The sequence below is a fragment of the Elephas maximus genome, chromosome 27, assembly GCF_024166365.1.
Source record: "Elephas maximus indicus isolate mEleMax1 chromosome 27, mEleMax1 primary haplotype, whole genome shotgun sequence".
Classification (NCBI taxonomy): domain Eukaryota; kingdom Metazoa; phylum Chordata; class Mammalia; order Proboscidea; family Elephantidae; genus Elephas; species Elephas maximus.
This window is the reverse complement of record NC_064845.1, coordinates 8,357,928-8,646,285: the sequence shown is the minus strand read 5'-3', so window position 1 is coordinate 8,646,285 and position 288,358 is coordinate 8,357,928.

Here is a 288,358-nt window from a genome sequence, read left to right as displayed (position 1 = left end):
TTTTCTAAGGGCAGTCTTTTTACAATTTCCCAGGGGGATGGGCAAAGTAGGTGCAATTACCTCCAAGTTGCAAGTGTACCTCAATTAAATCTCCTGCTCAGGGTCACACAGCCAGGAATAGACTCAGGAAGGGCCTACGCCTCCAGATACCTAATCTAGGCAATTTTCATTACAACACACATTGTACCAACAGCAATGCAGAGTCTAAATCAGTTTTGATCATCTTTTTAGGAAATACTCAAGCTCTGGGATGACTAAAAAAAAAAAGTAGTGGCTAAGTGAAGCGCTGCTTAGGAAGGACCATTAAGCCATCAGTGCCAGGCTGAGCTGGTAATGCCTGCCATGGGTGAAGAGAGGAGAGTGTTAATATACGTGCTATGCATTACCCAATCCTGCAAACCCTCAGTTTTTCTTGTTCTCCTTTTTGACCCTTATCTTCACTTGCACCCAACTACGGCAACCCAATCTCATGGTCACTTCCCGGTCTCTATTTCTCAGAATTGAACCATGTCTTAATTCCCAGGTTTTCCATTCTCTGTCTACAATCTCCTCTCCCTTCCACCTTCTTCAGTTCTTGCTCCACCAACCCATGGTCTTTAACTTCAGGAATACCTCCAATTCCTTTGTGTGACTGTCTACCATTTTGTCATCTGATATGACTTTCCTATGTATTATAAATCCTCTCTCTATGATGTTAATGAGGCAGGATTAGAAGCAATTATGCTAATGAGGCAGGACTCAATCTACAAGATTAAATTGTATCTTCAGTCAATCTTGTTTGAGATATAAAACAGAAGCATGCAGAGAGACAGGGGGACCTCATACCACCAAGAACACAGTGCCAGGAGCAGAGTGCATCCTTTGGAACTGGGATCCCTGTACCAAGAACCACCTCACTCCGGGGAAGATTAATGACAAGGACCTTCTCCCAGAGACAACAGAGAGAGAAAGACTTCCCCTGAAGCCGGCACCCTAAATTTGGACTTCTAGCCTCCTAAGCTGAGTTGGAATCTACTCAACAGCAACAGGTTTTTGTTTTGTTTTGTTTTTTTAACTGTAAGAGAATAAATTTCTCTTTGTTAAAGCCATCCACTTGCGATACTTCTGTTACAGCTGCTCTAGATGACTAAGACAGACCAACTGATACAGTGACTATAGGTTTTAAGCAATACGAAAGACCTAAATCTTCAAAACTGCCAATTTGCCAAATGTGCAAGTTCCTTGAAGGAAGGTGTTCGTTTTGTTTTAAGATATTTAAATTGGCCATGTCCTCTTAATCTTCTTTTTTTTCCTCAAGTTGTTATTGCACTTTTAAAATGGTTTTCAATTTAAAGCAAAAGAAGTCATCAGATGAAAGGTTGCCATACAAAAAATCAGAGCTTTCACTACCTACCTCGTGCTGGGCACAAAGATTCCATTTAGTTCTCCGACAGCTCTGCATGGTCATCATGGCCACTCCTGTTGAGGAGATAAGGGAACGGAGGCTCAGAAATGGCATGTCATTTGCCTGGTGTCACACTGCTGGTCTGTGGCCTCGTTGAGATTCCAACCCGTATGTCCTGATCCAAAGCCTCTTCCCCATCTTCCATGGTATCTCAGGTAGGCACAAAATAAGACTTTTCAGATTTTCATTAATTAGATCCTTCATTCACTCCCAAACTTTAGGTGAGTATCTGCTGTGCTCAGGTTCATGCTTCATACTAGGTTAAAAAAAAAAAAAAAGACCCAGAGTTCATGCCCTCAAAGAGTTTTCACTGAAAAAGCACCTTTGTTAACCACTTGGCCTCAACTATCCATTGTACTTTGCCCCTTTTATATGAGCCCTGAATTCCCAAGCAAATCTGAGAAGGAAGCAGAACTTTCCCGCTCACCTCATGCTTTGCAATCCTCTACACGGAGTCGGAATCAACTCGACAGCAGTGGGTTTTTGGATATGGGGTTTGCCTCGCTTTTCTGCCCCTTTTCAGGTTCCCGTGCTCAGAACTTAGTCTCAGCCTATTCCCTTAGACGCTGACCCAGTTTGGGACGACCTGTCCCTGCTGTGATCCTCAGCCTTCCTCCTCCCCATCTTTGCCTAGAAGACCAAACTCTGTATCCACTTCTGGTGTTCCATGTTCCATGACCCCTCCCACTGCCACTCCTGAGCCTGCCTTCTGGTCAAGCAAGAGACATGGGACACGGGCATGTTTGTCTCACCAGGACTCTGATTTGGAGACAGCCCTGACCCACAAAAGAGCACGAGCCAACCAGAGTTACTGAGTCAGCTCTACTCGCCATCTCTTATTCCCCCAAACAGGTCACGGTGTCCCATAAGGCGCCGTGCTCTCTTCCCAGAATCCTCTTCTCCTCTTCCCCGAAGGCCCACCCTTCCCCCCAGCTATCTGAGTAACTTCTCCTCCCTTCAGTGGTCAGCTTTAGCATCAAGTCCTCTTGACACCAGCTCTCTGCTAAGCTCAAGGATACAGCGTCCTCTGTGTTCCCCTGCAGCCCTGATCAGCAGCAGCCGATGCTCTGCGTCTCCTGCAGGAAGTGGGAGCATCTAGAAGCAGGGACTGCGTCATATTAGCCTGTGTACTCCAGGGTCGCTATAAGTCAGAATCAACTCCATGGCACTGGGTTTACTCCAGGATCAAGCACTGTCCTGTGTGGTAGGTGCTTAGTCAACATTTGGGAAAAGAGAATGGGAGGGAAGAAGAAAGAAAAAAAAGGAAGGAAGAAAGGAGGGAGGGAGGGAAGGAAAGGAGTAAGGGGGAGGGAGGAAGGAAGGGCGGGAGAAGGGAAATGGATGAAGGGAAGGAAGGAGAAAAAAAGGAAAAGGCGACAGGAAGCAAATGAACTCTCAGGCTCTCTTTTGGCCATTTGTATGGCATTTTATCATCCGAATTAAAATAAATTTATCATCTGATATTTAGGATATTTTCTGTTTCAGAGAGCTCCCGGATGAGCCTCTGTTCCAGTCAGTGACCATAACCACCGCCACAACAGTAAGAACAACAAGCAAAAACTAACATTTATTGAGCTCTTGTTGTGTGCCAGGCCCCATGCTGAGCCTACCCTGTGCAAACCAAAAAACCAAACCAAACCAGTGCCATCTAGTCAATTCCGGCTCATAGTGACCCTACAGGACAGAGTAGAATTGCCCCATAGAGTTTCACAAGGAACACCTGGTGGATTCAAACTGCCAACCCTTTGGTTAGCAGCCTTAGCACTTAACCACTACACCATCTGGAGAGTCGCTTGTCAATCACCACAATTTCCCTATGAGTGGATGCTATCCCTATTTCCAGGTAAGGAAAATGAAGCTTAGAGATGCGAACGGAGTTGCCAAGGTCACATAGCTAGTAAATCACAACACTGGGACTCAACATCAGGCCATTAGCCACCCAAGGCAAACTTATAACCACATTAGGCTGCCTCTCCAAGGAAGTTATGTACCTTGTCATGGCCAGAAGGGCAGGCAAGATAACAGAATGAATCCTAAAAAAAAAAAGCCATATCAACTTTCATCAACAAAAAGTATTTAAAAATCCACAAAACCATAACAAATGGGTCAATATCGACGACGCTTCCTCAAAAAAGCAAAGCAAGAGTCACTCCCAGAATGACATCGGCCTGCTCCATTGGTGGGGGCAGGGCAGGGAAGGAGAAAGTGTCAGGGGGCTCTGGAGGCTGAAGACACCTAAGTAATTAGTACCCCACCGGGTATCAGGCCACTCCCGGTCACCCCCCCCACCACGTCACTCTCGTCCTCTAAGCTGTCTTGCAGACCCTCCAGGGAGCCCCGGAAGAGTCCGGATCTAACCGGCTCAGTGTAGCCTGACCCGCGCAGAGCAGACCACCAGGACCGACAAACGACCCTGGGCAGCCACGCATGCTGAGTAGCGCAAGAGAACTTCTGTCGAGGAACCGGAAGATCCGGGCCAAGGAACCGGAAGATCCGGGCCAAGGAACCGGAAGATCCTGGCCAAGGAACCAAATCACCGGAAATGCATTATCAACAGCAGTCGAGACCGTTTCGAAAGGGTTTGGTCCGTCGGCCACTTCCGGGCAGAGTCTTAGCCCCGCCTCATAATAAATAATCAGTAGAAACTATGAACAGGTGAAACCTCTGAGCCCACCTATGGTTTCCCTCCACCCTGAATGAATATGTGTAAATATGCATTGTGCGTGGCTCGCGCAGATCGGGGAACCAAATCTGAGGCCGATACCTCTGACTTCCCACTTGCCAGCCTGTGGAATAGACTCCCTCAAAACCAGCGTCTGAGAGGTTGGCTTCTTGCACACTGGGCACGGACCCATTGGTCCAGTTTCAAAAGGAGGAAGCAGTGAACGGCGTTAAGTTGCACAGTTTCCCACTAAATTGAAATAACAAAGAATAACCGTTGCACTCAATTGGAAGGCATCAAATAGACCATTATAAGGAAACTATTACAATAGGGAGGCTCTTGGGCAGAAACGGATTCCAACAACGTGGGAAGGTTTTGTCCGAGGTCATAATGCATGTCCTCCACAAAACAAGTCCCCCATACTCTAAGTGGAGAAAAAATATTAGGTGCAGAAGGCACTTTCAAAGGGAGGGCAATTGAATTTTGAAGCGTTCAGCTGCTAACCAAAAGGTCAGCAGTTCGAATCACCAGCCTCTCCTTGAAAACTCTATGCGGCAATTCTACCCTGTCTTGTAGGGTGCCTATGAGTTGGAATGGACTCAACGGTAACGAGTTTTTATGAAACAAGTTCCACAAGAGTTGGTTTGAAAATTAAATGGTTTGTATGATATTTACTTCGACTCCCAGTACATCAAAATCTCAGAGTCTACTTTGCATATGTTGCCACAGTCCATTTCTCTGCAATACCTCACTGCTTTGACAAGCAGGTTATATTAGAAGGAAATAAAGCACAAAGGGAGGTGGGCTGCCTGGGGAGCCATTCTAAGGAAGTTCCTGTGACTTAAGATTATTTAGAGATCAACGCAAAGAGATGTATTTTGAATCTTTCACCTAAACCTTTCCGGAATTTCCTGGAGAGGCAAGGATGAGAACTGGCAGCTTTGAGTTCTTAGCCTGGGAAGCTCCCTACCTGGATTCCACACCTATTCAATTTCAGAATTGTCTGCTCTCAAGTGGTTCACCCTGAAAGTGGTCATTTGCTGGGAGACAGGCCATTTGCTTAGATGCAAGCAGAAGCCAGGAGGACACCAGCAGAAGTATCTACTTCCAGCCCCTTCAGATAAGACTACATATAAGCCATTCGTGTAGATTGGTTGCAAAAAAAAGGCCACAATCTATTACTCCTCCCTTTACTTCTCCCAGTACCCTGGCGGGAAACCCTGGTGGTACAGTGGTTAAGAGCTTTGTCTGCTAACCAAAAGGTTGGCAGTTTGAATCCACAAGGTGCTCCTTGGGAACTCCATGGGGCAGTTCTACCCTGTCCTGTAGGGTCACTATGAGACAGAACTGACTCAACTGCAAAGGGTTTGGTTTTTTGGTTTTTATACTCATGTGTGCACAGTGGTTAAGAGCTACAAATGTTACCAGGTGGAAACCCCAGGTTCTTAGTCAGCATGACTTGTATTGCCAATAAATGAGAGAACAAGCTGTGGAAACAAGAAAAAGACCTTTATTTTGTTGTACAAGGAAAACGGAGTTAGAGCTGCTGCTGTTAAGACTGCTCGCCAAGGGTGGGCAGACAGGTTACTTTTAAAGGGGTTTCCAAGTAGGGAGTTCATACAAGTTATGTCAGCAACATGCTTAACCATACTACGCAGGTGCAATGGGGTTTACATATAACCTCCAAGCAAAAGCAGGGTTCAGATGCAAAGCTGAGGTGGGGGAGCCCAGTGAGGGAAAGGATTTTGCAATACGACAGTGTAGGAGAGGAAGGCACGTAAAGAATACAGCACACTGTGGGGGTTCTGTCTCACTACTGCTAACCAAAAGGTCAACAGTTCGAATTCAACAGCTGCTCCTTAGAAACCCTTTGGGGCAGTTCTACTGTGTCTTATAGGGTAGCTATTTTTTTTTTTTATGAGTCAGAATTGATTCGATGGCAACGAGTTTGGTTTGGATACCCATGTCAGAGCCCTGGTGGTGTGGTGTTTAAGAGCTTAGCTGCTAACCAAAGAAAAAAAAAAGGTCAGCAGTTTGAATCTACCAGCTGCTCCTTGAAAACTCTATGGGCAGTTCTACTGTATTCTATAGGGTTGCTATGAGTTGCAATTGACTCGACAGCAACAGGGTTGGTTTCTTGGTTTCATACCCATGTCCTTTGCACTGTGGCTTTGCGGCTCCTCCCATCAAGAGGTTAAGTTTATATTGTCTTTCTTTTAATATGGGCTGGTTTTGCGTCTCTCTTTGACCAATAGAATGTGGCAGAAGTGACACTGTGCTGGTTCTGAGCAAAGGCCTCAAGAAGCCTTGCACTGTTTGACTTACTCCCTTGGGTCCCTGCCTCCACCACGCGACTAAACTCAAGCTAACCTGCTGGAAGGATGAAAGGTCATGTGGACCAGAGCCAAGTCAGCCCATGTGTCCCAGTCAAAGCTTTAGACATGAGAAAGCCTAGTCAAGATCAGCACAGCTGCCTACCTGGCTTGCAGATAATCACAGGTGCATGAAGGAACTGGTGGAGACCAGAACTGCCCATGGAATAATGAGCTAAATAGATGGTTATTGTCTTAAGCCTCTAAGTTTGGGTGCACAATACCTGATATACCATCTCAGAACCAATTCTGTTATCGATGGGAAAGTCTGACGACCATCCTTCCCCCAACACTGCGAGCTCGGAGAGGCCAGGCTACGTGCCAATTGAGTGACTAGGATCCAAGTTTCCTGGATTTGGAGCTAAATTTGAGCCTCTACAATAGAGAGCTCAAGATGTGCTAAAAACAAGATTAGTGTTAGATGCAAAACATGAGGCATAAACGTCGTATGGAAACACTAGATAGCAATGAATAATCCAGAGGACATGTTGGGGATCGTAGGTAGGAAACATGCAAACGGTGAAAGACAAGAAAGGCAGGCTTCTATTAGCTGCCTCCTCCGCTGGTTGAATGCTCCGTGAGAGTAGACACTGAACTTGGCTTGCTTACTTCTTTATCTCCAGTGTTACCCAAAGCAGGTCCTGCTTGGTGCGGCTTCTCGTCAATGAAGACATGTCAAGTTGTGGAAGGAGGAAGGGCTTTTATTGCAGCAAGCAGGCAAGGAGCAAGGAGGCATATACCTCAAATCAAACTCCCTGAACAAAGGGAGAAAGAACCTTTCATACAGTCTCTCACAAGATTGTGCATACAAACATTATGGACTACGTAGGTTATCATGGCGTGCAGGCACATTAAGACAAATAGCGTTTTTTTTTCCTTTGGCATGTTGGCTAGTAAACTGGGTTTGACTGGCTTGAGCCACATGCAGTGTTTTGAGGACAATGGATAGGAGGGGGTAGGTTCTGCTAAGTCTGAGCAGCTGCTAATCAAGCCACACACAACGCTATCGCTTAAGGCTTTGATAATGGCTAAGCAGCTCCTGGAAACCTTAGTGGCATAGTGGTTATGTGCTACGGCTGCTAACCAAAGGGCCATCAGTTTGAATCCACCAGGTGCTCCTCAGAAACCTATGGGGCAGTTCCACTCTGTCCTATAAGGTTGAATAGGAATCAACTCAACAGCACTGGGTATTTTTGATAAGCAGCTCCTGCCTGCCGTTGGCTGTCACCAGGATCTGGCACAGTGCTTGGTCCATGAGAGGAACAACATGGCCTGACAACTCCTAAGTAGTTGTGACTTGTTTATCTGCACCTGCTGCTGGGTGGACAGGAAGCACAGGCCTTTCTGACTTTCTTCCTAGAGGGAATATCTCCAAATAGTCATAGGAACCACTGCTTTTTAAACTTTTAACAAATACGCAGTACTTCCTAGGGGTTGGTATGGAGTTCCTGGGTGGCTCAAACGGTTAAGCGCTGGGCTATTAACAGAAAGGTTGGCAGTTCAAATCCACTCAGAGGTGCCTCAGGTGGAAGGCCTGATGACCTAAAAAAACCTAGGTGCATGAAATACATAAATATACGTTTAAATATACACTCACAGAAAATACAGTTCAGGTCTTCAAAGAGGAGACCGTAACCCTCCTGGTTGCTAATGGGACTAAAGGAAGACAACCAGGCATCATGTGCTTTGTGATGTGATGAAATAGGAAGTGCACAGGGGTCTCTCTAGGGAAAATAGTGCCTATAGCAATTAAATTCCTGAATGAACTCTCATAGCTGGCGATGGCCAAAAGAAATTGCCCATTAGCGTCCTTCCTCAAGCAGCGCCCAGGGCACACACTCTACCTGCCATGCCTTAGTTACACTTCTGGGAAATACACAAGATGGAATATTCTTGCCCCAAATCATACTTCAATCAGATCAGACCTCTAAGTCTAACCACTGGTATGGAGGAAATATGAGGGAGTGAAGAGACATGTTAAACAACATCCATGGAGGTTTCAAAAATTCAGAATGTGGAAATTTTTACAGGACAAATGACCTGATTTCTTTAACAAAATTTATGCAAAGGAAATTTTTAAAAAGGGGAAACTTAGAAGACTCTTAAGAGATGCAGCCACCAAATGCAAAGTAAGGATCTTGCTAGAATCCTGATTCCAACAAACTGTAAGAATAATAAAAAATAATGATTATGAGGCAATCAAAATTTTTTTCTAACAGATATTTGATATTAAAGAATTATTTTAATTGTCTTAATAGTATCATTGTTATGTTCTGTAAATGAGATACATACTAAAATGTTTACAATAAAATTATCTTGTTACCCCAATTTCGTGAATTAGAGCCACCTGCCCCAAACAGCCAATTCTTGAGACAGGTGAGGTGAGTAGCAAGAGCTTTATTTTATATACCAGTATATGGAAACAGAGGGGAACGATCTCCTCCTAAAGCTGTCTGTCTCCTGGAGCTGCAGGCCAGTGGGTGTTTTATACGGAAAAGGGGACATGGGTTTTAGGAACTTCACATCTCAAACATGCTGATCTTTCCCTGCCATTATCCCATCAGTCCAGGGGGTTACTGGCGCCATCCTGATGACCATCATCATGTTTGACAGGCTCAGATTGATATCACTTGTTTTTTCACAGTCCTAGGGGAAATATTGGTTAACATTTAACTTTTAGAGGAGCTAGCAGCAAAATCATACTTGGAGACAGAGACAGGCTAGGGAAGGGAAAAATGGTGCAGTTTCTGTTCAAGATACGGCTGAGCAGCCTATTCCAATCTGACATAATTTAAACAATCCAGTGGTGGTTAGGGGAGTAGTTAAGAGATAGGGCTAGAATGTTGACTAGAACTGGTTAAGTGTTGAAGCTGAATGGTAGGAATATGGGGGCTTATTTTACTAGTCTCCCTGCTTTTCCATAGTTTGAAATTTTCTAAACTCAAAATTAAAAATAACCAAATAAGGGAACAAGAAGACAGAGAGTAGAAAGAAGAAAGGAAGGGAGGACAGAAAGGAAGGAGGGAGGGAGGGAGGGAGATAAAGGGGGAAGGAGAAAGAAATGTTCAGGGAGGGGAAAAAAAAGATTCAGCAAACTAACAGGTGATTCCAATTTCAATACCAGGTAAGCTTCTAGGACATTGCCGTTGTGCAACGTCAAGTTGATTCCGACTCATAGCTATCCTAAAGGACCCATAGGGTTTGCCAAGCTATAATCTTTACAGCAGCAGATTGCCAAGTCTTTCCTGAGGAGAAGCTGGTAGGTTTGAACAGCTGATCTTTCCATTAGCAGACGAGCACTTAACCATTTTGCAAAGAAGGCTTCTAGATTCTAGGACGAATGACTGAAATGGTGGAAGCTGTTGTTGCTAGTTACCATGGAATTCATTCAGACCCGTGGTGACCCCATGTGTGGCAAAGTAGAACTGCCCCATACAGTTTTCAAGGCTGTGACCTTTCAGGATCAGATTTCCAGGTCGGTCTTCGAAGGTGGCTCTGGGTGGGTTTGAACCACCAACATTTCAGCTAGTAGTTGAGCACTTAACCGTTTGTACCACCCAGAGACTCCCATGGTGGAAGTTAAGGCCTTAAATTTTAGGAAAAGAGACAGAAAACCAAGATCACCAGACTCTGCTAAGGGCAGGTTGCTCCAAACTCTTCCTTTTTACTGCAGCTTCTTGACAGTTCCTGTAGATATAAGTCCTCTGGGTTCAGCGGAACATTTGTCAAAGTCTCCTGTGACCTTTGTAAAGAAGGCGGAAATTGTGACTCAGATGATAGCACAGCAAGGTGGATTTATGGCTAGTAGAATGTCCACCCCCAAGAGAGACAGATTAGGGGCCCACACCAGGCTGGAGGCAGCTCTTTAGTGGAAGGCTGAAGAACTCCTGTTCAACACGTTGTTGCTGTATTTTATCAATGACAGATGAAGATCTAGAAGACATGTTGGCCAAAGTGGCAGGTATGAAAACCCGTGAGGGGATGTCCAACCTCCTCTAACTTCACAAGGGGGCAGGAGAATCAAGATCAACAGCCCAAGGCTGATTCCTATGAGGCAGAGGTCAGACATGCCTCCTCTCTCTGCCATCTCTACCAATTCTGACACCAACCATCCCTCCCATGGCACTCTCTATTTCTGTGCTGGGTTCAATAATTCATTGCAGTGGCTACACAGAACTCACAGACAATACTCATGATTATGGAGTTCATCAGGTAAGTAACAGTTACAGTTCAGGCTCAGGAACACTCAGGATACGGTTCTTCCATCAGGACAGCCTCTTCCCGGCTATGCTTACAGGCACACCTCTCCCTGGGCCTCAGACCTCCCAAAGGGTACTCAGCTTTCTTGCTCTGTGGGCCAGGAAGCCCACCACGCTGTCTCCTTCTGCTGGGTCTCAGCTGCCACCACTTCTCTCTGTCTTCAGGGTTACAGCTCGCTTGATCTCTCAGTCTCCTGGTTCCAGGAGCTTCTCAGTGCAGAGATCCTGGGTCCAAAGGAATGAGCTCTCTGCTCTTGGCTGTTCTTCCTTCTTGGTGGTAGGATCCTCTCTTTCCCACCTCTGGTGTGACTCATTTCAAGCCTAGCAGGATGGCAAAACTGACCAATCCCTTTGGTGGGCTACAATTACCCTATCTTCACAGTCCCTCCCAATCACCTGGGTGGGAGTTACAAGACCATAGCAAGAAAGACCACACAAAAGCAATCCAGGGGACATAAAACCCAAAGGAATATCTTTGAATACCTTTGATGACAGAATTATCACCAAAATTTATCTCAACATGCTACAACTAACAGTTATTGGTAGCTGGCTCAAATTTAATACTGTTTTTTATCAAATAGGAGTCCCTGGGTGGTACAAATGACTAACACCTTTAGCTGCTAACTGAATGTTTGGAGGTTCGAGTTCACCCAGAGTCATGACATCTCAGAAGAAAGGCTTGGTGATCTACTTCCAAAAAATCAACCACCAAAAACTATACATAGCACAGTTCTACTACGTGGGTCACCGGAAGTTGGAGCCATCTTGACAGCAGCTCTTTTTGTTCATTATTATTAAATAATCAACCAGGAAAACCGAGATAAGAAAAAGGGAAAAAGATGTGGCTAAAATAAAAAAAGGGAGCCATGGTGGCATAACTGGAAGGTTGTGGCTGGAACCTGGCAATCTGCTCCCATAAAGATTACAGCCTAGGAAACCGTTTGGGGCAGTTCTCCTCTGTCCTACAGAGCTGCTATGAGTCAGAAAGAACTCCACAATGTATACACACAACAAAACAAAAGCATGTGAGGAGAAGACTTGTCCACAGACCAGGTGCATTTAGGGGCATTTTTTTTTGTGATGTAGTGGTTAAGAGTTACAGCTGCTAACCAAAAGGTCGTCAGTTTGAATCCACCAGGCGCTTCTTGGAAACTCTATGAGGCAGTTCTACTCTGTCCTGTGGGGACGCTATGAGTTGGAATCGACTCAACGGCAACGGGTTTGGGTTTTTTGTTTTAGTTAAATATAGATGGTTCAGGTCCTTCTGTCTGAATTTATTCATCTTCTCCTGCTTTGGAAACCACTGACTTAAAGATGTTCTCTAACTGTAAAGTCCATATGAGGCAGTGACATGAGTGGCTGCCAAAGCTAATTTGGTGTTAAAAAAAAAAAAAATCCTCTGCCTTCAATTCAATTCTGACTCATAGTGGCTGACCCTATAGGACAGAGAAGAATTGCCCCAGAGGGTTTCCAAGGAGCTGCTGGTGGATTTCAAATGCTGACTTTTTGGTTAACAGCCGAGCTCTTAACCACTGCCCTATCAGGGCTCCAATTCGGTCTTAAGGTACTTTAAAACAACTACCTTTCCAGAAAGGAAAAGATGAAATGGAAACAATAACTGCATCTATCATTTACTAAGCATCTCCAACGGTGAGGCATTGGGCCAGGTATTTTATACACATCATCTCATTTAATAGCCATTCCCTCCTTTCCATGTGGGTATTAATAACCTCATTTCCTAGATGGAAAACTAGATGGGGTCCAGAGTGGTTAGATGATTCAGCTGAAGCCACACAGCAGGTGAGCATCAGAGCTGGACTGGGAATGGAACCCCATTGGGCTGGTATAGCTCAGAAAGTCAATGCTTGCTCTCACGCTGTCTGGGCTGGTCCTACAGCATCCGAAGTGTAGTGTTTAGTTCTGGTTGTCAGGCTTTAAGAGAGCATAAGGAAAATGTCACCCATGTCCACAAGACAGTGTCACTGCTCAGCAGTGAAAGCACAAACACACCGTTTAGTAGAACAGGCAAGTTAACCTGTCACCCCAGGTGCTTAGTAAATGTTTGGAGAAGAAACAACTTTGGCTTGAAAAAATAGTTTCATGATTATCTGTTGTTCCAGTTATCTAACGTTGAGTGACAAACTACCCCCCAAACACTAGCTTAAAACATTATGTTTATTATTATTATTCTCTTCTAGTTCTAGGAGTTGACTGGGCTTAGGTGATTCTTATTCAGAGTATCTCACATGGTTGCAGTCAGGAGATGGCAGGGCTGGAATCATCTCAGTTCTACACTCGCATGTCTGGTACCTGGGCTGGGAAGACAAACAGCTGGGGCTGCTCAGGCAGCCCCTTCTACCTCTAGGCGGTCTCTCCATGTGGTCTCTCCAGCATAGCAGCTTCCAGATAGTTGAATTTCTTATATGGTAGCTCAGGGCTTCAAGAGAACATGCCCCAGATGAAAGAAAGAGAAGCCAGCCCTAATTGTATTGTCTTTTCTAACCCAGCCTAGCAAGTCACATAGCATGACTTCTGCACATTTTCTTATCAAGTCAATCACAAAGACCTACCCAAGGAGAATAGGCAGATATTCTACTTCTTGATAAAGGAGGGACAAGACTCTAGAAGAGCTTACAACACCAGAAATATTGTTGCTGCCACATTTGGAAAATGCAGTCTGCCACATTTGCCTAGGAATGTTATTAGGGGGTTAGAATTGTTTTACGTGGACAGAAAGGGCAGAGCCAGTCCAGGTTATGGAAAGAAGTAAACTGGATACATATTTTGGCTCAATAAAGGAAGATGTTCCAAAGGTACTAGAGTTTCTTCAGGTAGAATAAGTTTTCTGCCTCTGAGGTATTAAACATGGGCTGCCAGGACTTTTCTAGGGGCTAATAGAACTTTTCCAGGACTGATTTGCTGGGAGTACCAACTTAGGAGCCAGTGGCTGGAGCACATAGTTTTCATGAGAACCAGCATGCCAAGACAACTGGGCAAAGCTAAAAGTTATTATTATTACTTTTAAATTTTTAAAGAGCATGAATGCTAAGGCCCAGTCTGCCAGGATCAGGGCTAGTAGGCTTATTGAATCTAGCAGAGGCTGGAAATGGAGACTCAAATTGGGGTTTGGAAACAAGAGTTTTAAGCCAGAGAGGAGCAAGAAAGTGTAAATGAAGTAGATCAGGATCTCCTGATTTGGAAGAGTGGCAGAGGTGGCCTGAGCAGTGGAAGGACACCATCAAGTGTTTAGTACATATCTCAGATGCCAGGTGGTATATTGGGTATGTTGGATGGGGTAAGGAGGTAGGAAGAGGTCAGCCTACCTGGAACACAAAACAAGGAGAAGACAGGGAGAGGTAAACATGACATGGAGGACTTGGGTTAGGATGAAGAGTGAGAAGCTTTCTGAAATGGAGGCTCTGTTTGAATCTCATGGAAGAGAAGGTCGTATTGTAAAATCATCACCAATCTCAAGGCATTTAGAAATCAGAAGTGCTACTAGTGCTCCTCTGGGTGTTATCTGAGTTTTGGCAAAGTAGATGTTTCCTGTTCTCTGATAACTTCTAATTGACAACAGTGTCTGCATGTCATCTTCAAAGTATAAGGAAGTGGATACCACAAGTGGATGGCTTTAACAAACAGAAGTTATTCTTTCACAGTTTAGGAGGCTAGAAGTCCAAATTTAGGGTGCCAGCTCCAGAAAAAGGCTTGCTCTCTCTGTCGGCTCTGGGGGAAGGTCCTTGTCATCAATCTTCCCCTGGTCTAGGAGCTTCTCAGCACAGGGATCCCCAGTCCAAAGAACATGCTCCACTCCCAGAGCTTCTTTCTTGGTGGTAGGAGGTCCCCCTCATCTCTGCTTGATTCTGTCTTTTATATCTCAAAAAAGATTGACTCAAGATACAACCTAATTCTGTAGATTGAGTCCTGCCTCATTAACATAACTGCCTCTAATCCTGCCTTATTAACATCATAGAGGTTAGGATTTAAACACAGGATAATCACATCAGATCACTAAATGGTGTATAACCACACAAAGCTGGGAACCATGGCCTAGGCAAGTTGATATACATTTGGGGAGACAAAATTCTATCCATGACAGGAAGCCTGTGCCAGGATTTACAGGTGTCATGGCCTTGTGTATCAGCTCACTCCATGGATCTGAGAAGGCTCCTCTCATAGTTATCATCCAAGTCTGGTGAACACACCAGCCACAGCACATCTCCTGCTAGTCTAGGAAAGATCTTTGTTCAAACTGGGTTGTTACACAGAAGAGGAATTACAATTGTATTAACATTCAGCTGTCTACATTCCTACCTACCTGTCTATCCATCTATCTATTCGGGTTTCTGAGAAAGTTAGACACCTCTAGCCAAAGTAATATAGAAACGAGAAGTTCGATACAGATTGTGATGAGGAAACGCAGATCTTTATCAATAAAGAGAACTTCATCCTGGACCCCTGGAAGGACAAATGTACTGGCTGGCTTTTAAGAACAGGCCAAAATGAACCAAGTGAACAACTGACATTGTGCAGGGGTTAAAAAAAAAACAAAAACCCAGTGCAACTATGGTGATCTTTCAGGCACCCATAATGACACACTTTGGCTAATCAGTCGGCAGCTCCATATTATACTTGAAGAAGAGTGTCACACTAAGAGCTATGGCTACTAGAGGTCAGCAGTTCAAATGCACCAACCACTCCTTGGAAACCCTATGGGGCAGTTCTACTCTGTCCTCCAGGTTTGCCATGCGTCTGAATCAAGTGGACAGCAATGGATTTTTTTTTTGGGGGGGGGGGGGGTGGGGATATCCACCATAAGCTATTCAGCTATGCTATTCATAGCTCCCCATTTTGCTGGATCTCTCAGCTATAGAATACGTAAATCAAGGTGCAGAACCATAATTTAAATCCATATTTAGATACAGTTCAGTAGGTGGGAGTATGATTCATGACTTCAGCTTAAAAGCCTCTCTAGAGCAACACACCCAGCAGCTAGACTGTGGAATGGGTTATTCTTTAACCCTCGATGTCCATTTTCCCAGAGAGAGGGTGATACAATTGTGGGGGTGGTCAAAACCAAAAACTAAACTCGTTTCCATTGAGTCGATTCAGACTCATAGCGACCCTATACCAAAAGCCAAACCAAACCCACTGCCATCGAGTTGATACTGACTCAGAGTGACCCTATAGGACAGAGTAAAACTGCCCCATACAGTTTCCAAGGAGCTCCTAGCTGATTCGAACTGCCAATCCTTTGGTTGGCACTTAACCATAGCACTTAACCACTACGCCACTAGGGGGGTGGTCAAGGCAAGGTGAATTCAGTCCCAAGTTGAAACAGTGACCCAAAGGTTAAAAGCGAAGATGCAGGTTAAAACCAAAACTCCCATCCCTGCCTTGAGTTGTTGAATTTTACAGTTGGAAGTGGCTTTAAAAATCATCTAAGCCAATCTCTCATTTTATGGATGGGAAAACTGATACCCTAAAGAAGAAATTAAATATCTTCTGGCCTTTTTTTTTTTTTTTTTTAAATGATAGAGCATTTCTCCAATGCATACAGTAAAAGAGTAGAGAAAATGGAATTTGGACTTGCAGAGTTTTATTTTCCAAACACTGCCATGGAGGATGATTTCTGTGTCACCTTGCCATCCTTGCAGGGTGACCCAGTAAGAGGAAGGAAACACTGTGGGTCAGGAATCGGGTCCCAGCTCTATCCTGACTAATTTGGGACCATTTCTCAGGTCCCTTTCTGTTTTCTCTTCTTATCCCAGAACACAGCAGAGCACAGAGTGCATGGGTTGTGCTAGAGAGATGTTTGGTGAATGAATACATACACTTAAATGCTGAAACTCCATATTCTCAACATAGAAATAAGAAAACATAAGAAGCTCTTTTGAATAGGGAAGTTGCTTCATCTATCAGCACATAAATAGATACATCCAGCTTCCTGGATTAGTGGTAAGATAAATGTATGGTAATTTTGCTAAAAATACTTTCAAAATCAATTAATTTAAGGGCACCATGATGCCCCAGAGATGTTCATTCATGTCATTTGTTTTAGAAAGATGAGCACTTGGTTTTTATTCACGAGAGAGTCAGGACCACTGGGAACAGCTTTATGAACTGATCATCCTTTTAGATCCTTGCTTCTCCAAAGTGCAGTCCATGGGTGAGCAGCGTTATGGATTGAATTGTGTCCCCCCAAAATATGTGTTGGAATCCTAAACTCTATACCTGTGGATGTAATCCTATTTGGGAATAGGGATTTCTTTGTAATACTAATGAGACCATGTCACTGTAGCATGTGTCCTAAACCTAACTACTTCCGAATTATAAAGAGAAGATTAGACAGAGGCAAGAGCATACAAGGGAAAACAATGCAACATGAAGATAGTCTACAAGCCAAAGAACCAAGCAAAGCCCAGGGCTACTGACAAGGAAGGAATCTACACATGCAAGACCTCCAGAACTTAGACAATAAATTTGTCATCTTAAAGCCACACCCACTGTTGGTATTTGTGCTGTGGCAGCACTAGGTAACCAAGACAAGCAGTACCAACATGGGCATCACCTGGGAGCTTCTTAGACTTGCAGAAGTTCAGACTCCACCACAGACCCACTGAGCTTGAATCTGCATTTGAACAAGGGCCCCAGGTGATTTGTGTGCATGTTAGGTTTGTGGAATGTGGCCATAGATCAGTCCAGTAGCTGGGGACCATTAAGGAGAGGCATCATTCCTCATTGCAGTTTATAGTTCCCCACCTCTATCAAAGAATTTGCCATGCACATCACCTATTTGAACACTCAAGGATAAAGACCCCATAAAACAAACTTCAAGGAGCCTTCAGAATATTTCCTTAATTTATAGGTTGAATAGTATAAAATTGCCGAAACTATGTTTCTGAACTACAAAAAATGGCAGTTGCACATATTTCATTGTAAGACAAAAGCCATCAGTGGGTACCTATGATTTGCCAGGCTTTGTGCTAAATACTTTAGCCATATTTGTGCTACTCCACAAGACACTCTATGAGGTAAACATTATTAAGTCCATTTTACATTGAGGAAGCTAAGGACTAGAAAAGTTCTGTTGCCAAAGTTACACAAGTAAGAAAGGGCTCAGATCCACACCCTAACCCCAAGGCCTGGAGTTTCTCGAAATATGAAGCTCAGACCCTGGAAACCCTGGTGGCATAGTGGTTAAGAGCCACAGCTGCTAACAAAAGGTCAGCAGTTCGAATCCACCAGGCACTCCTTGGAAACCCTAAGGGTCACTTTGAGTTGGAATCAACTTGACAGCAATGGGCTTAGGCCCCATTCCAGACAAATGTGAGATGAAGTCTCCCCATCCTTCCTTCTGATGAGCATTCTGGCTGTAATTCTTCCAAGACAGATTTGTCCTTCCGGCAACACCAAAAACATCAACTCTTCTTAAGTCTTCCTTATTCATTGTCCAGCTTTCACATGCATATGAGGCAATTGAAAACACTATGGCTTGGATCAGGGTCACCTTAGTCCTTGAAGTGACATCTTTGCTTTTTTAACACTTCAAAGAGATTTCTTGCAGCAGATTTGCCCGATGCAATGCCTTTGATTTCTTGACTGCTGCTTCCATGGGCTTTGATTGTGGATCCAAGCAAAATGAAGTCCTTGGCAACTTCAATCTTTTCTCCATTTACCATGATGTCACTTATTGGTCTAGTTGTGAGAATTTTTGTTTTATGTTGAGGTGTAATCCACACTGAAGGCTGTGGCCTTTGATCTTCATCAGTAAGTGCTTCAAGTCCTTCTCATTTACAGCAAGCAAGGTAGTGTCATCTGTATAACACAGGTTGTTAATGAGTCTTCCTCCAATTCTGATGCCCCATCCTTCTTCATATAGCCCAGCTTCTTGGATTATTTGCTCAGCATACAGATTGAATAGGTATGGTGAAAGGATACAACCCTGAAACACAACTTCCTGTTTAAACCACTCAGTATCCCCTTGTTCTGTAGGAATTACTGCTTCTTGGTCTAAGTAAAGGTTCCTCAAGAGCACAATTAAGTGTACTGGAATTCCCATTCTTCGCAATGTTATCCATATAACTTGTTATGATACCCATAGTCAAATGCCTTTGCACAGTCAATAAAACACAGGTAAACATCCTTCTGATATTCTCTGTTTCAGCCAGGATCCATCTGACATGGTATCACTGGTTCTGAATCCGGCTTGAATTTCTGGAAATTCCCTGTCGATATACTGTTGTAACCACTTTTGAATGATCTTCAGCAAAATTTTACTTGTGTTATATCAATGATATCGTTGGGTAATTTCCTCATTCAGTTGGATCTCTTTTCTTTGGAATGGGTACAAATGTGGATCTCTTCCAGTCGGTTGGCCAGGTAGCTGTCTTCCAAATTTCTTGGCATAGATGAGTGAGTGCTTCCAGCACTGCTTTCATTTGTTGAAACATTTCAATTGATATTCCATCAATTCTTGGAGCCTTCTTTTACACCAATGCCTCCAGGGTAGCTTGGACCTCTTCCTTTGCTACCATTGGTTACTGATCATATGCTACCTCCTGAAATGGTTGAACGTTGACCAATTCTTTTTGGTGCAGTGACTCTGTGTATTTCTTCCATCTTCTTTTGATTCTTCCTGAGTTGTTTAATATTTTCCCTGTAGAATTCTTCAATATTGCAACTCAAGACTTAAAATTTTTCTTTAGTTTTTTCAGGTTGAGAAATGCCAAGTGTGTTCTTCCCTTTTGGTTTTCTATCTTCAGGTCTTTGCACATTTCTTTATAACACTTTACTCTGTCTTTTCAAGCCACCCTTTGAAATCTTCTGTTCAGCTCTTTTTCTTCATCATTTCTTCCTTTCGCTTTAGCTACTCCATGCTCAAGAGCAACATTCAGAATCTCTTCTGACATCCGTTTTGGTCTTTTCTTTCTTTCTTGTCTTTTTAATGGCTTTTTGTTTTCTTCATGTATGATGCCCTTGATGTCATTCTACAACTCATCTGGTCTTTGGTCATTAATGTTCAATGGATCAAATCTATTCTTGAGATGGTCTCTAAATTCTGATAGGATATACTCAAGATTATACTTTGGCTCTTGTGGACTTCTAATTTTCTTCAACTTCAACTTGAACTTACATATGAGCAATTGATGGTCTATTCCACAGTCAGCCCCTAGCCTTGTTCTGACTGATGACATTGAGCTTTTCTATCATCTCTTTCCGCAGATGTAGTCTATTTCATTTCCATATATTCCATCTAGTGATGTCCATGTGTATAGTCGCCATTTATGTTGTTGAAAAATGGTATTTGCGAAGAAGAAGTTATAGATCTTGCAAAATTTTATCATGTGATCTCCAGTGTCATTTCTATCACCAAGGCCACATTTTCCAACTACCTCTCCTCCTTCTTTGTTTCCAAGTTTTGCATTCCAATCACCAATAATTATCAATGCATGTTTGATCAATTTCAGACTACAGAATTTGGTAAAAATCTTCACTTTCTTCATCTTTGGCCTTAGTGGTTGGTGCATAAATTTGAATAATAGTCCCACTAACTGGTCTTCCTTGTAGAAGTATGGATAGTGTTCTATCACTGCCAGTGTTGTACTTCAGGGTAGATCTTGAAATGTTCTTTTTGATGATGCATGCAATGCCATTCCTCTTCAATTTATCATTCCCAGCATAGTAGATCATATGATTCAAAATGGCCAATACCAGTCCTTTTCAGCTCACTATTGCCTAGGAGATCAATGCTTATGTTTTCCATTTCATTTTTGATGACTTCTAACATTCCTAGATTCACACTTCGTACATTCCACATTCCGATTATTAATGGATGCTTGTAGCTGTTTCTTCCCATTTGGAGTCATGCCACATCAGCAAATAAAGGTCCCAATGTCTTGACTCCATCTGTCATTAAGGTCAACTCTACTTTTAGGAGGCTGCTCTTCCCTAGTCGTAGTTCGATTGCCTCCAACCTGAGGGGCTTGTCTTCCAGCGCTATATCAAACAATGTTCCATGGCTGTTCATAAGGTTTTCACTAGCCAGTTTTTAAAAATTAGACTGCTACGTCCTTCTTCCTAGTCTGTCTTAGTCTGAAAGCTCAGCTAAAACCTGCCATCAAGGGTGACCTTTCTGGTATTTGAAATACCAGTAGCAAAGTTTCCAGTATCACAGCAGCATGGAAGCCACCACAGTATGACAAACTGACAGACACGTGGTGGTTTGGAAGCCACCACAGTATGACAAACTGACAGACACTTGGTGGTTATGTATCTTAAACAGAGCAATATAACATGTGGGGTTCATGTAGGGTTTCTCCAATGTTTTGACCACTTATTCCTGATTCCTACACCATCCTCCTTTTTTACTTTATTTTTTTTTTATTTGCAAGACTGGTATTCTAAGAAACACACTGGGAAAAAACTCTGCCCAATCCATCCAAAGTGGTTAGTTCTGATTATAGAGAAGCCAGTGGCAGCAGGGGTTTCTGAGCTGCTTTCCATGGTAGGAAACCTAAGAACCCCATGGCTTTTTTCCGTTCAAATTCTAAGGATCTTGTGCACATCTGCTAAATTCACTTCCATCATCACCGACAAAATTTTGTCTCTCCCAGTAGAATCTGCTCCGCTTGGAACTATGGATGAGTATATAGTATAATGGCTATGGTTGTCTAGGTTTGATTCCTAATTCTGACATTTAGCATCTGTGACTTTAGGCAAGTTGCAAGTTCTCTGTGTCTCACTTCCCCATCTGCACAATGGAGATGATAATACTTGTCGTGAAGATTAAAGGAGTTAATACACACAAAGTCTTACAGAGCTGTGCTGTCCAATAGGGTAGTCACTAGCCACATGTGGCTATTTCCTTTAAAATTAAATAAAATTAAACATTCAGTTCCTTGGTTTCACTAGCCACATTTCAAGTGCTTGATACTCATGTGTGACTGGCAGCTACCATGCTGGACAGCACAGAAAGAGACATTCCTATTGCCACAGAAAGTTCTAGAACCCGAGCACTTAACAAGTGCTGAGTAAAGGCTAGTTTTAATCCTCCAGGTCCCAAGTGAGTTGAGTGCATTGATCAGATCCTTAGCTCTAGCCAGATTTATCTGTAGAAGACAAACACAAATTGTACCTTCTCAGTCACTCTTTGCCCTTTCTTCTTTTCTCGCCTTGCCTTCCCTTCCCTCCCCCTTCCTTCTCTCTTAGTTTGTTAGTGCTGCTGTGACACAAGTGGGTGGCTTTAATGAACAGAAAATTATGTTCTCACAATTTAGGAAGCTAGAAGTCCCAATATAGGGCACCAGCTCTAGGAGACTGCTGGGGTAAGATACTTGACTCAGCTTCTGTAAACTCTGCTTTCCTCGGTTCCTTGGAGATCTTTATATGACATCCATGTTTCCCCCATTCCAGCCTGCTTGCTTTTGTGCCTAATCTACCCCCATTATATCTCAAAAGTGATTGGATTAAGACACACCCTACACTGATGACTATCCATTAATGTAACAAAGAAAACCCTATTCCCAAATGGGATTGCATTCACAGGAATGGGGTTTAGAATTTACAACACATAGTTGGGGTTGGGGGCACAGTTCAATTCACATTTTTCCATTCCTTCTCTTTTCCTCATTTCCCCTCTTCCCTCTGTCCTCCCAAAAAGAAGGATCACCAAAGAGTTTCCTGGCTCCTTAACACAATTTGACACCTGAACCTTTGCTATTGGGTTTTCCTAGGAAAATCCTCTGGCTTTCCAAGTTGAGTATTCCAGTGTCACTATTTGAGCCTGAGGGCTCATATTACTTTCACACCACCCTCTGGAGAGGCCCCAATTTTTTCCATGAGAGGGCTGAGCCCGTCTTTCCACCGGCTTCATCCTTTCTATCAAAGTGAAAGATTTTGACATAGATAAATGCGCACCTACTAAATTATTTGTAGTAGCAAATGTCACTGTAATGAGATCAACCAGGCAATGTTGCCACGGGCCTCTGCCCAAGCCTTGGAGAAACAAGATAGAGGAAACTTTCTGTTGGTAATACTCATTTTAAGAAGATATGACCACTATTCCTTTCTGAAAGGATCATAATGGATATTGATTCTTAGTTTGAGAGTTTGGCTCATTAAAATACCAAACAGAATGCTATGGGGAATGAGCTACATTGATTGGCTCATTTTGTTTTATGGCTTTGTTGCCTATGTAACATGTAATTGTATTTTATAGTTGCTATAATGTGCATGAATTAAAGAGCTAATTTGGCTAAAGAAAAATTGGCTTATAAATTATGAAACATTCTCTCCCATCAAAATCCTGGATAATTAAACAAAATTTTAGCAAACGTTATCTCTGTAGATTGTTTCATATTGGGGTGGGAGGTGGAGGAGTAAGAAAGAACCTTTTTTTTTTTTTTCCTGTCGCTTTTTAACTTTCTTAGCACTTAAGCCAACAGTAATGAGGTTAGAGATTTCAGACAAGGCTGTTAAATTTTTGCTGAGGTCCGTTAAGCTATCTTTTCTTCCACATTATTTCACTTCTAAAATCTCAAAATGAGTTGCCATCAGTGGTGTAGTGGAAAAAGTACAGGTTCTGGAAGTATCCAGACTTATATTTTTACCTGCTGTTTGAACTAGGGCAGGTTAGTGAGTGGGATCGCTTATAGTTTAAGACTTTTGGGAGTTATTTTTCTCCACACAGGTAAATATGCGAAATATTCAAAAATATTCCCTCCTTCCTCCCTCCCCACTTCAGTAGGTCGACTGTACATTCACGTGCAGGTTGAAGAATCGGCATATGGTTGGGCTTGCTGCCTTGTCCTTCTGCAATAGCTAGGAGAGGAACATGCTTGTAGTAGCCACCTGGTCCTAGGAGAAGGAAGAGAGAATCTGGAGCAAAGCTGCTCTAGTCAACTTCAACCTAGATCAGCTGACTCATAGTTAACCTGTAGATCTGTGAACTGAACAGGTGATTATTGTTGTATGATGTTGGGATTTGAACAAGTTAACGAGTACAGGAATTCCTGGGTGGTAGAAACAGTTAACAGGATTGGCTGTGTGTGAGGAATTTTAAATTTTGAGGTGCCAGTAGGTCTAAATCAGGGGTGGGGTGGGGGGGATTTCAGAACTGAAATTGGGCACTTCATTTTGAAATTAGCTGAAATCTCACTTCTTCTGATAAAAAAATTTTTTTTTTTTTATTTCTGTTAAGTTTGTCATTTGAAAAACAAAGCTCAGTGCTTGTTCTGTGAAGAGTTTCATCCATAACTAGCCTTAGAAAAGCCTCACTGAGGTGTTTGGTAAATTAGAGTCTATAGATAAACATGTTGTTTTATCTACCTTAAAAGAATTTCAACAGGCCACATAGACTTTCTTTTTCTCTCAGTTCAATAAGCAGAGTTTATGCTCCTAAAGACTTAGATTTGAAACTGATCTAATCTTTACACTTCCCTAACGAATGGTTAGCTCTGTATCCAAAGGTTCCAAATAGGTTGGCCCAGCTGCAAAATTCATGTGGAAAATCGTTCATACTTCTCATTTGAGAAGTATGGCCTTAGTTAAACTGTATCAAGAATGAGAGATTTGTGTTAGGCTAAAAACTGATGTGAAGAAAATTTTGCAGTTAATTGCCTCCTTGTAAATCCTCCCCCCACCCCTTGCAATTGCTTTGCTGGTGAAACAGTTGTCTGTACACACTTTATTGGTTAAATCTCTTTTTGTTCTGCCTGCGAGGCAGAGCATACTGTCATAGTGGATCTGAACACATGCTTTCCCTTAGATTTCATTCCTTCAATAAAATTTGTTTTAATATCAATGGAAGTGTTGGTCCAGTGACTACACTTGGACAGCTACTAACTGAAAGTTGGAGTCTACCAAGAGGCAGATAATAATTAATATTCTTGGAACGTTAGAAGACGTTTCATCTATGAATAAAGAAGAGATTTCTATTTTAAAAAAAGAAAGAACTATTAAATGTGTAGTTAAGAAATAGCACGGAAAAAGAAAAAAAAAATTAAGTGATAAAACAGTATAAAAGACCAGAAAACTAGTCCAGAAAGGCTAATATTCTAATAATATGTGTTTAAGAAAGAGATATTAAAGAAAATGGAGTGAGGGGTGGTGAAAGAAATAATTAAAAGTTTCCTTTCTGCTAAAGGATATGTGTTTCCTTTTGAAAGTGTTCCCTGAATGCCCAGTAAAGGAGAAGGTACGTTATCATGAACCAGAAAGACAAGTTCAAAATTCCAGAAAGGAAAAAACAATTTCAAAGCAACACTGAAAGACAGGCTTCAAAGGAAAAAATGCCTTATAAAATTTGAGGAAAAATGATGGTCAATCTAGAATTCTATACCTACCTGAAAGGAAGCAAGCAGACACCAAGTGACTCAAAATGTTTACCTCCCATGCAGTCTTTCACAGAAAACTATTGGAGGATGTCCTCCAATAGAAATATGGAGAAACCCAAGAAAGAGAAATATGGGAGACCTGGGTAACAGAAGATCCAACACAAGACAATAAGGAAATTATCAAGATAATGACAAAATGAAGTCCTTGGACGTCAGCTTTGCAGAAGACCTAGGGAGCAACCAATCGACATGGTAAGAGGAAGGAGTGTTCCAGGAAAGATGGGATTAGGCAACATTAAAAGTACAACCAGAATGCTCCTTAGAAGCAAGGATGGCGAGACCACTTCTTACACATTTTAGACATGTTATCAGGAGGGATCAGTCCCTGCAGAAGGACATCATGCTTGGTAAAGTAGAGGGTCAGCAAAAAAGAGGAAGACCCTCAACAAGATGGATTGACACAGTGGCTACAACAATGGGCTCAAGTATAACAACAATTGTGAGGCTGGCTCAGGAGCGGGCAGTATTTTGTTCAGTTGTGCATAGAGTCGCTATGAGTTGTAACTGACTCAACGGCACCTAACAACAACAAGTGACGTATATGACCATCCTGAGATGGCTCTTAAGTTCCTAGCAGAAAAAGAAGATTATTTTAGTTGCACAGAATACTTTTAAGTAACAAAATCATAGTAACTATAATCTCCTTTTTAAAAAACTGACATTTGCCTTAAAAAGGATATGTAACAGTATAATTCATGGCTAGTCTATAAACAATATTTAGAAGGCTATAATAACATAAAATGTTAATATAACCAGAAATTATAATATGTTTAAGTATATGATTTAGAAAATTGGAGGTAAATATGAAGAGAAAGAACTAAGACCAGTTGCCTCTGGGGAGTGGACCCATGGGTAGAAAAGAGTGATGTAGATCACTGCTATTTTTCATGATAAGCATCATGGTAGTACTATTTGACTTTAGAGTTATGACACCTATTATTACGATAAAAGAATATAATTAATCATCTAAAAATTTTTTTTTTTTTTTTTTACAGAAGCAACCAAAACCAAGTTGTTCTGTGATGACAAATTCTGGGCAGCACTTGAAAAGATTTGGAGAAAAAAAAGAAAATGTCAACTCGCTGTTGAAGCACAGCTTCTGTGTTCTTGTATTCATATCCCACATGCATTTCTGGACATTCTACTTAGAAAAGCTTTAACAAAGCAGGAAAATACCCATGAAAAGGCTCATATTATTCCAGAGGTGAAGTTGCTTCACCATAATGTGGCCACCTTCTGCCAATAAGCTGCTCTTCCTGTTACCCAAAGCTGGCTTAGTAATAAAATAAGAGCCTCTGTGTGGGAAGTTGAAGACTGAGAAGGATATTATCAAAGCTTATCGTCACAAAGGCTTCCTGAAAGACTTGTACCAAGATGAATAAACACCGTGTAGGAAGAGCAGAGAAAGGGACAGGGGACAAGAGCGTCCCCTAAGACTTTCCCTCATCTTCACAAACAGGAAAGGTATTTTGCAACTGGGAGACATAGGATAAATCAGTAAGAAATAATTTAACCAACTACATGAATTATGCAGCTAGTTCAGTGTAAATACCCGAAATATTTCATCAAGAAACACTCAACTGGTGAACCACTGATACATACAACAACGTCTATCACTCTCAAAAACATAATGTTGAGTGAAAAATCCATTGCCATCAAGCTGATTCTGACTCACAGCAACCCTATAGGAGCGGCTGGTGCAAAGAAGCCAGGCACAAAGGAGCATACACTGTATTCATTCATTTTGGCACTATTTTTTTTAACTGTACCTATGTGATTCAAATCATCGTATGAATGATATATTTCCCAATTTAAATAATTCTGGAGATTCATCCTGCAATCTTTCTGGGGCATAATACTTCTACCTCAAAAATACTAATATTTATGGGGAAGGGCATTACCATTTGTTGAAAATCTGCTATGCCGTAGCTACATCATTACATTTAATACTGAGAGTGACACCGAATCAGGTTATCATTGTTCCAAATGACAGGTTAGTAAATTGAGGCTGAGAGTGGTGAAATCTCCTTGCCCAAGAGGCAAACATGCATGCAGGTCTGTTTGACTCCAAGGTTCCTGATCTGCTGATGCCACCAGATTGTGGAAAATTCTGCTCTCTTGTCGTAAGAGACACCTCTAAGAGGGAAACACAGATTATGGGGAGAAGTATGCAGAACATCTACAGGAAAGACAATTACAGCCATTATCTCCTGGAGGTCTAGAGACAGTGGCCAAGACTTTTTGCTACAAAGCCGTTGTAGCCTCCCCATAGGGCACCTCAGAAACTACCTTAGCCTTGCTCGTTCCGCCTCCATCTTTCACCCTTCTGCATAATTATGCACCCTGATGTTTTGAGTAGTTCCATCTTGGAAATTAACTTCATCCATGATTTGGAAACGCTTGTCTTTCTGGTGGGAAACTAAATGAGGAAACAACTGATGGATGACCAAGAGAAGCCAAAAATGAACACAAACTCGAAAGTGATAGTTCAAACTGCTGGGCACATTAGATGAATTATGGAGGGTATTCCTAATGAGATGCACTAGGATATGACTCTTGCCAAAGAAAGTAACTAAAAACTTGGTGATTTATTCAAGAGATGGTTTAAATTCACTTGATCAATGACCGAGCCTCCGGAGGTGACAAAACCTTGCCAGAATTGCTTTTCTTTTTGGAGTAAAAAGAAAGAAAGGAAAGGAAAGAAAGAGAGATAACTAAAGTTCCATTCCGATCACCAAAGGATGGTGCCTCACAGTGATTCTCTAAAGAATCTCTTTAGGTTGAATAAATGGCAGAATACAGAAACTGCCCTCTTCCCAGCCAGACTAATTTTTAAAAGCATCGGGACAAAGCTTCCAAAAGGAAGATAAGTGCTGCAGCAGACAGCTGCAAACAATTACTTCTTAACAACCAAACTGAAAAACAGGCTAATTAATTTACAAAGCACAGGGCGTGCCAAGAGCGCAATAAAAATCCATCCCACTTAGTGTCCACCCGTGTTTCAGTAAAGCAGGGAGTTCGCGAAGTGCTGCAAATTAAATTGTAAGGCAAAGCTATGGAGCATAACTCTCAGACACTCAAATGCATCTCTGTAACAGGGACAACTTAACTAAAACCATTCATGATGTAACATATTCCTTAGTATCGCATTGGTAAACTTCTACATGTTGTTGTTGTTGTTGTTAGCTACCATTGAGTTGGTTCTGACTCACAGTGACCCCATGTAAAACAGAACAAAACACTGCCCAGTCCTGCACCATCCTCACAATTGTTGTTATGCCTGAGCCCATTGTTGCAGCCACTGTGCCAATCCACCTCGTTGAGGGTCTTCCTCTTTTCCGCTGACCCTCTATCTTACCAAGCATGATATCCTTCTCAAGGAACTGGTCCCTCCTGATAATATGGCCAAAGTATGTGAGACCAAGTCTTGCCATGCTTGCTTACAAGGAGCAGGCTGGCTGTGCTTCTTCCAAGACAGACTTGTTCTTTCTCCTGGCATTCCATGGAATATTTAATATTCTTCTCCAACACCATAATTCAAAGGCATCAATTCTTTAGTCTTCCTTATTCATTGTCCATCTTTCACACGCATATGAGGTGATTGGAAATATTATGGCTTGGGTCAGGGGCACCTTAGCTCTCAAAGTGACATCTTTGCTTTTAACACTTTAAAGATGTCTTTTTGCAGCAGATTTGCCCAATGCAATGCGTCTTTTGAATTCTTGACTGCTGCTTCCATGGGTGTTGATTGTGGATGCAAGTAAAATGAAATCCATGACCACTTCAATCTTTTCTCTGTTTATCACGATGTTACTTTTTGGTCCAGTTCTGAGGACTTTTGTTTATGTTGAGGTGTAATCCATACTGAAGGCTGTGGTCTTTGATCTTCGTCAGTAAATGGTTCATATTCTCTTCCGTTTCAGCAAGCAAGGTCATTTTATCTGCATACCACAGGCTGTTAATGAGTCTTCCTCCAATCCTGATGCTGTGTTCTTCTTCATGTAGCCTAGCTTCTTGGATTATTTGCTTAGCATACAGATTGCGTAAGCATGGTTAAATGATACAACCTTGACAGACACCTTTTCTGATTTTAAACCACACAGTATCCCCTTGTTCTGCTTGAACGATTACCTCTTGGTCTATGTACAGGTTTCACATGAGCATAATTAAGTATTCTGGAATTCCCATTCTTTGAAATGTTATCCATAAATTGTCATGATACACACAGTCAAATGCCTTTGCATAGTCAGTAAAACACAGGTAAACGTATTTCTGGTATTCTCTGCTTTCAGGCAAGATCCATCTGACTTCAGCAGGGATAGCCCTTGTTTGATGTACTCTTTTGAGTCTGGCTGGAATTTCCAGCAGTTCCCTGCCAATACACTGCTGCAACCTTTTTTGAATGATCTTCAGCAAAATTTTACTTGCATGGGATATTAATGATATTGCTTGATAATTTCTGCATTCTGTTGGATCGCCTTTCTTTGGAATAGGCACGTATATGAATCTCTTCTATTCAGTTGGCAAGGCAGCTGTCTTCCAAATTTTTTGGCATAGATGAGTGAGCTCTTCCAGGGTTCCACCCATTTGTTGACACATCTCAATTGGTATTCTGTCAATTCTTGAACCTTGTTTTTCCCCAGTGCCTTCAGTGCAGCTTGGACTTCTTCCTTTAGTGCCACTGGTTCTTGATAATATTCTATCTCCTGAAATGGTTGAACGCTGACCAATTGTTTTTGGCACAATGACTTTGTATTCCTTGCATCTTCTTTTGATGATTCCTCCATCTTTCAATATTTTGCCCATAGAATCCTTCAATATTGCAACTGGGGGCTTAGCTTTTTTCTTCAGTTCTTTCAGCTTGGGAAATGCCGAGGGTCTTCTTGCCTTTTGGTTTTCTAACTTCAGGTCTTTACACATTTCATTAAAATACCTTACTTTGTCTTCTCGAGCCATCCTTTGAAATCTTCTGTTCAGGTCTTTTACTTCATCATTTCTTCCATTCACTCTAGCTGTTCTACTTTCAAAAGCAAGTTTCAGGGTCTCTTCTGACATCCATTTTGGTCTTTGCTTTCTTTCCTGTCTTTTAATTACCTCTTGCTTTCTTCATGTATGATGTCCTTGATGTCATTCCATAACTCACCTGGTCTCCTGTCATTAATGTTCAATGTGTCAAATGTATTCTGGAGATGGTCTCCAAATTCAGGTGGGACATACTCAAGGTTGGATTTTTGCTCTCGTGGACTTGTGTTAATTTTATTCAGCATATGAACTTACATATGAGCGATTGATGGCCTGTTCCACAGTCAGCCCCTGGACTTGTTCTGATGGATGATATTGAGCTTTTTCATCGTCTCTTTCCACAGATGCAGTCGATGCAATTCCTGTGTATTCCACCAGGCAAGGTCCATGTATTTGTCGCCATTTATTTTGTTGAAAAAAGATATTTGCAATGAATAAGTAGTTGGTCTTGCAAAATTCTATCATGTGATCTCCAGCGTCGTTCCTATTACCAAGGTAATATTTTCCAACTACCCATCCTTCTTTGTTTCCAGCTTTTGCATTCCAATCACCAATAAGTATCAATAAAAGTACCACTCCAAATATGATAGTATTCAAGTAATTCTGTCCTCTACACCAGAACTACACTCAGTCTGCTCACAGACCAGTCCTGGTCTGCAAACATTTGTTACTGGTCAGTGAAGAGATCGTCACAGGTAAACGTTTAGAAACTTTTATACCAATTTGACATGGTAATTGTATACCTTTTAAATCCAATTAAAAAAAAAAAATCCGAGTATACTTTGTATGTTTTTTGTTTTTCTGGTAATTCATTTTTAATGTGTTTAAAAAAATATGGTTTCATGAAAGTTTGGAAGTTTAAAAAATAAAAACTGGTTCCTCACAAATATAGTTTGGGAAGCTCTGTTCTAAAGTATGAATGTAAGATGTGCATTTACCAACTATCAAAAGCCTATATTACTTCCTCAAGCCCCCTAATTGTTGCTGCTGAAACAGAACGTGTCTTATGTAGCCTGGGCTTTGTGGAAGCCACAACAGTGTCATTTTGCGGAGTACATTGGTATATTTAATCTGGAACATACATGTGTCTTAATAGTGGCCTCCAAGTCTTTTTCTGTAAAAATCCAGATAATAAATATTTTTGGCTTTCAATCTCTGTTGCAACTGCTCAATTCTGCCTTTGTAGTGCAAAAGCAGGTATAGGCAATATGTAAATGAGTGGACCTGGTTGTGTTTCAATAAAACTTTATTTACAAAAACAGGTGGGGAGCCAGATTTGGTCCACCCCTGCTCTAGGCTCTAGAGAAAATGGCAAATCCAGCATTTTCCCTCCCAGGAGTTACTAGTTGCTCTATAAGGAGCAATCAGAGTCCCAATTTCCTTTTGCTTTATTTTATTTCTTTTTTTGAAGTGCAAACAAACTCATCTTATGTATGAAGACACTAAGGCTCAGAGAGATGGCCTCCCCTACCAATGAAAGTTGACCTTGTTTAGCTGCATGTTATGTTTACTAATCAGATCAGCTTGTACTTGTCATAGACCTATCGCATTTAATAACAACCCTATTAAATGGTTTTACTGATAAAGAACATTCTGCCTCAGCAAATTGTGACTTCCTATTGTTGAGGTTTTTCCCTCAAATTTTGCATTGTATCATTTGAAAATATTGTATTTAGGGCTCAGAAAGCTTAGCAGAAGCACTTCTAAATAGTTCAATGGTTGAAAGAACTTTAAAAAAAAAGACCGATAAAAAGAAAAGCAACCATTCGCTTTCAAGAAAGGCTTAAAAATTGGCAAGAATTCAGATTACAAAGGGAAGACACTCTCAGGGGTTTCATTTCAGTAACTGTACTTGGTATTAATGATCCACCTAGGTGTTATTGAAACTTGCACAGTCAATACATTATGCAAACAACACCCTGGCCAGAAGCATGCAGAGGGCTTTCATATACACTGCACTTAAGAAACAAAGTCATGGTTAATTCATGGCCAAGGACACAACTAATGTGAGCAGTAAATAAAGTCTTGCCCTGTGGGTCAGCAGATCAAGAAAGATGTTGCTATGCTGGAAAAGCTCAAGGACAGAGCGTCACACTTCTTTATTTGTTCTGCTTCTGCACTGAGGACAAGGCCTACCTAGCACAGAGCGGGCAGTCAGTGTTTGTAGAATGAATGGGTGGATAAATAAATGAAGGATAGGGTTGCTAAAGAGGACTGAGTCTTCTGCAAAGACTGCTTAAATTTGTTCTCTTTGCCTTCATTTCTTCTTTTACTTGCTTCATTAAGGCTAGTGAAGATGAGAGAAAGAATCTTATGAATAATGATCTGGGAAAAATCTTTGGTTAGGCATCTTCCATGGAAGATGAAATTGAAGTCCAGAGATAGAAAATTATTGGGCCGAGATTGTCCATCTTCTGGTAAAGACTTCAGAAGTAAATAAATAAAATTTACACGTTCCTCCACATTCTTACAGGATCCTTTTAAAAAAACAAACTCATCATTCTAAGTCTGTGTCCACACAACAGAAGATCTCCAAATTTACTCTATCTTCAAAGCCAAACTTCAAGGTTTGCTTTATACCTTTATATAGCAAATTCCAAGGGGGTGTAGGAAATAGAATTCATTCCTGCTAGGGTGTTCTATTCCCATCCTTTTGCACCCTGAAGACCCTCCTAGGAATTGATTTTGAATCAGTTAGAAAGAGGAAGACTCCTCTTTCCCTAACCCCCAATTCCTTTACCTACAAGTAGTTTCTTGAAATTCCTCTTAACAAAGGACCACAATTTTTATGTCATGAAAATACTTAGGGTGCAAGTATCGATGAAAGAGAAAAAACAAAACTGTTGACTTAGATTCACACTAAGGGGTAAATAGCTTAACAGATCTTTTCCAGGGAGCAGGTTCTGATGGCTACAGAATCCGTGAAGAGAAGAAGGCACTGGGGAAAAGTAAAACAAATGCTGCCTTATTTACATTTTTGGCTGGGCTGCCCTGCCTCTGAATTTAGTGCAAGTCTCTACCCAATCAATTTCCAGCTCCCAATTCCACTCCTCCCCTACCTGTGTCTTACCTCCTCTGCGACCTGTCTGATTTCCCACCAGGGGCCTATGTATGGAAAATAGTGCCTATTTATGGCAATTAGATGTTGTTGTTTGTTGTATTTTATTTACTTTAGGTGAAAGTTTACTGGGCAAATTAGGTTCTCATTCAAAAATCTGTACACAAATTGTTTTGTGACATCGGTTGCAATCCCCACAATGTGTCAGCACTCTCCCCCTTTCCATCCCAGTTTCCCCATGTCCATTCATCCGGTTTTCCTGTCCCTGCCTTCTTGTCTTTGCTTTTGAGCAGGTGTTGCCATTTGGTCTCGTATACTCGATTGGTCTAAGAAGAACATAGCTCATGTATGTTATTGTTTTATAGGCCTGTCTGATCTTTGTCTGAAAGTGGGCCTCCGGAATGGCTTCAGTTTAGAGTTAGCAGGGTGTCCAGGGGCCATAGTCTCAGGGGTTCCTCCAGCCTCCGTCAGACCAGTAAGTCTAGTCTTTTGTTTTTGTGAGTTTGAATTTTGTTCTACATTTTTCTCCCACTCTGTCCAGAACCCTCCATTGTGATCCCCATCAGAGCGGTAGGTGGTAGTAGCTGGGCACCATCTAATCGCTCTGTGCTCAGGCTCCTGGAGGCTGTGATTTCTGGGGGCCATTAATCCTTTGGTCTAATGTTTTCCTAGTTTGTTTGGGTTTTTTTTTTTTTCCATTCTCCTTTGCTCTGGGTGGGATGGGACCAATAGATGTATCTTAGATAGCTACTCTCAAGCTTTTAAGACCCCAGACTGTATTCACCAAAGTAAGATGTAGAATATTTTCTTTATGAACTATGTTATGCCAGCTGGCCCAGATGACCCCCGAGACATGGTTGCCAGCCCTCAGGCCCAGTAATGTGGTCCCTCAACATGTTTGGGTGTGTCTAGGAAGCTTCTATGACTGTGCCCCCTTTGTGTTCTATTATACATTTGAATATACTTGCTCTACATACAAATGTGTATGTAAAAACATCTACGTATAGTATGTATCTTATAGTATACTCCTATAAGCCCTCCTTCCCTTATTCAGCATATGTATCTGCCTATGTATCTTGTTAAAGTTTTCTGTGTATTTTAGAGATTAAGTATGTCAGTTCCAAAGATTTTTTCCCAGTCCATAGGTTCTCTTTTCATTCTCTTGGAAAAGTCTTTTGATGAGCGTATTTAATTTTTAGGAGGTCCTAGTTATCTTGGAAACCCTGGTGGCATACTGGTTAAGAGCTACGAGTGCTAACAAAAAGTCGGCAGTTCAAATCCACCAGGCACTCCTTGGAAGCCCTATGGGACAGTTTTACTCTGTCCTATAGGGTCGTTATGAGTCAGAATCAACTCGACAGCAGTGGGTTAGTAATCTAGTTTATCTTCTGCAGTTTGTGCATTTTTAGTTATGCTCCATATTTTATTTATGCCATGAATTAGGGCACCTGGGGTTGTCCTCATGTTTTCTTTCATGAACTTTATAGTTTTAGGTTTTAAGTTTAGGTCTTTTATCCATTTTTGACTTAGTTTTTGTATATGGGGTGAGTTATAGCACCTGTTTCATTTTCCTGCAAATGGACATAGAATTTTGCCATCACCATTTGTTGAAGAGATTATCTCTTCCCCAATTTATGGACTTCAGCCCTTTGTTGAAAATCAGGTGTCCATAGGTAGATGGATTTAATTCTGGGTTCTCAGTTCTATTCCATTGGTCTGTGTGTCTCTCATTCTACCAGTACCAGGCTGTTTTGTTTTACCTACTGTGGCTGTATGGTAGGTCCTGAGATCAGGTACTGTGTGCCCTTCTACTTTGTTCTTTTTTTTTTTTTTTTGGTAATGTCTTAATTATCCAGGGGCTCGTTCCTTTCCATATAAAGTTGGTGATTAGTTTTTTCATCTTGTTAAAGAATGTTTTTGGAATTTGAATCAGGATTGCATTGTATCTATAGATTGCTTTGGGTAGTATTGACACTCTCACAATGTTAAGTCTTCCTATCCATGAGTGTGATATGTTTTCCATTTATGAAGGTCTCTTTTGGTTTCTTGCAGTAGTGTTTTGTAGTTTTCTTTGTATAAGTCTTTTGAATCCCTAGTTAGGTTTATTTCTAAGTATTTTATCTTGGGCAGGGGGCAGGTATTGGAAATGGTATTGTTTTCCTGATTCCATTTTCAGAGTTCTCTTTGTTAGTGTAGAGGAATCTGACTGATTTTTGTATATTGATCTTGTACCCTGCCACTTTGCTGAATCCTTCTATAAATTCTAGTAGCTTTCTTGTGGATTTTCTGGGATTTTCTATGTATAGAATTGTATCATCTGTGAATAGGGATAGTTTTACTTCCTCCTTACGAATTTGTATGCCTTCATTTCCCTTTGCTGTCTTACTGCTCTAGCCAGGACTTCCAATACAGTGTTTAATAAAGAGTAGTGATAAAGGGCATCCTGTCTGATTGCTCTTCTCAGGGGTGATGTTTTTAGTCTCTCTCCATTGAGAATAACATTGGCCGTTGGTTTTATGTATACGCCCTTAATTATATTGGGGAATTTCCCTTCTATTCCTATTTTGGTGAGAGTTTTTATCAGGAATGGGTGTTGGATTTTATCAAATGCCTTCTCCACATCGATTGACATAATCATGTGATTCTTTTCCTTTGTTTTATTTATGTGGCAAATTATGCTGATTGACTTTCTAATGTTGAACCATTCTTGCATAACTGGTATGAATCCCACTTGGTCATGATATATTATTTTTATGATATGCCGTGGCTAGAATTTTGTTGAGAATTTTTGTGTCAATGTTCATGAGTGATATTGGTCTATATTTTATTTTTTAATGTTGTCTTTGCCTGGCTTTAGTATCAGGGTTATACTGGCTTCATAGAAAGAATTTGGGAGTATTCCTTCCTTTTCTATGTTCTGGAATAGTTTGAGTAGTATTGGTGCCAACTCTTAATGTATGGTGGAATTCTCCAGTGAAACAGTTCAGGCCAGAGAATTTTCTTTTTCATAGTTTTTTTTATGACCTCTTCAATTTTTTCTTTTATTGTGGGTCTGTTCAGATTTTCTACCTCAGTTTATGTTAGTTTAGGTAGGTGGTGTGTTCTGTGTTTCTAGGATTTTGTTCATTTCTTCTAGGTTTTCAAATTTGTTGAATTATAATTTTTCTTGTTGTTGTTAGGTGCCGTTGAGTTGGTTCTGACTCATAGCGACCCTATGCACAACAGAATGAAACACTGCCCAGTCCTGAGCCATCCTTACAATTGTTACAATAATTTTTCTTAGTATTCTGTAAACCCATAAAAAAAATTCTGTTATGATCCTTTCTATTTCAGTTGGTTCTGTTGTGATGTCACTCATCTTATTTCTTATTTGGGTTATTGGCATCTTTTTTTTTTTTTTTTTTGTCAATTTTTTTTTTTTTCTTTTGTCAATTTTGTCAGTGTTTGTCGATTTTATTGATCTTTCAAAGAACCAGCTTCTGGTCTTATTGACAGTTTCAATTATTTTTCTGTTTCATTTATTTCTGCTCTAATCTTTATTATTTCCATTTTTCTGGTGGCTGCGGGCTTCTTTTGCTGCTCTTTGTCTATTTGTTCAAGTTGTAGGGTGTCTTATCTAGTGCTGCTATAACAGAAATGCCACAAGTGGTTGGCCTTAACAAACAAGTTTATTCTCTCACAGTCTAGTAGGCTAGAAGTCCATATTCAGGGTGTCAGCTCCAGGGGAAAGCTTCTTCTGTTAGCTCTGGAGAAAGGTCCTTGTCATCAATCTTCCCCTGGACTAGGAGCTTCTCAGCACGGGGACCCTGGGTCCAAAGGAAGTGCTATTCTTCTGGCTTATGCTTCTTGGTGGTATGAGGTCCCCATGTCTCTCTGCTTGCTTTTCTCTTTTATATCTCAAAAGAGATTGGCTTAAGACACAATCTAATCTTGTAGATCTCATCAAGATAGCAGCTGCTAATCCATCTCATTACATCACAGTCATAGGATTTACAACACATAGGAAAATCACATCAGGTGACAAAATGGTAGACAATCACACAATACTGTGAATCATGGCCTAGCCAAATTGATACACACAATTTTGGGGGACACAATTTAATCCCTGACACAAGATTAAGGTATAAATTTTGGCCCCTTTTTTCTCTTTTGATGTGCGCATTTATTGCTATAAATTGACCTCTGAGCACTGCTTTTGGTATGTCCCAAAGGTATTGTTATGTTTTATTTTCATTTTCATTTGATCCAAGGAATTTTTATTTCATTTTTAGTTTCTTCTGTTATTCAGTGGTTTGTAAGCATGGCATTGTTCAGTAAATTGCGTCCTGCCTCATTAACATCATAGAGGTTAGGACTTACAACACATAGGATAATTACATCAGATCACAAAATGGAGGATAGTTATATAATACCAAGGATCACGGCTTAGCCAAGTTGACGAATATTTTGGGGAGCACGATTCAATCCACGACAACATCCTTTGATTTGTAATCTCTTTATGTCTTTGTGTCTAAGGTGTGTCTCTCATAGGCAACATATTGATGAGTCATTTTTAAAATTTTTTTTAATCCATTGTGCCAATTTCTGTCTCTTGACTGGTGCCTTTAACCCATTTACATTCAGTGTGATTATCAGTAGATGTGAATTTACTACTGTCATTTTGTTATGCTTTTGTGTGTGTGTGGTGTTGACAGTTTCTTTGTCCCACTTAATTTTCTGTGCTGAGTTCTTTTTGTTCATGGATTGTCTTTTCCTTTGTTTTTGTTGATTTTGTATTTACTGAGTCTTTTTGATCTTCCTCTTTATTTTGGTGAGTAAGTTTTTTAACATTCTTTGTGGTTACTCTGAGGTTTACCTTTATCATTCCTGTGTTTAAAACAGTCATATTTTTAGATATCACCTGGACTTTCTCTCCATGTGGAACTTCTGTAACTACACCATTTTTTCCCCTTTTTTGTTTTAAAGTTGCCATCAATTTCAGATTGGCATCTCTGGTTCTCTGTTCTTTTTTTACGTTTGAGATTTGCCTATCTGGGTTGACATCCTCAGGTTGTGTCTGCCGTCATTTATTCTCTATCTGAGGGATTCCCTTTAATATTTCTTGTAAGGATTGTCTGGTTTTTACAAATTCCCTTAATTTCTGTTTATCTGAGAATATTCTAATTTTGTCATCATATTTGAGTGACAGTTTTGCTGGGTGTGTGAATATTCGTTGGCAATTCTTTTCTTTCAGGTTTTTGTATATGTCATCCTATTTCCTTCCTGTCTGCATGGTCTCGGTCAAGAAATCAGAGCTTAGACTTATTGGATTCCTTTTGTAGGTGATATTTAATTTTTCCTGAGCTGCTCTTAGAATTCCTTCTTTATCTTTGGACTTGAAAAGTTGGATTATGATGTGTCTTGGTGCCTTTCTTTGGGTTCTATCCTGTATGGGGCTCATTGAGCTTCTTGGAAGGAAATCTTGTCTTTCATGATGTTGGGGAAGTTTTCCTCCAGCAAAGCATAAAAAATTCTGTGTGATTTTTTTTTTCTTGGTTTCCTCCTGTTATAAGATTCCTATCATGTATGAATTTTTCCTCTTCATAGTGTCTTACATAGCTTTTAGGCTTTCTTCATTTTTTTAATCCTTTTTTCTGATTGTTCCTTAAACAAATTGGTATCGAGGGATTTGTCCTCTATTTTGCTAATGCTTTCCTTGTTGTTTCAATTTTACTTCTATATCCTTCCATTGAGATAGCTATTTCTGATATTTTATTGTTAATCTTCTGGATTTCTAGTTGCTGCTGTTGTATGATTTCTAGTTGTCTATCTGACTTGTCATTTTGTTCTTGTATTGTTTTCCTGAATTCTTCTAGACTTTTGTATGTGTTTTCCTTGATTTCTTTGAGGATCCCATATATAAGCCTTTTGAATTCCTTATCAGGCAGTTCCATTACTGTCTTTTCCTCAGAAGATTTTCTGCTCCTTTACTTTGGTCGTTTGGTTGAGGCACCTTGTCTTGTTTCTTTATATGATTTGATATTGTCTGCTGTCTCCAAGGCATTAAGGTGTTGTTTTATTTATTTATGGTATTTGTTTTGTTTTGTTTTGATTTATCAGTGTGGGTGGGTCAGGCATGCTTCAGTGATCACCTGTCTGGTGGCACAGGGGCACTCACTTTCTGCCACCAGTTGGGCAGGGCAATGGCAGACAGGTTGACCCCTCATTGCTGTTCACTGTACATGTGAAATAGCTGAGGGATTACTGGATGGGCACTACCTGGTGGTACAGAAATGCTCAAAGTCATTCACCAGGTGAGTGAGAGACAGGCAAGGAGCAAAGCAGGTACCCACAGGGCACTGAGGCACCCCCTCCATTGGGGGGGCAGGGCAGTTAGCTAGAGTGCGCACAGATGCTCTCTCTGATGGGAGAGGGGTGGGGCGAGTGGCCAAGGGTCACACAGGTGCTCTCTCCAGTGGGCGAGGGGTGGGAGACAGCTAGAGGGTGCACAGGAGCTCTTCTGGGCAGGGGAGAGGTGGAGCAGGCAGCCAGGGTTTGCTCAGGCATTCTCTCCAGCAGATGAGGGGCAAGGTAGGTGGCCAGAAAAAGGGTAGAGAATTTAAAAAACCAGAAGGATGTTCATCTATTGCACTGCGCTCGCCATCTGCCCTACCAATCAGGTACTGCCACTGGAGAGTCACCCTGTCTCTGGGTTCTGGCTCCCTCCCTGCTCTGTATACACCAAGATCCCTGAAGCTTTCATCCTCCTTCCTGTACTTTCTCTCCTTAGATCCAGTTCATGTACTGCTCACCTTGCTTCACTCTGGGTATGTCAGCGCAGTTTCTCTGTCTCCTATTTGGAGTTCTGTGATGTTGCCTTCCTGTGCTCCTCACTCAGGGTTCCTCTGGCTTTGCCCCAAAATGGCCACACTGTACTGGGCTGTCTGGCATGGTACCTCTACTCAGTATCTCTCCCTATTCACTGCTGTCATTCAGTTTCTTTTTCCAGTTGGTGTTTGATCTAATTCTATATCCTTTCCTTTGATGCTCAGGGTTCCAAGATTGTCATCTGTATGTGTTTCACTTTGTTTCTCAGGTCTTTGCTGTAGAAGGATGATGTGATGTGTCTGACTAGGCTGTCATATTGAATCCAGCAATTAGTTTTAAATTGCTGAATGATCTCTCACAGCTGGTGATGGAAACTGCAATGGCCAATAGAAACTGCTCATTAGTGTCCCTCCTCAAGTGGCACCCCAGCACACGATCTACCTGCCATACCTTAGTTACGCCTCTGTTTAAATTTCACACCCCTAGCAGTCACTCCACCAAATGAAATCTGGTTTTGTCATTGTCACCGTCACTGCCTATCTTGAGGAAATCACTCTAGATGGGATAAAAATTCAGATCTAAAATATTAGATAAAAATCTTTTCAGATAACTGACTCTACTGACTAGTAAAGGACTTAGGTTTTCCCAAAGACAGTGTTGCTGCTGGGGTTCTCTGGGGAGTAGGCTCTGAGATGAGTGTCTGCAGGCAGGAGGTTTGTTAGAGAGTGTTCTCAGAATCAACACCACAAAGGACTGAGGGAAACAGGGCTGGGCAGGGAGAGAAGATGGGTCGCAATGCAGATGCAAGAAAGGTCTCGGCCAATCTACTTGGGAGTTCTAGACATGAGTTGGTTGTTTAGAGTTGCAATGAATTGAAGCAGGGGACTGGATTTTTATACCACTGCATAGGATCACTAGGGGTTGGAATCAACTCACGGCAATGGGTTGGGTACAGGTTGCATTAACTGGCCATTGGATGTGGTCTGTGCCTGAAAAGGTGACATAACCATGGGCAAGACATCACTCTTCAGCTGATGGCAAGTCCCAAAGAGGGCTATTAGCTGAGGTCGTGAATAAGTGCTTCAGCCCTGGTGGGGGAATCTTAACAAGGCATAGTAGCATCCACTACAATAAGTCACTGCTCCCTTTAAGTACAGACTTTGAACCAGGGCTCAGAGAATGGGAAAACTGTTCATTATTTTGTTAGGAACTTTACCTAGACTGTTTCTTCCCTTCTCCCTGGTTTTTGAGTCTCCATTCAACACATTTGGATTGATCTGCATTTGCAACCATTCCATTCATAGCAATTATGCAAGCATCCTTCTGCTTCGCTATAAGTGTGGTTAGGCACATAATAATGGCAATACAAATTTCATTTTAGAATAGTGAAGAAATCACTGCAAAATACTTAATATGAAAAGAGAGCATTAGATCCGAAAAAGTAATCCAAGAGAGGAGCTTGCCCTAGAGTAATTCCCAACCCTGGGTGCCTACTATAATCACCTAGGAAGTTTTATGATGTCTTGATGGCTAGACTGTATCCAGACCAATTAAATCAAGACCTTTGAAGGTAAAACCCAGGCATTGTTATTTTTGAAATTCCCCAAGGAATTACATTGTACAGATACAGATGAAAATCTTTGCCCTAGTGCAGTGGCTCTCAAATTTAAGTGTGTTTCACAATCACCTGGGGAGATTGTCCAATCACAGATTGCTGATTCCCACCCTCAGAGTTTCTAATTCGATAGGTCTGGGGTGGGTCCAGGAATTTGCATTTCTAATAAGTTCGTGGGTGATGATGCTGCTGGTGTTGCTGCTCTGGGGGCCACACTTTGAGAAGAAAGGTTCTAGAGGCTTTGCCTGCCTGATCAGAGTCCCTCACCACATTTAGTAAATCCCCTTTACCCCTGCTATCAAACAAAACCAAGCCTCTTAGGAAAAAAAAAAAACTTCCCTTTATCAAGCTTTCAAAATACCTTTTCCCCTCTAACTCCAAATTCTAGATTTTTCCATCTTCCCTAAGCAGCAACCACTAACCATCAGGTAAGACCAATTCTAACTTCTACCATGACTATTTCATTTTTGTCTTGGATTTCTTTGTCATTCTAGGCTTGATTCTACAGGTTGAACTAAAAACACTCCTTTGAAACAACAAACTAATTGCTTCTATTGTTCAATAAAATGTTCAATCAAGTATTTTATGGGCCAGACACTCTGCTGAGAACCAAGCACACTTATCTGTGTCTTACCAAACTTACTGTTTTTTATCCTGAGATGAGTCAGATACAGTTGTTCATCTCTACTACACACTAGTTTGCTGTCAAGTTCTAGAAACACGTATCATTAGTTTTGACTCAAAGCAAGCAAAGTCAACAAGTAACGGGACAGTAGACTACAGTTATTTGGGCACAGCCTTCTTTTTGTTCTTTTTAAAAACAGGATATCTTACAGAAGGTTCTAAAATAGAATTTGATTAACCCTTGCTTCCCTGCAGTTCTTTCTATGGGAGAGAGTTTTCTGAAACTAGCATTAAACTCGTAACATCACCTCCAAGGTCTAAATCTGCAAATGCAGGTTGGAAATTCAGATAAAAATTAACTTTCCCTTTTAAAAGAGACTGAAGAGAAAAAAAAAGAGGCAAAAGAAAAAAAATCCTCATTTTCTCTGGTAAAAGAAAAATATTCACACAATTTTTCAGCTTGGCTAAGATTAATAACTCATAATCTGGAGATACTGGCTTCTGTTGAAGTGAATATCAAGATTTATTGACCTGAGGAGTAAATATTAACAGAGGTGAAACTGAGGTTAATAACAAACCTCAAGGGATAATACATCTTCATATCTGCCGAAATAAAAAGTAAGCCCATATATTGCTCATACATACATTCAAAAACCTCTTTAACCAAAAAGCTCTGGAAATCTCTTTGCTGTGACAGGCTGCTTAAATATACGGCCAAATTTCCATTTGTATTAACATTCTCTGGATACTGAGGCAGCCAGGAAAGCAAAACATCAATCACTTCCTCTGAGGGTCATCAGCAGCTGATCAAAGGGTAGCCACGTATTCACGTATGCGGTCTGATTTGAGAGACTGATTCCAAACAGTCCCTCATTCTCTTCCATCTCACTAAGGTACGCAGCATATTGATCTGACCCATACTAATATCCTGTCACTTAATAAGCCCATCTCTACCCCACATACCAAAACCCACTGCACTCATAGCGACCCTATAGGATTTCCAAGGCTGTAAATCTTTAAGGTGAGCTGGCGGTTTCTAAGGAAATCCTGGTGGCATAGTGGTTAAGTGCTACAGATGCTAACGCAAAGGTCGGCAGTTCGAATCCACTAGGCACTCCTTGGAAACTCTATGGGACCGTTCTACTCTGTCCTCTAGGGTCGCTACGAGTTGGAATTGACTAGACAGCAATGGATGAATGATGAATAAATGGTGGTTTTGAACTGCTGGCCTTTTGGTTAGCAGTCTAGAGCTTTAGCCACTGCTCCACCCAGGGGTCCTTTACCCCACATATAAAATTAAGATATTCTGAACTATTAACTTCACACAAATCCAAATAAATATGCTCATTGTCATCAGCAACAAATTTCATAGTGCCTAAGGAGATTTTTTTTTCTTTTTTTTTCTATAAGAAATCTGAGTTTACCTGAATAAAGGTAAAGAATTTATGGGCAATGTTGCCAGAGGGTCAGTGTTAGAATTCTGGCTCTCCCTCTTATTTGCTCTGTGATTAAGAGAGTCACTTCATTGTTCTGTGTCACAGTTTTCTCATCTGTAAAATGAGCACCTACTTCATAGTTTTGTTGTGAAGACTAAATGAGCTAGGACATGTCAAGTGCTTTAAACTGTGCCCAGAGTTCATAAAGAATATATAAGTATTTGCCTAAAGAAAAAATTAGAGGAGGAAGGAGACCGTCAAGACGATATGATCTAAAGGTCTCAAATCTTTGTAGGACCATAGATATCTCATACTTGTTCTGAACCATAGACCACTAGGTTTTGCTACCATTGATGTTTGCTTACATTTGAAATTACTTGCCAGTATTAAGAAAATTCAGAATTGCATGTAAAAAAGTCAGGATCTACAGCTCGGCTTGAAAAAAACTTCAGAAGAAATGGCCATACTAGGTTTATATTCTCAGAGGCCAACAAGCAAGTGGTGCTAAGAGGCAGCTGCCTGCTGCAGAAGGGGCAGGTACTCAGCCCCTGTTCACAAGCTAGGTGCTCTCCATTTGCCACAGTCCCCACCACTGTCTATCACTCCCCACACTGAGACTGAGTGTAAATTGCTAGATACTATTCCATTAACGGAAACCTTGGTGGTGTAGTGGCTATGGCTGCTAGCCAAAAGGTCGGAGGTTCAAATCCACCAGGTGTTCCTTGGAAACTCTATGGGGCAGTTCTACTCTGTCCTATAGGGTTACTATGAGTTGGGATCGATTCAACTCGATGCAACGAGTTTGTTTGATTACCCCATTAAAGCTGTTGCTTTTCTTGTTGTAGCACAAAAAAGAAAGGAGCGTTTATCCTCATACCCATGTTCTCTTTCAAAAATGGAAAAAAGAAACAAAGACAGAGAGCCACATGTTTCAAGAAAAAATGCAACCCGGACATACTTTTTTAGAGTGTAAAGAGATTTCTGGGTTTGATGAGCCAACAAAGTGTGTCTGTAGCAAAAGAATACAACTTAAACTGCCATTAGGAAAACAAACCATGAGAAAAACCATGACTGGTAGGTTGAAAAGACAAATGATGAAAAGCCCAATGATCTGTAAAAGAGACTGAAATTTCAACACAGTTGTTTCCATGAGTGTGAAGAAAATAAGCGGTAGTGTTTGATATGCAGTGACGTATACTTTTAAAATTTATGTCATGTACTTGCCCATATAGGCATTTGCATTCATGACCCCTATTTAAGCCAACCTTCTCATTTTATAGATGAAGTACCTGAAGCCCCCCAAATTAAGGTATTTGACAAATTGTAGCATAGTAATTAAAGGTAGAGATAGGACTTCAACCTGGGACTAATGACTCCTCTCCAAGACCCTCTACCATTCATATAGAAATGCAAATGGCTTCCAGTATGACTTCACCACAGCTTTCAAAGTGAGTAACAGCCTTTGAGTTGAATCCCAATCTCCTCATCTTCCTGTGAGACCACAGAGAGAGACATCTAAATTCTCTGAGCCTTAACTCTCCAGTAGAAAACACTAAGCCCAGTCCTGGAATTATAGTTGTCCAAAGGATCTCTGGTGGTGCTGCTAACCGAAAGATTGGCAGTTTGAACCCATCTAGAAGCTCTGTGGGAGAAAGACCTGGTGGTCTGCTTCCATAAAGACTGCAGCCAAGAAAACCTTATGGGGCAGTTTTACTCTATCATATGGGGTTGCTATGAGTCAGAATCAACTCAATGGCACCCACCAACAACAAAGTGTTTACAAGATAGAATAAAATGTTTGATCTACTGGTCCTGGGTCAACAGATGACATAAATGAAGCTAACAATAACCTGGGGCTTTTATTTTCAAAAATGTAAATATTAAGAATGAAAATATAAAATAAACCCTCAGAAAATAAATAGACATCTGCTGAGCCGACATCTCATCAGTTGCTAGAAACGTCTCCATTTTCTTATCTCAATACAATGGAAACTATCATCATTTCTTTGGAATAAAATGCAGCATCGTTTAACATCTCTTACTTAACCGTAGCTAAGTCATTGATTCACCCTGACTTTATTTTATTATCTCATTTTCTACCACTTCTATGAGCCCCATGGGTCCGGCAGCTTTAGAAAGACTGCAAGCTATATGCCTGAAACTATAAAAATAAAAATAAAGGCTGGGACAAACTCAAAAAAAAAAAAAAAAAAAAAAAACTACCCTCTCCCACAGCCGACACGCAATTTTTTAAGGTCCAAAGCTATGTTAATATCTACAGTCATTTACCCCAAATACTGTTTATTTCCAGTGTCTTCAGTCAATGGCTTTCTTACAGTAAAAACCCATTGCTGTTGAGTTCAATGTGACTCATAACAACCCTATAAGACAGAGTAGAACTGCTCCATAGGGTTTCCAAGGAGCAGCTGGTGAACTAGAACTGCCAACCTTTTGGTTAGCAGCCGGAGTTCTTAACCATTGCATCAATGGGGCTCCACTAAACTAGGAAATTAAAAACTCTTATTCTATTGCTTATTTTATTGTTGCTGGGTGTTTCTTTCTTTCTTTTTTTTAAAAGATATTAACAAACCTTTTTCCCCCCTTCAGTATTTACCACTTTTCTTCTCTCCTCCTTTTCATTCAAGGTGAAGGGAGCTTTGTTCTTTGCCCTAGCTTAAAGGGCAAAAATCGGCTCACAAAGTTTGGTTTCCAAAACCCTACACCAATTAAGAATTTTGATGATCAGACATCAAGACAAAGAGTCTGAGGAAAAATGCTGAGAGAGTATAGATTGTCTTGAGACAGTAAAGAAGAGGAGAGATATGAGCCAGGGATTTTAAGGTCCCAAGGAAAAGAGGTCCTGTACCCTGTTTCCCAGGCAGAGTCCTGTGGGAGAGCAAGATCCCACAGATGGGAGTGCTGTGAGGAGTGTTGAGGCAGGCAGAATTTCAGGCTCCCCCTCAGAAATCCATGCTACTTATTTGAGGCTGCCATGCTGCAGAGAAGGAGCTTTGGTAGCGAAATAGTTAAGGGCTCAGCTATTAACTGCAAAAGTTGGCAGTTCAAACCCACACAGAGGCTCTGTGGGAGAAAGACCTAGTAAGTTACTCCCATAAAGATTACAGCCAAGAGAACCTTATGGGGCAGTTCTAATGCGTCATATGGAGTCACTATGAGTCAAAAACTGACCCAGCGATATCCAACAACACGCTGCAGAGTCTTCTAGACCTGAGGGGACTACAGTATCATACCATTATAATTTAAGCTCCTATTTCCTGCAGGTAAAATGTGATAAATCAGATTTTGTTTCCAGAAAATCATTGGATCCGATAAAAATAGCAACATAGTCATAAGAATTCATGAAAGGAACACAAATGTGAGCTTTTGTAACCATTTCATATAGTTTTTAAAAACACGCAACATACGTTTGGTTTCTGCATGTATTAGCCTTGTTGAAATTTCTTAAAATATTAATCAGTGAAGTTTGCATTGAAGATAAATTATTTTTCCTAGCAAATTACCCTGTAGCAAGGCATATGTCACTGCTCTAGGCACCTTAGAATTGAATTCAAAATTAGAGTGATTTGTCTAGAAAATTTTTATTCTAATTCAGTGGGAATAAATGGAAAATCTTTGCATTATAAGAGCTGGGAGAAAGACATTTTCCATGGTGTCATTTTTTTCAATGATCCCTTGCTCTTCTCCTTCAGTGTATCAGTTGACCATGACCTCTACCCGATTGTCAGTGTTGCTGATCATTACAGTCATTACTGACTATCCTCTTGGTTTGGGTATTCTGGTGTTCTGATATATGCTACTAAATATAGAGGCATGTTTATTGACATAAAACCATTATCTTAGAATTTGACTAAATCTGAAAATTACTTGCACATTGATTGCATACTTAGAGAGTTTTAGGCTGCCTTCAAATTTTGTGTTAAGCAAAGAAGTGCTGGTTTAGAAAGCATTCTTGTAAAACCCCAGAATCCTCCAGAAGGAGAAAGAAATGAGAAGTGGTAGAGCTTCATCCACAGAATAATGCTTATCTAGTTCAAAGGCTTTCTAAACAAGTGGTATATAAATCTGACAGTTTGGAAATTGGAACAGGTAACTCTGCTTTGGAGTAGCTAGTGGTACAAGAAATAAAACCAAAGAAGACAAAGATGAACCCGAAATGCTTTCTTTGAGGCAAAGAATACAGCTCTCCCACTCTCTCTTCTTGATAGATGGATAATTTTAGTTCCTCAAATTTGTTCACCAAGTTCTCCTCAAACAACAGATACAATTATTTGAAGATGAAGAGACTTCTTTCTCATTCCCTGATAAGTGCCATTTCAGCAGCTATAAAACCTGTGCAAAAATACCCTCACAACTCCCCAATTGTGGTGTTACTGCACTTTGCCTTTATTTTACTTTCAGATTGAGTGTCTTAATTTTTTGTAAAAGAGAAAATAATATTTTTAATTTTCAAGATCAGGTATCATTTCTTTAGTCTTATGTACTGTGTTTTTAGATAATATTTTGTTTATTAATTTTATGTTAGCATTTACATTTATGTTTAGCATTTACATTTCCAAAATATTTATAATTTCTAAACATTTCATAATATGTGTATATGTTTTTGTGTTGGAAATGTTTTAATATTCAGTTGCTGGTTTTAAAAATTATTTTATGAATCCTGATTTTATAAACTACGTTATGCCAATTGAGCTAGATGTTTCCCCAGACCATGGTCCCCACAGCCCTCAGCCCAGCAATTTGGTCCTTCAGAGAGTTTGGGTGTATCTATGGAGCTATCACGGCCTGGCCTTGTACAGGCTGTGCTGGCTTCCCCAGTATTATATACTGTCTTACCCTTCACCAAAGCTTCTTTTGTGAACATCTTGTTGAAATTCAGGTTCTGATTCAGTGGGTCTGAGTTGGAGCCTGGGACCACACTAGTTCAGGGACCACACTTTGAGTAGCAAGTCACTTCTGGAGTACTGTACACTTCACATCCCACAATGTGGAGTCAGTCATTCTCAAATGAATGTTAGAGATCACTCCCAGGTAAGATGATCTTTCTGTCTGTGATTCGAATGGATGGAGTGAAAGGGGCATGCTGGGGGCAAAGAGCTGCGATAGGTGGGGCAAGCTTGATCTTAAAAATGGGCAGAAGGACTTGGATTTATATGGAAGAAACTGAGTTATAGACTTCTGTGAAGGGAGCTCTGGGAAAGTCATTCTGGTCATGGTGTGCATAGTGAATTGAAGAAGAAGAAGAAACCAGCTGGGAACGTTGTTAGTAGATCGCTTCTTTCAATCCATATCACTGAAGGAACGTGGAGGTTGAGGCAGAACTTTCTCTCGAGTTACTTGCTGCCTTCCACTCACAAGGTGCTGTGATTCCTTGCCCCAGAAATCCCTCCATGAGCCCTGGACAGTGTGACAAGCATTCATGACCTGCTTTGTCATCTCCTCCTCTAGGAAGCTCCCCCTGACTGCACAAGGCTAGCTTAGGTGACCCTCCTGCATGCCTCTCCTTTGTTGGCACTGACCGGACCCTAATATAACCAGGTCAGTGGTTAAGAGCTCGGCTGCTAACCAAAACGTCAGCAGTTCAAATCCACCAGCCACTCCTGGAAAACCCTATGGGGAAGTTCTACTTTGTCCTGTAGGGTTGCTGTGAGTCAAATCAACTCAACGGTAATGGGTTTGTTGGTTTGTTTTTGGTGTTTGCTTACCAAGGAATCCCTGGGTGGCGCACATGATTAAGCGTTTGACTACTAGCTCAAAGTTTGGCAGTTCAAAGATACCTAGAGGAGCCCCGGAAGACAGGCCTGATGATCTGCTTCCAAAAGGTCGCAGACTTGAAAACTCCACGGAGTAGTTCTACTCTGGGCACGTGGGGTCGCCATGAGTTGGAATCGACTTGATGGCAATTAACAATAGCAACAACATTTGCTTACCTGGGTCCTCCCTTGAAACCCCAAGCTGCTCACGACTTGCTCGTGGCTGCTGTGGTTCTCTGGTAGGTAGAATAATGCCCAGCATTTAGTGGGCACTGATCTTTTTTTTTTTTTTTTTGATCACTATTTGTTTGGTCAATAAAAGAGACCCTGAGCAAGTCACTTAACCCTCTGAGCAGTTTTCTCCAATGTTAAATTAAGAGGATGGGCTAAACCAGAGAGAGCCATCTGTGTTCCTATAGAAGCCTACTTGGTTTTCCCTTTTGCCTTGACCTCTGTGTTAAAACAAGAGGTTTTAATGCCTGCTATCCACCCAAGACTCTAACCCACTGTGGCTGTCACAGGGCTCTCTGATTCAACTCAGGTCTTGTACTCTGATTAGGGAGCAGACTTCAGGCAAGCAATGACTGACAGGAAATTTCCGTCTTCATTAAGCTGTTTCAGGTGGTGAGGTAGAGATGTGCTCAGGTTACCTCAGGGAATGGGGTTTGTTGTAAGGAAGTGGGGGAGACAGGAGGTCAGGAAGTCATGAACCTTCCTCAGCTGTGGCACAATCCCTCTGGTCTCTGATCTTCCAGGTGGAACAGCCTGCAGCCAAGATGATGATGCTCATTGTCACTCAGGACACACCAGTAACTCCAGTGTCCCAACTTGCTCATGGTTCTCCCCAAACCAGGAGCCCATGGCTCTGTGCAGCTTCCTCCATGTGTTCAGTGGGTGGCAAGGGCAGGAAGTTAACACGGTACAAGGGGCAGCACCTGTATGAAGACTCATTAGGTGGTCAGTGACACTGTCATTAAATTTAATCATAAACATTGTACTGAGGTACAGGGCTTAGAGTCCCACTCAACAGCCTTCCATTTGCCAGTAGTTCACCTCCTCTAATATACTGACATTCCTCATTTCCACCTCCTCATCTGAAATGCCAGGAGTCAGAACTATGCTTCCTTGAATATTCCAGTGTCTGGACTTGGATGGATTCACGCTGCACACGTTCCTGCTTCATGGAAGAAAGCTACGATGGCATACTGAAGAATTTACAGACATAGTCTCTGGGTACCCTAAGTGCTCTCAAAGGATTCTTTAAATGCATTCTAAAATATCATGCTTTCACTTTGATAAAAGTGTGTAAGTATATTATGGATGGTTTGCTTCCTGAGATGGCCACAGCATTTAAGTGCCTGTGTTTGATTTTGGTCTGTGATCACAATGATGCCGAAATGTATGACTTTGATTATTGCGGGCTAAGAACAAAAGAGTAGAGACCAACAATACGTAAATGCCAAGGAAAGGCCAGAGAACCTCATGATTTGTACAAATGAAGGTTCTGTGTTTCTTCTGTGGAGAAGAGTGATGGGCGGTTGGTCCTTCACACAGCCTCCTGCAACGAAGACCACTGGGTGGGAGGCAATCTGTGTGATGGCAGACACATATTTATTTTGAGCTCAGCTATTTAGTTTCAGCAAAACGGCATCATATATCCCATTTAATTTATGCCATCAATTTGATTTTTTAGTGGCCTTGTACTTTTTAATTTTTAATTTGTTCTGATCTCATGCATTTTTTAAGAGATATGAGCATGGGAAGCTTATCAATACTTTTATATATATGTATTTAATTAAAAACAAACAAGTCCCTTGCCTTCAAGATGGTTCCAACTCATAGCGACCCTGTAGGACAGAGAAGAACCGCCGCATAGTGTTTCCAAGGCTCTTAATCTTTATGGAACCAGATGGCGCCACATCTTTCTCTTGGGGAGCAGCCAGTGGGTTCAAACTTCTGGCCTTTCGGTTAGCAGCTGCACACTTAACCACTGTGCCACTAGGGTTCCTATATTTAAGTAACGTTATAATAAAAATACTTAAGCCAATATTGGAGGCTAAGTAAACACCCCAGTCTTTATGACAGGGTTCATTTATTAGTCAAGTTTGAGAAATAATGGACATCCCCTTTAGAGATGTTAAATTCTCTGTTCTAGATAAATTCTCAGTCAAAGCAGCCTAAAGAGGCATGTAGCTGTCTTCCACTAAAGCGTCCTCTGTAGGGGACTTTGTGTTCCTTCCCCATCCCTTTTATTAGACCAATGCACCCATCCCCCAGCTGCAGTGGATGTTGACTGCTAATGGTCCATAGCTGCCCCCTTCTCTAGAGAACTGACCTCAGACAAAAGGGAGCTCACATGGGAGACTGTACTTTCCCCTCCCATCTCCATAGTCATTGATCAATTGACATGTGGGTACAAAATGCCAGTCCTCTTGCTCCAAGCTGAATACAACTCTCGGGTACAATTCATGCTCCAGAGCTCCCCATAGGATCAGGCTGAAGCTCACCTCCAGTTGAGACCATACCCTTGCTTAGGCCAAATCCCTGCCTTATTCTCTTCCCTCCCTCTTTCTCTCCTGAGAGCACACCCCCAGCACAAACCCAAATTTCTGCTTCAGTCTGTTTCTAGTGAACCACATCTAAGATGTGCTCCTAATCCACAGAAAACCTCCTGGGCACTAAGATAGTGGTGGCTGTTTGGGCACAAATGATTTTCTGCAGCCTCTGCTGTTCTTATAGTTCATCTGACTCACGGTGGCCTGATGTACCTTATGTAAAACAAAATGAATCATTGTCCTGTCCTGTGTCATCCTCATAGTAGCCAGCATATTCAAGTCCGTTGTGGAAATGGTCTTTTATTCCTCTCCATTACTCTGAGTATAAGACACATAAATTTTATCCTCCAGAATATGTTGGAAAATATCCCCAAATGAGATTTAATTATCCAAAAGTCCTGGCAGATTGAATTTGAGAATTTCTGACTTGTGGTTTGCGTCAAAAATTTCAAAACCAAATTGACTTCTTCTCAGGGTCCAATTAGGAGAAATCTCCATCTGATATGAGAGATTACCATCTCCCCAGCGACTCATTGCTATAGCCAAGTGAACAATCTCCGGACCCTGGAACAAATGTGTCTGTAAGCAGTTGTCCATTTTTGTTCACAGTCATCAACTCTCTCCATTTGGTAGAAGCAACTTAGTCTCCAAGTATGGAAAATGGAGTTCTGGCTTGTCAGCCCCATTATATAATGTATCATTTCATAAAGCTTACATCAATGGACATTTTACATTTCTTTTAGTGATTCTATGGCCTTCCACACTCAACTCCTGTCCTGGAAGAAAGTAAGAAGGAACTCATACCAGTTAAACTGAGTTAATAGTAACACCAACAGCCATAAAATAAACCAATTGCCATCAAGTCAACTTTGACTCGTGGCAACCCCATGTGTATCGCAGTAGAACTGTGCTCCATAGGGTTTTCAGTGGCTGAGTTGTCTGAAGTGATCACCAGGCCTTTCTTCTGAGGTACATCTGGGTGAACTTGGACTTCCAACCTTTCAGTTAGCAGCCGAATGTATTAACCATTTTAGCAAATTCTTTAAACTGTACACATCTCAGTGGATAAGAGAGCAGATTACCCCATTCACCATGTGCATCCTTCACTAGAATGTTGATTTACTTAAAAACACACTCACGATAATACTGAAAGAGTCGTTGTGGAAATTCAGTGATGGAAACATTAGGGTTATACTGTTCTATTTTTTAGTGTATTTGAAAATTTCCGTAATTAAAAATAAAAAACACCAAAGAAAGATTTAAATTAACTTCTCAAGTTTTCTGTTATAATTCCTTTACAATGGAAAAAGTATTAATGTATTTGCCATATACACCTACTCACCTTACAGCTCCACCTTGGTAAAACTCAACATCCAGAAACAATGCCAGTCCTTGTAGCAGCAGAATTACACGTAGCTACAGTTGCAGAAATCCTACGAGACAGGCTTAAACAAGTTACAATGAGGCAATGTTGGAACCCTGAACACTCTGGTTGCAAAAGAGACTGGGTGTTTGAATATCTCACTTTCCAGCAATTATAGCAGCATTTCTAACCAAAATTTTGTATCATACATTAAAATAAATCATGCCTTGGTTTGCCTGGGAGAGTTCATGTTTACGCCAGTAGTACCAGTATAATCATTAAGAGAGCCCTCTTTCAGCCCCCAGAGTGTCCCTGTTTGGATAATAAATTGTATCGCTACCCTTTTTATAACAGAGAATGGCAAGAGGAGAAGTGTTGAGCAAACCAACCTTCAGTATCTGTCATACTTCAGCAACTAGACTAATTGAAAATCAATATAAATCTTAATTTATAGTCTTCCACGAAAACACCAGAGGAGTACATATTTATAACACAAACCTAAACTCACTTCAAATTTTCTTTGCCATTTCTATTGCTGTCGATATCTCACACATGCATGATGATGCTCTAAAGTGCCTCTCCTCTTCTAGTCCAAGATCCAAAAACTTCTCTTTCTAACTCAGTCTGTGTGGTTTCTCTTCTCTCCTCTCCAATCCCCTCTCTAACCAAAAACACTAAACCCATTGCCATCGACTCGATTCCTATAGAACAGGGTAGAACTGCCCCACAGGGTTTCCAAGGATGTAATCTTTACGGAAAAAGAAAAGAGAAATAACCCTGGTGGCATAGTGGTTAAGTGCTACAGCTGGTAACCAAGAGGTCAGCAGTTCAAATCCTCCAGGTGCTCCTTGGAAACTCTATGAGGCAGTTCTACTCTGTCCTATAGGGTCGGTACGAGTTGCAATCGACTCAATGGCAGTGGGTTTGGATTTTGGTGATCTTTATGGAATCAAATTGCCACATCTTTCTCCCATGGAGCAGCTGGTGGGTTCCAACCACTGACCTTTTGATTAGTAGCTGAGCGCTTAACCACTGCACCACCTTATTATTCCACTTAGCCTCTCCACTTGTTTCTCTTTTCCTCTTTACCCACTCCATGGTGAGGTTGACACTATTGCTGGTCTTTCTCTCTTTCTCATTCTTCCTGTCGTTTTCTTTCTGTCAATGAAGAAGCATTTTGCCACAGTTGGTGTGGACAACCATCTTGCTACAGATGAGAGTCACCCTGAAACAAAGCAGGGAAGAGCAGAGAGAAGCCCAGAGGAGCAGGATGGAGTCCAGGCTGCCCTCTACCTGGAGCCAGTCCTACCAATGATGTTATGGTTGAATTGTGTCCACCAAAAAGATATGTTGAACTACTAACCTCTAGTATCTGTGAACATGACGTTTTTTGAAATATGATCTCTGAAGATGTCAATTAATTAAGTCAACATGAGGTGTTCTTATAAAAAAAGGGAAGAGGTCTCGGACAGAGCAGGAAAAAAAGGTAGAACAAATGATCAAATTCACACACAAAAAAGACCAGATTTACTGCTCTGACAGAGACTAGAGGAACAAACCCCTGAGACTACAGCCCCCAGACAGCCTTCTAATTCAGACTTGAAGCCATCCCCAAAGTTCACCTTTCAGCCAAAGATTATACAGGCCTATACAACAGACAACACAAGGGAGGAAAGCGCCTTTTAGATCAATCAAGTATATGAGATTAAATGGGCAACACCTCCCCACGAACAAAGACAAGAAGGTGGGAAGGGACAGGCAAACTGGATGAATGGACACGGTGAGCCCAGGGTGGAAAGGGAAAGGGGGATAGTGCTGACACAATGTGGGATTACAGTCAATGCCATGAAACAATTTGTATATAAATATTTGAATGAGAAACTAAATTGCTCTGTAAATGTTCACCTAAATCCCAATTAAAAAGGAAAAGGGGCGGGGGGAGGCATAGACAAAGATACAGAGGAGGACAGTCCTGTGAAAACAGAGGCAGACATTATTGCCACAAGTCAAGGAATGCCAAGGATTGCAGGCTGTCACTAGAAGCGAGGAGAGAGGCACGGAACTGATTCTCCTTCAGAGCACTCGGAAGGAATCAACACTGCTGACACCTTGATTTTGGACTCCTAGTCTCTATCACTGTGAGAGGATAAATTTCTGTTGTTTTAACCCACTCGGTTTGTGGTATTTTGTTACAGCAGCCATAAGAAACTCAGACACATGGAGTTCCAGAAATGTAAGCTAACAAATCTCCATGCTCAAGCCCATTTAAATCAGGTTTCTCTTACTTATAACAGAGACATCCTAACAAATACATTGGTTTCTGCACATCCAGGTAGGTTCCAGGATAGAATCTTCCATCTTCCATGGTCATGAAGGGGGTTGTGGATTCAAATATTTTTAACTCAGTATTTTTTATTCTCTTTACCTATAACTTATTATATTTTCTTTTCTTCTGGGTAAAACTGCATAATAGGAAACCACAATTTAACCGGTTTTTGTTTTATTTTAATGTTTGGAGTCAGAGCCCCCTTTAAGAAGTTTGAGAAAGAAAGTAAATAGTTTGCTGTCCTATAAAATGGATAGATATCAGCCATTCTACGCTAAACCGCTTCACTAAGCTGGTGTTGATTAGGAAGAACAATTAAGTCTCCTTAATGCAACAAAACAAAGTTCCGAGTGCACATGTGAAGGAGATGCTATGGGAATATATGGATCAACCATAAAGGTAAAAGCAAAAGCAAGTAGAACAGCGAAGCATTACTTTGGGGCCAGAGGTATGAGCTTAAGTGAGCAGCTCCTTTGGATGCCAGACACCTTTGCTGCCACTGGATAGCAATTAACTGAACTGAACTGAAGGCCATGCCTCTGATAAGGTGAAGTCACGGAGGGAAGGGCATTTACACCACTGATTGCCCAAAGTAGCTGGAGGATACTGGCAGGGATAAGGCTCAAATGGCAAGTCCTCATGCCAAACAGGTCTTTCCACTGTGGACAATCATTCAGAAGCCAGAATGGCACACAGACAGGAGGGTGACCTTACAAAAAGCATTAGGGAAAGAGTATTGCAAACTCAGAAAATACAACAAAAGGCAGATCGTGAAGAATAAATCAAAGTTAATTTTTGGAGAGACCGTGCCCATCTGCACCTAGGTTCTGTGTTTCTTTAAAACTTGCTCTCTACTGTAACGACCTTTAATGCTAAATACAAATGTACTAATGTGTGTTTAGAGTTTTATGCTAAATCTTTTTTTAATGAAACAATCAATATTGATGAATCCTTCTTCCTATCTGACCTCTAGGTCATTTACACATGTCAATGGAGAGCTTAGCTCTCAAAGCTGTGCACCATAAACCAAGCCCGACTCTTTCCATGGTGCTTCTCAGCTGACTTGCTGGCATAGGACCTGCCCAGTAAATCAAGCCCTCTTAAAGAAGGCAGTCTTTCCAAAAAAGAAAGAAAAAGGACAAAAGAAGGAAGAAAGTGAATAGGAGGAAATTTCAAAGTTAGTTGTAAGGAGTCAGAAATGAGGAAAAGGAAGGTCAAAGGAGAAACGAGGAGGAAACCACCCCAGAAAATAGGAGAATTTGTTGAATTAACCATAGGCTAAGCATACTGAGAAGATGAATGAAGTAGAATATTGAGAAGATGAACAAAATATGCATAACCTGCTTTGAGCTCCTTGCTCAGGAAACCAAATACCATGTCAACACATTTCATTTACTGTTTCTCACAGGGCATACAAAAAGGGTACTTAGTCATTTCAATAGTTGAACAATGCTCTATTATCAAAATGGAACTAGATTTAAACTATTAAAGAAGTATATTCACCCAAAGCATTTATTTATACGTACATATAGCAAAGTTATTTGAACCAATGGATATAAATTTGAAAGGGATTATTATAATAATGTCACATTTGTTATAAGTGGCAGTGAATGAACAGAAAAAAAAAAAAACAGTAACAACTTGAATTCTAGGGCATAGACCAAGGACACAGAATTATTTTTCATTGATTGAACACCAACAGTTGAACACTGACAATTTGGCCATGGATTTAGATCCCATTCATGGCCACCTGATTTGTAATCTAAATAGACAGAAACAAGCCCTTCCTAGGATAGAAAAAAGCAGGGGCCAATTTTTTTAACCAGCAGAAGATGGAAAGATATTTTATTCCATGGTGTTACTTTCACAAAGCACATCCTGGTTTATGTCTACTAAAAGGACTCATGAAACCAGCCGTCTTCAATCTACCAATCCTCATCTATCAGTCTGGATTATGCCTCCGAACTAAACTGGAAAAGAATAAACCACCTTATTTTAATAACCTCAGAGAACCTTTGGTAAATTTGTAGGAGGTTATTAGAAATATTGGCCCAATGGTGTATAAGTATCATCTGGGACAATCAAGACTCCTGCTCAGTGTCAAAACTGAGAGACATGCAACTTTCATAACACTTGCTTCCTGTGCAATTCTCCTTCCTACTTCCAGCAATCTTGGAGGAAAAGACTCTACTCTGGAGGCATTCCTGGTGCAGTCAGAGTCACTTCCAAATGAAGGGTGCTTTTATTTGGCAGTATCTGTGTCTGATACCAGTTTCCACCCCAAGTCTGATATCTGTCTGTCTCTATATATTTTGCTCAGGGGAGATTAGGCACACTACACCAATATGGCAAATCAGAATTCACAAATCGACAAATAAGTGTCCAAAGACTAAAGAAGTAATGGAGTTTTGGACTGAGAATTTTAGTTCAATAAATACTGAGGGCCGACTGCATGCCTTGCACTGTGCGAAGCTCTGGGCCTTGGTTTCTGCCCCCAAGGATCTCAGTCTTTAGGGGAGGCCAACACATCAAACTTTGCTGTGAGTGAGGGAAAAAAAGGAAATGAAGGTATACTGTTGTTGTCGTTAGTTGCCACCAAGTTGATTCCAACTCATAGTGACCAAATTGGGCAGGGTAGAAGCACCCTATAGGGTTTCCTAGGCTGTAAACTTTACAGGAGCAGACCACCAGGTCTTTTCTCCTACAGAGCCACTGGTGGGTTCAAACCACTAACCTTCCTGTTAACAGCCCAGCGTTTAACCATTGTACCACCAGGGCTCTTTAACTAATTAATATGTGTGAGATCCTGTTCCTCTCAGTTCATCTGCACAATAATAACTTGAAACGTGTTAATTTCTATGTAATACAAGTGATAAAACCTGATGCTCAGGAAGTAAAGTCCCTTGTCCAAGGTCACCCTGCTGATCACTAGTGGGACCCTGATTATATGCCCTGGATTTGAAAATATTCCTCTAGAAATGAGGAAGAGGAAAGGAGATAGAGCAAAGGTAAATCAGAAGAAGGGAGGAACCCTGTGTCTTAATTCATCTCCCACCACCTTGATCTATTCCTCTGCTATCCTCCTACCCTGCTTAATCCTGGTAAAGGAGGGAGGGCATAATAGACAACCTGGATAGGGCTGGTGACTCAATAGGCCTGAAGACAGCCCAGGAAGATGCCAAGATTCCAGCATGAACAGGAGCAAAAGAAATGTCTGAGTGTATGTTAAGGTGAAACGGTGTCTTCTAAACTTTTTGACCATGACCCAGAGTAACAAACACTTATTATATAAAAACTCAGTACGTGCATACGTATATATAATTGAGACCAAAGAACCATGAAATATTTGCCTTAATTGTATGTGATATGGTCTAATATTTTCTATTCAATTCTATTCTTAAAAAAAAAATTTTTTTAATACCAGTTGCAAACTACTGGATTCGTTTCATGACCCACCTGAAACTCTGAAAAATACTGATGTAATCACCGTCTGAGAGAGCCACACAGACACTGTTGAGCAGGAGCAGCAAAAATGTGCCCTAGCACTCAAGAGAATGAGGAAAGTGGCATTTCCAGAAGCCCAAAGCAAAGTGGTAGAATGTGTTCCTTGAGCTTGAGGATGTAGTTATGAAAGCTAATACATTTGAAGAAGTTTGAAGTTCAGGAACAAGGAAAGACAAAACTGGCCACCATGGACCAATACCTACAGGCTAGATGAGAACAAGGACACCTCAGTGGACTCAATATAGATAAATGATGGCATCAAAGACACCATAACCAGATGCTTCCCCTGACAGCATCACATTATATTACTCCCTCCAACTCAGATGCAATTCCATAGAACAAAGAACGGTGGTGCTGAAATGACTGAGATTCATTCCCACCACCCAGTGAAATGGGAACTTGAAATAGAAGGTGTTCAATTGTCTATTGCTACATAACAAAATCCTGAACTAGGGCTTAAAACGACATCAATCACTTCATTTTTACCCCCACACATTTCTGGATGTTGACTGGGCTCCATGAGGCAGTTTTCATTCAGATCTCTCATGCTGTTGCAGTCAGATGGTGGCTGGGGTTGGAGTCATCTGAGGCTGGCTCTTTCACATGCTTGGTGCCTGGCCTAGAAGATTTTGACAGCCAGGGACAGGGACAGCCAGGGCTTCTTGAACATCTCTCTCTATCTCTGTGTGGACTCTCCATGGGGTTGCTCAAACATGGCAGGCTGGAGTGAGTCAGGTGGAAACTGTTCTCCTTATACGACTTGGACTTAGAAGTTACATATCATCACTTCTGCCTTCTCTATTATTTGAGGCAGTCACAAAAACCCACACAGTCTCAAGGGAACAGAAGAGACTCCACCTCTTCCTGAAGGAAGGGCAAGTCCTGGTACAGAATATAGAAAAAGAAACACCGTTGCAGCCATTTTGTCAAAAAGGTAAGTTCAGTTAAAAGGGGAAAAATTCATTTCTTGAAAATTCAGGTTGATGCCCTGAAATTCATATTTACCATGCTAGTCACCTTGCTTGCTGAAAGTGAAGAGAACTTGAAGCAGTAATGAAGATCAAAGGCCACAGCCTTCAGTATGGACTGCACCTCAACATAAAGAAAACAAAAATCCTCACAACTGGACTAATGAGCAACTTCATGATAAATGGAGAAAAGATTGAAGTTGCCAAGGATTTCATTTTACTTGGATCCACAATCAATAGCCATGGAAGCAGCAGTCAAGAAATCAGAAGACATTGCATTGGGTAAATCTGCTGCAAAGGACCTCTTTAAAGTGTTGAAGAACAACGATGTCACCTCGAAGACTAAGGTGTGCCTGACCCAAGCCATGGTATTTTCAATCGCATCATATGTACATGAAAGCTGGACAATGAATAAGGAAGACTGAAGAAGAATTGACGCCTTTGAATTGTGGCATTGGTGAAGAATATTGAATATAGCATGGACTGCCAAAAGAATGAACAAATCTGTCTTAGAAGAAGTACAGCCAGAATGCTCCTTTGAGGCAAGGATGGCAAAACTGTGTCTTACATACTTTGGACGTGTTGTCAGGAGGGATCAGTCCCTGGAGAAGGACATCATGCTTGGCAGAGTACAGGCCCAGTGGAAAAGAGGAAGACCCTCAATAAGGTGGATTGACACAGTGGCTGCAACAATGAGCTCAAGCATAACAACGATTGTAAGGATGGCTCAGAACTGTGCAGTGTTTCGTTCTGTTGTGCATAGGGTCACTATGAGTCAGAACCGACTTGACGGCACCTAACAACAACAACAGTCACCATTTGAGGCTCATTTACATACAAGGGCTCAGAACCACTAATGCAGTCCACAGTCCTCATTTTACAGACAAGGAAACAAATGCATAAAAGGGGCCAGTGACTTGCATACGGTCCCAACAGCCAGGTCATGTCAGAGAAAGGCCAGATTCCTGATCTCCGGATCCAGTGTAATTCTCTTCCTAGTCACCTCCCCTCCAGTCTTTCCACCAACTACCACATGCTCGTTTCATTGCTTTTCTTTTTTTTTTATTGTCATAAAACATTTATCTAACACAGCATTGGCCACTTCAACATTTTTTACGTGACGCTGATGACATCGATCATGTTGTTCAACCAACACCAGTGTCGGTTGCCAGGTTTTCCACCACCATCCACAGACACTCAGTAAGTACTCATTTCTGGACTGGAGCTGAAGAGGCAAGCCCTTGTTCTTATGTACCCACTGGCAGTAGAAGTTTCTGTCATCAAGGGTCACACTGCAACCACCACATGAGATCCCAGATCTGGAGAGGGCAAGGACATCCCCTAACAATGACATTCTAAACATGGTGGGGCTACCTACCAACCAACCAAACACCAGCCATAAGTAACTGGTACAACCATACCAGTGCATCCGACTGAATACCAGTTTTGTTTCTTCTTGAACTGAGGTAAGAAGGCATTTTCCTCGATTTCAGCCCATGACTTGAAGCCCAGACTTTCATAACTTTGGGTTTGAAACTTCTGCCTGCGAATCCATTTGTTCTAAGGGAAAACAAAATGTGATTTTCTATTTGCTGCCCAAATGAATGTTGAAGGTACTCCTTAAATACTTTTTAGAAGTTAAATCACTTCAGCTGAGGAAAAATGATGAGTCAATAGAAACTAAAGCGCGATCAGATGGATTAAATTTTTCTCAGCAAAACAGTTTTTGAAAGGGAGGGCCAAGTGTTTGGAAGAAAGGGTTTCCAGTAGATTTTGTATTACCAACCAACACTTTCCTGTACTTAAGGCTTATCCAGCCTGTTGTTATGGAAATAGGGGATGTGCTCCCAAATGCAATAGTTTAATTTCACTGCAAGATTAACCAAGAGGGCAGTAAAAACCCGAGTTAAAATATAGCATTTTGGTATTCCATTAAGTACAACAAAGAAAACAGGCCACAGGAAGGAATTTACTTTGACATCTTACATTTCTAAAGCTTTGGTCCCAGGGAGGAATTCCATTTCACTCTTTCTCCTTTCTGGATAGACATTTAACTGAACAATTAGAACTTCACAAAATCCCAGCATATTATGTCTGGAAAGGGTCTTGTCCATATGCTTCACTTTACAGACAATAATGCTGACAATCTGAGAGAAATAACTCCTCAGTGACACAGTTGGCAGGGTGAGGACTAGAACCCAGGACTTCTGACTCCCAGGCTTCTCCACACTGTCATTGTTGTTAGCTGCCACTGAGTCACATCCAACTCACAGTGACCCTATATACGACAGAACGAAACACTGCCCAGTCCTGCACCATCCTTACAGTCATTGTTATGTTTGAGCCCATTTGTTGCAGCCACTGTGTCAATCCATCTCATTGAGGGTCTTCCTCTTTTTCACACACCTTCTACGTTACCAAGCACGATGTGCTTCTCCAGGGACTGGTCCCTCCTGATAACCTGTCCAAAGTATGTGAGACAAAATCTTGCCATCCTTGTTTCTAAGAAACATTCTGGCTGCACTTCTTCCCAGATGGATTTGTTCATCCTGACAGTCCATGGTATATTCAACATTCTTTGCCAACACCATAATTCAAGGGCATCAATTCTTCTTTGGTGTTCCTTATTCACTGTCCAGGTTGACTGTGTGGATCAAATTATAGATGACATTGAGAAGAATGGGAATTCTAGAACATGTAATTGTGCTCATGTAGAACCTGTACATAGACCAAAAGGCAGTCATTTGAAAAGAACAAGAAGATACTGCATGGTTTAAAATCAGGAAACATCAGTGTCAGGGTTGTATGTCTTCATCATAATTTTTCAAACTGTATGCTGAGCAAGTAATTTGACAAGCTGGGCTACATGAAGAAGAACTTAGCATCAGGTTGGAGGAAGACTCATTAACAACCTACTTTATGCAGATGACACAACCTTGCTTGCTGAAAGTGAAGAGGACTTGAAGTACTTACTGATGAAGATCAAAGACTACAGTCTTCAGTATGGATTGCACCTCAACATGAAAAAAAAAAAATCTTCACAACTGGACCAATAAGCAACATCATGATAAATGGAGAAAAGATTGAAATTGTCAGGAATTTCATTTTTCTTGAATACACAATCAATGCCCATGGAAGTAGCAGTCAAGAAATCGAAGGATGCATTGCATTGGGCAAATCTGCTGCAAAAGATCTCTTTAAAGTGTTGAAAAGCAAAGATATAACCTTGAGGACTAAGGTGTGCCTGACCCAATCCACGGTATTTTCAGTTGCCTCACATGCATGTGAAAGCTGAACAGTTCTCCTTATTACGACCCATTTAAACCTCTTAGAAACATTTTAGCAAAAGCATGAGCCATAGCTTAGAAACCTGAGAGTCCCAGAGAAAAAGGTACTTTCAGAGACATCTGCTCTTTGCTTCCCTAGCATCTACCCCCTTCTTCTGGCAACATCCCCAACTTTTATTTGAAGATCTGCTCCCCCGCTTCAGTCCACACAGTTGGGTGTGGTTATACTTCTAGCCTGGGGACAGCACATGACCCAGGTTAAGCCAATTACCATAGTGCAACCAATTCCACTGTGGTTGGCTCAAGGATCAGCACATTACCCATCTGTCATGGATTGAATTGTGTCCCCCCAAAATATATGTCAACTTGGCTGAAATTTTGTATAAATAATAAGGCATGCCCCTGGCCCAGCCTCATTCTTTGTATGTGAAAAGGGCTGAGTCAAATGCACGTGCACCACAAAGTGCTGGTCAATGCCCTTCAGTTTCACTGGGACTGCAAAAGTATGTTTAGAGGAAGCTTGGATTTGTTCTCCAACGAAGCAGCTCCAGCAACTCTTCAGTGTATGATGGTTGCTAAGGCACCATTCAGAGATAAGAATAAGTATCTCATGAGCATGGCTTCAAAGGGTAAACAGGTATATGATCCTGGGGGAAATAAGTCTGGGGCACCAAGACAACAGGGCATCAGACTGGCCTTGCTCTGGGGAAGCAAGCCTAACTTATACTGAAATCTTAACCCACAGAAGGGCCTTGCCATTTTTGATCTGGCAGCCAAATTTCTGGAAATTGAGGTGTTTCAGCATGAAGACCCAGAGTACTCAGAAGGAGTATGTAGGAAGAATAAATTTTGTGCCCACAATGAGTTCACTGTATAAATTTTAGGTGCAGGGGTGGGGATGGAAAAACACTTAATAGACAAAAGATAAGTGGTAAGTTTGGTGAAGGGTAGGACAGTACATAATACTGGGGAAGCCAGCACAACCTGTACAAGGCAAGGCCATGGTAGCTCCACAGACACATCCAAACTCCCTGAGGGACCGAACTGCTGGGCTGAAGGCTGTGCGGACCATGGTCTCAGGGAACACCTGGCTCAATTGGCATAATAGAGCTTATAAAGAAAATTTTCTACATTCTACTTTGGTGAGTAGCATCTGGGGTCTTAAAAGCCTCTGAGCAGCCTTCTAGGATACTCCACTGGTCTCACCCCTTCGGGAGCAAGGAAGAATGAAGAAAATTAAAGATACAAGGGAAAGATTGTTCCAAAGGACTAATGGCCCACATCTACCACAGATTCCACCAGACTGAGTCCAGTACAACTAGATGCTGCCCTGCTGCCACCACTCACTGCTCTGATAGGGATCACAATAGAGGGTCCCTGACAGAGCAGGAAAAAAATGTAGAACAAAATTCTAACTCAAAAAGAAAGACCAGACAGTCTGGCCTAACAGAGACTGGAGAAACCCTGAGAGTATGGCCCCTAGACACCCTTTCAGTTCAGTAATGAGGCCGCTCTTGAGGTTCACCCTTCAGCCAAAACTTGAACAGGCCCATGGAACGAAACAAGACTAAAGGGCTGCACCAGCCCTGGGGTAGGGACTGGAAGGCAGGAGGGAACAGGACAGCTGGTAATAGTGAACCCAGGGGTGATAAGGGAGAGTGTTGACATGTCGTGGGGTTCTTAACCAATGTCAAACAACAATGTGTGTACTAACTGTCTGATGAGAGACTAGTTTGTTCTGTAAACCTTCATCTAAATTTCAATAAAAGAAGAGGAAAAAAAGAAAATATTTAACAAGTATTTTAAACAGATGGATTTTCTAGTTTATTACATCTGAGGAGTCCCAGCATCACTCTTCTGATTCCCAGGAACATCATCTGAGGAAAGAACTGGAATCCCTTAAGAAAGTGAGAAAAATGGCTTTTGCAGTTTATATTGCTCTCATTTTTTTCTCTTCATGTACTTTTTTTTCCATCAAAATTAAAAACAAATAAAAGTAATGGTAGGCTTTGCCCTGGGATTTTGTTAGAATGAAGACGAATGTCTCTAATTCTGTACTAATTAGTTCTACTAGGGCCTGTAATCTGCATCTGTTAAGTTTCTGGTCAGGAGAGAGTAATAGAAAGAGAATATGATTTGGAGTCAGACAGACCTTTGGATAAGCCATTGGCCTCAGTTTCCTTTCCTGTAGTATTGAGATGATTTATACCTCAAGAGGTTATTTGAATACTAATAGGACAATTTGAGAAAGATAATATCACATGTAAAAATGCTAAGCTTGAGTTAGCATGAAATTTTACTTTCCTCCTCATGCCTAATCTGCAGGGAGGACCCTGAGTTGGACAGAGAACATACCTCACCCGTTTCCTCCTGTGTCCTCGACAGGACGGTGGCCTTTGCCAATCCCCAGAGCAGCCATCCTCCACACAGGGACTCAACAACGCAGGAGATACACCCATGTTTAGACTACATCATCTCCACACGTGTTTTCCATAGTCACAGCAAAAGGAGAAGAGGTCTGGGGTAAGAGGACGGGGGTCTCACACAGGTTCTTAAGTGCTTCACTGAAGAAGTAACATACATCATTTCTACTCACAGCCCATTGGCTAGAGCTAATCATATGACCCAGACTTCCCACAATGGGACTGGGAAATGTGAAAGGATAAATAGATATTCACCTAGCAGTACGTATCTCTGCCACGGAGGGATTCCGGAGAAGCAAACGTGAGTCTTTAATCACCCTGGTCACCTGTGATGCTGCGCAGGACGCCCTCTTCTCTGGGTGAGATGAACAGACTAGAACAAAAGCCAATTGCTCTGGAGTGAGTTCTGACCCCCGTGTGGGTCAGAGCAGAACTGTGCTCCATCGGGTTTTCAATGACTGATTTTTTGGAAGTAGATAGCCAGGCCTTTCTTCCATGGAGCCTCTGGATGGGCTTGAACCTCCAACCTTTTAGTTAGCAGCCGAGCACATTAACAGTTTGCCCCACCCAGGGACTCCAGTTGAGCAGAGATGCTCTAAATCCCCTCCCATCTCTATAATTTGACAGTTATCTTAAGAGCTCGATAACAATGAGACTCATATTAGAATTCAGGGGAAAATTTTAATTATTAACAATACATACAAAGTATAAAACACAGTGCACTGAGCCTGAGATTAAGGGACATACCTTGGAAGTCTAACAAAACCAAACCCGTTGCCATCAAGTTGATTCCAACTCATAGCGACCCTACAGGACACGGTAGAACCTCCCCTTAGAGTTTCTAAGGAGTGCCTGGTGGATTCGAACTGCTGACCTTTTGGTTAGCAGCTGCAGCTCTTAACCACTATGCCACCAGGGTCCCCACTCTGGAAGTCTAGTGCCTAAAAAACAAGAGAGAAGAGGATACCAAGAAGAAAAAGAAATTTCAAATAATGTGGAAGTTTTAAGAAAAGTCTAGAGCACAGTTGTCAACTGGTGGCTTGCAGGACACATCCATCCCACAGATGTGTTTTGTTTTACCTACACACACACACACACACAATTGTCATTGAGTCGATTTCGACTCACAGCAGCAGAGTAGAACTGCCCCACTGTGTTTCCAAGCCTGTCATCTTTACGGTGGCAGACTGCCACACCTTTCTCCGGCAGAGCAGCTTGTAGTTTTGAACTTCTGATCCTCCGGCTGGCAGCCAAGCACTTTAACCACTGCACCACCAGGGCTCTTTTTGCCTACACAAGGTTTTAAAAAACACATTAATTAGCTGCCAATATTTAAAAATGGGGGATTGTACATAAATATCTAGATTTCCTGCCCCTGTTGAAAAATTGGGAGATTGGACAACATTGAGTCAATAAGAGTTTTCCCGTGATGCCTGGCAACAATTAGGCAGAGGTGAGGGGTAGCTGCCCTGTTCACATGTTCTCTCATTCACTCCAATCCCTATGGAACCCTGTTCAGTAATTGATAGTACTTAATGATCCAAGTAGGTGTTCGGTTTTGTGACCTCTGATCTGATAGAGCTGGTCTAAGTTCTTTCCAGCTTTTTGAAGTCACTGTGAAATATATAAACAGAACTTGTTTCAAACAAGAATCCCAAGCACACATCTCCAAGCACCACTCTAAGCCAGCACAGCCCTTCTGGAAAGCAATTAGCAAAGGTATCAAGGGCTTTCAGAATGTCCATAAACCTCGATCCCACGATTTCACTCTTGAGAGACCCTGTCCTAAAGAAACACTCTCCGAGCTGCTTAAAGTTCATCACGACTTTATTTATGATGGAAAACAATGGGAAGCTACAGAAACATTTATGCCAAAATCTTTAGGTAAACTATGTCACGTACACCTGTTGTTACTTGTCATCCAGTAAACATTGACTCATAGGGACCTTATATATAACAGAACAAAATGTTTCTGAGTCCTTCGCCATCGTTGTTATGACTGTTGTGTCAATCCATTTCAGTGAGGTTTCCCTTGTTTTCTTATGTACTCATGGTGAACTCTAACATATAGATGGAGCCCTGGTGGTGCACTGGTGAAGAACCTTGCTGCTAACCAAAATGTCAGCAGTTCAAATCCACCAGCCACTCCTTGGAAACCCTATGAGGCGGTTCTACTCTGTCTATACGGTCGCTATACTGTATAGATAAAATTTAATCTATTCATGAGGAAATAATCAAATACTAATTGAGGGTCATTCTACTAAACAGCAGGCTTGTGCTCCTCAAAAGTATTGACTCATAAAAGTCAAAGGAAAACTGAGGAGTCCTTTATTGAAGGAGACCAAGGAGACATGACAACTAAATTCAATGCTTTATCCTTAATCAAATCCCAATTTGGAAAAATATTGCTATAAAAGACATGAGTGGGGTAGTTGGCAAAATTTGAATGTATGAGATAACTGCTAATATTATTAGAAAATTTTATTAGTTAATTCTAATTAGGTTGGTATTATGCACTCTAAATTTGATCGTTGTGTTGTGATTATATAACAGTGTCATTCCTTTTAGGAGACACACACTGAAGTATTTAGGAATAAAGGATCATAAAGTCTTCAACTCAATCTCAAAGGGCTGACAAAAAAAAAAACCAGTAATATTAATATTGTATGTATATATAACAGAGATAGAGATAAAGCAGATGGGGCAAACCATTAACAAGGTAAATATGGGTGAAGGATAAATGGGTGTCTATTATTCTATTTTTGCCATTTTCTGTGGTTTAAAAGATTTTCAAAATATGAAGCCAAAAACAGATGCTCATCTGGACAATGGTTATGACAAAATCTTAAATAAAAACAAAAATTCGGGCCATACAATCATGTATCCAGTGTGATCTTAATTTAAAAAAAAAAAAAAAAAAAACCTCTCCACATAGTAGAGCAAAACCTGTGAAAGCCAGGACCTGTGGAAGGTGGAAACCTGTCAGAGAAGGAAAACTCAAATATTTTCCACTAATAGTGATAGAAAATTGCTAAGGCTGCACCATGTCAAAGGCAGAAAACTTGCAAGACCCAGAAAAACAAGGCAGTCTGGTCAAGTTCCGGTTCTCACAGGTTTCACTATAAATAAGACTGAAAGAAAATACCAAAACTTTAATAATCTCTAAGTTTGGTAGCTGGACTGAACTGGGAATGCATTTATCCTTCCATTTTTTTTCTGTATTTTCCTCACATTTTTAATAACCATTTATCACTTTTATAATGAAAACCACTTTAAAAAAAAGTACTACCAAGCACCCATAGGAACAGTCATTTTTTCTCCATCTCCACAAATTTAAGCCTGAAGCCAAAATCCAGAGCAATGACAGAAGGAAATGCGTTCAAGCTCTTAGCTATTGAAGTGTGAAAGTCTGTGTTTCAGGGGTTGCCAAGTGATGTTTAATGAACACCTGTCTGAGACAGAAAAATCATGGTATTCCAGGCTAGGAACTCAACGTATAATTTAGTTTTAGTATCACAGTGGGGTCGTTGGGTGTATCCCCAGCATTTAGATTTATGGCCAGGCTGAGGAGTATTTTTGAATGTGACCAATTCTTCTTGGTCTTAGGCTTCAGGCTCATATGCTGTGAAGTAGCTAAACTCTACTTTGGATCTTTGGCCAAACAGGTCAGGTCTATTTGACCCATAAGCCTGCATACCTCGTCCATCACAGGCGAGGTCAGTATCCTCTCAGTTTCCAGGAGACATCCCAGGGGTTCCTCCCTGCCTTCTTCCAACTATCTTCCTCTAGCTGGACTCACTATTCTGTTTCTATTTTCTAGGTCCTGTTCTCAAAACCCACTTCCTGCCCTGCATGTCTCCTAGAGCAGAGTTCAGCCTTCCTCTTGTCTATGTGGAACAACTTAACACCTTTACAAGCCCTGTTCCTTCCTATGGCCTTGGCTGCAAGCATTCTATAAAAGTCTCCCTTCCCTCCATTCCACTGGCTCAGAGAAGTCTCTCTGAGCACCATCACCCCTGCCTCTCTCCCAAATCCATTGCTCTATCCTACTGGGACCAGATCTGTCTTAGGCTGGGTTCTTTAGAGAGGCAAAATCAGTAAAGTGTATAAATATATAGCTAAATATATAAACACATAGAGAGATTTATATCAAGGAAATGGCTGACACAGTTGTAGAGGATGGACCATCACAAGCCCATGGGTCAGGATAGAGGCTTCTCCTGATTCACGTAGCCGCATGGGCTAGTGAATCCAAGATCGACAGGTCAAACAGTAGGGCTATTCTTCATAGGCTGCAAAGACAGACGAATCCCAAGGTTGGCAGGAAAGGTGGCAGGTAAGCTACTAGCTCAAGTCCCAAAAACCAGAGGTCAGAGGACAGGAGCCAGCTGCAGGATCTATTGCAAGCAAAGCCCCTCGAGCCTTGCCAAAACATCCACTTATGTTTGATGCAGGCCGCACACCCAAGGAAACTTCCTTTCAACAGATTGGCTACTCACAGCAGATCCCATCATGGAGGGAATCACATTATACCAAATCTCATCATGGAAGTGATCACAACATCATACCACTGCCAAATCACTGAGAATCATGGCCCAGCCAAGTTGACACACGACTTTAGCCATAACAGAATCTCAGCCAGCTCTTTCCACCCACATGCACTGATATTTCTGACTATCCTTAAGAAAGCCCTGGCTGGAACAAGAGCTTTCATCCAGGCCCTAAGACTTTGCTTTGGCAGAGCCTCAGCTCAAACCCGCCTGGATCAGTGAAGCAATAGTCAACACCACCAAGCTCCCTCCAGGGCAGCAGAGCCCTTCCCCATCCAGCTTGAGGCTTCCCTGGTGGTTGCAACGATTCTTAGCTCTCTTCTGACAGATCAGACCGTCCTCCAAACCTACCTTCTACTGAGCTTGCAGGAATATCACCCTCAGTTATCCTGTGGCTCCCTCTTCCCTAGGATTATGCAAAGGTACTGAGATCTTACGTGATGCCAAGGGATGGAGTAAAAAGCCTGGTCTTTGGAGTAAATCTCGCTCATGCAGCTCACACTCATCCATGCGCCACGCCCCATCCACATCCTGCTGTGAATTACTGGTTGTGTCAACTCTTAAAGCGAAATGCCCATGTCCATGGCTGCACAGCTTCCACATAAAAAGGCAACCAGGACTCATCAGCCACAATTCCCACTCTCTCGGTTTATGTCCTTACATGTAGATCACTAAGAAAAGGGAAGAAACTAGACATGAACGTTCTCATCTTTATATAACCACTATCTGCTTTCTCTCTACTTTCTCTCCTAATTCAGTGGATGAACTACCTTCTCTGCTGTCTAAATGAAAAACTCCATTTGTCATACAATTATCCATCGTTGTCTTCTGCATTATCAGTTACTCCCTCTAATGGACCTTTTCCATCAGCAAATGTCATGCTCCAGTATCTCCCATCTTTAAGGGAAAAAAAAAAAAAAAAACCTTAATTCATCACATATTCTTCCATAGCTACTGTTCTATTTTATTATTTTCCATCACAACAAAGCTTCCAAAGAATTGTCTACAGTGGCTCTCTCTGCTTCTTCACCCTTTTTTTTTTTTTTTTTTTCCTCCTGAAACTAACTTTAGGAACTTCTGTCCAAACCATTCTACTGGCAATGGACTTGTTAAGGTTACCAGTAACATCCTTCTTGCCAAATGCAATAGTCACTCTTCTGTTCATATCTTACTCACCCTCTCTTAACTCAGCACATTGACCACTCTCTATTTTTTGGACTACTCCCTTCTTTTGGCTTTCAGTGACATTACACTCTCCTAGTTTTCCTCCTGTCCCAGTGGCTTCTTCTCAGCCTTCTTTGCTAGTGTCCCCTCCTTTGCTTGACTTCCAAACCTGCGACAGCACCTCTGGACACCAGCTCAAGGCCATCTGCTTGTCTCTGTCTATGCTCTCTTTAATACCACCCAGGCCAATGATGATGTCAATGACTCCCAAATTCATATTTCTACTCCTGAGCTCTCCTCTGAGGACCAAACTCACATGTACAGCTGCTTCTTTGACATTTCTACTTATATGTCTACAAGGCATAAGAAACTCAAGATGGCCAAACAGGACACTTGATCCGCCCCTCCCCAACATGCAAAAAACCCTCAACTCACATTTTTTCCAACTCAGTTGGTGTCACGTCTTTGTGCTGAAAACCAAAAATCCTCTTTGATTCCTACATTTTCTTATTCCTTCACCTCTGAACCTGTAAACCAACAACAAATTCCTTAGCTTTACTTTACAAATATTTCACAAATTCATTGAATTCTCACTCTATCGCTACCACCCTAGTTGCAACTACAGGAGTTTCTTGCCAATATTGCTGTAATAGCCCCTAATAGACCTCTCTTTGTCCACTCCCTCTCCCGTGCAATCCATTCTCCACACACAGCCAGACCAAACTTCTTAAAATCTAAGTCATACCATGTCAACCTCCCTTCTGCAGATCCTTCTGTGGCTTCCCAGTACGTTCAAAATGATATCCAAACACCTTGCCATCTAGGCAAGAACCTAGATGACCTGAAACTTCTCCAATTCCATCTCCCACCTCTCTCCACATTGCTTACTGTCGTCTAGCCACCCTGGCTGTGTCTCTGCTCCTAAAACGTTTCAAGTCTTTTCCTGCCTTTTACTTTGGGCATCTTCTGCCTGGACTCTACCCCCAGATGTTCACATAGCTGGCTTCTTATAACTTACCTTCAGTTTAAAAGTCATCTCCTTATGAAGAAGTTTTTCTGATTTGCCGATTTAAATGAAAACTCCTCACTCCAAGTTACTCCCAGCATACCAACCAATTTTGCTTTCTTCTAAGACCCTCAACAGGACGGACTCACACAGCGTCCACAACAATGGGCTCAAAAATATCTATTACTGTGAAGATGGTGCAGGGCCAGGCTATGATTGGGAGCCAGCTTGACAGCACCCAACAACAAGTATGTATCATCACAGGAATCGATCTTGTTCATTTTCCTGTTTATCTGTGTATATTCAGGGTCTTCATCAGAATGGAAGCTCCTTATTGATTTCGTCCACTGCTGTATCCTCAACACCTGGAGCAGACCTTTGCATATAGCAGGGCCTGAATGCTATGACAAATAAATGAACAAATAAATCTGTAATGACTGCAAACCCAAGTTAGATAGGGAGGGAAAGAGGGTTGGGAGAGATAAAGTACCAGAAGGAATTTTTGGTTCAACAGAATGGCAGTCATGAGCTAGTCCTTCTCAGTTTCCTGAATCTCATGAGACATGTTCAGCCACATATTAACTTAGTGACTTCTGCAAAGTTGCTCTGTCTTTTTGTGATTCTGTTTCTTTGCCTGTGAAACAGGACTAAAGTATCCCCCAGCAAAAAGATTTCTACCCCTAGTTAAACTGTGGAAAGTTGCAAGAGGCCATGGTCACTTTCTGGAATCCATCAAAAGCTAAGGATGCCCAGAAACCTCAAAGAACTAAATTCCAGAAAGGAATAAGCCCTCCCTGGTGGTGCAGTGCTTAAGAGTTTGGCTGAGAAGATGCCCACAGATGCTTTTATCCCTGACAAAGCAGGAGGAGCAATCCTCCATAGTTGGGGGTAAGGAGAAACGAGCTGACTGTTTAAGAAACATTTACCTGCATGTGACACCACGCACAGCAGATCAGATTCCTAAGCAGCCCCTGTCATAGAGCATGTCCATCCTCATTCACTTTCTCCTGTCCACAAGCACTCCCCTAGTGCACAGTGGTAACATGCCAAAAGCTGGAGCAGGGCAGAAAAGATGATACATTCCTCTAAGTACTAAGCCACAGAAGGCTGGAGTAAGGGCAGAAATACCAATAAAAAAAAGGCTTGAGTAAGGGCAGAAATACCAATAGAGCCCTCTAAATATAGGGAGGCTTCTCCAAAGTCAAAGCAGAAGCTTGCAGAAGACAGGGGCAGGGCAAGAGAGCTGAGGCTCCCTCAGGCACATGGCGTCTTCGTCAAATACCCTTTAATAGCTTGCCAAAGTCTGAGGGTGGGGCTGTAGGATGAAGAGAGCTATCCAGAGACAAGGAGAGCCAAGTTTGGGGCTAAAGAGCAAAGACCTAATAAACAAGAGACTAGGCTATAAATCAGTGAGAGATCCCCTATGACTGAGGAAGCTGGTAGATGGTCTATAAAGTGTAACGAGATCTCTCACGTCCCATGAGCTTTCAAACTGTAAGTCCTGGTGAAGGGAAAGTCCTGATCCTGCCCTCCAAATATTTGAAGGTAATGGTCACCTGAACCTGAGTAAAACTTCAATAAAGCCCAGATCTAGCTCAGCTGCAAATCAGATTGATTTAGTCCCTCATGCTAGTTTTCTATCAGAGGCAATACAGAGTGCTTTGCTAGGGATCAATATGATTTACTTCAGTCTCTCCTCTTTCACAAAATACCTGATATTCACTTAAAAAGTATGAGAACTGTGGAAAAGAAAAAATAAGTGACATCTCATCAAAAGAAAAAAGAAAGAAACTAATAGGAACAGACAGACCAACAATGACATAGATGTTAGAATTATTAGATAAGAACTTTAAAATTACTACAGTAAATATTTTACAGTAGAAAAGTGGACAAACGCGCCAACGGATAGAAAATTCCAGCAAACATAGCAACTATACAGAAGAATTTAATTTAAGTTGTGGAAGTTAAAAGTACAATGTTAGAAATGAAGAATTCATTCAACGGGGTTCACAACAGACTGGATCTTCTCCAACAGAAGAGGTTTAATAAAGCTGAGATCAGGTCACAAGAAATTATCAAACTGAAACACCAGAGAAAACAATAATTTTTTTTAAAAATGGAAGAGCATCTCAGATCAAATGACATAGCATACACATAACTGCAGCTTCAGGAGAGGAGAGAGTGAATGGAATCAAAGAAATATTTGAAGAAATAAAGGCTGAGAATTTTCCAAAACTGATGGGAGACATCAAACCACATGTCGAAAGTTCAGAGAATCCTGAGACGGTAAATACAAAAAAAAATTCCACCTTGGCACTTTGTAGTCAAACTGCTGGAAACCAAAGCTAGAGAAAAACTTGACAGCAACCAGACAAAAGACAAGTTACATAAAGGGGGAAAATTATAAGATATTATTGACTTCTTGTCAGAAAGCCCGAAAGCCAGAAAACAATGAATTGGCATCTTTAAAGTGATTCCAAAAGAAAAAAAAAAAATACCTATCATAGAATTTTACATCTAGTTTTGCTCCAAGACCTCACCCTCAGAATAGGTAACGGTACATTTATTCTATCTTCAAGTCCAGGGCTGTACGGTCCTGGCTAAGCTTTTGCTTTGCATCTCCAAAGCCCACTAAAACGTTCACCTGGACCAAAGGACCACTCCTCTAGCAGTTAGCACCAAGGATCAATAGAACCCTGAAGAAGAGCATCTTCCATTCAACACAGTGGTTCTCAACCCTGAGCAGCATAGGATCATCCAGGTGTTTTTTGTTTTTGTTTTTTAATTATGTATATTCAAGCCCCACACCTTGCAGTTCTAATTTAATTGTTCTGGAGTAGGGTCTGGACATTGTTTTGTTTTTGTATTTGTTTGTTTTCATTTACGCCAAGGTGATTCTAAAGAGCAACTAGGATTGCAGAAAAACAAACAAACAAAACCTGTTGCCCTCGAGTCGGTTCCAACTCATGGCAATCCCATGTGTTGTAGAGTAGAACTGCTCCATAGGGTTTTCTTGGCTGTAATCTTTATGGAAGCAGAGTGCCAGGGCTTTTCTTCCACAGAGCCACTAAGTGGATTTGAACCGCCAACCTTCAGGTTAGTAGTTGAGATCAGATCGTTTGCACCACCCAGGGACTTGGGTTGCAGCAAACTGCTGGTTAAATAGAATTCTTTCTCTCTTTTTAAACAGATATGGTTTTAAATAGAAACATTATTTCTTATATTAAACATTATATAAGAGTTTTCTAATTATTTTGAAAGATGTAGCAGGAACTGTCTTTGGCGAGATGGTCATACCAGTTGACTTGCTCTCAAATTTGCATGCACATTGGTATCGCTTGGAGAGTTTTCTAATATACTGATTCCTAGGTCCCCAGAGGTTGGTGTGGGATGCAGCCTGGGCATCTGGATTTTTATAAGCACCACTGCTCTTGAGATATTGGGAAACGACTTCCTAGGAAGAGGTCAAGGAAGTCGGGCCAAATGGCATTTGTCGTGGAGAGCAAATGAGAGCAGATGGAATCAGATGAACCCCTAGACCTCTGGCCTGCAGACATTTCCCCATATTTGCCCAGCTGCCACCTTCTTCCCTCAAAAGAGCATCCATGGGTGCCCTCTGGCCCACTGTAAGCCCACGACCAGCTGGCTGCCTGCTTAATGCCAAGAGCTACTCCTTCCAGAGATTCATATGTATTCCCCTGTTCTTTAGTGTCCACCCACAAAACCAAAACCCTAGTACGTGAAAGTAGGAGGGGCTGTCAGAAAACAAATGGCTGCTGCCTTTGGCTGTATTGGAGGTGGCCGGCACAGGCCCACCAGGGAGCTGTGGACTCCTGAGTGTTGTTAGAAGGCTGTCAGGCCGCTCAGCAATCATCACCGCAGGGGGAAAAACAGCAGCCTGATGGCTGAGCAGTGCTGTTCCCCTCCCCTGACCTCTGTGGTTGGGGGTGTCTCAGAACCATAAATACCTGCATCTTCAGGCAGCCTCATTACAAGGATCATACCACTCAGTCACGGGGAGGATTTAATTGCAGTATAATTCAAATGCCAAGTCCCCTATATTTCTGGAAATCTAACCCTATTTTCTGATATTACTGCTTTTGGGGCTGATGGTACACCCACAATTCTCTTCACCTTTGTTTTTCTTTTGTTGCCTCCCTCCCCCCTTTTATAACGCTCGGAGTTTCTCAAAGAGTGCTCCCAAATCATACATCTGTGTTATGTGGGATGTCTGTCAAAATGAACTTGAAGTCCCTAGGTGGTGCAAATAGTTAAGCACTCAACTAATAACTCAAAGGTTGAGGGTTCAAACTCACCCAGTAGTGCCTCAGAAGACAGGTCTGGTGATCTGCTTCTGAAAAGTCACAGCCTTGAAAACCCCACGAAGTAGTTCCATTCTGCACTCGTGGAGTCACTATGAGGCGGAATGAACTGGACAGCAACTGCCGATAACAACCATGAAGCCATTGAGTCATTCCTAAGCTGGAACAGATATTGATATTCTTGACAAATATCCCAGTTTTTTGTAAAGGTTGAGAACCACTGATCTGAGGCAGTATTGTCTGGCCTGGAAAAATAAGCTTTCTAGGTTCTAATCTCAGCTTTGTTGCTTACTGGTTCAGTGATGTGGAGCAATCTCTGGATCTCAGCCTCCTCCTCTGTAAATGGAGCTGGTATACTATCTACCTCACAGGTTGCTTTGAGGTTGAAATGAACTAACATATATAACACGCTGGAAGAGTGCCTCGCACATAGTAAGAGGTCATCATTACCAGTCTATTCAGTGAAAGAGTGAGAACCTCAGGGAATATCAAAGACTAAAAATAAGGCAGAATATAAACAAGTACTTGTAACAGAAATATGAGCACTAAAATGCTGCAGCAATTAAGATGCTGCAGGGGCATTTCAAAGAAGATGAGCTTGACAGTCAGGCTGGGATGGAAACAGGCTTCACCATTTACTAAGTGAGAAAAAGTCAATCTTCTTATCCATAAATTAAAGTGAAGAGTGCTACCTTGCTGATTTGTTAAATTATCATTTTTAATTTAATTTGATTTCTCTCTGTATATATAAACACACATACACATAACTGTATGGGAAAAAATGAACATAATTACATACATGGCATTTTTTTTTTTCTTTTATCAGGTTTACAAAAAAAAATGAGCAGATAGGACAGAGTTCCTTTATACTCTCTCCCCCCCATGCAGTTTCCCCCATTAGAAGTTGGTAGTAGTACTAGTGGAGTCCTGGTGGTGAAGTGGTTAAGAGCTCAGCTGCTAACAAAAAGGTCAGCAGTTCGAATCTACTGGCCATTCCTTGGAAATCCCACTGTATCCTGCAAGGTCGCTATGAGTCCAAATGACTAGACAGCAATGGGTTAGTAGTACCAGTAGCAGTAAAGTATCTTGCGTTTGTTACAGTTGGTGAGCCAGTATTGATACATTATTTTTAACTCAAGTCCATAGTTTACATTAGGGTTTACTCTTTGTGCTGTACTGTTTTATGGATTTTGACATCATAGATGCATAATGTCACATATCCACCATTACGGTATCATACAGAATAGTTTACTACCCTAAAAATGTCCTGTGTTCCCCTCCCTCCCCCAAGCCCCTGTCAAACGCTGATCTTTATATATATATATATATAAAATTCCATTTTAACCATTTTTAAGTGTAAAATTCAGTGGCAATAATTCCATTCACCGTGTTTCGCAGCTATCATCATTATCTATTTCATCCCCCAAACAGAAACTCAGTGCCCTTAAGCACTTCCTCCTTCTCTTCCCCTTCCCTTAGCCCCTGATAACCACTAACAAACTTTGGCCTCTGCATTTACCTGATCTAGATCTTTCAAATAAGTGGGATCACACAATATTTGTCCTTTTGTGTTTGACTGATTTCACTCAGCAGAATGTTTTCAAGGTTCATCCATGTTGTATTATTTATCAAAACATCATTTCTCTTTGTGGCTGAATAATACTCCATTGTATGAACATGCCGCATTTTGTTTATCCATTCACGTGCTGATGGATACTTGGGTTGTTTCCACCTTTTGTCTGTCGTGAGTAATGCCGCAGAGAACGTTATTTTGAGCTCCTGCTTTCAGGTCTTTTGGGTATATACCTAGGAGGCGAATTGCTGGGTCATAGGGCAATTGCATGTTTAACTTTCTGACAAAGCACCGTTTTCCTCAGCGGCTGCACATTTTGCAATTCCGCAAGTAATGGATGAGGGCTCCAATTTCGCCGCACCCTCTCCAACACTTGTTTTTTGTTTTTCTGGTAACAGCCATGCTAGTGAGTATGAAGTGGTATTTCATTGTGGTTTTGTAATAACAATCACCACGACGCTCTCGAGCCTTATCTACTTCTGTCCTTGGAGAGTATGAAAAACACTGCCTTTTTCACCACATGCAATTATTCATCCTATCACTCATAAATTCTCTGCAAATTGTACTTAAACGGATGCCACTGCACTGAAGCTGACCATCTTTGTGGCTTCAATTCCATCAACATGTACCGAGGAGCTCCTTCTATGGGCTGTTGGAATATTTTTAAAGTGGAGACCCAGCTTACCACGGGTATGGTGGGTACAAACGGGTGCTGCAGTGCTGCTTCTCCACAGGCTTAGATTCAGAATTGTGGCCTCTGGATATCGGGGAAGTCAGGAATAATGGCCTTTTCACTTGGGTTAATACATCGTGCCGGGTGGGTGGGTCTCACACCTCTACCCTATTTATGCACCAAGTTTCAGAACCAATTCTACAAGCTCTCATAATGAAGGTTAAGGTGTAGATTTTATTGAGGAAAAGGAAAATTCAAAAGGGCAGAGTCAGCAATATAGAAATGCATACCCTAATCCAGCCTGTGGTCAACCCGTGGAAGGCAGAGGCCAGTGAGGTGAGCAAGGAGGCACACCTCTCAGACGTCACCTCAACAGAGACCTGCCACAAGGAGTACAGCCTCCTCTTTCACAGCCTTGGGATCTACCAGAGCGAGGCCAAGATCTCCTTGAGCAGCTCCCAGCCAGTGACTGACCGTTAGATTTGTCCTGGTAGGTGGCCATTTCTGACCAATGTGGAACTTCACTAGGGGCAATCTTTGTGCTGAACTTCCCCATTGGACTGGCCAAGATGACCTTGGCACCAGAGTCTGAGGTTCTTCTTCCTCAATCTGCCTTCCTTTCTCCTCTCTTTACACAGATGTCGGATCCACATTGTGGTCTGAAGGCTTTCCCTGCGTCTCCTGATTCTTCTCTGCTCATCTTTCATGGACATTGTCCCCAATAAATCTCTTGCACTTGTAACTGGGTCTTGATGTCTGCTTTCTAGAGGATCTAAATGGATACAGAGCACCTATGAAACACAATGTGGGCTTGTTCCAGAAGCACCTTCCCTCTCTTTGGCTCTTTATTTTTACATTGCTGGAGTTGGGGGACAGAGAATGCTTATTGTCGAGTGGTCTGGATTTGAGATGCCAGCTGTTTATCAGTTATCTGAGAAAGCCATCTGCTCTATACCTGGGAAAATCTGGCTCTTGAGATGATGGAAGGCCTTGGTCCTATAGGAAGCTGATCTTAGATGTAGCCTCTTCTACTGGGAGAAAGGGGGTCCTGGTCCTATGTGGCTCATTGTCCAGGTAACCCAAGTAACTATGCTAGTGGCATAGTGGTTAAGAGCTATGGCTGCTAACCAAAAGGTTGGCAGATCAAATCCACCAGGTGCTCCTTGGAAACCCAATGAGGTGGTTCTATCCTGTCCTATAGAGTCACTATGGATCAGAATCGACTCAGCGGCAATGGGTATGGTCACTGTATAATGTACAATGCACAAACAACCCTGCTCATTTACTCATACAACATGGTGGCACTTTGAAGCAGGAGTTAATTAGGCAATCCTGCATTCTGTAGCTCTCATCCCTCTCCAGAACGAGGCTGTATAACTAGTCTTTAAATGCTTCTGGGTGACTAAATTGTCCACTTCATCCTTCCAGGCTAGAGCCAATATGGCAGTGCCCCAAATAGTGATTCCAAAATTAGTATTAGGAAATTAGTCTTTTAGTGGCTGTCTTCCTATACCAGAGGGAGAGGAATGGGAGTCTATAGGAAGAGAGATCTGAGGGAAGTTGGGTGTAATGTGAGTATACGCACATCCAATTTTAAGGTTTGTGGGCTTCAGACAAGTGGGGTATTATCTAACTGGTTGTGATGCGGATTAAATGAGGTAGAGTGCTTCACACAGCAATTACACATGGTGTGCACTCAGTAAAGGAGCCCTGGTGTCGCAGTGGTTAAGAACTCAAATCCGAACTGAAATTTTGATGGTTTGAGCCCACCAGCTGCTCTGCAAGAGAAAGATGTGGCAGTCTGGTTTCTTAAAGGTTACAGCCTTGAAAACCCTATGGGGTAGTTCTACTCTGTCCTATAGGGTCGCTATGAGTAGGAATCAACTCAAAGGCTACGGGTTTATGGGTGTGCTCAATAATCATTAGCTAGCAGTGTGTGTGTGTGTGTGTGTGTGTGTGTGTGTGTGTGTTCTGCTAAGCATACTGCCCCAAGTGTTCACTTAATACTTTGGTCGTCGTTCATTGACCATCTACTGAGTACTGAATGTCATACGATAGTACATGTAATGTGCACCTGAACTGGGTACAGGAGACACACAGATGAACAAGATCCAGGCTGTGCCCTTAAGGATAACTGTCACCTTTGCTATATTTTAGCTGCTCCCCAGGCAACTAAATCACACCTGAAAGGCAATATTTCTACTCAGTGATGGGAACCAAGGTTGGAGTAGCCACTAAGAGACACATTTTGTGATTCCATACACCATTTCAGGACGTGACCAGAAAGATAAAAAAAAATTCATCAATGGCAGGGGGGTGGGGGGAGGACTTTATGTTCTATCCAGCTAAATTATCATTATCATCATCTTGATTTTATTTTTCAACTATTATGTGGAATAACTATAGTATTTACATTCTGACTATGGCTTCTCTTTTTGTCCCCTACTGTACTATTTTCTTCTGAAAGTGGTGTTTTTTTTTTAAAGCTGAATTTTCAAGTTTAACTTTTCTATATACTGTGGCCATTTTATTCTGCAAGGAATCATCTCTAATCTTACATTTTGCAAAATGTTGTGCATAAATTTATGTTACTACCTCATTTTAGGCTAAAAGTAACAGCAAATATTTATAACAGACTTACTATATTCTAGGCATTGTCTGAAGTAGGGAGCCCTGGTGGCAGAGTGGTTAAGGGCTACAGCTGCTTACCAAATGGTCGGCAGTTCCAATCCATTAGCTGCTCTTTGGAAACCCTAAAAGGCAGTTCTACTCTGTCCTAGAAGGTCACTAGGAGTCAGAATCAACTCAACAGCAACAGGTTTTGGTTTTTTGGTCTTAAGCACATGATATAATTTAATCTTTTTTAATATGACAATAACTCCACAAGGTAGGATTTTATAAATAGTCCCATGTTGTGGATGAGGAAATGGAGATAGAGAGATTAAGTAACGTTCTTAAGGTCACACAGTTTGTCCACACCATAGACAGGATCCTCTCTGACTCCAGATTCTGGGCTCTTGAACCCCAACCTCTACCACCTCTCCCGTCTGCTGCATCAGGCAAGGAGTCTCTGCATAAGCACCTACTGATGCTTAATACAAGCTCTGCCAAACAAACCAGTCCTCACAACAATGTTATTATTCTTCTCAACCCTTAGCCTTGAGTGATGCTCTCTGTCATCTTTAAGCATAATTTCCATTTAATAAATTTCCTCCTTTTATTGACAGGAATTTCATTAACTTGAATGTCTCTTGGGCCTGGCAAAAATGATTATCACGTTCAGGAAATTGGAGAGAAGTAGGTTATTACTTTGGAAACAAATGGAGCAGGGGTGGGTGGTGGGTGGGGAGAAAACAGAAAGGCAGGAAGAGATAAGCGTAGAAAGAGACGGGAGACTTTCCCTCTCCCGTCTCTTTCTGCACTTAAGCTCGGGGTCCATGCAGGAATCTCTGTCCCTGCTCACCCTCCCTATTGTCAGACAATTACCAGGGCTTCAGGGGGGTGATGGCTAAGCTGACACTGCAGCGTCTTACAGGGAGCTGCAGATTTCTCCCATGACCACCCCATCAACGAATGATGAGAGAGCAGGAGTGGCAGCTGCTGGGGATGAAGGTAAGATGAAGGAATGCCTCCTGAATTTTTGAACCTAAGTCTCCGGAAACTTCCCTCTGCTCCTGTGGAGCCAAACAGACACAGCAAATGAAAAGCATCCTTCAGACAAGCCAGGAAGGAAGCTGAGTGGCAGGAGTTCAAAGGCCCTGAGCCATCATTTCCAGCCTCTGTAGACAGGCGCGTTCCTCTGAAACAGTGTCCCTCCTTAATCACTTTCTGTGAAACTGTTTGCTGACACAGGTGTCTCCCACTGGAGAAGACTGTTTCCCTCATTCGGGCCACAGGTCCTGACTCAATTCAGCTCTGTCATTGGAAACAATTATTATTTCTATGCTGCCTTTTACATAACTGCCCTTTCCCTGGCACTCCTAATGCCATAATGTTATAATATTACAATGTTGCAATATTGAAGGATTTTATAGACAAAATGGAACCCTGGTGGCTTAGTGGTTAAATGCTACAACTGCTAACCAAAAGGTTGGCAGTTCGAATCCACCAGATGCTCCTTGGAAACTCAATGGGGCAGTTCTACTCTGTCCTATAGGGTTGAAATGAATTGGAATCAACTCGACGGCAAAGGGTTTAGTTTGTTTTGGATACATAAAATAATGAATGATGCAGGAAGCATCAAAAGAAGATGGAAGGAATACACAGAGTCACTGAACCAAAAAGAATTGGTGGATACTCAACCATTTCAATAGGTAGCATATGATCAAGAACTGATGGTACTGAAGGAAGAGGCCAAGCTGCAATGAAGACATTGGCAAAAACAAGGCTCTAGGAATTGATGGAATACCAGTTGAGATGTTTCAACCTACGGACGCAGCACTGGAGGTGCTCATGTCTCTTGTCTATTCCAAGAAATTTGGAAGACAGCTACCTGGCCGACCCACTAGAAGAGATTCATATTTGTGCCCATTCCAAAGAAAGGTGACCCAACAGAATGCAGAAATGATTCGACTATATCATTAAATATCACATGTAAGTAAAACTTTGCTGACGATAAGTCAAAAGTGGTTGCAGCAGTACATAGAGAAATGCCAGAAATTCAAACTGGATTCAGAAGAGGATGTGGAACAAGAGATAGCATTGCTGATGTCAGATGGATCTTGACTGAAAGCAGAAAATACCAGAAAGATGTTTACCTGCGTTTTATTGACTATGCAAAGGCATTCAACTGTGTGGAATTGTTACAAATTACGAATCACATTGTGGAGAATGGGAATTCCAGAACACTTAATTGTGCTCATAAGGAACCTATCCAAACAGAACAAGGGGATACTGCATGGTTTAAAGTGAAGAAAGGTGTGTGTCAGGGTTGTATCCTTTCCCCATGCCTATTCAGTCTGTATGCTGAGCAAATAATCTGAGAAGTTGGACTATGTGAAGAAGAATGCAGTATCAGGATTAGAGGAAGACTCATTAACAACCTGCAATAAGCAGATGACACAAACTTGCTTGCTGAAAGCTAAGAGGACTTGAAGTACATACCAATGAAGATGAAAGACTGCACCTTCAGTATGGATTACACCCCAACGTAAAGAAAACAAGAATCCTCATAAATGGACCAATAAGCAACATCACAATAAATGGAGAAAATATTGACATTGTTAAGGATTTCATTTTATTTGGATCCACAATTAACGCTCATGGAAGCAACAGTCGAGAAATCAAACGACATATTGCATTGGGCAAATCTGCTGCAAAAGACCTCTATAAAGTGTTGAAAAGCAAAAATGTCACCTTGAGGACTAAGGTGCGCCTTACCCAAGCCATAGTGTTTTCAGTTACCTCATATGCATGTGAAAGCTGGACAATGAATAAGGAAGACTGAAGAAGAAGAATTGATGCATTTGAATTATGGTGTTGGTGAAGAATATTGAATATACCACGGACTTCCCAAAAAATGAACAAGTCTGTCTTGGTAGAAGTACAGCCAGAATGCTCCTTAGAAGCAAGGTTGGAGAAACTTTCTCTCACATACTTTGGACGTATTGTCAGGAGGAACCTGTCCCTGGAGAAGGACATCATGCTTACTAAAGTAGAAAAGAAAAAACCTGTTGCCATCACGTTGATTCTGACTCATAGTGACCCTATAGGACAGAGTTGTACTGCCCCATAGAGTTTCCAAGGAGCGCCCAGTAGATTTGAACTGCAGACCTTTTGGCTAGCTACCGTAGCACTTAACCACTACGCCACCAGGGTTTCCAGGTAAAGTAGAGGGTCAGTGAAATAGAGAAAGACCCTCAATTAGATGGAGTGACACAGTGGCTGCAACAATGGGCTCAAACATAGCAACAATTGTGAAGATTGGTGCAGGACCAGACAGTGTTTTGTTCTGTTGTACACAGGGTCACTATAAGTCTCATTCGACTTGACAGCAGCTAACAACATTTACCTTTAAGTTTACAGACTCTCTAATCTGCCATTTCCACTCTGCTACTAAGCTCATTCAGTGAATTTTTTGTTTCAAATATTATATTTTTCATTTTTAAAATTTATATTTAAAGGGTGATGAAAAACTTGAGGATGGTTAATGATGGTTGAACAATGTGATGAACATAATGTCACCAAAGTGTACACGTGAAGAGTGTAGAAATGGCAAATGCTTTGTTAACTATATATTTACCGTGATTAAAAGATATTCTAATTGGTTTTTTTTTTTTTTTTCGGTTTCTACTTTCATGCTGAGATCTTTTGTTCTCCTTTACATCACTTTAAAGTCTGATAATTGTAACTCCTGCGTAATTTCAGGTTTGGCATCTGGGTGTCTTCTTCAAAATTTAGGGCAAATTTTTCTGGTTCTTTTTTGTTGTGTAATATTAGGTTGTTTCCTATCTTAGACATTTTGAATATTATCTTGTGAGACTGTAGATCCTATTTGAATCCCCAGGAGATTGTTGAGTTGTTGTTACTGTCGTTTGTGGTAGGCAATCAACTCGGTTAGGTTCAGACATCAAGTTTTTCCTTGCCTGCTGTTAATGGTGATTCCAATGTCAGTTCAGTTTTCAAAGCTTTCACTATGATATTAGGGTCTGACGCATTCGTGTGCCACTCAGGGATTGACCTGGGACTCAGACAGTGATTTATATTGTTTTTCGGTTCTCAAAAGCCTTTGTTGTGCTTCTTTGGTTCTCTTCTACCCATGTGCAGCTTGGGGGCGAGTCCAGGATTTGTATCAGTTTATACAGAGTTAGGATAATACCTTCTCCAGTAGCCTCCTGGCAGGAATGACTCATACTCTTTGTCTCCTAGAGATCTCTTTTTGGCATAGGAAACATGTTTAATCTCTGATCCCTTAATGTCTAAATAATGATATACGAAAAGAGTAAATATTTCTCCTAAGCTTCTTTTTTTTTTTTCTGGCTACTGTTCCTATATTTTCCTCATCTCTATACTACTGACCATCTCAGCAAAGGATCTGACAAGAAAATAAATACACGTATAATTTACAATACTCAGATTACCCATTGCCATCAAGTTGATTCCAACTCAGCGACCCTATAGGACAGAGTAGAACTATCCCATATGGTTTCTAATGAGCACCTGGTGGATTCAAACTGCCAACTTTTTGGTAAGCAGCTGTAGCCCTTAACCACTATGCCACCAGGGTTTCCATACCCAGATTAGGGGGGCGGGGAAAAAAGCTTTTTGCCTTGACCATTGCCAGAGAACTTGTTTCCTGGATCATAAAAACTATATGCAAATTCAGTTGTGACCCACTGATTTTCTCCACCTGCCTGAGATCTTAGAAAAAAATCCTGTTTGAGGCAACAGGACGAAGTTTTAGAATGAAATTATCATTGGGAGATCTGCCTACAACCAGCTAAAACCTGGAGCGGAAATATCCTATGCATTATTTTAAATTTCCTGTTTGTTTCATACTGTAGAACAATAGCTGATTGTTATAAATTGTAAATAATACGGGAAAAATAAATTCACTCACTGCAAACATAATGGCCAGCTCTATGACAGTTTACAGAATGAAAAACATTTATCATTGGATATCACTGGAGATTTTTCTAGAATGGTGAGCTTTCTTATTACCCAATTCCATATTCCATTGTACTGTGACCTGACCTACAGTTGCTTTGTGCAGCATCAAGATTTGTGATGTGGAATATTACCTTTAACATTGATGATCTCCGGCTTGGTGGCAGAAGGCTTACTAAAAAGCTTGAAAAGTAATGGTCTTTGTAACATAAGTCCAAGAATACTGAAGGGTCAATGGATTTTCTCCGGAGCTGCTAGACATCAGAAAACTTCCTAGAAATGAATATCAATGTAAGTGGCCTAGCAGAGACATCTATTCGCTGTACAGAAAAAGGAAGAAAATTCAAGGTCATGATGTGGAAGCTTTTTTTTAAAAAATTTAAACAGTAGTTAAAAAGACAAAATCCAGAAACATGTAGGTGCTCATATATGGTCTTTGGAGTTTTTTTTAATATTATATTAAAGTGGCAACAACCTAAAAGTTCAATTATACGGGAATAATTAAGTTAATTATGGTACATTCACTCAGAAGATTAATATGCGGCCAGTAAAAATAATGTTCAACAGGAGGTTTTATTGACATAGTTAAGTGTATACTTTCTAATATAAATTGGAAACAATAGATAAAGATCATATATATGCTATGTGTGTATGTGTATGTATACACATGTATTGACAGCCTGCTTTATAAAACTAACTGTAAGGAAAAATTGGTAGCTTTAAAATATTTTAAGGGCTTTATGAATCAGCTACATAGCTAAACTTGTCCATTCCTTTGTTGTGATATCATTAAACACAAAAGCTAAGTGCAGGACACCAAAGAAAGATTATGAAATGAGTCACTTAAGCTCTTGGCAAATAACTAAGCTTGACTATAATGGAATAAACAGCAACCCAGAATCAATGAAATAGCCTGGGGCAAGCAGTGCCTGTGAGGTCACTTAAGCCAACGGCTCTGAGAGCTCAGAAAAACAGATGATGTTTTTCTGGGTGGCTCCACTTTATATCACAGCCAGCAATTTGCCCAATTACCTCTAAGCATGTTGCTTGAACTCGACCCAGGAATTTATAGAAAAATACAGCCTCTCGTGAAATATTACCTTCCCTGTTTTCACTGTAAAATACCTATGAGTGGAAAAATGGGGAGAGAATTACAATAAAAAGGTGGTACTAAAATTAGGTTGGTAAAAGCCCATCAACAGGAGAATGGATAAACAAATTGTGATATATTCATACAAAGGATTGCTACTGAGCAATAAAAAGAGTGAACTATTCATAAATACAACATGGATGAATCTCAAAAGCACTACGCTGAGCAAACAAAGACAGACTCAAAAGAGTACGTGCATTGTGATCCCGCTTATATAAAAACTTTCTGTAAGGTAAACTAAGCTAGGGGGACAGAAAGCAGACCATTGGTTTCCTAGACAGAGTGTTTGCGTAGGGGATTGACTGCAAAGAAGCAGCAGGGAACTTGCGAGTGTGATGGAAATGTTCTGTATCTTGTGATGGTGGTTACATGGGTATAAATATTTGTCAAAACTCACTGAACTATACACTTAAAACAGGTGCATTTTACCTCATGCAAATTAATGCTTCAACAAAATTGAATTATTTAAAAAATAGTGCAGAAAGTGAAACAGTTATCACATGTTAAAGGGATGTAATTACAAAGCACCATCAAAAGGCAGTTTATTTATAAAAGCATTTCCCTGGTGTGTGAAGGTTCCAGTGGAGTTGCTTAAGATGGTTGTTCTCAGTTTTAACTGCACAACAAAAGCACCTGGCCAAATTTTCAAAGTTCTAATTTAATTATACTTGGGTGTGGTCTGGTCATCAGAATTTCTCAGAGCGCCCAAGGTGATTCCAATACGCAACCAGCTTGAGAGACCACTGAGGCTGTCCGATTCCCCTTCACCTACTCAGGGCTCCTCTAGCAAAAGATGGGACACCGTGGCCGAGCTTCCTACTCCTGGAATGTCCCAAGCGTTTCCTAAGGTCAGGGACCTCTGTGAGGGTTGGCTGAGGCATTAACTCAGAATACCCGACTCCAGGGAGTTCTTGTGTGGCACAAATGGTTAAGTGATCAACTACTAGCAGAAAGGTTGGCAGTTCGAGCCCAAAGGTGCCTGAGAAGACAAGCCTGGTCATCTGCTTCTAAAAGGTCACAGCCTTGAAGAGCCTATGGAGCAGTTCTACTCTGCATGTGTTGGGTCACCATGAGTCGGAATCGACTCAGCAGCAACAAACAATAACAACAACCCCATTCCAGTAGAAGATTCCGAGAGGAAAAACAGAATCACTCTGTTCATCTGGGCACATAATGTCCACTAAATTAATTAACTGGATTCACTTATTCCTAGAAAACAAAGATCAATCACTACAACTTGATTATTCATGGTGCTATCGATACATCTAAGGAGCCCTGCTAGTGCAGTGGTTAAAGCAATCAACTACTAACTGAAAGGTTGTCAGTTCGAAGCCACCAATGGTTCCATGGGAGAAAAATGTGGCAGTCTGCTTCCGTAAAGATTTACAGCCTTGGAAACCCTATGGGGTCACTATGAGTCGGAATTGACTCAATGGCAGTAGTTTTTCTTGTTGTTGTTGCTGTTTATTAATACATCAATCCTTCTGCTGAAGGATTAGGTGGGATCGGGTCCAAGGAAACTGTGTATTTTATCTCCTCAAAATGAGGAAAGAGAAGAGTGAAACATGTCAGGGACAGAAAAAGATGAAAAAAATGGAATAACTCACTGTATTTTACTCACCCCCTAAAAACAGAGTCAAGAACTAATATATGACGAGATTGCAGGGTACCGGAAAATTGTGAATGAGCCCTAAAAATCTAGGTGCCTAGCATAACGAAAGGCTTCTGCCAAAGATGTAGGCTAGACTCCATTTTTGCTGTTTACTGCTCATTCTGAGCTGACTCTCAAAAGCCAGCTAACCAGAATACCTCAGTAGCTTTTGAGCTCTCTTCTCTTCTCCTCCCCTCCTCTCACAGCATGCACCCAGGAAGGGTACTCACTCAGGCTGTTCCCCCAAAATATCCTTAGGTTAACAAGCAGTTAACTGACTCAAACTCTAAGATTATCAAAACAGTGCTTAAGGGAGCTTGCAATTGTCTGGTGCCTGCTAAATCGCTAAATCAAAATTTTGTATATGTCAACCAACCAGATTTTTTTTCCTATAAATTCTTAGATTTTCTGTACTTAAACTCTGTGAAAAATTCCTTTTGCTGGAGTGCTTTTGTCATTCCTCACAAAGTGCTGCCTGATCCAGATCGCTCTGTTCCTTCAATAAATCTCTTTGCTTTAATTTTAACAGAAGCTCGAGTTTGCTCTTTGACATTTCTTGGTGATCAGAAGTGGGAATTCAAAGGTGCACTGTCTGCAGCGATCCCCCAAGGACTCAAGGACAGCCTTCAGTACCAAAGCAGGGCTGTTTGGGCTCACCTGTCCATGAATTTCTCAGGAGCCACTGCCAGGTAAATAACCTCTAGAATTTTCAGCCCTGCTTTCTTGTGTTGAGCTCTTCGAGATCTGTTGAAGGATTCTAGTTTCATTTTGTTCTTCCTTTTGTCTTCTCCGTTTTCATTCTGGTCTTGCAAGAATTTTTGCCAAATTTTGCCTCTGCTAGTGACAGTCATGTGACATTCTGGGCAATTTACTGTCCTAGAAGTTTTTGAATTTGTGAAATCTCAGGTTCCATAAGCCACAAAGAAAACCAAGGGCACAAGATGGCCAGTAAAAGCAGATAGGATGGTCACTTGCCACAGAAGCAGTTAAAATCTCCTGTGACAGGTGCCCTGATGATGCAGCAGTTAAGAGCTTAGCTGCTAACCAAAAGGTCAGCAGTTTGAATCCACCAGCTGCTCCTTGGAAGCCCTATGGGGCAGTTGTACTCTGACCCATCGTGTCACTATGAGCCAAAATCAACTCGAAGGCAACGGACTATGTGACAGGATAGGCTGGCTCGTGGAACAGGCCAGAGCATTAGGCTGCCTGCTGGTTGCAAGCAAAATCCCACGCAATGAAAGGAACATATTGGTTCAGGCAATACACTTCCAAACTCTGCAGCAACCCCCATCAGGATCTTGTTGAGTCTGAGAGTCCTAAACTTTGAACAGACTTGAACCTTCTTTGAAAATGGGAAATGCCATATCTAGGGGCAATGTGGAATTCTCTTCTGGGATTCCTACTCAATACATGGCAAGCGCTATGGCTCTGCACCTGCTTCTACCTAGCTGCTTGTCATCATCGCACTAAGGACAGTCTGGAAAATACTTGGCCACTTTTTGGTTCTCTTGAATTTTCTAAATTGGATTTTCTGTACAGTACATTCAAATAGAAACAATGAGACACATTTTTTTTAATTGGTATTTTTGAAGCTTCTAGATGTGTTAAGAGTAAAATCACTTTATTACAAGATAATGTTTCTAAATTGACTAAGCAAAACAAGGAATTGCAATTCCAGATTTCTCTTCCAACTACCCAAGCTGTTCTGGATTGTCGGCTTCTAGGCTGGCTGGCTCTCCTTTGTATCCTCCTCTGCCTTCTAGACGGAGCCCTGGTGGTACAGTTGTTAAAGTGCTCATCTGCTAACTGAAATGTTGGTGGTTCAAACCTACCAGTTGCTCCGTGGGAGAAAGATGTGGCAATCTGCCCTGTAGGGTCATTATGAGTCAGAATCAACTCAACAGCAGTGGGTTTTCTGACTTCTTACCCATTTGATGCTGCTAAAGATTCCTCTACTAAAACTTTGTCTGAACTTCCCTTTTTTCCTGAAGAATCTACTGGGGACAAAAAGCCTATCCCTGAAACGTCCTTTAAAATCCTTCCCAGTACAGATGTTGAGGACCCTCCTCATATTACTTTAAATGTTCAGATGCATTCAGAATTACATAAAATTGCTAAAAACAAACAAACAAAACCAAACCCAAACCTGTTGCTAATGAGTCGATTCTGACTCATAGTCGCCCTATAGGACAGGGTAGAGCTGCCCCACAGGGTTTCCAAGGAGTGCCTAGTGGATTCAAACTGCCAACCTTTTGATTAGCACCCAAACTCTAACCACTATGCCACCAGGGTTTCCAACTGCTAAAGTTTCCCCAAAACTGTGGGGGGATCCTTACAAGTTTGCTGAGAAATTCAGCATCCTTGTTGAGGCTTACCAGCCTGGACTTATTGATTTATACCAGCTATTTAACATGATAACTGGGCCAGGGGAGAATCAATCATAGCTAGAACAGGCTGAATAGAGAAATCCCAAAAACTGTTTAGCTCTAGACTAGATAAAACAGCCATGCAACTATTAGAAGAGTCTTAGTCTATCAGGAAAAGATTGCTAGGCTTTCCCCCCAATAATAGATTGGACAAAGATTCACACTTGTATTAAAACAAAGACAAAAATGTTTCTGATTACCAGATCTGATTATTTCAGAGGTTTGCTGAACATTCCAGGATTGACCCATCATCCCCTGGGGCTGCAGGAGCTTTTAATGCAGTATTCATATCAGGCCTCACACCCAACGCATCAACTAGATTGGAAATCAGCTCCCATTGCTGAGCTGGCCAACTTAGCTCACAAACTCTCTCAGATCTTGGAAACTAAGCAAACCTCCAAGGCACATATGTTAATGGCCTTACAATTACAAAAATTGCAGTCTCCTAAACAGCAAAGTAAATCTAGGCCCTGTGGAGATACTAAAACCAGTACTTGAAATTATTCCAAGAAGCCCAGGCATTGGAAAAAGGATAGCTATAAGTTAAAGATTAATCAAAAGAAACAGCTTAGGCCAGAGACCCTTCAACCAGGTGTGGAATAAAGGAGCTCTGGTGACAAAACAAGGGCTTTTCCTACATTGGCATTTAACTCTCAGGAAGAAACTACTGTGTACATTAATGGAGAACTTCGCAAATTTCTAATTGACACTGGTATTACACTCTCTGCCATTAACTCCACATGCTTACAAAAGCCCCTGCTCTGGTATACAAAAACTTCAGTAGTTGTGGGGGGTTACAAATCAGGAACAAGCTTTAATTCATTCAAAACCTGTTCCTACTTCTCTTTCCCTATTGAAGATTTACTTCCCTTTCTACTTAGCCCTGATACTCCTGTTAATTTGTTCAATTGAGGTCTTTTGTCAAAATGTGTCTGCCATTCACAATTTTCAGAAAAAGGAGAAATATTATTAAGCCTCCCAGTCACTAAAAACTTCTAATGAGGGATTTGAATCAGAACTAGTTCAAGGGGAAGAAGCTCCTCGCTGTTTACAGGCATTAGTCATGCACAAAGACAATTTAACACTCTATCACATTTTCCTCTGACCTTTTTTCATTAATTCCTGAAACCTCCTGGGCCACAACATCTACCCACATGGGACAGGTTTTTTTCAGCAAAACCTGTTAAGGTTCAGGTAGAGTCCTCTAAGCCTTTACCAAGACTCCCTCAACACCCCCTTAAATGAGAAGCTAAAGCAGAATTAGCCTCTATTATTCAGGATTTTCTTTCTTAAGGATTAATTTTCCCTGCACCAGCCCTTACAACACCCCTGTACTCCCCGTTAAGAAATCAGGAAATTGAGGCTGAAGGTTTGTTCAGGATTTAAGGGCTATTAACTACATCGTTATTCCTAGATTTCCAGTAGTCATTCCTAGCTTTCTAGTAGTCTCAAATCCTCACTTACTGCTTTCTAATGTCCCCCTAGATGCTACACTTTTTAGTGTTATTGATCTCTGCAGTGCCTTTTTCAGTATATTTGTCCACCCTGCAAGCCAATATTTGTTTTCACCTGGGACAACCAACAATTTACCTGTTCTTTAATGCCCTGGGGTTTCCCTGAATCTCCCACTCAGATACTTCCAGCTGATTTGCAGCCCTTACAATTCAAAAATGAATCTAAATTATTGCAATATGTTGATTCCTTCTTAATATGCTCAAATTCCCAGCAAGCCTGCACTGATGACAGCATAATCTTATTAGAACATCTGGCTGCTGGAGGGCATAAAGTTTCTAGAGAAAAACTACAATTAGCTCAGCCTTTTTTTTTTTTTTTTCTGTTAAGTATTTTGGTCATTTGATTCCTGCAGAAGGCATTTCTATTGATCCTCAGTGAAAAGAAGCTATGTTTGCTTTTGCTGTTCCTAAAACTACGAAAGAGTTACATGGGTTTCTGGGGCTTTGCAGCTACTATAGAACTTAGATTCCTAATTTTTCCTTGTTAGGCCAGCCCCTATTTAAATACATGAAAACCTCTGAGCCAGATTCTTTCCAAATTACACTGGAGGATGAGGAATGTGTAACTAAACTGAAAGAAGCTTTAGCAAACTCACCTGCACTAGGCTTTCTATCACCTAGATTGTTCCCTGTTTCTAAATGAAGCATCTGGAAACACTGTAGGCATTTTAACCCAAAAAGATGGAGAATGTCAGAGGCCAATAGGCTACTACATTCTGTAGCTTGACCCTCTAGCTAATGGGTACCTCCCTTGCCTCAGGGCTGTTGCTGCCACAGGCAAACTCGTAGAAAGTTCTGCAGATATAGTGGTGAGAAATTTTCTAAATGTTTATGTTCTCCATGCCATATCTGCAATACTTAACTCTGCTTTGACCAACATCTTCCTGCCACTCAACTCACTTGCTATGAAGTGCTCCTCCTGGCTGCACTTAATATTAGACTACATTCTATGGCTTGTTAAATTCCGTCACCATCCTCCCGGGAATTGACAATAAGGGTTATTCAACACATGATCGCTTATATTTAACTGAACAGCTTTTTTTTTTTTTAATAATTTTTATTGTGCTTTAAGTGCAAGTTTACAAATCAAGTCAGTCACATGTAAGCTTATATACACCTTACTCCATACTCCCACTTACTCTCCCCCTGAGCCAGCCCGCTCCCTCCTTCCAGTCTCTCCTTTCATGATGGTTTTATCAATTTCTAACCTTCTCTACCCTCCTATCTCCCCTCCAGACAGGAGACGTCATCACAGTCTCAAGTGTCCACCTGATACAAGTAGCTCACTCTTCATCAGCATCTCTCTCCAACCCATTGCCCAGTCCCTTCCATGTATGATGAGTTGTCTTCGGGAATGGTTCCTGTCCTGTGCCAACAGAAGGTTTGGGGACCATGACTGCCGGGATTCTTCCAGTCTCAGTCAGACCATTAAGTGTGGTCTTTTTATGGGAATTTGGAGTCTGCATCCCACTGTTCTCCTGCTCCCTCAGAGGTTCTCTGTTGTGCTCCCTGTCAGGGCAGTCATCGGTTGTGGCTAGGTACCATCTAGTTCTTCTGGTCTCGGGATGATGTAAGTCTCTGGATCATGTGGCCCTTTCTGTCTCTTGGGCTCATAGTTATCGTGTGACCTTGGTATTCTTCATTCTCCTTTGATCCAGGTGGGTTGAGATCAATTGATGCATCTTAGATGGCTGCTTGTTAGCGTTTAAGACCCCAGATGCCACACTTCAAATTGGGATGCAGAATGTTTTCATAATAGAATTATTTTGCCAATTGACTTAGAAGTCCCTTTAAGCCATAGTTCGCAAACCCCCACCCTTGCTCCACTGACCCTCAAAGCATTCAATTTATCCCGGAAACTTCTTTGCTTTTGGTCCAGTCCAGTTGAGCTGACCTTCCGTGTATTGAGTATTGTTTTTCCCTTCACCTAAAGTAGTTCTTATCTACTAACTAATCAGTAAATAACCCTCTCCCACCCTCCCTCCCTCCCCCCTCCTAACCACAAAAGAATGTGTTCTTCTCAGTTTATACTGTTTCTCAAGATCTTATAATAGTGGTCTTATACAATATTTGTCCTTTTGCCTCTGACTAATTTCACTCAGCATAATGCCTTCCAGGTTCCTCCATGTTATGAAATGTTTCACAGATTTGTCACTGTTCTTTATCGATGTGTAGTGTTCCATTGTGTGAATATACCACAATTTATTTAACCATTCATCCGTTGATGGACACCTTGGTTGCTTCCAGCTTTTTGCTATTGTAAACAGAGCTGCAATAAACATGAGTGTGCATATATCTGTTCGTGTGAAGGCTCTTATTTCTCTAGGGTATATTCCTAGGAGTGGGATTTCTGGGTTGTATGGTAGTTCTATTTCTAACTTTTTAAGAAAATGCCAGATAGATTTCCAAAGTGGTTGTACCATTTTACATTCCCACCAGCAGTGTATAAGAGTTCCAATCTCTCCGCAGCCTCTCCAACATTTATTCTTTTGTGTTTTTTGGATTAATGCCAGCCTTGTTGGAGTGAGATGGAATCTCATCGTAGTTTTAATTTGCATTTCTCTAATGGCTAATGATCGAGAGCATTTTCTCATGTATCTGTTAGCTGCCTGAATATCTTCTTTAGTGAAGTGCGTGTTCATATCCTTTGCCCACTTTTTGATTGGGTTGTTTGTCTTTTTGTGGTTGAGTTTTAACAGAATCATATAGATTTTAGAGATCAGGCACTGGTCGGAGATGTCACAGCTGAAAATTTTTTCCCAATCTGTAGGAGGTCTTTTTACTCTTTTGGTGAAGTCTTTAGATGAGCATAAAAAAAAGAGCAGAGGTGCTTGATTTTTAGGAGCTCCCAGTTATCTGGTTTCTCTTCGTCATTTTTGGTAATGTTTTGTATTCTGTTTATGCCTTGTATTAGGGCTTCTAAAGTTGTCCCTATTTTTTCTTCCATGATCTTTATCGTTTTAGTCTTTATATTTAGGTCTTTGATCCACTTGGAGTTAGTTTTTGTGCATGGTGTGAGGTATGGGTCCTGTTTCATTTTTTTGCAAATGGATATCCAGTTATGCCAGCACCATTTGTTAAAAAGACTATCTTTTCTCCAATTAACTGACACTGGGCCTTTGTCAAATATCAACTGCTCTTATGTGGATGGATTTATATCTGGGTTTTCAATTCTGTTCCATTGGTCTGTGTGCCTGTTGTTGTACCAGTACCAGGCTCTTTTGACTACTGTGGCTGTATAATATGTTCTAAAATCAGGTAAAATGAGGCCTCCCACTTTCTTCTTCTTTTTCAGTAATGCTTTACTTACCTGGGGCTTCTTTCCCTTCCATATGAAGTTGGTGATTTGTTTCTCCATCACATTAAAAAATGTCATTGGAATTTGGATCGGAAGTGCATCGTATGTATAGATGGCTTTTGGTAAAATAGACATTTTTATTATGTTGAGATTTCCTATCCATGAACAAGGTATGTTTTTCCACTTATGTAGGTCCTTTTTAGTTTCTTGCACTAGTACTTTGTAGTTTTCTTTGTATAGGTCTTTTACATCTTTGGTAAGATTTATTCCTAAGTATTTTATCTTCTTGGGGGCTACTGTGAATGGTATTGATTTGGTTATTTCCTCTTCGATGTTCTTTTTGTTGATGTAGAGGAATCCAAGTGATTTTTGTATGTTTATTTTATAACCTGAGACTCTGCCAAACTCTTTCTATTAGTTTCAGTAGTTTTCTGGAGGATTCCTTAGGGTTTTCTGTGTATAAGATCATGTCATCTGCAAATACAGATCATTTTACTTCCTCCTTGCCAATCCAGATGCCCTTTATTTCTTTATCTAGCCTAATTGCTCTGGCTAGGACCTCTAGCACAATGTTGAATAAGAGTGGTCATAAAGGGCATCCTTGTCTGGTTCCCGTTCTCAAGGGAAATGCTTTCAGGCTCTCTCCATTTAGGGTGATGTTGACTGTTGGCTTTGTATAGATGCCCTTTATTATGTTGAGGAATTTTCCTTCAATTCCTATTTTGCTGAGAGTTTTTATCATGAATGGGTGTTGGATTTTGTCAAATGCCTTTTCTGCATCAATTGATAAGATCATGTGGTTTTTGTCTTTTGTTTTATTTATATGGTGGATTACTTTAATGGTTTTCTAATATTAAACCAGGCCTTGCATAAAAAAAAAAAAAATACCTGGCATAAATCCCACTTGGTCGTGGTGGATTATTTTTTTGATATGTTGTTGAATTCTGTTGGCTAGAATTTTGTTGAGGATTTTTGCATCTATGTTCATGAGGGATATAGGTCTGTAATTTTCTTTTTTGTGGTGCCTTTTTCTTTTTTTTTTTTTTTAACCTGGTTTTGGTATCAGGGATATGGTGGCTTCACAGCATGAGTTAGGTAGTATTCCATCATTTCTATGCTTTGAAATACCTTTAGTAGTAGTGGTCTTAACTCTTCTCTGAAAGTTTGGTAGAACTCTGCAGTGAAGCCATTCGCACCAGGGCTTTTTTTTGTTGGGAGTTTTTTGATTACCGTTTCAATCTCTTTTTTCGTTATGGGTCTATTTAGTTGTTCTACTTCTGAATGTGTTAGTTTAGGTAGGTAGTGTTTTTCCGGGAATTCATCCATTTCTTCTAGGTTTTCAAATTTGTTAAAGTACAATTTTTCGTAATAATCTGATATGATTCTTTTAATTTCAGTTGGGTCTGTTGTGATGTGGCCCATCTCGTTTCTTATTCAGGTTATTTGTTTCCTTTCCTGTATTTCTTTAGTCAGTCTAGCCAATGGTTTATCAATTTTGTTAATTTTTTCAAAGAACCAGCTTTTGGCTTTGTTAATTCTTTCAATTGTTTTTCTGTTCTCTAATTCATTTAGTTCAGCTCTAATTTTTATTATTTGTTTTCTTCTGGTGCCTGATGGATTCTTTTGTTGCTCACTTTCTATTTGTTCAAGTTGTAGGGACAGTTCTCTGATTTTGGCTCTTTCTTCTTTTTGTATGTGTGCATTTATCGATATAAATTGAACTCTGAGCACTGCTTTTGCTGTGTCCCAGAGGTTTTGATAGGAAGTGTTTTCATTCTCGTTGCATTCTATGAATTTCTTTATTCCCTCCTTAATGTCTTCTATAAAAAAGAATAACCCAGTCTTTTTTCAGCAGGGTACTGTTCAGTTTCCAAGTATTTGATTTCTTTTCCCTAGTTTTTCTGTTATTGATTTCCACTTTTATGGCCTTGTGGTCTGAGAAGATGCTTTGTAATATTTCGATGTTTTGGACTCTGCAAAGGTTTGTTTTATGACCTAATATGTGGTCTATTCTAGAGAATGTTCCATGTGAGCTAGAAAAAAAAGTATACTTTGCAGCTGTTGGGTGGAGTGTTCTGTATAAGTCTATGAGGTCAGGTTGGTTGATTGTAGCAATTAGGTCTTCCATGTCTCTATTGAGCTTCTTACTGGATGTCCTGTCCTTCTCCGAAAGTGGTGTGTTGAAGTCTCCTACTATAATTATGGAGGTGTCTATCTCACTTTTCAGTTCTGTTAAAGTTTGTTTTATGTATCTTGCAGCTCTGTCATTGGGGGCATAAATATTTAATACAGTTATATCTTCCTGGTCCATTGTCCCTTTAATCATTATGTAGTGTCCTTCTTTATCCTTTGTGGTGGATTTAAGTTTAAAGTCTATTTTGTCAAAAATTAATATTGCTACTCCTGCTCTTTTTTGCTCATTGTTTGCTTGATATATTTTTTCCCATCCTTTGAGTTTTAGTTTGTTTGCATCTCTAAGTCTAAGGTGTGTCTCTTGTAGGCAGCATATAGACGGATTGTGTTTCTTTATCCAGTCTGAGACTCTCTGTCTCTTTATTGGTGCATTTAGTCCATTTACATTCAGCATAATTATACATAAGTGTGTGTTTATTGCTGTCATTTTGATGCCTTTTTATGTGTGTTGTTGACAATTTCATTTTTCTACTTACTTTTTTGTGCTGAGATGTTTTTCTTTGTAAATTGTGTCTTCCTCATTTTCATAGTAGTTGAATTTATGTTTGCTGAGTCGTTATGTTTTTCTTGTTTTTTATTTTGAGTTATGGAGTTGTTATACCTCTTTGTGGTTACCTTAATATTTACCACTATTTTTCTAAGTAAAAACCTAACTTGTATTGTCCTATATCGCCTTGTATCCCACTCCATATGGCAGTTCTATACTTCCTGTATTTAGTCCCTCTTTTTGATTATTGTGATCTTTTACATATTGACTTCAATGATTCCCTGTTTTGAGCGTTTTTTTCTTTTTAAAATTAATCTTAATTTGTTTTTGTGATTTCCCTATTTGAGTTGATATCAGGATATTCTGTTCTGTGATCTTGTGTTGTGCTGGTATCTGATATTATTGACTTTTTGACCAATTTCCTTTAGTATTTCTTATAGCTTTGGTTTGGTTTTTGCAAATTCTCTAAGCTTGTGTTTATCTGTAAATGTTTTAATTTTGCCTTCATATTTTAGAGAGAGTTTTGCTGGATATATGATCTTTGGCTGGCAGTTTTTCTCCTTCAGTGCTCTATATATGTCATCCCATTGCCTTCTTGCCTGCATGGTTTCTGCTGAGTAGTCTGAACTTATTCTTATTGATTCTCCTTTGTAGGAGACCTTTCTTTTATCCCTGGCTCCTTTTAAAATTTTCTCTTTATCTTTGGTTTTGGCGAGTTTGATGATAATATATCTTGGTGATTTTCTTTTTGCATCAATCTTATATGGGGTTTGATGAGCATCTTGGATAGACATCCTTTTGTCTTTCATGATGTCAGGGAAGTTTTCTGCCAACAGATCTTTAACTATTCTCTCTGCGTTTTCTGTTATCCCTCCCTGTTCTGGAACTCCAATCACATGCAAGTGATTCTTCTTGATAGAGTCCCACATGATTCTTAGGGTTTCTTCATTTTTTTAAATCCTTTTATCTGATTTTTTTTTTCCAGCTATATTGGTGCCAATTCTCTTGTCCTCCAGCTCCCCCACTCTGCATTCCAATTGCTCAATTCAGCTCCTCTGACTTCCCATTGAGTTGTATAATTCTGTAATTTTACTGTTAATCTTTTGGATTTCTGAATGCTGTCTCACTATGGATTCTTGCAGCTTATTAATTTTTCCACTATGTTCTTGAATAATCTTTTTGATTTCTTCTACTGCTTTATCAGTGTGTTCCTTGGCTTTTTCTGTAGATTGCCTTATTTCATTTCTGAGGTCATCCCTGATGTCTTGAAGCATTCTGTAAATTAGTTTTTTGTATTCTGCATCTGGCAATTCCAGGATTGTATCTTCATTTGGGAAAGATTTTGATTCTTTAGTTTGGGGAGTTGTAGAAGCAATCATGGTCTGCTTCTTTATGTGGTTTGATATCGACTGCTGTCTCTGAGCCATCTAGAAGATATTGTAGTGATTTATTTTATATTTGCTCACTGAGTCTTATCTTGTTTTGTTTTCTTTCAATATACGTAGATGGGCTACTAGATTGCACTGTCTTGATTGTTGTAGCCCTTGAATCACTTATGTCCTATTACCAGCTGGTTTGGGCTGTTACCAGATATATAAGCCTAAGAGTCCATTCACTATTCTTGAGTAGAATCTGATTTTGGGTCACCAAGTGTGTGGTGCAGACTGTCACCTATGCACCTAGAGGAGTAGTGGTGATAGTTGTGTGCACCAGATTCTAGTAGCAGCAGGGGGTCACACTCCAAGGGGGACAGGATCCTGGCAGGCTTCCCCCAGGTGCCAGTGAGGAAGCTGTGTCTCTATTCCTAAAGCACTTTGGTGGGTAGGCTCTGCAGCTGTACCTTAGGCACCCAATGCAAGTACCTCTACAGATTGGCAGGTGTCACCATTCTCACCCCTAAAGCAGGAGGCTAGGTGGCCTAGGGGGAGCTTCAGCCCTCGGTTCCCCGTTGTGGGTCAGTGAGGGCTCTGTTTAATATGCAGAGATATCAGACCTGGGAAACTTGTCTTTCCAGTAATCTGCTAAAACAATTACAGTCAGATCCCTATCAGAATTGCCTTTGCATTATAATAGCCACCTTGTTCCCTGTAGGGATGAAAGCCCAAGACTGTGGATCTCATATGCTTGGCTGGAGCTGGTTCTGTATTTTTAGTTCAATTTTGCGAAGTCAGGGAAGGATTTTTGGTCCCTGGGTTTTTTGTAGCTGCTTCTCTCAGGCCAGGAGAATGGGTTAGGAAAAGACCACAAAAAAAAAAAAAAAACCGCAGAGCACTTCACTTTCTGGCCCAGGAAATTCCAATGTTAATGAAGCTGCCTAGGAAGGGGAGGGGAGGGATCAGATAGACAGGAGAGAGTGGCACCCCAGAATATAGACAAAGTTACTTATCTTGCTTGGTGATGACTGTTTTATCTGAGATTCCCAAGGGGTGTGTAGCCTGTGTGTGTTGGCTGGGTCAAGATTACCCCCAAGCGTCAGGCCCACGTCCTGTGCTTGTGCTGTCTCAGAAGCTGTGGTCAGTTTCTCCGCTCCCAGTCCAAAGCCCAGTGCCGTTTCCCCGGCTGGTACACCACACTCCAGGCTCCAAAACCAGTCACTGCCTCACGGTGACTTCTCCTCCTGTCAGCCACGTCACTGCACTGCCTGCGTGAACTGGCTGGGCCTCCCCCAAGGTCACTTCTGGGGGCTAGGGCTGCATCCTGTGTTTGCGCCATCGCAGGATGCCGTGCTCAGCTCCCCTGCACCCAGTCCAAAGCCCGGCGCCAAGGTTTTCTGACTGGGATGCTGGCTCCAGGCTCTGAAAGCAGTCATTGCTTCCCCATGGTTTCTCGTTCTCAGTCTCTGTCACTCAGGTCAACTCTTTAGATCAGTGTTTGATGGTCAGGGTTCGTAGATTGTCATGTATGTGATCGATTCACTTGTTTTCCCGAGTCTTTGCTGCAAGAGGGATCCGAGGTAGCTTCTACCTAGTCAGCCATCTTGGCCCCACTGGAGATGACTGAACAGCTTTTAACTCCCCAAAAAGATTTAAGAGAAACTCTTTTGGTGAATCCTGACTTAATTCTATTTTTTGATGGCTCTTATTTGAAACCTGGCCCTACTAAAACTCTCCCTATATACTAGCTCTCCCTATAAGGCTGAGTATCCCATCACAACCTCTACTGAGATTCGTGAAAGTAAAACCCTTCCCAAAGCTACTTTGGCTGAATTAATTGTTCTTATTAGAGCCAGCAAGCTTGCTCAAGGCAGGTCCTTCAATGTTTACACAGGTTATAATTATGCCTCTGGGGTTACACATGATTTTGGCATGTTATGGAAACAGAGAGGATTTCTAACTTCTTCTGGAGCTTTTGTGGCAGACCTCTTAGATGTTGTATTACTGTCCTCTGAAATTGCTGTAATAAAAATACAGGTTCATCAACCTAAAGGAGTCCCTCAGACTGCAGAGAAAAGAGGGAATACCCTCACTGATAAAGAAGCTAAACAAGCCACCTCTCAAGTTATCTTAGCCCTAACGAAAACAGAAAAAAGGTATTACCCTGATTTGTTCATAAATAATCATAACCTTAATGAATTAACTTTAGAAAAAGCAGTAAAAAATCAACAATTAGCTAAAACTGAGGAAACTGAAAACTGGAGAAAGAGGATTCTTCTCAGGATCCTATAACCAAATTATGGTTAGGGTCTCATCAGAAGCTTGTCTTACTTAAATTATTTCATGACCCTATGTTGAAAGCTCTCCACGAAAGATCCCATTTAGGATAAGATAAAATTATTAAAATTTTGAAGAAATATTGGTGGGGACAATTTTTTTGAGGTTGCTGAGCGTGTTGTCTCTCATTGCTCTATTTGTTCTCATTATAACACTCACACACCTTTTAGAATTTCACCTGGAAAATACCCATTACCGTCAGGATCTATGCTTGAATGGCAATTATGTTTTATCCAGGTACCATCTTCAAATGGCTACAAATATGTATTAGTGATAGTTTGCAGATTTTTACATCAGGTAGAAGCTTTTCCTAGCTGTCATGCCACTGTAACTTCTGTAGCTAAAAAACTTCTTGAACTTATAACCCTCACTGGGGAGCACCAATTCTTTTCAATGAAGGGGAACACATTTTACTGGACAAGTACTAAAGAAATACGTAAGATTTTTCCTATTTTTCAAAGTCTTCATTTTCCTTACCATCCGCAATCTTCCAGGCTAGTGGAAAGGACTAATGGTATAATAAAAACCCAATTATCCAAGCTTTCTGAGTCCTTAAGTTTATCCTGGACTAAGGTCCTTCTAAATTTGAGGTCCATTCCATTTAGGGGAATAAATTAACTCCACATGAAATTATTACTGGAGGGCCTATGGCACTTCCTTATTTCTCAGCCTATACTGATTCTAATTTAGTTCAATCTGAATTAGCTAAATATTGTCAGTCTTTGATTCAGCATTCTAAAGAGCACTTTTCATAAGTCAGAGAAACTTTTAACAGCCAAGATATAGAAATACAAAAATTACCTGCTATTGAAAAAGGTGACTGTGTATATTGGAAGAGGAACCAATTAGAATTCCCTGGAACCTCATTGGAAAGAACTATATTTGGTCCTTCTCACTAACCCTTATGCCACTAAATTAGAAGAAAAAAATCCATTGCCATCAAGTCGATTACGACTTATAGCGACCCTATAGGGCAGAGTAGAACTCCACCCACAGAGTTTCCAAGGAGCTCCTGGTGGATTTGAACTGCCAACCTTTTGGTTAGTAGTCATAGCACTTAACCACTACACCATCAGGGTTTCCACCAGTAAATTACTGGGAATTAAAACTTGAACCCATCTGTCTCAGTTAAAGAAGGCTAAATTCCCTGTCTAGACTGTTGAGCCTACTGAAGGACTTAAAATGAAGTTCAAACATCCTTGTGGCCAGAAGCAGATGATGACAGAGTAGAGGACTCCTCCCAAGATCAGGGAACAAGATTTCATACAGCCTGCTAAAGCTTTTGGACTTTGCTTCCTGATCACTGCTATTCTTATAGCAGCTGCTTTATTACACACTTGTGGTATTCTCCCTTGTTTTAATATCCCCTTTTTTCATGCAAGTAACTGAAGGAGAAGTTTGTATCATAATAACTACTATTTTTGTGATATTCACCTTACTGTATTACTTTTTATTTAGTATTTTAAGCATTCTCTTACTGTGTATCATGACTCATGCTGACACCTGGCATATAAAAAAAATCCTTGTTAAATTAGCTCAGTCAGTTGCTAGTGCTGGTAATCTGACTGACTGTTGGATTTGCCATCAAATCCCAAAATCTGGGCATACTAATTCAGATCCTTTAGCTATGCCTATGTTTAACTCTGTAACTGATTCTATTGTAAATTCTAATATTTCCTTTAAATGGGCTATACATGTCAGGTTGTGGCACTCTCTAAAATTATTAAGAAGACCACAGGTGCCATGTTCCAATTTAACTCAACACTATTGAGTCAATGATTCAGAGGAAAGTTTGAAAAACCGTACCAAAAGTACAGAGAAGACCTACCCATGTGCTGATTGGACATTCATAAGCCCAAGGAATCCCAGGTATCTTCAAATTTTTATTTACTGCAACAGTACCAAAGAAAAACCACCCCTTTATCATGAAATTACCACCCTACATATGGGGAGCTATTATCTGTTTATAATAACTCTGACAGAAGAATGGCTTGAAAAAGTTAACCAAACTATCCCTTCTTCACAAAATGACACTGGAAATAATATGATCTGTGCTCCTCATGGATATATATTTTTATGTGGGGGATCAAAATACTCCACTGAGGAAAGCCCAAATCCAAATAACGAACACTATGCTTGGGCATTACCATGCCTATATGCCTTAAACATGACAGGTTATGTACACTTGGCTTTTTGGTGGTTTCCCTAAGTCTCCACTCTTAGTTAAAGTTTAAAAAAGCCCCCAAAAAATCCTTCAAGCTCTCTTTTTAAAGTTGTGTTGGATGATAGAATTGACCTTGATTTTTTCTAGCACAACAAGGAGTTAATGCAATTGCTAATATTACTTGTTGTACTTGGATTAATACATCAGGAGAAGTAGAACAAGATCTTAAATAAGCCTGCTAGAAAGCTACTTGGCTTTAACTACCCTCTATCTCTAACTCCCTGTTTTTTTTGATATTTTTAGTTAGCTACTGTTATGGATTGAATTGTGTCCCCCAAAAATAATGTTTGTCAAATTGGCTAGTCCATGATTTCCAGTATTGTGTGATCACCCACCATTTTGTCATCTAATGTGATTTTCCTATGTGTTGTAAATCCTATCTCTATGAAGTTGATGAGATGGAATTAGCAGCAGTTGTGTTAATGAGGCAGGACTCAATCTACAAGACTAGGTTGTCTCATAAGTCAATCTCTTTTGAGATATGAAAGAGAGAAGCAAGCAGCGAGACATGGGGACCTCATACCACCAGGAAAAAGCAATGCCAGGAGCAGAGTGCGTCCTTTGGATCTGGGGTCCCTGCACTGAGAAGCTCCTCAACTGGGGAAGAATGATGACAAGGACTTTTCCCCAGACCCAACAGAGAGAGAAAGCCTTCCCCTGGAACTGATGACCTGAATTTAGACTTCTAGCCTACTAGGCTATCAGAGAATAAACTTCTGTTTGTTGAAGCCATCTGCTTGTGGTATTTCTGTTATAGCAGCACTAGGTAACTAAGACAGCTAGCTACTGGAATTAGTCCTTGGCTATACTCAACTTTACAAACTAGATTAATTCTCTTAATCATTATAGTAATTGTTACAGTGTTAATCAAATGTTTTATGAAACTTTTTTCAAATGCTTATACTCACAGTGCAACACTATTTGCTATGCAAAAATGTCATGTATTTTGAAGAAACAGAAATTCCTTAGACTACTTTGTCTCTCCACCTTGGCCATTGCCCTTTTCTGCCAACTATTCCTATTAATTTAGCCCTGCTCTCACACCTTCCCTTTTTTTAAATAATTTTTATTGTGCTTTAAGTGAAAGTTTACTCCATACTCCCACCTACTCTCCCCCTAATGAGTCAGCCCGCTCCCTCCTTCCAGTCTCTCCTTTTCTGACCATTTTGCCAGTTTCTAATCCCCTCTACCCTCCCATCTCCCCTCTAGACAGGAGATGCCAGCATAGTCTCAAGTGTCCACCTGATGCAAGTAGCTCACTCCTTATCAGCATCTCTCTCCAACCCATTGTCCAGTCGAATCCAAGTCTGCTGAGTTGGCTTCAGGAATGGTTCCTGTCCTAGGCCAACAGAAGGTTTGGGGACCATGACCACTGGGATTCTTCTAGTCTTAGTCAGACCATTAAGTCTGGTCTTTTCATGAGAATTTGGGCTGTGCATCCCACTGTTCTCCTGGCCCCTCAGGGGTTCTCTGTTGTGCTCCCTGTCAGGGCAGTCATCAGTTGTGGCCAGGCACCATCTAGTTCTTTTGGTCTCAGGATGATGGAGTCTCTGGTTCATGTGGCCCTTTCTGTCTCTTGGGCTCATAATTACCTTGTGACCTTGGTGTTCTTCATTCTCCTTTGATCCAGGTGGGCTGAGACTCATTGATGCATTTTAGATGGCTGCTTGTTAGTGCTTAAGACCCCAGACGCCACACTTGAAAGCACACACCCCTTTTTAAAAGTTTACAGAAGCAGAAGTCCAAGCTATGGCATGGTGAAGACATTGGTGGTGGTGCCCAGCTATCTGCACGATAATGACTGGGGTCTTAGAGGCTTATTAAAGTAAGCAGCCACCCGTAAACGGATGGTGCCCAACTGAATCTCTGGGGTCTTAGAAGCCTGTGCTGAATAGGCAGCCATCTAAATAATGCAAGGAAAATAAATCCATGCAGAAGAAGACACTCTTATAATAGTGGTCAGTGAATCTGTATAGAAATTATTGATCAGAAAGGGGGGGGTGTGAAGGAGCCCTAAAAAATCTAGGTGCCTGGCATAAGAAGAGGCTTCTGCAAAGATGTAGACCAGACTCCATTTTTGCTGTTTACTGCTCATTCTGAGTTGACTCTCAAAAGTCAGCTAACCAGCTGGCCCCCCTTTCCTTCCTTCCTCTCACAGTATGCTCCCAGGAAGGATATTCACTTGGGCTGTCCCCCAAAACATCCATAGATTAATAAGAGGCTAACTGACTCAAACTTTATGATTAACAAACAATGCTTAAGGGAGATTGCAATTGTCTCATGCCTGTTAAATCATAGTTACGCAAATGTCAACCAATCAGAATTTTTTTTTGTAAGTTCCTGGATCTTCTGTACTTAAACTCTGTGAAAAATTTCTTTCGCTGTAGTGCTTTCGTCAATCCTCACAAAGTGCTACCTGATCTGGATGGCTCTGTCCCTTCAGTAAATCTCTTTGCTTTAACTTTAACAGAAGCTCCAGTTTGCTCTTTGACAAACTTTATCAACATTGTCTTACTTGGTCCCCCTTGTCCTTATTGAGTATCCTTGCCAGAGGTATTATTTTGCCCATTTTGTCAGGTGCTAACTGATAAAAGCCATTTATCTTGCTCAATATCACACAGTAAGAGGCAAAGTTATAACTTGAGAACTCTCTCTAAAACCTATGTGTTCTATTTCTACCATGTCACATGACCTCTTACTAGTTTAAAAATTGAAAATAATAATAACAATAGTAGTAGTAGTAATATTTATTGAGAGTATTCTGTGTGCCAGGCATTGATCTAGGATTAATTTATATTTGTACCTATACCTGTACCTAGATATATATAAAATTCCATTTAATCTTTGTGATAATTCTAAAAGGTAGGTACTATTATTATCCTAGTTAAAATACAGCTGAGGTGCAAAGAGGTTAAATAATTTTTCCAAGGCCGTAAATCTACAGAAGATAAAAGTTATCTAATGATAATCTTCTCTTAAAAACATCCTGCTTAACTATACAGGAAAAGGAAAAAGATAAGAGAGTTTTGCTAACTTTGCTTTCAACCTCAGTACTCTATATTAAACTATGATTAAAAAAATACTGCCTCTTCCCTTCAAACTTTGCAAATGATAGTTCATTTTGACCTCAGTGATTATGGTCTATGGGAAAGGGCTGGTTACTGCAAATTCTGATATGCAAGATCAATGTGAATATTATTACCGATCATTTAAAAAATCATGGATTAGCAAGCTGGAAAAATACTTCTGACAGCTTCTGCAACATGGAGAGCAATGCACTGTGTCTGACATGGTGAAAAGGGGATGAAGAAAGCAGCGCTTAGAGCAAGGATTGTCATCTGGATTGACTATGGAAAAATGGGACCTGCTTTCTTTATCAGATCCCCTTCCAAGCAGCAATCTGTGGGTCAGGGCTTCACATTTCACTGACATATGCAAGTTCTTGCCACACTAAGCCCTGCAGGGCACATGCAAGCATGGAAATGTGAACTGGGTCCAACTCAGCCCCATATATCATCAGCACAACTGTCAGCTGAGTTTTCACCCAGGAACGTTTATTCATAATAATGGAACCAGAACTGGAAGACAATCGCAGAATCCATCATACTAACAACATTTTTACTTGAATGTGTTTATATACACACACACTCATAACACTGTTAAATATAAGCAGGAATTATTCCATTACACAAAAGAGATGATTTAAATGGTAACTGATGCAGTGTACCAACTTAAACGCTTACTGTTTACAACTGTTGTACACCCTCATTTAAAAGTTACTTCCATTCATTCAGCTGTAACTTACCAAAAAAAAAAAAAACCAAACCCACTGCCATTGAGTCGATTCCGATAGCGACCCTACAGGACAGAGTAGAACTGCCCCGTAGAGTTTGCAAGGTACGCCTGGTGGATTTGAACTGCTGACCTTTTGGTTAGCAGCCGTAGCATTTAACCACTACGCCACCAGGGTTTCCCAGCTGTTATTTAGACACTTTCAAATTCGCATCCTTAGGTCCATCCCATTCTCAGAGGTCTCCTCCTTTTTTCTGTTTTCCTCAGAACTAGGCCCAGGCTCAACTGCGAATATTCAGGAAGGAGAACTCTTGGGGCACCTCCAGTATGGCAGGGATGTCTCCCTGCCTCACCCTCCCAACACACATTGTTGGAACCAGGGCTTTGAACTGGTTCTTTCAGGTTGAAGCCCCTGCTGAGAATTTGCACGTCTAACAAGTTCCCAGGAGGTTATACATAAGAATCACCTGGGGATTTGTCAAAATGCAGATTATGATTCAGCATATCTGTGGTGGAAATGCAAATTCTGAGCAGGGAATTTGTTAAGACACACAAATTCTCAGCAGGGGTTTGAACTGGAACTGAACCAGTTCGAAGCCCTGTTTGGAATACAAGCGTGTTCAGATCACGTGCCCCCCCCCCCGCCATGGGTAGTGGCTTTGTGCAACACTAGCAGCTCTAAGTATTACATTATCAGGGGAATCCTACCTCATGGATTCTATTTTTCCTAGATGGGATTGGTTTATTAAGGACTTTTTCTCATCCGAGTATAGACATAAAAGAGTTCCTATTTTTTCCCAACCCTGCATCCAGCCATGATTTATCAAATCCACATTTTCTGTCTCTTAACAACATCTTAAGGAGACTTCAAACTATTTAGTCAGTTCGCATTATTAAAATTGGCCTGGTCCAGTTTTAAATTTCAATCATGCAAAAAGCTCCCTCCAAGAGCTGGGTGGGGCTAGGCTGTGGCTGAAGGCATGACGAGTGTGTGTGGGAGAAGGGCAGAGACGTGACTGTTTCACACACCACCTCTCCATGGTCCACCTCTTCTGAGGCTCCAGGGTCGAGGAACAGAAGGAAAAATGAGGATTGAGAGTGGAGGCATCAACACTTCCCTGGCCTTCGTCTTCTGGCCTTCAACACCTCGTGGCCCTGTGTCAGAACCTCAAATGGTCACCAACACAAGGATGGATTCTTCATAGAGCCCTGAGGTTTTTACCTCGTCCATAGTTCCCTGAAGTAGGGATCTAGCTCCATCTCCATCCTTCTACAGCCCCTCAGCACCATTGCCTCTCTTCAGTGCTATATCCCACAGCCTCTGCTTCTGGGCTCCACTCATCTAGCAGGCATCCCTGTCAGGTGGTATATCGGCAGGCCAGCTCAAGCTCAGCTACCTTGTACAACATCCCCTCAATGTACAGGGTCAATCTGTGCTACTGATAGCAAGCTCAGCCAGCAACTGCTCAGCCACTATGAAGCAAGACCTTCTCCTCCTGTCCATTATCAATCATCAAGACCTTGAGCACTGCCTGTAACTCAGCTTCTTAAATCAGCCAAAACCAGTCAAAATCAGTTTACTAGCCTAAAAAGTGTCCTAAAGTAACCTAAGTCTCAATAAGACCTAATTGAATATTAAAATCTCCACCCCGGGCGGGACTTACCGGCCATTTTCTGTACATACTAAGGGGGAAAAAATGCAATTTGTCTTACTGCATGCCAAGATAAACTATGTAAGTCCATGATGTTTGTATGTACTTCCAGGTGAAGGACAGTATAAAAATTTCTGCCTCCCTTTTTTCAGAGAGTTTGATTTGATATAAATGCCTCTTGCTCCTTACCTGCGCCCTTGCAAAATGCTTTTCCTCCCTCAAAAAAAAAAAAAAAATTTTTTTTTTTTTTCACCTAGCAGTGTGTCTTTATTGACAAGAAGCTGCAAGGGGCAGGACCTGCTTCAGGTAACACTAAGCCAAAACGTGGGAGTACAGTCAGCTTTCCTGCCTCTTCCTCTCTGCCTCCTAGAGCTATTTCCCTGTTCATATGGGCAGGGTGGCCAATCAGCAAGGCCACTGCCCAAGCAGTTGTCCAGCCTGAGAATGAAATTCTTCCCGTTCTGCAAACCTCTCCACTCTTTTCAAGTGCTCTCAAGGATTCTGCACCTTATTTGTGTTAGACAAGAAAACACACCACTTCTTCCCTTCTCTGTGGGGAGAGGAGAGGAGAGGAGGGAAGAACCTCTCATTGCCCACAGTGCTTTTCCCAAGACCATTGGCAATGGGCCTTTCCTACCCCAATCTTCTCATTATACAGAAAGGAGGGGCAGTGGGGCTGGGTTGCTGGCAGATGGAAGCAGAGATGCTTCTGCTGCATTTTGACAAGCCCTAGGTTAAAAGAGAAAATACAAGATGCCCGGTCAAACTTAAATTTCAAATGACAAATACATTTTTTATTACAAGTATATCCTAAATATTGCATGAAATATACTAAAAAATTATCTGTTGTTTATCTGAAACTGAAATTTAAATGAGTGCCCTGTATTTTTATTTGCTAAATTTGGCAATCCTAGTTGAGCCCTATGTGTTGGTCACTGCCTAGCAGCTTTTTTCAGGACACGGTTGCAAAGCATTCACAGTTTGCCCCAGATTTCTAAATGGCCAGAAGGCTATTAGATAAAGGGTAGTACCAATCGGTAGTAATGATTCCTGCATGAATATCACCTCCTTCATACTTCTGATTAGAGACAACACACTAGATGCCCCCAGAGCACTAGCACATGGAAGTATTAATGACTTACAAAACAAAGCAGGCAGCATACAACAGGTGAGCGGGTCCCCAGGCTCCAAAGTTGTCCAGGTGGGGATGGAAAACTTCTATATGTGCCCCGCTATGCAGCATAGATGAGAGACTCAAAGGAGACAGTTCCAAGATTCTCTAGTACCAGCTGGCTTCTGGAAACTGTCCTGGTGGAGAAAGAGAACTCTTCCAAGCATGTCTCCACCTGGCATCATAGGTAAGGGACACAAATGGGGGGTTACCTTCTGCTGATCCTCCCCAGGCCGGGTGGACTGAAAGCTTCAGCTACACATGCTGCCCACCAGCACCATAGCTGAAGGTGCCCTGAAGTCCCTCACCCAGCCATTTTTATACCCCAAAGCCTATGCTACACAAACATCTGGCCTCAGAAGGTGAAGGGGAGAGTTAGTCATACCCTTTCCCTTCCTGAGGCCTGTTGCCAAGGTGATAAGTTGGGCACTTCAATCATTTGCATATGTTTAAGTGATGCTTGGTTGTATTATAAAACAAAAGCCCTTTAATTGCTCAGGCTATTTTCAGAAACCGGAGACAAAAGGCTAAATGTAGTTCTTTGTCCCACAGTGGGATGTTTTGTTTTCAGGTTTGGTCTTAAGAGGCAATATTCTGACTCAGCAAAAATCTCTATCAGCAACTTCTTAAACCAAAAATCCAAACCCATTGCTGTCCGCTGTGGCAGTGCTACGGCTGCTAACCAAAGGGTCGGCAGTTCGAATCTGCCAGGCGCTCCTTGGAAACTCTATGGGGCAGTTCTACTCTGTCCTATAGGGTCGCTATGAGTCGGAATCGACTCGAAGGCACTGGGTTTGGTTTGTTTGGTTTAACAACCCTACAGGACAGAGTAGAACTGCCCCATCGGGTTTCCAAAAAGCAGCTGGTAGACTTGAACTGCTGACCTTCTGGTTAGCAACAGAGCCCTTAACCTCTGTGCCACTAGGGCTTAGCAATCTCTTACAGCTGGTTTTATTTCCAGTTTTCCCTCTGATGGTGTCAAGGCCATGCTGCACTTTCAGCCTGGACTCAGACAAAGTTCGCTGTCTTTCCACCTGAGATACTGGGGAGGCCCCATGCTTACCATGCTCTACAGGGACAGTGCACCTGCTCTGCCTGAGGTTACAAAACATTCAGGCCTTCACGCGCTTCCAAGAGAGGCTCAGCTGTTGATTCTCTGCTTGAGTTCAGGGTTTCAGGAAACTTCAACTCACAAAGACACTCATATCCAGATGTGCAAGGGAATTAAAGAAAAATTGAGGTATCTGATATGATCTGAAATGGTCATTTTGAGGATTGGCTGCAATATTCTATGGTTCCGTTTTCATCCTAGCGGAAGCCATATTCCATATTGTTTCCAAGAGAGGAATGTCTGGTAATGATGACGTGACTACACTGAGACCCCTTCCCTTTCCTATACCCACACGTCATGGATTGAATTGTGCACCCCCCTCCACCAAAAAAAAATATGTGTCAACTTGCTTAGGCCATGATTCCCAGTATTGTGTGGTTGTCCTCCATTTTGTGATTGTAATTTTATATTAAGAGGATTAGGGTGGGATTGAAACAGGCTGCTCAGCCATATCTCGAACAGTACCTGAGCCAATTTTTTTTCCCTTCTTCCTTCTTCTTTCTCCCCTTTCCCTCCCCTAGCCCATCCCTGCCTCCAAGTAAGATCCTGATGTTAGCTCCCCAAATGGTTAAGTGTTAACCAATGTTTCCTCTAAGACTGTGGAAAACAAGTGATAGTGATCTAAGCCTGTCAAATAAGATGAAGGATGGCGCCAGCTACCCCCTGAGCTGATGGGATAATGGCAGAAAAAGATCAACATGTTTGAGATACGACCACCAAAACTAAACAGAAGAAAGACAGCGCACATTCCACAAGTCCCCAAAACTTTGGCCCCTTTTCGCTTAAAAAACCCGAACCCATCGGTAGTCTGGTGAGACAGATGACTTTAGGAGGAGATCATTCCCCTCTGTCTCCATATACCGGTATATCTAATAAAGCTCTTGCTACCCACCTCACCCTTGTCTCAAGAATTGGCTATTTGCGGCAGGCGGCTCTAACTAGCGAAATTGTGGTAACAGGATTGTAATGCCACCCTTACTCAGGTCACCTCCATGATCCAAAGTAAAGGAAGTTTCCCTGGGGTGTGGCCTGCACCACCTTTTATCTCTTAAGATAAAAGGAAAGAGAAGCAAGCAGAGAGTTGGGGACTTAATACCACCAAGAAAGAAGCACCAGGAGCAGAGCACATCCTTTGGACCCAGGGTCCCTGTGCCTGAGACGCTCCTCAACTATGGGAAGACTGAGGACAAGGACCTTCCTCCAGAGCTGACAGAGGGAGAAAGCTGTCCCCTGGAGGTGATGCCCTGAATTTGGACTTTTAGCCTACTTTACTGTGAGGAAATAAATTTCTCTTTGTTAAAGCCATCCACTTGCGGTAATTCTGTTATAGTAGCACTAGATGACTGAGACACCATGTACTTGCCACACCGTAACCAACACTGTAACCTTTAAAGCCAATCACATCACAGAGCTGGGCACAGAAAGTCCTCCTTGCAAGTTCCGGAGGAATTCATGCCTCACGGGTTCCTGCCACAGAAACCTTTGTTTTAACAGGTTCCTGCCACCAGAAGCCCTGCCTTAAAATGATTGACTACCAGTTGAGTAATGCCTTTCGGTGATCTAACCCTGTAATTACTGATCAAGTAATGTCTTTCAATGATCCAAGTTCGTAAACACCAATCAAGTACTGTGTTTCATATCCATGGTTCTTCTCCTATAAAGCGTCACTGCTGAGTTGCCGTTTTAATTTTCCGGATTCCACCTCGCAGAGTTCAGTTTATTCCCTGCTTGAGCTGTCTCTTTTCTTTCAATACGTCTTTCGATTTTACACTAATCAGAGTATGGATGGTTACTCTATGACACAGAATTATGGGTATTCATTCCTATAATAGATTTCTTTGACCAACCCTATTGATGATAACCAATCAGTTACTATAGAATAAATACAGAACTGTGCTCCATCAGCTTTTCAGTGGCTGGCTTCTCAGAAGTAAATCATCAGGCCTTTCTTCTGAGGTGCCTCCTTGTAGGTTCGAACCTTCCACCTTTCAGTTAGCAGTGACTGGGTTAGCTGGTTGCATTATCCAAGGGCTCCCGAGTGATGATACAGAGACCTAATGAACTGAGTCTTGTCTACAAACAGGCCCCACAGGAGGCCCAAACAATGAGTTCAGCAACCACCACCATATATATAGTGGCCAGATTAGGCTGGAACATTTGGCCAATATGCAGCAGTGACCACATTCTTTGGCCTGACCACCTCAAGTTCAGACCTGCCTGCCTGGATCAAATTTCCTACCCCTCTGCATCTTTTTCTCCCATTGACCCCCAGTGGTGGACTTGGGTCCACTATACTGTTGGGTACCCTTTACTATTTCTGTGTGTTCCTCTCCCAGCTTCTGTTTGATTTAGCTTTGAACCTCCTGCACTTGTGACTGTCTTTGGATGGCGATCCTCAGGATACTGGAGCTGTTTTGCTTGTACAGAAATAGAGCAGAAAAGCCTGGGAGTTCCCATCTGACAGTGGGGAGCCTGAAAGCCCCAGCTGACCTCCCTCCTACAGGGACACAAGGAGTGACATCTTGGGTGTTGAGACTGAAGTGCCCTGACACTGGCCCTTGGTTTCTCCCCTTTCTCTGTCCTTCCTCCAACTAGTCCCTAGCTAGTTTTGCCTAAAAAAAAAAAAAAAAAAAAAATTGCCATCGAGTTGATTCTGACAGAATGGAACTGCCCCATAGGGTTTCCAAGGAGTGGCTTGTGGCTTCTAACTGCCGACCCTTTCGTTAGCAGCCTAACGCTTAGGACTTCCTTAATAAATCACTTGTATGTGAATTCTTGTCTCAGAGTTTGATTCTGCAGAGCCCAGTCTGATAGGCCCCCTTTTGACTAGGAGACAGAATACAGAAGAAAAAAAAGTACTAGAGAATACCATCGCTCTTTCAATTCTTCCGCATTTCTACCACTGCTCTCCATTCCTATACTCAAGCTCCCTTCCACTGGTGTTAAATTAAACCACTCAGAATGAAAGCCCTAAAAAAGAGAAAGTTTTCATTTGCTAGGCCATTTACATAGAAAGATTTTTTTTGGAAAGGAGGGGGCATTTTAAAACACTTAGAGAAACTACGATAATTAGCTCTAAGAGGAAACTCAAGAGACTCAAAGTCATGATTTTGGCAAAAGAATTGAAACACATGGAATGAAAATCAAAACTGTAATTTTCTAGAGTAGTTAGATAACTGTGTAAGTGTGTTGGGGGGAGGAATGTCACTCCACTTTCAGTAGAAAACTTCCAAGAATCCCACGTTACACTGACTAAGCATTTTTATGAAAACGTCTGACTGAAATCAAGAGCATAAGCAGTTAAGAAGATTTAGAATTATTATTACTTAAGAGGATCATACTCAGGCAACTTAGAGGGTCATACTCTATAAGGAATCTCTATGTGCTCACAATTAAGTCGTAATGTACTCAGAGGGGATGTCGGAGAGAGAAAGAAGGCAACACCTTCACACTGCCTCTGACAACTAAGCCAACCAGCTCTTTGATCATCTGCTTTATAAGCTAGATGTCTTAGGTTGAGGTCCCAGGAAGCAGAGCCTGGGGTGAGGGTTCTTGGGCAAGCGATTAAGGGAGCGCTCTTGGGTGAAATTTATAAGGGAATGAGGAAAACAGGAGAAGGCAGATGAAAAAGCTGGGCAAAGATGTGGTTTTAGGTGAAGCCTAGCCTCAACTGAGGAGTCCCTGGGTGGTGCAAATGGTTAACTGTGCTTGCTACTAAGGGAGAGGTTGGAGGTTCAAGTCCATCTAGAGGCAACTCGAAAGAAAGGACTGGTGATCTACTTCTGAAAGGTCAGCCATTGAAAACCCTGTGGAACACAGTTCTCCTCTGACATACATAGGGTCGCCATGAGTCAGAGTCAATTTCAAGGCAATTGGTTTTAGCCTCGACTGATCCAAGGGCATTCTGGAGAATAAGGTGCACCACAGTTGTCCTGCCCAGAGGCAAGGGCGCTGGGTTCCGATACCCTTGGGTGATGTGGGCTGCCGGTGAAGGTGTAGTGAGGATGGGGAGGTGTAATCACCTAGTCATCTCTGGGTGCGGCAGTATCAGCCAAGGAGATAACTTCTCTGGAGAAACCCTGTAGGACAGAGTAGAACTGCCCCATAGGGTTTCTAAGGAGTGGCTGGGGGATTCAAACTGCAAACCTTTCAGTTATCAGCCTGAGCTCTTAACCACTACACCACCGGGGCTCTTCTCTGTAGATGGAGGAAGCTATGAACCATTTGCAACAAACACTTATGGCACCAGGGTATGCCATCAGCCTAGTAAAGGATGGAGGTGGGAAGTACCAGCATCTGCTACTTAGAGTTTTGTTCTGAAGGAGCCAGAGGTGCAGCATTAATGAAACCTGTCACTCCCCAGCTCAGCTGAGGGCCTAAATCCCTGAGAGAAGAGACCTGCGGTTCCTTCAGGAGTTTGCTATTTTGATACTGAAGAGACTTAGAAAAGTCCTTTCTAGCATACAGGGATTGTAGTTAAATGTCAGGAACCACAACATGGGACCTGTGTGAGACTTCAGTCACAGGAGGTCAATTTGAGAAGCTCCAGCACTGTAGCCATCTCTGATGACCCTGAGGGAAATGGTGGGATTTGTCTGCACATGTTCCATCTCACTAGCAACCCTGCAACGTACACAAGGGCGGCTGTGGAAAATACTGCTACCGTGGGACCTGAGGCAGCCAGGGAGAGGGCCTGAGCAGGTGGTTTACCCCAGGAATCAGTCTCTGGCTTAATCAGAAAGCCTCAGGCACACCCAGAAAGTTCAAGAAAAATGCCACATGGGACACCCTAGTCAATTCAGAGGTCTTCCCGAACTAAATCGCCACGGTCTGTAACGCTGTGTTTGCAATTGGGCTAGCTAAAGGAATCAACCAGCTCTGATTTTAAGACACAATGAGCGGGGCAGGACAATTGTGCCTATTTAGCCCAGGTCTGGGTTTAAGAATGCACACGGCTCTCCTCCCCACTGAGCTGGGCTGGGGTGGGAGCTCTGTGCTTCCACAGCCACGTTCCTGGTAAGCAGCATGAAAGGGAGGAGAGGTGGGTGGTGACTTTCATTTGAAATGAGTTGATTGTGTTTGGGAGCCTTTTGAAGAGCAAACAATAGACCTATTTATTGACCTAAAGCCATCCATGAAGTGGGATATGATCTCCGGTACAATGGATAGAATAGAAACTCCTCAACCTTGTACCTATCTAGAGATGAAAAAATTATCTGGGGCTGAGAAGACTTTATTTCTCCATCCACAATCTTGATGACAAGCTTCCTGCAGAATGCTGAGCAGTATAATCTGCTTTGAGGCTCAAAGTATACATATATACTTTTTTTTAACTTTAATAGCCCTCATTTCTTATCTCACAGGGCCATTGTGAGACATGGTAAGACAGTTCATTCTACTTTATAAGTAAAAACTGACCTAATTTTTTGAGCCTTTACTTAGGTACCACATATTGCGATGGCCACTTACATGTAATATCTCATTTTATCCTCAAAGCTCTACCATGAAGGAAAAGCTATTAACTATTATCCACATGTAGAAGGTAAGGAAATTTAAGCTCAGGACATGAGTCAGCTTCCTCAAGGCCACCCAGATAGGAAACAGTACTAGGGTTTGAACGCTGCTCAGTCAGACCCCAGTGCCTGTGTTCTTACCCACTGTTTCATTTAATTAAAGAAAGGTACATTCTAAATACTAACCATCATTCAATAGACACTCAGCATGGCCTTTGAGAGGGAAGCAAAGACAGCATGACATTTAATGCACTTTAACAATCTGTTTCTCTTAAATGTACCAGCCTGTCATCCGTGTTATTCACAACCTGAGTTTTGGAGTGGTTTGTGGGTGGATGACAGCAGTCCCTACTGACTCATCTCTGTCCTTTGTCCTTCATAACTACTCAGCCACTAGATACAATGGGTTCTCCTTTGAAATGACTCATAACCCCCTACCTACCCACACTTTTCCTCCACTCTGGGCTCAGCTTTTACCTCTCCCTATTTAGATCCCATTAACATTTTTCCCACTGGCTTTTCTGACTCAGCTCTTTCTCTTTCCTCATCCTGTCTGCCTGCCCACTCCCAGACATGGCTTCCTACGATAGTGTGTCCAACAATACACTCCCCTGCTCAAACACCTGTGATAGCTCTCTAGTCCTCACTGACCTCAGTTCCTTGCCCTGTTTTATAGTCTGTCTTCATCTCACAGAGTGACACCCATCCCCGATCTGCACCCATATGCTCCCCCTTTTACTCATCCGTCCCCTTGCACATCTGGCCACCTTCACCTCTATTGTCCACCCCTCCCCACACTTTACCTAACTCACGTTCAAAAGTCAAGATCAAGTTCTAGTTTCACATTACTCATGAAGGTTGTACTTTCAGCCAAATCACCCAGTCCTTAACTTTCCCATAAATAACAGGGTTTTAGTTTGGGTTACTGCCAGAAAGAGACCCTGAGACAAGAATCTGAATGAAAATACATTATTTGGAAGTTATAGGAAAACTCTGTAGAGGAGTGGGGAAAGAGTGACAGAGGAGGAGAGGCAGCCAATAAAAGGTGTATTACAAAGCCAGTTACCACTGTAGGCAACTGGAGCTTGATCCTGTGGGAACACAGCCAGGCAGCATAGTGCACCTGTAAAACCAAAGTCGTTGCCGCTGGGCCAATTCTGACTCATCATGACCCTATACGACAGGGTAGAACTGCCCCATAGGGTTCCCAAGGAGCAGCTGGTAGACTTGAACTGCTGACCTTTTGGTTAGCAGCTGAGCTCTTAACCACTGTGCCACGTGGTCTCCAGTATAGGACACGCACTGCAATTATCCCACCTAAGGGGTGAGGGAGCTAGTTCTCATCAGTCACTGCTAGAGGGTTTCTTCCAGGGGGCATTAAACTCCTCAGCATTCTGGCCTGTTGACAAAGCAGGGTTCAGTGGCAAGAGAAAGGTCTAAATGAAAGAAATGCAGGTGCTGGGAGTTGGAAATCAGATGATGGGCACTGAGATGGTAAGAGCAAGTGCGTATGAGTGGGGCACTGCCAGTATCTGCTGTAATAACCATATCCTGTATCATGCAAACCGGGGCATTTTTGAGAGTAAAACAGAGTACTATTAACAAGTGTTATTATTATTTTTTTTTTCTCACTCCCGATGTTTTCTCCCTCTACACCCAGATGATATGTTCCCTTCAGGGAATGTTCTGCGTAGTCTAGTTATGTATTCTTCACTGAACTCACCACGGTGCTTAAGACATAATCTATACTCAACAAATACCTAAGATGGGGTTAGAAAGAAAGGCCTGGCAATCTACTTCAGAAAATCAGTCAACGAAAACCTTATGGACCTGTGAGTGACACAGAACTGGGTAGCATTTTGTTCTGTTGTGCATGGGGTCACCAGAAGTTGGGGGCCAACTTGATGAGAACTAAAAATGACAGAACGGAGTAGCCACCAAAAACTCAGAATGTGGTGCTATGCAAAGAGCCCTGGCTTTGAAATGAGACACTCCTAGGTTGAAACCCAAACTCCACTGACTCCTTGACAAACACTGGGCATAAATGATTCACCTCCCTGAACGGTGTCTCCTTATCCATACAGTGGGGATGATGATAATATCTGCTTGTAGGTCCTTGAAGATCAGAGATGATCTATAAAAAGCACCTAACCCAGCGCCGTCAAGTTGATTCCAACTCACCTAGTATTCAGTAAATTGAACTACAATTATATTATCATTATAAAAGCTATATTTTTACATAATAATTTATTGACTTCCTTTTGATCTTCATCCATCAGGCACATACTTTGTGACTGGTGCTATTATTTGTCTCATCCTGGTGTTTTATTTTCTTCCCTGTGGCTGTGGATTGCTTTCACGTAGCAGATGAATTCAACCTTCATGAAACCTGCTTTCAGTCATGGAGACAAGAAAGCTAGAATTGATGGGATGGTCTCTCTGTCCAGGTTGCATTTGAATTTGGAAAGGGGGTAGTATTTACCAGCGAAGAAGGTGAGAAGATAAGATCTGGCATGAGCTGTCACCTGGACTGGCCAAAATCAGAACCTCCAGATCAAGCCTGGCTATTTCTTACAGTTTAAAAGGCTGTGAATTAAGAGGAAAGCAACAGTGGAGAGATCCTTGACTTCCCAAAGGGAGGCTTCTGACACCTCGGAAGTAAACACATCTTACTTAAGCTTCTGAGATGTGTGAACGGTTTCTTGCCACAGCTATTGCTTTTGATGTCCACTGGGGAGGTTTTGTGTGTATTCATGGGAAAACTACAAAGAGTCAAAACAGTAAGGGAATAATTTATAAGCCCAATTATTAAATCTCCTTGCAATTTGCCATCATAATTTTTCAGTTTTCATTGAAGCTTAATAATATCGGATTGGCTCTACAGAGATCAGTGGGGATAAACATGAGGCAAAAAATGTAGAGACCCCTCCTCTCACCCTTCCCACTTAAAACTTACATGGCCTGCTACCAAACCCACCATGCCAAGGACCCCTAGATTTCTTTTAATTTATTTAATCAATACATGCACATAGCAAAAAAAAAAGAAAAAATGATACTAAAAATGTGTAACAAAATACAGGTAGTCCCCTATGTACGACGTATTCAAGTTATGATGAACAGCACTTAAAACTGTCCTTTTTGTCAGTAATACGTACTACACACAATGTTCCCGCGTGTAATTTGCTGATGTTGTCATTCTCACATGTTCACATGCCAGCAAATACGGATTGGATTTATAAAGATGTTGATAACAAAAGACAATAATATTGAAAACTAGAAAAAAAAAAGAGGTATCCAACTTACATCAGAACCGACTTGACAGAGTTGTCCCAATGTCACCTTGTCATAAGTCAGGGACTACCTGTATGGCGATAACTTGCCCTGCCTCTCCCTACCCAAAAGCCTCACTCTCCGACAGGCAACCTATTTCAGTGTTGTTACTTATTTAGATATTTCTTCTGGAATTTACTTCTACATTTCTAAATAATATGTGGAAGAAGTGACTAATTCCCTGTATCAATTATCCTATTCTTCCAAAGAAATATATATCCTGTCTTTTAGCTGAGCACATGGATTTCAGTATAAAAAATATTTTTCAAGCCCCCTGTCATGGATTGAATTGTGTCCCCCAAAAATACGTGTCAACTTGGTTAGGCCGTGATTCCCAGTATTGGGTGGTTGTCTTCCATTTTGTGATTTTCCTATGTGTTATAAATCATTATCTCTGCCTGTAGTTAAAGAGGATTAGGGTGGAATGTAACACCCTTGCTCAGGTCTTATTCCTGACCCAAAGTAAAGGGAATTTCCCTGGGGTGTGGCCTGTACCACCTTTTCTCTTACAAGAGACAAAAGGAAAGCGAAGTAAGCAGAGATTTGGGGGACCTCACGCCACCAAGAAAGCAGTGTTGGGAGCAGAGTTCATTCTTTAGGACCCTGGGTTCCTGTGCAGAGAAGCTCCTACTCCAGGGGAAGATTGATGACAAAGACCTTCCTCCAGAGCAGACAGAGAGAGCCTTCCCCTGGAGCTGATGCCCTGAATTTGGGCTTCTAGCTTACCAGACAGTGAGAAGATAAATTCTTCTTTGTTAAAGCCATCCACTTGTGGTATTTCTGTTATAGCAGCATTAGATGACTAAGACACCTTCCTTGTAATTATATAGAATTGTGTGATTAAATCCTGATCGAAGCGCTATAAGTGAAAATGTTACATGCAACGTTCAGGTATTGTCTTTAAAAGACAGCTGAAACATGTCTTTGACCGCTTTCTTCTTCGTTCTTCATTCTTGATGGCTAAAATGCAGGCATGGTGACTCAGACTTGAGCAATCACTTGAACCATTAGGCTGACATGGGAAGAGGAGCCACTCATGTCAGAATGATATCATAGAAGGGGACTGGGTCACGGAAGTATATGAAGCAAAGTTATCATCCCAAACTTGGACTGCCTAGCTCTATGCTGAGTGAGAAAGAAACTTTTGCCTTATATGAGTCATTGTTATTTTGGTTTTTTGTTATTCATAGATAACCAAAACGTATATTTTATTATTATTTTTTGATTTATCACTTTAAGAAAATATCTACTGATAACCTATAATGGTAGATAAATATTTAGCTTTCTTACAATGTCCACCCCCACTTACCTAACTTCATCTCAATATAATTCTTATATAATATTATAGCTATGTAATTATTGTTCACTGCCAAACCAAGTAGCATACTGTGATCATGTTTTCTTTCTTGTACAACTTTTTGTTTTACCTCGAGTTAATAATTGCTTTTTTTTTTTTTTACTTGGTTTCCTTTATACAAAACAAACCCATTGTAGTCGAGTCAATTCCAACTCATAGCGACCCTATAGGACAGAGTAGAACTGCCCCATAGGGTTTCCAAGGCTGTAAATCTTTATGGAAGCAGACTGCCACATCCTTCTCCTATGGAGCAGCTGGCGGGTTCGAACATCCAACCTTTTGGTTGGCAGCCCAGTGCTTAACCACTGCACCATCAAGGCTCCTTGGTTTTCTCTATTAAAAAAAAAAAAAAAATTTTTTTTATAGCAATTGCTAATTCTTTCTATACCTTCCAATAACTTCTCAATTCCTTTTCCACACAGGAAATGCATCAGATGATCTATCAATTCCACTTTTATTTTCCAGACTGTTCCCACTGCAGCCATTGGCCCTCCTACTCCAATGTGAACTGGTATCTCCCTAGGACTACTGCAAAGCTATCATCCTGGGGCGTCCCTTCACCCTCATCTTTGGGTTCCCCTTTGTCTCACTCCTGTGTGATAGTCTCTGTTTCCTTAATGTCAAGTCTCCCACTTTCTTGGTTTATTGTGGAAAACTGCTTCCAATAACTTCCTAAGAAAGGGCGCCTAAAGTAAAGTTACATTTAATGTCTGTTTAGTGAAAGACACATGGATCATCCCAGAATTTTGCAGGAAATTGGACTCATCAGAAGACTTGGATGAAATGCTATTGGAGTATCACCTCCTTTCTCACCTTCATCAAAATATAACCAAGGCAGGGAAACACGCCCTCCACAATGGACCTTTCCAGAATAAGGGAAAAAGATTATTGATGCACCTGGGTGCAAGAAATCCAGGACCTCCAGATACTCCTCTACGAATGTGCTGCTTTTTAAAGATCCAACTTTAACTCTTAACTTACTCCCTATCAGCAGGAAATGTTATGCGGCACTTTTTCCACTCATCGCTCAGGGTGAAGAATCTGAAAGCAAGCTCCCCAGAGCTCATTAGCTGTATAATTAACCACATAGCATTTTCAATTCAAAATCCTCCAGCAATGCACAATGAAAATCAGCAGATAAAACAGCCCAGCAAGAACCAGGCAGCCCTATTAGCCTCTAAGACAAGCTGGCAGGTGTGCCTCTGTTCTTCTCTTCCCTAGGCGTCTCAATAGCCCTTGACTTCAGACTGCCAGGGACACACAGTACTGGAGAAAATCCAGCCCGGGTTTTGCACCATTTCTCATGCAAGCTTGGATGGGCAGCTTAGAAAATCTGTTTTGCTCCAGGTAGGAAACCAGCCATGATGAATTAATCCAATACACTTTCTTGTTTTTTAATTTAAAATTGTATCTTGAGGTGTATTTGCCGAAGGCTCCGCAGCAGGCATACACACAGGGCTCAAGAAAGCAGAGAGAGAGACAGTTTCCCACCACTTAGCTCTCTTCGACCCAGAAAATCAGGCTAATGATATTATTGCAGTTTATTTTGGGTATTCTAAGCAGCATCAGCTAATCGACTGAGAAGTCACTCCTTAAAGGTTCATAATTGCGATAAGGATTCTGTAGGCAGTGGATGACCCACACACTCCATCCCTAAGGATTGCAGAGGACATACAGGAAAGTTTTTATATCCTTTTGGTGGCCTTTGTATCATTTCCCTGTTTCGGAAGGAAGAAACAGCAAATGATTTTCTCTTTGTCTTTCTCTCCTATGTCCCCTATTCTCCTTCTATTTCTCCTGCATGCCCTTCAAAGCAGGGGGCTGCCTATTTGCTAACCCCTTGCTCTCCCAAATAGGGATATTCCTTCAGAAGTTGAAGCAGTGTTTCTTGAAAAAAAAATAACATCACAATTAAATACATGTGGAAAACATGGGCTTACCCCAAGTTATCATCACTGTAGGGGCTTTTACTTCTTGAATAGGTTATTGGACATGATAGCTCTCCAAGAGTTGAGAGGCTGCATTTCCGACCAAAACCAAACCCATTGCGGTTAAGTCGATTCCAACTCATAGCAACCCTATAGGACAGAGTAGAGCTGCCCCACTGGGTTTCCAAGGAGCAACTTGTGGATTTGAACTGTTAACCTTTTGGTTAGTAGCTGAGCTCTTAACCACTGTATCACCAGGGCTCCTATATGACCACCAATCCTATTATTTGGGAGGGGGTTGGGGATAGAAGTAGAGGCTTATTTATATTTCAGAGACTATTGGTCCAAGGAATGTAGTTTAGGAAACCAAAGAAAATGCAGAGGCAGAGATAGCCTTCATGCCTCCAGCCTCCATGCTATGGTTTCAGGGGCAGAGTAACACAGTCTTTAAGGGAACCAAGAGACCAGGATTTGAAAACTGCCTTCACCATGTCCTGGCTGTTCTACCTCAACCAATTCACTTAGCCTCTGAGATCAATTTACTCATCTGTGAAATGTTAATAATAATGTTTATTTTTTAGAGATATGTAGAAAAGATTAAATGAGATACTCTACATAAAGCCCCTGCTGAATGTCTTGCCCTAAGTGGCCACTCACCAACAGTTGTGGTCTTTTTCTATTTTCTTTTCAACATCTCCTATCATACACCCACCTCACTTCATCAAACACCACAAGATTACCCACCTGCTTGCCGATATCTGAAATGCCTTTTCTCAATGACTGAAATAGACATGGAGGTGCATAGATAACGTGAGAAGAAAAAATTAAAATAAAGTTAATTCCTTAAACTCTGCAGAGCAGCAGAATTAGCCAGCAAAAATTTTTTTGTGTGTGTGTGCTTTAGGTGAAGGTTGACAGAGCAAATTAGTTTCTCATTAAACAATTAATACACATATCGCTATGAGCCAGAATCGACTTGAGGGCACTGGGTTGCTGGGTTATTGTTTTGTGACATTCATTGCCAATCCCGTCACGTGTCAACACTCTGCTCTTCTCGACCTTGAATTCCCTATTTTTATTCATCCAGCTTTCCTGTCCCCTCCTGCCTTCTTGTCCTTCCCCAGGGCTGATGTGCCCAGCTCATATATTATGGGCCAGTCTAATCTTTGGCTGAAGGGTAAACCTCAGGAGTGACAGCAATACTGAGTTCAAAGAGCATCCGGGGGCCATACTTTCCGGGTTTCTCCAGTCTCTCTCAGAACAGTAAGTCTGGTCCTTTTTTGTGAGTGAGAATTTTGTTCTACATTTTTCTCCAGCTCTATCTGGGACCCTCTGTTGTGATCCCTGTCAGAGAAGTCAGCAGCAATAGCTCGGCACCATCTAGTTGTGCTAGACTCAGCCTGGTGGAGGCCGTGGTAGTTGTGGTCCATTAGTCCTTTGGTAGCAAGACTTAAAAAAAAAAAAAAAAACACATTCAAAAATACTCATTCCTGAAGATTCTCATGCAAGAAGTTGAAGATAAAGTTCTGATGTCTATAATTTTAGCAGAATCTCCAGGGAATTATGATGCATTCAAAAGTTTGAAGAGCACAAGATTTAAAACACACAAATATATGTCAGATGCTTCCATGAGAGCAAATGTTGGGACAGAGAAAAGGGAGAAATGGAGCAAGGACAACAGAAGGATCTCAGAATGGAAGCTCTAAGTACAACCTTTGCCTATTTCTCCTTTCTTCAGAACGTGTACTGAGGATGGTGGCCAACTAGTGCAGAAATTATGAGTAGGGCAAGAATGAGTGCAGCTTGGTGGCTTTTGAGATTGGTTGTCAGGGCCTATCAGGTAGCCATCCACCTGGGCTTGATCAGTAGCCATCCTATTGGCCCCGAAGTCATTTCTAGCTCTGCAGTTGCCCTCAGCTGTAGCAATTTCAAAATTCTGGTGTCATATCAACAATCCCTTGACAAGGACTTTTATGGATCTGGGGAAACCTAGGTCCTGATGTACCTGTACCTCCAAGGTTCTCAATCCCTCTCAAGGAGTGATTAGGTGAAATAGTTCCCTTGCCTGGCATCCTGGCAAGCCTCATGTTCCCCTGTTGTACTCTCCTATTTTTGCCAACATGAAACTGGGATGACCATCAATGAGAGCAGTCCAGGAAACGAGAAAATTCACAGCGAGAGAAGCAAAGGGACCAAAAAGTAAGTTCATCCCAGCTTTCTCTGACAGGGAAGTTTCACACACATACACACGTACATGCACACATGCAAAAACACACATATACACATACATTCACACACTACACTCTGCAAACCCCAAAGAATGGATCAACAAAGACAACACATCATCCCAGCTTTAGGCATTTACGATCCTGTCTGGCAAGAAAGGCTTACATGCACACACACACACACATGCACATACACTCATAACATACATTCTGAATACTTCAAAAAATATACAAATGGCCACTTGTGACATGAAGACTGTATTAATTTGGATTAAAGAACAATTGACTGTGGGCTGGGGGGGCCTCCTTAGAGATGAGTGCTTTTCACAAGGGAGTGTAAAGAACACCGGCTTTGCAGTCAGGCAGTCACAGACCCAAATCTGAGGCTCCTGAATTTAATTTTAATTACCTCTCCTGTAAAATGAGAATAACAGCATTTAACTCATAGGGCTGTTAGAAGCTAAGGAGTTCGAATGTAGAAGAAGGAAATACCTTATACTTTCTGATAAATTTTTCATTTAGAAATCCTGGTGGCAGAGTGGTTAAGTGCTACGGCTGCTAACCAAAAGGTCAGCAGTTCGAATCCACCAAGCACTCCTTGGAAACTCTCTGGGGCAGTTCTACACTGTCCTGTAGGGTCGCTATGAGTTGGAATTGACTCAATGGCAACAGTTTGGGTTATGGCAGGCTGAATAATGGCCCCCAAGGGTGTCCACATACTAACCCCTGGAACCTGTGAACCTGTTACCTTACATGGCAAATGGGACTTGGAAGATGTGATTAAGGATTTCGATATGGAGAGACGATGGAACCTGGATTATCCAGATGGACCCAATATAATCACAAGGATACTCCTAGAGAGAGGTGGGAGCTTCAGAGCCAGAGAAAGAGATATGACTACAGAAACAGATCAGAGAGAGATCTGGAGACACTATGCCTCTGGCTTTGAACACCTAGGAAGAGACCACCAACCAACCAAGGAATGCAGGCAACATCTAGAAGATGCAAAAGGCAAGGAAACGGATTCTCCCGTAGAGTTTCCCAAAGGAATACATCCTCACCACCACCTTGAGTTTAGCCCATGAAAGCCCTCTCAGTCTTCTGTCCTCCAGAACTGTAATGATAATAAATTTGTGTTGTTGTAAGGCACTCAGTTTGTAGAAATATCTTATAGCAGGAGTAGGTCAGAGACTAATACGGGTAGTTTTTGCAGACCTGCCGATCTCCACCCATTGCAGCTGAACCATCCATCACTTCAGGTGGCCAACAGAACTCAGAGGAGAACACAGCATTTGTCGTTCAGCTTTTGACATTTGCAGTGGGCTCCTGAAGCACTTTAGAAACAAGAGCTGTGAGAGCTATGACTTTCATTTTGCAAGAGCTGGGCTTTGTTGAGAGTGGGGAAAAAAAAAAGTGATTACTGCTTCTAAAAATCTAAAGCTTGTAAACTCAGAGGCTCAGAGGAAGAGGCTGTGTCCTGAAAGACGTCCAGCTGCCACACGAGGAGGAGATGAAAGCAGGGGATGGCCTAGAGGAAGGTTTAAGAGAACTAATGTAGCCCTCTTGTCCCATGGGGAAAGTGGTCAGGTAGCTTTGTGTGAGATAATAGAAAAAACAAAATCACCGCCGTGTTGTCTCTGACTCATGCCAAGCCCACGTGTGTTGGAGCAGAACTGTGCTCCATAGAGTTTTCAATAGCTAATTTCTCAGAAGCAGATTGCCAGGCCTTTGTACTACTGAGGCACCTCTGGGTGGACTCAAACCTCCAAAGTTTTTGGGTAGCAGCCAAGTGCATTAATCGTTTGCACCACGCAGATATTCCAGCAGAAAAATCAGGTGGGTTGAATTCAGGACACAGAAGGCAGAAGGGGGCTTCTGCCCTAACTCACTTCAATAACTCAGGCAGTAGACATGGAGGCTTGTGGAGCTTGGGCAGTGAAAACACCCGAGATAGGTCTTGTGGTTCCCACAGAGATCCATAAGTCCATACGTGAGTTCTCAAGCCCCAGTGGAGGGGCCTAGAAAAAGGCTGAAAGGTTCCATGCATTGGGAGGAGCCTGGGTCAGGAGGAGATGCAGAAATCATTACTAACTGCAGCCTACGACTCGATCCACAAACAGCAGTAGATGCAGTAAGCATGCAGTAGGAATTTAGGCCAGCACTCTACGATCAAGAGCAAGTCAGCTCAGCTGAGCCAGTGAGGACTGCAAATCGAACATACCTTCCCTTGTAACTATAATGCCATGTAAATTTCTTTTTAAACCTCCTGGACAGGAAAAAGGAGACCTAGTGGTACAGTGATTAAAAGTGCTTGGCTGCTAACCAAAAGGTTGATGGTTCGAACCCACCAGTGGCAGTCTGCTTCTACAAAGTTTTACAGCCTTGGAAGCCCTATGGGTCAGTATGAGTTGGAACCGACTCGACAGCAGTGTGGCTTGGAGAGGAAAAGAAGGAAGGAAAAGAAGAAGAACCCCTAAGAGTGGAGTCAGCCTTGTTAGGAAGTTTTAACTTCGAATTAACTGAATTTAATGCCTGAATTGATTATTTATTCAAAAGGAAATTAAGTTTCCAACGAGAAGAATCTGAGTTCCCCCATCAGAATGAATGAAAAAGTTGAGTTCAATTACAAAGAAATAAAGTTACATTTCTGTGCTTCCAAGCTGTGATTCTGAATGGATGCAAAGCACCTGGCACAAAGTAGGTGCTCAGTGATACTAATCTCACCCACCCCCCAGCGAAGGAAGGAAGGGATTTGTCCAGGGAAAATGAAGGGGAAGAATATATTTTGTGGAAGTCATTAGAACCTAGTCTTAAAGGAAGTAGCACATCTCTATTGTTCTTGCCTGCCCAGTGTCTAGACCCTTATGCTGATAACAGCACCTCAAATTGTCTCCGGTATCAGCCCCTTCCCTGTTTTCTTCCATGTAATTTCAATAGGCTGATCTCAGCCTCAGCTCTGGAACTAGTCACATTCACTAGACCTGATCAGTTAGAATATTCTGGCCCCTGTGCTCAAGGTGGTAAATTCAAGGAAATAGAACCAAGTTTCATTTCCAGCTAATGGCTCCATTTTCTTGACATCATTTGGAGTGAGATTCTGTTAAGATCGGTAGACTGAAAGATGGTAAGAAAGCCTTGACTTCTGGTGCTATCGTGCTGGGAGAAGGAAGATCTTGTCTGAAATAGAAGCCAATTCAGAGAAAAGAAGAATCAAACGATTTAGAGAAAGATTCCAGGAAGCATTATCTGTGCACCTGGACCCATTCATGCTTGAATCCTTTTTTGCTTAAGCAAATTATGTTTCTTTCACTGGCAAATAAAGAGCCCTGAGTAAAACAGGGATATGCACTTGTTATGTTCTCAAGACAATAAGGAGATCAGCCTGGCCAGAGAACAGAATCCAAGTTAAAAAACGGTATCAGAAATGTCTGGGCAGGTAGGAGAGCAAATATCATGAAGGCTTTTGCATGCCGAGCTCAGTAATTTGATTTTGGTGCAATATGCAATAGGCAGGCAGTAGGCTGAAGAAAGGAGTGAAATAATGAAAAGATTACTGGGGAGAAGTTGGTCTGGTAGCTACATGTTACACTGATTAAGGCAGGGGCTCTTATCTGGGGCCCATGACCTTGGAGGAAATTCAGGAGCCCTGGTAGTATAGTGGAAACCCTGGTGGTGTAGTGGTTAAGTGCTAGGGCTGCCAACCAAAAGGTCAGCAGTTTGAATCCACCAGGTGCTCCTTGGAAACTCTACGGGGCAGTTCTACTCTGTCCTATAGGGTCGCTATGAATCAGAGTCGACTCAACGGCAGTGGGTTTGGTTTTTGGTTTTGGTAGTGTAGTGGTTAAGAGCTCGGCTGCTAACCAAAAAGTCAGCAGTTCAGATCCACCAGCTGCTCCTTGGAAATCCTTTGGGGCAGTTCTACCCTGTGCTATAAGGTCACTATGAGTTCGACTTGATTCAACAGCAATGGGCTTTTTTTTTTTAATGTACTTAGAAGTAAAAAAAACTTACAGCATTCTTTACACTAACCTGTACTTGAAATGTGGCGTTTTCTTCTGCTTTGAATGTAGGCGACAGACTGCAGGAGTATCAGCAGTTCCTGCATGTTTGTCAACATAAAAGTTATATTTTTATATCACATTACAGCTGTTGCAGGTATATTCAAAATACCATTTACACTCATCACTGCTTTAAAATTACAGTTGTTATTGAACCCACCACTGGATCGTGTTATCTGAAGCGCTAATAAAGAAGCACGTATATTACTATAGCATAAATTGTGGCGGGGGGGGTTCTATTTCGGAAACTGTATTTTAATATAATTGGTTTCCTTTGTAATTCTGTGTATTTTCCTGTGGGCATTTAAAATCAGTATTCGGAGTATTAAGTTGTGGCGGGGTCTGTGGCATGCACGCGCACGCACACACGCGATTACGAATCCTTGCATTACAGCACGTGGAGGGTCTGGAAGCAAGAAGGTGAGAATGGAGTCTGTAACACAATCCAACAATGAAGCCTTCAAAGTTTCAATTAGGAAGAAGCATAGAAAGGAAGACATATTTCCAAGAAGCTTTGAAAAAAAACTCAGCTGGATGGAGAGGAGAAAATCAGCAGGTACAATTCAGGGAATAAAGGAAGATCTAAGAGAGCGAGGACTTCAAGTTTTCCAACCTGAATAAATGGGACAAAAGGGGCACTAAACAAATGACAAGATGACTCAAACAGAAAATTTACAATGCAGAGCTGGTTTAGGTTCAGGTTTGTGGTATTTTTTATTTAAGATGATGGCAGGACTTCCAAAGAACATATTCCATAGGAAATTCAATGTATGTCCTAGGAGTTCAGTCTAGAAGTCAGGCTGCGGTGGGTCTGTTTGCGAGGCTTCTGTGTGGAGGTGAACGCACAGACATAAATGCCCTCCCCCGGAGCGAGGGTGCGGAAGGAGCCCAGGACCTGTGTCATCTGGGCTTAAGCTCCCATCCCCTGTGATCCCCGCACCTCCACCTTCCTCTCTGTATTGGCTTTGCCATCCTTGGGAAAAACATGACTACAGTGAGTAATGTAGTTCCCAACCTGATGCCTTCACATAGCATCAGCCAGAGGAGAGTTTGTCTCTTCCAGTAGTTCCAGGGGAGAAAGACCCACCTCCTTTTCCCAACATTCCCAGATGTTCAATCTGATCAGAGTGATGTGAATCGGGCTGCCCCCTTGGAACTAAAGTGACCTCATGTCTGGGTCATTCTGGACAGTCCCCATCTACATCTGTTGTTCTAGTGTTATTATTAATAAAAAAAATAGTGCCTCATTTCACAATCAAAGTGCTCCAGTTTGTGGAATCTTGATCAAAAGGGGGAAAATATAGAACAGAATTTCAAATTTTAATGGAATCTAGACTTTCTGGTGATGTAGTGGTTAAGTGCTACAGCTGCTAACCAAAGGGTCGGCAGTTTGAATCCGCCAGGTGCTCCTTGGAAACTCCATGGGGCAGTTCTACTCTGTCCTATAGGCTCGCTATGAGTCAGGATCACCTCGATGGCACTGGGTTTGGTTTGGTTTTTGGTTTAGACTTTCTGGAGCCATGGAGGCTGGATAAACCCCTGAAACTATTGCCCTGAGATAATCTTTAAAACTTAAACTAAAAAATCCCCTGAAGTCTCCTTAAAACCTATCGATAGTTTAACTTAACTAGTAAAGAATGTCTGCCTTGAGCGTTGTGCTCTTTTAAGATCTCCCTATATAGGGTCACACTGACAACAGCAAGTCAAAGATTACATAGGAAACTTAGGAGGCAGTGAGTTTATATTAATGGGAGAGGAGCAACTCAGAAAAGTAGGGTGAGAATGATTGAGCAACTTGACAAATGTAATTAATATCACTGAATTGTACATGTAGAAACTGTTGAATTGGTGTATGTTTTGTTGTGTATGTTCTCAACAACAATAAATTTTAAAAAATCATATTAAGCCAATAATAATAATTTAAAAAAAGTATTCCAGTTTGGATGGCAAAGTGAGTGGTCACCCTTGTCTGAAGAGTCAGTAAGGCTAAGGAATGCGGAAAGCTGATTGGTCTAGGATATGTGCACCACTTGTAGGCCTGGAGATTTGAGTAGGGAAGAATTTCCCAGAACAAAATCAAGACAAGTGCTAGAAAAGAGAGTGGAAGCTGAAGAGCAAAATACACAGGTGCTCACTGTCTTAGTTTCCTAGAGCTGGTGTAACAAAAATAGCACAAAGTGAATGACTTTAAGGAGCCAAAACTTATCGTCTCCCAGTTCTGGAGGCTAGAAGTCCAAATCAGGGTATCAGCCATGTCGACTCCTCCTGAGGGCTTTGAGGGAGGAACTGTTCCATGCCTCTCTGGTAGCTACCGACAATCCTTGGCATTCAGCTGACACTTGTAAATGTATCTTCACATGGCATCTTCCCTCAGCATTTGAGTGTCTCCGTGTCTGTCCTCTTATCAGACACCAGACATATAGGATTAGGGCCCACCCTTCTCCTGTATGAACTCATTAACTTAACCAATAATAGCTTCAAAGAAATACTCTATTTCCCCAAACAAGGTCACATTCATAGGCACAGCGATTAGCACTTCAACATATCTTTCTGGAGGACACAATTCAATCCATAACACCCAGCTCAGTGGTTGTGGTGAAGTAGATTCTTTACGTTGGAAAATTTTTTTTCTGGCAAGGTAAAAATTAGAAAGCTAGTAGGGAGATAATACAAGTGAGTAACTTTGCTCAAGAGATTGGAAGGGAAGACTAAACACAGGTGGCAGTCTCTCACTAAATCATCAATCAACCCCACTCCCCCCCCAAAAAAAACCAAACCAAACCTGTTCCCATCGAGTCCATTTCAACTCATAGTGATCCTATAGGTCAGAGTAGAACTGCCCCATAAGATTTCCAAGGAGCAGCTGGTGGATTCAAGCTATCAATCTTTGGTTAACAGCTGAGGTCTTGACCACTGTGCCACCAGGGCTCCAGGGCATGAATAAAGTCCACTGCCATTGAGTAGATTCTGACTCATAGTGACCCTATAGCGACCCAGGGCATGATTTAAAAACAAAACAAAACCCACTGCCGTGGAGTTGATTCCGACTCATAGTGACCTTATAGGACAGAGTAGAACTGCCCCATAGAGTTTCCCAGGAGCACCGGGTGAACTCAAACTGCAGACCTTTTGGTTAGCAGCCGCAGCACTTAACCACTTTGCCACCATGACATGAATAGTTCCTCTAATTTATTTATCCTGTGTCTCCCAAAACTTTTAGTACAGTGCCTGGCAGCTTTTGAAACGTTCTAACTAAAAATGAAACATCAGAGAGCATTGGCCCTCTCTCAATACAGAGCATACTCCCAAAACACTAGGAAGACTGCCCTCCTCAAAATCGATGCCTCTGAGCATAAAGACCCTGCCCATTGCCTGTAGTGTGTGGTGTAAGATGGCAGATGGCACCTTCTTTAAGAAGGCCTTTGAAGATACACAGATGAAGAAGAATCTCGGCCTCAAATAGTTTGCATGCTATCAGGTATAAATTTCGTAGAGACTGGCATGCAAACTCCTAAATTTCCCCTCTATTTCTTTACCCTTTTGTGAACCAGTCATTTTCCGCTTTGAATTTTTTGTTGATACCATGTGTTTTCACTAATGGAAGCATGCTGAATCACTGAGTGTGTCTGAATTTTTGGTAGGTAGTGTGGATTTTTTCTGTTGTTGCCCCCGCCCACGAACCTCCCCTAAGTGTTTAGCGGTACACATAAAGTACCACTAATTATGCTATGGAGTCCCCACCGGGGTCTATTGGTACATATGTGTAACAAATAACACTTTTCAAAATTTCTATTTCTCCTACCAAAAATTCAGACACTTTATACAATACTCTATAAAAACAGTAATTTGAGGCACACGCCTATTTCTTTGGTTTCACACAGTCATAAAGGCCCCAGCCTTGTAGCAGCATGCACTGTCAGTAGTTCAGCAGCTTCCCAATAAACCTTCAGAGGCAGAAAAAGTACTTGGTTCCTAGAGGCACCTGTGAGCACAAAAGAGTTAAACCAAGTTCTAAGCAACCCTTTCTGATCAGAAGAAAATTCTTACTTTTTTCAACTCAAAGTAACTCAGGACCTTCCGGATTTAACCTTGGTTAATTGAGGATTTAAAAATTCAGCCTTTATTGTATGTGTGTGTTTCTATTTTAATGGTAATTAGTAAATACTCATCCCATTTTCAATCAGCACAAATAATTTTAAAATCTGTATATAAATGAATTTTAAAACACTGATTATGATAAAAGCACTTCTTTGCAATTTAGACAGATTTGAAATATTCATCAAGTCTTAAAATTCTGGAATTTGTAATAATGTTTTAAATATTTTGATGAGCATACTTGCATGTCTTTTGTTGAGAATTATCAACGCACAGCAAAGTCAAAATCTGTGTTCAGGACCAGTTATGGGATTTGGGGGGCCTATAAAAATTACTTAAAGAAAATATGGAGCCCCTCGTTCATCAGGGTGAATAATTTCAACACAGCCACAGCAGTGCATCAGAGCAAGAGCAAGGTCCCTCTGGCTACACAGCCCTGCACAGGTTGAAGACCCTGTCTCTATTTTCTCTCTTCTTCCTCCTTAAAAAAAAATTTTTTTTCTTCCTCCTTAAAAAAAAGAAATTTTTTTCTTTTCTTACGCCCCTTAAAATGGGACCTTTCAAATGTGTCTACTTTCCCTCTACCCAGGGTTTGTGAGGATAGTTTGATATGTTTAGTCGTTGATTATTTTCCAGGGAGTAGATCCCTGCTACTTAAGAATCTTCAATTTAGCATTTATGTTACACATTCCCAGTCATTCCATCATGGTCCATTGCTTACCACTCTGGGGTCTCTGATCTGAGTCTTTGCTGTTTGTTTTGGGTCTTTCCTCAGTTATTTATTCATGTGGTTCATGGTAACACTTTCTCTGATTTATTACAAATCTATCAATTTCATTCGTTCACCCTGGCAGGTGAATAATTTCTCGGTTGCATATAAGATTCTTCAGTCAAGGACTTTTTCTCCTTGGTGTACATATAGAGATATTATTCCACTATCTTTTAATTTGCAACATTGCCAAAATAAAGTTCAAATGACAGTCTGATTTTTTTTTTTTAATATAGCTTTTTTCTTTTTCTCCATATTTTGAAATTTATAGGCTGGTCTTTTTACCCCTTAAGTATAGGAATTTTACCTGTACATACCAAGTTACATGGCCTCTCTCTTCAGTACTACTTGGTTCTCAGAGAATATTTTTACCCTGCAGACTAACGATCTTCTTTCGCCTCAGTTCTCTCCTCAGCTCAGATCAATTTCTGTTTATTATTATTTTTTACCTCCATCTGCTCTTTGCTCCTTTTGGAACTGCCATTGTTCATTTCTTAGGTCCCATGGATGTGTATACGAATTGGCTTACGTTCGTTCTTCATGATTTCCTTTTTTTGGCAGTGTTGCTCCAAGTTGTAAAATAGTCCTTTCTCTTGATCTCCCCAACCGCTAGCTCAGATCTCAACAGTCATCGCCATCTTCAACTCATCTACAAAACTTTTAGATAAAAATAAACATTGTTTGTATTCAAGAGCATTCTCTGTCCTTTGTGCTGTGGCCAAATCCCCTTTGGTATTCCTGTCACCTTTTCAGGTGAGCTCTTGAGTGGCTTCGCCATCAACTTCCTTTCTCTGAAGAGCTGCCTAGACTAGTGTTCTGATGGCTTTTCTCCCTTCTGGCTCTGGATTCTAGATCTCTTCAATCTCAGGGCTCGGGTTCAGCCGGTGGTAAACCAAGAACAGCGCGGTTGGAGCAGTGTACCTCCGTGCAGCCTATAAAGGCATACAGTGTCTGTAGGGAAATTTAAAACGACTATAAAACCAACTAAAGTCAGTCTGCTTTTTATTTTCATCATGCACAGCAATTTAAACAGTGTCAGTGATAAAATATACATCTCTCCCCCAAAAGCTTTTGTTGGCATAAGTTTGAAACAATTTCTGTGGTTACCGTTGAGTTTTAATTATACACATGTGAGCTTCAAATTAAGGAAACTGATGGTACAAACATTTACTAGTGCTTGGCTGCTAACAAAAGGTTGGCGGTCCGAACCACCCAGAAGCTCTGCAGGAAAAAGACCTGGCAATCTGTTGCCATAAAGATTACCGTCAAGAAAATCCCATGGGGCAGCTCTACTCTGTCACATGGAGTTGCTATGAGTCAGAATGACCTCCATGGCATCCAACAACAAGAAGCATCAAATTAGCACATTTAAATTAATTCACAAAACTCTCACTTAGCTGGCTCCCAAAACACTCAAAGTCAGTTATAGTTCCAACAGAGAATGGAGCCCTGGTGGTGCAGTGGTTAAGAGCTCAGCTGCTAACCAAAAGGTTGGCAGTTCGAATACACCAGCTACTCCTTAGAAACCCTATGGGGCAGTTCTACTCTGTCCTACAGGGTCTCCACGAGACTCAACGGCAACGGGTTTTGGTTTATGGAGAATAAGTTCGTAGTATTTGGACTGTTCCAGCTCACGTTAGGTGCAGCTCGTATCTTCAGTCTCTGTGGTGTGACGCATCCCTGTGTTAGAACAGTGTGTTCTAAGCAATCAGTGTTTGCACGATGACAATAAAGATGGAGAAACAGAACTGGGTCACTTTAATTCTGCTACTATGTGAACACTTGGAGCTTTTATTTGTGTTTAAAACTAACTAAAAACAGTGAAAATGAGTACTGACTGTAAGCCATAATATTTTTGTTTAGAAAATGAAAAGCTTTGTTCACACATGAAATATTGTACTGAATTTGAATAACGTTTTCAAAATCAAAATTGATTCATCTTTGATAACTATTGCTCGTTTAAAACTAAAGAACAAATAACTAAAATGCTTATTACAGAATATTGTGTGATATTACTGAAAATAATTTTATCATTAAAAAAAGAAAGTTGCTGTTCAGTTGATTCCGACTCGGGGCACCCCCATGTGTATCAGAGTAGAACTGTGCTCCACAACATTTTCAAGGCTGTGACATTTCGGGAGCAGATTGCCAGGACTTTATTCCGAGGTACCTCTGGGTGAGTTCCAACTGCCAACCTTTCTGTTAGTAGTCAAACGCTTAACCATTTGCACCACTCAGGGACTCCTCAAGGGGGTATTTTAAAATACCCTGTCCTCCCCCCGTAAAAATCTGTTGCTGCTGAGTCAATTCCGACTCATAGCAACCCTATAGGACAGAGTAGAACACCCCATAGGGTTTCCAAGGAGCAGCTGGTGTATTTAAACTGCTGGTTAGCAGCTGAACACTTAACCACTGCGCCACCAGGGCTCCAAAAAGTGGGTATCAAATAGCTTAGTACTCCCTTGGGTCCAACCTCTGGGGCACCTTTTTGTTATGTTTTCATTAGGTATAATTGAGTCAGTTCCGACTCATAGTAACCCTGTGTACCACAGAACAAAACACCGCCTGGTCCTGCGCCATGCTCACAATCATTGTTATGCTTGAGCCCATTGTTGCAGCCACTGTGTCAATCCACCTCATTGAGGGTCTTCCTCTTTTCCACTGACCCTGTACTTTGCCAAGCATGATGTCCTTCTCCAGAGACTGATCCCTCCTGACAACATGCCCAAAGTATGTAAGATGCCGTCTCACCATCCTTGCTTCTAAGGAGCATTCTGGTCATATTTCTTCCAAGACAGATATGTTCGTCCTTTTGGCAGTCCATGGTATATTCAATATTCTTCACCAACACCACAATTCAAAGTCATCAATTCTTTTCTGGTCTTCCTTACCTGATGGCAATGATGCCTGAACAGTGGTGGCCAAGCTGGTAAGTTGGTACCCCATGTGTCACGGATTGAATTATATCCCCCCAAACATGCATCAGTTGGGCTGGACCATGATTCCCGGTATCGTGTGGTTTTTCTGTAGGTTGTAAATCCTGCCTCTATGATGTTAATGAGGGAGGATGGGAAGCAGTTGTGTTAGTGAAGCAAGGCTGAATCTACAAGATTGGGTTGTGTCTTGAGACAATCTCTTGAGATAGAAAAGATAGAAGGAAGCAGAGAGACAGGGGGACCTCATAGCACCAAGAAAGCAGTGCCAGGAGCAGACCTGGGGTTCCTGTGCAAAGAAGCTCCTAGTTCAGGGGAGTATTGATGAGAAGGCCGACAAGAGAGAAAGCCTTCCCCTGGAGCTGACACCCTGAATTTGGACTTTTAGCCAACTTTACTGGAAGAAAATAAACCTCCCTTTGTTAAAGCCATCTGCTTGTGGTATTTCTGTTATAACAGCACTAGATGATTAAGACACCATGGAAGTAACAGGACAACGTCTCTTGGCTCCCTGGCTGCATCTCTAAACACTAGTGCTCTCTGGGCCTCAGGAATAGGGAGTGCTTGGCACACTTTTTCAGATCCCTCATAGAATCTCAGGGGCTGGCACCAGCAAGACCTCCAGAACCTCCCATCGGGGTCACTTCCCACCTTTCTCCCCATGGGTTTATGGATCTCTGAAGACCAAGATTTCTCCCAGAAGCTGGCACCTGGGTCTTCACCCCCAGGGCTCCCTGCTGGTGACCGAAGGTTCTTAACCAGCCCCAGGTCTTTTACGCAGAGGTGAAATGTCTTTTGACAACTCCATCCATGAGGCTCCCACCCAAGACCAAGACCTGCTCACATCCTTCACCTCCTTCTGCCTGTGCAAACCTTGGATTCGAGTTGGGAAGAAATCAGTGAGTTTTGTAAAATGAGTTTGCCATCTTCCCACAGTCTTCATTGCTAATTTACACAATCACAGCTCCAGAGGTATAACATGTAACTTTATTTTTTGATAACTAAACTTAGTTCTTGAGCCTCTCTTTTTGTTTGGAAGTGAAAAGCTTAATTTTTCTAGCTCAAAGAAAAACCTGTAACTACCGTATTTCAAAATGATCAATTCATAATTCATGTTTGGTTAATGCAAGATGTTCCCTATCTCCCTGCCTCTCCTCTAGTCTAGTCTGTAGGTTGACAGAGTGTCCAGTTGTTGTTGTTAAGTGCTTTGTATCAGTACTATTCATGGTGACCCTTTGTACAACAGAACAAAATGTTGCCCAGTCCTGTGCCATTCTCACAATCATTGTTGTTTGAGCCCATTGTTGCAGCCACTGTGTCAATCCATCTCCTTGAGAGTTTTCCTCTTTTTCATCAACTCTCTACTTTACCAAGCATGATGTCCTTCCCTAGGGACTGGTCCCTCCTGATATGTCCAAACTAAGCAAGACATCCTCACTTCTAAGGAGCATTCTGGCTGTACTTCTTCCAAAAGAGACTTGTTTGTTCTTCTGGTAATCCATGGTATATTCAATATTCTTTGCCAACACCACAATTTGAATGCATCAACTCTTCTTCAGTCTTCCTTTTTCATTGTCCAGCTTTCACATGGCATATGAAGTTATTGAAAATACCATGGCTTGGGTCAGGCCCATCTTAGTCATCAAAGTGACATCTCTGCTTTTTAAGATTTTAAAGAGATTTTTTGCAGCAGATTTGCCCAAGAAATTATTTGATTTCTTGACTGTCACTTCCATGGATATTGATTGTGGAGCCAAGTCAAATGAAATCCTTGACAACTTCAATCTTTTCCCTGTTTATCGTGATGTTGCTTATTGGTTCAGTTGTGAGGTTTTTGTTTTCTTTTTTTGAGGTGTAATCCGTACAGAGGCTGTAGTCTTTGCCCTTCATCAGTAAGTTGCTTCAAGTTCTCTTCACTTTCAGCAAGCAATGTTGGGTCATCTGCATATTGCAAGTTTTTAGGAAGTCTTGTACCAATCCTGATGCCATGTTCTTCTTCATATAGTTCAGCTTCTCATATTATTTGCTCTGCATAAGGTTGAATAAGTGAGGTGAGAAGAAACAACCCTTTCACACACTTTTTTTTTTTTTAAAAACCATGCAGTACTCCCTTGTTCTGTTTGAATGACTGTTTCTTGATTAAAGGATTTTTCAAGCTGAAAGAGTGCCCAGAGACTTCCGTGTTCTCCTGGAAAGGGGAAGAAGTATCTGGGGCTCCTCTGAAATGTGGTTCCCCAGCAATCTGCCTTAGCAAACTGGGGAGGTTTTAAATCATACCTGCAAATCCACTGATACTCCTTTTATCAAGATGTAGCACGCATGTCACCTCCCTTTGAACCTGGACAGGCCTTTGTAACTGCATGCATGAAAAGAATGCAGAACAAGTGTTGCTGTGTGACTTTCAAAGCTAATTTAGAAAAGGCCATGGAGCGTCTGTGGGTTATTCTCAGGGCATCCATTCTGGAAGCCTTCAGACACCATGTGAGAAGTAAGAAGCCACCCTGTAGAAACACCATGTGGAGATACCACACGGAGGTAGAGAAGTCTGAGCAGGCCCTACTGTTCCTGCCCTCAGCTGTTTGAGTCTTCCCAGCCCAGGGGTCAGACATGTAAATATGGAAGCCTTCATGAAAAGCCCAGCCCCAGCCACCGTCTAACTGCCACTACATGAGAAACTCACAGTAAGAAAGGCCTAGCTGAGCCCAGTCACCCTCTTTTTCAGATTTGTGAGCAAAATCAATTATTGTTATGGGCTTAAGCATAAACTAGTAGTTTAAACCATTGTTTTGGAGTGGTTGATTATGGAGCAGTAGATAACAGAAGCATCCTCTGTTGACAGACCTCACCACCTGTTCTCAGCAGAAGCTGAGCAATCTATCGGGGAGCTCCATCTCTTCTGTCTCACAGCTGATGCTCTGACACTTGGCGGTGCTCTCCATCCAGTCCGTGGTCTAGAATGAGTAATCCCAACTTCTGCAAAGTCCCCTCGTCCAGTGCCACAATGATGGCCCTGTAGTCCCACCAGCTCTCAACTTTCAACCAACTCCTTTGTCCCACTCCAGCACAGGGACAGATTATCCAACAGGCAAGGTGTCATGGATTGAATTGTGTCCCCCAAAATATCTGTCAACTTGGCTAGGCCATGGCTCCCAGTATTGTGTACTTGTCCACCATTTTGTCATCTGATGTGATTTTCCTATGTGTTGTAAATCCTACCTCTGTCATGTTAATGAGGTGGGATTAGCGGCAGTTATTAGTGAGACAAGACTCAATCTACAAGATTATGTTATGTCTTAAATCAATCCCTTTTGAGATATAAAAGATAGAAGCAAGCAGAGAGACATGGGGACCTCAAACCATCAAGAAAGTAGTGCTAGGAGAATAGCATGTCCTTTGGACCAGGGTCCGTGTGCCAAGAAGCTCCTAGTCCAGGGGAAGATTGATGACAAGGGCCTTCTTCCACAGCCGAGAGAGAGAAAGCCTTCCCCTGGAGCTGGCGCCCTGAATTTGGACTTCTAGCGAACTAGACTGTGACAAAATAAACTTCTGTTGAAGCCATGCACTTGTGGTATTTCTGTTATAGCAGTACTAGATAACCAAGACACAAGGTAAGCATAGTGCTTAGCTTGCTTACCAGATCATCTGTAGTGAACAATTTTACATTTTTTCACCACATCAAAGAATCTGCTTCTAGGTATGTCTAGTATCTGTCTCTCTCCCAACCCCACAGCATCTTCCTACAGAATCAAAGCCTCTTTTCAAATTTACAATCCCTGACAGGGACAGATGACCCAGTAAGCAAGGAAAGCACCGGCTTACTTGTGCTTACTTAAAATCCGTAGTGAAAAATTTCACATGGGTTTTGCCACATCCGCTTACTTACTAATCTGTAGTGAAGAGTTTCACATGGGTTGATGTGTTGCTATCTCCCACTCCTTATCTGCCTGCTGCCTTTGCCTAGTCTCCTTCAGTTGGGCCATGTTGGCATGAGGGCAAAGGCTGACTCCTCTCACAGTTCTAGATGAGAAATGGGATACTGGTCCCCTCTGCCTTCAGATTACCAAATATCTAAAGGTCCCTATCATTCTCATCTGGTATCTTTAAGATGTAACAGTATCTAAGCTCAAGTATCCTCCTTTTCTTCCTGCCATTTGGTTGGACTTTCTCATCTTGTGTAGAGTTCAAACTTCTTTTGTCACCCCATATTTTTTTCCCAATCTATCATGGATAATATATAGTCCATTCTTGGAATCCTCCAGCCATTATGGTTTATATTTGCAGCTCTGCCATATGGAATTCCGTGACTAACTATACCTCAACAAAACCTGACTCTTGAAAATCAAAAATATTTTGTCTTTCAGAGTATTGAGAACCCAAACCATCTATGCCCACCCGGTTTACTATTGACATTAATCTGACTATTCCAGGACAATCTCGCCCAGGAAGATAAAATTTCAGATACTTTTTATTGCTTGTTTCAGGGACTTTCTAAAAGTACTCAAAAAGTAATGATAGCTCAGCCTGCTCATCAACAACCCAAGACCTGCTTTGAAGCCCTTGTCATAAAACACTCGCCTGCTGTGCTATTTTATTGTAAATTCTGCCCAATTATAATGGAATCATGTTGTTGCTGTTGTTAGGTGCCAATTCTGACTCATAGAGACCCAATGTGACGGAGTAGAACTGCTCTGTAGAGCTTTCAAGGTTATAATCTTTAGGGAGGAGCCCTGGTAGTGTAGTGGTTAAGAGCTCAGCTGCTAGCCAAAAGGTCGACAGTTCAAGTCCACGAGCTGCTCCTTGGAAACCCTATGGGGCAGTTCTATTTTGTCCTATAGAGTCGCTATGAGTCAGAATCAATTCAGTGGCCAAACCCAAAAAACCAAACCCATTGCCATTGAGTCTCTTCCAACTCATAGCGACCCTAAAGGACAGAGTAGAACTGCCCTGTAGAGTTTACAAGGAGCTTCTCCCAGCAGATTTGCACTGCTGACCATTCGATTAGCAGCTGTAGCTCTTAATCACTACACCACCAGGGTTTCCAATTCAATGGCAACAGGGTTTTATCTTTAGGGAAGCAGATTACCAGGTCTTTTTCCCCCAGAGCCACTGGGTGGTTTCAAATCACCAACCTTTCAGTTACTAGCCGAGTGCCTAACTATTAAAAAAAGAAAAAAAAAAAAAACTATTGCACCCCCATAAATGCTCCAATTTTGCCCTCCCCATTCTGAGATGGCAGTAAGACTCTGTTAAGGTGTGAGCTCCCTTACTGTAAAAAAAAAAAAAAAAAGCCATGAACTCAGACTTGCTTTATCAACAGCCTGTGTTGGTGGCATTTTTAAGGAGCCAGAATCCAACACTGCTACCTCTGCTATAAATTTTAGTTTTTTAAAGAAACTTAAAACTAAAAAGTTAATTATCCTAGACATTACTCACCCTCCCTCAAAGGTAGTTTATATAGAAATTATTGCTGCTGCCTTTATTATGTTGGAAAGGTAATATGTATAAGAAATGAAGTGTCGAAAGAAATAATAATTCATTGAATCCTCTAAGCAAATCTTTGAGGTAGATATTATTATTTCTATTCTTGTTTTACATATAGGGAAACTAACACACAGAGACCAAGGAACTTGCCTAAGATTACACAGCTAGTGATTGGCAAACCTGGAATTTGAACCCCCACCATCTTGCTTCAGCGTCTCTACTCTTAACCACTATTGTATCAATTAAAAAAAAAAAACCTGTTGCAGTCCATTCCAACTCATGGTGACCCTACATGTTACAGAGTAGAACTGAGCTTCATGGGGTTTTCTTGGCTGTAATCTTTACAGAAGCAGACATACCAGGCCTATCTTCCATGGTGCCACTAAGAGTTTGAACTGCCAGCCTTTCAGTTAATAGCTGAGAGCAAACAGTGGTTAAAAGCTCAGCTGCTAACCAAAAGGTTGGTAGTTTGAATCCACCAGCGATTCCTTGGAAACCCTATGGGGCAGTTCTACTCTGTCCCATAGGGTCGCTATGAGTTGGGATCAACTCAGTGACAATGGGTTATAGTATCCTATTATTTATGAAAAGAAAAATGGCAATGTGGTATGACAGACACCACAGCATAGGTATGAACAAAACATAACCAATGGTCAGCTCTACCTAGGAGTTGTGTAGGGTGGGAGAGACAGGACTTTGTTGGATTTGATAGATGGAGTAATGCTTGAGGTGAGCCTTGAAATATCAGCAGCTATTTTTTATTCTCCAGGTGAACTAGCCCAGACAGCAGATGTGCAAAGGCCCAAAGTTACCAAACTTTGGAATATTCAGGGAATAACAAGTAACTTCCATATAGCTGGGCCATGGGGATGATTGGGAAGGTAAGCATGAGCTGTAAGAAACAAGACTGGTCTCAGGGGACATCTAGGTCAATTGGCATAACTTAGTTCATAAAGAAAATGTTCTACATCCTACTTTGGTGAGTAGTGTCTGGGGTCTTAAAAGCTTACGAGCAGCCATCTAAGACACATCTATTGGTCCTATCCTGTCTGGAAAAAGAAAAATGAAGAAAACCAAAGACAGAAGGAAAACATTAGCCCTAAGTATTAAAGGACCACATGAACCATAGCCTCCACCAGGCTGAGCCCAGAAGAAACAGATGGTGCCCGGCTACCACAATTGACCTCTCTGACAGGGATCAACATAGAGGTTCCTGGACAGAGCAGGAGCAAAATATAGAACAAAATTTAAATTAACGAATAAAGACCAGACTCACTGGTCTGACAGAGACTGGAGGAACCCCTCAATCTACAGCCACTGGACACCCTGCTAACTCAGAACCAAATCCACTCCCAAAGTTCACTTTTCAGCCAAAGATTAGGAAGGCCTATAAAAAATATGAACAAAACTGACTTGGGAGAAGTACAGCCAGAATGCTCCTTAGAGGCAAGGATGGTGAGACTGTGTCTCACATGCTTTGGACATGTTATCAGGAGGGACCAGTCCCTGGAGAAGGACATCATGCTTGGTAAAGTAGAGGGTCAGCAAAAAAGAGGAAGACCCTCAACAAGATGGATTGACACAGTGGCTGCAACAATGGGCTCAAGCATAGCAGCGATTGTGAGGATGGCACAGGACCAGGCAGTGTTTGGTTCTGTTGTACAAAGGGTCGCTATGATTAGGAACTGACTTGGCAGCACCTAACAACAACAACATAAAACAGACGGTAACACATGTGAGGAACATGCTTCTAAGTTCAATCAAGCATGCAAGACCAAATGGACAACTCCTGCCCAAAAGCAAGACAAGAAGGCAGGAAGGGACAGGAAAACTGGATGAATGGACATGGGGACCCAGGGGTGGAAAGGGGAAGGGTGTTGTCACATTGTGGGAATTGCAACCGATGTCACAAAACAATATGTGTATAAATTTTTGAATGAGAAACTAACTTGAGCTCTAAACTTTCACCTAAAGCATGACTGCAAAGGCCAGATCACCAGAGGCCTTATAGTTTGGGTCAAGGAGTCTGGACCTGAACACAAATTCCCCACATGTAGCCATGAGCTCCGTGTATCACCAGCCCTCCTGTCTCCCAATGGAGGCTCTCAAACAATCAAGAAAATGGAATGAGAAGGTTCTGCCCCCACAGTAGAAATCAGAACACCATGACCCCCACCCAAGAGAGAGCATTCAGAGGGAGCAGGTGGAATTTTATCCGGCATGAAACTCCTCCATTGAAACAAAGATCTCTTCACCAAATCCTGAAAGAGCCAGCAGGATGAGGTCACTGATGCCAGTAGGTCACTGAAGTTTTCCACTTCATTGTTCTCCATAATAATCCCTCCCCTCGGGCCTGGGGTTAATACAATAACCTGTGATGGATGAAATGGGCAGAAGGAGAGGCTTGAAATGTATACACACAGACAGGCACCCTGTCCTTTCTCTAAGCGTGGTACTGTGTTACCACGCACGTGTGCAAAGCAAAAGGCAAGGAAGGGGAACACCAAATTGGAAGAGAAAGGGAAGACAGATTTCTCATCGATTCTCTGACCCAGGACAAAGAAAGTCACCAGGCAGGAAAGCAAAATGTAGCATTTCCAGCATCTAAGAGAATACTTCCCAAGAGCTAGAGTAAAACTGGGGCAGAAGTCCTCAAAATTTCAGGAACGTTCGTTCTCAGAGTAGGAGGCTACCCATCTTAAATGGGAGAGAAAAAACCAGACACTTTCATTTCTGAATTCCAATACCACTGCAGCAATCTTCCCTTAAAAAATGGCAAGGGCCTGAGCTCAAAATACTAATTCAGAAATGAGTATTATTTTGCATCAATTTCTTCTGTTTCCAACATTATGAATAAAATTAACGTAATTAATAAAATCAACTGCAGAAGTATCAAAGCCACGAATTTGGATCAGGACAGCAAAGAAACTCGTAACCTTCCTTTTCCTGGCACACAGCAGGAGCGTAACAGGGGCATATGGAATGATGGCCTGAATGAATGAATGAGTGAGTGAGTGAATGAAAAATCCACTTATTAGCTGCAGGACAGATTCCCTATCCTCTCTGTGCCTCAGCTTCCTGGGTATAAGAAGTGGGGAGAACAAAGAAATTGATGCAGTTGGTCTAACTCAATTCTTACGTTCGATTCTCACATTGAGTGGATGGCACAGTCCAATCACAATCGCATCAAATGAACCTGCAGAACGGGTTAGGGCTTGTGCCCAATGTGGTAACCATGTGATCAAATTGACACCCATCACCTAAGCCTCCTTCCGGCTCCTCTGGAATCAGGGTCTACGTTTTTCTGACTTAATAATTGGGAACTATGTTATTTTTTTATGGTCAGCGTGGAGTCTCTGGGTCCTCTAAATAGTTAACGTGCTCAGCTGCTAACTGAAAGTTTGGAGGTTCAGTCCACCCAGAGGCTCCGCATAAGAAAAGCCTAGAGATCTGCTTCTGAAAAATCAGCCATGGAAAACCCTAGGGAGTACAGTTCTACTCTGACACACGTGGGGTCGCCATGAGTAAGAGTGGACTAAACTTGGGAACTTTTTTTTTTTTTTTAATCGGTCAGCACACCAGAGAGAGAGCGATTGCCAGATTTTGTCGATCAAAGGCATGTCTGCAGAATTCTCAGCAAGCAGGACCGCCAGTGCTGCTTGATAAAAAGCACTTGCTCCAATATGGTATGATTTGATGGTACGGTAGCAGCTTTTACTCACAGATATCCTCAGCTGAATTAAGAATTGCCGTTTCCCAATCCCTGCTGCAATCTTGGCCTAAGGAAGCAAATAAAGTCGGTTCTTTCAAATCAATCAGCCAGGCTTAGCTGAGCTTTAAGCTTCTGTCTGCAAGGAACTTACCATCTGTTTGTGGAGCCAAGACTTCTACCAAGCAAACAATGCAGAAGCAATACAAATAGGACCTAATCAAGAACTAACGGAACACAAAGGGAGGATTTTTATTCCCAAATCCCCCCCACCCCACCCCACTTTTACCAGTGATACAGGGAAGGAAAGCTCCTGGACCACAAGAAACGTCTCACGGAACTGATGGCGAACAAGACAGCCAACAGAGGGTCACAGGTGCCTCGTGAAAGGGCGATTTCTGGACGGCAAGTGGACACAGCCTTCGCCTCATAATAGGCATGCGGAGGAAACGCAAGACGGATGTCACCTTAGCCTCAGATGAAAGCCACCGAAGGCAAGCGCCTTCCTTCCACAGGCTCAGGTTTTATGTTCAACAAATGGGTGCCACCCGAAAGTTTAGGCCAGTGGTTCGTAAACTTTTGTGCGTTGGGATCACCTGGAGGACTTGTTACTCGCACAGGTTGGCCCCTCCTACCCCCAGTTCCTGATTTCATAGGTTCAGATGGGGCCTGAGTAACTGCACGTCTAAGGCCTTCCCAGGTGAGGCTGGTGCTGCAGGTCCAGGTGAGCATGTTGAGATCAGCTGATCTGGATTGTTGTGCTGAGATGGTGGGAGGAGGAGTCCCTAAGTGGTGCAAACGGCTAACACACTCATGCTAAGCGAAAGGTGGGAAGTTCAAGTCCACCCAAAGGTGCCTCGAAAGAAAGGCTGGATGATCGAATTCCAAAAAATCAGCACCGAAAACCGTAAGGAACACAGTTCTACTCTTCTGCACATGGGGTCTCGCCACGAGGCAGAGTCCACTAGATGGCAGCTGGCTTTTTCTCGTTTGCTGCAATGGGTGTTGTATGTAAATGGTGGGTCTCTGCACATGAGAGGTGGTGCTCATTTCTACCTAAAGCTGTATTACCAGCCTGTGCAGGAGCCTTGGTGGCACAGTGGTTAAGCACTCGGCTGCTAACTGAAAGATTGGAAGTTTGAACCCACCAGCATCTGCGTGGGGGGAAGATGAGGCAGCCTGCTTCTGTAAAGATTACAGCCTTGGAAACTCTATGGGGCAGTTCTTCTCTGTCCCATAGGGTTGCTGCGAGTTGGAATTGACTCCATGGCAATGGGTCCTTTTGGGTTACCAGGCAGTGAGGTGACATGGAAGGAGGGGATAGGTGTAGGAAGAGAAAGAAGGGGAGGGGAAGGGAGGCAGGAGGTGAGGAGAAAGAGGGGAAAAGGAGGAAGAGGGAAGAAGAAACAAAGAAATGTCACTGTGGGAAAGGGTGCACTGATTACAGACTCTCTGTGTCAACAAAATCAAATATCTGTATACACTAGAAGGTAATAAAAATGAGAAATGGCCACTGTCTGTGACAAGATGAGAAAGACAGTACTGAGTGTGCGTGGGGCAGGGTTTAGGGACCTGGAGCTGCATGCTTTCTTTAAAGAAGACAGCTCGATTGTAATTTATTCAAGGAATGAGGGCCCAGTGTTTGTCAGAGGTGCCAATTTTTCAAATGAAGTAAATTTGGAATTTTGTGAGAAATATCTACAAGTGATAAGCAAACTCATAATAAAAAAGAAAACAGTCCATTCAGTACCTAGAGCGACCTGGAAGGGACCAGGATGAAGTACTTCTTCAGAACTTGCCAGCAAAACGACTATTGACATCTCTTATAGGGTCAGAAAATTGTCCCCTCTGGCCAGAAGGCTAGCAATCACCTCAAATTTGGTGTGATGGACTTCTAATGGCCTGTCAGAGACATTGAACCACACTGAAATCTGGCTTCCAAAGAGATGAATGCCCATTTGTGCTGCATGGCAAACGTCACAGACCAAGAAATCTTCTGACATTTCTACTTTGCTTGAACTTGAGTGGCTGAGCAAGTCTCTCCTGACACAGTCACTGTTGAGGAAAGCAGCCTAGTGTGGGTTTCCAGTTGAATCTATCCCAAGCCTTCCTTCAGATGAGTCCAAGAAGGGGGCAGAGCTCACCCCACTGAGAGGTACCATGAAAACACCTTGGGGGTAAGAGTGTGTCTCATCACCTGGGCCTGGCACATCAGGGGACTCAGTATTGCTGACCTGAATAACTGTCCTCTGAAATGAGACCATTATGAAGAATTGGCCTTTTTTTAATTTTATTTTTATTGTGCTTTAAGTGAAAGTTTATAAATCAAGTCAGTCTCTCACACAAAAACCCATATACACCTTGCTACACACTCCCAATTACTCTCCCGCTAATGAGACAGCCCGCTCTCTCCCTCCACTCTCTCTTTTCGTGTCCATTTCGCCAGCTTCTAACCCCCTCCACCCTCTCATCTCCCCTCCAGGCAGGAGATGCCAACGTAGTCTCAAGTGTCCACCTGATCCAAGAAGCTCACTCCTCACCAGCATTCCTCTCCAATCCATTGTCCAGTCCAATCCATGTCTGAAGAGTTGGCTTCGGGAATGGTTCCTGTCCTGGGCCAACAGAAGGTCTGGGGGCCATGACCACCGGGGTCCTTCTAGTCTCAGTCAGACCATTAAGTCTGGTCTTACGAGAATTTGGGGTCTGCATCCCACTGTTCTCCTGCTTCCTCAGGGGTTCTCTGTTGTGTTCCCTGTCAGGGCAGCCATCGGTTGTAGCCGGGCACCATCTAGTTCTTCTGGTCTCAGGATGATGTAGCCACTGGTTCATGTGGCCCTTTCTGTCTCTTGGGCTCATAATCACCTTGTGTCCTTGGTGTTCTTCATTCTCCTTTGATCCAGGTGGGTTAAGCCCAATTGATGCATCTTAGATGGCTGCTTGCTAGCTTTTAAGACCCCAGATGCCACTCTTCAAAGTGGGATGCAGAATGTTTTCTTAACAGATTTTATTATGCCAATTGACTTAGATGTCCCATGAAACCATGGTCCCCAGACCCCTGCCCCTGCTACGCTGGCCTTTGAAGCTTTCAGTTTATTCAGGAAACTTCTTTGCTTTTGGTTTAGTCCAGTTGTGCTGACCTCCCCTGTATTGTGTACTGTCTTTCCCTTCACCCAAAGGAGTTCTTATCTACTAATTAGTGAATGCCTCTCTGCCACCCTCCCTCCCTCCCCACTCTCCTAACCACAAAAGACTGTTTTCTTCTCAGTTTAAACTATTTCTCAAGTTCTTATAATAGTGGTCTTATACAATGTTTGTCTTTTTGCAACTAATTTCACTCAGCATAATGCCTTCCAGGTTCTCCATGTTATGAAATGTTTCACAGATTCCTCACTGTCCTTTATCTATGCGTAGTATTCCATTGTGTGAATATACCATAATTTATTTATCCATTCATCCATTGATGGGCACCTTGGTTGCTTCCATGTTTTTGCTAATGTAAACAGTGCTGCAATAAACATGGGTGTGCATATATCTATTCGTGTAAAGACTCTTATTTCTCCAGGATATATTCCAAGGAGTGGGATTGATGGATCGTATGGTAGTTCTATTTCTAGCTTTTTAAGGAAGCGCCAAATCGATTTCCAAAGTGGTTGTACCATTTGACACTCCCACCAGCAGTGTAGAAGTGTTCCAATCTCTCCACAGCTTCTCTAACATTTAATATTTTGTGTGTTTTGGATTAATGCCAGTCTTCTTGGAGTGAGATGGAATCTCATTGTAGTTTTGATCTGCATTTCTCTAATGGCTAATGATCATGAACATTTCCTCATATATCTGTTAGCTACCTGAATGTCTTCTTTAGTGAAGTGTCTATTCATATCTTTTGCCCATTTTTTAATTGGGTTATTTGTCTTTTTGCAGTTGAGTTTTTGCAGTATCATGTAGATTTTAGAGATCAGGGGCTGATCAGAAATGTCATAGCTAAAAACTACTTCCCAGTCTGTAGGTGGTCTTTTTACTCTTTTGGTGACGTCTTTAGATGAGCATAGGTGTTTCATTTTTAGGAGCTCCCAGTTATCTAGTTTTTCTTCTGCATTCTTTATAATGTTTTGTATACTGTTTATGCCATGTATTAGGGCTCCTAACGTTGTCCCTATTTTTTCTTCCATGATCTTTATCATTTTAGATTTTATATTTAGGTATTTGATCCACATTGAGTTAGTTTTTGTGCATGGAGTGAGGTATGGGTCTTGTTTCATTTTTTTGCAGATGGATATCCAGTTATGCCAGCACCATTTGTTAAAAAGACTGTCTTTTCCCCATTTAACTGTTTTGGGGCCTTTGTCAAATATCAACTGCTCATATGTGGATGGATTTATGTCTGGATTCTCAGTTCTGTTCCATTGGTCCATGTATCTGTTGTTGTAACAGTACCAGGCTGTTTTGACTACTGTGGCGGTATAATAGGTTCTAAAATCAGGTAAAGTAAGGTCTCCCACTTTGTTCTTCTTTTTCAGTAATGCCTTATTTATCCGGGTCCTCTTTCCCTTCCATATGAAGTTGGTGATTTTTTTCTCCATCTCATTAAAGAATGTCATTGGGATTTGGATCGGAATTGCATTAAATGCATAGATTGCTTTTGGTAGAATAGACATTTTTATAATGTTAAGTCTTTCTATCCATGACCAAGGTATGTTCTTCCACTTATGTAAGTCTCTTTTGGTTTCTTGCAGAAGTGTACTGTAGTTTTCTTTGTATAAGTCTTTTACATCTCTGGAAAGATTTATTCTGAAGTATTTTATCTTCTTGAGGCTACTGTAAATGGCATTGATTTGGTGATTTCCTCTTCGATGTTCTTTTTGTTGGTGTAGAGGAATCCAACTGATTTTTGTGTGTTTATCTTGTATCCCGATATTCTGCTGAACTCTTCTATTAGTTTCAGTAGGTTTCTGGAGGATTCCTTAGGATTTTCTGTGTATAAGATCACGTCATCTGCAAATACAGATACTTTGACTTCTTCCTTACCAATCTGGATGCGCTTTATTTCTTTATCTAGCCTAATTGCTCTGGCTAGGACTTTCAGCACAATGTTGAATAAGAGTAGTGATAAAGGGCATCCTTGTCTGGTTCCCAATCTCAGTGGGAATGTTTTCAGGCTCTCTCCATTTAGGGTGATATTGGCTGTTGGCTTTGTATAAATGCCCTTTAGTATGTTGAGGAATTTTCCTTCTATTCCTATTTTGCTGAGAGTTTTTATCATGAATGAGTGTTGAACTTTGTCAAATGCCTTTTCTACATCAATTGATAAAATCATGTGATTCTTGTCTTTTGTTTTATATATGTGGTAGATTACATTAATTGTTTTTCTAATGTTGAACCATCCCTGCATACCTGGTATGAATCCTACTTGGCCATGGTGAATTATTTTTTTGATATGTTGTTGAATTCTATTGGCTAGAATTTTATTGAGGATTTTTGTATCTACATTCATGAGGGATATAGGCCTATAACTTCCTTTTCTTGTGGTGTCTTTACCTGGTTTTGGTATCAGGGATATGGTGAGAATTGGCCTATCTTTTAAGAAAACCTTTATTTTCCTTCTTGTGTTCCCACCAACCGCTTTGCTCTTCCTGCTCTATAGGGTGCTTACTCCAAGGTCCTTTTGGTCCTGTGTTCCTATATCTATATACACATCATCACTTTAGATGTTAAACAGTCACCATTGAGCCAACTCCAACTCATGGTGACCCTACCTGTGTCAGAGTAGAACTGTGCTCCATAGAGTCTTCAGTGCCTGATTTTTCAGAAGTAGATGCCCTGGGCTTTCTTTCAAAGTGTCTCTGGGTGGACTAGAACCATCAGCCTTGTGGTTAGCAGCCAAGCATATTAACCATTTACACCACCCCGTTAAAAAACACATTGCTGTCAATTCTGACTTACAGCGACCCTATAGGGCAGAGTAGAACTGCCACATAGGGTTTCCAAGGCTTTACGGAAGCAGTCTGCCACATCTTTCTCCCACGGAGCAGCTGGTGGATTCAAACCACCGACCTTTCAGTTAGCAACCTAAACATTGAGTTGGACTATGTGGCTTAGTTTGGAGGCTGGAATAGGATCTAAAGTGACCAACTGCCCCTGTTTACCCAGTACTGAGGAGGTTCACAAGATGCTGGACTTTGAGTGCTGGAACCCAGAAAGTCCTGGGCAAACCAGGATGAGTTGGTCACCCCTGCCTCCTGCTTCCCCTCCAAATCCAAGTATTTGGAACAGCACAAGGAAGAGGAAAAGGAGGTCATGGGGGAATGAACACCTTGTCCTTGCTCCTTCTGTTGGGGGTGTAGGAAAAAAAGGAATGAAAGTCCAGAAGCCCTTGCTGGCCTTTAAGGCTGAGTTGCCCATCCACATACAAAATGCAGCCCAATCAGATTAGTAGGTTGTTCTCTCTTAGAAGTGGAGACCAATGAAGGGGCTGGGAAGAGGGCACAAACATGGAGGCCTGGGGTGCTGAAAAGCCCTCCTTCCACAAAGGAACTAACTCCAAGGTCAGCTTCTTCCTTTTCCTTTCTCAGAGCTCTGTCCTGCCCTTCAGACTTGTTTGAGGATCAGCTCCACAGATTCCATTTTGTCTCAGTGCTCTGGACCAATAAATAAATAAATAGGTTTTTGCAAATCATTTCTGGAGCCTGATGGCTTTGACACAGGGAACTTCAGCAATCTACCAAAGCAGGCTGATACTCCATCTAGGTTATTTTGCCACATGATGACTCCATTCAGCAACAGTGAGTTACAGGACACAAAAAGGCAGCGCAAATTCACATTGACTGTGGAAGGAGAGAAGGAAGCAAAAAAGTCTGCTCAAATAGTGCATAAACTTTATTTAAAACAATTTTCTGAAATACGGTGATTGCGGAGCCCTGAACCAGGACAGCTGAGAGCAAGCCATCAGATGCCCCTTTTAAGGCATGGCTCCCTGTTGCTATCAGCAGACCCCATATTTCTCAGCATCTCTGAAGAAATGTTAAATCAATAAGTTACCTAAAGGTTGCTGAGAAATCAGACACTGTTCTATAAAAAGCCAAACCTCACTGATGGGGAGAAACTGAAGACCGGAAGAATTTTTAGAAGGAAAGGGCCATTTTCCATCAACACCTCACTCTGTATTCTGACATTTGAGGCATCTCATCTCATTAGGGATGTGGCCTTATGTCCTGGTTGACTTGGCCAAGACTTCAAGGTTAGGACCCACAGAAAGGTACAAATAGAACATAGACTTGACAAACATGTTGCTCCATATTAATTCTTTTAATAGATTTTATTTTTAGAGCAGAAAGTACAGAGAGTTCCCACACGTCCCCTTGGCCCCCTGCACAGTTTTGTATCGCACATTCATGTGCTACATTTTTTACAATTGAGGAGTCATATTGACACATTATTATTAATGAAGGTCCATTTTTTTTTTTTTTTATAGATTACATGAGGGTTTTCTCTTTGTGTTCTACAGTCCCATGGGCTTTGACAAATGCATGCTGTCACGTGCCCACCATTACAATATCATCCCAAATTGTTTCACTGCCCTAAATCCATATGAATTTTGAAAATGATTTCTGATGGCAAAGTTATCCCTTTTATCTAGATAGTGCCTTAGAGTTTCCAGTTTACACCATCATGTCATTAAGCCAAACCAAACCCATTGCCATCGAGTCAATTCCAACTCATAGTGACCCTACAGGACAGAGTAGAACTGCCCCATAGGGTTTCTAAGCAGTGGCTGGTAGATTTGAACTATCAACCTTTTAGTTAGCAGCCAAGCTCTTAACTGCTGAGCCGCCAGTTTCCTCTGAGGTAGGTCCAGCTGGTATGATGAGAATAATGTAGCAGAGGCTACCACCCGTCTGTCAGCCTGTCACAGTGTGGTGGCTTGCGTGTTGCTGTGATGCTGAGAGCTATGCCACTGGTGGGACTTCAAATACCAGTAAGATCACCAGGGTGAAGAGATTTCAGCAGCACTTCCAGACTAAGACCAGAAAGAAAAGCCTGGTGAGCTACATCGGAAAAGTAGCCAATGAAAACCTTATATGTCACAACAGAGTATTGTCTGGTATAGTGCTGGAAGGTGAACCCCCTAGGCTGGAAGGCACTCAAAATACACAGGGGCCACAACAACGGACTCGAGCATTCCAGCGGTCAAGACGATGATGCAGATCCAGGCAGTGTTTTGTTCTGTTGTGCATGAGGTTACCCTGAGTCAGAGCTGACTCGACAGCAACGAACAACAACAGAGCAGAAGAAAAGGAGGCTGAGAAAGTATGAGCTCCTCCTTTGGAGTCCCACTTGGTAGCCACACACACGGCGTCTCCGAGTTTCCTGTAAGCTTAAACTGGGAGGATGGGTGAATGGATGGTGAGTAGACAAGTATATGGGTGGTGAGTGGGTATGTACTCATAAACAGTACCTAAATGAAGGAATAAGTATGAATCAATGAATCGATTAATGAAAATGAAATACTAATGGCCAGGGTTCAGGCGGGGAGTGAGGCAAGTGGGGAACATAGCTGAGGCAGGATTTCACACAGGTGCCCATAAGTCAGACAAAAAAGCCAAACTGGGACCCTCCTTGGGGGATGCTCCTGAAGGAAAATTAGTTAATGTTCCTAAAGTGCTTTCAAAGAGTCTATTTACTACATAATTGCAACAGTAACAATCATAATAATTTCTTGTACTTAAGAGCACACTGGCATCAGAGACAGTAACAATTATAATCACAATGTAACTGGCCTAATATAATCACAATGTAACCGACAGAAGACTTTTGCTTGGATGATACTGGACACAGACTTCTTTTTTGTTTCCGCTGTTGTTTCTTGATCCTTGACTTCCTAAAGAGGTCTCCATCACAGTTTTCCCAAGGGCCATATTCAAGAGAGAAGGCCAGGAGTGGATCTATACTTACCATCGTGTTTGCACATGGTTGGTGTCTGCTTACGTCTCCTCGTGGCTGGCGTACACGTTCTGGCATGTCTGCTGTTACCTCAGTGGTTGGCATTTCACATTTTCCCTCTTTTCAATGTAAACACCTAGCGTTCCTGTAAGTTTTTACAGTTTGCAAAGCATTGTGCTTTTATACGTCGCCCTGGTGGGTGCAGTAGCTAGGAGCTCAGCTGCTAACCAAAAGGTCGGCAGTTCAAATCCACCAGCTGCTCCTTGGAAACCCCATGGGACAGTTCTACTCTGTTCTCTAGGGTCGCTATGAGTCAGAATCAATTTGACGGCAATGGGTTTGGTTTGGTTGGTCCCTTTATGGATGCTCATGTGATTCTCTCAGCAACTCTGGGAGGTAGTCACGTGTAGGAGAGGTTACAGTAAAAGCCTGTAATATGGACTAAATGGGACTCCAAAAATTCAATTGCATAAAACACAGATTGCATTAGTGGGAAGTTAATGCATGTGTAATTGTTTAGTTGGTCTTGCACTTACCTTGTGGAAGAAAAAAAGGATGTTCTCATTTATTAAATGTATAGGAAATATGCTGTTCATTATAAACAATATGCGCTGAACACTGGATTGAAAAAAACCCTCCACCTGCAGAGGACGGGTCCCAAACTCTGGCTGTGTCACACCTACAGTAACCAGAGAAGTTCTAGCATCATCCCCTTTACTCTCAAAAATGTCCCAGTAAGGATAATGAATTTTATAGTCATTCTAGCTGTAGCTCATTTTGCATTATTACAATTAACTTTGCTGTACCGTTTCCATTTTGCAGATGAGAAAACTGAGGCTCTGAGAAGTTAAATGATGTACCCGAGATGACCGCACTAGTATTTGCTCATGGCTAGAACTAGAAGCCAGCACTAGCTTCTTGCCTGGCCTTATGGATTACCTATCCCCTGGTACGCTGCCTTTCCATCTAGGCTAACTATAATTATTCATCACTCAGTAAACATTTTCTCTCTCCCATAATCAAGTCAGTGTTGCTGTTTGGCTTAATTACCTTCTATTTTTATTTTTACAGGCATTCTAAAATACTTACAGTAATAGCATCAAAAAAAAAAAAAAAAAAAAAAACCTGTTACTGTCGAATTGATTCCAACTCTTAGTGACCCTATAGTACAGAGTAGAACTGTCCCATAGGGTTTCCAAGGAGCGGGTGGTGGATTTGAACTGCTGACCTTTTAGTTAGCAGCTGTAGCTCTTAACCACTGTAACACCAGGGCTCCAGTGATAGCATAGATAGATGTCATAGTCTACATTCTCATACAACATTATACTAAGCTATTTATTTATTTATTATCATTTAGGATTAGGAATGGCCTAAATGTGTTAGAAGCTTCTTCTCTCCCAAATAAGAGAAGTCCAGAGGTAGGCAATTCACACTGTTACAGTGGTTTCACAGTTACCAGGGACCCTTTCTCCTTGGCCATTCTGGAATTTGGCTTCTATCATGAAGGTACCTCGTGATCCAAGGATGGCTGCTGAGCTCAGGTTTCTACACCTGTGATGATGCAAACAGGAAGACGAAAGGAGGGAAAGTCCAAAGAGGAGTTTCTTTCAGTTGAGCAAGTTCCTTTTGATTAGCACTTTATCTCGTTGGCCAGAACTTAGTGACACGGCGTATCTAGCTGCTAAGAAACCTTCAAAATGTATTCTTTGAGTTGAGTTCATTGCTGCCCCAATAAAACTTGGATTTTGCTTTTATGGAATAAGGGGAGAATCAATCAGTTGTTTTCACAACAATGCTGCATAATAAACTACCCCAAAATGTGAGCACGAATTTCTCACTCACGTGTCTTGGGTCAACCACGTTTCACAGGTTGAAGCTGGTTTCAGCTGGGCTTTATTTCAAGCATGGCTTCAATTCAGCTCCACTCCTCTTGACTCTCATTCTTCTGGGACTAGAGGACTACCTGGGGTGGATTCTTCTCAGGTGAGTATGCCTACATGCAGAAGTACAACCAAGCAAGCTGGAGTCGCACTAGAATACTTCAAACGTTTAGTTGCTTCATTTCTACTAATATCTCATTGGCCAAAGTCAAGAAGCAGAAATATGTACTTTGTTCACCATAAGACCACACCAAAGGTGTTGATGTATGTTATTTCCCCTTTAGGGGGTTCAGTCTGCATAGTAAGCAATGCATAATTTTCTATTTTACTGCAGTCTTTCTCCCCTTACCCCACTACTCTTGCCGATCTTTTCCCCTCCTATCTACTGGCATCTTAGCCCCCAGATGGAAACTTGCCGAACTGTAGAGACTTATAGGTCCACCCAAAACTTCACCCATAACACGCATGAGAGTATTCTTGGAAAATCTGTCGTGATCCAGATTTGGGGATGGGGGCAGGAGGTCAGATACAGAGTAGTGCCTAACTCTGCTGGGAGAGGTCAGAAGGAAGAAACCTCACTGAGGAATCCCACCCTGGCAAGGTGAGAAGAGAGCCCGTGGTGGTAGAGTGAACGCACTGCTGAGTTTAGTGGGGAAGGAAGTCTGTACATCTCCCACGGTCCTACTAGTTGCCCTGGAATGAAGTTAGCCTGGAGCTGCCTTGAAAGCCCAACTGAGGGCTAGCTGAGAAAACAGAACCCCAGAGGTGTACCAAAAGAAGAAAGGCGATGAGGAGAACTCATAAGAGGTTAGTAGAGTATGTCAGTGAATGGGGAGTACAGTACACAGGGCCACTGCATTGCCTAACTCCAGCTATGCCAATCATATCACAGCCCATGGAGGTAGCAGTACGTAACCTAAATGGCCTTATGCATAAGTCTGCAGGGTGTATAGCATTTACATTTCTCTGAAATGTGCACTCTCCCAGGGCAACAAAGACATCTTTCCGTATCTATAGGTATATAGACCTAAGTATTTCCTTTCATGAGTTGCATAATATCATATATTATTATTTACCAATATTGAATATACCATGGACTTCCAGAAAAATGAACGAATCAGTCTTAGAAGAAACATAGCTGGAATGTTCCTTAGAAGCAAGGATGACCAGACTTTGGTTTGCTTACTTTGGGCACATCATCAGGAAAGATCAATTGCTAGAAAAGGATGTCATGTTTGGTAAAGTAGAGATTTGGTGAAAATGAGGGGAACCCTCAATGAGATGGATTGACACAAAAGCCACAATAATGTACTCAAGTGTACCAACAGTCATAAAGGTGGCACAGGACTGGGTACGGTTTCGTTGGGTTATACATAAGGTTGCCCTGAGTCGGAGCCAACTCGACAACTAACAACGACATCGTGCAGTGTGGATGTACCACGATGTATTTCATTATTTCCCTAGTGATGGACATTTAGGTTGTTTCCAGTTTTTTGCTGCTACAAACAATATTCCAAGAAGCATTCTTTTACATATACTTTTCCAACCTTATCTCATATCTTACATAAAAGAAAATCCTAAATGGATAAAAACAAACAAATAAACCTAAATGTAAAAGGAAATAGAAAGTATAAGGAAAAAAAAGGAAGAGGATTGCTTTAATGCCTTGGGGTATGGATAGCCTTTATAAATGTGATGCAAAGCTATTCCATGGATAGTTTCATTTCATAGAATTTCTATGTGGATAACCATAATACACACTTAAAAGACAAATAACACTTGAAGCTAATATTTGCAATGGGTCTTACAGACTAATGGTCGAAATGAATTTTATTTAAATATCTCCTACAAATTGACTTTTAAAATGAATAATTCAATAGAAAAATGGGCAAAGAATATGAATTGATAATGTGCAAAAGTAGAAATACAAATGGGAAATAAGATACTTGGTCTTCCCCCTATAGCTGGTGCTTACTGAATAAGAAATGAAAGTTAAAGCAACGTTCAAATATAATTTTAATACATTTTCAAGACTTAAAAGTATTGGTAACATTTACAGTTGGTGAGAATTTTTAAACATAAGCACTCCCATACTGGTGGGAGAAGGGGCCTTCATACGATTTATTTTGCAGGATAATTGAGAACTATTTTCGGGTGTGAAGATATTGTTTAACAACCAACAATTTCAGCCCTAGGATTGCATCCTACAGAAATTCTCCTCCGTTTGCACAGAAATACACACACACACTCACAGGATGTTTATTAGAGCACTATTTGTAGAAGAAAAAAGAGAAATAAACGGAAGGACTTCAATGTCCTTTAAGAAAACAATATTATGGAATCTTCTGCAGCCATTACAATGAATGGTACCGGCTTCTATGATCTAATGCAGACAAATGTCCATATTTTTATTTTTAGAGGAAAAAAAAAAGATGTAAAATTTATGCTTTTTTTTCAATTTTAAACGCTAGGTCCCTGAGTCGCGCAAATGGTTTGAGCTCAACTACTAAGCTAAAACTGGCAGTTCAAAACAACCCAGTAGTACTGCCAAAGATAAGCCTTGAAACCTGCTTCTGTTAAAATTACAACCGAGAAAGCTCTATGGAGCAGTTCCACTCTATAACCCGTGGGGTCACCATGAGTCGGAATCAGCTCCAAAACAACAACAGCAAAAATTGGTGCAGTTTGATTCCATTTCTCTAAAAGTAATAATAACAATAATGGTACATGTGTTTGTGTAACTGTAGAAAAATTCTAGAAGGCTCTATTCCAAAAATTGACTTCTGTAAGAGAGGGGATGTTGGATTGGAAGATAGAAGACAGCTGTTCTTTTATATTTCATAATTCTTTTTTTTTAATTTATTGCAACAGCATATATACTCTTATGCTTTAAAAAGATTTGAAGAAGAGAAATGATTTCTTCTTGTGTCTGACTCCTGCACTCCTGTGTAGAAGGAGACTTTCTTTAGTGATGTGCTGGTGAACCAGTTGGTGGGGGGGAGGGGTGTTATGGATTGAATTGTGTCCCCCGACCATATGTGTGGAAACCCTGGTGGCGTAGTGGCTAAGTGCTACAGCTGCTAACTAAGAGGTCGGCAGTTCTAATCCACCAGGCGCTCCTTGGAAACTCTATGGTGTAGTTCTATTCTGTCCTATAGGGTTGCTATGAGTTGGAATCAACTCCACAGCAGTGGTTTTGGTTTGGTTTGGACCATATGTGTTGGACTCCTAACCCCTATATATGTGGCCGTAATCCCTTTTGGGAATAGGATTTTCTTTGTTTTGTTAACGAGGCCCTATCAGTGTAGGGTGTGTTCTAAACCAATGACTTCTGGGTTATAAAGAGCAGATTAGACACAAAAGTGAACACAGGGCAAAGACAGGCTGCCTGATGATGGAGGCAGATGATTCTACAAGCCAGGAACTCCAAGGATTGCTGGCTAATGGAAAATAAAATAGATAAATGACTTCCCCCTATATCCCATCCATTGCCATTGAGGCCATTCTGATTCATAGAGGCCCTATAGGACAAAGTAGAACTACCCCACAGGGTTTCCAAGGCTGTAATCTTCACGGAAGCAGACTGCCACTTCTTTCTCCCTCAGAGCAGCTAGTGGGTTTGAACAACCAACCTTTCAGTTAGCAGCCCTTAGCCATGGCACCACCAGGGCTCTTCACTTAACATAACAGGTGTTCAAAAAATCACTTTTAAAAATCAGGTGTTGAAGAGAACTGAGCTGCCGTGGTCCCGAATAAATAAGTCAGAGATTCCACTCTGGTAGAATGGAAACACCCCTACTGGCTGGGGCGAGCCTCAGCCCAGTTTATTTGAGGCATATCCATCTGTCCCTGGCTCACTGCCGAGCATTTCACAGTTCAGGGCTTCTCAGGCTGGTGTGGTCGCATCACACTTTGGCAACGTCAATTCACTTCACCAGCTCTCAAAGAGGTGCTTCTCCATTTAGAAGTAGGTCAGATGGTGGAAGGTAAGTCTGCCAGAAAGGGTTCCTTGTTCATTTCAAGCCCAGGCTGCCTCCAGGCAACTGGATTCTGCAGCTGGTGCACAGAGGGAGAGAATCTGGGTGAACTTTCAGCCTCTACAGAAACATTCCTCCAGATGGCAAGGTGTGAGAGCCGTAGTATCATCCTGCTTTCATGGGCCTCTCTGCACTGCTGCAATGAACAAGGAGCCTGGAAATCTGCCCAGCTAACCCCAAAACCCTCGCCATCGAGTCAATTCTGACTCATGGCAACCCCATGTGTGCAGAGTAGAATTGTGCTCCATAGGGTTTTCAAGGTTGTGGCCTTTCAGAAGCAGATCACCAGGCCTGCCTTCCAAGGCATCTCTGGATGAGTCTGAACCTCCAACTTTTAAGTTAGCAGTCGAGTGCTTAACCGTTCGCACCACCCAATTTGGAAAAAATGCTTGCCCTCAAGTTGTTCACAGTTAGGGCGATATTGTAAGGTAAGCTGATGATGGCCAATCCTACCTCGAACATTTGCAGGGCCAAGGAAACCTGCCCCTTTCTCTTTCCACCCCAGTCTCCATCCTACATGTCACAGGTTCTCATGTACCACAGAAATATGTCCAAACTTTACCCACTATCACCTCTTCCCACAAGCACGTGCCCCTTGCCCATCCTTCAAGACCAGGGGTGCACACCAGCTAAGCCATCACCCTCCATAAAAAGATTCAAGGGAAGAAAGCCCTGCAGGCACTTGGAAGCAGGCTAAGCCTGTCTGGGCTGGGAATTTCAAGGTCCTAGCTTCTCAGAGCATGATCTGCAAGCAGGGGCAGGGTTCCTTGCCCACGGGGAGGAGTGCAGCCCATGAAGGACCTGAGAGGAGTCTTCAAAAGCATAGAATCCATGACAAGGTCCCCAGTTGCTTGGGCAGTATTGATGTTGTGAGGTGCTGTCAAGTCTATTTTGACTCACAGTGACCCTATGTGACCAAGTAGAACTGCCCCGTAGGGCTTCAGAGCTATAATCTTTATGGGAGTACATCTCCACGTCTTTCTCCCGTGGAGCCACTTGATGGGTTTGAAACATCAACCTTTTGATTAGCAGCCAAGTGCTTAACCGTTGAGCCACGCAGGCACTCCGTGAAAGAACTTGCAGAGTTGAGAATTGTCACAAAAGCTGAAGCCGTATCATTTATGAGAGTCTGTTTCTGTTTGTCTCTCCAAATCAGAGAGATGCTGCCCCTTCGCATCCACAAACCCTAAGAGCAGCTTCAGCAATTCATTTGAATCTACTCACAGAGGAGTGATTACGAGTTGTCCTAAACGGCTAGACGGAGCCCGAATTCTGCAACAAGTGACGGTGATTCTTCATTTCCATGCTGACCAGTGAGTGGTTTGACAGTAGTCTCATGCCTTGGTCCTAACCCATCCCAAACTCTTTCATCTCCTCCCTCCCCACCCTCCACATTTCACTGCTGTCTCAGGAGACAGGCTGGAGACAGAAGATTCTGGAAAAGGAATTAATGCCAAGGTGTTAATTGGGGTAATGAGTTAGCAGATAATCCATTTGCATTTTTATGGAGCTCCTTCAGGCTTTAATTTAACTCGGAAGTGTGATTAAGGAGGGAATTTTCGGTTTCTAAGCCAGGCCCCTTGGGAAGATCTGGGAGGTCTTTCAGGGTTCCCAAGGAAAAGCCCTGAACCTACTGGCCATATTTCAAAACTTCTAGGTCAGGGGCTGACAAGCTTTGTATAAGGAGTCAGAGAGGAAATATTTCAGGCTTCATGGACCTCGTAGTCTCTGTCACAACTGCCCAGCTCTGCTGTTGTTGCTCAAATCAGCCATGTTGTTGTTGTTAGGTGCTGCTGAGTTGATTTGTACTCATAGCAATGCCAAGTGACAGACTAGAACTGCCCCATAGGGTTTTCTTGGTTATAATCTTTATGGAAGCAGGTCAATAGGTCTTTCTCCTGTGGAGCCACTGGAGCAGGTTCAAATAGTCAACCTTTTGGTTAGTTAACTGCGCCACCATAGACAATACCTACTTAAATGAGAGAACGAGGGAATGAGCGCGGATTTTTCCTGACAAAACTTTATTTACAAAACCAGGCAGCAGTTGAGATTTGGTGGGCAGGCTACAGGTAGTTTACTCATGCCTCTTCCAGATTTTAACCTGCTCTTCTTCTCTCTTCCTACTACTTCTAAGAAACACAGCCTGATTCTCAGGTGAAATTTTACAAACATTCCCTGAAATTCTGCCAAGGGGAATCATCATTGACTGACATAGCTGACCTCAGTGATTTCAGTACTTGTGGTCAGATGGGACCTGTCATGTACCTGGATATCTTAGATCCATGTTACACTTTCCTGAGTTTGAAAGGTAATCACATATTACTTCGTACTTAGGTCCTCACTGCTAGCCCTATCACTTGGGGAAGATAGTATAGGATAGTGGTTAGAAAGATCATGCACTTGGGAGTCAGACTACCAAGAGGTTTTGTTAGTTCATTTAAACCAAACCAAACCCATTGCCTTTGAGTTGATTCTGACTCATAACGACCCTATAAGACAGAGTAGAACTGCCTCATAGGGTTTCCAAGGAGTGGCTGGTGGATTTGAACTGCCGATCTTTCAGTTAGCAGCCAAGCTCTTAATCACTGAAGCACCTTAGGATAGGCTAATTATACTATGGTAACAAATTAACCTCCTAATCTCAAGGTAACGAAGCTTGATTTCTTATGTTATCATCCAACACTGTCAACAGGGTGGGTGGCTCCGCTCCGCATAGTGATTCAGGGATCCAGACTGATGGAGGCTCTACCATACGGAACATCTCCAGACACTGCAGAAGGAGAAGGAAAGATGTGGAAACTTCACATATACTCTATTGCACTTCAGCCCAAAAGTGACGCACATTACAGTCTGTTGACCATAGGTAGCCACATGACCATGACCGTAACACAAAGGACTCTGGGAGACATCAGAGAGAAGATGGAATATTTAATGTGCACCACACTCCCTGCCAGTCCACTGCCTCTTGCCACTTAGTAGCTTTATGACTGTGGACAAGATTCCCAAGGCAATTTTCTCCATCGTAAAGCAGGAATAATAATAGCCTCTGCCTCAAATATTATGGTCGTAAGGATTGATAATATGATGCTTCTAAATCATAGTACCAGGCACATAGTAAAATCAACCATTATGTTTTTTACTACTTACTAACTTATATGGGATGGAGCCCTCGTGGCCCAATGGTTAAGATTCTTGGTCTTCCCCCTATAGTTAGTACCTAGTGAATAAGGAAAGCAAGTTAAAAGAACAATAAAAAATAACTTTAATAAATTTTCAAAACTTAAAAGTATTGGTAACATTTATGGTTGGTGAGACCTCTGCTGATACCCAAAAGGCTGGCAGTTTGAACCCATCCAGCTCTTTGGGAGGAAGACCTGGCAATCTGCTCCTGTAAAGCTTATAGCCTTGGAAATCCTCTTGGGCAGTTCTACTCCGTCGTATCGGGTCACTATGAGTTAGAATTGACTCAACAGCGCACAACAACTATTATGGGGGTCCCTAAGTGATGCAAACTTTCTCAGCGGCTAACCAAAATGTTGGTGGTCTAAATCCACCCAGAGGTTCCTTGGAAGACAGGCGTGGCCATCTATTTCCAAAAAATCAATCATTGAAGACCCTACGGTGCACAGTTCTACTTTGACGTAATGAGGTTGCCGTGAGTTGGAGTCAACTCAATGGCAACTGGTTTGTTATTAGCCTTGTTTTTCAGAGGGTGCTGAGGCTGAGGAAAGCAACCAACTTGCCCAAAATCAACCAGTTAACTGGTGATGCAGCCAAGACTCACCCACTTCTCTAGACTCCCAGTCTCTGGCTCTTTTAACTGATACCCTATTATGTCTCTTTGGCAGAGCTCACTAACACTGCATATTGGGTTTTGGCTGCCCAAAACCTCAGAAATAAGAATCCTCTTGCCTTGTATCTCCTGGCCTAGATGGTGCACCTTCTCCAGCTTCCTACAGCCTTCTCTGGGAATGCCAGGTGCCAGACTAGTTGCAGACATGTGTTGCTAACACACCCCACCCCCCCCAAAAAAACCAAGGCAAACCCATTGCCATCGAGTCTATTCCAACTCATAATTGACCCTATAGGACAGAGTAGAATTACTCATACAGTTTCCAAGGAGTGCCTGGTGGACTCAAACTGCTGACATTTTGGTTAGCAGCTGTAGCTCTTACACACTACGCCACCAGGGTTTCCAACATACCCCCAGCTAACAGCAGTTGAAGGGCCCATAATCCTTTCACCATCATTGCACTCTGATTTCCCTCCCGGCTTACCCATTGTGGTAGGCAGGTGGAAGGAAGGATTGCTCTAAGAACAAATTCATTCTTCTTTTTGGAAACCTGTCATGCTTGAGTGGAGGATATGTCGAAGAAAATAATCAGCTCAGAAAAGTTATAGATTTTGTCATAAGAAGCAGTCACTTTCTGTTCTTGGAACAACTTGTATTCCTTTTGGACCTCTCCATGTGTAAGCACTTGGCCTGGCTTGTACTTATAGGTGTAAGGGCAATTCCATTTTGCTCTTGTGATATGTCAGTGATTTCCTATGAATAAACTTCCTAACCACAAAATGTCTAATTAATAAAGACGTGTTGGTCTCACAGCATGTTACCTCAAGTTCTACAGTATATATTGTTGTTGTTAAGTGCCATCGAGTCGGTTCCAACTCAGTGACCCCATGTACTTGAATGAAACACTGCCCAGTCCTGCACCACCCTCACAATTGTTGCTATGTTTGAGCCCACTGTTGCAGCCACTGTGTCAATCCATCTCGTCAAGGATCTTCCTCTTTTTCGGTGACCCTACACTTTACCAAGCATGATGTCCTTCTCCAGGGACTGGTCCCTCCTAATAACATGTCCAAAGCACATGAGATGAAGTCTCAGCATCCTTGCTTCTAAGGAGCATTCTGGCTGTACTTCTTCCCAGATAGATTTGTTTGTTCTTCTGTGAGTCCATGGTATATTTAATCTTCTTCCTTAACACCATAATTCAAGGGCATCAATTCTTCTTTGGCCTCTCTTATTCATTGCCCAGCTTTTGAATGCATATGGGGTGACTGAAAACACCATGGCTTGGGTCAGGTGCACCTTAGTCCTCAAAGTAACATCTTTGCTTTTGAACATTTTAAAGAGGTCTTTTGCAGATTTGCCCAGTGCAATACGTCATTTGATTTCTTGACTGCTGCTTCCATGGGCATTGATTGTGGATCTGAGTGAAATAGAGTCCTTGACAACTCCACTATTTGGAGACGTTTTAGATTTCTATCTCCTTAATTTGCTAGGGGACCAACAAATCTTTTCTTTTTCCTTTCTAATTATAGGTATAATACAGAGTCGGTTGATACGCAACTACTTCCTAAATTAAAAAAAAAAAAAAAAACCTCACTGCTGACAATTCTGAGTCATAGTGACCCTATGAAACAGGGCGGAACTGCCCCATAGAGTTTCCAAGGCTGTAAAATCTTCACGGAAGTAGACTGCCACATCTGTCACCTGTGGAGTGGCTGGTGAATTTGAATCGCCGACCTTCCAGTTAGCAGCTGAGGGCTTTAACCACTGTGCAGGAGGTGAAGGAGTTTACACCACTCCTTATGTGGTCGAAACTCATTGCTGTGGAGTTGATTCTGACTCCGAGCAACCCTATAGGATGGAGTAGAACTGCCCCATGGGGTTCCCAAGGGGTACCTGGTAGATTCAAACCTCCAACCTTTTGGTTAGCAGCCGTAGCTCTTAACCACTATGCCGGTAGTGACAGATAAAGAAATCATACACTTAAAATGGAAGTTCCCCCAATCTCATGCCCTAGAGATAACCCTGCTAACGGTGATAACACAGCATGTGTGTTCAGTTTTGTTTTTTCCACACATATGCTAAGATATTTTATTTTTGTTTTCATCTTTAAAAATAATGGGCGTCATATTATGCATACTGTTTTCCTGTATGTTTTTTCACTTAGCAATGTTTCTTGGCCATCTTTCTACATTGTTATATACAGATTCTCACTCTTTTGAACACTTATGGATATACCATAATACGTTCAATTATTCCCATATTGAAGGACATTTGGGTTCCTTCTTTTCTGAGTGACAATGCTTCTTTTTGAATGACCATTCTTGTACATATGGCTCACATATTCATAGGAGTATTTCTGGAGAATAAATTCCTCTAAGGGAGAATTTTAAGAAAGGATTTGCTGGTTATACCAGCTTACACTGCCACCAACAGTGTTTGAAGCTGCCTGTTCTTCTCTGCCTGGGCCAACATTGGATATTATCTTTTCTTCTTTCATCTTTGTGCTAGGCCTAACTCTTATGATAATTGAGAATAACAATAGATTCTTTCCTTCCTCTACAGGTGGATTGAAAAGGAAACTCCATAAGAGGTAAATAGGAGATTCTGTTTGCCCAGGAGTAATTGGCATTTATAATGCTCCTAGTTCTCAGAGCTAATTCAGTGTTAACCAGCTCAAAATTACACACAAACAGAAACCTGACATGGGAGAGAATTCTCCAAGCCCTTCTTTCAGTTCCTGGTAGTTTGTGTTCTGTTGTTCTTGGTTTGGAAATCCTGGTGGTGTAGTGGTTAAGTGCTATGGCTGCTAGCCAAAAGGCGGACAGTTTGAATCCACCAGTCACTCCTTGGAAACCCTGTGGCGCAGTTCTACCCTGTCCTATCGGGTTGCTATGAGTCTTTGACGGCAATGGGTTTGGTTCTGGTGGTTCTTAGTTTAGCTTGGAGACTTAGAACCAGGTGGTCCCGCTTAAGACCAATTCCCAAATCTCGGGTGTTAAGAATCAATTGAAGGGGTTTAGTTAAAATGGAGATTTTTCACCCCTTCTGTGATGGTTAAAGGAAACCTGGTGGTACAGTGGTTAATTACTCGGCTGCTAACTGCAGGAGGAAGATGTGGCAGTCTGCTTCTGTAAAAATTTACAGCCTTGGAAACCCTATGGGGCAGTTTTACTCTGTCCTATAGGGTCACTAAGGGTTGCTATGAGTCGGGATCAACTCGAGGGCAGTGGATTTGGTTTTGGGGTGATGGTTAAGGTTATGTGTCAACTTGGCTAGGTCATGATTTTCAGTGGTCTGGCAGATATTATGTAATCATCCTCCATTTTGTGATCTGATATGAGCAGCCGATCACTTGAGAGCCAATTTCCTTGGGGGTATAGGCTACATCCAATATATACGGATACTTGGGGAAAACATCCTCTAGATCCTGCATCTAACTCGTCATCCTCTGACCTCCAGTTCTTGGGACATGAGCCTGCTACCTGACCAGGGATGGCTTACCCAATAAGCAAGGTATGCATGGGCTTACTTCTGAAACTGCACTACAGATTAGAAAGTAAACACAAGTAAGCCTGTACGTGCCTTGCTTAATGTAAGCCTGTGAGTATGTTGCTTACTCGTTAATCTGCCCCTGCACTTGACCTGCAGACTTTGGAATTTGCTGGCTCCTGCAACACTGTGAGCCAGCAACCATCTGCCCGTCCTGCCGATTTTGGGTTCGTCAGCCCCTGCAATCACTTGAGTCAGGAGAAGCCTCCAGCCTGAGGCCTGGCCCACGTATTTGGGACTTGCCAGCCTCCACAACTGTCTGAGCCATTTCCTTGAGATAAATCTCTCTGTGTATTTATATATATATAAAATATATATATATACTTCATTGGTTTTGCTCCTCTGGAGAACCCAGCCTCAGACACATTCTATTTCCCATTTTGATTCAGAAGGTTCTGGGTGGGAATTTTTTTGGGTGTCTTTCGGACTTCAGGTGGGGAAAGTTGAGGTAACCATACTCCCAGATTTAGCAGACTAACATTGTTTGCTCCGTGTGAAGCTTTTAATCAGTGATTCCTTTTCCCATTGCCATCTGCAACTACCCCTCCCCCATAAGCACCAAATTAATGCATTGAATATATTTTCCACAATTTTAAGTATCTTTGGAAAATATGTAATATGTTCTGTGTGTAACAAACACACACACATTGTCAAAAAAAAAAAAATGCACCAGGCAATGTTAAAACAAAGACAACTTTTATTCAAAAAAGGATTAAGACAAGTTTTACTAAAAGGATTGTAGTAAGAAGGGGGAGGAATAAGAATGGAGGTAAGAGTAGGACCTCATTTGGAGAAACATTGCCCTAAGAGAAGGCACAGCCCCAGAGTTGGAGGACAATTACAAACTTGGACTTGGTCAATTGTTGTTGGCTAAACAAGAGTGTTGCTAAAACACTGTCATCTGAGGAATGCTAGAAAAATGAAGATGAAGATCAAAGTCCACAGCCTTCAATATGGATTACACCTCAACATAAAGAAAATAAAAATGTTCACAACTGGACCAGTAAGCAACATTATGATAAATGGAGAAAAGCCTGAAGTTGTCAAGGATTTCATTTTACTGGGATTCACAATCAACACCCGTGGAAGCAGCAGTTGAGAAATCGAACCAGGCATTGCATTGGGCAAATCTGCTGCAAAAGACCTCTTTGAAGTATTAAAAAGCAAGAATGCCACTTTGAGAACTAAGGTGCACCTGACCCAAGCCATGGTATTTTCAATCGCCTCATATGTGTGCAAAACCTGGACTATAATAAGGAAGACTGAAGAAGACACCTTTGAGTTATGGAGTGAGTGGAGAATATTGAATATCCCATGGACTGCCAGAAGAACGAACAAGTCTGTCTTGGAAGAAGTACGGCCAGAGTCTTACTCCTTGGAAGCAAGGATGACGAGACTTGTCTCATATACTTTGGACATATTATCAGGAGGGACCAGTCCCTGGAGAAGGACATCATGCTTGGTAAAGTGGAGGGTCAGCAAAAAAGAGGAAGACCCTCAAGGAGATGGATTGACACAGTGGCTGGAATAATGAGCTCAAGCATAACAACGATTGTGAGGATGGCACAGGACCATGCAGTGTTTCATTTTGTTGTACATACGGTCGTTAAGAGTCGGAACTGACTCAGCGGCACCTAGCAACAACAACAGGAAGGTGCTAAGGAGCCCTGAGGGTGCAATGGTTAAGCACTCAGCTGCTAACCAAAAGATCAGCAGTTTAAACACACCAGCTGCTCTGCAGGAGTAAAGACCCAGTGAACTGCTCTAGGAAAGATTACAGCCTTGAAACCCTATGCGGCAGTTTTACTCTGTCCTATAGGGTCACTATGAGTGGGAAGAGACTCGATGGCAGACAACAACAAGAAAGAAAGCTAGTCAGTCCCAAAACTTATTCTCGATGTTCTTACTAGTTGTCACTTCTTTCCGTTACATCACCCATCACATCTGGTAAAACACAGATGTTTCTTGAAGGAGGTAACCATTTGGACTCAAACTCTAACCTTTCAGTTAGCAGCAGAATGTGTTAACCGTTTGCACTATCCATGGACTCCCAAATAACATCTTATTTAAGCAAGAGGAGAACTGGTGGCACAGGGTTTACTCAACTGCCAACCAACGGGTTGGTGGTTTGAACCCACCAGTTGCTCTGTGGGAGAAAGATATGACAGTTCGCTTCCGTAAAGATTTACAGCCTTGGGAACCATATGGGGCAGTTCTACTCTGTCCTACATGGTCGCTATGAGTTGAAATTAACTCAACAGTGGTGGGTTTGTTTTGGTTTTTGGTTTTTAAGCAAGATTAGTCAGCCCCTGCCAGCCGCTGAGAACAGTGAAATGAAATTCTATAGCTGGGCTTCTCTTAGCCCAAAAAACCCATTGTGGTCAAGTCAATTCCAGCTCACATCAGCCCTATAGAACAGAGTCGAACTGTCCCATAGGGTTTCCAAGGAACGGCTGATGGGTTCGAACTGCTGGTCTTTTGGTTAGCAGCCTGAGCTTTTAACCACTGTGCCCCCGGGACTCAGGCTCCAAAGCAAGGTCTATTTTTTGATACAGACTAGAGGATAGTGAGCATGAACACAGTATATCAGCACCTGCCCTGGCTTGTGGGTATGACATGGAGGTCAGGGTGAGGGAGAAGCTGGTATGTGAATACATATGTGAGCACTAGTCCTAAGGACGTTCTTTGCTGTGGTGGCCCTGTAATGTGATAACTCTATAATGAAAAGACCTTGTCCTCTATGGCCAGATACACAATGTGTCACATGCTATAACAGATAGCATCTCAAAGAGCAGAGCAGAGTTACGGGCAGGCATGGTGCACTTCTGCTTTCTCCTTTGCAAGACGGCAGGACTGAACTTCCGGTGTCTGTCTTAGTTATCTAGGGCTGCTATAATAGAAATACCGCAAGTGGGTGGCTTTAACAAACAGAAGTTTGTTTTCTCACAGTTTGGAAGGCTAGAAGCCAGAATTCAGAGTGCTGGCTCTAAAGGAAGGCTTTCTCTCTCTGTGGGTTCTGGCTGGTGAAGGCCCTTGTTCCTTGGTTCCTTGTTGATCTTCATGTGGCGTGGCATCTCTCTTCCTCCACCTCCGCTTTCTTCCCGCTTGCTTACATCTGCTCTCTCAGATCTCAAAAGAGACTAACTTAAGACACTCTACACTAATCCTGCCTCATTAACATTAACAAAGAAAATCCTATTCCCAAATGGGATTATAACCACAGGTATAAACCAAAAAAACCAAACCCAGTGCCGTCGAGTCGATTCCGACTCATAGCGACCCTATAGGACAGAGTAGAACTGCCCCATAGAGTTTCCAAGGAGCACCTGGCAGATTCGAACTGCTAACCTCTTGGTTAGCAGCTGTAGTGCTTAACCACTACACCACCAGGGTTTCCACCACAGGTATAAAAAAAAAGAAAGTAGGATTTACGACATATATACTGGGGAACGCAATTCAATCCATAACAGAGTCCTCAGACTTATCTTAAGGGTGAGATTTCAGAGGAAAAAAAAAGGGATGGGCTTTTCTGAATCAGCTGAACCAGTTCTGTGGCATTAGATTGGAATATTTAAAGAAATATGACCCATTTATACATTCTCTAAAAATCAAGTTCAAGGATGGTCATAGTAAACACTATTCAAATAACCCCAAACTGAAAAGAGTAGAAAAGACAAATGAATGGTGAAATAGTCACACGATGGAATTCTCTACATCAATGTAATGAGCAATCTACAATTATACGCAGCAATATGGATGAACCTCACAAATACAGTGCTGAGTGAAAGAAATCATACAAAAGAGCACTTGGTATAAGATTTGATTTATATGATATTAAACAACAGGAAAAACTAATCTATGCTGTTAGAAGTCAGTTGTAGTTACTCTTGGCGTGGGGTGCTGAGTGGAGGAGGACTAAGAAGGGCTTTGGGGGCCCTGGTAAATATGTCTTATTTCTTGATTTGGGTGCTGATTAAAAGGATATGCTCAGTTTGTGACACTTCATCAAGATGTACACTTGCCACATGTCCAACTTTCTGGTATGTGAATTATAATTTCAACAAGAGACTTTTAAGAAAAGTGGTTTTATTCTGCACCCCAAACTGGTAAAGTGAAAACACCTGAAAATTGTTCAAGGCTTTATCAGTCACAGTCCCTGGTCTTTGGGTGAAAACTCACGATGCACCTTCATTACTCTGCCTAACGCGGCTCACTCTCCCGACCTGACCATCTTCTCTTGGAGAAAATATTCCGCTTCCTCACCCCCTCTTCTGGCCTCCTCTGCAATTTTCTGAGAAAAACACTAGAAATCTGTTACGCAAGATGAGCAAGTACGTATGTTGCCACGTCTGTCTGCGGGGAAGGAAGATGCCCTCCGTCCCCAGGATATGACTCTGGGGGTCAGTTGATAGCTCTGAGAGCAGGTGGTGCCCACCACCCAAACCTTCCCCAGGGGAGATGCAGCCAAGCCTTTGGCCCTGTGCCATCTATATTTAACAGCCTGAGGTTTCCCTCCACCCCTCCATTTGCTTGCCTCATCCAGGTCTGGATGCACATTTCATGAAGCCACTTGTTGCTGTTTATATAAGAAAAGTATCAAACAGAACCCTCCTTTCAGCACGATGGCCCTGTTTTCCATTGGACACTGTATGCTCCTATTGTGTTTGACCCTAGCTCCTGCCTCATGACCAGTCCCTTCCTATGTAGTATCTTAGGCAGACCATTTAGATCACTTAACGCAGTTCCACGTGCCTCTATCCGGCCAGCAACCCCAAATTTGCCCATTAGTTCCCTGTTGGCTAAACCCCTTTTGCGTCAAATCCCTAACACAAAGATTCCAGGAAAAGTTGAAAGAGTTCCTTTGAGTGTGTAGGGAAATATTTCCTTCCCCAGTGAAACAAGGGCCAAAGGCAATGCCCACTGCCTCTGTCGGTGGTGGTGTGTGGACCCTGGAGCATTCTAAAGTGTACCGAGATACAAAGCTTACTATGTCCTACTGAGAAAATCAAACCGTAGTGATTTTCTTTATTCTTTGTATGGCACCTAAATTGCTGCCTTGCTCCCACAAGCCATGTAATATGTGCCCCATACATGAGGAAGAAGGATCAGGTAAAGGAAGGAAGGAAGGAAGAGGAATATGAGATGAATTATCTAATCGTAGTCCAGGGGTCTCTTTTACATTCTTCAAATCAGCTTGTTGGGCAAGGTGCTCTGTAAAATAATTATCCAGAGATTAAAAAAAAAGGAAATTTCCACATACCGTAGACTCTTTTTGGATATTCATAATACACATGAGTATTCTAAAGGTTCTGAGAAGTCCTGCATCAGAGAAGCGTGATTGGTTTTGGTTTTCTCGGTGCATTCCATTCAATCCTTTCAGACCAGTATCCTCTAGTAACATCCTACAAGACCAGTGTTCTTCAGAGCCTACTTTGGCAAACTCAACCAGATACGATTCAGAGACTGCTAATATGAATTATTCCCACACACGGAGCTTCTGAAACCACTGTTAGCAGCTACATGAACGCCTTTGAGACTAAGATCATCCTGGCTAAAATACTTGCTCGTGTGAACCCAAGAGCATATGCTTCTATTCTACTACACACACTGAGTATTTTAAACTTACTCTGAGCCTGTGTTGGGGAGACTCCTTTGAGCCCCAGTGGCTTACAGCTACAGTAACTCTAGGCAGTATGGCCGTAGTAATTGGGTGTATCATGGTCCATTCTGGGCATCACTACATACAAGCCAAATGACTGACAGACATGTTTATTTGTGTGTCATTTGAACCTGCCACCCAGTTCCATTCTGTCTCGTTAATTTAACACAGTGAAACAAAGTATTGATTACCCTCCGCTAACTGGAGCCCGCCACGTTTAATGAGGGGGAAGCAAATGATTATTGAAACCGGAGACCGCAGATGTCAATCAGCCAATGACAAACGCAACCTGAGCTTGTCGTGTGTGAAAGTAACAGAGAGTGGGCTGGTCGTGGCTCCTTCCACACCAGTGGGGGGAGGCAGGTAGTGACCACCTCTCACTCCGGCAGATTTTTTAACCACCAGATGGATACCCCACCAGTTCCTGCGCTGTGGGCATGCACTGACATCTAGTGGACAACGAAGTGATTGATATCTGGGCCACAAGTGCATTGTAGGTACAGGCAGTCCCTGGGTTAGAACGTTTGCCTCTCGGACAGCTCCTACTGGCTCTTTAACGTTACGTAAATTTACCCTCACTTTGAACAGACCGAACCAACCGCTACTTGCACCAATCTCTTCATCACAATCACCTTCACCTGCTGCAGATGCAGCTTTTAAATCACTGAAAAGGCTTCAAGGCTTTTCTCGCACTGAAAAACCAAAAACTGGTTATCGTCTGGTCGATTCCCACGGATAGCAACCCTGCAGGACGGAGCAGAGCTGCCCCATAGAGTTTCCAAGGAGCAGCTGGTGGATTGGAACTGCCAAGCTTTTGGTTAGCAGCCGTAGCTTTTAACCACTGTGCCACCAGGGCCCCACTCTACCGACTTACAAATTCGACGTAGAGGCACAGTTAGGAATGGGTCTGCTTTGTAACCCAGGGGCTGCCTGTATTAGTAAGGTACATAATAACGGAATTCGGTAAAACTCAGTTCATATAAAATTTAAACTATAAATATACATTTTCTCTTTTCTTATACTTGAAACCAGTTAATTAAATTCATATTTAATATTATATTTTGGAGACATTTCCCCATAAGCGATACCACCACACTGTCTTGCAAAATACTGATCCATAATTAGATGCCTACTAAAATTAACACTTCATATTTAGATAAGGGCAGGTCATCCAAAAGGTGGCACAGAACACTGTCCATTCCATATGTTTATTGGTAAGAAATGTTTTGCTTAAAATCAAGCACACATGAATTAGAGACCCTGGTGACACAGTGGTTAAACATTTGTCTGCTAACCAAAAGGTTGCTGGTTCGAACCCACCAGCTGCTGTGTAGGAGAAAGATGTGGCAGTCTGCTTCCGTAAAGATTTACAGCCTTGGAAACCCCACGGGGCAGTTCTAATCTGTCCTATAATGTCAATATGTATATTGACTCAATGGCAACATGTTTTCGTTAAGCTACTAATCTGAGAATTTTGAGAAATTTGGTCAAAAAATTGCAAAGTTGAGCACAATTGTCCCAGATTCCACTCTAAGAGGGGGAAAAGGGCATTTCAAGTCAAAGGAGGAGGTTTGTGTGTCTAGTGGCCCTTGCTTCATTGATTGGGAGAGTCTGTGGTACAGATCTTATTTATCTGGTTGATTGAATGATATGTTGTAGGAAGTAATTTAGTGTTAAGATGTGAGAAGAACAATAGACAACAGCTGTCTCTTCAAGTCTTAAATTGTGAACCAACAGAGGACTAAATCAGATAAAGACGTAAAGTTTTATGCTTCATAAGCAGATGTGAAAACACTCCTCAATCCATGGCCAAAAGAGCTTTCTAATACTGTCTTCTCCTCCTGAATTAAATTTATGCTGATGTAATTACAGTACTGGCATCCAGTTCTTACAGGGTTTCTACTTTTTCCATAATTGTATGGATTACTCACAATTTCCGGCATCTGTCTTTCCCTGACAGCGTTAAGAAAAATTTATCCAAAACTTGGAAGTGAAGGGGGAGTGGAATGTCTTCAACGTCATACTAAAATTTTGTTTAACAAAGGATTAGTTAATTCTCTAGGACAATAGACTTGTGTCTGACTTGCTATTTAGTATTTGCATAGAGCCCAAACACTGTGGAGTTACATGTTGATGTATAGAGTTCTGTCCAGTAGGAAAGAGAACGCCAAAGGTCAATGTTTTCTTCCCTTGTAGGACATTAACCAATTTTGTATATAGCCTAGAAATACCATGTTCTTCATATGCTCTTAGAATCAGTTTACCATCACACTTGTTTCCTCCTTAGTGAATTTGAAAACCCCAATCAACACCCCTTCCCCCCGGCCTTTGTCTTGCTAACGGCAAGATTGTTTTGAGCAACATTTTTCAGGAAGTCAGGGCAGGTAGTGGCTCCATCCACTGAACTGGCCCAAGCCACACCTTGAAGCATGTGCAGATTGAAGAGATCACGTCCTTCAACCGACCCTGGACCAGACTGTCACTGGAAAGAACGGTATTTCCCAGCCCATGATTTCACCTGATTCCATTTTAGAAGCGAGGGGTCCTACCACATGGACATCTGATGGCAGATGATTTAACATCTGGATGTCCAAATACGGGCATGGGAGGGCTACGGGCGGAGAGTTCCGGGTACCAAACCCAACCCCCAATGCCGTTGAAAACAAAAAGCTCCTCAAACCCCTCAGATGGTGAGTACGTGGTCTTATGATGCTAGACCCTGTGTCGCCCCATGTGTGTGCAGACAATGAACTTGCCACTCTCTGTTTCCCTTAATTAGTGTCTGTCTTATTTCAATTGGCTAATAGGACAGGACAAGAACCCGAGTGGCGTTGGTTACATATTCACTACATTGTTGACATATATTTAGTCTATATTTGAATGGGAATCATATTTTTTGACTTTTAAAAAATAACACGTTGACGAGAGGTAAGAGAGATACAGATATTTCTACAGACCAATCTGTTTTCTAAAAGAAATATGCTTTCTGTAAACATCTAAGAGGGAATTCAAATTCTTATTTCGTTAAAAGCTATATTAATGGAGGAAAGAGCATGCTCATTGGGTCTATAACCAAAAAAACCAAGCTTGTTGCTGTGGAGTCGATTCCGACTCAGTGATTCCATAGGACAGGGTACAACTGCCCCATTGGGTTTCCAAGGAGTGGATGGTGGATTTGAACTGTTGATCTTTGGGTTAGAGGCTGAATGTTTAACCACTGCCCCACCAGGGCTCCCATTGGGTCTATAGGGTGTCTTATATTTATTTTAATATTGTAAGATTGCTATGTCATAAGTTTTTGTTGAAGAGATTTAACAAAATGGTGCTTCCTCTGACCATGGACTATTTGGAATTACATAGCTCTGAATGAACCAATTTGAAATTTATGTCAGTCAGTTTTTGCTGTATAACAACTTGAAAATCCTATTTTTAACAATTTTTTTTTTTCACTCGAAGGTATGCAGCTCAGCCACCCCAGGGTGGCTCTGCTTTAGATTGGGTAGAGATCACCTTTGGACCAGAGGATGCCTGGAGCATAGGTTTCTCATGGTGAGTACGCAAGAGCAAGAGAACAAGCCCAACCATGCAAACGAACCACAGCACACTTGCTAACATCCTCTTGTCCAAAGCTAATCACCAAGACAAGCCCCAAGTCCGTGGGGGCAGGGAAGTATACTCCTCCTATAGTGGGAAGCAGTGCAAAGTCACATGGCGAAGACTGTGAGTGCATATACTTGTAATCGGGAGGGAGTAACCTACACTAATTTACAGCAAAGCTGCACAGCAAGAAAGATTGCCATTGGCCAGTCTTCAGAAGTGCTGGCATTTGGTCACAGACCTGACATGATGACAATGGCAGATGGCAAGTGGAGAGTGTGCTCATTTCCCAGCCTGAAGGGCCTGAGCTGATGTGTATCATAGACCTTTAACATCTTCCGTGCTGTTTGGCAGAGTAAAGGTCACAATTTCAGAAGAGGTGCACAGGTAAGTATGAACCAAGCTTTAAGCCTGCTGCAGCCTCTGTAACGCGAATCTCATGGTGTGTCAGAACCATTAGCTATTTGCCCTGTTTTGCTCCAGTTCCCAGGCACTGATTGAGCTGCAAGTTAAGCAAGCCTAACGATCAGAACCTGAGCTCCTGGGATTAGGAGACAATTATATTATGCATATGCAAAATAATATACCAAATAAAATTTCTGAACATGTTATTATATGACCAAGTTCTGAGTTTGGGATGCTTCTCACTTTTGTAAAACTAATGAAAATGACAGCTGAAGTTCAACATCATTGATACGCCTCTGTATATCCCACAGTTTCAATAATACCCATCTATTAAAATATCAATAGCTCATTTGATTGTGATAGATGACTTATTAGGATTAAATTGTATTTTTTATGTGAATAAACTTGATCATACTTTGAGAATGCTCTTACATAACTGATAAAATCTATATATTTACTATCAAGACGGTTATGATCACCACTTTTTTCCATACAACCTACCAAATATCAGTTTCCAATTACATGGCCAACTGTTAAAAACGTTAGATGGCCTAGTAGAAAAAGAGTGCAGTTCGTTACCCCAGATTGCTTTTTTCATTCAATGTTATGTTTATGGTGCAGTGGTTAAGAGCTCAGCTGCTAACCAAAAGGTTGGCAGTTGGAATTCACCAGCGGCTCCTTGGGAACCCTATGGGGCAGTTCTTCTCTCCTATAGGGTCGATATGAGTCGGAATCGACTGGACGGCAATGAGTATTATGTTTGTGAGATTTTCCATGTTATGTATAGTTTTAGGTCCCTCATTTTCACTGCTATATTGCATTCTGTTGTAAGTATATTACATTTCTAAAATTCATTCTTCTATTGATAGTTCTCTTCAGATATTTCTTCAGTTTGCTATCCCAAAATATTTTTTTCTTATTTTGTCATTTACCCTTACATGCATTCCAATGTCACTAATACTTACAGCCTAATAGGTCTACCACTTGTCTGTCAGTTTGTTGTACTGTGGTGGCTTGCGTGTTGTTATGATGCTGAAAGCTATGCCACCCGTATTTCAAATACCAGCCAGCAGGGTCACCCATGGTGGACAGGTTTCAACAGAGCTTCCAGACTAAGACAGGCTAGGAAGAAAGGCCTGGTGATTTACTTCTGAAAATCAGCCGATAAAAACCCTGTGGGTCACAACAAAACATTTTATGACTCTTGATTTGGGTACATCATTTGGAGGGATCGGTCACTGGAAGACATCGTGTTTGGCGAAGCAGAGGGCCAGGCCGGACAAGGGAGGTCCTTAGTGAGATGGGTTGGCACAACAGCCACAATAATGAACTTGAACAGGCCAATGATCGTGAGGATGACGCAGGACCAGGCATCATTCTGTTGTACATGAGGTCACCACGAGTTGACTCGACAGCAGCTATCTACCTACCTTTATAAGAGGAAGGCATCATGATTGGAGTTCAGCCCTATATACAGAGAGGGACCTACTAGTAGGATCTGCTGCCTCTCCATAACATCCCGTTAATGATAGAGGCCAAGACTATTCATTCTAGTAGGAAAAACCTTGAAGAAGCTCCAGTCTGGGCCAACCTTGGTGAGTCTCAACTGTCTTCCTTACACATCTGTGTTTAGTTGAGGAGAGCCTACATGGTCTAGGATGGCCTTATTTATATCTCTGGAGGTAGGCTGGCTGTTGGTGGGTTACAGCTGGGGCATATATCTCTCACCCTCCAGCAGGCTCCAAAGACACAGTACCCAGAAAGAAGTTCCCAAGGCCTTCCAAGTGTAGGCTCTGAACTGGCACATCACTTCTTCCATATTCTATTGGTCAAAGCAAAACACAAAGCCAGCTCAGATCCAAGGGCAGTACTCCAGTTATCAACCTCTACATAACAAACCACCTCAAAACTTAGTAGCTTAAAACAACAATCCTTTATTTTGTTCACAAATCAGCAATTAGGTCAGGGCTTGATCCACTAGATGCCAGCTGGGGCAACTCCACTAGGGCTAGAAGATCCACTTCCAAGATGGTATACTCACATGGCTGGCAAATTCCTCTGTGAGACTCTACACAAGGCAGATGAGCTTCCATACGGCACAGAGGCTGGCTTCCAAGGGCGAAGATCCCAAAAGAGAGGAAATGGCAGCTGCTGTCTTTGAAGGCCTGGCCCAGAAATTGGTGCGATGCCCACTCCCACTGTATTTACTCTTGTCTGACAGTCACAATGCCAATTCAAGGGGAGGGAACATAGGCCTTCTCTCTCAGTGTGTAAAAGAATTAAATCCGTTGCCCCCAACTCGATTCTGACTCATAGAGACCCTATGGGACAGAGTAGAACTGCTCCATAGGGTTTCCAAGGCTTTTACAGAAGCAAGCTGCCATACCTTCTCCTACAGAGCAGCTGGTGGGTTCTAACCACCAAACTTTCAGTTAGTAGCCAAGCGCTTTTATCACTGTGCCATCAGGGCACCTTGTCAAAGAATTCAAGCCAAAAAACCATACCCATTGCTGTTGAGTCAATTCCAACTCATAGCAACCCTATAGGTCAGGATAGAACTGCCCCATAGGGTTTCCAAGGAGCGGCTGGTGGATTCAAACTACTGACCTTTTGGAGCCATATTTTGGGAAACTTTAACAGGTAGGCTCTAGATTCCACTCTTTGAATTAAAATGTCACCTTGTAAATGGTGTAGGTACTGGGAGGAGTAAAGAGTTACAGCCTGAGGGCTGTGGAGACCATGGTCTTGGGGACCATCTAGCTCAACTGGCAAAACATAGTTTACAAAGAAAATGTTTTACGTTCTGCTTTCATGAGTAGTGGCTGGGGTCTTAAAAGCCTGTGAGCGGAGCGGCCATCTAAGATACTCCACTGGTCTCAACCCATCTGGAGCAAGGGAGAATGAAGAAAACCAAAGACAAAGGGAACGATTAGTCCAAAGGATGAATGGACCACAACTAACACAGCCTCCACCAGACTGAGCCCAGCACAACTAGATGGTGCCCAGCTATCACCAGCAACCGCTCTGATAGGGATCAAAATAGAGGGTCCCAGACAGAGCTGGAAAAACATGTAGAACAAAATTCTAACTTACAAAAAAAAAAAAAAGAAAAGAAATTAAGACCAGACTTACTGGTCTGACAGTGACTGGAAAAACTCCCAGAGTATGACCCTCAGACACCTTTATAGCTCAAGAATAAAGTCGCTCCTGAGGTTCACCCTTCAACCAACGATTAGACAGGCCCATAAAACAAGATGAGACTAAAGGGGCACACCAGCCCTGGGGCAAGAACCAGAAGGCAGGAGGGGACAGGAAAGTTGGTAATAGGGAACCCAAGGTCAAGAAGGGGAGAGTGTTGACATGTAGTGGGGTTAGCAACCAGTGTCACAAAACAATATGTGTATTAACTGTTTAATGAGAAACTAGTTTGCTCTGTAAACCTTCATTTAAGATATAATTAAAAAAAAAAAAAATGAGTTGCAGCCATTTTCACAATCATGAGAGGGAGAGGGAGGGAGTTTTCCGTTCAGGATTGCTTCTGCTGCTTTTAACTAAGCTGGTATTTACTCAGGGAGCCCTGGTGGTGCCGTGGTTAAGTGCTGTGCTTCTAACCGAAAGGTCAGTGGTTCAAACTCTTAGGCCCTCCGTAGGAGAAAGACGTGGCAGTCTGCTTCTGTAAAAGATTTACAGCCTTGGAAGCCCTATGGGGCAGTTCTATTCTGTCCTATAGGGTCTCTGTGAGTCAGAATCAACTCAATGGCAGTGTTTTTTTTTTTTTTTTTTTAATTATTATTGTTATCATTTATATGGGTCAGCCTTATGTTAGCTACAACTTATCAAACAGTAAGTCTAGAAATACACTCTTATTATTTAAATGGCTTAGAGGATTTTATACAGAAAGCCTTTATGAATGCCTCCCTTTTATTTAGAAATACACTTTAGTACTTTAGCTCCCCTTGAAAGACGAGCAATCATGTTTTATTGATGTGACAACTATTATGCAATGACAGTGCAGGCAATCATCTTATTCCACTTGATGGGATGAACATAGCCATTTTTGCCCAGAAAAGACAGTGAAGTACTCAATTACAGCTGTGTGATCAGATAAAATCTGTTATTCACATGAACTGCAGTCATTGATTAGACATGGGCAGGAAGCTGTAAGCTGTGCCCACCTTGAGTTTTCTTTAGGCTGTGTTCTCTGTGCCTATGGACCACAACTGAAATGACCTAGAGGCCAACCAGACAGAATTACCTGTCCATATTCCCCCAATTCCACTCCTTTGGGGAGGGAATTCAGAACCACATCCCAAGTCCTGGTTTTTCTTTCTCAGGCAGCAACCTGATTTCAGGAAAGGGATGTGATCTCCTGTCAGTTCTAAAAATAAAATATCTACTATAGTATCTACCTGGTATGGTTTGGTAAGCCTATTCTATATTCTCCAAGCAAACACAGCCTCCTAGGGAACATTGAAGTGGTAATAGCTGTGATCCACTGAGCATTTAGTCAGGTAGCCTCTGTGTTATGTGCTTTCCAAATGCTCTCAGTTAGAGCTGTATTTGGCAATAAGTAACAGAAAATCTTACATATAGTAGCTTTTAAGAAGTGAGTGTTTACACTTTTGTTATGCACCAAGAAGCACAAGGATATGGTGGCTCCACTATACAATCAGGAACCTGTGTTTCTTCTTTCTATTTGGATATTCTTATTTTTTTGGTTTTATCTCATGTTTGTCACCATGATATTGCAAGTTGTTTATTCTACATCTGGGTTGAAGTTACTCTGATGATCTTTTTTTTTGTGGGGGGATGGAGGTGGGCAGGGATCTGTTTAGACTGCAGACAACATAAAGGAATCAGAGCCAAGAAGTGGTGACTTTGTTTGATAACACTGATGAAGCCAATCCTGAAGACACACTTAAAATATATCTATCCTTGGCCTTTTAAGTTACATGAGCCAGTAAATTCCCTTTTTGTTAAATAGATTTGAATTGAGTTTCCTGTCTTTTGGAACTGAAAGAGCCTTAAGTGATCCAAATCCCATTTCACAAGTCAGGAAACATGAAGGACTGCAGATCTATCTTTAAAAAAAAAAAAAAATGTATCTGGATATACTTGCTTTTTGCAAGAATTCACACAGTGAGAGATTGGAATGTAAGGAACGCCTGTACTGAATTTGTGAAATATTGCAGAATGGAATATAGAAAGAAATATAGCTTTGAATGCTTATAATAGAAACAGAGACTGAAAATTATTTAGTTAATCATCCAGTCAAAAAGAACTTAGAAAGAAAACGACAGAAGGGACCCAAATAAAGGAGGATAATGATGAAGAAAAGAGTAGAAGTTAATGAAACATAAATCAAAATAAAATACAGAGGATTAAAATACCATAACGGAAACGTAAAATACTTAGAACAAATTTATAATGAAAATGCTATCTATCAAAACCTGTGGGATGAAACAAAACAGATACTTGCAAGGAAATGTACAGCCCTAAATGCTTGCATCAGGAGGAAAAGGATGGAAATTAACTGGCTTGCCATCCAGCGTAAGAATTTAGAAAAGAACAGCAAAACAGATACAAAAAAAAAAAAAAAAAAAAAGCAAGAGCAGATTTTAAAAAGAGGATCAAAAAGCCAAAACTTGGTTTTTGAAAGGACTATCAGGATGAACAAAAGTCAGTAATACCAAGCAAGAAAAAAGCGGATGTGGAAGAAAACACAAATAAACAATACTATGAAGAAAAAGAGGGACATATAGACAGATTCAGTAGAAATTAAAAAGAAAATAAAACACTACGAACAATTTTTATGCTAATGAATTGGGCAGCTTATACAAAAAGACAACTTCCTAGAAAAATATAATTGAACAAAACTGATTCAAGAAGAAATAGAGTCTTAAAAGCGCTATAACCATTAAGGAATCTGAGCCGGTAATTAAAAATCCTCCCACAGGCAAGGTCTTCATTCAGGCGAATTTTATGTAAAAAATACATTATTCCAAAATATACAAATTCCTCCAGATAACAGAAGATGCGGTATTATTCTCTCCCCCTTAAGAGCATCGTGTGGTTTCTTTCATTCGCCATTACACTCCTGGAATAACCTGTGTTGTTGCCTGTATCAGTAGCCCATTCCCTTTTGTTGGTGAATAGAGATCCGTTGTATGGATATACCACAGTCTGCTTATCCATTCTCCTATTGATGTGGACACTGGGCTGTTTCTAGTTTGGGGCTATTATGATTAAAAATAAATATTCTTATGTAAGTCTTCGTGTGAGCATATGTTTCATTACTCTAAGGGAAATACCTAGGAGTTAAATTGTTTGACCTAGAGTTAAGAGTATGGGCTTAGTTTTATAAGAAAATGTCAGAGCTTTTTCAATACGGATGTACCATTCTCTCTCATCAATAATTTGTGAGAATTCTGGTTGCCCTTCATCCTTACTAACACTTGTTAAAGTCAGTCATTTTAATTTTAGCCACTCTGGTGGGTGCATAATGGTGTCTCATTGTGTTTTTCATTTGCAACTCCCTGATAGGTAAATATGTTAAGCATTTTCCATGTGCTTATTGAAGATCCAATATCTTTTTTGTGATGAGTCTCTTCAATAACTAATTGTAGGCATTTTTTATATACTCTGTGTACCAGTCCTTCAGTAGATATCTATTTTGTGAATATTTTCTCCCAGTCTATGGCTAACCTATTTATCTACTTATTGGTGTCTTTCATGATCAAAAGTTTTATTGTGATTTTAGTTTTTACATTTTATTCTATGGTCCATTTTGAATTAATTTTTATACCCAGTAGAATTTTTGAGGGACCTCGGCAAACTGAGTATTAAATTTCTATGAAAGCAGATGACTCCACAAAAAGCTGAGACCATTTTAACAATTACATGAAAAGATGGGTGACTTAGCCTACCAGTAAACAAAACATATTACAAAACCATATCATTAGCCATTAAAACAATACCTTACTTGTTCAAGGAGAGAAAATAAATCAAAACATAACAGAAAAGCCAGACACAGAATCACAAACACGTATGTGGATTTTCGTGTGTGAGTGTGTTCCAAGTATACTAGAAACTTTAATGGAAAAGTTAAAAATCATTAAACTAAGCGTAGAAAGTATATGAAAATATCTCTGAAGCCTTGACGTAGGAAAGGATTTCACATATAAGATCCAAAAAGCATAAACTATCAGGGAAAAATTGACTAATTCGACCATATTGAAATAAAAGAATTCTCTTTAACAAAGGACACAAAGTTGTCAGATAGGTGAGAGGCTGGGAGCAAATATTTGATCTATCCAAAACTTTCATGGGAGTAATATCTAGGAGTACTAAGACATTTCTGAAAATCAGAAGAAAAAAAAAAGGAAACAAAAATGGGCTAAGGATATGAATAGGAATTTCAAAAAATGGGAAACATGAACGGCTTAGAGAAATATGAAGAGATGCTCAATCTCACTATTAATTAGATATACTTTTAAAAAATGATAAGATACAAGTTTGTGCCCACCAAATTGGCAATAATAGAAAAGCTGGATTGTATCAAATGCTTAGAAGTTATGGGAAAAGGTAATACTCTGCTGATAGAAATATAAACTAGTTTGAACAATGCGATCAACAATTTTGCATTGTTAACTAGTGCATATATACCACCGAGAAACTCTTACACAGGCCCGTAAGGAGAGTATGTGCAAGGATGTTGATCGCAACATCGTTTGTGAAAGTATAATTCATTATTAAAAGAACAGAGAAGTAAAATGTGATAAGGGCCTGTGATACAATGCTATTGAAACTATGTAATAGTCAGTAGCAACAAACCAGATTGACCATGTATAAACAGTTCTTTGAAACATAACATTGAGTGGAAGAAAAAAAGAAAGAGTATTTGATTTATAGCTCAGTTACTGTCATGTAAATTTAAATAAACACACACACTCTCTCACGCACACAAAACACTGCACATTTTTCCAAGCTATATACCAGTATCTAAATAAACATATTCTAGGTTAGCAGGTTCACTCATTAAATACACCAGAGTGAGTGTCTAAGAAGTGAAACGGCACTAGAAGCAGGGATGAAAGGGAAAATAAAAATGAAATAAGATAAAAATAGAAGAATAACCTTGCGCAGACTGAAGTGGATAGCATCCTACCATCTAAGTGTCTCATCAAACACCTTTCTGGGTGGTGGGGCCTCTCTCTCTCAAACACAGGCGCACGCGTACGCACACACACAGCATCACTCCTTGGGTGCTGTGTTTACCTATAAATCTACTGAACCCTCTAATCTTACAATCTTCATTTTATCATCTTAGCCATAAAGCTATCAGAGGAGGCTGTCAAAGGCTTTGCTGAAATCAAGGAATAACGTGGGACACTTTTGAGCTGTCAAACCACTAACTATAGCCATATGAGGTTACTGTTGTTGCTAGGGGGCACTGAGCTTCTGCTAAGAGGGAGACGGAAAAACGTGGAAATGAAGAGCAGCGATGGCTGAGCAACATGGTGAACGTAATTAGTGTCACTAAATTGTACGTGTAAAAAAGGTTGAAACGGCAAATGTTCTACATACAAACATACATATATGTATAACACACACACATATATACTCTAAATGGTTTGTGATCAACTGGTAACCGAAAAGTTGGTGGTTCGAACACACCCAGTGGTGCCATGAAAGAAAAGTCTTGGTGATCAGCTTCCATAAAGATTACAGCCAAGAAAACCCTATGGAGCAGTTCTACTCTGTCACGTGGGGTCGCTATGAGTTGGGACTGACTCGACTGCACAAGACAACGACAACAAAAGTTATTGTTACTGATATGACTAACTTGTTCTCGGCCATCAAATCAGCTTGACATGAGTTATACAAGGAATTCCTGAATCCACCAAATGACCATATGCTGAACACTTCTCCGTATCATCTAGGTTTTTAAAAAAGTTTTACATTAAACTTTAGGAACTCTCTATCCAGTGTCTCCCTTTTGAAAATCAGTTCATATTTTTTCCCAGCTGTATCTTTCTTGTGCCTCTGTCATTCTCTAGGAATTCTCACAGATAATAATAAAAATATTCTTAAAATAATAAACATAAGACATGCAAGTTCCTTCAGGACCCCAGATTATAATTCATCTGGGCTTGGATGGTCAAATGCTACTTAGATTAAAAAAAAAAAAAGTTCCTTTAAATAAAGTAGTTGTGTGATTTTCTTTTATTAGCTCATTAATATTTATGTATTTTTATACTTAAAGTATTGATTATTCACTATAGGCCAAGCCTTTGTAAAGGACTTTGGTGATTTAAAACAATGCATAAAATTATAAACATAACATGCAGACAGAAGTAGTAGGAGAACATGGAAACTCCTAGTTCAATATTCAGCTGGCTGTGTTTAAAAAGAATTTATGTGGGGATGTGATGGATAAGAATCCAAAATGTGAATTCCAGTTCCAAATTATCCACTAATGACTTTCATCTGTAAAATGGCATGTTATTTGTCAGAATCAAATGAGATAATGAATGTGGAATATCCCTGCAAACTGCAGAGTAAGAAAAAAATTGATATTTTAATTTTTATTTCTAAAATTGAGTCCAAAAAAATGGAAGGCTATATTAGCATAAATGCTTTTGGTTAGATAGAAGAAGCAACCCAGTTCAGACCTGGCCTAAGTTATGAAAGCAATTTATTAGCTCAGTATCAAAAAAATTAAATAAAACCTAGAGGGAGACTGGATACATGGGCTCAGACAGTGTAGGCAGGACTGACTTTCTCTATTTTCAGTTCCAGTTTCTCAACGGATTATCCACCTTCATGGTCATAAAATGGCTGGCAATAGCATCTAGGGCTACGTGCTTCTTGGAACAAATATGGAAGAAATTAGGTCTGAAACCCTGACGGTTCAAATAAAGTCCCTGAAATTAAGTGTCTCTGGCTCTGATTAGCCAGACTTGGAACACGTTCCCGTCCGTTGACTCATCCCTGTGGCCAAGAACATGGGGACTGGCTTACGCGGATCTTGAATCGTGGCCGATGTGGTTGCCCAAGTGTAGGAGACAGTATTTACGGCTCTCCAAGAAATGGAGGCTAGAGAGCTGATCAGCGCACATGGAGTCTCTGGGAAAAAAGTTATAACATTTATACTTGGTAGTCCTTTGAACTGTTAATAGAGCAGCCAGCCTCAAAAGATCCTAAATTTCGCTCATTAATAATTTTCCTTATTCCCAAATCTCCTCCTCCCCGAATTCTTCTATAGTCACTACCACCCCGTCTTGGTTTCTGAACTCAAAAAGTCTTCTACGCTTATGGCTGCTATTTCCTAGGCTCCTTCCCCTCATCAGTCTACTACCCTGAGGCTTTCCTCCAAAATTCTAGCAAAACTTTCCTGGCAAACGTCGCATATTTTTCAGTCCCAATCTCCCATGACCATTTAGTGTGACTTTACTGAATGCTCCCATTTTTCTCTCCCCATTTTGGAGTCTGTGATCCAAATTGTAATTCCCCTCCTCCCCTCTGGCTCATTTCAGACTCCTTTACTGATTCGTCTGCTTTGCCAGATACATGCTGATGTTTCCGGCCTCTCTTCATGCTCCTATTCTGTTACTACTCCAAGCTCTCACTCATTCCTAGGACTTCAAGTGCCACCTCTGTGCCGATGACTCCCACACATAAACCCACCCCAAGCCCCCTTATAAATCCAAGTTCCTATCAGACATGTCTAAGTCAACATCCATAGATTTACTCAAACACAGAAAACTTTTTTTTTTTATTGTTATTATATCCACCTCTGAATAAAAACATCCCCAAACCTGCTGTTATCTGGGTAAATGGTGCCATTAAGCTATGCTACTTCCATAAAGCTACTCTAGATAAAGTAGCTTTGTGATTTTTTTAATTAGCTGATTAATATTTGATGTATTTTAATACTTACGGTATTGATTATTCACGAGAGGCCAAGCCTTTGTAAAGGGCTTCATTGTTTCCAAACAATACGTAAAGTTAACATAACACGGAGACAGAAGTAGCAGGGGAAAATGGAAACGAAGACAGAAAGTTTAGTATTGTCCTTAACTTCTCCCTCTCCTCTACCTCCTGCATCAATTAGTGAACTAGTTTTCTCATTAAAATTCTTGCCCACATCTTCTGGTGTGTCCCAGGTGTGAGCCCTAAGTATCCCCCTGGACTAGCACACTCTTCCCCTAAGTGGCCTCCCTGCTTCCATTTTGTGCACTGTCCGCATAGCTGATGCAGAGGAAACGAAAATATGAAAAATCCAGTCCTATTACTCCCCTACTTAAAACTCTTCTGTGGTTCCCCATTACGTATCTGATGAATTCCAAACTTATTCACCTACAAGGGACGCTACTTGATGTAGTAGACGGCATCTTCGACCACTTCCCTTAAATCCATGAGTGTGATAAAGTATTATAGTGGGCTTGATCACGATTCATTTCCTCCCTAAGCTTTGTAGCTGCCTCTCTATGGCAGGTGCTGTCATGTTGTATTCATTATCTCATTTATTGATCACAATAGGTTTCGGAAGTAGGTTCTCACATCATCCCCATTTTGTAGATAATGAAACTGAAGGACAGAGAGGTTCAGTAGCTTGCTGAAGATCACGCAAGTAACGGAGCAGGCAAATAAATAATCTATGGTAACCTAACTCAGTCATTCACTTCTTAAACCATCTATCCAAGGGGCTATACTTCTTAATCTGGACTCCATTAGCCTGCCCAGGAATAAGCCAAAGACTACATTGAAACTGTTGTATGTATTTTTCTAGGGAGAACCACAGGTTTCATAAGACTGGGAAAGGAATCCATGACACAAATAAGATGGACAAAAAGAAAACAGACAAAACAAAACAAGAGCCTGCTACATGATTAGAATTTCCAGAAGCTGGAAAGTGACTTTGAGAAATTTTTTGTGGGAGGCTTTGAAGGTTGTAGGACTTTGGAGCCTTTTCTGTTACCATCATTAGCTTGTTTAGGAACCCATCACTTCTATGAGTTTTTCCCTGTATTAATTAAACTTCCTCTCAATAGGGCATGGACATGGTACCGCCAAGGCAAGTGTAGCGGTCTGTCCAGAGAGTTGGGAGCATCAAAAGAATGCTTTCGGCACAAAGGTGAGGTGTGCCTTTGGATGTAACGATTGAGGGCCAACTAGCTCACCTTCGACAAAAACAAAAAAACCCATTGCCATAGAGTCGATTCTAATTCATAGCGACTCTATAGGACAGAGTAGAACTGCCCCATAAGGTTTCCAAGGAGTGCCTGGTGGATTCGAACCGCCGACCTTTTGGTCTGCAGCCAAATTCTTAACCACTATGCCACCAGGGTTTCCATTTCCTTTGACAAAGCACCCGAATAAATACAAGTCCCAACCATTCAGAAGTCCTTCAGGTAATGCTGTTGCCCAAGTCCAGTAATGCACATGGAAAGCTGAGTCACATACAGATTCTGCCTGGTACAAGCTTCCTCAGTTGAGGTGGGTGTCTTCTCCAGGCCTGGATATTTGCAAAGTGCCTCGCTTGCCTTGATTAATGACTCTCTCTATAAAGCCAGTTTTGGTGATGACATGACAAAACTCCTCTGTCGCCCTGTGTTAACAGTACAGCGGGACCATTAGCTACTGGCATTTATCCCAAAGTTGCTCTGAAGACTTAAGAGGAATTCTGATGAAATGTAAAACATTCATCAAAAAAGGAACACAACAGATTTGTCAAAGCCCATGCCCAGAACTTCCAGGTAACATATACTGTCCCTCACTAGGAAAGATAACATTTTGCATGCTTAGGAACAAAATCCTTTTGGATTATCTTTTTTTTTTTTTTTTATCTTTCCTGTGTTTTACAATTTTTAAGTTATGAACATGTACTATTGTAAGAAGGGAAAAGAATTCATAAGCATTTTTCTTTTTGATTTTTCTAAAGTCATGGATTAGTGCGAGTCCCAAAGGTGGTTCATTATCATAATCAACAGGGGAATTTATTAAAATACAGACCAGACCTACTGAATCAGAATCCCTCGTGCCACTGGGTCTGAAATCTGGGGAACTGGCATCCAAAAGTTCAGAAGTTTATGTCAAGACCTCTTACTCATAATGGACACAGTTGATAACCCAACCAGTATATTTCCCATCTTTCTATTCTTAATAGCACTCAGATTTTATTTGGTTAGTCCCTCCTCCCCCATGCAGCGCACATTTTTTTTTCAGAAGTTTAACCTCCCTCTTGCCCCAGTTTGGTCCTTGGTTGGTTTAAGCCAAGCATAGGCTCAATGGTAGACACATGGCCTGGGCAATTGGGGTTGATCTCAGGACTCCTGCTCAGAACGCTGAAACAGAAACTCTTTGTGTCTCACCAGGATTGCACAAGGAAGCCCACAGTTACAATGATTACGGCAGCCTTCTTAAAACCATGAGGGGAACCGGCCTTGGGAGAAAACAACACCATGGAAACCAGAGTGGAGAGATGGAAAGAAACTGAGCCCTTGATGATACCACCATGCTGCTGGATCAACCAACCATGGAGGCTTTATTGCCTCTTGATGCTCAGGTACACGAAACAATAAATCCTCTTCATTGAAAAGGTCAATTGTAATTAGATTGTCTTGTTTTTGCAACATATAATCTTAACTGATGCACAATCTCTTAAACAGTTCTTCATTCCAGCTGCAACACAGTGTATCAACTGCTTTAATTTAATCTAGCACTTGATTGGAACACCCAGGATCAACTCTAATTACCTTCACAGACATCAAATAACATTTACTTAAAAAAACAAAAACCTGATGCAGTACATTTAATGTCTTTCTCTTCATCAACAGTCATGACCATTGTCCCTCCATAACAACACCTTGGCTTTAGTGTTGTGCACCTTGAAACTGTCTCTTGACTCTATCTCAGCTCCTCTCTCACGTCTACTAGTCCTACCTGGTTGTTACTAGTTCTGTCCTGTTGTCTCTGACCTGGACTTTGTCTCCTTCACAACCATTTTGGGTCAATCCTCTATTGAGATAGTCTGTAATTTTTTGGTTCACTTTTACCCCAGACGATGGCTTTCAGATATGTTCATTTTCTCTTCCATCTACCATGAGCTAGTTCCACTTCTCAGATTGCTAGGATGCATGAATCCTGGGGTGCACTCACTACTCTGGTAGGAAGATGGACTGGTCTGGTCTGTAGATGCTGGAACTATAATAAATTATAAGTGTCAGTGTCTATTTATAAATAAAAAGAGATCATTGGGTTGGAGATTACTCAGATCTTTTCCAATTTTAAGATTTAAGAGGCTAGAAGACATAGCCCTTACTCTTTAGGTACTTAAAAGCCCAGTACTGAGAAGGATTCTGGAGATTACAGGACTCAGTAATCAACATTTTCACATAGCACTTTTCTGTTCAACGGTTGAACATTATCAAGCCCACTCAGTGTTCCTTAGAAATAGGACACACATTACTTAGCATTCTCAGCTTTATTTTTCAGAATGTAGGGCACATTCTTTTTGCTGATACAAAAACGGTCTAAGATATAATATCCTATAATATCACTCTCCAAGATAGCTCCATCAGTAGTCCCATCATCAACAGGAGAATTTTTTCCGTGTCATAAAAAGCCACCAGGAATTTATTCATTCCCTGACTCTGCAGTCCCACTACTTATGTCTGTCCCATATCCTACATTCTGAACTATTCAAACAACAGCAGCTCCTGGATGTCACTATTTTAATTTGCCTTCTTCTTTTCTGTTTTCTCTAACTAGCATACCCTTACCATTGTTCATCCGATGGACAAAAACTGGAAATAATCCAATTGTCCATCAATGATAGAGTGAATAAATAATAATATCAGTAGCAGAATACTTCTCATCAATAAAAAGAGCAATCTCTTACTACACAGAATAACATATACGAACCTTACAGACATGATAAAGAGCAAAAGAAGCCAAACATCAAAGAGTAGATACTGTATGCTTGCATTTATATGAAGTTCAAGAACCGGTAAAAATGAATCTATGAGGACAGAAATCAGAATTGTAGTTTCTTCACTTTTCCTAGTCTTCTTTCTACCCTTTGCTTCCATTATCTATCCAGCCAAGCACAACTATATCATAAAAAAAACCCAGTGCTGTCGTCATAGTGGATTTCAAAGTAGTCCCCAAATAATAGAAGTCAAAAAAGGAGGGAAATGTAACACATTTCTTTAAAAATAATTAGTATAGCCACATATTTATTTACATTACACCTCATTTTCAAAAAGAATTCTAGTCAGCTTACAAAAATGCAAGATTAAACAAAAGTTGAGGAAATTGTTGAGGAGGGAAATTGAGGACTGGAAGAATAAGACGATACTAGAGAATGGGTCCCACCATGTGTCTGTCAGTGAGTGTGTCGTACTATGGTGGCTTGGGTGCTGCTGTGATACTGGAAGCTTTGCCACTGGTATCTCAAATACCAACAGGGTCACCCTTGGTGGACAGGTTTCAGTGCAACTTCCAAACTAAGACAGACTAGGAAGAAGGATCTGGCAGTCTATATCTGAAAAAAAAAAATGGCCAGTGAAAACATTATGAATACCAGTGGAATCTTGTCTGATACAGTGCCAAAGATGAGCCCCTGAAGTTGGAAGGCACTCAAAAGGCAACTGGGGAAGAGCTACCTCCTCGAAGTAGAGTTGACCTTAATGATGGGAATGGAACCAAACTTTCAGGACCTTCATTTGCTGATGTGGCATGACTCAAAATGAGAAGAAATACCTGCAAACATCCACTAATAATCAGAATGTGGAATGTAGGAAGGTATGAATCTAGGAAAATTGGAATTCATCACAAATGAAATGGAACACATAAACATAGATATCCTAGATGTTAATAAGCTGAAATGGACTGGTATTGGCCATTTTGAATCAGACAATCATATGGTTCACTATTCTGGGAAGACAAAGTGAAGAGGAATGATGTCACGTTCATCGTCAAAAAGAACATTTCGGGGGCCAAGATGGCGGACTAGGTGGAAGCTACCACGGATCTCTCTTGCAACAAAGACTCGGAAAAACAAGTGAATCGATCACATACATAACAATCTACGAACCCTGAACAACAAACACAGATTTAGAGACGGAGAACGAACAAATACGGGGAGGCAGCGATTGCTTTCAGAGCCTGGAGCCAGCGTACCGGTCAGGTGACCTTCGGCGCCTGATTTGGGGCAGAGCCCAGGGGGGCAGACGGCAGAAACAAGGGGCCCAGCCCTGGCCCCCGAACTCATTCCGGGAGGGGGCCCAGCCGGTTCGCGCAGGCGGCGTGGCGGCGCAGCCGGTGGGAGAAGTCCCCGGGAGGCAGTGACTGGTCTTGGAGCGGGGAGAGCAGTGTCCCAGCCGGGGAACCGTCCCGCCGGGATTTTGTCGGGGCGCGGGCACGGCATAAGCGTGGAGAGCTGCTCCACCGCCCCTGAACTAGCCCCGGCGGGGGGCCCAGCTGGTGCGCAGGTGGCGTGGCGACGCGGCTGGCGGGACGGGGAGTCCCCGGGAGGCAGCGACTGATTTTGGAGTTGGGAGTGCACCGTCCCAGTAGGGGAAACGACGTAGGGCGTGGGGCTGGCAGCGGAGGATCTGACCGTGACTCCAGCGGGCCAGACCCCCCGGGGGCAATCTTCACACAGCCAGCACACATAGGTGACACGCCCCGCGGAAATCTCAGATATAATAGTCATTCCAAGCAAGACAAGCAACTCTGGCTATATTCTGAGGTGCTACTCTCCTATCTCTCTGTTCCCTCCCCCACCCTCCCCAGGCGGCTTCATTAACATCCGAATAGCCTGAGCCAGAGGGAGAACTCTGATAGGGATCTGACTGCATTCTTTTTTTAGCGGATTTTCTGGAAAAACTAGTTTCCCAGTGATGGCTCGGAGACAGCAGTCCATATCAAACCACTTAAAGAAGCAGACCATGACAGCTTCTCCAACCCCCCAAACAAAAGAATCAAAATCTTTCCCAAATGAAGATACAATCCTGGAATTATCAGATACAGAATATAAAAAACTAATTTACAGAATGCTTCAAGACATCACAAATGAAATAAGGCAAACTGCAGAAAAAGCCAAGGAACACACCGATAAAACTGTTGAAGAACTCAAAAAGATTATTCAAGAACATAGTGGAAAAATTAATAAGTTGCAAGAATCCATAGAGAGACAGCATGTAGACATCCAAAAGATTAACAACAAAATTACAGAATTAGACAACGCAATAGGAAGTCAGAGGAGCAGACTCGAGCAATTAGAATGCAGACTGGGACATCTGGAGGACCAGGGAATCAACACCAACATAGCTGAAAAAAAATCAGATAAAAGAATTTTAAAAAATGAAGAAACCCTAAGAATCATGTGGGACTCTATCAAGAAGGATAACTTGCAAGTGATTGGAGTCCCAGAACAGGGAGGGGGGACAGAAAACACAGAGGAAATAGTTGAAGACCTCCTGACACAAAACTTTCCTGACATCATGAAAGACGAAAGGATATCTATCCAAGAAGCTCATCGAACCCCATTTAAGATTGATCCAAAAAGAAAAACACCAAGACATATTATCATCAAACTTGCCAAAACCAAAGATAAACAGAAAATTTTAAAAGCAGCCAGGGAGAAAAGAAAGGTTTCCTTCAAGGGAGAATCAATAAGAATAAGTTCAGACTACTCAGCAGAAACCATGCAGGCAAGAAGGGAATGGGACGACATATACAGAGCACTGAAGGAGAAAAACTGCCAGCCAAGGATCATATATCAAGCAAAACTCTCTCTGAAATATGAAGGCGAAATTAAGATATTTACAGATAAACACAAGTTTAGAGAATTTGCAAAAACCAAACCAAAGCTACAAGAAATACTAAAGGATATTGTTTGCTCAGAAAACCAATAATATCAGATACCAGCACAATACAAGGTCACAAAACAGAACGTCCTGATATCAACTCAAATAGGGAAATCACAAAAACAAACAAATTAAGATTAATTAAAAAAAAATAATAATACACATAACAGGGAATCATGGAAGTCAATAGGTAAAAGATCACAATAATCAAAAAGAGGGACTAAATACAGGAGGCATTGAACTGCCAATGGAGAGCGATACAAGGTGATATAGAACAATACAAGTTAGGTTTTTACTTAGAAAAATAGAGGTAAATAATAAGGTAACCACAAAAAGGTATAACAACTCCATAACTCAAGATAAAAGCCAAGAAAAACGTAACGACTCAACTAACATAAAGTCAAACACTATGAAAATGAGGATCTCACAATTTACTAAGAAAAACGTCTCAGCACAAAAAAGTATGTGGGAAAATGAAATTGCCAACAACACACATGAAAAGGCATCAAAATGACAGCACTAAAAACTTATTGATCTATAATTACCCTGAATGTAAATGGACTAAATGCACCAATAAAGAGACAGAGAGTCATGGACTGGATAAAGAAACACGATCCATCTATATGCTGCCTACAAGAGACACACCTTAGACTTAGAGACACAAACAAACTAAAACTCAAAGGATGGAAAAAAATATATCAAGCAAACAATAAGCAAAAAAGAAGAGGAGTAGCAATATTAATTTCTGACAAAATAGACTTTAGACTTAAATCCACCACAAAGGATAAAGAAGGACACTATATAATGAAAAAAGGGACAATTGATCAGGAAGACATAACCATATTAAATATTTACGCACCCAATGACAGGGCTGCAAGATACATAAATCAAATTTTAACAGAATTGAAAAGCAAGATAGATTCCTCCACAATTATAGTAGGAGACTTCAACACACCACTTTCGGAGAAGGACAGGACATCCAGTAAGAAGCTCAACAGAGACACGGAAGATCTAATTACAACAATCAACCAACTTGACCTCATTGACTTATACAGAACTCTCCACCCAACTGCTGCAAAATATACTTTTTTTTCTAGCGCACATGGAACATTCTCTAGAATAGACCACATATTAGGTCATAAAACAAACCTTTGCAGAGTCCAAAACATCAAAATATTACAAAGCATCTTCTCAGACCACAAGACAATAAAACTAGAGATCAATAACAGAAAAACTAGGGAAAAGAAATCAAATACTTGGAAAATGAACAATACCCTCCTGAAAAAAGACTGGGTTATAGAAGACATCAAGGAGGGAATAAGGAAATTCATAGAATGCAACGAGAATGAAAATACTTCCTATCAAAACCTCTGGGACACAGCAAAAGCAGTGCTCAGAGGCCAATTTATATCGATAAATGCACACAAACAAAAAGAAGAAAGAGCCAAAAGCAGAGAACTGTCCCTACAACTTGAACAAATAGAAAGTGAGCAACAAAAGAACCCGTCAGGCACCAGAAGAAAACAAATAATAAAAATTAGAGCTGAACTAAATGAATTAGAGAACAGAAAAACAATTGAAAGAATTAACAAAGCCAAAAGCTGGTTCTTCGAAAAAATTAACAAAATTGATAAACCATTGGCTAGACTGACTAAAGAAATACAGGAAAGGAAACAAATAACCCGAATAAGAAATGAGAAGGAACCACATCCCAACAGAACCAAATGAAATTAAAAGAATCATTTCAGATTACTACGAAAAATTGTACTCTAACAAATTTGAAAACCTAGAAGAAATGGATGAATTCCCGGAAAAACACTACCTACCTAAACTAACACATTCAGAAGTAGAACAACTAAATAGACCCATAACAAAAAAAGAGATTGAAACGGTAATCAAAAAACTTCCAACAAAAAAAAGCCCCGGCCTGGACGGCTTCACTGCAGAGTTCTACCAAACTTTCAGAGAAGAGTTAACACCACTACTTCTGAAGGTATTTCAAAGCATAGAAAAGGATGGAATACTACCCAACTCATTCTATGAAGCCACCATCTCCCTGATACCAAAACCAGGTAAAGACATTACAAAAAAAGAAAATTACAGACCTATATCCCTCATGAACATAGATGCAAAAATCCTCAACAAAATTCTAGCCAATAGAATCCAACAACACATCAAAAAAATAATTCACCCTGATCAAGTGGGATTTATACCAGGTATGCAAGGCTGGTTTAATATCAGAAAAACCATTAATGTAATCCATCACATAAATAAAACAAAAGATAAAAACCACATGATCTTATCAATTGATGCAGAAAAGGCATTTGACAAAGTCCAACACCCATTTATGATAAAAACTCTTACCAAAATAGGAATTGAAGGAAAATTCCTAAACATAATAAAGGGCATCTATGCAAAGCCAACAGCCAATATCACTCTAAATGGAGAGAACCTGAAAGCATTTCCCTTGAGAACGGGAACCAGACAAGGATGCCCTTTATCACCGCTCTTATTCAACATCGTACTTGAAGTCCTAGCCAGGGCAATTAGGCTAGACAAAGAAATAAAGGGTATCCGGATTGGCAAGGAGGAAGTAAAGTTGTCACTACTTGCAGATGACATGATCTTATACACAGAAAACCCTAAGGAATCCTCCAGAAAACTACTGAAACTAATAGAAGAGTTTGGCAGAGTCTCAGGTTATAAACTAAACATACAAAAATCACTTGGATTCCTCTACATCAACAAAAAGAACACCGAAGAGGAAATAACCAAATCAATACCATTCACAGTAGCCCCCAAGAAGATAAAATACTTAGGAATAAATCTTACCAAGGATGTAAAAGACCTATACAAAGAAAACTACAAAGCTCTACTACAATAAATTCAAAAGGACATACTTAAGTGCAAAAACATACCTTGCTCATGGATAGGAAGACTTAACATAGTAAAAATGTCTATTCTACCAAAAGCCATCTATATATTTAACGCACTTCCGATCCAAATTCCAATGTCATATTTTAAGGGGATAGAGAAACAAATCACCAATTTCATATGGAAGGGAAAGAAGCCCCGGATAAGCAAAGCATTACTGAAAAAGAAGAAGAAAGTGGGAGGCCTCACTCTACCTGGTTTCAGAACCTATTATACAGCCACAGTAGTCAAAACAGCCTGGTACTGGTACAACAACAGGCACATAGACCCATGGAACAGAATTGAGAACCCAGATATAAATCCATCCACGTATGAGCAGCTGATATTTGACAAAGGACCAGTGTCAGTTAATTGGGGAAAAGATAGTCTTTTTAACAAATGGTGTTGGCATAATTGGATATCCATTTGCAAAAGAATGAAACAGGACCCATACCTCACACCATGCACAAAAACTAACTCCAAGTGGATCAAAGACCTAAACATAAAGACTAAAACGATAAAGATCATGGAAGAAAAAATAGGGACAACCCTAGGAGCCCTAATACAAGGCATAAACAGAATACAAAACATTACCAAAAATGATGAAGAGAAACCAGATAACTGGGAGCTCCTAAAAATCAAACACCTATGCTCATCTAAAGACTTCACCAAAAGAGTAAAAAGACCACCTACAGACTGGGAAAGAATTTTCAGCTATGACATCTCAGACCAGCGCCTGATCTCTAAAACCTACATGATTCTGTCAAAACTCAACCACAAAAAGACAAACAACCCAATCAAGAAGTGGGCAAAGGATATGAACACACATTTCACTAAAGAAGATATTCAGGCAGCCAACAGACACATGAGAAAATGCTCTCGATCATTAGCCATTAGAGAAATGCAAATTAAAACTACGATGAGATTGTATCTCACACCAACAAGGCTGGCATTAATCCAAAAAACACAAAATAATAAATGTTGGAGAGGCTGCGGAGAGATCGGAACTCTTATACACTGCTGGTGGGAATGTAAAATGGTACAACCACTTTGGAAATCTATCTGGCGTTATCTTAAACAGTTAGAAATAGAACTACCATACAACCCAGAAATCCCACTCCTCGGAATATACCCTAGGGATACAAGAGCCTTCACACAAACAGATATATGCACACCCATGTTTATTGCAGCTATGTTTACAGTAGCAAAAAGCTGGAAGCAACCAAGGTGTCCATCAACAGATGAATGGGTAAATAAATTGTGGTATATTCACACAATGGAATACTACACATCGATAAAGAACAGCGACAAATCTGTGAAACATTTCATAACATGGAGGAACCTGGAAGGCATTATGCTGAGCAAAATTAGTCAGAGGCAAAAGGACAAATACTGTATAAGACCACTATTATAAGATCTTAAGAAATAGTAAAAACTGAGAAGAACACATACTTTTGTGGTTACGAGGAGGGGAGGGAGGGAGGGAGGGAGGGAGAGGGTTTTTTATTGATTAATCAGTAGCTAAGAACTGCTTTAGGTGAAGGGAAGGACAACACTCAATACATGGAAGGTCAGCTCAATTGGACTGGACCAAAAGCAAAGAAGTTTCCGGGATAAAATGAATGCTTCAAAGGTCAGCGGAGCAAGGGCGGGGGTCTGGGGAACATGGTTTGAGGGGACTTCTAAGTCAATTGGCAAAATAATTCTATTATGAAAACATTCTGCATCCCACTTTGAAATGTGGCGTCTGGGGTCTTAAATGCTAACAAGCGGCCATCTAAGATGCATCAATTGGTCTCAACCCACCTGGAGCAAAGGAAAATGAAGAACACCAAGGTCACACGACAACTAAGAGCCCAAGAGACAGAAAGGGCCACATGAACCAGAGACCTACATCATCCTGAGACCAGAAGAACTAGTTGGTGCCCGGTCACAATCGATGACTGCCCTGACAGGTAGCACAACAGAGAACTCCTGAGGGAGCAGGAGATCAGTGGGATACAGACCCCAAATTCTCATAAAAAGATCATACTTAATGGTCTGACTGAGACTAGAGGAATCCCAGCGGCCATGGTCCCCAGACCTTCTGTTGGCACAGGACAGGAACCATCCCCGAAGACAACTCATCAGACATGAAAGGGACTGGTCAGTGGGTGGGAGAGAGATGCTGATGAAGAGTGAGCTAATTATATCAGGTCGACACTCGAGATTGTGTTGGCATCTCTTGTCTGGAGGGGGGATGGGAGGATAGAGAGAGAGGGAAGCTGGCAAAATTGTCACGAAAGGAGAGACTGAAAGGGCTGACTCAATAGGGGGAGAGCAAGTGGGAGTACGGAGTAAGATGTATGTAAACTCATATGTGACAGACTGATTGGATTTGTAAACGTTCACTTGAAGCTTAATAAAAGTTAATAAAAAAAAAAAGAACATTTCAAGATCTACCTGGAAGTACAACACTGCCAGTGATAGAATAATATCCATACACCTATAAGGACAACCAGTTAATATGACTATTATTCAAATTTATGCACCAACCACCAAGGCCACAGATGAAGAAATTGAAGATTTTCCAACATCCACAGTATGAAATTGATTAAACATAAAGTCGAGATGCATTGATAATTACTGGTGATTGGAATGCAAAAGTTGGGAATAAAGAAGGATAGGTAGTTGAAAATTATGACCTTGGTGATAGAGACGACACTGAAGATTGTATGATAGAATTTTGCAAGACCAATGACTTCTTCATTGCAAATAACTTTTTTCATCAACATAAACGGTGACTATATACATGGACCTTGCCAGACAGAATACACAGGAATCTGATTGACTACATCTGTGGAAAGAGACAATGGAAAAACTCAATATAATCAGTCAAAACAAGGCCAGGGTTTGACTGTGGAACAGACCATCAATTGCTCACATGCAAGTTCAAGTTGAAGTTGAAGAAAATTAGAACAAGTCCACAAGAGCCAAAATACAACCTCGGGTATCTCCCAGCTGAATTTAGAGACCATCTCAAAAACAGATTTGATGCATTAAACATTAATAACTGAAGACCAGACAAGTTTTGGAATGACATCAAGGACATCATATATGAAGAAACCAAGAGGTCATTAAAAAGACAAGAAAGAAAAGACCAAAATGGATGTCAGAAGTGATTCTGAAAGTTGCTCTTGAACTCAGAGTAGCTAAAGTAAATAGAAGAAATGACGAAATAAAAGAGCTGAACAGAAGATTTCAAAGGGCAGCTGAAGAAGACAAAGGAAGGTATTATAATGAAATGTGCAAAGACCTGGAGGTAGAAAACCAAAAGGGAAGAACATGCTCAGTGTTTCTCAAGCTGAAAGAACTGAAGAAAAAATTCAAACCTCAAGTTGCAATGCTGAAGGATTCTATAGGGAAAATATTAAACAACATACGAAGCATCAAAAGAAGACGGAAGGAATACACAAAGCCACTGTACCAAAAAGAAATGGTGGACATTCAACCATTTCAGGAGGTAGCATATGGTCAAGAACCAATGGTACTGAAGGAAGAAGTTCAAGCTGCACTGGAGCCATCGATGAAAAACAAGGCTCCAGGAACTGACAGAATACCAACTGAGATGTTTCAACTAACAGATTCAGCGCTGAAACACTCACTTGTATATGCCTAGAAATCTGGAAGACAGCTACCCCACCAGCCAACGACAAGAGATCCATATTTGTACCCATTCCAAAGAAAGATGATCCAACAGAATGTGGAAATTACCGAACAATATCATTAATATCACACACAAATAAAATTTTGCTGGAGATCATCTGAAAGCAGTTGTAGCAGTATGTTGACAGGGAACGATCAGAAATTCAAGCCAGATTCAGAAGGGGATATGGAACCAGGGATATCATTGCTGATGTCAGATGGAATATGACTGAAAGCAGAGAACACGAGAAAGATGTTTACCTGTGTTTTATCGACTATGCAAAGGCATTTGGCTGTGTGGATCATATCAAATTATAGACAACATGGCAAAGAATGGGAATTCTAGAACACTTAATTGTGCTCATGCAAAACCTGTACATAGACCAAGGGGCAGTTGTTCCAACAGAACAAGAGGATATTGCACGGTTTAAAGTTAAGAAAGGTTTGTGTCAGGGTTGTATCCTTTCACCATACTTGTTCAACCTGTATGCTGAGCAAATAATCCAAGAAGCTGGACTCTATGAGGAAGAATGGGTCATCAGGATTGGAGGAAGATTCGTTAACAACCTTCAAAATGCAGATGACACAACCTTGCTTGCTGAAAGTGAAGGGGATTTGAAGCACTTATTGATGAAGATCAAAGACTACAGCCTTCAGTATGGATTACACCTCAACATAAAGAAAACAAAAATCCTCACAACTGGACCAATAAGCAACATCATGATAAACGGAGAAAATACTGCTGTTGTAAAGGATTTCATTTTACTTAAACCCACAACCAACACCCATGGAAGCAGCAGTCAAAAAATCAAAAGACACATTGTATTGGGCAAATCTTCTGCAAAAGAATTCTTTAAAGTGTTAAAAAGCAAAGGTGTCACTTTGAGGACTAAGGTGCACTTAATCCAAGCCATGGTGGTTTCAATCACCTTGTAAGCATGTAAAAGCTGAGCAATGAATAAGGAAGACCAAAGAAGAATCGATGCCTTTGAATTAGAGTGTTGATGAAGAATATTGAATATACCCTGGACTGCCAAAAGAAGGAACAAATCTGTCTTGGAAGAAGTACAAACAGAATGCTCATTAGAAGCCAGGATGGCAAGACTTTGTCTCACTTGCTTTGGATGTGTTATCAGGAAGGACCAGTCCCTGGAAAAGGACATCATGCTTGGGAAAGTGGAGGGTCAGCAAAAAAGAGGAAGACCCTCAAAGAGATGGATTGACATGGTGGCTGCAACCATGGACTCAGGCATGACAACGATTTTGAGGATGGCGCAGGAACAGGCAGTGTTTTGTTCTGTTGTACACAGGGTCACCATGATTTGGAACCAACTGGACAGCACCTAACAACAACAATAGGGAAGAACAGTGCCTTAGAATGGGGAGATATTTTCATCACTGATGAAACTTTCTAAAACTTTAATATTAGTTTCAAGTTGCTGTTATAACTACCTTCCCAGTGGAAACTCCATTATGGAAGGAAACTGCAAAGGAAGGGATGAATTCGAAGACCTATTCGTTTGACATGAGACGAAGGGAAAGTGGGACCTTCTTATATTTTTATTAGTTGGCCCTGAATATAAACTTAAGAAAGAGGGAACCATATCCCCAATCTAAACAACACAGTAGCTTCCAGGGCACAGTTGACCAAGAGACAAAGAGAAAACACGATCTGCTCAGAGACAGAGTGGAAAGCACTCCTCCTCCACACCGACTCAGAGGCCGTGGTAGATTTTACCACGTCAGTCTTGCTGCCACAGGTTGGGCCTCTTCTGTGTTTATGAACTAATGCACAAAATACAAAATATGCCAAAATTAGCTGGTGGGAAAAAAAATCATTCCAAATGTTGACAACATAGGAGCCAGGAAATGCACATTTTAAAAGATCTCATTTTATTGCTTATTCACATACTCACAGCATCCTAGAAACCACCAAGGTACTAAAAGTGTTACTTGCTGCTAGTGCAATATTTAGAGCCATAGAAAACAGAGTGGGATCATTAAGTGGTGTCTGTGGTCTTTTTTTATGGTCTACTACTGTTGTCTGAGTAACCTCACGTTGTTGTTGTGTGCCACTGAGTCAGTTCTGACTCACAGTGATCCCATAGGACAGAGTTGAATTGCCCCATAGGGTGTCCTAGGCTGTAGTCTTCACGGGGCAGGAGAAAGATGTGGCAGTCTGCTTCCCTAAAGATTTACAGCCTTGGAAAACCTATGGGGCAGTTCTTCTCTGTCCTATAGGGTCACTATAAGTCTGAATCAACTCAATGGCAGTGGGTTGGGTTAAAATCTTTATGGGGGCAGATCTCCAGGTCTTTTCTCCTATGGAGTGGCTGGTGGGTTCGAACCTCTGATCTTTTGGTCAGCAACCAAGTGCTTTAACCATTGTGCCACCAGGGATCCACAATCTCACATCCAAAACACCAAACCTGTTACTGTCAAATTGATTTCGTCTCACAGCGACCCTACAGGACAGAGTAGACCTGCCCCTTAGGATTTCCGAGGCCGTAATCTTTAGAGAAGCAGTCTGCCACATCTGTCTTCCACGGAGCAGCTGGTGGGTTCAAGCTGCCGACCTTCTGGTTAGCAGCGGAGCTCTTAAACCACTGAACCGCCAGAGCTCCTTCAACCTTACATACAAAAAACCCACTGCAGTGGAGTCAGTTCCGACTCACAGTGACCCTAGAGGGCAGAGTGGAACTGCCCCACAGGGTTTCCAAGTAGCAGCTGTGGCTTCAAACTGCCAACCTGTTGATAAGGAGCCCCAGCTCTTAACCACTGCACCACCAGGGCTCCAACCTCACATAGAGCACGTTAGTTTAGTTTAATAAACATTAAGACCTGGGTGTTTTGTTCTTTTTTCATTATAGAAAATAGAGTGGAGAACAAAAACTATGCGAAGATTATGAAAGCCTTGGATCTTACAAATAGTCAAGAATTTGAGAAGTCATTAAAGAATGCATGCATGGCCTGGTTGGGGAGTGAGAGGGTGACAGTGTGAACCACAGAAATCCTTAGAGCTCTTTCCAGCCAGTGGCCACTTCCAGGCAATTACAACTTGCCCATTAGACTATGGCCCAACCTTATAGCTTAGCACATCTGATCTCCGAATTTGAGATTATGCTTGTAAAAGTTTAATTTCCATTACCTCAACGGTTAAAATTTGGTCCTCTATAGACAGTCCCAGCTTCAAAACATACTAATGATGTGATCTTGGGCAAGTTGCTTAAATTCTCTTAGCCTCAATCACCTTGCATGGAAAGGAAACACAACAATACTACCCTCTTCACAGGGTTGTTGTGAGGATTAAGTGACGTAAAGTCACGGCCCTGTTAACATCAACATCATAATCTACATTGTCATGTGGACTTCCACCATCACTAATGAATTATTGGGAAAACACAGAAAGAAAAATCTTCACTTTCTTAGAAACAAAGTATCTCACCTCCAAGGAAACAGACTAGGGCCATTTGTATAAACGATTAGTAAAGCAGTTAAGGCCAATGTTTTGCTGGGACCCAGGACCAGGATGTACCCAAGGAGGACCCAAATATCCATAGATACTTGATGGAGAAGACAGTGTTGAAAAGTCCAGGAATTTCCTGTAAATCGTAAAAGACTCAGACAAAAGGAAGTGGCATGCCAGCAGAGGAGGCTCTGGGCTTTCTGAGGACAGCTGGCAGAACGTGGACAGTATAACAGGAAGGATCTCAGTCAAAACAGAATAAAGGCCACTTTCCTGGCTAACTGTCTCAAAGTCATCATCTCCTCATCAGAGTGAAGGGACTTCAAGTTTCTATCAGAACTTACGACACAGCTTTTGTAGTGTGTTGTTACAGTGCTTTAAAACTTACATATAGTCAATGTAATATAGTTCTAATTTTAGAGTGTGGACTAGGTCATTCTTAGCTTATCTTTTTATTCTCGTAAGAATATCCCAGGACAAAGAATCTCGCTGAGTATTGTTTCATACATACACAATCTGGACCTGATGAATGAGTGGTCTTTTATAGACCCAGCATAGGGAAAACCAGGTAAACTACCCATTGTTCGTGCTTTCAGACAATACATTACAACATGAAACGCTTTGTCCACCTCTGAAATAAGGTGAATCCTATTGGTGACAATTACAGCCGTTCCTATAACACATACTATTTAAGGCAGCCTTATGCATCGTTTCCTGGAAGCCCCCCAAATGCGTGGAAATCTTCTAGCAAGCAGAAGTCTTATCTATTTAAGCAGCAATGAGATGTACCAACAAATTTTCCAAAAATAACAAAAAAGCAGAATAGCTTCTTCCTGGAGCTACAGAGAATCCTCTTTATCATCTTCACTGAATAATCAACCAAGAGTGGACTTCCTGGAGAAACATTAGCCCTAACTCACAGCTCATAGAAATCAACATCATGCGGAGTTATTATGGTCCATGGAGCAGACAGTCTCTCTACCCTGCGGAGATTAAGGGAAAGAAAACACTTTTTTCTTAAGCGTCCGTAAGCCGCGCACATCCCAGGACTTCTTATTCAAACTCCTCTTACGGCGCTGCTGCAGATAAAAAAAAAAAAAATTTCCACTGTTTAAATCAATCCCTCACTAATCAGCTCCTTAAAAGCAAGGAGGGAACAATGATGACAATAATACTAGCTGCCACTCATAAATGCTTATTGTGTGCCAAGCACTATTATAAGCACTTTATTCTACACTGAAACATCTAATTTTTCTGAAACCCTATGAAGTAGCTACTGTAATCATATGCATCTTGGAGACGTGGTAGCCGAGGCATGTTGTTTGCTACCATTGAGTTGGCCCCTGACTTATGGGGACCCTATGCACGTTGTTGTTAGCTGCCATCGAGTTGGCCCCTGACTTTTGGGGACCCCATGCATGTTGTTGTTAGCTGCCATCAAGTTGGCCCCTGACTTATGGGGACCCCATGCATGCTATTGTTAGCTACCATCGAGTTGGTCCCTGACTTTTGGGGACCCCATGCATGTTGTTGTTAGCTACCATGCAGTTGGCCCCTGATTTATGGCAATCTCACGCATGACAGAAAGAAATGCTGCCTGTTCCTGTGCTCGACTCGTTTGAGATTGGACCGTTGTGATCCATAGGGTTTTCACTGGCTGATTTTCACAAGTAGATCACCTGTGTTAGCCTGGAAGCTCCACTGAAAACTGTTCAGCATCATAGCAACATGCAAGCCTCCGTTGACAAACAGATGGTGGCTGCATTTCAGGTGCATTGGCCAGGAATTGAACCTGGGTCTCCCATATGGACGGTAAGACTTCTACCACTAAACCACCCTTGCACTCATAGCTGAGGCAAAAAAAAAAAAATTGCTATCAAGTCGATTCGGACTCATAGCAAGCCTACAGGACAGAGGAGAACTGCCCCATAGGGTTTTCAAGGAGCAGTTGGTGAATTCGAACTGCTGACCTTTTGGTTAGCAGCCAAGCTCTTACCCACTGCAAGAGTTAAATAATAAATCCAAGACCACTCAGCTACTAAGGGACAAAGCGAGGATTTAAAACTGAGCTGTTGGGCTCTAGACCCACGTTCTCAACCAACACTTTTTACTGCCTCTTGAAAAAGTGAGGTGTCCTGCTTGATGTCCGTTTTCCCCAGTGCTCATAGCCCTCTTCGGGTTCTAAACTAGCCCAGCATGAAAAAGAGGGGATGGTAGGAAACAGGACAAAAAAAAAAAAAAAGAAGCAAAGTAGAATTAACAACCATTCTTTTAGTTTAGTTTCTATACTTTTTTCTAAGAGAACAGAAAAAAATGTTAATGGAAAAGACAAGAGAGCAAGTAAATTGTTGTCTGTAGATCATTGTAGAATTGTAAGGTATTCTTTACGGCATTTGAAGCTGTAAGAAATTCAATGAATGCAATTCTGTAAAGAGACTAATTCACTTGGCCAAGGTGTTAACTCTTCACAGCTTCTTGTAGTCTTCCCAAAGTGAGAGCATTGAACCTTCATTTGCCCCTATTTTTTTTAATTTTTATTGTGCTTTAAGTGAAAGTTTACAAATCAAGTCAGTCTCTCATACAAAATTTTTTTTATGTACTCCTAGTTGCTCTCCCCCTAATGAGACAGCACATTCTTTCTGTCCACCCTCTATTTCCGTGTCCATTTGGCCAGCTTCTGTCTTCCTCTGCCTTCTCATCTCCTCTCTAGACTCTGCCCATAGAGTCTCATGTGTCTACTAGATCCAAGAAGCTCACTCCTCAACCAGTATCATTTTCTATCTTATTGTCCAGTCGAATCCCTGTCTGAAGAGTTGGCTTTGGGAATGGTCCCTGTCTTGGGGTAACGGAAGGTCTGGGGACTTTCTAGTCTCAGTCAGACCATTAAGTCTGATCTTTTTTCACGAGAATTTGAAGTCTGCAGCCTACTGCTCTCCTGCTCCTTTAGAGGTTCTCTATTATGTTCCCTGTCAGTCGCCCCTGTTATTAAGGGTCTACTTGAAAAATGAAGGGAAGAGCAATGGTCCAGAAGGCAGGTGGGGTGAGTGCACTCAGGGTGAAAGAATAACAGTACTTACTTGTTCATTCAGCAAATATTTATGAAGCATTTCCCGTATATACCAGGACCAAGTGCTGAGAACACAAGGAGAACTGAAATAGATACCTTAACCTTAAGCTCAGTCTATGGCAGTAATCAATCAACTTTTCCTGTAAACGGCTGGATAATCAATATTTTGGACTATGTAGGTCATCCAGTCTCTGTCACAACTTTGCAATTGTAGCACAAATGCAGCCATAGACAATATATAAACAACAGGACATAGCCATGTTCCAACAAAAGTTTATTTAAAAAAAAACAAGCAGGTGGATTTGGCCAGCAAGCCATTGTTTGTAACCCTTGTTCTAGTAGACACCTCGAGCAAGGCTTACAGGAAAAACAATTTCTGCGTTGTTTCGTGTTAAGATCTGTTATTCTGTCATCTGTATCCATGAACAACTTTTGTCAGGGTATCAGATCTTTCCATCCCATTTAGCTCCTTAAGGATTTTGTAGGTGCCGCTTGACTGTCTTCCAGCTGTCTTTGCTGAGGAAAAGTCTGTAGCCAGTTGATTTTTCTCCTAAATGGTGAATAGCCAGAGGATTCTTTATCTTCAAAGTTCAGAAAACTTATTTGGACATGTTTCAGTGATCCCAATTAGAAAGGCTTTTTCTTTCAATAGAGATTTTAATTCATTTATAATTGTTGATAGGTTTATCACACTATTTTATATATTGCTTTTTTTCTAGTGTTAAAGCTTTCTTCACCATCTCATCTTTTTGCTTTATGTTTTTTCTTTTAATCTTTTTTTTATTTTTTTTAATTTTATTATGGTAAAAAATATATCTAACAAAGCTTGCCATTTTAAACATTTTTTAAGTGTACAATTTACTGATGTTAATTACATTCAGTATGTTGAGCTACCATCACCAGTATCTGTTTCCAAAAGTTTTACATCATTCCAAACAAAAATTCAGAACCACTTCAGCAATAACTCCCATTCCCTCCTCCCCCAGCCCCTGGTAATCACAAATATACTTTTGTCTCTATGTATTTGCCTATTCTAGATATTTCATATAAATTAGATTATTGCAATATTTGTGGTGTTTTGTGTCTGACTTATTTCACTCAGGGTAATAATGTTTTCAAGCTTCATCAATGTCATAGCATATGTCAAAATTTCATTTCTATTCATGGCTGAATAATAGTCCATTGTATGCATATACCACAATTTATTTATCTATTCATCTGTTGATGGACACTTGGATTGGTTCTACCTTTGGCCTGTTGGAGCTCTGGTGGCACAGTGGTTAAGAACTCAGATGCTAATTAAAACGTTGGCAGTTAGAATCCATCAGCCATTCCTTGACAGCAGGTTTGGGTTTGTGGTGTAAATTATAGTCATAAAAGGACACACTAGGACAAAAGCTGAGCTCTCAACCACCGTTCCGCACAGTGCTCGTTTCTCCTTTACTATAAACAATGATGAATTTAATATACTTTTCCTTCTCCTCCCCCCTCACCTCCACCATCCAATTTTAGTCAATTATTTTATTTTACTTTACAGATACCTTTGTAATTTCCATTTATGTAGTGGTTTCATATTTCTTTTCTTTCTTTTTTTTTTTGCTGAGATCATATTTGATCTCTTCCTGTATTCTTACTATTTTTTTCTCTGAGCTCCTGCATTTCTGCTTTATGCTCTTGTTCCATAGAGGTGATAGTATACTTAAGCTTATTTAATTTACAGTGAAAGAAATTGGTCGTGACTTTTATAGTTTGATAGTAATATTTTTTCCTGGTCGGTTGTGTTTCTCTGCCATTATTTTCTGTTGTTTTCCAGAATTTTTTTCTTTTTTTTTCTGGAATAGTTTTACATGTTTTGCTACTTACCAGTGAAGTTGTTGAGTGTTTTCTGTAACAAGTATTTATAGGAAGTTGGTGCTCTGTAGATTTCCTACTGCAAGTGTACTTGAATATTGTCTGCTTGGTTTTTGTACGTTTATTTAGCCTTTCCCTCTTCTCACCTAATGAAGATAGGCACACAACTATAGAGTTTTTTGCAATAGAAAGACCTTTTCCTCCTCCACTGCCACAGAAACAGGCCACTTGTTGCAAATGTAGCTTACCTGTGTGATTCTTTAATTAGCCCCATCTCCTTTATTTCTTGAAATGAATCCAGGTTTGGGGGGGTTCCTGCAACCATTGAGGTTTCAATTTTTCACCTCAGGGTATGCTCTCGCCTTCCAGAAGTGTCTTGTTTCTGGAAGTTTCTGAGATCTTTAGCTGAGGTGTTTCTTTCTGCTTCATGTGCCCTGCTTTGTTGGCACCTCACTTGCTGAAAATGGAATTTTCACCCTCAGTTTTGCTTTTTGGAGAGTTTCTAGGAAGCAAAGGTGGGAATGTTGGCTTTACCATGTTCAAAGCAGACATCTGCATGTAAGCATCAATTACTCAGAAATGTGAATATGTATGAAATTGAAAGTGACCTAGGACAGCCAGGGCAGGGACATGAAAACAAGAAAAATAATACCACATCTTCAGGTTAATAGCTGCAGAATGCCTGATTGTCTAAGGGTTAGCAACAAGCCACTGGTAAGAGGAACAAATATATAGTAGGTCAGCCAACCTACTGAGAGAAAAGTGATACCAAGCCTAGTTGTTTGGCAAAGATGAGGAAGAAAAATGGTGTTATCACAAGTCCAGATGCTATGAAAAACTGGTCAAAACAGGAATTTTCTGTGGAAAAAGATACCCCCCATCATCAGTGTTAGGTATAGGTTCTGATCTCTCTTGTTCGTAGGTATAGTGTTAGGATGAGTTTGCGGAACACACTGGGATTAAAATGGGGTTTTTGTCACTATTTTATTACTTAATTTTGTTATTTCTGATTTCATTTACTTATACACATACCCGGACCCGTGGTGGCACAATGGTTAAGCTCTCGGCTGCTAACCAAAAGGTCAGCAGTTCAAAACCACCAGCTGCTCCTTGGAAACCCTACAGGGCAGTTCTACTCTGTCCTATACGATCTCTATGAGTCAGAATCGACTTGATGGCAACGGTAATTTTTTTTTTTATACACATACCTGTTGCTGTCAAGCTGATTCCGACTCATAGCAACCTTATACGACAGCATAGAATTGCCCTGTAATGTTTCCAAGGCTGTAATCTTTACAGAAGCAGGCTGCCACACCTTTCTCCCTGCTGAGTGGCTGGTGAGTTCCAGTCACCAACCCTTTGGTTAGCAGCTGAGCACTTAACCACTGTGCCACCAGAGCTCCTTACTTACATACATACCCACACACATACCTAATGTTGCCTAGATGCAGCCATATAATGGTTTCCTTTACTACAATGCCCATTTTCCCTTTTTCTCAATAGCTTGGGTCCCTCTCTCTCCAAAGCGGCACTTCCCCCCAGCCCTGCCCCCTCCCCCAGGTAACCCATGCTAACATTTTTTAACTGTCATATTTTTCTCCTTACTTACATAATTGTTTACACTCACACACCCCACTTCTTTTTCATTATTTATTTTATGAAAATAAAATATATTAAACATACTTTTCCGCATCTAGCATTTCTCACTCAACAGTACCTTGTGCTAATTCCTCAAACTCACCTTGAATAGCTCTAATTTGTCTTTTTTATTGTCTGCGTAAGATTTTGTGGTGTAATTATATGCCATAATTTATTCAGCCATCCTTCTATTGGTGGACATTCATTTGTTTCCCAGCTTTTCACTGCCACAAACAATGCTGCAATAAACATTTTACATATGTTTTATGTATCGCTGCTTTTGTTTCAGTAGGATGGATTCTGCCAACTTGTAATTGCTAGGTCTGCAGAAATATGTATTTTTTCATTTTAATAAAAACTGCCAAATTGCTTTCGGAAAAGGCAGAAACACCTCATATTTCCACCAGCAAGGAATGAAAATCCCTTTTCCTCTACATGCCCTCAATAAATATTTAAAGCAGTTAGTTCTGATTTATATTATTTTCCTTATCAGTCAGGATAATTTCCTTCTTTTTAGTAAAGCAGTATAATGGAAGACATGGGCGGAAAGAGGCTCCAAAAGTCAGGGCGTCAGATGGTCTCCCATAAGGAACTTTGGGAGCATTTACTCAGCAAATACTTTCAGGCACTTAATATACATGCAAAACTCTACAGGCACTGATCAAATTTAAAAATATATAAATATGCGTTTTAACAGCATGGAGTCCAGATAGGAATAAGTAGTAGCATAGTTTCTCTATTCAGAAAGGCCTGGAATCTGCTTTGTTTTAATGTGTGCCTTCTTGAAACCTATTTCCTCATCTGTAAAATGGTTTCGATGGTTCTGCCCACCCTTTGGAATTACTCTGGAAATTATATGAGATGAGGCATGTAAAACTCTTTTCACAGTGCCTGGCACATGGCAAGTACTCGATAAATGGCAGGTGTTACTATTTTTACTAATATTAAATGTTTATGTGCATGAGAGTAGTGGATGATAAGATTAGACAGGTAGGTTGGGCCCAGAATGGGGAGGACTTTGAATACCAGGCTAAGACATTTCATTTTTAGACTGTGATTAAAGATGAAGAAAGAAAGAAAGTGATCTGATTAAAGTCATGTTCTAGGGAGATTTCCCAATCAGTCATTGGTCTTTGCATGAATTAGGGAAGGGAGAAGCTAGCAACAAGGAGACCAAGTGGGAGAACTATCAGTGAGATGTTTCATCTATAAACAAGGGTGGGTGATATTGGAAATGTTTTTTCATTGACACAGCTAAGGGCACTGGCCAATAAAAACATAATGAATGTTGACTGGAAAGAGCCTACACTGCTATGCCAGTGCGTACAAGCCAAATAGCAGCCCTGTTTCTAAGTGAGGGAGTCCCTGGGTGGTGTATACAGTTAATGCACTCGGCTGCTAATCTAAAGGTTGGAGGTTTGAGTTCACCCAGAGATGCCTTGGAAGAAAGGCCTAGCAATCTACTTCTGAAAAAATCAGCCATGTAAAACCCTATGGAGCACAGTTCTACTCTGACACACACGGGGTCACCAAGAGTTGGGGTCCACTCTACAGCAGTTGGTACTGGTCCTAAGTGAGAGAATACCTTCGTGAAAGTGGCTTAAATCATAGGGGTTTATTTACTCACATAACAAAAAAATCTGAAGGAATATGGTTGCAGAGTTGGTTAATTGTGCAACTTAGTAAATGCTACCGGGGCCCACCCATATCCCTCAGAATTCACCCTTTCCATGCACACTGATCAAAGGCTTCCTACACCCAGCATCTACAACCCTATGCCTTTGTGCTCTCTCTGGCCACGAAACTGTTCTCAGGCTATGTGTAGGGCAGGCTGGAAATGCTGCGGAAGTAACACCTTGGGAGCAGTGCTCAAACAATGCTGATGGGAATTGGTGGATCAAAACCCCACTTCCTCACCCCTTCAGTAGGACAGCTCTGAAGTGTGTGCTGCAAATTCTCCCAGAGGCCCCCAGTTGCCCACAGTAATAACCTGCTCATTATTATACACACTGCTGGCTTCCTTCCTTTTCCTATCATTTCCCCCACTTCCCTGTTAGTGCTTCCTGAGATCGCACTCCAAAGAAAATTCTTGCACTTAAGTGTTTTTCTCAGGGTTGGCTTCTTGGAGAGCCCAACCTAAGACAAAATATGTATGTTTTCAGCATGCGGTTTGTCTCACAAGATGGAGGCTCTAGACATTCTTCTCATTTTATCAGGAGGAAAATATTCCCCAGAAGGCCCATATCCTTACATATCATTGGCCATATTGGGTCACATGTCCATGTTTAGCCAAAGACCAATCACAAGAGCAATGGGATTACTACAATGCACTTGGCTCCATCATGGCTCATACCCCAGGGCACATTCACAGCAGATACTTGAACAAAACTGGAATTATGTTAGCAAGGAAGAAAGGAGACTGGCTGCTGGGTAGGATCCAACCGTCTTTTCCAGAAAAGGCTTCTGTAATAATTTGGGCATGAAGCAATGAGAACATTACCATACTGTGGGCAGTGAAAATCTTCATCTAAACCCTGGACAAGATTCATTATCCAATGAATTCTGAGTCTTTCATCTTTCTTCAGAAAAAAATGAGAAGTTTTAGCATTCAACTCTGTGATTAACCTACCATGAATCTGATCTGCATATTTCTTACATGAGATGGGCTTAATGCGTCTTAATTGCCCACAATAGGAATAACATTTTTCATAATGATTGGGTGTTCACATTGCCCTTTCCCTCCATTTATCTGAGCTCTCAGACATACATAAGAGTAAGCTGGAAGTAGATGTGCTGCACGCAGCCCTTGATTACATGGCTGAACCATCCATCTGTCCATCCACGTTAAGACACCCAACGCAGGCAACACAGGCTGCTCAGCAAACATTTCTAAATATCCAGACAGTCTGCGTGGCCAAGACAGGTAACTCAGGCCGCCGAGAGTCTTTGGAGCTAGAGAGAGAATCTACAGGATATCCTTATTTTGTATGAATGTCTAATGAAAAGACCAAAGTTTCCTTGTCAGCCCTCTCTTGACAGATAGCAGCCAACACCAGGCAGGCCTCTGACTCAGCGTGGGACCTAAGCTGCCATCTTGCTTACTTAACTTTGCCCAAGTTTACTGGGATTATCTCCCAAAGGCAAGACCCCTCTGAGGAGGTCACAATGAGAGAATTCCCCCTGGGCTGAACTTGTCAAACATATCACTGCTGACAGGACAGGAGAGAAGAGTGTGTGCTTGGTTACAGGCTGTCAGCACATGGAGCCATGTCACAAAGCATATACCTGGGCCCAGCTGCTAATGCTGCCAGTCGCCTGTGCAAGACATGGGGTGATGGAGTTTGCCTTCAGCCAGTGCTCTTTTATCTTTGTTGACATGGAAATAAATTGGTTTCACTTTTTATTTCCTTCTTTAAATGTTTTCTGAATTCTACCGACTTAAAGGAGTTGACTCCCTTTCCCACCCCGATCCAAGCCCATTAAGGCCCACCTGCATTTGACTGTAACTCTCCGTTCCCCTTTTGAAGCCATGTAATCACTCATGTTCAGCTTGTCCTGTAGGAGGAAAAGCCCAAAGGTGTCTGATACTTCCTGGCTGCAGCAGAGATTGACCGAGAGGATGCCAGCCAATCCAGAGCCCTTTAGAGATTGTCAGCGTGTCAATTTCAGCCCGTCATGCTGTGTCTTTGGGCCGACAGCCAGGAAGATAGGCCATCAGTAGGAAGACAGCCTTTGGCCTTCACTAATGGTTGGAGCTGTTGGACTGCGGAGGGGCGGGGGGTGGATGCTTGGTGAACCCCAATCTTAAAAGCAAATGCCAAAGGCCCTCTTCAGGAAAACAAAAGGCAGCTGAAGCTTCTGGCTTCCATCTCACGGAATCAGGCGTTGCATAGCTAAACCAGGGGAAGATTTGAAGGATTCTGAAGCTTTCTCTCAATGTTGTATTTTTCCTACATTTGCTTTTTTTTAATCTTCCTGTTTTCACATGGTATTAACAGAAAAGCCCGTTAGGGAGGAAGACTATGGCCCCAAATTAGGGAAAAGGGGGAAGGCAGAGTGCAAGGGCTGGATTCCCCTCACAGCTGACTTCAGAAGGGAACAGAGACCAAGGAACGGAGCAGTAAAACAGCTAAAAGGAGAGAGGAAGACCTCCCCCCACCCCCGAGGCTCTGAAGTGCTGCCGGGAAGAAAGGACAAGTTGAAGGAGATGTTCTTGGCCTCAGAAAATTCTATGGAAGTCAGATCAAAGCCAGGACTCTGGGAAGCACCATGTCAACAAGAGCTGCATCTCGTTTTTGGTCAAGACCTTTACTGTCCAATACGGCACCCATTAGCCACATGTGGCCATCAAACACTAGAAATGGGGCTAGCTGGAATTGAGGTGCATTCCAGGTTTTGAAGACTTCATAGAAAAAAAGGATATAAAATGCTTATTTTTTTTTTTACATTCTATGTTGAAATGATAATATTTTCAATATTTGGAGTTCAAGAAAACATTAAAATTAATTTTACCTGATTCTTTTTACTAATTTTACAATGTTGTTTTGAGTCAGTTCCGACTCATAGAGACCCTACGTACAACAGAACTAAACACTGCCCAGTCCTGCACCATCCTCACAATTTTACTGTGGCTACCTAAAATTTTTAATTACCTTTGTGGCATACATTATCTACCTATTGAAAACCACTGGTCCAGACAAAAAGATATAGAATCTTTAACCTCTGGGTAGATAATTTCACCATATAGAAATTTTGCTCTTCTCTTCAGAACCCCTGAACTCCCTGTGTCCCTGAGAGGCGCTGACATCAGCCTCCACAGAGTAGTGGAGCTCTGCTGGCACAATCGTTTAACAGAAAGGTTGGTGGTTCAAACCCACGCAGCAGCTCTGCAGGAGACAGACCTGGCAATCACTGCCTGTAAAGATTACAGCCTAGAAAACCCTATGGGACAGTTCTACTTTGTCACTTGGGGTTGCTTTGAGTCAGAATCGACTCAACAGCACCGAACAGCACAACAACAACTGACAATCAGTCTAGAGAATGAGTATGGCTTCCATTTAACATTAACTCTTTCTCTTGCCTCCATCAAGGAGCCAACTGTGAGGGAAGCTAAGGGCACAAGAAGTAGGAAGCTGGAACCTGAAAACCAAAAAACCTGTTGCCATTGAGTCAATTCTGACTCATAGCAACCTTATAGGCTAGAGCAGAACTGCCCCAGTGGGTTTCCAAGGAGCACCTGGTGGATTTGAACTGCTGACCTCTTGGTTAGCAGCTGTAGCTCTTAACCACTACGCCACCAGGGTTTCCAGGAAGCTGGAAAGAGGTGTTAATTCCCTTTTCTGGCCCAATGATTGCTTTGCTTTAATTTTAGCTCTGCTTTGTCTTTTTTTTTTTTTTTTTGTCATAGGCATTTGCATCTTCTTCTCTGGACCCTGACACAGACCAGGCAGTTGCTTTAAATAAGCATGCCATCCGATGGTGCCTAGTGGCCTCCCTTTTTGTGTCCCAGGCACCAAGCTCAGAATCCCTTTATGACTCATTGTCAGGAGGCAATCTGAATGTTCTGGAAACCAACTATGTTATATTTGCTCAAGTGCTGAGGCTCTTCTTTATACTACTGACTTGTTATTGAACTTGCGGTACTTTTTGTGAATTCTAGTTGATTGGTAGGTTTCCTTGTCAAAAAGCCTTTTTTTTTGTTTTGTTTTGAGTTTTTCTTTTTTAAGGAAATCCAATTATCCGGTTAACAAAGATGAATGAATCATACAGTGTACAGGCACTTTGTCAGGTACTCTGACCTCCATGAACTCCCAGACTAGTTGAGGGAAACGACTGTGTAAACAAAAATATCAAAGATTTACCAACATACCACAATGGAAATCTGTATGGAATACAGAGGCGTGTGGAGGTGGAACTCATCAATTTTCCCTTTGGAGAGATCAGGAAAGGCTCTAGATGATTGCAGCTTTCAGACTGTCTCCTCCACTCCCACACCAACTCTGAGCTCCAAGCTAGCAGGTTCAGATGCCTCTTGGACATCCTCACTTAGATGTCTCAGAGATATCGCAAACCTGTTGTCGTTGTTAGTTCCTTGTTGGAACTGAGATATATACCAGGTTTTGAAGCCTTTATAAAATACATGTGCTTCTCAAATACATGTGCTCCGACTCACGGCAAGCCCAGTACGAAAAGAATGAAATCTTGCCTGGCCCTGCATCATCTTTACCATCATGGTATGTGCTAGAATATTTTTGCAGCCGTTGTGTATTTTGAGTGCCTTCCAATCCAGGGAGTTCATCTTCCAGCACTATGTCAAACAATATTCTGTTGTGATCCATAGTGTTTTCATTGGTTAATTTTCAGAAATAGATCACCAGGCCTTTCTTCCCAGTGTCTTAGTCTGGAAGCTCTGCTGAAACCTGTCCACTATGGGTGACCCTGCTGGTATTTGAAATACCGGTGGCATAGCTTCCAACATCACAGCAACATGCAAGCCACCAAGGTACGAAAAACAGAGAGGGCGTGGTGAATCTCAAACCTAACACATATAAAATACAACTCTTGCTTTAAAAAACCAACCAAAAAACCATGCTCTTTCCCTATCACCCTGATTTGCCCTCGGTTCCCACATCTCAGTAAGTGGCTTCAACACCCACTCAGTTCTCAACTAAAGCCTGAAGGTCACCCTTGGTTCCTCCCTTTTCCTCCACGTCACCCCCTAATCCACCTGTGAATCTTGTCAATTCTGTGCCCCGTCACTTCTTACCTTGATCAACACAGCTGGCCCCTTATGCAGACTCACTTCCTCTTCCACCCCCTCTTCCACTTTCAGGTAGGTGAAAATATGAATATTTAAAAACGTAAACCAGATCATGCCCCCTTCCTGCCCATCCCTTTCAATGGATCCTCATTGCACATAAAATAAAAAAATGAATGCTGTTCAAAGTCTGCTTAGGATTTACCCTTGGCAGGGTAGGGCCACAGTGAAAGGGAACAAGGGGAGCTTCTGAGACGCTGGCTGTGCTGCTTCCTGATTGTCCTGTTAGCTACACAGGTATGTTCAGTGTGAGAAAATTTATTCAAGTATATATATGGTTGAGGAGTCCTGCTGGCACAACAATTGAGTGCTGAGCTGCAAACCAAAAGGTCAATGGTTTGAACACATCCAGTGACTTCGTGGGAGAAAGACCTGGCAATGTGCTCTGGTAAAGAGTTGTTAGGTGCCATTGAGTCAGTTCCAACTCATAGCTACCCCACGTACAACACAATGAAGCACTGCCTGTTCCTGCCTGCGCCATCCTCACAATCCTTGTTATGCTTGATCCCATTTTTGCAGCTACTATGTCAATCCACCTGATTGAGGGTCTTTCTCTTTTTCAACGACCCTCGAGCTTACTGTGCATGATGTCCTTCTCCAGGGACTGGTCTCTCCTATAACATGTCCAAAGCACGTAAGATGTAGTCTATCTTTGCTTCTGAAAAGCATTCTGGTTGTACTTCTTCCAAGACAAGTTTGTTCCTCCTTTTGAGAGTCCATAGGGTATTCAATATTCTGTGCCAAGGCCACAATTCAAAGGAGTCAATTCTTCTTTGGTCTTCCTTATTCATCGTGCAGCTTTCACATGCGTATAAGGCTATTGAAAACACTATGGCTTGGATCAGGTGCACCTTAGTCTTCAAGGTGACATCTTTGCTTTTCAACAACTTAAAGAGGTCTTTTGCAGAAGATTTACAATGCGTTGTTTGTTTTCTTGACTGTTGCTTCCATGGGTGAAGAGTACAGCCTAGCAAACCTTATGGGGCATTTCTATTCTGTCCTATAGGATGGTACCTAACAACAACATACATATGGTTTGTGTACTTTTTTGTACGTATCTTAAACTTCAATAAAAGTTTAAAAAACAAAAAAACTCTCAACCAAGGCTTCTAAGGCCCTGCCCTCTCTTTAACCTCACAGTGAACTACGTTTCCCCTGGCCTTCCCTACTCCAGCCCAGTGCCTTCTAAGCTTTTCAGATTTACCCAGCTTATTGCCCTCTGAGGACTCTTGCTTATTTTGCAGGATTTTGAACTGTTCATTCTGGTTTGAGCCACTGCTGATAATTTGCATTTTTAACAAGTTCCCGGGAAGATATATGTAAGAGTCACCTGGAAATCTTGTTTAAATGTGGATTCTGATTCAGTATGTCTGGGGTGGAATGAACTGGTTCAAAGCCCTGTTATTTTGTTCCCTCATCCTGAATACTCTCTCCTCCACTCTTCACTTGGCAGTTCCAATTTTCCTTTAGGCCTAAGCTTAGATGTCTCCCTCCTTGGCTAAGACATACAGGTTCCATCTGTTCTTCTCTACCTGAAGCCCTTGTTTGCTTCCTTCATAGCACTTATCGCAGCTTGAATTATTTTATTTGTCTGTGTAATTTTGGGAGGTGGTCTTTCTGGTTAGAATGTAGTTTCACGGGGGTGGAGACTGTCTGCTTTGTTGACCGTAGTATCTCAGAACCCACGTGACTCTGTTTGCCAGGGAACGTCCAAGTTTTGGAGCCCTGGTGGTGCAGTGGTTAAGAGCTCAGCTGCTAACCAAAAGGTTGACAGTTTGTATCCACCAGCCACTCCTTATAAACCCTATGGGGTAGTTCTACTCTGTCCTATAGGGTCATTATGAGTTGGAATCCATTCCAACTCAACGGCAATGGGTTTGGTTTTCTGGTACCAATTTAAAAAACAAAAGATCCATGTCCTGGGACACTCCTCGGTCCTGGGCAAACCAAGATGGTTGGTCACCCTCATCAGAACACGGCCTCCTGCCACTACATAGTAAACACTCAATAAATGTTGAATAAAAAAGAAGTGTTGTCAAGGTAGACCCAAAAGGGGGGGGGGACAGAAATATAACATTTACTTTCCAGAACTTACATAGAAAGAGAAGAAAAGGTGTTAAGATCAGGGGCCATTGGCCCCAGCAGGGCTCTTGTAATGCGTTTACTATATTTGATTACACATTTTGTGATTTTGTGAGGTATCTCAGAGTTTCCAAGTTGCTTTTGAGATTGCTTGGTAACTCTTCCCCCAAGCCTTATTGTATTTCTTGGAAAGGAACCTGCTGAAAAATGAAGTAATAGGCACTGCCTGAAAACACGCTCGTCAAAACATCTCATTTAAATGATTGGATTACGTCGTAGTCCTGGCCAATGAAACCCTGTTGGATAAGATTCTGTCCCGCTAAAAAATTTCCAGAGTTTTGTATTGGCAAGTCAGAGACCCAATAAAGACGCCACAGGCATACAGAGAGAGAGACAGAGAGAGAGAGAAAAGAGAAGAGAGAGAAGGAGAAGAAAAGAGGTAAAATCAAGGTCAAAATAGTCCGGAAAAAGCACATCACCCAAAGTCAGGGAAATATGTGATGAACACAGTTTTTCCATGAAGTAATGACAAGTTGTGATAATATAATGGCAAAGAATTTGAGTTCATTGCTGACCAGTGTGGTAAGGGAAATGGGAGGTGGAGAAAACCTCTGTTCTCACTTCAGTCAGTGTTATCCCTATTCCCTGTAGGTGCCAGCCTCCCTGGGTCTGATTGCTGGAGAAAGTAAAGCTATAAATTGTGTGTACTTTTCTTATGTTACTTCTATATTTATTGAAGACTGTAAAATTCAACCCTGAAAGTCACAACTTCTAAATAGATATGTTATGGATTGAATTGTGTACTCCCAAAATATGTGTTGTAAATCCTAACCTTTATGCTCCTGGTTAAAATTCCATTTGGGAATGGGTTGTCTTTATTATGTTAATGGACAGAATTAGTGTAGGGTGTATCTTGAGGCAATCTCTTTTGAGATACAAAAGAGATTAAACAAAAGCTAGCAAGCAGCGATGGGGGAAGAGAGATGCCAGGCCACATGAAGATCACCCAGGAGCAGAAGCTCAAAGAGACAAGGACCTTCCTCCAAAACTGACAGAGAGAGAAAGCCTTCCCCTATGGCCAGCACTCTGAATTTGGGGTTCTAGCCTCCTAACCCGTGAGAAAATAAATTTGTTTGTTAAAGCCACCCATTTATGGTATTTCTATTATAGCAGTACTTGATAACTCAGATACCAGTAGAACAGGGTCAATTGATTCCAACATGTTTGCTTGGTAAATCTTTAAACATTTCAAACAAACAACCCAAGAAAGACAATATAAAAAAATTTTTTTGTATACTTGCTTAGTATTTCCATTAGTGAGACTGAATCACCAAATTAGCTCATGATTTAACGGGGTTTTGATGCATCTATTTTTGTGAAATCATGGGGAGGACAACTTAAGCACTATATAGAATAGAACTAAGTGTATAATCAGCCTAGAGAATTGTCCAACTTGCTTGGGGACCGTGAACAATCCCATGGACCAGCTGTGCTCCCAAGCTAGAAACCACATTTGATACTGCCACCTCTAGCTTCATGCCCAAAGGACGCATTTGAATTTGCATGGCTATTTCTGATTCCATGCTAAAAGGCACTATCCATCTCGCAGTAGCACACTGAGGCCACCTAGGACACCATGATGGTCAGCTGAGAGACAATGCCACACTAAACATCTCCACACAAAGAGACTGCAATTGTGTCTTTTAATTTTATAAGCCATGCCAAGGGGAAGAGATCTGGCAGTGCTTTGGCAGCGAGTTTGAGTCGCAAACAGTCTGGAGAAAGAGAAAGCAAGGTTTAAATTAAACAGAATAGAACTGAACAGAGAAAAGGGGAAGGCAGAGCTTTTAACTGTAATAAATCCTGCCAATTCAAAGCTAGGAAATGATGGATAGGAGAACAGGATGGGAAAATAACAAAACTCCAACTGAATCCACCATGCTTATCTGGTAGAAAACAGTGTTAGGCACAACAAAAAGAGTGTCTAAGGGTCCTGTTGTTGTTGTTGTTAGGTGCCATTCAGTCATTTCCAACTTATAGTGACCCTATGTGCAACAGAACAAAACACTGCCCGACCCTGCGTCATTCTCACAATCACTGTTATGCTTGAGCCCATTGTTGTAGCCACTGTGTCAATCCATCTTATCGAAGGTCTGCCTCCTTTCTGCTGACGCTCTATTTTACCAAGCATAATGTTCTTCTCTAGGGACTGGGACCTCCTGAGAACATGTCCAAAGAATGTGAGATGAAGTCTTGACATCCTCGCTTCCACGGAGCACTCTGGCTGCATTTCTTCTAAGAGACATTTTCATTCTTCTGGAAGTCCATGGTATAGTCAATATTCTTCGCCAGCACCGTAATTCAAAGGCATCAATTCTTCTTTGGTCTTCCTTAATCCTAAGGGTCCTAGAGTCACTTATCTCTCTACTCTCATTGCCTCAGGCAGTAAGGCTTTTAGGTAAAGCAAGGGCCACATGAATTACCCCATATTACAAAAACAATGTGGACCTCTTATGGAGAGAGTTGAGTTAATCACAGTCTTTGGTCCGTGAGACATTATCATTATTGGTTTGTACAAGGCCCTTTTCTTGTTTTATTTCTTTATTCACTTATTCCCTTTTATTGTCTTTCTTGCTCATGCACCAGCAACCATTTTAATGCATTTAAAGTCCATGTACTGTTGTTTGTTCTGCAAGTATTTTTATATATACAGAGATTATGTTTATATAGTTCATTCTATTTCTTCCCATTTCTACTTAGCACTAGCCACAGGCTATGTGCACCTCAAGTCCATTTCTTCTAACTAATTCATGTGTGCAAACCGTATTTTGCCTCTGCATCCCCCTGGTGGTAGAATTACTTTCAGTTCCCCACATCAAGGACATTGCTGAGATAACCATACCTCTATGCAGCCCCTTCTGTGAGAATTCCTGCACTCATGTGAGAATAGCCATATACTATTCTCACATGAGACACAGAGTCTGCATAGACTTCATATGGCCAAGAACACCAGATTACTCTCCAGAATGGCTGTACCAGTCCACATTCCCACCAACAGTGCATGAGCTCCCCCTGCCTCCCCTTGTCCAGATATCTTGCCAGTCTCACAGCTGTCAAACGATAACTCATTATCATTTTACTTTCTTTGGTTACTAATGAGCTAAGGTATTCTTCATATGCTTCTTTAGCCTTTTGGGTTTCCCTTTTGTATAAATTGCCTGCTCATATCTTTCGCTTATTTTTCTATTAGAGTGTTGATTTTTTTTTCTCGTTGACTTGTAATCCTTACATATTCTAGAAATAAGCCCCCATCAGTTTAGACTTTGCAAATATTTTCTTTCAATATGATAAATATATAATTAGCTGTTTGTTAATTTTGTACATGATATCCTTAAAAAACAAAAATACTGAATTCATAAATTCAGTGTAAGCACGTGGAGACTGTAAGGCGAGATTGGGAAAGTGGGGTGTTACCTGTTCAGATACTTTTATCAATAAATAACAGAAGGTGTCTCAAACTAGCATAAGCACCGCCCCTCCCCCCCCCCAAAAAAAAGGAGGAGGAAGAGAATGGGGTATATTACGAGTTGAAAAAATTCAAGAATCATGGGGCCAGGAGGGCTGGAACCAAGAACTAGAGAGCAATCAGGAACTGAGACACCCCCTCCCCGGTCTCTCTCTCTCTCAATGGCATTATCCTTCCTTTCCACCTTCCTCTGCATCTGCCTCACCCATCTTTCCACACTTGCTTTCTTCTCTTCTCCATGCATATCACTGTATCATTGTCCTACCGCTTCTGAGCTTCCTAGTCCTTAGTAAGTAACTACACATCTCAAATTCCCAAACTCTGGGAAAGGGATTGATAGGTCGCCCTGTCTAATCAACAATGGCCAGAAAGGTGGGGTCAGGTCAACAGAGACAGGGCTTCTAGAGCACATTAACTTGGTGGCAGCTCTCAAAGAAAGAGAATCAGGGCTGTGCCAGGCTGAGAAGAGACACAAAAAACTGCAAATGAGTGGATGTGAGATTTATGTGGGGTTTGTCTCTTCTCCTGAGACCACTCCATGCCTTGTTCTCTCTGCTGAAACCAGGGGATGCCCTGGACTTCAGTTCTTATTCCTGGACCAGCCATGGGTTCTTGCTCTGCCAAGAGTCACCTTCTGTCCTGTTGGTGCCCCTGAGAGTTGATGAATGGTCTTAATATGTCCCATTAGGATGTCCTAATATGTCCCATGTCCTGATGAATGGTTTCTGCATCCTGACTCCAGAGAACATGGTCAAAACCCTTGGTTTCTGGTTCTTCATAAAGCCTAAACAGGAAATGGATTCAGTTTTTCCCATGAAAAGGATCCTCTCTAGGGAATTCTCTGGTTGCTAGGGCTCAACTTTGACTACGTTTGCCCCCTCCCCAAAAAAGACTCAGTCCCCAAACCCACACTCTTCTTTTATAAATCAAATCTCACATCAGAAGACTGTATGTTAGGTAGCTTATGTGATAGTACGAATATTTTACTTTCTTTGACATATAAAATCAGAAAAACAACCCTGTTCCATTGAGTCTATTCTGACTCACGGCAACCCCACACATAGCAGAGTGGAACTGCTCTATGGGGTTTTCTATAGCTGTAATCTTACGGAAGTAGACTGCCAGGTCTTTTTTCTGTGGTGTGCCGGATGAACTCAAACCCCCAACCTTTCAGTCACCAGCCAAGCACATCAACCATCTGTGCCACTGGGGTAGGTGCTCAACTACCAATTAAAGAGTTGGCAGTTCAAATCCACCATAGGCACCTTAGAAGATACGCCTGGCAATCTGTCTCCGAAGGGTCACAGCAATGAAAACCCTACAGTGTACAGTTCTACTCTGCACATATGGGGTCACCAGAAGTCATAATCAACACAAAGCCCATTGGTTTTTGGTTAGTAATCGAGCACAAACCATTTGCACCACCTAGAAACTCTTACATACTCATACACTTAAAAAAAAAAAAAAACAGCTAATATTGTTGAGCTCTCTTTATGAGTCAGGCACTGTGCTAAGTGCTTAACGTTTATGATTCCCACTCAACATTTATAATCCTCCCACCTAATATCTACAATCCCCACAGCAACCCTATGAGAGATTATTATCCTCCCCATTTTTTAGACGAGAAACCAGAGGGGTAGATGATTAAGTAACTTTCCCAGAGTTACGAAGTAATAGATGTTAAGTTCACATCCAAGTACCTACGTTGCCTAGTCTTCGTTGATAATCACAACACAGCAGTCCATCCTTACATATGTGTATGTTTGTTTTGTGTTTGTTATCCAGGGTTCCACTGAGATTATTATCTACTTCAGAATACAAGGGCTCAAAAGGCAGTAACTACTTCACTTTACATTGTACTCATGTCTCAGTTTAGATATAAACCTGTAAAAAGAGTAATAAATCCAGTAGGTAACGTTAACCAGGAGCATATGATGCCTGAGCTGAACCCTGAAGGAAATCGTATGGATAGAGGCAGTCCCCAGATTACCAACAAGCTCTGTTTTAAGTCTGTGTTTAAGTCAAATTTGTATATAAGTTGGAGAAGTTAGGTACGGTTCATATCTAACGTCAGTTAGTTAAATGTTTGTCTTAGAATATAGTACATAGTGTACCTTTCTATGCATAAAAAACATTAAAGAAACACTTCCAGATACACTGAAACATCTTTAACATAATAATACAGTAATAATAACAACGTTTTGATGCACATCACAAAGTAGCAGCCGTCTGTTATTAGGAATCATCGTATGTACCTTGAGTTTTTAATACAAAAGGCTTTACGGGGGTGTCGGGTTGTACGTAACTCGGATGTTTGTAACCTGGGGACTGCCTGTACAACAAATGAGGAGGTTTAACTGCAGCACCGGCGGAAATGTAGCACGCGTGAAACCACTCAAAGGTTTCTGCAGTTGCCTGCAGCGTCTTCTGAAGAACAGAGCAGCACAAGAGAAGGAGAATCCCAGCTCTCAGGGAGGCCAAGGGGCCACGGCTATTGAAAATTCCTGGTGGCAGAGAATCTTTCGTGATTTCTTCTGGCTGGTATTGTGGCAGAGTTGAGAGGGCACAAGCTCTGGATCCAGAAAGACCCATGTTTGACCCCTCCTTTGGCCTATCGTTAGTTCTTTGACCTTGGAAGTGTTACCTTACCTCCCCGAGCTTTTGTCTCACCCATCTGTAAAGTAAGGCAATAATCTTTCCTTTGCAGGGCTGTTGCTAGCATTAGAAGTGATTGATCACCCTCCGGACGGTACCCAGCAGGCCTTTGGTAATTACCACCACCGTCATCATCATCATGTTGGAAGGAAGAGGGTGAACATTAAGGACCTCATTTCTCCCCAGGGGCTATGGACACATGGCTGGGACTTCTGGGTTCTTGTGAGTCTGCTCAGAGGTGACCAATGGCCAATAAATCTCTATCCCTTCTCTTTTCCCTTTAACCACAAACAGAAAGAAGGGAAAGGAAAGAGTCCTCCTGGCTCTGTTTGGATATTTTTCAGATAAAAATGACAGAAAATCCAATTTAAACTGGCTTAAGCAAGAAGGGGCCTTTGTTGGCCCACATAACTGGAAAGGCCACAAAAATGCTGTTTTAGGAACAGCTGGATTAGAGGTTTAACTTCAGACCTCAGGGGTCTTGCTCCTTCCCTTGACTCTGCTTCCCATCGTCTGGGCTGGCTCTCCAGTGTGGATACAACTTTAAAAGACAAAAAAAAAAAAAAAGGAAAAGAAGGACTGCCTGTAACTTCAGCGTCACATGCCTTGTTCTCAGCCACCCAAAGAAAACATTCCCTCCCTGCTCACTCCAGGAAAAGTCAGGGGATTTTTGATGCTTGGGCCAACATGGCTCATATGCCCATCCTTGGACCAATCCCTGTGACCAAAGCTAGGAAATGATATTGGTGGGTCTCAGTGTGTGTTCCACACCTAGGAGCTGGAGTGGATTCGGCCCCACCTAAACCATACAGAGAGTGAGGTGGAGAAATTTCTCCAAGAAAAATGAAGGTGCTTTTATTAGCGTAAGAAGGAAGGAATAGATACTGGCAGACAAAAGCCATAGATATGTAGTATAGGTCCTAAATAAATAGCATCAGTGAAAGCAAGAGTAACCAATGTTCACTCAATGTTTAACGTGTTCTGGGATAAGCACTGTTCATTAATTATCTCATTTAATCTTCACAATAATGATCCAACATAAATATTACTATTATTCTCATTTAACAGATGATGAAACTGAGGCACAGACAGGTTAACTTGTCTGAGGTCATGCCACTAGTAAATAGCAGGGTTGAGTATGAATGCAAACCAGAGTCCACACCTACTGTGGTAAGCAGAATAATGCCTCTCAAAGATATCTGGGTCCTAATCCCTTTAACCTTTTAATGTTACCTTATGTCAAAGAGACTTCACATGTGTGGTTAAGTTACGGATCTAGAGATGGGGAGTTTATCCTGGATGATCTACGTGGGCCCAATGCAATCACAAACTCCTCTCTACAAGCCAGAGAGAATTTTGACTATGGAGAGCAGAAGGTAATATGATCATGGAAGCAAAGATTGGAGTGATGCCCTTTGAAGATGGAGCAAAAGACCATGAGCCAAAGAATACAGGCAGCCCCTTGACACTGAAAAAGGCAAAGAAACAGACTGTCCCCTCAGAGTCTCTGGAAGGAACCAGACCTGCTGATAGCTTGACGTTAGCCCAGTGAAACTTACTTCAGTTTTCTTGCCTCCAGAATTGTAAAGGAATATATTTGTGTTGTTTTAAGACATACGTTTGCTCTGGGGCCCTGGTGGCACAATGGTTAAGAGATGGGCTGCTAACCAAAAGGTTGAACCCACCAGCTGCTCCTTGGAAACCCTATGGGGCCAGTTCTACTCTGTCCTATATTTTCACCATAGGGTCACTATGAGTCAGAATCAACTCAGCGGCAACAGGTTTGGTCTGAAGTTCGTTATAATTTGTCAGTGTATACTATGAGTTTATACTCTGCCTTGCATTATGCCAATTTTCTCTTGCCTATCTGGTGAGCTCACGAAAGGCACAGAGGCAGCATGGTGCATTAAACAAACACTAACCTATGGGACACAAAGACCTGGATGCAAGTCCCTGTATTCCACTTACTTGCTTGGTGTGTGAGCTTGAGCATGTCACTCTGCCTCTCACTCTCCTCATCTGTGAAATGGGAATAACATACTGTGTTAGTCATCTAGTGCTGCTATAACAGAAATACCACAAGTGGATGGCTTTAACAAAGAGAAGTTTATTTTCTCACAGTAAAGTAGGCTAAAAGTCCAAATTCAGGGTGTCAGCTCCAGGGGAAGGCTTTTTCTCTCTCTCTGCCAGCCTTCTCATCAACTTCATCAACCTTCCCTTTCTGCACAGGGACCCCAGGTCCAAAGGATGTGCGCTGCTCCTGGCACTGCTTTCTTGGTGGTATGAGGCCCCCCTATCTCTCTGCTTCCCTTTCCTTTTATCTCTTGACAGGTAAAAGGTGATGCAGGCCACACCCCAGGGAAACTTCCTTTACATTGGATCAGGGAAGTGACCTGAGTAAGGGCGGTGTTAAAATCCCACCCTAATCCTCTCAATATAAAATTACAATCACAAAATGGAAGACAACCACAGAACACTGGGAACCATGGCCTAACCAAGTTAATACACACATTTTGGGGGGATATAATTCAATCCATGACACATGCCTAACATGCAAGGTTGCTGTAAGAATTCAATGAGGTGAAATAGATAAGGCCCTCTGTGGGTCCTCAATAACTATCAATTCCCTTCCATCATCTTTTATCCATTTTCTATCTCCACCTTAGCAGGTAGCACAACAGTATGAGTTCATTGCTACATCAAACCAAACAAAAAAATCCACACACTGGTTTCCTGATTGATGGAAAGAAGTATGGCAGCCAATGCCATGGAAATAACCCAATTATCGTGGGTGGCAATGGTGTCAGCAGAAGAGAGAACCTGGAACACATCACCTGGATGTAAGTGATCCAGGAGTGCAATAATGAGTAGCATCATAATAGCACCTAGCATGAATTGAAAGCACCCTGTACAGTGTACCAGGTGCTGTATTGAGGGCCCCCTTGATGTATCTCATTTAACACTTAACAAAGACCTTGCATAACTACCATCGTTACCCCATTTTATACATAAGGAATATAGAGGCCCATAGGAACAAAGTGACTTACTCCAGCTAGACAATGGCAGAGTCAGAATCCAACCCTGGTCTATATGGACTCCAAAGTCCAAAGCTTTTACCCACTGTGCTTCACATTGCCATGAACGTGGCATCCCTCTCTGGGAAACAGGTTTCCAGCTTCTGGAAACACTTGTGGTGCCCACGGAGCCTGAAACTGAATGATAAGATATAATCCCTTTCATTGACTAATGGGCTCTTTTCAAATCTTTAAATTTCCTAGAATTTCTTATCACAGGGCAATAAAAATATCCAAGAAAGGGATAATGGGCATATGTCTGCCAAACCGAAAGTAGCTATTCAAAAGAGAGCCCAAAGCAACTCCATTTCCTTGCCTAGAGGAGCGCTCCTTCCCATGAAGTCTTCCAAACAATTTCTGCTGGATTTTCAGTTATTCAGAAAATCAAGACAAACTGAGAAGACTATTGTTTTCTCTCCTTAGAAGCCAAGAGTTTGATTTTTTTTAGCAGGACTGAGACCTCGCCTGTGGTTAAAAATTCCCTGCACTGCTTGGGGTATCAGAGAAATCCCCGTGACACCCTCGACAAACATTATTGCTCTTGGAAACCGAACATCCGTATCTTTATTCTGCACCCAGACAGGAGGCAGGGGCCTGGACTCTCCACCATTTGAGTTTTACAGGTCAAGGGAGCCAGCACAGGCTGTTACAAATAACCCAGGGCTCTTTGTGATAGTTTTAATAACCTTGCCTGTTCCCCACTTAAGAGTCAGCCATTATTGCTCCAGCCTTTTCAAGGCCACTGGAAATTCACCTTGGCAAGGATTCTATCCTTGTTGGACACTTCCCCCTAGCTTTTCAAACTCAGTAAAATGAATTGAGACCCAATGGGAAATGCCTGCCTGTCATGGTGCTCCTTCTAGGCTCTGTGAGAGATCTCCCACAGGGCTGTCCTGGCACTGGCTTAATTGGGCTGTTTTATTATACAACAGTATCAGGAAGAACGAAGGCTGATTCTTTACGCTGGCCTCCAGGCCCCAGTCCTCAGAGTTTGCAAGCATCTGTGGAAACCAGAGAACAACAGCTGAGGCCCAAAATAGTATTTGCTTACATAGCTGCCTGGGGTGTACTTTGGAACTTTACTTCAAACTTAAATAAAGTGCTTTGTATTCATAATATATATTGACAAGTAGAAAAAAATACGAATGACAAAAAAATTACGGAAAGTTATACACCTCCTTCATCTTCTTTCCTTGTCTAGTGGCAAACTCTTACTCAACGTTCAAACCTTAAAATGTCACCCCTCCTCCAGGAAGCCTTCACTGAGCCAGACTTAGCAACGATACTAATCACTGCATTGGATTATTAGAGTTTATGCGTGGGTCAGCAGCCCTCAGTAACCCAGCCTTCTTCCTGTGGACACCTCCTTTAACATCAACTCATTACTACCGGTGCCAAGTGAATGGGAGACTGAGTGCCAAACGAATGAAAATTTCCAACCCGCATAGCTTTTCAAGATGTGGGAGAGCCCTCCAACTAGCCCTACCTTGTGAAAAAGAGGTCTTCAAATTTACCTTCCCAAATAAATATATTTTTAAGCAACCTATAACATCTTGGGTTATAACATCACTCGCAGGCTCCTGGCTAAGAAAGTGGCCCTTACACAGATCCTTAACTACGAGAAAGGAGTAAAGGGTTGCTTCTAAAGCTAAAACACAATTATTCAAGGAAATAACATTAGTTCCTGAAAACTGGTCTTTTTTTCTACTTTTCTCCTCCAGCAACTCAGCTAGTAGAAAGACTATGAGCGCTGGAAACAGACAGACAAGGATTCAAATCCCACTCCTGCTACTTGCTGGCTATTCACTTCATGTATCTAAGCCTCACTTTCTGGATTTGTAAAATACAAATAATACATCTGACCTTGATACGTTCTCGGTGATCCCGGAGATGATACAGCACAGACTGTGAAAGTCCCTCTGTAAAGAGAAGCTTTAATCCCGCCCCCAAACACAGGCTCTTAATCATGGGAGGAACTGTTTGCCCACAGAAGCCTAAGTGCTTCAAACGTAGTAACCAAATCAACCCAAACCCAGTGCCGTCAAGTCGGTTCCGACTCATAGCCACCCTTTAAGACAGAGTAGAACCCTATAGGATAGAGTTTCCAAGGAGAGCCTGGAGGATTCAAACTGCCCTCCCTTTGGTTAGCAGCGTGATACTTAACCACTACACCACCAGGGTTTCCGATTCAAACATACCAAAAAACCCAATGCAGTCAAGTCGATTCCAACTCGTAGTGACCCTACAGGACAGAGTAGAACTGCCCCATAGAGTTTCCAAGAAGCGCCTGGTGGATTTGAACTGCCGACCTTTAGGTTAGCAGTCATAGCACTTAACCACTATGCCACCAGGGTTTCCGATTCAAACATAGTAGGCACTTAATAAGTATCTGTTGAATAAATAAGATGGAAGGGTGTTTTGTTCAAACTGTCAAAGAAAAAAAAGAATCAGATCCTGAAACTTGTCTTGGCATTCCCAGAACTTTAAGTCATGACATTAGTCCTAATTCTCAAGGACTCAGCAAGAAACTAGGACAGTTTAGTCTAAAAATCTTGTCCATCTTTCAGCTTCTCCCAACTTGGTTAAGGAGTCCATTACCTGCAGCCAATTGTGAGTGGCAACATGGCCCGTTAGGCGTTAGATTGAAGGCACCCAAAGTAATCAAAGTGACTCTCTTTTCCTGGGCACAGGAGCAGACCTTCAGGGAAGGAAGGTTCGAGGGAGCCACCCTCAAAGCCATTTGGCCGGAATTTAGAAATGCATTTCATTCAAATCAAGGCCACTCACTCCACCTGGATTTTCTGTTGGGCCCCAATCCTTCCTGTCAAGAGAATGACGTATGAGATGCCATCCAGAAATTAGATAAGAACAGAAAGAAGGAGAGACAGGCAGAGATTGAGGGGCCTGCGAGGAACCCCCATGCTGGGGTTTGCAAAGCTACACAGGAGCTCAGATGCAACACTTAGCGGGAGAGATAGAGTTGTCCGCCACACATCAAGCCTAGTTTGCAAAACTGCCAATCACCACCGTGAACTAGAAAGTTACCCCGTGAACTGGCCAGGCCCCAGGAGGATTTCCACGAAGTGAAAATCCAGTTAAAGACACACCAGCGGGCTAGGAGAACCTTGGAATTCTTCATAGCCCTGAGGTCCAGGACTCCAGAGACGCAGCATGTCCCCTGTCTCCTCGTCTCTCCTCTTCTCCTCCCCGTCTCTTCCTCCTCAATCCTCTTGGCTCCCTCTCCTTTTTCTTCTCTTCTTGTCTCCTTCCCTCAGCGTTGCCAGACTTGGAGGACTGAAGGAGCGAAGGAAAGTCGTACAGAACAGAAGCTCATGGGAGAGAGCTTCTATTTATCTGGCATCTAAAATCCCACAAAACTCACATACATGAACTTATTTCTCTTTTTTTTGAGGAAAGGACTAACAATTAGCTGATGTGGTAGATTTAATTTCAAAAACAGACGAATTTCAGGAGAAGATACAAGGTCAATATAAATTTAACATCACCTCCCTCCCTACCTCCCTCCCTACCTCCCTCCCTCCCTACCTCCCTACCTACCTCCCTACCTCCCTCCCTACCTACCTCCCTACCTCCCTCCCTACCTACCTCCCTACCTACCTCCCTCCCTACCTACCGGTTGCCATGGAGTCGGTTCTGACTCCTGGTGACTCCACAGGGGCCAGAGTAGAACTGTGCTCCACAGGGCTTTTAATGGATGGTTTTTTGAAAGCAGATCACCAGGACTTTCTCCAAGGCACCTCTGAGTGGACTTGAACCACCATTTTGGTTACCATCTAAATGTATTTATAGTTACCTTATCCATATATATAGTGTTGTATGATTGAATAAAAACTTCTTAAACACAGATCACAGACGACACCTTTCTCACCTCTCTGCCACAGATTAGTCTCATAACAAATTCTTGTTCTCCAGCCTCCACTCAGCTTTCAAGGCTGCCCGGAGCCTTTCTACACTTATCTGGTCGGCACCCACTCCCATTCTCCATACTGGCAGATTTAAGTCTTCATACTCATCAAAACTTCTACCTTATCACCACCCTCCTTACTCAGAAAAGCTCCTCATCTCCTACTTCACGAAGACAATAGAAGCCATCAGGCAAGGACAGCCCAACCATCTACTTCCAGACTCACCTGTGGGATCACCACTCGAGAGAGTGAGAATAGAACACACCGGATCCCATCCCATCCGATGCCACCTTCTGAGGAGACCAGTCCTGTAGATCAACCCTTCTCTCCCCACATCTTCAGCTTCTTTCTTTCTACTGGTTCCTTCTAGGTTAATATTTAAACATGCTTGAGGCTATTCCATCTTAAACAAACAGACACGCAAAGCCTCTCTTCTCCAAGGACTGGCCCTTCCAGCTCTGTCTTCCTTTTCCGTCCCCATCATACCCCAGCTTGTGAAAGCAGGGCCAGCATTCATTGTCCTCGCTCTCTCTTCTCCAATAAGGTTAGCAGTTTTGGATTAAGGCAGACTGGAGTCAGACCTGTTCTTCCCCTAACCGACTTGTGTGACTGTGGACACAGCATTTAATTTCTCTACTCCTCAACTCTCTCAAGTAAAATGGGTTAATATTAGTTCTACCCATCGGGTTGTTGAGAATACAAAACATGGCAATATTTGTAAAGAACGTAGGACAATGTCTGGTACCTACCAAGCTCTCAAAAGTGTAGCTGCTATTATCATATTATTACTATTATTATTATATCCTTAAAATTTTGTAATCTGGCTTTTTTCCCTTGTAATTCCACTGACATTATTCTTCCCAAGCAACCCTATTGCTGAATCCAAACAATGATGAATTTTTAGAATTACCTTCTTGTCACGGTTGACAACTCTTTTCTTCACAAAACAAGTTCTCAGTCTGCTTCTTCTTAGTCTCTTTCCTCTAACCGTCCAATACATGTAGATGTTCCTCAGAGCTTCATCCTCATCCCTGCTTGGTTTTCACTGTTTTCACACTCCCTGAGTGTTCTCATGCACTCCTATAGCTTCTACAGGCTCAGAAGGCTTCAATCCATGTCGGCAGAACTTTCTCCTGAGCTCCCGGCTCAGAAATCCCACCGCCCATAAGACCTCTCTTCTAAGACAGTCCACAGGCAATTCAAGTTGTCCAAGAGGATATAATCATCTTCCCTCTGTCTTCCTATGTGGGTCATTATTCACCCAGGTGATGCTTCTAGAAACCTTAATGACATCATGTCCTTCTCTGCCCTCTACATCCATTCACGAAGCCATCCCATTCTACCTCCTCATACCCTTCAGTTCATTTCTGTATCTCCATCCCTACGGGGGGCACTGCCAGAGTTAGTGCACCATCATCTCCTGTCTAGATCACAGTCACAAATTTCCAACTGATATACCCATTGCATCCCCTCTAGTCCATTATCTACCCTATACCCAGAGTGAGATTTATTTATCTTTTTACTTCCCGGAATTAATACACAGTGGTGTTTCTAACATAAAAATCTTACCACATCATTCATCTGTAAAACATTCAATGGCTCCTCCTTGCCCTTAGGATCAAGTTCAAATTCAGTTGCAAGGTTGACATGACTCTCCATGATTTCCAGCCTCTTCGCACCCATGTCCCCCCACTCAGCAATCTGAAATCCAGAGCATATCAAACATTTTTTGTTCCTCCCAAAATGCCCAGCTCCAGGCTGTTCCACCTGTGAGGAGGAGGGCATTGGAGGGATGAGAAACTGCCTGAAGTAAGCAACAGAGGCGGAAATACATGCTGGAAGGCAGCTGGCAGTCAGCCCACAGACGTGATGTTCAGAGCAATACTTCAGATGGTGGAAGTGACAGCATCACAGAATCTTGGAATTGCTCAGAAATGTATTTAAACCCAGCCTTCCCCGCCATCCACCCCTAAACTTACTCATCATGCCTTCAAAGAACTTATATTTGAAAAGTAGTGAAACACATGTACTATAGGTTTTGCATATTATGGCTTTTTAATTACATACTCAGTGGAGAGCATGTAATACAGGGAGACAGGTGGTTAATGCTCTATGGCTCCTGGAGGGCAGAAATCTTTCCCCTGATGTCTGTCCCCGAGGGTAGAGGTGATCGTTGAATGGGAAGGAAAAGAAGGTCAGTAACTTCAATTAAGCAGTCCTTTTCATGAAGACAAAGGAAGCATCCAAAGGTTTCTGTCAATTCTTTTGTTTTATGGAGATAGTTAAATGGGAAACCAAGAAGGAAGAGAAATCTTTCCACTTCTTCTGACAGGCCTCACAAATTGTCTGATATTAAAAGAACACTGGTACTCCTTTTCTACCCAGTTACAGTGGTGCCGCAGTGGTTAACGCTCGGCTCCTAACCTAAAGGTCGGCGGTTTGAACCCACCAGCTTCTCCATGGGAGAAAGATGTGACAGCCTGCTTTTGTAAATATTACAACATTGGAAATCCTGCGGAACAGTTCTACTCTGTCCTATACAGTCGTTATGAGTTGGGATCAACTAGATGCAGTGGGGTTGTTTATTTGTTTGTTTGATTGTACCCAGTCACAGAAAATAGCACAGCCCTTGGAAACCAGAATTCTCTTATTTTAGCCTGTACTGAAGTCATCCTTCAAATACACCTACATCATTAAATGCCTGACACCGTTTGGCTTGGTAGGAAAATTAGTGAAGTAGCGGTATATCACGCAAGTACAAAACCAGAGTTATTTATGTAAATAGCCAGTGTGGAGAAAAATGGATTGTTCAAATAAGCCGCCTAATCCACAGGGTTGTAATGGAAATTGCTCCAATTTCTAGGGGTGATTTAGGATGAAAGCTTTGTTATTTTGTCTTCAGGATGCAATGGTTGTTAACTGACCATTCTTCTGCTTCTACAGTGATCTTTTAAAATATGAGAAGAAAACGAAAGGGACTCGTTGCTGATATTTTATAAAATAGTAGTGGAAAGAAAAAGAAAGAAAAGCTGTGGGTGAACCCTGCATATGTTGTCTAGGGACTTTTTGTTTAGAGATTTATTTTTCCTCATTACTTAGGAGAACCTACCCCCCACCCACTCCATGGAGTAAATTTATTCTGGAACATAGCTGACTTTCCAGTAAAGGGAGATATTTTCAGGTTTGCCATTTAGATTATGTAAAAAGTACACTGTCCTTTAGAACAGGTGTTTTTGGAAAAATTAAATTTGTGTAAAGATGGATATTTTCATTTGTAATGGGATATTAACATAGACAGCTGAAATGAGAGCTCTAAACAGACTTTCAACTTATTATTTAGAACTTTATGTTATTATGCACACACCTCAAAACTTTCAACTTGCCAAGCTCCAAACCAACAAAACAAAACAAAACAAAACCTGTTCTCCAGTCGATTCCAACTCACAGCAACCCTCTAGGACACAGTAGAACTGCCCTATAGGGTTTCCAAGGAGTGGCAGGTGGATTCCAACTGCCAACCTTTTGGTTAGCAGCCAAGCTCTTAACCACTGTGCCACCAGGGCTCTGAGCAAATGTGCTCAAAGTTATCAGGAATGCCTAAGTGATACTTTGAACTGCGTGGTAAGGTTACTTGAAGATTGATGATGCAAATTACAAGGGAAAAGATTTTGGAAAACTCAGACCTCTGCATGATATAAAATCCATCCAGCGAGGGCACGTGTGTGAGCATGTACACACACACACACACACACATATGCACGTACACGCGTGCACACACACAGAGGGATATTTCAGGAGGACGGTAAAGGAGCCAGGGCATTGTGACCTTGTGCTTCTCTAGACAAACATCACCCATGGGAAAGGCTCAAGTCGGTCCCTTAGAGATGATCATTTTAATAAATATAGTGGCCACTATTTATTTAGTGCTAACTATGGGCCGAAGCCCTGGTGGTGCAGTGGTTAAGAACTTGGCTAGCCCAAATTTTGACAGTTCAAATCCACCAGCTGCTGTTTTGAAACCTTAGTGGGCAGTTCTACTCTGTCCTATAAGGTCGCTATGAGTTGAAATCGACTCAACGGCAATGAGTTTGGTTGTTTTTTGTTTGTTTTGGGAACTATGGGCCAGGTGCCACGGCTAGTCTTTTATAATCATCTCATTTTACCCTCCCAATAACCACACTTAGTAAATTATAATACCCCCATTTTACAGATAAGAAAACAGAGGTGTGCTTCATCACCAAACCACCATAAAAAAAACCAACCCAGTGCCACCATATGACCTTGGAAAAAGCAGCAAGGTCACTCATTTCCAAGTTGTACTTGTTTCACGAGGAGTAGAAGTAAAATTTTGTTTTTTGCTAAGTCTTTTAGTTAATTTCAAGGAATTTATAATCGAGATACAGAGAAGAGCAGGCTTCTCATTTAACCTTCATAACCAAACCAAAAACCAAACCCACTGCCATCAAGTCAATTCCAATTCATAGCAACCCCACAGGGTTTCCAAAGCTGTAAATCTCTATGCAAGCAGACTGCCACATTTTTCTCCTGCAGAGCCCATGGTGGTTTTGAGTGGCTGACCTTTCAGTTAGCAGTCAACTGCTTTAACACCACCAGGCCTTCTTTCCGGCATAACAGCATGCTTTATGTTAAAGGCTAAGGATAAATATTGTCTAGTATTTGCATAAAACTATTTGAATAAGATGTACACATAAAACAAGTTTTGAAGAAATACAAATGTTTCCGTACAATTCAGCACCTTTCTCTCAAATGATCATCAGTCCAACAATTCAATCTGACTGACAAATGTTATTCTAGCACCTGTTACATGCCAGACACAGTAAATAAATAACAAGTCAGCAGACACCACCCCTGGCCTCACAGAACCTTCCATGTTGTCGGAGACAGATGATTACATAAGTGATTTTACTGCAGTGTTTTAGGTGCTATAAAAACAAACAAACAAACAAGTTGTTGTCGATTCCAACTCACAGCGATCCTATAGACCACAGTAGAACTGCCCCATAGGGTTTCCAAGGAGTGGCTGGTGCATTCCAACCGCCGACGTTTTGGTTAGCAGCCGAGCTCTTAACCACTGCGTCACCAGATTAGATAGGAACCTTAGAGGGCAGTGAGTTTATGTGAATGCGGGAGGAACAACTCAGACAAGGAGGGTGAGAATGGCTGCACAACTCAAAGGATGTAATCAGTGTCACTGAACTGTACATGTAGAATCTATTGAACTGGTCTATAGCTTGCTGTGTATACTCTCAACAATAGCAGCGAAATAAAATAAAAAAAAAAAAATACATAAGGAGCTCTTCTGGTCCATGCAGAAGGACATCATGTTTGGGAAAGCAGGTCATCAAAAACGAGGGGAACCCTCAACGAGATGAATGGACACGATAGCTGAAAAAATCTGCTCAAATATGCCAATGATTGTGAGGATGGCACAGGACCAGGCAATGTTTCTTTCTGTTATACGTAAGCTTGCCCTGAGTCAGAGCAAAGTCAAGGGCAACTAACAACCACAACAAAGTACATGCAGAAGGAGAAGGAAAAGACGATTATCACTCAGCCCCGGTAACATGAACCCATATGATGAACCCGCCTCTATAATGCTTTTCTCCCCTCAGGCACCCCTATTTACATTTGGCAAAAGCCAGATGATGAATAAGAAAAATCGCTGAAGAATTGATACCTTTGAATTGTGGTGTTGGTGAAGAATATTGAGTATACCATGGTCTGCCAAAGAACAAACGAATCTGTCTTGGAAGAAGTACAACCAGAATGCTCGTTAGAAGCAAGGATGGCGAGACCAAGTTTCACATACTTTGGACATGTTGTCAGGAGGGCTCAGTCCCTGGAGAAGGACATCATGCTTGGTAAAGTAGAGGGTCAGCGAAAGAGAGGAAGACCCTCAATGAGATGGACTGACACGGTGGCTGCAACAATGGGCTCAAGCATAACAACGACTGTGAGGATGGAGCAGGACTGGGTAGCATTTTGTTCTGTTGTCGCTACGAGTCGGAGCCTACTCGGCAGAACCTAACAACAACATTTTTCCTTTGAAACCCGAGCTTTTACAGAACTTGGAGTTATTAAATGGGATGTTCCCTTGGCAGGCATGACTAAAATACTGGGGTAAATTCAAAACTCTTCCCTTTTTAAAAGTTTAAAGTTGCAAATACATTGTGCTGGACACAACCTTTAAAGCACACTTAAAGAAGTCATTAAAAAAAAAAAAAAACTTATATATTAAGTGTGTTCCCCGGGAGTTTTTTCTCCTTCTGGACAAAGAGAAAGTTTCCAGTGAGGAACTAGAAAACGCTTTCGGTATAAGACAATCCAAAACAAGCAAACAAACAAATGCACACACGTGCACACACACACACACACACATTTCTGGGTTTGATAATGGAGAAAGAATTGTTTGAAAGGGGCAGTGGAATGCCTAAACAAATACTATTCCAAGTATTTCAAGTACCACCCAGGGGGCGACTTCCCTTGCAGATGCCGTAATTGGCCACAGGCAGATGAGAACCTGTATTTCAGAACATAAGCCTATCCGCCGGCGCCCCCCCATAAAGAATTCTACAAGCAATAGCAAGCCCCGGCTAGAGTAGCGATTCATGACTTGTGGCTGAAAACATTCTGCCACTTGACAGATGACTTTCTTCTGGGGTTTAAGACAGGCAGGCACCAGGCAGTATCTTGACAACAATGAATACTGACCCAAGGAGAAGAAAGGCAGAGGTCCAGGGTTCAGCAGCCCAGAGAGATGGCGTACCTTCTGGGAAGAATGCCTGTAGTAAGTCCCCCCCAGCCCCCAACAGGGTAACCACTGACGGGCCAGCAATTGCTTCCTTACAGAAGCACGTCAGGAATTCGTCAAACAAGAAAGTGGAATTCCATGACTTCTTTTTATTACGCTGAGTGATTTAGATTTCATTTGTCTGCTTGCTCCCAGAGACTAAATCTTCTCACCTTACATTTAGATTCTAACTCGAGGTTTATCCCTCTGGCATATCTCAGCCCCAGTTCTTTGTTTTCCCAATGCAGATCCCCATACCAGGTAGAACATAAGCCATGGCCGTTACCTGATAATGACCTTGATCTTGTGACTAGCCTTACCCACCCACCCAGACAGGCCTGGCTTAGAGCGAAAGCAGGACTTCCTCCATCCCATCCTTCCCCAAACCCAGACCCATCCAAAACCGAGCCCCTTGTCCTCCCTCCAAAACCCAACTCTCCTCCTAGCTCACCACACTGGCAAGTGGCTCCACCATCCAACCTCCAATGGCTGATCCAGAAACCAAAAAGCCACCTTTGCCTCTTCCCTCAGGTCAATAACCAAGCCCTGTCACTTCGACAATCCAACCCTCTCTCTAATCTGTTTCTCTTAGTCTCACTGCCATCATCCAGGTCCAGCTCACCGGCCATTTCAGCCCTGAATTATACAACCTGCAGCCAGAGTGGTCTTGCCCGACCCAGCTTATACAGACTTTCTCTTGCTTAGAGCCTTTGCAGCAGCTCTCCATGGCTTTTAGCATACAATCCAAAGTCCTTCACATGGCTTAAGGAGTCCTTCAGTTTCTTGCCCTTGCTTTTATCTGGATCACCATCCCTTACCATGCCCCACCACTCTCCTGAATTCTGTGTGGGCCCCCCAAAGCCCTGGGCTCTCTCTTGTCACCCAGCCTTTGCATACACTGCTGTTCCCTTTGCCTGAAACAGGCATCCTCACCCAAATCCTATTTGTCTTTCTGGTCTCCGCTCAGCTCTTTCTGCCAACAGGAAGGCTCCCCTGCTCTCCCTACATGCTCCATAACCCTCTTTCATGTCACTGCACTTATCACATCACTTCGGGGTCTCGATTGCACCCAGACAGCATTGTACCCCAAGATTTAGATACAGAACCTGGTATATATTAGGCACTTAAATTTTTGTTGAATGAATGAATGAACACTTCTAGAGTTATTGAGCAACCTACTGAATTAACAAATTCATTAATTAATTACACTCTTGATTATTTTAGCAATTGAAAGCATATCCTTTGCCTCCTACCACACTCATTCCCCTCCTTAATGACTTTTGTATTGATCCACTCCTTCTGTGGTTCCTAACCTACCTAGTCCCTTCTCTGATTCTCTGGGCTTGGTGTATATCAGTGATATCCTTGCTGTCTGACTCTTGGCTTTCCCACGGCAGCTCTGGTTTGGATTGCCCTCTTGCTCCCCATCCTTCTTTGGGTAGGTTGAGCCTCATGGATTCTAAGTTTTGGTCCCAGTCATTCAGTTGCTCAGTTGTTCCATGCAGGGGCTGGCCACCCCTGCCCCTCACCCCATCCTACCCATTAAGTGAGGAGTAAGGCATTTTAATACAAGTCCACGCTACCTAGAGTTCTTCCTCAAGACTCAAGCAAAATGCCACCACCTCTATCTCCTTAAACTGTGGCTTGAATATTTGGGCAGGACATACACAGCTTTGTGGGCAGATGTGAACTGTGTCAAGGAAAGAAGTAATGAAGCTCAATGCAGAGGTACTCACTCTCCCTATCACCACAAGTGCCTCCAAGCACCACTGACACAGCACCATCAGCCCATTCCTTGATCTTCCTGTTGAAGATTCATGCAGATTTATCACAGAGCTGTAGTTGTCCATGGGCTCAAGGATCTTGGGCATGTTCTCTTATAAACCACCTGTTGGGGAACAATGCAAAAAAGAGTCATTCTATCCCTACAGAAAGAACTGTCAAGTTCTCTGCTACTCTGCAGGGTATGCTCAAAGTCCCATCCACCAGCCTGTCTGTGGTCAGGACTTACAGGTTAAGTGAAAAAGGAAGACTGCTCGGATTTGGCCAAGTTCAAGTGAATCCTGGATGTGTTACCCACCTCTAAGTCCATGCCATTCAGGGCCACCTGTCAGTATTGTGTACCAGGCTGTGACCCCAAAGTCTGGTTGAACATGTGACTCAGCCTGACTCCACCTGCAATGGGCTCACCAGTCTAGGGGATTCTGTCATGTGAAAAATCTCCCTCATCTAGCTGAGTTTTTAAAGGATCTTCCTAAAGCAATAGGGCTCTGCAGCACCCAGTGCCAAGCTTCCCTTCCCATTCTCTCTTCTCTAGGTAGAAGTCCCTGCTCGTACCACTGCTTTTCATAGCTGCCCGCCACCATCTTTCAGCCCTAACTAGAAAAAATATGTGCTGCTTTTTCCTAGTCTCTTCTAAATATCTGCACAATTCCTGGCTGCTGACTTTAGGAGAGCCGGCTGGAATGCGAGGAAGTGATGTTTTTGCAGAGATATCCATCAACCCTCTCTGATTTATACTGAAAAATTCATCATTCACAAAGAGTAGTTTAGCTATTGTTGGCCACAAATTACCTATACTTGCCACATATCTCACAACTGATAGCCATACATGACTCTGTTAGTGTGCTGCAGCTAAGCACCACCGGCCTAGAATGTTCTTACCCCACCTGTAAACTCTGAGTCCGAACACCAGCTTCCTGAGACCTCTCCCACCCCACCTCTCCAGGCACCATCCTTGGCCACTTCCCTGTTCACAGGTGCAGACTGAGACCCAAGTCTAGTGTTGGGGGTCTGCTGGTTTGTAACTGATTGATACAATGGATGCTCAAAAATATTCTCTGTCCCATTTGTGACACCTTCAGATAACCTGCCATCCTTCTTTAAGGCATTTTTAATCTCCAACGCGCAAAATTCAAATGCCTCTTAAAATATACAAGGTTGAACCGAAGATAGCACAGCAGGCAGCACAGAAGCGTGGGTCGGCTTTTAAGTAGGAAGTTGGGACCTTGATCTCAAACGCTATTAAAAGCCATTCTTCCTTCAATCCCTTCACCTGCCCACCTGATTGTTTTTAAATGAAGATGCAAGATCTCAAGGAGAAGAGGGTGCAGAAATAGAATGCCTTTTTTTTTCTTTCTCTCAGCTATGCATCTGATCGCTGGTATAGACAACCAGTGCAAATTAAAAGCTTCACTGAAAGCGTATAAAAGACCATCTCCACTCCCTCGTCTACTCCTGTTCTCACACAATGTGCAACACAACTCAGGAGGAGGCCAGAAAGAGATGATCTCTAGAAAACTCAATTGCTATACCAATTATTCAGTGAAATATCCTTTGTTAAGCCTCGAGCCTTTGATTAGCGAGTTTAATTTAAAGGGACTCCTCCCATTTAAAGCTCAGCTTCATCAAGTGCTGCCTTTGTTTGGCGTGGTGATATGGGCGACTGACAGGCCAAAAGGGGTCTTGGATGTGAGATGGTGTTGCTGTTAAATCAGATCTGCTTTGGAAGAGACTAGGAGGCAACCAGAATGGCTGTCTGTGGTTAGTTTAAGGCACCACCTGGAAGTCCTTCCTCCCCAAATCACCCTGATATCAGTGACGCTGTCCCATCTGGCTGGGACAAAACCAACTCAGTTGCCATTGAGTCAATTCGGATTCATGGCAGCCCCCTGTGTTGTAGAGTTTTCTTGGCTCTGAACTTTCAGAAGCAGAGTGCCAAGCCTTTCTCCCAAGGCAACTCTGGGTGGGTTCAAATAGCCAACCTTTCAGTTAGAAGTTGAACACCTAATTGACTGCACCACCCAGGTGTTTCTTCTGGCTGGGACAAGGAGGTCTTAAGCAGAAAATGTGTATCGCCTTCCTTCCACGCCTTCAGGAAGTGGACAGCTAAAGCCAACTCAGTCTGCAGTCTAAGTGGAACAAATGAACTTGAAATGTAAAATAGACTTAAGAAGTTTTCTAAATGATCTTGGAGACCATAGTTCCACCCCAGTACTGTCCAGTCATCATTAGCTTCTGGGGAAATCTAAACCACAAAATCCATAATTCAAGGCCAAATATTCCGAAGATTTACTCACTGTATTAAAAACTTGACAAAAAATACAAGCATATAAAAATCAGTCCACAATATCAGACCCTTTTTCAGGTTAGGAGTAACCGGAGGAAAACATCCATATCATCATGTCATTAGAGTTGCTGCTCTGTCCCAATTAATGCCTACAGCACTGCTAAGGAGACAGGCATCCATGGGACCTTTTCCCCACCCAGTGACAGACATCTGATTAAAGGGAGGCACTCAGAGTCTGCCTCACAGAAAGGTGAACTTGAACACCAACATTCTAGTTATTTAGCCACAAGTGCAGACCTTAGAAGGTCATGTAAACAAACTAAGGTGCTGACTTCATTTTGGAATGGATGCAGTAACACCACGTGTGTGTGTGTGTATGTGTGTGTGTGTGTGCACCCATGTGTGCGTCTACGAGAAAGAGACCGAGAAAGAGAGAAACTTCTCTTTCTCTTGGAAGTACCTAAAGCTTTTCTGCTGCAACAGGAAAAGTATCATTAGAGTTCTCTGAAATAAACCCCTTTTCCCCTGAGTTTTTTTAAAGGGTTTCTGTTGCTTGCCACTAAGAGATGTCTGTCCAAGTGGTCTATTCTCCATGTGTCCTTTTATTGGAACCACCACGCCTTTGGTATCATGAGATAAAGGGCTAGAAATCACACTCCCAGTTTGCAAGAGGTTGTAACAAAACAGAGCTGAAGTCCAACCTCTCTAAAAAAAAAAAAAAAATAGCAGAAAAGACCTCTTATGAACCCATGGGGAAAATGAAATGGATGTCAAAGGCCCCTCACCACTATTCTTTAAACCCTCTCCCACACACCTTTCTCAAGCTTCTGGACTCTCTGATGATTTTGTTTTGTTTTGCCAGCCAAATGGGAAGTTATGAAGCTTTTGCTGGATGTTGCAGATAGGAAATAGCAATCAACTGGAATCTTTGACGCCAAAACAATAAAATTGTGAAGAACTCACTTCCCTTCGCCTCTTTCCTCTGGAAATGAAAACAGTACACAATTAAGTACATCAATTGCAGAGGACAAATAACAATGACCAGAATAAGCAAATGTAGCAGGGATTATTCTTTACCATGCTTAGTTCTCTGTGTTTTTAAAAAAAAAAAAAAAAAATCCAATAGAACCCTTATTAGAACTCAGTAAAAGTATAGGGCTCTTCTTTGTTAGGATAGTTGCTGAAACAAGACATTTTCTTGTATGATATTTAACTGTTGTGGTCTGGAAGCCCTTTTTCAGGTACTTACCACACACACTTACTCAAGTGGAACAATGCTGGCCATGTCAGCTGCTGAACGTTCAGCATGGTGTGATCCCCTTGTACTTACTTTGCCATAGGAAGGGGGCCCTTAAAACTGTAACAGGGTGTTAAGTAGTACTTTTACTAGGGCTGCTAGACAAAATACAGAATGCCCAGTTAACATCAATTTCCTATAAACAATGAATATTGCACAATACATACATACGTACATACGTACATACATATATATATATGTTTCATTTGCTAAGCCTGGTAACCTTAATATCTTCTCTTGTCTCAAAATTTCAGTTGAAGTCCCAAAGCTGAAAACACTGGGTTACAAACACCCAAAAGGAGTCCCTGAGTAGTCCAAATGGCTAATGTGATAGGCTGCTAACCAAAAGTTGAAATTTGACATCAAGGACATAAAAGGTTAGAGGTTCGAGTCCACCCAGAGGGGCCTCAGAAGAAAAGCCTGGAGATCTCTTTCCAAAAACTCAGACATTGAAAACCCTGTGGAGAACGATGGTTCTACTCTGACACACATGGGGTTGCCATGAGTCAGAATCAACTCGACAGCAATGGTTTAACACCAAACACACTTGTTAGACGCTGCCTTGACTTTAGTTTGGATTCTGGCTCAGGCTTTGTGCATGGAGCTCCTTCACTCTCCATCTGTTCTGTGTAGCCTTACCACGCTAGTCTTTCTAAGACTCCAATACCATGACATCCGTCATCTGCTATCACCTAAAATCTCTTTCAGGGTGGAGCCATGTGCTACTCATCCCTGTTTCTGCAGAACCGAAGAACACACAGAAGATGTTCAACAAATGTTCACTGAAATAAAATCATCGCCCTTGGCCTTTCCCATCAATTCCATTCTTCGCTTCCTGGCTTTTGAGAGCCTTCATATTCTAGCCTCAGATGGATCACCTTATTTTTCATATCCTCTCAACATTTATTCCTCTTCTCATTTATGAAGCTTTGTTCTTGCTTGTTTCCCACATGTGCTTTATTCCTCTCCTGCCTCTCTGCTCGTGTTAATGTAGACACCCATCTCAGCTCCCTGAAATTGTACTCAGACTTTACTTAAGACCCAGTCCAAGTCCCATGTCCTTCAAGAAGACTTCTTTGATTATTTCAGCTAATGCCATCTCTGTTCCATGAAACTTCAGTTTTAGAAGTTAGAGCTTAACACAAAACGCCATTCTCAATGGTTTGCTGTCAAATCTGTTAGTTCAGTCATCCCAGCTCTGAGGTCCTTAAAAGCAAGGACTGTGTCATAAATGTCTCTCATCTGCTCCTCTAGCACAATGCTTGCCCAGGGGACAGACACCCACAGAAAGGCATTAGACATTACTTCCCACCCCTTTAGGACCTCCTATCAAATCACTACTGTCCAATTCATGGCTGAAAACCTCCAAGAGCAATTAAAGAACAAGGTATTGAAGGCTTTCATTGCTCAACTTGTCAATTCCTATCCGTTCCAAGACTCAAATGCTCTAATTAGCACAGGCTACTAGGAGTCGGGGACTTGGGTTGGCTTAGCTGATGGTTTTCCAGAGGCTGAACCCTATGGCAAAAAAGAAATTTAAAAAACTCCACCTTAGATTAAAAAACAAAGCTTAGACGATCGGTTTAGGGAAAGGATTAGGATCGAGGGGATTTAATCGTGGTCCTTCCACTAATTTTCATCAGTCCAGTAATTTTTTTAATTACATCTCATTTTGATGTGTGCTCCTCTGACTACTTTGATGTGTATTTCTCTGACTACAACAGGTTGGACATCTTTGTGTTTATTAGACATTTGCATTTCTTCTATCAATGATCAGTTCATATATAGTACATTTAGCTGCTGTAACAACAGCATGGAGGCAGCATCTGACCTCCTTTAACTTCTCAAGGGGGAGGGAGAATCAAGACCAACAGCCCAAGGCTGATTCCCATGAGACTGAGGTCAGACATGCCTCCTCTCTCTGCCATCTTTACGAGTTCTGACACCAATTGTCCCTTCCATGGCACTCTCTTACTTCTCCGCTGGGTTTGGTAATTCATCGCGATGACCACACAGGACTCACAGACCATACTCACAATTATAGGGTTTATTAGGGAAGTTAACAGGTTACAATTCAGGCTCAGGAACACTCGAGTATATAGCTCTTCCATCAGGACAGCCTCCTCTCAGCCATGCTCGAAGGCATGCCTCTTCCTGGCCCTAGGCCTCTGCCCAAAGGCACATAGCTTTCTCACTCCTTGGGCCAGGAAGCCTACAATGCCATCTCCTGCTGCCAGGTCTCTCTTGCCACAGCTTCTCGCCATCTTCAGGGTTACCGCTCTCACTCTCTTTCTTGGTCTCCTGCTTCCAGGAGCTTCTCAGAGCTGGGATCCTGGGTCCAAAGGACATGCCAGTTCCTGGCTGTTCTTCCTTGGTGGTGATGGGATTCTCTCTTTCCCACCTCTGGGGTCACTCATTTCAAGCCCAGCGGGATGGCAAAACTGACTAATCCCTTTGGTGGGCTACGAATACCCTATCTGCATAGTCCTGCCTAATCACCTGGGTGAGAGTTGTAAGACCATGGCTAGAAAGGCCACACAAACGTGATCTGTCACACTGCAACTGTGTATTCTGGTTGGGGTTCATTTTTAAATATGATCTGGACATAAAGTTTTGTGAGTAAATAGCCTAGGGGTGGTCACTGAAGTAATGGTTTTGGATAAGGCGGGCGGGGAGTGTGACAAGTAAAGCTACCCAACTGGGGATGTCAAAAAATACAGATATCTCAAGTGAATTTTCCAGAATTATCCATTTAACAATGACCAAGTGAACCTGAAATGAGCAATTTAAAACCTAATCCTAAGCCCTCTGCTCACATTTGATGTTAAAGGATTTTGTGGGGATAAACTTAATCATGTTTCCAAGAATCAAACATATTGGTAAGAGGGAAATCTCCAGAAGGCAGTGTCAATAAAGCTGTGTCTGCCATCCAATTCCAATTTGACATTGTGAGATAGAGACCTATCTGGCAAGGGATAGTGGCTATATTGGGTTCTGGGTAGAGCTGATAACAGTCCAAAATAAGGAAATCCTAGCATCTGCTCTGACTGGGTACATATTGTTTAGAGCAAATTTGCTGGCTACTGGGTAAAACTCAGCATTATCCATTGCAGACTAGAGAGCCAAAAATGTTGACATAGAGTTCAATATTAGGGAAAACAAGCCACGTTGTTGGAAGTCAAACAGCCATCATATTAGCTGTGTAAGGAAATAATTTTTAGAGATGCCAGGGTAGACCACTTGCCACTCTTCTACAGCGGAATATACCAAGGACATTAGTAGAGGCAAGCGTGCTTCACTGACACAGGCAGACACCACCACCACCGTCAGCTGCCATTGAGTTGACTCAGACTTACGGCAACCCCATGTCTGTCAGAGTAAAACTGTACTCCACATGGTTTTCAGTGGCTGATTTCTCAGAATTACCAGTCCTTTCTTCTGAGGTGCCTCTGGGTGGACTCAAACCCCCAACCTATTGGTTAGCACTACCCTTGGCCTCCACAGGAGTTCCTAACGTAACTAAGAGCTGCTGAGCACTCAGAACTGATAATGCCTCATCTGCCTCTGGTTTGGGGATTGTGAGAGCCTTGTTTATTCCTCCACATATCAAGAGAAAAGATCAGTGAACAATAATAAAACTCCATCATTGTGAGATTTCATTCCAGCTCCAACATCCTGGAACCAAAATAAGTAGGGAGACTATGAGGCTACCCAGTGACGCTTTCCTAACTGCCCAACTTTGATTGTCAAAATAATAATGGTAACAATGACAACAACAACAGAAGTTAACAATTAACAAGTTCCTTCTCTCTGCCAAGTACTGTTTTTTATTTAATCCTCAAGGGAACCCTAGGAGGTAGGGTGGATCTTTTAGGAAGTAACTCATGGTTTGTCCTAATTTTCCCAGAGATCTTTCTTATCTCCAGAACTTCCTCAGGATGCAGGTTAAAGGCAGCCTTATATGCGATATACAGTGTTCATTCTTTGGTTTCATTTTGTCTTTATTATTTCTTCTTCTCTGGTCCTGGTTGTATATCTGTGTAGCTAAGTAAGAGAGTAGATTAACACCATGAGTCAACTCACTAAGTGTCCAACAGGAACACTTCCAAACTCAGTGTTCTTGCCAGATTTAAGGAGGGAAGGTTGTGGCAGAAGAAACCGACTTGTTCCTTTCAATGTCTGGTAAGAAAATCTGGCCTATTACCTAGGGACCACTCTAACATCGTGGAAGGACACTGAAGAATCCTTGTTTGTATTGTACTGTTCTCAAATAGTTATTTTTATGATTAACTTCTATTCTGAGTGACAAATGGGAAAAGAAATCCTTGAACTTCAATATCAAACAATTGCCAAGTTTTCTTTCACTGTAGTGACTCAGAGAATTACAGTTATATAGTCCTGACCTCAGAAGTCTTCATTCTTGTTTTGAAAAGTAAACAAACTAAGGCAATTTTTTTTTGCCCTTCTCCACTAAAGAGCAGTCAGTATTCTGTTCTGGGACTTGGTCAATCCCTTTTGCATGGTAATTACTTTCTTCACCATTTTTCTTGTCTATACTGTTAACTTTAAGTCTGAGGTCTTTAAAACAAACAAACAAACCCGTTGCCATCGAGTTGATTCCAACTCACAGAGACCCTAAAGAACAGAGCAGACCTGCCCCATAGGGTTTCCAAGGAGCATCTGCTGGATTCAAACTGCTGACAGCAACCCCAGTGAATAGGTAGTTGTTAAAAGATCCACTCTACTTCATCAGGTTGTGCTGAGGATTAACTAAAGCACACTACTTGGCACAGAGAATCAAAATCAAACCAAACCTGTTGCCATGGAGTTGATTCCAAATCATAGCCACTCTATTGGACAGAGTAGAACTGCCCCATAGGGTTTCCAAGGAGCAGCTGATGGATTCGAACTGCTGACCTTTTGGTTAGCAGCCTGAGCTCTCAACCACTTCACCACCAGGTCCCCGCTGGCATAGAGAAGGCACTTATTAACTTATTGGCAAGTTGTGCTCCTCTTTCTTCCCTCTTCATGATCTGGGTTTGTTGCTTAGTCATGGAATAAAGTTAAAATAATAGTGATAATAAAATAATAGCTGTGAAAATGACTTGTAACAGGAATGTCAGAGAGACTTCAGTAGAAAGTGGATGCCAGGAAAACATCTGATGCATTTGGGAAGCTTTCAGTGATGCCACGTGCAGGCACTGTGAAGCACAGCCCTTAAGACGGAGAAAGTGGAGGTTAGCTGGAGGCAGCATCATATGGAGAGAATTGGGCATTGAAGGCAGGCCTGCCTGGGAAGTAGCTGAAAGCTGCCTTTACCACCAGCTACTGACTTGGATCCTCTCTGGACCATAGAGGTTATCCACTTTATTTTTTAAAGTTTATATTTTGAGATAATCGTAAATTCATCTACGTTAGGTGCCGCTGAGTCGTTTCCAACTCTTAGTAACCCACATACCACACAACGTAACGCTGCTCAGTGCTGTGCCATTCTCACAATAGTAGGTACGTTTGAGCCCATTGCTGCAGCCATTGTGTCAACCCACCTCATTGAGGGTTTTCCTTTTTTTTTTTTTTGAGACAAAGTCTAGCCATCCTCTCTTCTAAGGAGCATTCTTGCTGTACGTCTTCCAAGAACGATCTGTTCATTCTTCTGGCAGTTCATGACCAATATTCTTGGCCAACACCATAATTCAAATGCGTCAATTCTTCTCTGGTCTTCCTTATTCATTGTCCAGATTTTGCATGCATATGAGGCAATTGAAAAGGCCATGGCTTGGTTCAGGCGCACCTTAGTCCTTAAAGTAACATCTGTGTTTTTTAACACTTCAAAGAGGTCTTTTGCAGCAGATTTGCCCAATGCAATACATCGTTTCATTTCTGACTGCTGCTTCCATGGATGTTGATTGTGGATGCAAGTAAAATGAAATCCTTGACAACTTCATTATTTTCTCCACTTATCATAATGTTGCTCAGTGGTCCAGTTGAGAGGATTTTTATTTTCTTTATACTGAGGTGTAACCCATACTGAAGGCTGTAGTCTTTTATTTAGTAACTGCTTCAAGTCCTCTTCCAGTTGGCAAGCAAGGCTGTGTCATTTGCAGGTTTTTAATGAGTCTCCCTCCAATGCTGATGCCCTGTTCTTAGTACAGTTTCTTGGATTATTTGCTCAGCATACAGATTGAATAAAAAAAAAGAAAACCAAACCCAGTGCCGACGAGTCAATTCCGACTCATAGCGACCCTAAAGGCCAGAGTAGAACTGCCCCGTAGAGTTTCCAAGGAGCACCTGGCAGATTTGAACTGCCAACCCTTTGGTTAGCAGCTGTAGCACCTAACCACTACGCCACCAGAGTTTCCACAGATTGGATAAGTATAATGAAAGGATACAACCCTTACGTACACCTTTCCTGATTTTAAACCACAGGGTATCCCCTTGTTCTGTTCAAACAACTGCTTCTTGGTCTACTGACAGGTTCCACATTAGCACAATTAAGTGTTCTGGAATTCCTGTTCTTCACAATGTTATCCATAATTTGTTATGATTTGCACAGTCAATAAAACACAGGTAAACATTTTTTTTTTATATATTCTCTGCTTTTAGCCAAGATTCATCTGACAGTAGCAATGATATCCCTCATTCCACATTTTTCTTCTGACTTCAGCTTGTATTTCTGGCAGTTCTCTGTTAATGTATGGCTGCAGTCATTTTTGAATTACCTTCAGCAAAATATTTGCCTGCATGTGCTATTAATGAAATTGATAATTTCCTCAATCCCTTAACACAGTTTTTACCCAATGGTAACATCTTGAATAACTATCAATCTCATATCATACAATATCATAACCAAGAAATTGGTAATGATACAATCCACCGTTACTCCAGTTTCACCAGTTTCACACATCCTCGTGCGTGTGTGTGTGTATGCGCACGCACATGTGTGTATTTGGTTCTATGAAATTTTATCACATACGTAGATTTATGTGGCCACTACCAGTCAAAATATTTAGCAGGTCTATTTTGGGGTTATCACAAGGATCCCTCATGCTACCCTTTTATAGCCACAGCCAACTATCTCCCTGTCTAACCCCTGTTGTTGTTGTTAGGTGCCATCTAGTCAGTTCTGACTCATAGCAACCCTATGCACAACAGAACGAAACACTGCCCGGTCCTGCACCATCCTTACAATCGTCGTTATGCTTGAGCTCATTGTTGCAGCCACTGTGTCAATCCACCTCATTGAGGGTCTTCCTCTTTTCCGCTGACCCTGTACTCTGACAAGCATGATGTCCTTCCCCAGGGACTGATCCCTCCTGACAATAAGTCCAAAGTATATAAGACGCAGTCTCACCATCCTTGCTTCTAAGGAGCATTCTGGCTGTACTTCTTCCAAGACAGATCTGTTCGTTCTTTTGGCAGTCCGTGGTATGTTCAATGTTCTTCACCGACACCACAATTCAAAGGCTCTAACCCCTGGCAATCACTAATCAATTCTCTATCTCTATGAGTTTTTCATTTCAACAATGCTATATAAATAGAATGCTATATAAAAAGAATCACTCAGTATGTAGCCTTTCAAGGTTGGCATTTTTTTCAGAATAATTACCTTGAGATCCATCCAAGTTGTTGCATGTATCAATAGTTCCTTCATTTTTATTGCTGAGTAGTATTCCACACTGTGAATGTACCACAATTCGTTTAACCATTCAATTCACTCCTTGAAGCACATTTGGGTGATTTCCAGTTTGGGACTATTACAAGTAAAGCTGCTGTGAACATTTGCGTACAGGGTTTTTGTGAACATAAGTTTTCACTTCTATGGAATAGATGCCCAAAAGTGTGATTGCTGGGTTGTATGGTAAGTACATATTCAGTCTTATGAGAAACTGTCAAACTATTTTCTAGAGCAATTGTATCATTTTATATTCCCCAAGCAATAAATGAGTGATCCAGCTTCTCATCATCCTTGCCAGCATTTGGTGATATTATTTTTTTTTTGGACCATTTTGCATAAATATGTAGTTGTGTCTCATTATGAGTTAGTTTGCATTTCCCTGGTGGCAACTGGTGTTACACATCTTTTCTCATGCTTATTTTCCATCTGTCTATGCTCTTCAGTGAAATGTCTTTTCATGTATTTTGCCATTTTTCAATTGGACTTTTTTGTTTTTTTACTCTTGAATTTTGAGCACTTTTAATATATTTTAAATACAAGCCCTTTGTCAAAGATGTGGTTGGCAGATATTTCCTCCCAGACTGTAGCTTATCTTTCCATCCTCCTGACAGAGTCTTTTGCAAAGCAAAAGTTTTAAAAAAATTGATAATATCCTTTTTTCTTTCTTTTTTAATGAAGCATGCTTTTGGTGTCAACTCTAAGAACTGTTTGCCAGCCCTAGGTCCTATTTATTTTCTTCTCTGATTTTTTTGTTTGTCTGTTTTATAATTTTACATTTAAGTCTGTGATCCATTGTGAGCTAATCTTCATAAAAGTTGTGAGCTTTAGGTTAATTTTTTTTTTTTTCCTATGAATATCCAACTGCTCCAACACCATTTGAAAGGCTATGTCATGGATTGAATTGTGTCCTCCAAAAAAATCTGCCAACTTGGGTAGGTCATGATTCCCAGTATTGTATGATTGTCTAACATTTTGTCATCTGATGTGATTTCCATATGTGTTGTAAATTCTATCATGATGTAATGAGATGGATTAGTGGCAGTTAAATTGATGAGATCTACAAGATTAGGTAGCGTCTTAAGCCAATCTCTTTTGAGGTATAAAAGAGAGAAGCAGTGGAAAGGCATGGGGACCTCATAACACCAGGAAAGCAGTGCTGGGAGCAGAGTGTGTCCTTTGGACCTGAGGTTCCTGCTCAGAGAAGCTCCTAGACCAAGGGAAGACTGATGACCAGACCTTCCTCCAGAGCTGACAGGGAAAGCCTTCTCCTGGAGCTGGTGCCCTGAATTTGGACTTCTAGCCTACTAGACTGAGAGAGAATAAATTTCTCTTTGTTAAAGCCATCCACTTGTGGTATTTCTGTTATAGCAGCACTAGATAACTAAGACAGGCTGCCTTTCCCCCACTGAATTGCTTTTTCACCTTTGTCAAAAATCCGTTAGGCCTTTCTGTGTTGGTCTATTTCCGGGTTCTCTATTCTGTTTCATTGATCTCCCCCTCTCCCACCAACACCACGCTTTCTTGATTACTTAGTAAACCTTAACATTACTATAGCTATATAGTAAACCATAACTCCTACTTTATTCTTCTTTTCCAAAATTATTTTAGCTATTTAGGCCATGCATCTTTCCACATAAATTTTAGAATAAACTTTTCTATGTCTATACAAAATTTGGTAGGTGTTTTGATAAGAACTGCATTAGATATTTAGATCAACTTAATTTTTTTTTTTTTTTTAGGGAGAGCGGACATCTTCACTATGTTGAATCTTTCAGTGCAGGAAAACTGTCTTGATTTTAAGTGCCCCCTGAAGAGTGCTTTGCCTCAGCTGCTGGTTGCTTTGCCCAAGGGTCCTCACCTGCTGAACCCACACTTGAGTTTATCACAGCCTTTGGACACAGAACTGCTTTCATTGGGGTTGGTCTGTGACTGCAACCCTCTATGATCATAGCTTTGCTACTACCTATAGCATTATGGAAAAATCCAGAACTTGGGTTTGAATCCCATTACCCAGCAGGTATTAGCTGAGTCAACTGGAGCCTCGGTTTTCTCATCTGTGCAATGGGATAACAATGCCTTCTTTGTAACATGGGGCCTATTATTGTTACAGCACAGACTTCTCTATCTCGGAGTGCAGTCGGATTTGAGTTTCTAAAATGCTGAGCTGCACTCATCCTTATTTGTAATATTTTACCAATTTTAATCCATCATTCCCATTTACTGTAATTGTTCTGAACCCTGATCAATCTACATATTTATCCCAGACATTGAAAAACAGTAACAAACAAGGCAAAGATCTACAGACAAAGTGTGATGTGCTACTAGAGAGGTCTGTTCTCATTGAGGTCTTTTGGTTGCAGTAAACAGAACACATTCTTGGGAAGTTAGGCAAAGTATGTCGTCTTAGGCTGGGCTCTCTAGAGAAGCAAAACCAGCAAAGCATATAAATATATACAGAGATTTATGTCAAGGAAATGTCTTACGTGATTGTAGAGGCTGGAATGGCTCAAGTCCATGGGTCAGGACAGAGGCTTCCCCTGATTCACAAAGCCACAGGGGCTGGCAAACCCAAGATCAGCAGGTCAGAGAGCAGGGCTCTTGTCACAGGCTGCTAAGGCTGATAGGCAAGACAGCAGGTAAGCTGTTCGCTCAAGTCCCAAGAACCAGAGGTCAGATGAATAGGAGCCAGCTGCAGGATCCAGAGCCAGCAAAAGCCCACAAGCCTTGCCAGAATGTCCACTCATACTTGATGCAGGCCACACACCCAAGGAAACTCCCTTGCAACTGATTGGCTACTCACAGCAGACCCCATCATGGAGGTGATCTCATTACATCAAATCTCATCATAGGAGTGATCACATCATCATACGACTGCCAAACTACACCATAACTGCTAAACTACTGAGAATCATGGCCCAGCCAAGTTGACACACAACCTTAATGATCACAGATATGAATTAAAAGAAGGCCAAAGAACCATGCCTAGGACAGCGAGAATCAGGACAAAATCAGGTACATGACAGTCTTGCCTAGGAGGTTGGTTCTGGAATGAATAAGCACTAACCATTCACTCCATTCAAGATGTGAAGACCCAGAAAAAGGTCCTCCTGGCTGGCTCCTAGCTATACTGGGGCAGTAAAAGCTACAGAAGGACTCCACCTGTATTTCCCACTCACCAAACGCCCCATAGTGGAGGACAAGCAATGCCCCTGAAGGAAGTCAGGGTGTTGTCCGGAAGGGAAGACGAATACTTGGCTGCCAGAAATGGCAAAAGACCATTCACCTAATAAGCACTTTCTGGGGATGACCATTCAGCCAGAAACTGATCCACCTAGTTGTCCAGGAACATGGATCCAAGGACGCATTGACAGGTGGATAAAAAATCTTGCTAAAAATACAAGTATGTGAAGCCTATGGCATTTACTAAATCTACTGGAATCTAGCACAACTTCCATACTGGCATTTAAGCTGCCACTTGGTCACGTAGTGATCCTGGATTCCTCACTTAACCTCAGTACTCAAGTTTGGTCATTGACAAAAGGGAGGTAATGGCACTAATCTCACAAATTCGTAGGGTTTTTAAATTATAAAATACTACATACCTTACTTAGTATCTATGTGCTGGTTATGATCCCAATTGCCTTCTTATAAGTATAGAGATTGTTAAGTGGGAATCCCCGCATTCTGTTTAGCTTTTTGATAGGCTTAGGTGTTACAAAGGAGTCCCTAGGGGACAAAAATGGTTAAGGGTTCAACTACTAGCTGAAAGGTTGGCAGTTCAAATCCACCCTAAGGCACTTCAGAAGACAGGCCTGGTGACTGGCTTCTGAAAGGTCACAGCCTTGAAAACCCTCTGCACACATGGGGTCACCATGAGTGGGAATCAACCCAACAAATAACAAAAACAACAACAGATGTTGCAAACTAGGGAGAAGAAATCTGGGGAGGGCATTGAAGAAAGAGAAATGGAAGACCTTGGGCATCTGGAGAAACCTGAGAGGGAGGGTGAGTAGCAGGGCTGGGAGAGAGGGAGAAGAGGCCAGGAGACAGCAAAGACTTTACATTATACAACGAGGCTCCTTGAGATGGCCCCTTGGGAAACCTTCCCCCAAAGAGGCAGTTTCATATTAGAATGGACCTGTTAAAGACAAAGTCAGATTCAAGGCAGTCGAACCCAAGTAGCAGAGAAAGTCAATAGGACACAAGTGCCCACCCCACTCACATCCCTACCTTAGAAAGCAGCAGAAATCTTAGATCTAAGGCTCCCCATGGACCATGGAATTTGGGGGCTCACATCAAATTTTCCTAGGTCTCAAGGGGCAAGTAAGCCTCTAGCTGCCTTTTGGATTATATTCTGCATTCATAGATGAGAAACAATGTTGAAATCTCTAGCCCTTGGGTGAATTTTCTCAAACAGAAAAAGTGAAAAAAAAAAATGGGGGGGTTCTTTGTTCTGTTATTCCAACTTTGATCTTTTATTCATTCCCGAAGGGCATAAAATGATTGCGTATTCATATTTCCATGAGTTCAATCACTCTTAAGTGTTTTTTGTTTGTTGTTATTATTTTTTCCTCCTGTGGGTTTTTGCACAGAAGCCTTCCTTTTGAACCAAAAGTATCAACAATCAGCATCCTGTAACTGCCATGTGCTGTATGGCTTGGTTTGTGTGCTCTTTTGCACTTGGAGTACACAGTGAATTACAAACCTGAGTTGTGTGATTGCTGCGTGGGAGAAATTGAGGTGAGATTGGCTGGTGCCCATCATTCCCCCAAATGTTCCCTACTCACAGCCCCTGTACAGCACGCAGCCCCGGAGGATGCGTTTTATACCGCCTGACCCTGCCATTCTGGCCACAGCCAGGGTACAAATCTAAGGCAACAGCAGCCAAGCCACAGTCTGTCGGCGGCCTCTAGGGTGGCCACAGATGGAAGGTCAAGCTACACCCATCAGATTCTCTTTCTCAAGTATTTGAAATAGGAACTGGGAGAGAGACAATGATGAAGAACGTTAGAAAGATCCAGAGGCATCAGGAGTCCTGAGCCAGCCAGAATTTGGAGGAAGCAAGAGAAGCATGAGGGAGGAGTGTTCTCGGTTTCTTGTTATTGTTTTCCGCCATGGAGTCCATTTTGATTCAGAGAGGCCCCATAGGACACGTTAGAACCGCACCGACTCTAGGGGAAGGCCTCTCTCTCTGTCAGCTCCGGAGGAAAATCTCTGTCTCTTTCAACAACTGTTCCTTGGTTCCTTGGTGTTCTTCATGTACCTTCTATCCTCCCCCATTGGTCCTCGCTTGTCTCAGTGTCTAATCTGTGCTTTTTTTATATCTCAAAAGTGTTTGGCTTAAAACATACCCTATACTGATATGGTCTCATTAACATAACAAAGAGAACCCTATTTCCAAATGGGATTACATCCACAGGCACGTAGGGGTTAGGACTGTGGTGGACACAATCCAGTCCATAGCAAGGAGTGTGAAGCAGACATAAGAAACTTGGTTGCATCATACCAGCCTCAACCTGTTCTGCCCCAGGTATGAGCAAGTGCAAGCCACTGCCTTTCCTTTGCTTCTCAAATGCCTTCTTCTTCCTCTTTTTATCTCCTTCCAGTTAGAGCAGACCAGTTAGAGCTGATGGAAACAAGCCATCCCAGCTCCCTGGTGTTTCCAAATCCAAGTTCAGGTTTACAAAGGGCACATTCTTCACGTCATCAGATTCAGACAGAATGACACCAAGGTCTTTGTCTTCTCAAAATGTCCAGACAATGTCTGTGAATTTAAGGCTTCCGCACCACAACCCTCTTCTTTCTTGTTGGATCTAATTGCAGTTCTGGAAAAAGAGAGATTGGCTCTTGCAAACCTCTCGGTGACATGTCGACTGTAACACTCTTCTTAGCTAAATAAGAAATGGCCAGATCAGCATGGTTCGGGGAAGTGACGATGTTATCTTTTTATGTGGAAGTCGTATCACTACAGGCCACGATATATAGGTGTGCGGGGGAAAATACAGTCGAACATATTTTCAGGATGTGGCAAGTAGATGCGGTTCAGCCAGACGAATTTATAGCTGCCACTGGCATCCCTAGCACAATAAAACTGTGCACGGAAGTTACTTTCAGGCTTTGAAGATCAAATAGCTAGATTCAAAACATAGATAACAGAATAACAACCTCTGCTTAACAGGGAGCAGGAGATAAAAATAATTTGCTATACTTCGCTGGATTCCTATCCCTCTTACACAGCAATCCTGAGCAGCTAATTTATTAGAGTATGTTCGGTTGCCACAGATGAGGGAAAACGCTATCAGTGATGGAAGAGCCGGGAGACAGAAGATCCTTAGCCAGCAGTCAAAAAAGAGTAAGATTTCAGAAGCTGAAGAAGGTACAGTAGCAAGGAACTTAGTGCGAAAGAATTCCTAGCGAAAGGAGATATCTTTGTGCTAGATAAGTGAAAAGAATCTGCTTAAAAGAACCCACATTTAATTAAAAAAAAAGAAAAAAGAACTATTTTGAACGAGGCCATTGTTTTAATTTTTAAAATTGAATGAATTTTCTGAAATTACGATATTTTATGCAAATAACACGAGCCTTTTACTTTTGCCAATCGCTCCCTCCACCCTATGAGGTATTTTCTTAACTGAGCTATGCTAGTTTTTTTTATAGCACCATGTAAAAAATTAGCATAGCAGCACTTACGAAAATGGGGGCAAGGGGAGAGGAGGAATTGGCAAACAGATGTAGAAGGCGCTCATTATTTGCGTAAAAATACAATGCCCTGTTTTCTATCTTTGGCATCAGCCATGACTATCACAGACCAAGAATCACACCTAAGCACACTCCCTCATCCAAACAATCTCTTTAACAAAACAGCAGCTCCCTCCAGCAATGCTTACAAAGAGTTCGAGAGCTATAAAATCATGAGGATGAGATTTCAGAGCTGGCGGGAGACAAGCTGGCCAAAGATGACATTTCTAAGTATCTCTCCTTGTCAACTCAGAAGAAGGCTGGATGTAGGAGACAAATTTGTTGAGAGGCTCATAGACAGGTATATGTGGCGCCTTAGTGAAGAAATAAAAGAGGATTTGGATTTTCCATGTACGTTCTCCCACTACCATCACTTCCTACATTTCCTATTCTTGCTCCCCACTCACACAGGAGCACAGCAGCCAGGGACAAACAGGGTGAGAACGCAGAAGATAGATGATAAAAGCTCCTGCTCTCAAGAGCCACTGGGACCTTTTGATCCAAAGTCCTAATACTGTTTCAAGCCCAAGCAAAATAATAATAACAATGTCAACAACAATAATTTAAAATACCCTCTCCTTTTCTCCTAAACACTGGTGGTGCAGTGGTTAAGAGCTGCAGCTGCTAACCAAAAGGTTGGCAGTTCAAATCCACCAGGTACTCCTTGGAGGCCCTATGGGGTAGTTCTATTCTGTCCTATAGGGTTGCTATGAGTCAGAATTGACTCGACGGCAACAGGTTTGGTTTCTCCTAAAATATTCTTCCTTATTCAGGCAAGTAACACTGAACTAAAATTTTCATCCATGTGTCCAAATACGATATTCAAAATAGCATTTTATATGAGATAGCCCCAGGGAACTTTCTGGAGGAAAAAGGCAGCCCTAAAATTGGATGCACAAACTCCTTAAGGTTTTAAGATTTGGCAAAGTACACTGGGCCTTCACTGCACACCAAGCCAGAAACGAAGAAGAGTTCAGCTTTCCAGGCACTGCAAAATGACTTTCCTCATATTTCAATAGGTTTACAAGAACGCAGCAAGCAGGAGGAGCAGTGCCCCCAACACCAAGTGAGCCAGGCCCCTCTGCTTCTAGCTGGCAGGTTGCCCAGCAGAGAAAATAGGATGCTATTGAATTTGTGCACATCTCAGTCAGTGATGGGGGTGGAGGGATTTGCTAAAGAATAACGGGAGGAAGAAGGGTTGGGAAAGCAGGGATGGAGGAGCAGGTGGATTCTGGGAGTGGAAAATTATTTTTCCAGCATAGAAAAACAACTTGAAAAAAGCTAACTTTTTGTTAGCTGACATCAGGTCAGCTGGGACTCATGGCGACCCACAGAACAAAATGCTGCCCAGTCCTGCACCATTCCCATGATCAATTTTGGTTCAGGCTGGTGTGAACCATGGGGTTTTCATTGGATGATTTTCCTAGGTAGATTGCCAGGCCTTTCTTCCTGAAAAAATATGACTGGGGAATTAATGCATAAAAAGTATCTTTAGCAGGAGGAGGTATAAAGGGTCTTAGTCTTTACATGGGTCATGAATTACACTCTGTGCCCCACACTTCCTGACTACTAAGGCCATGGTTAAGTAAACACAAAGCTCCAATCAGACAGAAGGATGGCAGTCTCCAGGTATCCAGCCACTTCACTGCATATTTACACTCCAGTCCCAGGCTGAGATTTATAATAAGAGTAAACATGTACATAAACATACACATATATGCAAATATACACACACCATATTCCTCCCTCACTCACATCACTCCGAGACACAGACCGTCCCAAGGTCTGAGCATAGAAGGCATGGCAAGCCCATTCCCAAGGACTTTTTAATTGCTTTGTGCTTGTTTTTCATCTTATCATCCATTTCTTCTGATGGTGATTATGATTGTATTTTGAAATCATGATCCACCACTGCAGCACTGTAATTACATAAAGATGGCATTATAAGTGAAGGTTAGTACCAGAAATAGCAAAGCAGAGAGGGCTGCAATTTGTCTTTGTGCATGCATGTGTGTGTGTATATATTTATAAATATCTCCCATTTACATGGATTATGGAAATCCTCTGCTAATCCAAGCAATGGGGTTTTAGGAAATAGAACAAGATCCTCAGTCCCATTTTCAACTGAGGAAGATGAACGTGAGAAAAAGGCAGGTTCTTCTGATGGTGATGAATGGGGATAAGAGGGTAAAAGCAGGGCTTCAAACAGGTTCATTCCAGTTCAAACCCCTGCTATGAATTTACATTTCTAACAATTTCCCTGGTGACACCAATGCTGCTGGTTAGGAACCAATTCTGAGAGCCACTAGTAGAGCAGTGGTTCTCAAAGTTTTATACATAAAAATCACCTGGTGAATCTTGTTTAAAATCTAGATTCTGATTCAGTATATCTGGGGTAAATGCAAATTCTCAGCTGGGGTTTAAACCAAAGTGCACCAGTTTGAAGCCCGGGGTAGGAGCTAGGCTTAAACTGAGCTCAGATACCTCAACTGGCCTGCAGTTGAGTGGGCACTAATGGCCCTGTTGTGGGCAGGAAAAGTCCAGCCTGGGGCAGCACAATTTGTCATCTGTGCTCTTTAGCACCTTCTAGAACCTCAGGGAGTATCTCTCAAGCAACATTCAGGACAGAAGAACCACCTCCCTCCCCTCATTGACTCATTCTTGTCTCTGGATGCCACCCAGAATTCTCAACCAATAATGATGGGAGTCAGTTGATAAATAACTCAGCTTCTTCCACTCTCCAGAAAAAGAGAAGTTCTGAAGTGTATTCCACAAGTGTCACACAAGGTATGTGGCTGGCTATTTTCTAAAATGTCAACAAATTCTTTGAAATTCTCCCTTCAAAAGGTGGAGCTGAATGCCCCTCCCCTCATATATGGTCTGTACTAAATGACTCCCTTCTAATGGCTAGAAACCCTGGTGGTGTAGTGGTTAAGTGCTACGGCTGCTAACCAAAGGGTCGGCAGTTCGAACCTGCCAAGTGCTCCTTGGAAACTCTATGGGGCAGTTCTACTCTGTCCTATAGGGTTGCTATGAGTCGGAATTGACTAGCCAGCACTGGGTTTGGGTTTTTTTTTTGGTTTTCTAATTTTTTTAATGGCTAGAATTCAAGGAAAGTGATACTCTGTAACTCCCACGCCTAGCTCATATAAAGGCTGTTTCTCTTTTGAATAGCTTACTCTTGGAAATGCCCGCTGCCATGTCATGAGAACAGTCAGGCAGCCTGTGGAAAGGTCACACAGCAAGGAAGTGAGGTCTCCTATTGTTACAGATTAAATTGTGTCCCTCAAAATTGTGCGTCAACTTGGGTAGGCCATGATTCCCAGTATTGTATGGTTGTCCTCCATTTCGTGATCTGATATACTTTTCCTATGTGTTGTCAATCCTAATCTCTGCCTGTGGTTAATGAGGCAAGATTGGGTTATGTTAATGAAGATTAGGGTGGGATGCAACACCCTTACTCAGGCCCCAGCCCTGATCCAAGGGGAGTTTCCTGGGGGTTGGCCTGCATCACCCTTTATCTTACAAGAGTTAAAAGAAGAGAAAGAGAGCAGAAAGAGGAGGACCTCATGCCACTAAGAAAGGATAGCCTTTGGACCCAGGGTCCCTGCACTGAGAAGCTCCTAGACCAGGGGAAGATTGATGACAAGTACCTTCCCCCAGAACCGACAGAGAAAGAAAGCCTTCCCCAGGAGCTGGCACCCTGAATTGGGACTTCTAGCCTCCTGGACTGTGAAAGAATAAATTTCTGTTTGTTAAAGCCATCTGCTTGTGGCATTTCTGTTATAGCAGCACTAGATAACTTAAGATACCTATCAACAACCCACCAGCCATATGGCTGAGTCACCTGGGAAATAGGTTCTCCATCCCCACTCAAACCCTCAGATGACTGCGGCCCCAACCAACAAGTTGTCTATAATTTTATGAGGGACCCTGGGCCACAACTACCCAGGTAAGCCTCTTCTGAATTCTTCATCTACAGAAAATGTAAGTATAATAAATATGTATTGTTGTTCTAAGTCACTAAATTTTGGGGCAATTTGTCATACAGCAGTAGATAATACAGGGGTCCAGTAGGATTGAGTCCCGTTGTCCATAGCTGTAGCCTGCTCATCTAAAATAAACGACTTGCACTCAAAATTCTTGTCCCAGGGTTTGCTTTCGGGGGCTAAGACATGCCATATAAGGTGAATATTATTTTTATCCTCATTTTAGGAGTGAGAAAAATGAGACACACAGGTTAGCATTACCCAGAAAACAATGACAGAGCCAGGTTTCCTGGATCTTCACCCACTACATTCTCCTACAGCACAGCTGGATCTTCCCCACCCTCCCTCATCCTCTGCAATTTTAAGCAGCCTCCCTTCTCTCACCAGAAAAAACAAATCAGGTAATTTGCTCATTCACTGTAGACCTAGACACTTACCATAATCACAAATTTTAAAAACCCATCTAAGCAAATTCAATAACAAGAGCAGAAGCTTTGAGTCACTTAAATCTAAGTGTAATTTGTTTTGCCTAATGATACCTGAACACAGCAGGGAGGAATAATTAGCAAATTCATAGATTATTCTTTTGTTTGTATTAATGCAAAGCCTAGATGTGACTCTACCTTGTTTTATGTCTAGACTACAGGTGCTGGTCTGGAACTGCTGACCAGCATCGCTGGTGATTTATTGACATTAGGAACAAATGACCATGATGCGTGGGCAAGAAATGATGGAGATGAAGCCTGTATGTGCTGTGCTTTCTGTTCTGATCAAATAAAATGTACAGCCAACTTCATCTGTCAGATATTTAATCATCATCATTATTGTGCTACGTGGTAATTAGGCATAAATGAGACATAAATGACTCCTCCTGGCATCACTTTATATTTCAAACATCAATTTTTGTGCTTTTCTTCTCCCTTTGATAATTTGCCAGTATGTATATATGCTCAAAGTTACTATGCTTAATTTCCCTTGAGCAGAAAAGAAAGAATATGGGTTCTGGAACCCAACAAAACAGTCAAGCCATATGATCTTGATCAAGTCACTTTACATCTCTGTGCCTTTTGTATAAAATAGAAGCAGTGCGGCTCCAGCAGGATTGCTAAGAGAATCAAATAAGTGCAGTAGCTAGCGCTGTGGTGGTATACAATAAGTGCTCAATAAAGACTCCTTTCTGTTTTATAATTTAGTCACCTTCAACATTACTCACACACATTAAATGTCAGAGGTTCTTGATCATCTTCCCACCAGTTATCAGTCCTTGTCCCGGATCCCATTTTCAAAAGCACTTCCAAGAGCATTCTCCAAATCGCACTGCTCCACACACTACACTCCCAGACCTCTGCGTACTTTTATAAAGATATTTCCTATCAGATCACAATTGGTCCTGGACAGAGCTGGAGAAAAATGTAGAACAAAATTCTAACTCACAAAAAAGAAGACCAGACTTACTGCTGTGATAAAGACTGGAGAAACCTCAAGAGTATGGCCCCTGGACACCCTTTTAGCTCAGTACTGAAGTTACTCCTGAGGTTCACCCTTCAGCCAAAGATTAGACAGGCCCATAAAAGAAAACAAGACTAAAGGGATACACCAGCCCGGGGGCAAGGACGAGAAGGCAGGAGGGGACATGAAAGCCAGTAACAGGGAACCCAAGGTCGATAAGTGGAGAGTGTTGACATGTCATGGGGTTGGCAACCAATGTCACAAAACAATATGTATATTAATTGTTAAGAGAAACTAGTTTGCTGCGTAAACCTTCATCTAAAGTACAACAAAAAAGATATTTCCTATCAAATGAAGAAAATTTACACTAACCATTTGTTTTTAATATAACAAGACAAATGACTTTTTTGAGTCCACCAGTAGAAATAAGCTGTTTTAAATGCAACTGCGTGTAAGAGCGTTGACACCTTAGCACGAATGATTTCTGGTCGTGGGGCCCATGATGATGGCAATTTCGTGTTATTTTATGTGGATGTGATGGCGAATGTTGGTCCACTTAGCTAGGCTATGATTCTCAGTGGTTTGGCAGACACTGGACTGGGTGCTCTTCCATAACGTAGTCACCTTCCATGATGCGATCTGATGTCATCAGCCAATCAGTTGAAAGGGGAGTTTCCTTAGGGGTGTGACCTGCCTCGAGTATATAAATGGATGTAATGACAAAGCTTAACTCTCTCCTGACCCTGCACTATTCTTGTTGCCTGGCCTCTGGTTCTTGGGATGTAAGCCAGTAGACATCTCCTGTCTGCCACCTGACCTGCAGATTTTGGGTTTGCACCCCCTACAGCCCCATGAGCCAACAGAGGTCTCCAGCCTGCTCTTGGACCCACAGATATGGGACTTGCCAGTGCCCACGACTGCATGAGCCATTTCCTTGAGTTAAATCCCTCCCTCGATATTTATCTATCTGTACATATGTGTGTGTGTGTGTATATGTATATATATATATCACTGGTTTTTCTCCTCTAGAAACCCCAGACTCAGACAGGGGATATGGCTCTTTTAGAAAACTGGAAGGTACCGGTAATCAGGAAGTTCTAGAGGAAGAAAACATTTCTATAATTTCCAGTCAGGGTCATCCAGTGGAAGGCCGGCCATATTTTGGAATAACTTGGCATACCTATTCAGATAGAAAGGGTGCATAAAAATATTTCACATCCTACATGGCAGTGTACTCACCTGGGCCTTGACAGACACTGTGAGGGTGAAGAATTTGCCACTCTGATGTGGATTTATGAAAGCTGTGTACTGGGTCCTTTCTGATAAACGCAGCGGCTCGTAACAACAATAGCAGCAGTAATAACTACCACTTCTTTGGGGCTAAGCATTTATTTGCATGCCAAGGTTAACAAATCACTTTTGTTCTCTTATGTCATTTGATCCTCCTGTGGCCTTGAGTGATGGCTATTATTATTAACTCCATTTTACAGATAAGCAAACTGAGATCCAGTGAGATTAGAAGCCATGCCCCAGCAGGCCCTTAAATGGTAGGTACAAGAACCAGGTCTGGAATCTCAATCCCACAGTATTTTCTCTTATCAGGCTTCCCTTAGTAATAAATAGCTTATTTGTTTAGAGGATAAATGGAAGCTAATTTATAAATTCTCCAGTTAGCCTTTCTTGCCCTGTGGTGGTTTTTAGTCCCACAAAGCCACACATGCACACCATACAGAGTGTTGTGGAAATAATTTTTAAAATAATTGTTTAGTGCTCTTTGAGAAGAATTTTTTGCCATGTACAGACAGTCCATTTCCTTGGGTCCAGGGTCATTGTAAGTATCTGTGTTAAGTCCACAGTGGAAGGTCCAGTGATAAAAGGCTCATTCTTTTGTGCAGCTGTACCAGCAAACTTCTTCAATTGGAGCCTGTAACATCTGCAGAAGAAGGCATTTAGATCTTGCCACAAAAGAGCAGAACCTTTACTGGGTCAGCTGTGAAGTAAACTGACAGGCAGCAGGTTTTTGTGTTTTTTTTTACTTCTCCACCACAACATGGAAACTTTTGGCCACAGATGTCAGATTTATCTATGAAACTCTCAAGCTTAGCAGACGAGAATCACTTTCAAAATAAGAAAATGAGACATGGAGTGGACACATACAAATTAAGGCAGACACTATACCAGCACTGGGGTCCCTGCCCTGGAGGAACACACAGAGCAGCTGCCCTCAACTCTGGCTGTTCATTAGAGCCTCCTGGAAGCTTTATAAAATCCCAACACCCAGCTCTCACCCTAGACCAATTAAATCAGAAATGCTGGGGGTAGGACCAGGCACTGGTATATTTTAAAATCTCTCCAGGTGATTCCATTGTGCCGCCAGAGAAACACTGGTATAGTGGAAATCCAGAGTTTTCTATACTTGCTTGATTTTGAGAATCACTTGAAGTCCTCATTAAAAATACAGATTCACAGGCCCTGATCATTATCTCCTGAATCAGGATTTCCAGGGGGAAAACTGGGAATATACATTTGAACAAGAACTCAAAAATTCTTACGATTAAGGAAGTTGGGCAAAACCTGGTACTATCGAAAGCTTTAACAGCTTCCTCCTTACCATTGGTCTTTCTCACAACCCTAGAGAGCAAAGAACTCAGGATGTCTCAGGTCTCTCTTCGGAAAAAACAAAAAACAACAGCACTTCCCCAAAAAGGTCAGCTATTAAAAATTTTTTTTTTTTTTTTTATTAACAATAACAACAACAAAACAAACCTGTTGCCATGGAGTCAATTCCAACTCATGGCATGCAACCCTATATGATGGAGTAGAACTGCCCCCACAAGGTTTCTAAGGAGCAGCTGGTGGATTCGAACTGCCAACCTTTGGTTAGCAGCCGTAGCTCTTAACCACTGTGCCAGCAGGGCTCCAGGTCAGATATTAGCTGAATATAAATGTGGACAAGTTGGGACAGGCAGATTGCTTGCTTAAGAGAGGAGTGAGGGTTTTATAGGTATGTGGGATGCTATGGTTAATTTTATACGTCAACTTGGCTAGACTCTCATTCCCAGTGGTTTGGCCAAACACTAGTCTTCTTGCTCTTCCACAATGTCATTGAATGTAATGTGATCATTTTCCACGATGTAATCATGTTATCAATCAGTCGAAAAGGGGGTTTCCTTAAGGTGTCTTCTGCCTCAGACTATAAATAGAGGATCTTGGGACATAAGTCTACAGAAGTCTCGAGCCTGTCCACCTGACCTACAGATTTTGGACTTGCCAGCCCTCACAACTGTGTGAGCCAATCTATTGAAGTAAATCATATGTCTGTATCTACAAAATCTTATTGGTTTTGTTTCCCTAGATAACCCCAAGACAGGAGAGAAGATCATAAATTAAGAAAAACAACTGCTGGGAGCCTAGACTCTGATTGCAACAGGAGTGAAGGACTGTCCCAGATCATCTATGGGTCCCAAGACAATTGAGTAGTGTCTTAGTCATCTAGTACGCTATAACAGAAATATCACAAGTGGATTGCTTTAACAAAGAGAAATTAATTTTCTCACAGTCTAGGAGGCTAGAAGTCCAAATTCAGGGTGCCAGCTGCAGGGGAAGGCTTTCTCTATTGGGCCTGGGGGAAGGTCCTTGTCATCAAACTTCCCCTGGACTAGTAGTTTCTCAGCTCAGGGACCCCAGGTCCAAAGGACACACTCTTGTCCTGGCTCTTATTTCTTGGTGGTATAAGATACCCCGTCTCTCTGCTCACTTCTCTCATTTGTATCTCCAAAAGAGATTGACTTAAAACCCAACCTAACCTTGTAGATTGAGTCCTGCCTCATAAACATAACGGACTGTAATCTCACCTCATTAACATCATAGAGGTAGGATTTACAACACAAAGGAAAATCACATCAGATGACAAAATGGTGGACAATCACACAATCCTGGCCTAGCCAAGTTGACACACATTTTGGGGGACATGATTCAATCCATATAGGAGGTGACATGCTCTTTGGGAAGAGATGTCACCACACTGTATGTCATGGAGTATGTGATGAAGATCCCACCTCTGCCCCCCTGTGATGTCTTCAGTAAAATTCACTTGCTCACTAATCTTTTTGGTGTGGCTGGATATTTCTGTGAAAAGTGAAGAACTCCACACACTAGAAAGAAAGGGGCCAAGGCAGAGACACAGTGCAGACAAGGGAAAAGCAGACGTTGTTAGGGATATCTGGATATTTCAATGCCGCCCATCCAGTCTGCATTTTTGTGCTGGGCTCTGTGGCCCAGAAGCTGGCCTCCCTAGAGCAGCATTGCTTGGGGCCTGGGCTGCTTGCCTTCTAGCTTCTGTTAGAGTCCATTCAGTAAGAGCTACTAGAAGGAACATGAGGGTTGGAGAAGGGGGTGAGGTCTCGGCATCCTCTCTGCTTTAGTACCAGATCCCGGTGGTGGCTATATCCCACCCTGATGACAAATTCTGCTGAGCAGCCCCTCCTCTGTGGCTTCAGCGCTCACAGATGTACCGGTTGCCACTGAGTCAACTGAGACTCATAGCGACCCCATGTGTGTCAGAGTAGAGCTGTGCTCTATAGGGTTTTCAGTAACTGATTTTTTTTTTTTAAGTAAATTGCCAGGCCTTTCTTCCAGGGTGACTCTGGGTGGACTCAAACCTCCAACCTTTTGTCTAACGGTAGAGCACACTAACCATTTGTACCACCCAGAGACTCCCCGTTCAGGTCCAGGGACGATATACTCTCTGCCTGATGCTAGTCTCTGGGCATCTCAGCATCTCTTGTGGGTTCCCTGAATCCTCTGCACACCTCTGTAGATAGTCACTTTATTAAGGCATCTTCATTTAGGTTTGAGTGAAATTAAACTTACCTCCAAGACCCTGAATGATAGATACATTTGGCTTCTGCTTTGCAGAATGCAGATTGGAAGGCAAAAAGTAAAATCAATAAGGAATGAAAACTAGTCAAGTCACCATGAGCTTTCAAAGAGCATGGCCATAATTGGAGCCTAAAACTACCATGTGTGCAACAACAGGAAATGCTTGAATTATGTAACCCCACCCCCAGAAAGGAGCCCTGATGGCACAGTGGTTAAGAGCTCAGCTGCTAACCAGAAGGTCGGCAGTTCAAATCCACCAGCTGCTCCCTGGAAACCCTATAGGGGCAGTTCTACTCTGTCCCATAGGGTTACAATGAGTTGGAATTGACTGGATAGCAATGGGTTTTTTGTTTGTTTTGCTTTTTGTTTTTGGTATCCCAGAAAAGGCCCAAACTACTGCCTGTCTTGGGGCTCCCTACGATTGAAACACAGAGACAAAAACATCCAAACCACTAGAGCAGGCTACCAGTGTTCCTCAAGGCTCAGTGAGACCTTGGAGAGAAGCTTCTGGCAGGACCACATGTTAGCAATAATACTCTCTTTGACCCATCAGGAGGAAGACAGCCCTCTGGAGCTAGTGGAGGGAGAGAAGTAAAGAGTGAATTGGCAGCTTGAGTGGGAGGAAGGCAGCTCTTTGCAACAACAGTGGGAAAGAAAGCTCAACATTTTCAATCACAGGGGAACCCATCAGAAACTGATTTAAACTCCTGAGTTTTCAGGCTGGGCTTGGAACTAGTTATATTCTCAGGGATAAGTTCTTGGCAAAGTCATGGGGAAACTTGACAAAAATGTCTTCTCACGGTTCTGGTAGAGTCAAGGGGGTCTCTGGGCAACAAGTAGGGAGTTAAAACAACAACCAACTCTTCTTCCCACTCCCAGCCCAGTTCCAGCAGCCTCCATTTTCTCAAGCCCCATCAAAGATTTGGAGAGGTCCTGAGAAAGACAAGAAAATGTCAGTGGGCTCCTGTTACAAAAAAAGGCAATTTCAGAACACGGAGAGAAAGAGATTGTTTGACCTGAAAAGAAAACCTGAGAAAGGAAACCAAATGGTGGGAAGAAATCCAAATGAGAGGCTAGAAACTAGAGATGGGCAGAAGGAAGATGCATAGTGTTAAAATCGCCCCCAAATGGCACGTCTGCGCCGTCTCTGGAGGCACTTCCCTAGTCCCCATTTTAGGCAAAGACTTTGGAATTAAAACAGCATCCGCAGTGTTATTAGCTGGACCAACACGTGCAGAAGCTATCAATCTTTCTGCTTTGGGGAATAATTGATTGTCAAAGGGTCCCAGACAATCTGTTTCTCTCTCCCCAAGGTCTGGCCCTGAGTTCAGCACAATTAGCTAAGTGTTTCTGTGCTGGAGAAGGCTGGGAGCACAAGGTGCTTAATTAAGACAAAGAGAAGCTTCAGGAGCTCCGCTTTCTACCTGTCCCCAAACAGGTCCAGTGCCATCTACCAACGTCTCCTGGGAGCTGAAGCCATGACTGAGGTGGGGATGGGTCCTGGTTTAGGCTCTAGCAGTCTGGTGAAGCCTACAAACCCCTTCTCCAAAGAATGCCTTTAAGGGCATGAAATAAAATATGCAGAAAGCAATTATACTGAAATGCGGAAGAAGACAATTATATTGAAATACACTTATCAAAATATTTTTTACAAAACAAATTGGCGATGTAGTAATATCTATGTATCTTTATTAAACATTAAGTAATAAGCTCTAGTGGTGGGTATAATAAGAGTTAGGAAAGTAATGAATATTTCAAGATATCTATAACATTAGTGATGCGATATGAAAATATCTGTGATGTCTATTGGTTTTGTTAATTCCACCGTGAGTTTCTTGCCCACATTTATTTATCACTGAAGGCAGTGCTAACTTTCATTTAGATGTTGTTGTTGTTGTTAGGTGCCATCGAGTCATTTCTGACTAATAGTGACCCTATGGGACAGAGTAGAACTGTCCCATATGGCTTCCAAGGAAAGGCTAGTAGATTTGAACTGCTGACCTTTTGGTTAGCAGCTGATCTCTTAACCACTACACCACCAAGGCTCCATTCAGATGTTAGTGAAAATAAATAATAGAGTTTTCCATCAAGTTTATAGATTCCTGAATTCTCTCCACGTGCCCGTGGTTAAGAATTCCTGCTGTAAATGGTTATCTAAAATGACAATGACTCTCTAGTCGCTGTGAGTGCTATCAGAAAGCACCCACTCACCTTCTAAATTAACTGTGCTAGGTGTAGATTCCTCAGACTCTGACTCTGAGGGCACTAGAGACTGGAATGAAAGGATAGGGGAAGCACCACATAGGGACAATAACTCCTGTCAACTGCAAATCAGTCCAAACTAATTGTTGTTCACCCCCTTTCCCTGCTGCCACACAGAAACACAGACCACACCACTCCCTCCTCCTTCTCCTGGCCTTTCCCCCTTCCCTTCCCGTCGGTGTGTGTCTCCACTGGGGTTTGGAATAGGTGGCTACTGAGTCCCTGGTGCTCACCAACTGGACTCCGGATGATCTGTGACTTTGGGATGGCCTTTCTCAGTGACATGATTGGATTTGTATTTCAGGTAAGTCACTCTGGCTTCAAGATTGAGAATATTCTCCAGTCCAACTACAGTGCTTCATCTCCGTGGCTGTCATCTTAGTCCCAGTCACCAGCCACTCCTGCCTGGGTTGTTACAGTAGCTTTTTAACTGGTTTTCTCATATTTTTTCTTGCTTTCCTATAGTTATTCTCACCATGACAGCCAGGGTGATTTTCTTAACAGTTGTTGAATTGTATCACGCCCTTCCTTAAAAATTACTCAGTGGTTTTCCACACCACTTAAATTCCAATCTCATTGCCACACTTCAAGGGTTGATGGCAACCTACAACCTGCTGGCTAAATCTGGCCTGCCGCCTGCTTTTGTGTGGCCTGTAAACGAAAATAATTTATGGAAATTTGTTTTCCCTCTTGCAATAAAAGGTATCTACATAATAAAAACCAAAAAAAAAAAAACCATTGCCGTCAATTGAATTCCGACTCATTGAGACCCTACAGGACAGAGTAGAACTGCCCCATAGGGTTTCCAAAGAGCGGCTGGTAAACTAGAACTGCCAGGCTTTTGCTTAGCAGCCTGAGCTCTTAACCACTGCACCACCATAAAACCCCAAAACCAAACCCTGTTGCCATCGAGTCAATTACAACTCATAGCAACACTATAGGACAGAGTAGAACTGCCCCAAAGGGATTCCAAAGAGTGGCTGATGGATTTAACCTTCCAACCTTTTGCTTAGCAGCTGAATACCACCAGGGCAATAAAAAATATATATATATATATATATATTTTTTTTTGTACCTCAAATTTGCCTGTTGGTCCACAAAGCCTAAAATATTTACTACCCAGCCATATATAGAAAAAGTTTCCTGGCCTCTGTCTGCCACAGCGTATCAATCAGGTCCAGCCAAGAAACTAGAAACCAGTCTAGGTAATTCAAACAGGGAGTGATTAATCCAGAGAAATGGTTACCTGGGAGGAGCCCTGGTGGTGCAGTGGTTAAACACTGGGCTGCTAACTGTAAAGGTCAGTGGTTCAAGCCTACCGGCCACTTCACAGAAGAAAGATGTGAGAGCCTACTTCTGTAAAGATTTACAGCCTTGGAAACCCAATGGGACAGTTCTACTCTCTCCTATAGGGTCGCCGTGAGTTGGAGTCAAGTGGACGGCAGTGGGTTTGGTGTTTTGGTTTGGTTACCTGGGAGTTGGAAGAGCTGAGAAAACAAACAGTAACTCAGAGATTAACAACAGGAAGCTGAACCACCCTGCAGCTGGAGGCCTAAGGTGGGGAGTGGTGTAACTAACCAAGGCCAAGGAGCCAGAGGCACCCAGCAGAGCTGAGGGAGCAACAGCTATGCAAGAGCTGCTGCCCAGGGCAGGGGGAGAGGCCAGGGTCAGAAAACCCTCGATTCACACTTCCTCCCTAACTCAGTTTCACACCAGTACCTCCTATTGGCTAAAGCTACCTGGAAGGTAGTAGGCAAGGGGGGCTAGGTAATGAGTTTACTGCAATACAGCGCATAGTGAGAGGAGAAAGGGACAAGAAATGGACATTAAAGCCAACAAGTAAACCACCAGCTCACGTATAACACCTATCTTGCAAATTTGTTGTAAGAGCTAGAGATGATACAAGAGTTCTGTATTGTGTCTGGAATAGGCTAGCTAATATTATCATTATCATTGTTGATACCCAGTGCAACCAGGAGCTGCTCAGTCATTATCAAAGCCTCAAGTGATAGCACTGGGTGTGGCTCAATTTGCAGCTGCTCAGTCCAAGGGGAACCTGCCCCCTTCCGTTCATTGTCCTCATAGTGCTACTTGTGGCTCAGGCTAGTCAAAACCAGTGGACTAGCCTACATGTCAAAGGAAAAAAAAATGCCATTTGTCTTGCCACTCGTGCGCGCCGGGATAACCTATGTAGTCCATAATGTATGTACTTCCTTGTGAGAGATGGTATAAAAGGTTCTGCCTCTCTTTGTTTGGGGAGTTTGATTTGATGTATATACCTTGCTCCTTGTCTGAGCCCTTGCAATAAATGCTCTTCCATCCTCCTCACCTCGTCTTGTCCTTGTTGATAAGAAGTCCCACCAAGTAGGACCTGCTTTGGGTAACATTATTACTGTCATCAACTTCTACCTATATCGGGTTGCCCAAGGTAAGCATGAAATTGTAGACAGAAGATGGGGGCTGACTTACTCGGAAGTTGTGAGGAATCAGATGATACTGGACCACATCTATGGTTCTCAAACATACCGTCGGGTAGGCCCAGGAGGTTGTACCAAGCCCCTCCTCCCAGGCAAAGGAGTCATTTCACACCACCCACTGCAGAGGGTTGGTGAGATCAGAAGTTTGCTCCTGCAAAATGTGCTCAGAGATGCCTTGTGCTTGTGAGAATTTTTCTTTTCCTAGAAGTGTGCACGTTGTGAGAAGAAATGCATTTTTGTCCACTCAAGCTCATTTCTTCTTTGCGTAGAAACTGTCTGCTGTGCCAGCCTCTAAAACCACAAGCGTAACAGCTTAGTTTAACAAGCTTCCTCTTTTAAATGCCAGCCAATGAAATCAATGATGGATGTAATAAGATGAATAATGTAGCCAGTAGGGAAAGTTTTGCCACCGTAAATGTCATAAACAGGCATGAAAAGGTACACAGACTGAATACGTATCACCAGATCAGGACAGCCAGCCAAACAGAACCTTGGAGAACTGGCTACCGGGAAACTGACCCCCCTGCCCCCACCCCCCCCCCCCCCAGCCAGCCACCCATGGCCCTATTCGTTGCCAGCTGAGCAAGACAAGCCCAGGCCTAAGAGACTTGAAGGGCTCCAGGTCTAGGTTTATAGAGGAAGATGTACCTTCTTCCTTCAGTCATTTCTGGAGGGCTATATCAACCTCACCCCTTCTGTCTCCACTAATTTGTCACAGTTCAGGTATGGTGTGGGTTGTAGCAATAAATAAATGCACGATTTGATCTTGCACTTGGCCTTTCTTGGATTCTGCTCCTCCTATGCTAGTTTCTGGGTTAAACTTGCAAGTATTACAATCAGGGTTTTTTAAATCAAATCAAAGGCCTTAAGTTGGAGTAACATTAGCTCCTATCCAGTTCTCATTTCTGTTCCCAGAACTTCGGTTCCCAGGACTTGACTGGAGTCCCCAAGGGCAGGCTGGGCTTGGAGTCGACTTTTCAGGAGCTGAAGGTAGAAGGAAGAATATTTTCATCCTCAGTTAGTGTTTCCCAAACCTTAATTATCCTGACAAATCTTAAAAATTGCTATATATCCATGTGTCACCTCTATGCTTATTTACTTAACATCTTGCTTTTAATTGACTCACAATTTTTATTTAAATTCATTTGTAAAAGAAATTTTATATTAAAACTTCCATAATGGAAAATGAGTGTCACTCACCATAAATAGAAGGTAACCATGAAAACAAAATGATGTTATTATGTGGTCTCCTGCAAGCCCGGAATCTGAGGCCCACTCTATGTTAAAAAGGAGGGAATTCATAAGTGTCAGGGGAGCTGTTAAGGGTATACTGGCACCAAACTAAAACCCTTTCCTTGAAATAGTCAGGATTGAAAAAGAACAGAAAAGGAAGTCATTTTTTTTCTCTGCATGAGTCAGTGTCTTTCATTGCCATTTCTACGCACTGCCTAAATCATCTATGTATTACGGCGCACAGGAACAGCTACTTAACTTGCAAGACCCGGTGCAAAATGAAAATGTGGGGTCTTTGTTCACAAATGATTAATAATAATTAAGATGGAGACAGCAGAGCATGAAAGCAGGGGCCCTGCTAAGTGTGGGTCTGTACACAGGTCACAGGCCCATGAAGCTGGCCTTGACGGTACAAGTCCCACACTTTCTATATTACAGAGAATGCAAAAGTACAAGAGAATGCAGTGATGGGAAACCCCTGTAGGAATTTTGAAGTCTGAGAATCCCAAAGGGAATCCAGAGGTCATCAATGTTGTCTGAGGCAAGAAACAAAGCCAAGTTATAGAACCAATAATTCTACATCATACCACAAGAGTCAAGTCAAAAGCAATAGTGAGAAATGTGGCCAGAGCCACTGCCTGGAATGGTTTGTGGCTACATTTTAGAAAACCAGCTCCTTCTTTGTTGAATAGTCACTGATGGGTTTGAGAAATATAAAGGAGGTAGCAATGATGTGGCCTGGTGTATCTGTCGGGATCCGAACAAGAAACATCTAGGGCACTTAAAGATGTATCTGATGAGAGTTTGACAAAGGGACCATGTATGGAGAGGTGTGGGTGTGGTTACAGGTACCAAAAGGAACAATGAAACTCCAGGACTATCAACAGCAGGAAGCTGTGAAAAGGCAGGAGCAGGCAGTGGTTATCAGAACTTGGAAAGAACTGAACCCACGGGAGAAGACTCGTCCAACAGGAGCCAAAGCCTTAGATGGAGGAAGGCACCCCCTGCTAAGCCAGGGCCCAGCAGGGAAGGAGCAAGAAGAAAAAACGCATCCACTTCCTCCTCCCAGGACCTCCCCATGGCTGAACCCAACCCAGAGACAGAGGGCAAAGGATCCTGGGTAACGCACTCTCCAGAGGTCATCTTCCGGGGCACAGAGCAGGGAGGACAAGGAAGGAATGGATCTGGAGGCAAATGGAAATTAATCAGGAGAGTGTGTGTGTCTGAGAGAGGGGCTGATGAGACAAAGAGAGCACCCTGCTTTTTGGCTAGGGCAAACTGGGTAAAAGACGATGCCATTCACCAAGCTAGGGAATTCGGAAGGAGGGACAACTTGGGAGGAGTTTGTGCGTTCTGTTTAGGCCAAGTTTGGAGGTATAAAGGACATAGAGGGGGAAAAGAAACCAAACTGGCATTATAAATCTGGAGGGCATAGATCTGTACAACCAAAAAACCTGTTGCCATCAAGGGGATTCTGACTCATAGTGACCATATAGGACACAGTAAAACTTCCCTATAAGGTTTCCAAGGAGTGGCTGGTGGGTTCAAACTGCCAAGCTCTTGGTTAGCAGCCAAGCTCTCAACCACTGCGCCACCAGGGCTCCAATTTGTACCCAAAACCAAAGCAGGTGAAATAAATGAGAAGGAAAGAAGGCCAAGAACAAAGACTCAGCAACACCAACATTCAAAAGGGGCTGGAAAGGTGCACCTAAAAATGAAACAAAATTAACTGAAAAGAGGCCAGAAAGTAAGAAGAGACCCAAGGGGGAGCTTAGTTTTAGAAGGCTTTTTGTTTGTTTTGGAAGGGGTTGGAAGGTAGTGTGGAGGGAGTGAGCCTCTGTTCACTGTTCAAGAAGCCATTAAGTGGAATCCTGCTTTGCATAGCCATTTGGATGAGATGACCCCTTAGCTACATTCCACCCCTTAATGTCCATCGTGTTCAGGAGCACAGTAGCTGCAGCAGTTCTCAGCTACTCACCCACCAAAGCTTCCAGTCTGCCCCAAAGATGGACCAATAAGCATCATCATGATAAATGGAGAAAATAATGAAGTTGTCAAGGATTTCATTTTACGTGGATCCACAATCAACACCTGTGGAAGCAGCAGCCAAGAAGTCAAATGATATATTGCATTGGGCAAATGTGCTGCAAAAAAAAGCCCTCTTTAAGAGTGTTAAATACAAAGATGTCACTTGAGGACTAAGGTACGCCTAGCCCAAGCCATGGTATTTTGAAGAGCCTCATAAGCGTGTGAAAGCTGGACATTTGAATAAGGAAGACCCAAGAAGAACTGATGCCTTTGAGTTATGGTGTTGGTGAAGAGTATCGAATACACCACGGACTGCCAGAGTAATGAACACATCTGTCTTGGAAGAAGTACAGCCAGAATGCTCCTTAGAAGCAAGGATGTGAGACTTCGTCTCACGTACTTTGGACATGTTACTATGTATTTTGGTGGGACCAGTTCCTGGAGAAGGACATTACGCTTGGTAAAGTAGAGGGTCTACAAAAAGGAGGATGACCCTTAACAAGATGGATTGACACAGTGGCTGCAATAATGGGCTCAAGCATTAACAACAATTGTGAGTATGGCACCAGACCCTCCACCAACCACACACTCACAGTCAGGATGGCCCCATCCTCAGGTGTCACAAAGGGGCCTTCCACTCCCCTGCATATGGAATCTCTCCTTCAGAGAAGCCACGGCTGGGATGGTGATCTGAAAAGCCTTAACGTGCCTCTCCGAAAAAGCACCTGAGTTTCACCAAAACTGGTGGATGAAGACACCCCAATTCCACGATTCAATGCCATTGCCCTCTCCGAGAAAAGCTGCTTTAATCTAGAGGCTCTTCCGGCAACTGGTCAAATGAGATCAGCTTCTGCTCTGTTTCTCCGTTATCTTTCCCGCCTTCTCTGTCAATAGCATTCACCAGTGAACGTTCTTCTACTTAATGTCTATTGAACTCAGAAACCACAGTTTCCTTGTCCAGTGAGGTAGCTGAATTTGATGGCTTTAGGAAGGTCTTCGGGCTCTCTCGTGCAACTCTCCCTAGTCCTCTTGTCTACATGTGAAGGTACGCTATCAGATGGATCAGGGAAAAATGACTTACAACCCTTCCCTTAAGAAGCATATGGTCTTGGGGAGACAGGAAATGGACAAATAACTCTATTAGGAAGCAAATAAGGAAGTATCTAAGAAATGCAGAAGAGGAAGTGATTAAATCCAGAGACCAGGAAGATTTCAATACCAGAATAACAGCTGCATTTTACTAAGTACTGTTATGAGCCAGGCTAGGTATTAGCTACTTAGACAATTATCTCTTTTAATTCTTACAACCCTATGGTGTAGCTAGTCTTATTTTTTTTTTAATTCTACTTTAGTTGAAGGTTTACAGAGCAAACTAGTTTCTCATTATAGTACACATTGTTTTATGACATTGGTTAACAACTCCACAACATGTCAACACTCTTCCTTCTCAAACTTGGGTTTCCTATTATCAGCTTTCCTGTCCCCTTCTGCCTTCTAGTCCTTTCCTCAGGGCTTGTGTGTCCCTTTAGTCTCATTTTGTTTTATGGGCCTGTCCAATCTTTGGCTGAAGGGTAAACCTCAGGAGTGACTTCATTATTGAGCTGAAACGGTGTCCAGGGGCCATACTCTCAGGATTTCTCCAGCCTCTGTCAGGCTAGCAAATCTGGTCTTTCTTTTTGAGTTAGACTTTTGCTCTACATTTTTCTCCAGCTCTATGCAGGACCCTCTATTGTGATCTCTGTCAGAGCGCTCAGTGGTTATAGCTGGGCACCATCTAGTTGTACTGGCCTCAGTCTGGTGGAGGCCATGGTAGATGTGGTCCATTAGTCCTTTGGACTAATCTTTCCCTTGTATCTTTGGTTTTCTTCATTCTTCCTTGCTTCCGAAGGGGTGAGACCAGTGGAGTATCTTAGATGGCCACTCACAGGCTTTTAAAACCCCAGACACTACTCACCAAAGTACAATGTAGAACATTTTTTTTATAAACCATGTCATGCTAATTGAGCTAGATGTTCCCCGAGACCATTGTCCCCACAGCCCTCAGCCCAGCAATCTGGTCCCTCAGGGAGTTTGGATGCCTCTACGGAGCTTCCATGGCCTTGCTTTGTACAAGTTGTGCTGGCTTCCCCCGTATTGTGTACTACCTTACCCTTCACCTAACTTACCACTTACCTATTGTCAGTTTAGTGCTTTTCCATCCCAGCCCTCCCCTCCCTTGTAACCATCAAAGATTGTTTCTTTTTATGTGTAAAACTTTTCAGTACAGTAGTGGTCTCATACAATATTTGACCTTTTGTGATTGATGTATTTCACTCAGCATAATGCCCTCCAGATTAATCCAGATTTATGTTATGAGATGCTTCACAGATTCATCATATTCTTTATCATTGTGTAATACTGCATTATGTATATGTACCACAGTTTGTTTATCCATTCATCTGTTGATGGGCATCTAGGTTGTTTCCACCTTTTTGCTATTGTGAACAACGCTGCAATGAACATGCGTTGTGCATATGTCTATTCGTGTGATGACTTATTTCTCTTTTTTTTTTTTATATTCCTAGGAGTGGGGTTGCTGGATCATATGGTATTTCTATTTCTAGTTTTCTAAGGAAGCACCATATCATTTTCCAAAATGGTTGTATCATTTTGCATTCCCACCAGCCGTGCATAAGAGTTCCGATCTCCCCGCAGCCCCTCCAACATTTGTTATTTCCTGTTTTTTTTTTTGATTTGTGCTAGTAATGCTGGGGGTGAAATGGTATCTCACTGTGGTTTTGATTTGCATTTCTCTAATGGCTAATGATCACGAGTATTTCCTCATGTGTCTGTTGGCTTTTTTTTTTTTTTTTACTGTTGGCCGCTTGAATGTTTTCTTTGGTGAGCCGTCTTTTCATTTCCTTCGCCCATTTTTTAATTGGATTATTTGTCTTTTTGTTGCAGAGGTGTTGGATTTTCTTGTAGATTTTACAGATTAGAACTTTGTCTGATTTGTAATAGCCAAAATTTTTTTCCAGTCTTCAACTCTTTTGTTGAAGTCTTTTGATGAGCTTAAGTGTTTAATTTTTAAGGAGATCCCAGTTATCTAGCTTACTTTCTGGAGTTGTGTGTTGTTGGTTGTGGTTTGTATCCTCTTAATGCCATGTATTAGGGCCTATAGTAGCTAGTCTTATTATCTTTGTTATAGATAAGGAAACCAAGGCTCATCAAAGTTAAGAAATTTGTCAAAGGTTACACAGCTGTGAGTGAAAAAGAGTTTGGATGTGGACTAATCTTTCCCGCTCCAAAACCTATCATAACCAGCATAGTATAGAGTAGCTGGACCAACAGTAGACAAGTGGGCACAATCATTGCTGAATGTCAGACACTGCCTCAAGCATTTAATACACACACACACAAAATAATACCCCAGGAGGAAAAGATTATTTCAATTTTCCTTTTACAAATGAGGAAACTGAGGCTCAGAGGTTATGTAACTTGCCCAAGGTCACACAGGAGCTGGAATTCAAATTTAGGTACCTCATTACCACACAGTCCTGCTTCCAAGGTTAGCAGAAGAGGTACATGAATGAAGCTCCAGTACTTGGAACCAGTTGCCATCGAGTTGATTCTGACTCATAGCGACCCTATAGGACAGAGCAGAACTGCCCCATAGGATTTCCAGGGAGTGCCTGGTGGAATCAAACTGCCGACCTTTGGGTTAGCAGCTGTAGCTCTTAACCACTAGGCCACCAGGGTTTCTCTAGTATGTGAAGGGGGTCCTAAAGGCTGTTAGAAAGGAAACATGTTTTCTTAGTTTAGGTTCCCCCAAAAGCAAAGCCTGAAACAAAGATTTGGGTGCAGGTGGCTTATTTGGAAGAAGATCCCAGGGAATGGTGGAGGTGAAACAGGGCAGGGCAGGAAGAAAACGCAAAATAAGAGTTCATGATTGGAGTCGCCACTGCAGACAGCAAGGACTGGGTTCCACGGGACTTCCAGGGGATATGCAGTTGCCTCTGAGAACTGTGCTTCCAGAGGAAGGGTTGTCAGAACATTCCCCCCGTGGTCCCTCCACGAAGATGTGCAGCCCTGCTCAACTCCCTCAGGCACCCCTGGGCAAAAAGCAAAGGCTTAGGAAAGCCAAGACATGGGGCATGTGCTCAAAGACAGACATTGTGGGCAGGCAGTGAAACAGGAAGCTGGCTCTGAACTGCCCACCCAGCCACGGCTGAAACCAGCAGTGACATCTTGAGGATGTGAGTCCAGACCCCAGGTGTGTCTGACTCACAGGTGGAGATGGGGTCGGGGGGGACACTGCAGAAATAGTAGGCGGCAGGACCAAGATAGGAGCTTGAGAGCCTGAACTTCAGATGTTCTACCGTACACTTGTGAAATTTTCTTTTGCTCCTCTACCAAGATTCCCAGCAACCTCAACCCCTCATGCTGTTGTTGGCGGCCCACTGAGCCGGCTTTGACCTTGTGTTCAACTGAATAAAACATTACCCAGTCCTGCACCATCTTAATGATTGTTGGAATGCTCAAGTCTCTTGTAGCCACAGTTTTGTTTTTTTTTTTTTTTGCCACTGTGTATTTTGAGTACCTTCCAACCTAGGGGGCTCATCTTCCAGCACTATATTGGACAATATTCTGTTGTGCTCCATAGGGTTTTCACTGGCTAATTTTTGAAGGTATATTTCCAGACCTTTCTTCCTAGTCCACTTAGTCTGGAAGCTCCACTGAAACCTGCCCACCACAGGTGACCCTGTTAGTATCTGAAATACCTAGGGCACAGCTTCCAGCATCAGACGACAGGCAAGCTACCACAGAACAACACACTGACAAACAGGTAGTAGGGTTCCCCTGATAAAACTATAGAAATAAATTATCAGTGAACTGGAACAATCCTGTATGCTAGAGGCCAAAGGCAGCTTCTCCTTTTTCCATCCATGAAAAGTAGTTCTCTGCCCCATACCGTGGTATCACTGGGCTCTCAGCAGCTGGCATTCTCTCAGTTAGCAGGGTAGAATTGGGCTTGAATGCTTGGACTATCTGTGTGTCCTTGGGCAAGTTGTTAACCTGACCTTCAGTTTGTTGATCTCTAAAGCACCACAAGATACCTACCTCGTAGAGTGAGGACGAAGTGATATTCCACCTGTAAAGCGTTTAGTACAGTATGTGGCGTATCAAACCAATCCCACTGCTGTCAAGTCGATTCCGACTCATAGCAACCTTGTGGGATGGAGCAGAACTGCCCCCATAGAGTTTCCAAAGCTGTACATCTTTACAGAAGCAGATTGCCACATCCTTCTCCCACGGAGCAGGTAAAGGGTTCAAACTGCTGACTTTCTGGTTAGCACCCAAGTGCTTTAACCGCTGCCTCACCAGGGCTCCTTCATGTGCCATATCGTGAGCGTTTAACCAAGGATAGACGTGAATATTATTTTACACTTCTGAGTCGATTCAATTTGATGTCAAAGGAGAGAACTAGAGACAGTTATTTAAGAGAGTGATATAATACAATGAGTTCTGCACTCACCAGGCAAAAGATTTCAGATTCTAGCTGTATAATCACAGACTGGTCCAGCAAACCCATCGTCATCGAGTTGATTCTGGCTCATGGTGACCCCACACGTTCCAGAGTAGAACTGTGCTCCAGAGGGTTTTCTTGGCTGTAATCTTTATGGGAACAGGTTGTCAGGACTTTGTTCCATGGTGCCACTGGGTAGGTTTGAACCGCCAACCTTTCAGTTAGTAGCTGAGAGCAAACCCGGGGACCCTGCTAGTCCAGTAACCTCTCTGGATTTGGGTTTCCCTCTTATTATTTAAAACAAACAAACCAGTTGCTGTTGACTTGATTCTGACTCATGGCGACTCCTTGTATTTCAGAGTAGTACAGCACACCATAGGATTTTCAGGGCTCAGAAGCAGATCACCAGGCCCTTCTTCCTAGGCACCTGTGGATGGGTTCCAAACCACCACCCTTCTGGCTACTAGTGAGTGCTTAACCTTATCTGCCACCTAGGGACTCCTTTCCCTCCGGTCAGCAGGGATAATCATTTTGCCTGCCTTCCAGCACTGCTGAGGCTCAACGGACATCACAAATGCAAAATGCTTTGTAACCCCTCGTGGGATATGAGAGTGTTATTTTTGTGATTATAATAATGAGGAGAATCAAAGCTTCTCCCTCCCCACCACACACACGTACACACTCCATGGCATTAACTAGTCCTCAGTAGCTGAATGAGGACAAGGCATTCTTACCTTAAGTTCAGCCCCATTGAAGGGAGTGTGTGATTAATATCAGAGACGTTGGTAACAGCTGTTCAGGATGAGCCATTCATACCATCAGTGTCCAGGACTGGGCTCTCGTTTATTTATGTATGAGGATGACAACCTCAATTAGGACTCGAGCATCTGTGCTTTTGTGATCCCTGATCACTGGGCCTGTGTCAGTGGGGCGCCATGGAACC